Source organism: Danio rerio, chromosome 23, assembly GCF_049306965.1.
Source record: "Danio rerio strain Tuebingen ecotype United States chromosome 23, GRCz12tu, whole genome shotgun sequence".
Taxonomy (NCBI): domain Eukaryota; kingdom Metazoa; phylum Chordata; class Actinopteri; order Cypriniformes; family Danionidae; genus Danio; species Danio rerio.
In genome coordinates, this window is record NC_133198.1 from 23083203 (window position 1) to 23311692 (window position 228490).

General features: G+C 35.8%; 5 protein-coding genes and 2 long non-coding RNA genes across 16 annotated transcripts; 1 reads left to right on the plus strand and 6 right to left on the minus strand.

The window, feature by feature from the left end:
- Positions 1-339: 339 nt before the first annotated feature.
- Positions 340-79730, minus strand: lamb2 (laminin, beta 2 (laminin S)). 5 transcript variants are annotated; one of them, XM_005162045.5, is made up of 35 exons: positions 79652-79708; positions 79428-79495; positions 52908-53077; positions 52569-52704; positions 43795-43868; positions 43530-43718; positions 43392-43455; positions 33894-34096; positions 33678-33798; positions 33403-33591; positions 32118-32297; positions 30592-30704; positions 30105-30184; positions 29883-30018; positions 27841-27999; positions 27620-27747; positions 23442-23571; positions 23169-23361; positions 22940-23083; positions 21926-22157; positions 20688-20851; positions 20350-20385; positions 17074-17298; positions 16779-16996; positions 13949-14045; positions 13474-13846; positions 13005-13189; positions 11655-11896; positions 10562-10765; positions 10308-10452; positions 9779-9986; positions 6859-7000; positions 3916-4092; positions 3690-3849; positions 340-1103 (listed from the first exon to the last, which is right to left on the minus strand). In XM_005162045.5, the coding sequence occupies exons 2-35, from the start codon at positions 79456-79458 to the stop codon at positions 967-969; spliced, it is 5385 nt and encodes a 1794-aa protein (XP_005162102.2). In that variant the 5' UTR covers positions 79459-79495; positions 79652-79708; the 3' UTR covers positions 340-966.
- A 4405-nt stretch (positions 79731-84135) lies between these two features.
- Positions 84136-159933, minus strand: lamb2l (laminin, beta 2-like). Of its 2 annotated transcripts, none has more exons than XM_687746.11 (35): positions 159860-159933; positions 147043-147118; positions 130681-130850; positions 124122-124257; positions 123218-123291; positions 122911-123099; positions 122733-122796; positions 121466-121668; positions 121234-121354; positions 119109-119297; positions 118847-119026; positions 118308-118420; positions 116915-116994; positions 116505-116661; positions 114130-114264; positions 113885-114046; positions 112463-112584; positions 109022-109142; positions 108451-108643; positions 105731-105874; positions 105320-105551; positions 103709-103872; positions 103413-103637; positions 103113-103327; positions 100555-100651; positions 99581-99953; positions 98633-98817; positions 91789-92036; positions 88509-88724; positions 88284-88428; positions 87441-87648; positions 86934-87075; positions 86125-86301; positions 85546-85705; positions 84136-84467 (listed from the first exon to the last, which is right to left on the minus strand). In XM_687746.11, the coding sequence occupies exons 2-35, from the start codon at positions 147074-147076 to the stop codon at positions 84331-84333; spliced, it is 5511 nt and encodes a 1836-aa protein (XP_692838.6). In that variant the 5' UTR covers positions 147077-147118; positions 159860-159933; the 3' UTR covers positions 84136-84330. The 2 variants fall into 2 exon arrangements, with proteins under 2 accessions (XP_692838.6, XP_005162178.1); XM_005162121.6 differs by lacking the exon at positions 159860-159933 and adding an exon at positions 149845-149950.
- On the plus strand, positions 159883-212975 carry LOC137489118 (uncharacterized). Of its 3 annotated transcripts, XR_012398464.1 has the most exons (12): positions 159883-159986; positions 166608-166670; positions 169925-170055; positions 170241-170428; positions 206982-207088; positions 207677-207759; positions 209405-209472; positions 211055-211112; positions 211202-211295; positions 211419-211576; positions 211672-211767; positions 211942-212181. It is a non-coding gene; the product is annotated as an uncharacterized lncRNA (long non-coding RNA). The 3 variants fall into 3 exon arrangements; XR_011008456.2 differs by lacking the exons at positions 159883-159986; positions 166608-166670; positions 169925-170055; ... (1 more) ...; positions 206982-207088; positions 207677-207759 and adding an exon at positions 212822-212975 and having other exon boundaries at positions 209428-209472; positions 211942-212059; XR_011008459.2 differs by lacking the exons at positions 159883-159986; positions 166608-166670; positions 169925-170055; ... (1 more) ...; positions 206982-207088; positions 207677-207759 and adding an exon at positions 210025-210097 and having other exon boundaries at positions 209428-209472.
- On the minus strand, positions 161547-166813 carry si:rp71-17i16.6. Of its 3 annotated transcripts, none has more exons than NM_001386531.1 (5): positions 166571-166813; positions 166379-166462; positions 166181-166278; positions 161890-161987; positions 161547-161792 (listed from the first exon to the last, which is right to left on the minus strand). In NM_001386531.1, exons 1-5 carry the CDS (start codon positions 166579-166581, stop codon positions 161628-161630), a joined length of 456 nt encoding a protein of 151 aa, NP_001373460.1. In that variant the 5' UTR covers positions 166582-166813; the 3' UTR covers positions 161547-161627. The 3 variants fall into 3 exon arrangements, with proteins under 3 accessions (NP_001373460.1, XP_073794023.1, XP_005162179.1); XM_073937922.1 differs by having other exon boundaries at positions 166379-166496; positions 166571-166805; XM_005162122.6 differs by lacking the exon at positions 166379-166462 and having other exon boundaries at positions 166571-166805.
- LOC141380484 (uncharacterized) lies at positions 170350-176061 on the minus strand. The gene is made up of 3 exons (XR_012398465.1): positions 176000-176061; positions 175864-175888; positions 170350-170410 (listed from the first exon to the last, which is right to left on the minus strand). It is a non-coding gene; the product is annotated as an uncharacterized lncRNA (long non-coding RNA).
- si:rp71-17i16.5 lies at positions 176663-186192 on the minus strand. Its single transcript, XM_021473636.3, has 11 exons — positions 186075-186192; positions 182672-184602; positions 182482-182547; positions 182117-182342; positions 181954-182048; positions 181529-181675; positions 181336-181426; positions 180365-180495; positions 180166-180277; positions 179740-179897; positions 176663-178979 (listed from the first exon to the last, which is right to left on the minus strand). The coding sequence occupies exons 2-11, from the start codon at positions 184595-184597 to the stop codon at positions 178722-178724; spliced, it is 3210 nt and encodes a 1069-aa protein (XP_021329311.1). The 5' UTR covers positions 184598-184602; positions 186075-186192; the 3' UTR covers positions 176663-178721.
- LOC101885849 (olfactory receptor 2G3) lies at positions 191555-197414 on the minus strand. The gene is made up of 2 exons (XM_073938817.1): positions 197195-197414; positions 191555-195920 (listed from the first exon to the last, which is right to left on the minus strand). The coding sequence occupies exon 2, from the start codon at positions 195739-195741 to the stop codon at positions 194659-194661; it is 1083 nt and encodes a 360-aa protein (XP_073794918.1). The 5' UTR covers positions 195742-195920; positions 197195-197414; the 3' UTR covers positions 191555-194658.
- Positions 212976-228490: the final 15515 nt, after the last annotated feature.

Here is a 228490-nt window from a genome sequence, read left to right on the forward strand (position 1 = left end):
TACATTACAACCTACAAAATTTCAATAACATTTTTTAAATTTTTTTATTATTATTTTTTGCTTCTCATGATTTTTTTTTTTAAATTATATATTGAATATTTTTCTATAATGTATAAATTTGACTGTACTAGTTTTTGAACCGTTATCGTAAGTTATTTTGTTAGATAAGCTCCAGATTTGGCTTCAGTACTGACTAATCTAATGCATATGCACAAATATAATATTCTACAGATTCCTATTAAAATATGAATTTTAAAGATAGATTTGTGAGGGTTATACTTGTATATTCTGAGCACTGTATGTAAGGGGTAAGTGTAACAGTGACACGACATACAGGAATACAGAACACACAGGGATATTTTATTTTTTATAAGACATTGTTGCTATTTTTATATAATCAGAAAAAATATTCTGTAGGTCAGTAATAAACAACGATAAACAACCAGTGGCTTATATAGACAACTTTTCATTTTACTTCATTTTTATAATGCCTCAGTTAGTCCGTTCTTACAGTAGTTTCTCTGACAGACATTCAGTCTAATATTGAAACTATTTTCTTCAGAAGACAACAATTCTAAAGTGTTTCTCATTAGAAAATGAGTGTTTTTACTCAATATTAACCAATATCTGTTAAAAGAATACACTAAAACTTCTGTCACAATTCAGTGTCTTTTACATTCAAGCAAACTCTGTAAATCTTCATTATATACTGTATACAGTATTTTACAAGCACATGACAAGAAACACTTCTCTGCCGTACAAGACACATCTGTATTTCATTGAACTCCATAATGAAAAAAGTGTTAATGTAGTGTCAGTATAACAGCAGCCCTTTAGTAAAGCAACATCTGAACCACACATAGTGTCTGATGGCAGTTTGGCATCGTAATGTAGGTTTGCTGGCAAATGTTAGCAGCCTGTGGAAAAGAGTCAAATGGCAGATCCGTTCAGTCCAGCTGTTTTGGATTATTGACAGGTGTTGTAGATCTGAATCTGCCTGTTGATGGCGTTCAGGATCGCCTTCATTTTATCTTCCAGGCCATCCAGCTGCCTGGCTTTGCCTTCCAATACCTTCTGGTTTTCTTCATAGTCCTTTTCAAGCTCTGTAATGCGATATTAGAACAAACCCAGATCAGACTTACGAGGAAACAAAACAATAACCGCCTCAAAAGAAAATGGCACATTGTCAATATTGCTTGTCACCACAAGAGGGTAGCATTTGTTTTTAAAATACTTGACAGATAAGCTTCAGAAAACAGTCTGACTTAAGTAGTTTAATTAGTATTTAATTAGACATAATTTTAAATGACACATTATTACACATAACATATTTTAAGTATGTAATTACACATGATATTTTATTTTATAAATAATATATTCATGTATAATATTGTAATATCAATGACAAATCAACTATATATTCTGCAAAAATATCACTCATAGCCTCCTCATCCCTCTGTATTACTCTGCCAACAGAGTGACAACAGATCAATAAACTCACTACAATCTGACAAATATTGCAGCTGTTGGACAACATAATGTACTTTTAAAGGTTTTTTAAGCGAGAATGTAGTTGTTTAGATTGCAACTATGCAGTTTATTTATAAGGACAGTGCCTATTTGAAATATTTAGAATTTCAGAGATACAGCATGTTTGCATCCATCAACCTGTCATACTGAACAGAGCAAAGACGATTGATGTTCTGCCACAAGATGGCGACAGAGACTGCATAATAAGCCTTTAGAAGAAAAAAACTCAGCTGATCAAATCATTATTAAGCTGGTAAGTGACTTTCTAAGTTGATTTCTCTCTTTTGAGTGTTGTAGTGCTGTATTTATACCACAGTAATCTGGTAGTGTTTGCGTTGCTTTTGGCTTTTTCGGGGTAAATTATTGTGATCTCCCGATAGCTACAGAGAAATACTGGGAAATCTCTGTAGACTGATGGCATTTCATGTCATTTAGCCTTATAATCTTAAAATGTCAGCAAAGTCACCTGTTTTGTCGTCACTTTAGACATTACGTTAGAGAATCATTCAAACACTAGCTCTAAAGTGACATTGGTGAACTAGTTACGGCTTCTGCTGTTCTGACGTCAGCTGCAGATGAGAATGAATGGCGGAAGAAAGTAGTTCCTCATACCAAAGGGTTTTTAGACTCTTCGTGTTTCATTTTCTTTTTTATATACACGATTATGCCGTCGAACTGTTGTATACTTGTAGCGGTGCAATATGGCTGTATTTTGTCACTAGTGGGACATAATGCACGCCTCCCACCAGTGCCGATATACTGCCATATCATACTGCTACCCGTGGGATATTGCTCATATATTTATATATATATATATATGCATTGTGCACTTAATATTTGTTTATTAAATATGCTATGTATGTCTTTTAGTTAAAACAACTATTTTGAAGCACTTAAACATATATTTAAATAATATATTTAAATAATTATAATGTACTAAAATTATTTTAAAAGAACATATAAAATCATATTTATATTTAATATAATACATTGAAAAATATGTCTTTATAAAATGTATTGACCAAATGTTTATAAATGTCTCAACCGAATCACAACAGACAGAGACTGTTAGATGCAGTGATGGGCAAAGCGAGGCTTCGTGAAACACTGAAACAGTCAAAGCAAATGTGTCGAAGCTTCGAAACGTTTCGAAACCCCACTCTACGGTGACATCTAGTGGTCATTTCACTTGTATTGCACTGAAACAGTTTTAGCTAAGAACAGTTGAGCAAATTGAGGTATGAAACCCCACTTTGTATCCTTGAACTTACAAGTTGTTTAGGCAAGCGGTTGGAGGTCGTGACCACCATGATGGTATACTGGGTTCGAATCCAGGTTAATAGAATTACTTTGAAATGCTTTAATATCAGTTGGTAATACTTTGTTCTTGTATCGTTTTGTTTCTACATTGCTCTGACATTCGAATAAACTTATAAATTATATTATTAATTAAATTTCCCATTGTATTTTATTAACGTCTTTCCAAAACCTAAACCCATTACAGTACTGTAAAAATAATAATTATTTTTTTATAGTGCTACAAAAATGATGCTAAATTGATGGCATATCCACAGCTCTATCCTATCTAGACTACACCATAAAACAGAAACATTATTAAAATACATCCAATCATGATTTTGGAGTATTTGTACTAGTCGGGATTCGAACCCAAAATCAATTTCAAACACACTGTCAACATGCACACGTACAGTCCGCTAGCCCATACTCAAATGTAAATTCTCCAGGTCTCAAAACGCTTCTGAAATGATCAATCCTTTGGATCGCTTTAGTCACGTGACCAGGTGTTTTGAAACACTTTAGTCACGATACCTGGGTGTTTCGAATCATGCTTCGGTGCAGTGTTTCGAAACACTTGCTCTTCGGGATCTCGACACTGTGTCGAAACGTCAGTTTCACGTCAGCCATCCCTAGTAAGATGTTTGTAGTGTGTGTACATGAGAAATGTATTTTGATTTAGCATTCTTTGTTTATTACATGCATCTTTGTAACTTAAAAAAAGTATTTGCATTTGTTGTATGGAAACTACACGTTATGTACTCCTTGCCCATCTCTAATATCCAACATGCATCTCGAATTTAATAAAGCAGTCAAACTGAATTGTACCACTGTGTTTTTACTTGACACTCTCACACACTCACCTGCCAGCCTCTGCAGTTTATCCTGTGCATCTTTCAGCAGCCCCTTGGCTTCATCTCTCAATTGCTCTGCTTTGTGCTTGGCGTCCTGCATGGTTTTCGCCTTATTGTCCATCAGACCCTGAACAGTACGGTACTTATCGGACAGCTCGCCATCCAGGATCTAAAACAGACGATAAATTCTAGTACACAAATACTCTCTGGAAACAAACATGTAAGCTCCACAAACCTCTTTGGCTTCGTTGGCTTTGTCCCGTGCCATGGTGGCCGTCTCCTCTGCCCGTGCAGCATCCAGGCTGTTGTTGGCACGTTTGGTCTTTAATGCCTCGATCTGGCGCTCCAGGTCTCCCAGTCTGTCCACTGCATCATTAAGATCTCTCTCACTAGCAGAGGTCTCTGACTGGATCTTTAGAGATATCAAAAAAACATTATGGTCAAATATGGACAATGCAAGAATTTTACTGAGTGTAAGGTTTATTGCAGGAACATTATTAGATGTTGAAAGAAGCTGTACTGAAATATGCTGCACTTCGTAATTGCTAAATGAGTGTTTTAACCACAAACCATTCATTCATTTTTCTTTGGCTTAGTCCTTTTATTAATTAGGGGTCGCCACAGCGGAATGAGCCACCAACTTATCCAGCATATGTTTTACACAGCAGATGCCCTTTCAGCTGCAACCCAGTACTGGGAAACACCCATGCACTCTTACATTCACACACATATACACGGCCAATTTAGCTTATTCAATTCATCTATAGCACATGTCTTTGGATTATGGGAAAAAACAGAGCACCTTAAGGAAACCCATGCAAACACAGGGAGAACATGCAAACTTCACCCAGGCGACGGTGCTAACCACTGCGCCACCGTGCCACCAACCACAAACCATTGTTGTAAAAAATTAATACCGCTTGTAAACGATGACATTTACCTCAAGGAAACCCTTTAGTATCCAAAACATTTTAGTTAAGTAAAATAATAAATAATAATTCTTGGGAAAGACAATTTTGCTGAACTTCGTGAAATGTATTATTGGAGTTATTAGAATTATTATATGAATAATTGTTTCCTCAAATTTGGATTTGTTTCTGTTAAAATGTAAAGTTTAAAGGTAAAACTGTGAATATTTAAAATAAAAGATACTTTATTATTATTATTGATACATTTTTTTGTAAAAAAGTATGGCCTATACAGTGCATCCAATAAGTATTTCACTTTTTCCACATTTTTTTATGTTACAGCCTTTTCTGCATTTTTTTGTGTGTATACATGGCATGGTTTAATTTCCTACAGAAAAGTGGGATGTTTGTGGTGTTTTCAGAGTTTGGCCTTTTACTGTTTGAGGATGTCAACACATCAGCTTTATCCCTAGAGCTGTTCTGACAGTCATTTCATGAACATTTTACTGTTTTATTTGGGAAAATGTGTGCTTGGCACAGCTGTCTTTGGGGATTTTTCCCCATTATTCTTTGCAGTACCTCTCAAGCTCTATTAGGTTTTATGGGAAGCGATGGTGTACAGCCATTTTCAGATCTCTAAAGGATATGTTCAATAGGATTTAGGTCTGGGCTTTGGCTGGGCCACTCAAGGACATTCATTGCATTGTTGTAAAGCCACTCCACTGATATTTTGGCAGTGTGCTTTGGGTCATTGTCCTGCTGGAAGTCGAACTGTTGCCCCAGTCTGAGGTCAAGAGCACTCTGAAGCAGGTTTTCATTCAGGATGTCTCTGTACATTGCTGCATTTATCTTTCCCTCTATCCTGACTAGTCTTCCAGTTCTTGCTGCTGAAAAACATCCCCACAGCATGATGCTGTACCACCATGCTTCACTTCATGCTACCAACATACTTTACTGTAGGGATGGTATTAGCTTGGTGATGAGCGGTACCTGGTTTTCTCCTAACGTAACATCTGGCATTCACTTCAAAGAGTTCAATTTTAGTCTCATCAGACCAGAGAATTTGTTTCTTATGGTCTGAGAGTCCTTCAGATGCTTTTTGGCAAATTCCAGGCGGGGAGTGTCTTCCGTCTGGCCACTCTACCATACAGGCCTGATTGGGGTATTGCTGCACAGATGGCTGTTCTTCTGTAAGGTTCTCCTCTCTCCACTGAAGAACGCTGGAGCTTAGACACAGAGTGACTATCGAGTTATCAATCACCTCCCTGACTAAGGCCCACCTCCCCCGATCACTCAGCTTAGATGGCCGACCAGCTCCAGGAAGAGTCCTGGTGGTTCCAAACATCTTCCACTTAAGGATGAAGGAGGCCACTGTGCTCAATTAAACTTTCAGAGCAGGAGAATTTTTTCTGTAAACTTCCCCAGCCGTGTGCCTCAAGACAATCCTGTCTCAGAGGTCAACAGACGATTCCTTTGTCTTCATGCTTTGTTTGTGCTTTAACATGCACTGTCAACCCTGGGACCTTAGATAGACAGGTGTATGCCTTTTCAAATCATGTCCAATCAACTGAATTTACCACAGGTAAGCTGCTGAAACGTCTCAAGAATGATCAGTGGAAACAGAATGTACCCGAGCTTAATTTAGAGCTTCACAGCAAAGGCTGCGAATACTTATGTACATGTGATTTTTCAGGTTTTTTATTTTTTATCAATTTGCAACAATTTCAAAAACTCTTTTTTCACATTGTCATTATGGAGTATTGTTTGTAGAATTTTGAGGAAATAAATGAATTTCATGCATTTTGGAATAAGGTTGAAACATAAAAAAATTGGACAAAGTGAAGCGCTATAAATACTTTCCAGATGCACTGTATTTCTGTTATAATCTGTCATAAATTAACCAGAACTTTTATTTTGATGAGTTGTGCTTGATTTTCTGTATGTAGTCTATAAATACTATTATATGTTCTTAAAGAAAAGTAACATGTTCATGAAATGACTGTCAGAACAGCTCTAGGGATGAAGCTCATGTGTTTATGTCCTCAAACAGTAAAAGGGACTCTGAAAATACCCCAAACATTACAATTTTGTGTAGGAAATTTAACCATGCCATGTCTTCACACAAAAAATGCAGAAAGTATTCATTTTGTGGTTTAATATTCACAGACACTATATAACCATTATACATTAGATGTGCAGTTTTGATTTATTCATAAGTTTGCCAATTCATTGCTATTGTTATACTTCTGTCTGAATTGATGGGGCTCTACCTGTGCCAGCTGGTTCTGAGTTAAGCCAATGTCATTCTTAGCTTTCTGGATGGCTTTCTCTGCTGCAGCCTGGGCTCTGCTGGCATCATTCAGGGCCTTTTTCACACTCTCAGCTGTGTTCTTCACCCCCTCTGCCTTATTCCTGAAGAACAAAACACAGAACTCACATTTACACAGAAGCTACTGATGTTTCCTTCCAGATTACTTAATGCACACATTATAATATCAAATCAAACATTAATACAACATTGTTTATCTCATGTGTTAAAGAATTGTTACTTCCTGTCTTTGTCAACATGACAGTATATAACATTTTGTGAATGTGAATTACATTTAAAGGCGTAACTAGGGTTATAAGCTTAACCAGGCAAGTTAGGGGTATTAGGTAAGTCGCTGGATAACAGCGGTTTGTTCTGTTGTAGCCAATCTAATTTCTTAATGATGCTTATAATATTTATAGGATTTTTTTTTTTTATTAAACTATGTATATTTTTTATTCCAGCCAATCTAAAAGAAATAAATAAATAATAATAAAATTTAACTGGAAATACTCTGAAATCATGTCCTTTGTTAAACATTAATTCGCAAAAATACTTGAAAAATAATAAAAAATTTGCAGGCTAATAATTTTGTCTTAAACTATAATATTGATAAAAATGATTGTTTCTGCAAATCCAGAAACAATTTTATATGTTTTTCGCTTTAGTAAGTCCCACCACAGCAGATTGGCAGACAACACACACATACAAACACACTTAAATGTTTACAGCACAAATGTCAAATCCAGTTCCTGGTGGGCCGGAGCTCTGCACCATTTAGTTTAAACTCTAATTATACACACCTGATCAAACTAATTGAGCCCTTCAGGCTTGATTGAAACCTACAGGTAAGCGTGTTGAAGCAGGGTTGGAACTAAGCTGTGCAGGGCTGCGGCCCTCTAGGAACTGGCATTGACACCTGTGGTTTACGGCATAGATCTCAAAATAAATTCCTGGAGGGCCGCAGCTCTGCACAGTTTTGCATCAGCTGTGTTTGATTAGGGTTGGAGCAAAAATGCTAGCTAGTTCTCTGCAGCTAGCTCTCTGCAACTCTCACATGGTCGCCCACTGAAGCTAAGCAGGGCTGCGCCTGGTCAGTACCTGGATGGGAGACCACATGGGAAAGCTAGGTTGCTGCCAGAAGTGGTGTTCGTGAGGCCAGCAGGGGGCGCCCAACTTGCGGTCTGTGTGGGTCCTAATGCCCCAGTATAGTGACGGGGACGCAATACTGCTCAGTGAGCGCCGTCTTTCGGATAAGACGTTAAACCGAGGTCCTGACTCTCTGTGGTCGTTAAAAATCCCAGGATGTCCTTCGAAAAGAGTAGGGGTTTAACCCCGGCATCCTGGCCAAATCTGCCCTCTGGCCTCTGTCCATCATGGCCTCCTAACCATCCCCATATTCAATTGGCTTCATTATTGTCTCCTCTCCACCAATCAGCTGGTGTGTGGTGTGCGGTCTGGTGCAAAATGGCTGCCGTCGCGTCATCCAGGTGGATGCTACACACTGGTGGTGGATGAGGACATCCAACCCCCACCCCCCCCCCCATTGTGTAAAGTGCTTTGAGTGCCCAGAAAAGCGCTATATAAATGTAAGGAATTATTATTATTATTATTAGAAATGTGCAGAGCCAAGGCCCTCCAGGAACTGAACTGAGTTTGAGACCTATGGTTTACAGGGACACTCCATAGGCAAAATGTATTTTATACAGTAAAACCAATTATGACATGGCCCTACACCACCCCTACCTCTAAACCCAAGCCTCACAGAAAACCTGTGGAAAAATTTGAACATCAAAAGACTTCCTTTTGTATGTTTTTCAAGCATTTTGAATTAGACGGACACAAGGAATGACCCTGTAAACCACTTTAATCTACCCATACCCATGTCATTATACAACTTTGTGTCCCTCATATGTGTACCACCAACTTTGTGTACCACATATGCCTGTACAAACACACAAACAATAACATACTCTATCATATTATCTTGCATTTAAAATTGGTGCCTGGTGTTTAGGAAAGAAGACATGAAGCAAGACAGTTCTAGCAGGTAATTATTAACTCCTATTATTAACTTTTAAAGGAATGGACTTTAAAAGTTTTCACAATCACCAGCAATCTAATCCTTACAGATCGCTGGTAAACTCACAGTTCACATAGAAGTACAAATTCGTTACAAAATGCTGGTGTATGGACTACAAGATCAAGTCATGCAACACACACACACACACACCTGCTCCAAGTCTCCATTGATTAGACTCACACAGCTGAAGCTGCTCATGGACTGATTACTGGACTATTTATACAGCACACAAACACACAAAATTTGCTGAGTCTTGCTAAACTGATTGTGAACATTACAACAAATTTTCCTTGCCTTGTTTTGCCGTGTTTTTGACCCTCACCTTGTTTATTTGTTTACGTTACCTGCTGCCTGTACTGACCTATCGCCTGTGTTTTTGACTATGACTATGACTATTTGCCTGCATACATCTGTCTTCCCTAGTGTTGAGCGTTGCTTGCCTGACCTTTCTAAAAAAAATCTGCGGTTGAATCCGTATTTCCCTGTCAGCATTCAGTTAAACATTACAAATGTGTTGCAGAATTTTTTCAAAACATTTCAGAGGGTTTGAGCTAAGTTGAGTTCACAGGTTAGCCTAGAGTTCTTTCAACACTTTTGGGAGTCAAAAAAGTAACTTAAGTCGATCTAACTCCAGAAAGTGTAAAGCTATATAAACTACGAGAAAGTGTTGTGCGAAAAAAAACTTAATTTAACACTCAACTTTTTGCTGTGTATTAAAACAGATGGATAGTAAATGTAGCTTATGATGTGCAACAATAGTTCACCAATAAAGACAGTAGAAGCATGTGCAGAGAGTCACCTAGCTTTCTTGGCATCCAGCAACAGTTGCTCTGCTTTGCGGACGTCATTTTGTGTTTGCTCCAGAATGGCATCCACATTAGACAGACTCTTGACACGGTCTTTAATCTCGTCTGCGAGGTGTCGGATCTGCTTGGGAGAGGCAGGGATTGAGAGCTCCAGCACACGATTGGCCACCGCCTCAATGCTGTCCGGATCTGCACCCTCCTCTGTGAATGGTCAACAAAACATACAGACGGGCATTCAAATGTGTATATTAAAGGGTCTGGAGCTTTTAAACAAGTCTTATTAAATGTAATCTGCAATGTGTTTTGCTTTTTGTTTTCTACAAAAGTTATTTAAAAAAAGAATAACAATAATATAAAAAGTCTCTTTGCAAAATTAGTAAAAAAAATAAAACATGTAACAAAAAAACTAGCCAACTAATGTTATTATTTGCATATTATAATACAAAAGAGGTGGTTCATTATATATAATATAATATAATATAATATAATAAAATATAATATAATATAATATAATAAACTCACGCATGAGGAATTGGCGTATTTGTTTGATAAGGTCCCTTAGATCATTGTTAGAATGATCCACTTTGTTCTTGGTATCGCTAGCTTTTTCCAGAGCTGCCTGAGCTCTGTCCTTCGCTTCCTGTGCCTTGGTCTTAGCATCCGCCACCTTAATAAAACCATCAAGACAACATAAGATTCACAGAAACCCTCAAGGCTTTCTGTAGATATGTATTGCGCACTAACAGTTCGCAAATCAATGATCAGAGTGTCTCTACCTGCTTAAAAAGCTCCTCCACTACCCCCATTGCTTTATCCAGCTCTTTTTCTGCATGTTTGGATCTATCCAGAGCAGTGTCCGCCACTGCAACAGCTCCATTACAGTTCAGGCCTCCACATCGACGCTTGCCTTCATCATCACGACAACCAGCACCACCACAAGGACTGTCAACACACTGAGCATCACCTGGAGCTCCACACACCTAAAAACAAAATCTAATAAATGAATCCTTTTTTCAAACTTGTCCCTGACAAAAGAAGATATTTTGAAGAATGTTTGAAACAGGTTGCCATTGATTCTATTTATTTTTCATTCTAGTATGGATGTCAATGTTTACCGGTTGTTCAAACATTGTTCAAAATATATATTGTTTTGTTCAACAAGCATTTTTTTTCTCCAAAAATATTTGGAATTACTTTAAGGTGAGTGAAGTGCGAGTAAAATGTTATTCTTTTTAGTGAACTGCCCCTTTAAGTTAATGTTTTAGAAGGAATATTTTTTAAATATCATGCCGTTTGTGATTTTATAATGAACAAAAATAATCTAAATTAAAGGTGCAGGAGGTGATCTGCCAAAATGCTAATGGGTTAGCATAAAACCTTTGAAACACTGTCCCTCCCGGCCGTCAAAAGCCATGCCTCCTAAAATATGAGCGCTCACACCTTAATGATGTAAAGAAAAAATTACAGTACTTTATAATATAAATTATAATACTACAATTCTGAACGAAAACTGTATTATATCTAGCTCGTTTTCAGTTTTGTAGCAAGCAAAACTTGTCATAATGGTCTCATTCTCTCATGCGCATTGTCCTAAAGCAACCACTGTATGCTTAGTGGTTGGCAGGCGGCATGCAGGAATCACACTTATTAGTAAGCCATATTTACATGCTGTTTCAGATTGAATATTTTAATTAGCATGGTAAACAATAAAGGGAGCGCATGACAGGTTGCCATTGTACAAAAATGAACCAATGTGAATATAAAAGCAACTTCAGCTCAGTAAAGCAGGCTAGGCAGAATAGATTTTTTTTTTAAATGAACCTTTTACAATATGTCATATCTGTAAAACAGTCTAAATGCACTGCTTACCTTTTCGTTGATTTTCTTCAAGTCCAGATTCTGAACTTTTGCATTTAAGTCTGTGAGTGTACGCTTGTTAGCAGCGTTCTTGCGGTTAAAATCATCTCTCTTTTGGCCAATCAGCCGCTCTGTTTTCTTGCGGGTGTCTGCTGATTGGCTGACTGTGCTGGGAGTGTCAGTGGTAGATCTGTTTGCTCGGTGCTCTGCGTCACGTGACTTATTATACGAGGCCCGGATACTGTCATATGCACCTGAAAAAGATTAAATGTTGAACAATTATTCAATAATTCATTCAATAGTCCCTTTATTAAAAAGGGGTTGCCACAGCAGAATGAACCGCAAACTATTCCAACATATGTTTTACGCCGCGGATACCCTTCCAGCTGCAAACTAGTACTGGGAAACACCCTTACACACTCTCATTCACACACACACTTGGACACTATGGCCAATTTAGTTTGTTCAATTCATCTATAGTGCATGTCTTTGGACTGTGGGGGAAAACCGAGCACCCGGATGAAACCCACGTGAACAAAGGGAGAACATGCAAGCTCCACACCAAAAAGCCAGCTGACCTAGACGGACTCAAACCAGTGACCTTCTTGCTGTGAGGCAACAGTGCTAACCACTAAGCCACCGTGCCGCCTATTAAATGTTGAGCAGTGACCTCAAATATTTGTTTTGTGCTGCTTGTTCAAACCACTTATTTAAAATGAGCTGAATCAACAAAATTCTTATGGTTTTTGGAGGACAACTGAACTGTTTTATGTTCAATCTACTTTGTAAAAACAATTAAGTTCACTTTTTTTTTTTTTAATTTTTGTTGGGACAACATAAAGGAATTGTGTGGAACCCTGCATTTTTACAGTTTCCTTTTATATTAACAAAAACTTCCCAATAGTATGTCGCTTCTTTTATAAAATTTTTTGGTCACACTTTACATATGTAATCACATATGTATCACTTTAAGGTTTATTAGTTAATTTTAATTAATGCATTTACTAACATGAACAAACAATGAACAATACATCTACTACAGTATGTATTTATGTTAGTTAACTTTAGTTAATGAAAATACATTTATTCATTGTTAGTTCATGTTAACTCACGGTGCATTAACTAATGTTAACAAGCACGGATTTGAATGTTAATGATGTATTAGTAAATGTTCAATTATGATTAATAAATGCTGTACATGTGTTGTTCATGATTAGTTCATGTTAGTAAATGCATTAGCTAATGAACCCTATTGTAAAGTGTTACCAATTTTTTTATGATTCTTTAGATTTTTGAATATTTAGTACAATGTAAATATACCACTATTTAAGGCAGCTGTAAAAGGATTTCTGGTTCACTAACCCAAGAAGTTGGAGTTCTTGAGGATGTCAAGCTGACGGTTAAGCTGATCTGCGTTCAGGTTGAGCTCTTTTGCTTCTCTCTCCAGTGTGCTTAAAGCATTACTGGCCTCATAGTTACTGTCCTGCACGGCGGTCAGGTCTCCCTCCTGCTGGTTCAGTGTGTCTGTGGTCTCGCCAATCTGAGCTCTGGTGAATGAAATATTACAGCACATAAACAAAGTGAGATGATTACCTGGCAAATCTTTAAAATAATGCTAAATTGAAAGATTTGTTGTGAAGCAAGGCGAACTAAAATACATGCTTATAATATTTGTAAACATTTAATTTCATTTTTCATTCAGTTCTACCTGTGGAGGGCTTCTCACAACCATAGCATTTTGACGTGAAGCAAATTACAAGGTAATGAAGTGAAATGACTTAAGTAATTCCCTCCAGACCTTCAACAGTCTGAACCAGAAGCATATCAGTACCTGAGAACCTCAATCATGCCCATCAGAGTGGTCACAGCCTCAGCAGTGGCATTACGGGCATTAACAATGTCCCGTGCCTGTGCCAGCATGTCTTCCAGCTCCTTAAAGCGTCTCTCGAATGCTCGAGTCAGGCCGGTGGTCTGAAGCTCCTTGGCTCGATCTGTGAGGGCTTTAGTTCTGGTGGCCAAATCCTGAACGATACGGTCCCAGTCCCCAAAACACTGGTGGCAAGGCTTACAGTCAGGGAAGGTCCCGGAGAAGCCACGGGCACACTGATCACAGCGGACACCAGAAACACCCTGCTGGCACACGCAGTGACCCGTCATACGGTTGCATTGGGATGACTCGATGCCACGGGGGTCACAGTCACATGCTGCAGGGAGAGAATCAAACCAGAAAAAAAATTAAATCAGTTGGATTTTGGGGAATTGTGATAGATTGTAAATTAAAAACAGGCCAATGAGAGAGTTAGTACCTCGGCATAGCACTCTTGGGTCACCCCAGTGGTTCTCCTGACAGTCTGTACAGGTCTTTCCTCCAAACCCAACACGGCACTGGCACTGGCCTGTAAACTGTATGAATTTGGATTAAAATAGATTACTAATAATATTTAACAGTAAGACTAATTATGAATCTAGCAACCTCTAAAATAAGATAAATATGGTATAAATATGACACCATATCTGGCATCAGAATCTGTTTTTCTTTTATCATGTTAAACAGTTGTATTCCAGGTGTATTTGCACTTGAGCCTGGTATGGTAGGATATGATTACAGAGTTAGGGGCTGTTCACATACTGAGTTTTTTGTTTGCGCAAGTTCGTTCTTTCCAATGGAGGCAAGCACATATTGGTTGTGACATGCTCACGTTTCATGTGCGCCTTGTTCATCTAAAACATCTCAACTTTTCAGAAAACCACAAAAACGTTTTTAAAAATATTAAAAATAAAATTAAGAAATAATCAGCTGAATAAAAATAAATCTGTAAAAAATATTCAGTAGCCTGCTGTGAAAAATTCACTGTTACTGCAACTGTTGCTGATAATGCTAAATGTATAAATCTAACATTATAATTTGAACAACCCATATTTATTTTAATTTATTTATCTATATTTACTTCTTGTTTCATGGCTAGATGTGTCATTCAGTGGCAAATTTTGAATGACTGGTTGTCGCCATCTATTGGTTCCATAATGTAATTGCTGCCTACAACTTTCATTTTTGAGCGTCAAATTAAATGCATATGACGGTGATTGTATTCTTTGCCATAAACATCACTGGTTTAATCTGAAATTTAAACTGTTATCCCAGTATTTCTGTGTTATTTGACTGTTTGTAACTTCATAACTAACTCAAAAGACAAAAGCCAAACAAATAGTGACAGAAAAAACCTTTAATAACCCACAAAAGAATGACCAACACCTTCTAAGAAACCCACCACATACTGAATAACCTACCACAACTCATTCCGTCATCATTATATTTTACAGGAGAGCTTAAATCCTTTCTTTTATATATTTATATGATTTGAATGATGCAAGAGGCGATCTTTCTGCGATCATTACAAATTTAAGATTAATCTACAAGTAAAAACAAATTATTAATCTGCGAGTCACGTGTCCAAACTGTGAGTTGTGATCTGTATGAATTACAGATCAACCGTGATCCATTACACCCCTACAGAGCACATACCAATTTATCTATACCTGTACATATACAGTTGAAGTCAGAATTATTAGACCCCCTGAATTATTGCCCCCCACACCCCCGGATGATTTCTTCAACATATTTCTAAACATAATAGTTTTAATAACTCATCAGCCCTCCTGTTTATTTATTTTTTCCCTCAATTTCTGTTTAATGGAAAGATTTTTTTTAACATTTTTCTAAACACAATTGTTTAAATAACTCATTTCTAATAACTGATTTATTTTATCTTTGCCATGATGACAGTAAATAATATTTGACTAGATATATTTCAAGACACTTCTATACAGCTTAAAGTGACATTTAAAGGCTTATCTAGGTTAATTAGGTTAACTAGGCAGGTTAGGGTAATTAAGCATTTTATTCCATAACGATATTTTGTTCTGTAGACTATCGAAAAAAAAAATAGCTTAAAGGGGCTATTAATTTTGACCTTAAAATATAAATTTTTTAAAAATTAAAACTGCTTTCATATTAGCTGAAATAAAACATAAACATAAAAAGACTTTCTCTAGAAGAAAAAATATTATTAAAAATTTCCATGCTCTGGTAAACATAATTTGGGAAATATTTAAAAAAAAAAAAATTCAAAGGGGGGCAAACAATTCTGACTTCACCTGTATATATAGTACCAAAACCGTGACCCTAAAACCATGAGCAATCTGCTTTGCTACCAAATAATATAGACAAACAATTTGTCAATTATTATCAGTACTATTAAAAACACAATATTATTGTACAACATTGTACATGTTCTATATTTAAATTAATTTTAAAATTGTATTTATTCTTCTGATGCAAAGCATTTTTTTCAGCATAATAGTCCAGTGTTCAGTGTCATAAGATCCTTTAGAACTCAATCTAATATAATGATTTGTTTCCATAGAAACAATTTTATTAGTGTCAACGTTTTAAGTACAGATTATTTAAAAAAAAAATACTTTTTGAGATTAATAAAAAGTTTTATATAAATATCATTTAACATTATTGATGACTCGACTCTCACTTGTGATCGATTTAATAAATCCTTGTAAAATTAATAATTTAGTTTAAATGGTGGTGTTTTTATCAAGCCTGAGTGTATGTTAACAGAACAACAATGTATTAAAATTATGTTTTTTCCTAAGAATTTGTGAAAAGTTTTGCATCGTTGACAACATTTTCAAAATAATCCTTGTCCACAAACATGCACAGAAAATGACTAAAAACGTGGCATGTTTTTGTAGTACAGCTACAAATGCTGAGTTTTACAAAATTCCTTCATGTTGTCCCAAAACAAATCAATTAAGTAAACTTAATCACATTGACAAATTTAAGTAGATTCAACATTAAACAATTAGGTTGTCAGAAAAAAAAAATTAAGAATTGTGTTGTTTCAACTCATTTTAGATGTGAGTGTGAACAAGCAGCAATAGTAATTTATTGAGTCTACATATGGTACACTATGATGGTCTCATTTTCAGAAACTTGCACTTTCAATCTTGTTTTAGAATTAAGTATTTTCAGTGCCCCAAACTGACACTGTCATTGTCAAATGCACACAAGTCTTCTGTATTCATTAGAAAAAGAGGTGTTGTGTGTTTGTAAGCTGAGGATACCTCATTACAGGCAGATGTGTAGGCATTGTTAGGGTCACATGCGCAGGGCTCACAGCCTTGCCCGCTGGCCAGGTTCCAGGAGTTTGGAGCGCAGTGATCACAGGTTTGTCCAATAACATTAGGCAGACACTGACACTGACCAGTGGCACGCTGACACACACAGTCATCTCGAGACAGACACTGACTGTGCTCCGTGCCCAGGAAGTTACAGGTGCACTCTGAGTAGAAGAAAATGTTGATATGTTTAATACTGTTAACTATGCAATATAATGTGGTACAATTATTTAGGACCTACTCCGGCAGTTGCGTCGAGAAGCGTCTCCATAGTATCCGCTCCTGCACACACTACAGTCTGGCCCTTCAGTGTTGTACAGGCACTTTAGACACTGGCCAGTGCGCTTGTCACAAGACTCAGGATCTGACAGGTCGATGTTATTACTGCAACGACATGGCTGGCACTGCCCACCGGGCTTAGACGGGTCACCAAAATAGCCAGGAGCACATTCATCACAACGTGGACCTGGTTCATGGAGAAAGCAGGAGTTCAATTGCATAAAATAATGTTAAAGATAAATTAACTAAATACATGTAAATGACATTTTATGACATTTTTAAAATTTTAAGAGCTCTAAAATTGTCAGCCGTAGTACTCTTGAGAAGTACCTTCAGTTTCATGACGCCTTTTCCATAAACTGTATTATTTCACAAATGGTTTCTGAGTGAAACTTTGTAAGTACATAATTAATGTAAGCAATATTAGGTTTACAGTACATAAATGAGAGAAACGATGTTAAATTGGGTAGGAATTAATTGAGGAAGATTTTTGGTGGTTTAGTATTAACATAATTGCATTATGGGTACACTTTTTAGGCTGGGAGAACATTTTTTAGTTAAGACAAAGTTAAATTATTAATACAAAATAATGCTGGACAAAAAAAGTTTGTTTTGACATAATTTAAGTGTGTGCACTGTGTATATTAATTATTTAAATAAGTATATAAATGCACACAGGCATGTACAGTATATGATACAAATTCCATATAATATTAATATCAACAGGTGAAGTCAGAGCTATTAGCCCCCCTTTATTGTTCTTTTTTAAATATTTCCCAAATATTGTTTAACAGATTTAGGAAATTTTCACAGTATGTCTGATAATATTGTTTCTTCTGGAGAAAGTCTTATTTGTTTTATTTTAGCTTAGTATAAGCTATGTTTTTTTCTGATAGTCTATAGAACTAACTATCAATACTATAACTTTCCTAATTAACCTAAACTGCCTAGTTAACCTAATTAACCTAGTTAAGCCTTTAAATGTCACTTTAAGCTGTATGGAAGTGTCTTGAAAAATATCTAGTCAAATAGTATGTACTGTCATCATGGCAAAGATAAAATAAATCAGTTATTAGAAATGAGTTATTAAAAATATAATGTTTAGAAATGTGTTATAAAAAAATCTCTCTGTTAAACAGAAATTGGGGAAAAAAATAAACAAGGGGGCTAATAATTCTGAAATTACTGTATGTAATAGAATTGTTTTGTATAGTTTTGTTTCTATGTATGTATGTTTTTGTATCATATAATATCATATATAATAAATATATATAATACACACAAATATAATGTGTCAATACAAACTTTCATTGATTAATCGTGATCGACTGATCTTTGCCCAGCACTAATAGAATCCGTACGTGAATACACATTTGAAGGAAAACATAACTAAGAATTATTAGATTTATACAGAAGATTTCTTGAAAATTGTATTTTTTAATCTTAATTCCAAATCTTAACACAATCTGCTCTCTAGTACAATGATCTCATAAAATGTTGAGATGCAAAGCATCAGAGTAAATTTGCTTAGCTGTATCCTAAACAAGAAGCTAGTCTTGTAAATTTAATCAATCTGTTGCTACATTATGTTCAGATTTCAACCACTTCTAGATAGAAACAGACGCTTATTCTTTGGCTCAGACACTGCAAAGGAACAGAGATGGAAACTCGCTTAGTGATTTAAATCAAAGACTATAGAATACACAAGACGTGTCACTCATATAGTTTTGAATGGGGAAAAGTGCAACGGTCAATATGGCAAATGAAGCCCCGTCTACTAGTACAGGAGCCAATCATCAATCGCTATAGGCTAACGGAGAAGCTCGGATCCGACATGTGCTTTTACGACAGTTTATTGGTAAACAAACACATTGGAATCTCAGCAAATACTTGCTTCACAGAAATAAGAAATATATCCACATAAAGCTTGAAATCAGTGCTTTTAAATGAACCGATTGCACTTGATAACAAAATATTTTTGGTTTTGAAACGAACCCTATGAGACGGTTGTAGTTGAGGTTTATTGGTAATTCAAAATCTGTATCCTTATTGTAAGCTTGGCAAACAGTTTTGGGGACTTTGATGTTTCCCCATTCAGACAGAATGCCCAAGCATACTGCGCGAGAAGCGTTTCACAGATGGCCACTGAGTGAAATGACTAGGATAAGGATTTTGCTTAAATTAAATATAATTTAAATCAGACAAGAACTTTGCACAAACACAAAACGGAATTTACATATACTTGCCTAAATGAATATGAACTGATAGTCATAATGTATGACATAAATGTTAAACCGAGGTCCTGAGTCTCTGTGGTCATTAAAAATCCCATGGCACTTCTCATAAAGTCCATTTTTTCAGTACATTCTCCAACGGTTTAGGAGGAAAGAAACATCTCTGAGTCTGGTTTAAAAAGTTCAAATAAAAATGAAAATGTACTTATCATTTAGCCACCCTCAAGTGGTTCCAAACATTAATGAGTTTTTAAATATGTTGATCACTCAAGAACATATTTTGAAGAAAATTGAAAACTATTGACATCAATAAAAGAAACACAAAAATAGAAGTTAGAGGTTTCCAGCTTTCTTAAAAATATATATATTTTTTGTATTCGAAAAAAAAAAAAACAGTTTTGGAAAAAAGTGACAATTTTGTGTGATTTATCCCTTTAATTTCTATCAAATAATAATAATAATAATAATAATAATAAAATCTAATGTTGATTCTGGTTCTATAGACTCTCTTCTCTTTGATTGTTCACATTGTCTTGTTTAGAGCTTCTTTGGTATTACCTGATTTTGATTTTACATTTTAAGTTCTCACTTAAATTTCAGCTTCATTTCTAAATTGTAAGTTTGAAAGATTTATAATTCTTCCAAATTTAACTTAAGCTACTTCCTCTGTTTGTGGTGTTGCTACAGGATAAACACAACTCGACTGGGCTTTCAAATTGTTTCAAATGATAGAGAAGCCATTTAAGTTAGCATTTTACAATTGTTTCATTTCATAAAGCATCTATTAGCATTTTAAAAACTACTACTATGTTTATTGTACTCTCCCTAAAACTGTTCAGTCACGTACAATTAAACTAGGGTGAAAGCACACTTAGTCCAATTCCACAGGGATCTGCAAACATGCAAGCAAGGTGTGAAGTGTACGAGCCATGCGCTAGGGAGGGACAGTCACGGTGATGGAGGTCGGGCAGCAGAGGTGGAGGTGGGTCTTCATGGTTACTCACGATTGAGGACTGCCCCTGCAGAGCGCTTTACAGTCCCTGTGTCCAGTTGAAGGGGACAGGAGATATAACACACATGATCACTGCACGTCTGTTCAGAGTGACAGTGGGCTTTATCTCTGATCATTTGTGTCATTTTCCGCATCATACCCAGATGCAGATGGACTCAGGGGGTTAAATATAAAGCTTTATTCAAGCACTTATTAATTTGGGATGTCATACTACATTCTCCAGTTGCATGTATGCAAGAAATGCAACTGCACGTGAAACTGTACCTCATTTGTATTAATTTCATTCCATCCATCGCTGGAAGGAAAGAGAATTGTGGTGTTTAAAAATACCTGTGTAACCCTGGTTGCAGTTGCAGACCACCTGTTGGCTTCGGTTGTCTTGGTAACAAGAGGCAGCAAAGTGGCGTCCGCTGTTGGGGCCCTCAGGACAGGGGCAGGGCCGACACTGACTCCCTAAACCAAGGACTGGGTTACCATAGTAGCCATTAGCACACCTGTGACGGGGAGGTATTTATTACATTAGCTTAGGTAGAGAAACACTCAGGAAAAATCAGTCCTGTGTGCTTTAAGTTTGAAAAACGTCTGCTTATTTTCAGACATACTGAAGACATTTCCTTGATTGTTTGACATGCAAGGTCAATGTACTATAAAAACAACCTGAACATTTCAGAACTCAACACTTTTCATTTTAGAAAATCTACCAAAATGACAGACTGTGAATGTGATGCTGTACTTTTATTATGTGACCATTGGTGCTTTGTCTGTTATTACATGTTGTTTGATTTAAACTCAACATTAAGTGTTTTTAGCTTATTCACAGCAGCAGCAACTATCTATGAAGGGATTAGTCTGCCGAACATACACAGCTATATTTTAAAAATATTCAAAATCATTAGCCAATCTTAGTATACCAATTGTCAGGATCACCAGTGATCTAGCCCTTGCAGATCGCTGGAAAACATTCATCCGAAGTACAATTCTGACAATAAACTGCACTACATTTTCCATCAGGCACCTCACACACACACCGGTTCCAGATCACCCCCTGATTACTTAAACACAGCTGTAGCTCTTGAATATGGATTAGTTGGACTATATATACACCTCACATTCTCACACACATTGCTGAGTCTTGTTTTTCTATAAGCATTATGAAGCATTTCCTTGTTCTTGCCTAACAAGGGTTTTGACCTTTGCTATGTTTATTGTTTATGTTGTTTTGCTTCCTGTCCTGACCATTTGCCTGTGTTTGACTATGCGTTTTGGATTGTCGTCATGCTCCAGTTTGTACAGTTTTGACCGCATGTGGATACTCATCTCCCTTGTCCTCAACCTGTATGTTACACCAATATACTTCTGAGTCTACCACTACATCTTTGCAAATTGTGTTTCCATGAGGAGGGACAAAACAGAACCAGAAAATTGACTATCGCTTCTAAATTATTATGTTTATGATTTTTAAAATCATATCAACATTATAAGAGTACCTTGGAGAACTGTACACAATAAACAAAAACGTAGTTTGTGTCCTACTTAAATACAGCACACTCTCTGATTTTTGCTTGTACCTTTCACATTTGTCTCCTGCAGTATTACTTCTGCAGTTGAGACAGGCTCCAGTCCTCTGATGGCACTCGTCAGCATGGCCGTTACATTGACATGGCCTGCAGTTTGGGAAACCCCAGTGTCCTGCCTGACAACCATCACAGCGCTGACCATATGCTCCAGGTCGGCATGGACACTGTCCTGAGTACAGGTCACAGAACCGGCTCTGAGAGCCCTCTAAACTGCATTCACAAACTAAAGACAAAGAAATGAATAAATGAATAAATGGATGAATGAATCAATGAATCAATGAATCAATCAATCAATCAATCAATCAATCAATCAATCAATCAATCAATCAATCAATCAATCAAATAAAAAATAAAAACTAACAAAAATATTTATAAAACCAACCATTTAAAACTAAAAGCAACAGCAAAAAACATAAAACAAAGCAATTAGCACAACAACAAACAGCTCCAATATAAATTAATAATACAAAACTAACTGAAGTAAAAGAAATGAAAAGGAATCAAAGAAAAACAAAAAGGACAAACAACCCCCCTGAAAAAATACAGAAAAATAAATACACTAAACAAAAAGTAAACAGCAGCAAAAAAAGAAAACAAACAGCTAAAAACTAAAAAACAAAAGATAAACAAAAAATAAAATAGAAAATGTAACAAAACTAAACAGCAACAGCAAAAAAGAAAAAAAGAAAAAAGATAAACAAACAAAGAAATTAACCATAAGCAATAATGACAAAGCAACAACAACAAAATGGCAGTCAAAGCTAAAAACAGAGTAATATTATATTTTAGAAGGTTAAGATATTTTGCAAACACTTTGTTTTACAGTGTACTTGTTACACATTTTACATGTCCTTACTGTAGTAATAGCAGTAAACTATGCATAATTACTGTACATGCAATAACCTTAAACCAAGCCCTAACCCATTAATATTACACAGTATTTACACTGCAACTACACAATAACAAGGACACCATAAAATGAATCCTAACTGAAATTTCCCTTACGTTTGCATCCAGATGGGCCAAAGCCGTAAGCTCCTGGTGCACATTTCTCACAGCGCCGGCCAGATATGTTGGGCCTGCAGCGGCACTGACCGCCACGGACATCACACTCAGAGCTGAGCGAACCTTGAGGATCACACTCACACGCTGTGGGAAGAATGTATTATATTAATAATAACATACACAAACAAAAACACTGTCATTGAATATGCTGCTTCATTTTGACACTCACCCAGCGCGCCGTCATTAATGAGGGCAGACATGCTGGTGATGAGTTTGGCACACACTTCACTCATCTGCGGACGGGACACACTCTTGGCAGTTTCGTGGCAGCGGTAACGCTCAAAACTCTGCTTGCGTGCGACAGAGGCCGGGTCTCCTGCAGTAAACATCTCCAGAGACGAGTAACGGGGGAGAAGTGCGATCTGGAGAAAAATTGAAGATTAGACAAAACAAGAAGAATAAGAACTGATAGGGGTTGAAAAAATAAAAGATTCACACGTACAGAGTCAACAAGCACAAAGGCATTGGTGGAGGTAATGATGCTGTTCCTGTCAGCGTAACGGATGAGCTCCACGCGCAGTTTGTAACTCACACCACTCTCCAAACACACTGGCTGAGGCAGAACCACAAACCTGTAACAGTGGATTATCAGAAATATTAGCAAAACTGGGTTAGAACAATCTGGGATGCTGAAGTGAAAAAAAAAAAGAAGTAAAATACTTTTCTCTCTTACACACAGTGTCTTAACTATACATGAAGCGAAGCTACATGTTATAAAAGCTACACTCTAAAAAAATGTTGAGTTATCTACTTATCCCAATGGTTGAGTTAAACATATTTGGTGCTTTTCTGAGTTATTTTAACCTTTATTACAGGGATGTCAAACTCCGTTCCTGGAGGGCCGTAGCCCTGCACAGTTTAGTTCAAACCCTGATTAAACACACCTGATCAAACTACTTGAGTCCTTTAGGCTTGTTTGAAACCTACAGGTAAGTGTGCTGGAGCTGGGTTGGAACTAAACTGTGCAGGGCTGTGGCCCTCCAGGAATTGAGTTTGACATCCCTGCTTTATTAGGTTATTTATTAATAGCTCAACCAGTTAAGTTAAATATTTGGTGCTTTGTTGGGTTATTTTTAACCCTCTTTTGTAATAACAAACTGTTGGGTTTAAATTTTGAATTTCAACAGTCAACTGATTAAAGTTTAAACTTTTTAAACTTTTAAGGTGTATTTAAGCTCTAACGCAACAATATTGTTGTTATTTTTTATCAAATTACCTCTCCGTGTTGAGTTTTTATATCCGTTTCACCATTCAAGATAATCTTTTAGAAACGTTTGGATGTGGTTAAAATGTATTGTACATTGTGGACATGAGTGAAGCCCGCTGCACCTGCTGGACAGCCTCTACAGCACACAGAGCTTCATATTCTGTTCCATCAACAGAGGATTTCTGCTTGCACAGTACCTAACTGTCTGTACTTTGTTCTGTTTCTTCATTGTTTGTGATTCTTGATTATTTTAACAAAAGTGTCTGGAACTAAAATGTAATGGAAATAAAGCATTTTTAATATTTTTGAAAACTGTATGTTATTTATTTACACAGCAATAATAATAAAATTAATTGTAGTACTAGTAATAGTAGCAATGGTTATACCAGCATAAAAAAAACATTGAATCAAAATAACCCAATGCATTGGGTTAAAATAACCCACAGTTGGGAAGGTGCTATAATAACCTATAGTTGGGTTATATGTTGTGGTATTTTTAACCCAATTATTTGAACAGAGTATAAAAGCTCTCTTTTCCATTACAAAAAAAAAAAGTTTTTCTCCTAAAAATCAACAGTGGCGATGTGTAAAGATTCCACTTCTGTGACATCACGGCTGAACAACAGCATGCATTCTATAACAACGATCATTTCAGGTGCTAATAATGTGCTTCCTCAGTGGTCGCCACAGCGGAATGAACCACCTAAAGCCATGGTCGCACGACAGTTTTTACCCCGCAGACTTCCATTCCACCTGCTTCAAATGTTATCACTTAATTGAATAGGTGTTATCAGTGGTTATCAGCTGATATATATGGGCCAGTAGGGGTCTTCTGCACCTACTGTTAGGCTCATAAGGCTGTTATCATCCATCAACATGGTTGATCAGCTATACTAATAAAGAAGACTTAAGAGCCAGATCTGTTTTTACATGACTGTGACAGGTGGGTTTAGGGTTGTGGTAGGGGTAGACATTAATACAATACAATTAATAGGAACTGTAATAAATAATATAATAAATAATAAATACATTTAATAAGTAATTTTCGTCAACTTCCAGCTGCTGCTGAAAGTGATCTACAGTTGATTAACCATGTGGAGGGATGATAAAGCCCCTAATGGCCCATATCTATCAGCTGATATTGCCCATTCAATTGAGTGATAACATTCAAAGCGAGTGTCCATTTATACCCAAATGTGCCAGACCAGAAACACAAGCTTGTGGAAAACGTTTTGCATGTCACTGCATTGGAAAATTGCATCACGTGAATGTGTGAGACCAATAGAAGATCAAAACATGACCTCTCTGTACAGAAATGTAAAATATGGAGCAATCGCTCGCTTCTTTAATGTATAATAATCTTGTTTAATCCTGCCCCTTTTTGCAGCACCTTATAACAGAATTTTTCAAGCTCACAGTCTAGTGTGACTACGGCTTAACACATAATAATTAGTGTTGTGGAAAGTTACTTTTGAAAGTAATACATTACATAATGGGTAACTCACAAAAAAGTAACTAGCTGCATTACTAGTTGCATTAATTTTTATGGTAATGTGTTACGTTGCTTTTGAGTTAACCTGTTTCTTTTTCTTACCTGGCTGAGGTTTGATCTCATTCAGAACTTTTTTTAATAGCTCTCAATTAACAACTCACTGTATAACCTACATTTATCTTTAAAAAACACATCAATTTTTTTTTATTTAAGATAATGTTATCTTCTGAGAACATCCTGACCCCAGAGCTATACATGTCGCATAGGCAGATTAATGAATGTTTAAAGCAACGAGTTTGCTCCTTCTGTACTTTTTGTCTTGTTAGTGAAGAAAAATCACTGTCCATTGAGACAATCTGGTTTTCTTCCATGCGTTCAAAATAATGAGAATACTTCCATTGCAGAAATCTAAGACTCTGTTCTGCCATCTTGGTCGCTGTCAGTGGACAGGGAGCCCATTCTCTCTTTGGGTGCAAGATTTAACATGATTACCATTATTTTAATTCAGCAATTTGACATGTGGTGCAGTTGCACGTCAGTGTGTCCCGAGTTGGAATCCCGCCTCGAGGACATTTCCATACCCCCCCCCCCCCCTCTCCAACTTCACGTCCTGTCTCAATACTGTCCTATCTAATAACGGCAAAAAGGCCAAAAATAAATCCTAAAAAAAAGAGTTAATTAATTAAACTAAAATAGTAACTTGCATTACATTTTTTAAAAGTAACTTAAATATTATAACTTCATTTTTTAATGTAATGCATAACCTTACTTATTATTATGTAACTCGAGTTACTTGTTATGCGTTACCCCAACACTGGAAATAATAGTAATATAAACAAAAATGATTATTTACAGTTTAATACAATTATAGTGTTCCTTAAAAATACTTTTGTCTTGTAAATTTTCTCAAGTCAGCCATTGGCAGAAGAACAGTCGAAGACCAACATGAAGGGGAGTGAATAATAAATGTATACAGTATATTTATATATATATTAGAGCTGCACAATTAATCGTTAAAAGATCGCGATCTCAATCGACCCCTAGACGATCTTAATCCAGCATTTCTACGATTCTGCCAATCTCATTTTCTAGTTCAGTAGAGAGGAAAAGGCGGCTGCACGAGTCTTTTCATTGTTTCACATACATTGCTCGGTGACATTGAAACCTCCAAATGATGTTGAATGAGTCACATAATGTATTTATAAGGTATAATTCACCTAAAATGTCATTTTTGTCTTCATATAATGATGTTTTCACGGCCGGGAAATCACACGTGATGTGAGCTGCTGACCATGAGCTGTTATCACAGAGAGGGCGCGCGCGTCTACTTTAGTGAACAGAACCTGCATATGTTGCGAGTAACAGGTAATACAGTTGTAAATAATATTCAGTTTGTGGCAGAGAGTGATCGTTTGGGAGCCGCGCACAAAGTATGAACAAGCACTTAGCAGTCTAAATGAAACCGAAAGTGTGCACTTCATTTAAATGATCATATCGCATTTTAGAGTTATGATTGTGACAAGCATTTGATGTTTTTTCTTTCATAGCGAACCCACAGTTGTGCTTGAAAATAAATGTTTACAGTGTCAGTATAACTACTCTAGCCTATATATTGTTGAATATAATCTGATAATGGCAAATGTTTGATTTTACCAGTGAATAAATTTGTCTAATATGACAGATTGCAAGCATATATCTCAAACATAATAATTCAACATCATAATTATTATAAGTAGAATAGAATTTTTTATAAAAACCAGTAGACCTACACATAATATTATTATCGATGTTGTACCATATGCTTGTTTTTACCATACCTTTATTTTATATCTACAGAATCGTGTACATATATATACATAATGAAAAATAAATGTTTTTGGTGAACAATCCCTTTAAACATTCATTCATTCGTTTGACAGACCTGGCACCAGAGGAAAGCGACACCGTTAGCAGATCATCTGCAGGGATGGTGTTTCCACATGGGCTGCTGGTAGGTATAGGACCAGGTCTAATCACTACAACACGCACCTCTTCCCAGTCACGTGGCATCTTTAAATACACAAACGCATATGAGAAAATGCACTTGTTCTTTGAATATTAAGCCAATGGGGAGACATGTAGTTTCTATAGCGTATGGTTTACCTGAAGCTCATAGCGAATCAGGACGTCATATTCCATAGAGTATGGGATGTTGTTAATTGCGAATTCCAGCGTCCCGCCCTCAGGAGCTCGTGCAAAGCCTGTGCCTGTCCATGAGATGGGGCGACCCGGCTGGTACTCTCTCTCCTCAAAAACAGAGCCCTAAAAAATATACATCATTACATATAATGTGTAGTTATTCTCAAAATTCATTCCCTCATTTTCCTTCAGCTTAATGCCTTATTTATCAGACGTCGCCACATCGGAATGAACTGCCAACTATTCCGGCATATGCTTTACACAGCGAATGTCCTTCAACCCGCAACCTAGTACTGGGAATTATTCTCAAAATTTTTATATTAATTGATAAACTGTACAGTAGACAAAAAAGTCTCCTGGACTTTTTAGTGTACATTTAAAACAAATATATCTACAGTAGTTGCCCATAGGTCACAATTTATGCATGTTTTTTATTTGTATGCAGTTTCACATTTAACTGATATCTGCTTAGACAATATTTGATGTTATAACAAAATTACTTTTATTGATTACTTGATTACTATATATATATATATACAGTTGAAGTCAGAATTATTAGCCCCCCTGACTTATTAGCGCCCCTGTTTATTTTTTTCCCCAATTTCAGTTTAATGGAGGGAAGATTGTTTCAGCACATTTCTAAGCATAATAGTTTTAATAACTCATTTCTAATAACTGATTTATTTCATCTTTGTCATGATGACAGTAAATAATATTTTACTTAATATTTTTCAAGACACTTCTGTACAGCTTAAAGTGACATTTAAAGGCTTAACTAGGTTAATAAGGTTAACTAGGCAGGTTAGGGTAATTAGGCAAGTTATTGTATAACGATGGTTTGTTCTGTAGACTATCGAAAAAAAATATCTTAAAGGGGCTAATAATTTTGTCCCAAAATTGTTTTTAAAAAAATTAAAAACTGCTTTTATTTTAGCTGAAATAAAACAAATAAGACTTTCTCCAGAAGAAAAAAATATTATCAGACATACTGTGAAAATTTCCTTGCTCTGTTAAACATCATTTGGGAAATATTAAAAAAAGAAAAAAAATCAAAAGGGGGCTAATAATTCTGACTTCAACTATATAATTCATATATACACGTATATATGCATACAGTTGAAGTCAGAATTATTATTATAGAATTTTATATATATATATATATATATATATATATATATATATATATATATATATATATATATATATATATATATATATATATTAAGAGAGAAATATATCTGTAAAATAGCAGAAACAAGTACAGAAAACAGACATACATAACGGTAAGTACACATTATTGGATTTTTCTAAAGACACTTTTTTTTCTATTTCTTTAATTCGTACTGTGCATTATAATACTGTGATGCCTTAATCCACCTGCAGATTTTAGATTTAGATGTTTTTAGCCAAAATAATGGATAATTATTTATTAGATTTGTGTAATATAAATTTCAATAGGAAATAATTATAGTTCTGTCCAGAAGTTTGATATTTGTACCAAGAAATATTTTTTTTATATTGTTGTAAGACATCTGTATTTCATTCCCCCTGAATCAAAATATTTGCTATTTTGTTGATACATTTGATTAAATAATAAATTTTTGTATCAGACAAAGTAAATTGGATTTATAACAAAGCAAATGGGCGATGCAGTGGCGCAGTAGGTAGTGCTGTTGCCTCACAGCAAGAAGGTCGCTGGTTCGAGCCTCGGCTGGGTCAGTTGGCGTTTCTGTGTGGAGTTTGCATGTTCTACCTGCATTCGCGTGGGTTTCTTCCGGGTGCTCCGTTTTCCCCCACAGTCCAAAGACATGCGGTACAGGTGAATTGGGTAGGCTAAATTGTCCGTAGTGTATGAATGTGAATGAGTGTGTGTGGATGTTTCCCAGAGATGGGTTGTGGCTGGAAGGGCATCCGCTGCGGCGACCCCGAATTAACAAAGGGACTAAGCCGAAAAGAAAATGAATGAACAAAGCAAATGTCTTATTTCGTTAACGTTCTATACTTACTTGACCCAGTTTGGCAGTTTCAGCTTCATAGATGTAGTGGTCAAGTGCCATGAAAAAGTACCCAGACTCCACCTGGTTGCACTGGCGACCAATCATGTGGCTTCGACACTGACACTGCCCTGTTTCCATTGAGCATCTAAAGACAGTTAATGACACAATGTGATTGATTATTATGCATTTAAAACAAATTTATCCCCCCCGCACAGTCTGAATAAAACTGACTGGTTTTCTGTAGCTCCGCCCACATCACAGTCACACCCTCTGCAGCCACTGGTATCATGACTCAAGGCCCAGTGCTCAGGCTGTGGAAGAATACAATACAATTTGAAATAATGAAATATTACTTAAAACAGCACATATACAAGGGGTTTATGTGACATAGCAATGGAAATGAATACTACATATCATGATAAAACAATACCGAATTAACTTTGTACATATTTATAAAACAATGTGACATCACAGTAATTTTACAGGCATTTAATGCTTATCTAATTACAGGATGCAGCTCTTTCTTTCGTCCATTTTAAGCCGTGTGTAAACATACACCACCTGCCATAAAGGCTTGTGCTAAATGCAGACATTCTCAGTTCGTGTTACCACCCAGTTGAGAAGATACAAGCTACCAGTAAAAGCATGCAGTGCTGACAGGTGAACGGTAACCAAATGTTCTCAGAGGGGAATAATAAAAAAGGCAAGCTCTGCCTACCAGACACTGGTTGCAGCTGTGTCCAGTGACCAGGCGTTTACAGAAGCAGTCTCCGCTCACAGGGTCACATTGGGAGCTGCCGGAAACTGTACCCCTGGGGTCACATTTACATGCTAATAAAGACCAATGAAAGAAAAAGAGACAGTATTACATCTCGAGTAACATACATTCAGAAAAATGTTCTTTAAATAGATGGTAGTCTAAAAGTGCAGAGGTATTAAATCCATTTGTAATCTTGACTTTAAAAAGTGCTCTGAAAGGTCAAAGTGGCAACTAAAAATGTCATTTTAATACAGGAATAACATTTGATGATATATGAAAAAAAAGTTCTTAAAAATTGTAATACTATTTTACAATGTTTGTTTTCATGGTATTTCTGACCAAATAAATGCAGTCTTGATAAGCATCAATGAATTCATTCCAAGACATTAAAAACTTTTTCCAACCTCAGACTTCTGAATTAGTAATCTATAATATTACATATTTAATGAATTTAACAAAAACACAACTCATTTTAATTGACTGATTTTATTTATATTTGCTGTACTTAAATATTCATTTATTTAGACAAAGGAGTGTACCGTTTTAATATTGGATTTTAATTACATATCAACATTAAATTATCTTTATGTAAATAATTTTAAAATGTTAAAATTTATTTAAACTTTAAGAGTAAGACACCAAATGTCTTTCTCTGCTCCTTGGGTTATCTGTGGAAACATTCTTTTCTATATAAAAACTTTGTATGAAGACAGTTTTCTGCCTGAAAAAATCTAAATGATGTGACATTTCAAGAGAGCCTCTTTGAAATAATTGCTATTGTTCAGGATAATGCCATAAGAACCATTATGCTCAGCATTGTTAATGTGTCATGCAAATATAAGAGATTAACTCAAACTAAAGCCTCATATAACTCATTTAGCATTCATTCTATGAATGAAAAATAATTTCACAATGAGTAAGTGGTGCAATTCACTTAATGGCCACTGGAGTTTGCAAACTGTACATATAGTCTAAAAATGGTAAAAATGGTATAGCAGGGTTTCTGCAGGTTCTGCAAGTCAAATTTAAGACTTTTTAGGATATTTTTAAGACCATTATGAATGAAATTTTTGACTTATACAGGGCTAAACACTAATGGTTATTTCTAATGGCCCGATTGGGCCAATGGATTTTTTTTTGCTTGCCACAAAAAAAATAAAAAATAAATAAATTCAAATGTAATTATTTCTTAGCGACATACTTTAACATGTCAAAAATAAACCTAGTTGTATACACTATTTTTAAAAATAATATTACTTTCTCTTTTTAAATGACAAGTTTAACATTGTGAAAAGTATACTTATTGTGAAGGCAGTTACATTAATAAATAAAAATATATGTTTGTTGGCTTTTGGGCCAAATGGATTGTGATTGGATGCATGTCGGCCCAAATGGGTAAGAAAATTAAGACCTGTTTAAAATTATTCAAGACCTACAACACAATTATTTCAGTGAATTTAAGAGTTTTTAAGGCTTGTACTTACGTTGACAACCACGTGGATCACTAGCACTCAGGCCAAAGAAACCAGGCTTGCATTTATCACAGCGTGAACCTTCAACATTGTCTTTACAGCGGCACTGTCCAGCAATCATGCCCAGAGAAGGGTCATCATGGCCGTCACAAACGCCACCGTTCTTAGAGCCATCTGGGTCACAATCGCAAGCTAACAAAGGGCAAACAAAAGCAATTGTTTATTATATCCCAGTGCTGGGTTGCAGCTGGAAGGGCAACCGCCGTGTAAAACATATGTATTTAGTGGTTTGTTCCACTGTGGTGACCCCTCCAATAATATCCAGCTGCAGACCCGCAGACCCATACTTGTTTCAGGCACACACAATCCAGCACACACGATCTAGGCAAACCATATATGGTTACAATGCATATTAATGTTATTAACATCTTCTTGGACATCGTCATCAATATATTTTTTATATATTGTTAATAATTATTCTCCTGCTTTTCGCTGGCAAGTTCACTTTCAGTTATTTACACAAGTTTAGTATTAACCCTTGGAATTAACTGTTGTTTATGTTTATTGTGCAGATATGCTTTACATTTGTATTAAATTCATTTATGTTGGAGAAACTTACTGCAGGAGAAATTGCAATAAATTCATTTAAATAGGGAAAAATATCATTTTTACTTAATTTATTGTACCCACATGGTAGAGATCAGGTTTTTGCATGTTTAACAACTAAGCAGTTTTATATTTTAGGGTTTTTCTATTTTTTGGGGTTTGTAGTAAAGCATGTTGCCACACAATCATCATAGATGATCAGTCATTATTTATCTGACAATATAGTCAATATAGCAGATACTCGATTGCTGGCCTTGCAGAAACATTTTTTCAGAGATTTATAAACAATCTAAATTGGATAGGTTTAATTTAACTAATTTAACTTTTTCAACAAATAATTTTTTTTACATAATTTGACTTCCAAAACTGCACAGACGTTAAAATGATTGATGCAATATAATAATGAAATAATACCTAAAATGGGAGTCTGTTCACAGTCTAATGAATGGCAATCATAGCACGGGCGGTCTTGATCGCCATACTTGTGTAATTCAGTAGGTGGCGATAATGCTCCTAAGCAGTTAGTCATCGTTATACAAGACAAAATAGAAGAAGACTGATCTGTCATTAACCATATAGGAGGTTGCCTAGATCGTGTGCGCTAGATTGTGTGTGTGTAGGTCTGCAGCTGGAAATATCTCGATAAATCAGGGATTAAGCCGAAAGATAGTAAGTGAGTAGTCACACTTACCCACACAGACTCCAGGGTCTCTAATATCTCTAGTTGGATCCTGGTAGTAGAAAGGTTTACAGCTCTCACAGTTGCTGCCCATGGTGTTGTGAAGGCAGTTGTCACACACACCTCCACTGATGTTCCCCGTTGCCAAATACACCGCCATGTCAAAATGACACTGGTTGGAGTGACCATTACAGTTGCATTCTGGGAAAAACAGAAATATATTAGCCATGATATCAGAGATTTATGCCACTATGTATGGTGTGATCTATATTAGAATCTATAATTACTCTTGCAGGCATTAGTGTTCCGGCCTTCTGCTGGTCTCCAGGGCAGATCATTGTAGAAGTCGTCACACTGTTCACAGTTCAGTCCTTTAGTGTTGTGTTTGCACACACACCTCCCGTGAACCTAAGAATGAAAATGCTAAGCGTCAGCGTTTCTTGTAATATTAACCAACTTCTCTATTTTGGTACAAAAAATTATCCAGCAACTCCTTAACTTACCATGCCTTCAATGTCATCCCTGATGCCCTCAATTGGCGCACACTCAGAGGCGTGGCCATAGCAGAAGCAGTTGCCCCTGACGACCAGCTCATACATGGCATAGTAGTATTTCTCCTTGATCTCAGGCCGTGAGTCCAGCAGATTGTCACCCAGAGTGTGCAGCTTGGTAAGATTCAGGCGAAGATTTGTGATCTTCAGCTGGTCTGTGATATGGAGACACTGAGGTTAGTGGAGGACACAAGTTTATAAGTAAAAGGACACCAACACCACTTTTGATGCCAGAATGGATAGAAAACAAACCCTGAAGTGTTCAAGATTAGCAGGCCGATTATAAATTAGCATTCAAATGTCTGGGCTCATTTAAATCCAAATGAAAAATGAATACTTTTATGTTGGCCTGACAAAGACTTGTAGCCTTTCTAACAGCTTTAAAAGATTGAAAAGAAATAAAGAGTTAGCTTGATTTATGTTTAAACAAACTGCTAGCATGGTTTAACCTGTTTAATTTGTCCTGCAAAGTTTAGTTCCAACCCCAATCAGACACACCTGGGCTAGCTAATCAAGCTCTTAAGCTGCGGTCATACTAGAGTTTGTGCGTGCAAAATTCTGTCGTAAAAGCGAGCGATTGGTCTATGTTTTAAACTCCTGTCCAGAGAGGTCATGTTTTGATCCTTGATTGGTCTCACGCATTCAAGTGATGCGATTTTTACATGTCAGATTTCGCTAAGCTTGAACTTTCCAATGCAGCGATCTGCGAAACTTGACGCATGAGCTTGCGTTTCAGGTCTGACGCATTCGGCTGCGTATGAGTGATAGTCTATAGGGAGAAAAGTCCAGTGTGACTGCAGCTTTACTAGGCTTTCTGGAAACATCCTTGCAAGTGTGCTGAAGTGAGCTTAAATCTGCAGGACACCGGCTCTCCAGGAACGAGTTTGGACACCCCTGATTTAAGATGTCGCTAGAATAAATTAACATGTTTGCTTACATGTTTGAAAATGTTGTTTCTAAGCATCGTTTAACATGCTGCAAGAAAGGTTCAAGATTGTTTTACACTAAGCTAGCATCATACCTGTAAACCCTCCCGTTTTCCCTGGAATTCTCCTGTATTTTACAGTTCTATCCTGCCATCATCCCGTAAAGGTATTTTCTCGTTGCAAAAGTTGCAATAAACATTAAAGAGCCCATCCTCCCTATACACTACCCATACCGCTGAACCACCAACAGAAGCCCCTTCCTCTTAAATGTCAGTGTTTTTGCTTTATTTCGGCATGAAAACACTTTAAAATAAATAAAAAGGCATCGGGATTCCCTTTCCTTTTCATTACAGGTGCCGTCGCCCCTCCTATGCAATCCTCAAAACAGTCATTTAGTCATTTGTTGCTCTTTAATCAGAATGTGGAAGTTATAAAGTGAAGAAAAGATTGAGATTTGATAACCTGATTCAATTTCTTTATAATAGGTAACATGTTAATTATCTGAATTTTTTGCTAATTTATATGCTGCTAATGTATACTATTTTTTTATTTGTAAATAATAATAACACCTATTACTGATCATTTAACTGTTCATTTACAATGAAACAGCTCCAGACAAACAAATTTAGCAATTTGGGAATTTTTGAAAGGTTGGGGGGGGCATACCTGTCAATATTTCACATCCCAATGTTGACAGGTATGGCTAGCATGTTGTTATGTTTTAACACTTAGCTTGCATAAGTAAGCATGTTGCTAGCATGCTTTTACTTTTATATTCATTAAAGAATCCATAAAAAACATCTCCAGCTAAAATATTATTGTTAAATATACCCACATTTATATTATTGATTTTTTTGTAATAAGAAACGTTTCTTGGCCATAAAATAGTTTTGAAATAAAAAAAAATCAAACTACCATGTTGAAAATTCATCTTTGCCATGTATAATAAAAGTTATTATTATTAAAATTAAATCAAAAATTGGGCAGCCCAGTGGCTGAGTGGTTAGCACTGTTGCCTTGCAGCAATAAAGTCGCTGGTTCGAGTTACAGCTGGGCCAGTTGGCATTTCTGTGTGGAGTTTGCATGTTCTCCCTGTGTTCGCTTGTGTTTCCTCCGCGTGTTCCGGTTTCCCCTACAGTCTGAAGACATTCGCTATAGGTGAATTAGGTAAGCTAAATTGGTCACAGTGTATGAGTGTGTGTGTGAATGTGAGAGTTTATGGATGTTTCCCAGTACTGGGTTGGCTGAAATTATTCATTCCTTCGGCTTAGTCCCTTTATTAATCAGGGGTCGCCACAGCGAAATGAACCCCCAACTTATCCAGCACATGTTTTACACAGCGGATGACCTTCCAGCTGCAACCCATCACTGGGAAACACCCATACAACTCAATAATACACATACACTACAAACAATTTAGATTACCCAATTCACCTATAGCGCATGTCTTTGGACTGTGAGGGAAACCGGAGCACCTGGAGGAAACCCACGTGAACATGGGGAGAACATGCAAACTCCACACAGAAATGCCAGCTGACCTAGCCGAGGCTCAAACCAGCAACCTTCCTGCTGTGAGGCGTCAGTGCTACCCACTGCACCACCATGCCACCCTTAATATAATTATATTTATTTAATATATAAAAAGTTATTTACAATGGGGAACTTTTCACAAAATTACAAATTTTATGTATTTTTCAGCCTTCAAAAATATATTTATAGAAATTAAATTACATCAAACCTTTGAACAGCGCATTTACTGTGAACATACACAAGTGTTAGAAAACACATTTTTAACATATCATGTATTTGAACAGATCTGACTCTGAAATAAAATCTTTTTGTTTTAGCAAAGGTTATTTTTCTGATATGAAGTCTAAATGATGCCAGCAAAAATGTAATTGACAATTAAAACAAACCACCATCAACCACACATTCGTGACCACCCAGTTATAAGAACATTCTCAAACCTTGTAAAAACATCCCTAAACCCAGTTAACCCATAACCTCCGACCCCTTCTTCCCTGAGCCCATAGGGAGGTCAGTCAGCTGAATGTGAGAGACTCCTTTTACGCTTCATATACACTCAGTGAAGTGGGAACTTGTGTGATTTATGAGGAAAATAGCTTGAAAATCATGGCGCTGTAGAGTCATGTTGTTTCTCTCTTAACAATGTGTATGTGTGCGTATGTGTGAGAGAGAGTGTGTGTGTGATGGCCTCATATCCTAACATCAGACACCAGAAAACAGCTTCTGTGCAGATGCTGTTTGTTCCAGTCATGCCCCAAATGTTCAGGATAACAGAAAATGAGAGCCACACAGAGAGTGTAAGATCAATTAATACACACTCACTCTGTGCATGACTGAGAACTCACAGCTGTGCAGAAGCATTACACTGACCAGCTGAACCGGGAAGTTCAACACCAGATACACTGCTGCATTCTGCTACACAGACACTGTCGTGGAACATGTCATTCAATGATGACCATACAACAAACAGGGAACTCATTTTTAAGTTATTGTTCGGTTTATTGTTTTCTTTATTGCAAATATTTTATTTTACTGTCTTTTCAACAGCTTACTCAATAGTTTTAACAGTTGTTTTATTTAAATCTTTTACAGACAACTTAAATGGCAAGAGAATACTGTACTGTATATAAGAAGATGGCTATATTATTTGTGTTTTATTGGAGCATATGCTACTCATTATATACCGATATCTCATTTAAGACATTCATCAGCTGGTTTATTTATTGTTTATTGTTAATAAGTACAGGCGATTGTATTTTTTTTAATGGAGAAAATATTCAAAGACTTTAGTGCTTAAGTTACAATCTGCAATATCACTGTGGTAATCCAGAGTTTAGTTTGCTATTGAGTTTTTTTTTTTTTTTTGCTATTTACTAAGTACCTATAATGTATATTCATTTTATTCATTTTCCTTCAGCTTAGTCATTTATTTATCAGGGGTCACCACAGCGGAATGAACCGTCTACTTATCCTGCATATGTTTTTCCAGCTGCAGCCCAGTACTGGGAAACACCCATAAACTTGCATGCACACTCATACACTACGGCCAATTTAGTTTGTTCAATTCAACTATACCACATCTTTGGGCTGTGAGGGAAACCAAAGCACCCATAGGAAACCCACACTAACACAGGGAGAACATGCAAACTCCAGACAGAAATGCCAACTGACCCAGCCGGGACTCGAACCAGCAACTTTCTTGCTGTGAATTAACAGTGCTAACCACTAAGCCACCATGTCACCTCAACCTAACATATATATAACATTTAAATTACTCAAATGAATGAAGTTTGTATATCATACACTCTAAAAATATTGTTTAGACAAAACACATCACAACAGTTTGCATTAATATTTTCAAGTTACGGCAACATCTAACAAAATGAGGTTCAGACACAAACTTTATTATGTTAGCCAAACCTTTACTTCTTCAATCAGAGGCATTTATACATAGCATAAACTCATTTTTTTAAGTTGAGTACTCAAAAAAATAAGTTGTTTCAAATAGCTTTTTAAATTAAAATTGAAAACAAATCCAGTTTTATGTGCGTAATTGCATGTTTTCAAGTTTAGAACCTCAAATAAATTAAGTTGTAATTATTTAATTTTATTTATTTATAAAAAATTTTTTTAGCAAATTTACTATTCATGCTTGTATGAAATACATTTAACAACAACATTTTTTGTTTTCTGGTAATTTTTATTTATTTTTTATTAAACGGGTTTTTATTGTTTTACAAAACAAAAACATGTAGGGCCCTATCATACACCCGGCGCAGCGCAAGGCGTGACGCAATAGTCTTTTGGTAGTTTCAGCTTGGCGCAAGAGTCATTTTGAGGCGTTGCGCTACTCTGTTTAAATAGCAAATGCATTAGCGCTTATTTTTGCGCCCATAAGCATTCTGGTCTAAAAAGGAAGGCGTTCTGAGGCGGACCGCTGGCGCGTTGCTATTTTGAGAAACTATAATAGATTTTTCATTAGACCAAAACTAACCCGGTGTAAACTCCGGCGCAGAGTTGCGCCTCGCTTACGCACTGCTTAATACACACAAGAGAGCAATAGGCAAATATCTTTACATATGAAAAAAAATTAATATTAAGGATATATATAGCATATAATAAGAATAGATATAGGATATAAATATAAAGGATTAAAATATTACAAAACCTATTATTTTCTAGCCTATATAAATATGAAAAACCACTGCTTTTATGTCTTCTTCATCTCGGGAGGCTTTTTCAGTTCATTCATTCATTTGCTTTTGTATAATGTTATTATTATTAGCAGTATTATTTATTATATCCATATTTATATTTGTTTTATTAAAAACAAGCTTAGATTTGCCCACCTGTCAGGTTTTAGACCATATGGGGCAAAGCATGTGTTTTAGGATATAACTCAGGTTTTTGAGCACATTTTGCTATTATTATTAATTTATTCGTTTGCTGGAAATTAGAACTGAATTTAGAAATAGTTTTGAAACGATCATTTGCGCTTAAAAAACAAAAGTATTTATTTATAGACTTATTGATGTCTGTGCTTAAAGGTTTCCCTATCCAAGAGCGAAAATGAAAGTAGTTCCATTATCTCTCATTCTCAGAGATGTATAAAGTACTAGAGACCCATACTTAAGTAAAAGTACAAGTACTCAATCAAAAAGTGACTTGAGTAGAAGTAGAAGTGCTCTTTAAGCACCATACTTAAGTGGAAGTACTAAAGTATTCAACATTTTTTGTACTTAAGTATTGCAAGTAGTTTATTTCAAAATTTACTACTCAAGTACTGAAAGTAAAAGTATTGTGTAATGTAGTTATAAAAGAAAGCAGTCAAAATACACTAATTGTTTTGTTTATTTTAAATATCTTTTTTGGGGCACGTGATTACACAGAACAAAAAGAAACAGGGCTTACAATACTGTTTTTCTCTGTAAATAGTTTCTATGGTACAAGAACTCACATCGTCAGGCCCTTTTACCAGAAAAACCCTTCACTGATGAGATAATTTAGCATGTTCACTCACATACTTACTCTCTCTCTTACTCTCTCTACTCTCTATTTTTTGATAATGTTTTTAATTAAATTGGTCTTACACTTAATATTTTCTGTAGTAAATTTATTAATTTACATTTACATTTACATTTAGTCATTTAGCAGATGCTTTTATCCAAAGCGACTTACAAATGAGGACAAGGAAGCAATTTACACAACTAAGAGCAACAATGAATAAGTGCTATAGGCAAGTTTCAGGTCTGTAAAGTCTAAGAAGGGAAGTATTAGTAGTATTAGCATTTTTTTTTTGGTACAGTTAGTGTGATATTCAGAGAGGCAATTGCAGATTAGGAAGTGTAGTGGAGACTAAATAGTTGAGTTTTTAGTCGTTTCTTGAAAGTAGCGAGTGACTCTGGCGTTCTGATGCAGTTAGGGAGTTCATTCCACCAACTAGGCAGATTGAGCGTGAGCTCAATCTGGTACTTTTACCATAAACCAACTTCTCAACCATTTAGTAGAGGCTGATATTTTAGAAATTATGGGATGTGTTGAAAAAAATGCATTGATTGTGTTAACTAGGGACATTAGGAGTTAAGAAATACAATAAAAAAATTCTATTGCTTTTGTCTTGGTGTGACTTGGTGTGAGAATTTTGTTCTTTAATACAGCAGTCAGATATATGAACTGTGCCCTTAATTTGACCTGCTCAAAGAAAACACACTTTCTGAATGTATCAAACAAAACTCATGCACAGAAGACAGTACGAGCATTTACAGCTAATAAACTCATGTAGATTTTATCCCGCCTCCTTTTTGAGCGCTGACAGGCGAGGTATTGCACGCCAATGATTGGTTATTGTCCTCAACAGAAAGGGATTTAGAAATGAAAGCGTTGTTCAGCCATGGCGGGAAGAATGCGCGGTTACCACAGGTAATAGACACAGTGGAGAAAACCTGCACATCAGACACGCTCGTGTCTGAATCTACAGCTTTATCAGCCAAGAAGAGAGGAAAAGTTACCTTACAAAAAGGCCAGCGGGTCAAATGTCCAAAGTGAGAGAGAGAGAGAGAGAGAGAGAGAGAGAGAGAGAGAGAGGCAGAGGTGAAGTTTTACAACATTTCTCCCTAATAGTGAAATAGGGGCTCGTTTGTTTTGCCGCCTTCACTCGCCCTTGCGCCGTCCTTCGCCATAATATTGCGACCATTGCGACATCGCGCATAGGAGATAAATGACGTCATCACGTAATCACCAGTTATGATCTATTACTGAACTGATATCGATCATTTTGACACCCCTAGTAATGAGTAAGGATGCAGCACATAAAAAATCTATCGGAGTAAAAGTATTAAACTCATGGAAAATATGTACTTGAGTAAAAGTGGAAGTAGGAGAAAAAAACAATACTCCAGTAAAGTACAGATACTGCCTTTTAGTACTTAAGTACAGTAGTGAAGTAGTTCTACTTCGTTACTATACATCTCTGCACGCAGTAGATGCTCTGTTAAACAGTTTTCTGTTAAAAAACTGTTAACTGTTTGCTTGTGAAATGCTCATTTTTTCCACTTAGACTTACTTTGCGTCCTGTAAATAGCGAATGCGCTCTTGGCGCGACGCAGCTGACTCTTAAAGGGAATGGGAGATGAGACTGTAATTGGTTTATTCTTAAAACACACCTTTAACTCATTAAGAAAATAAACTCAACCCTTTTAGACCATGCGTCGAAGCGCAAGGCAGTTTTCAACCCAATTTCTTTGGGTTGCTACAAGTTAAATAGACATTTTTGTTTGCATTTGATTAGCCGAATTTTTAAATTGATGTAATTATCGATATTTTCCTGTTTTGAAAACTTAATAAGATTATTCTGGCAATTTAAAAGTTTTAATCTAATCAGCATTTTTAAGTTACAATAATGTGTTAAACTGTGTAGTGGTACAGACCTCTTGAGTTATTTTTTAGAGTGTATATTATTATTTGATGTATATTTACACATTGTATATTAGTAATATATTATTTGTAACACACTTGCATTTAGTATGGTTTATATAAAACCATTTTGGTCAATTTTTGGTCAATAGTTCCATTTTGGAGGAACTAGAAAATATGACAGTGGTTTTCATGTTAGCTGAGTAGCAGTATATAATTAAAGTAAGATATACATATATATATATATATATATATATATATATATATATATATATATATATATATATATATATATATATATATATATATATATATATATATATATATACTGTATATAACATGATTTTCTACAAATAAAGCATGAGCACACTATGCTTTGCACCCCATAAACACAACCAAGCCTTAAAAATACACTCTGGACCACCCTTTTAAAAGAATAGCTCTGTATATACAGTAATTCATACATGACAAATAACTGAAAATGATAATAAATACACAACAACAGTATGAATAAAAGCATAAAATATTAGAAATATACCCAGCAGCACCACATTCTATTTTGCATAACACCGCCTGTGATTGGCTATTGGGTAAACTAGAACAACGAAACATATTCCTACAGAAATTCCACATGTCTCTCAAAATTGCTTACATTCGATATAAACTCGAAAAAGTCTTAAGTAATATAACTTCACAGGTGTCGTTGCTATTTTTAATCATTCTAAAGTTGAAAGTAAAGGTATCTTCTGCTATGGATAATACATTATTTTTCAGTGTCTGTTTCATTTAATCAGTATGTTTCATTTAATGATCAATTAAATATATTCCACTTATTCACCCTGCTGAAAAAAGTTTGTTTGTGTAAATCATTGTGTAAAAACATGCAAAAATGTCTTCTGCATTTTTAGTTAGTTATGCATATATTTGAATGTTATTCATTTACAAAAAAATGCATTTGATTCATGTTTTATTTGTGTATGTCATACTCATTCATTCATTTCTTGTCGGCTTAGTCTCTTTATTAATCCAGGGTCGCCACAGCGGAATGAACCGCCAACTTATCCAGCAAGTTTTTACGCAGCGGATGCCCTTCCAGCCGCAACCCATCTTTGGTAATGTATGTCATACTAATAAGCCTTATTTTTTTATTGATAATTATTTTCTAGGGGTATTCACCTTTATTGACAGGACAGTGAAGATTAACGGACAGGAAAGTGTGGGGAGCAGAGAGAGGGGAAGGATTGGCAAAGGACCTCGAGCCAGGAATTGAACTCGGGTCGCCATGAGCATCTGGGTGCTATATGTTGACGCACTTACTACTAGGCTATTGGTGCCAACTAAGACTTTATTTTTTGTGTTTACTGGCTTTATCTTAGTAAATCTGAGTAAATATTTTTACATATATATAATAATATGTAAATTTGTAACAGTTAATAAATATGTGTACACTTAAATATTAAAAATTTATTTTTGTGTGCTTCCATCTCACTGTTTTACACCAGTGGGCTTTATTTTTATTTTATTTTTTTATCTCACCTAGGGCCCCTCAACCCTATTGGCCGGCACTGATCCCTTTGACACTTACTCTGAATTCTTGGGCTGTAAGGGTCCTCGATCCTGATAGCAGGGTCAAGAACACGGAAAATCACCTGAGAGAAGAGAAAGTGCACTTCAGCAAACAAGCAAACGAACCAATGGCGCTTCTCAGCTAAATAACACTCACCTCTCCTTCTGTCGACGGCTCGATATCAGAATATCTGGACTCGCAGATGACATCATCAACCTTTCGAAGAGGATCTTGGGAAATTCCTGGAAAGATGGACTCGCAGTCGTTAGCAAAGTAGCGATACACCTGCCAGCTTCGGCCGAAATCTGCAGATCTCTCAATCAACATGGCTGCTGGACGGAAAGTCTGTGTGCAAAAACTGATGCTATGAGGTCTGTTTTTTAAAGGTGATTTCTTGAAGGAAAAAACAAACCCTTCCTACCTTAAAAGTCATGATGAGATGAGTGAAGTGAAACTCAGCCTCCAGATCCAGCTGAAGGTAAACGTCAGACTTCCCTGAAGAGAGAAGACAGTTCATGTTCCACATTAATAGTCCTGTTTACATATGGTATTAAATCAACATTATGCATGTTTTTCAACCTTATTTCTTAACATTTATATTGGTGGTAGAACTAATGTTAACTAGATAGATTCTACCGCTGTTGCTAAAAGATCTGTCTTCTGTCACCTGTAATTATGCTTGCAACTTTGGGTGAGCAACATCAACCCACCAAATCCCTGCTAGAGGGACCATGGACATACAATTGCCTTTGAACAGAACAGTACTTTTAACCACGAGAGCAAAAGTTGCATAGTGTCACTTCAATAGGAATCAGCGCCAACAAACCCTTTATGCAACTCTGATTCAAGTTTTATTTATAGTGTTGCTTTCACAAGCCTGTGTACAGTATGTCTCTGTTCCCCTATGTGCTTTGTCTCTCTCTCTACCCTCTCTATCTCGCTTTTTCCCTCGTCACAGGCCCTGCCCTAGTTACATCGGCAACGTCACCGAGGATTGGCTGGAGTGACGTAGAGCCCCTTTTAAAAAGTGGAACGGTTGAAGAGAACGGTACGGAACCCCGGAAGGGACATAGTGGAGGAGAAAAAAAATTAGCTGGGTGAAAAAAAAAAAAATGGGTGAAAGAAAAAAAAGGGTGGGAGGAAAATATATATTTCTAAGTTTTTGCGTTCTCTCGCAAAGTTTTGCGTTCCCTCGCAAAGTTTTGCATTCCCTCGCAAAGTTTTGCGTTATCTCGCAAAGATGTTTTGCATAGTCTCTCACAAAACACACAAATAATTCCTGTTATTTCACTCACGTAAACCCACTAATTTTTGCCAAAATTCTCCCGTATTTTGGCATTCTATCCCAATTTCTTTACATTAATGTGCGTCGATCGTCGCCTTTCATATGCAACCTCTGAACCAGTGAATGCATGTATAAGCGCTGACTGACAGACACGCTCCGTGCAATAAACTGATCCCAGATCAGCTTCTGTACATGAAGCTCCTGTGGAGAAGTTTTGCGAGAGAATGCAAAACATCTTTGCAAGATAACGCAAAACTTTGCGAGAGAACGCAAAAACTTAGAAATATATATTTTCCTCCCACCCATATTTTTCTTTCACCCATTTTTTTTTTTTTCACCCAGCCAATTTTTTCTCCTCCACTACGTCCCTTCCAGGGTTCTGTAGAATGGAGAGGGAGTTGTATGGCATGTAGTTTGAAATTGTTATCGAAAAATATTATAAGCCTAAGCCATACTTGGTGTTGATTGTGTATTCCTGTGTTGTGTGTAACTTTGGTTTTATTGTTGCTGTAAACCCTCCAGTGCTTCCCAGTGTTTTGTTTTTGGCTTTGTTTGTTGTCACTGTAAAAATATTGTATATACATGGTTTGAAGCAGTAGGGGTTGGATTCTACACTTTTCTTTATTGTAAATATGTTTTCTTGTTTTCATATATAGGTAGGAAGTGAGGTTCAGTATTGTATTTTTATTTCTGCTTGTAAGTGTAGTTTTATTGTGGGTGTTTAGGTAGAGTGTGCTTTTTGTTTATTCTTTTTTTGTGTTTTGTGGGTCCTCTCCGAGGTATAGGCTTCACGTTTTTGATTGAAAAATAAAAAAGAGAAAACGACAAAAAATAAAAAAAATAAAAATAAAAATAAAAATAAACGGACAACCTCAAGGGTTCGTAATAGTTGTTTTATTTGTCGAGTGTTTTTTTATGGTACGTCCCTGACCCTAAACCATGGGTCGTAACAACAGAGGACAATAAAAAGCAACACAGTGTTTGGATGCTCTGTATTTGTCTGAGGTAATTGGTCTACTGTTTTTACTGAAATGTGTATATTCCATATAAAGTGTGAAGCTGATTGGTTGCTTGAAATGCGCTAGCAGCATTCTGAAAAGTTGCAATCATTTCCATGTTTTCAACATGTGCCTGCTAATCACGATTTAAAAAAATATAAATTCATTATCATTCATTCTTTTTCTTTTTGGCTTAGACCTTCCAGTCGCAACCCATCATTGTAAAACACCCATACACACTCAATCCCACACATACACTACGGACAATTTAGCTAGCCCAATTCACCAAGAGCACATGTATTTGGACTTGTGGGGGAAACCGGAGCACCCCGAGGAAACCCACGCGAACACAGGGAGCACATGCAATCTCCACACAGAAATGCCATCTGACCCAGGCGAGGCTCGAACCAGCGACCTTCTTGCTGTGAGGCGATTGTGCTACCCATTGTGCCACCATGACGTCCATATTTATTATCATACATGAGATAAACAAATGTCAAAAAAGGTTTTTAATATGCTTTTAAAACAAATGTGTTGATGAAGACAAGGCTTGTTTCGAAAATCTGAATCTGAGAGCAAAGAAAGTATATTTATCTGAATATGCCCAGGCTCATTGGAAATGCAATGACTCAGCCTGCATTTCTGTCAAATGTAAAATATGTGGCTCCATGCATGTTTCGTTGCAAGTTTCAAATGACAAATCCACTAGAGGGCGCTTTCTAGATTTTTGTACGTTTCAAATACACGTCCTTCATGTACATGCCTACAAGAATTCAGTAGTTGTTGTACAGATCATATTGCAATTAACAGACATAAACCTTTCATAAACCCAATTGATAGTGTTTCAACAGAAAACGAAGAGAAAGGTGCACTGCACCCACATGGATTTACCTTGATTTTACATAGCTTTTATGTCTTTTGTGGAACTGTGCTTCGGTTTCCTCAAATGGTTTTTTACCTTAACTTTTTTAGGTTTTACAGTGTAGTGTTTATTTGGTGTTGATCAAAGAACGTTGATAATGTGTGCCTGTAACTATCATCAGTATGAAACAAAACAAAAATGGTTGACTACATACTGCCCAAAAGTGTTCATTTGAACTAAAACCTGAGTACACAGTGACTGAAATCATGTATTGTCCTTCTTTATCAGGAAATGTAACAAGGAACTGATTTAGAATAACAATACACAACCTTAAACACATTCAAACACAGTGACTGAGCAGAGCTAGAAACTGATGGGATGTTTTAACTATCTACTTTTTAAAAATAATTGCTCATTTAAACTTCTAAGTTGAACCAATTTATCTTTACAAGTAATGTTAAATTGCATCAATTCAGCTGTTTTAAAACATCAAGTTTAAATTTGTTTAACTCAGATAAATGAGTTGAAACCTTATAAGCAAGAAAAACATAACATGCTAGTTACTTGTTACTCTGACGCTTCATTATTCCTGTGTCTGTTTTCTGCAAAGTTCACTTGAGTCTCCCTGAATTAATATTATTAGGCCGTAAATCAGTTCTTATCTCAATGCTGGATATAACCTGCATTTCATAACCAACAGCTAAACAGGAAAGAAATGGGATGCTGAGGAAAAGAGAGCTAGGTTGCAGAGAATGAGGGTGAAGAGGCCACCAGAGGTGAAATCAAGCACAAAAGGAAATTGATTGAATGGCTTTAAATGTTTTTTTTCTTCTTCAATACATGCTTCAGTATTCGAGCCTAAGGAGGAATTCATTAGGCAGAGCGCAAGCCAGAGAGCCATAAAAGAGACTACTTTAATGTACAGCACCTAAATGTTTCCTATAGAACACATTACACAGCCAGACAAAAGGCCGTTTCTATTGAATAATGTACATAATATGGCCTGAAGCTATTGATGTATTTTATATATTGGAATTATACAATTTGTATATGTTATTTTCTATTCCCTATTTTTGTTTTGTTTTTTTACATAAATATATTTTATTTTAATATTTATTTTCTATTCACCAGGGCACTCCTACTGTACTGTTACCATTTTGCTATTCTTTACTGAGCTATATTTTATTATTATTATTAAGGTTTAAATAATTCCCAAGATTTGTGTAATCACTGTGATAAAAAATTTTAATCCAATTAAGCCGACATAAAAATGAATAATAATTTAATATATTATTTTATTATTTAAAAATAGACAATGAAGGACTAATTTAGCCTTGTTTCACTTAAAAATTGTTGTATTATTTATTTATTTATCTATTAGGTTTATTTGACGGTGACAATACACATTAATAATACTAATAACGCTAATAATGTGTCAAATTTAACCAGACATCTACATTGCATCTGCAGTCCCTGGAGTGATGGTCAAATATTCAAGATAGGTAAGATAATAAAACATAGAACTAATTTTTATTATTTTACTTTACTGTTAGAACATTTATTTCTAATCATCAGTGAACATGTCTGTGAACACTAAATAGTTATCAAATTAAATGAAAATAAGTCAAAGAGTGGAAACAACAAGGCTGTAAATGCAGCCTACATTAAGCATAAAGGCAATTAGTTGTGGTTTCTAGTTACTAATAAATTTACATTTAATGTATTTGATCATTTTCTTTAAGGCTTAATTTTTCTGATGCCTCCACACATTACCCAAGACCAAAATTGACCATATCTGGTAAAATTATACCAATAAATGCAACAACAAGGGGGCTATTTGTGAGACGCACTCAACAAGTGCCAAACAACTGCTCTACTGTTCATTATACAACATTGTTGGGAAAGAGTAACTGAAACCATAGTGACTGTGAGCAAAAATAGTGAGCATTTCCTGTAAACGCCCATATTTAATCTGTTCATTCAGTGACACTCAGGGACCTCACCCTCATAAACTAAAAAAAGAACTTTGTTAAGATGTAAAGGCATATTGTTTTGGTTAAATAGCATGTAAAACCCAAGAGAGCCACTAAAAAGGTAAAAGTCCCAGTCAAATACCAGTGTGTTCTAGTAAAGTATTAGAGAACTAATAATGGCCTGAATTTAATTTCCGCTGACAGTGCTTCAGTAATTATGTTGTGTATTTTTTTTATCAGTATTACGATTGGAAGATCTGGGAATGAATTACTTTGTATCTAATGTCAGATTTACAAAAAGCATTGTCAGATTTGGATTAATTTGCGTTTCACTTCAGACATTTCACTCATACTGAGTCACATTAGCCAGTCTTTTCCCGTAATTGTTTGTATTTTTTTATTTATATATTTTTTATTCATTATTTAAATTCAATTTTATTGATTTTTTTATTATTTGTTATTGCTTTATTTTATTATTATCATATATAACATCCTCGGCAGATTTGAACCCTTTCCAGCAGTGACTGTATGAAAGTGAGATCCATCTTTACACTCTGACTACAAGAGGGAACCCTTAGTTATGCTCCAGAACTAAACAAAAGGCTTTAAGAGCCAGGGGTTGAAGAGACAGATTTTGCACACATCCAGTCACTGTTAGAAAGGATTCAAATCTGCAGAAGATGCTGGAAAACTGAAGAATTTACAGGACATGTAAGACTTTTCTGAAGAACAACAGTCAGTTTAACTGTTTAGAACAAACAAGAGCCTCATAGACAACCAACACAAAGCAAAAAGATGAAACACTTGTAGATGATCAGGAAACCACACAGCATTAAAAACCATATGTCAACTTTCTCAGGGGGTTATTTTAATAAACTCAGCTATAATTTTGTCTAATGAACTATGTGTAAACATCTTTTGTGTAAAATATCTCACTCTGAACAATACTAAATAAAAATAACATGCATTTTGTAGGATCTCTCCTATTTCATTCAAATTATTCACATTTTTAAAAATTCTTTAATCATATCTGCGTAAACTGAAATAAAAAAATAAGGTATTTTTTATTTGTTTGAAGGGGGATTTGTTATGATATGTGCATTACTGATAAAATGTAAATAAAATTTCAGCCCATCACTTCTGGAGAAGCTTAACAGTAACTGTAACTAAGCTAAATTTATAGCCATAAGTTGATTAAACTAAAAAGTCAAATAAAATAAGTGATAAGCAATACATTCTTCATATTGCAAAAAAAAAAAAAAAAAATTGTATCTTACTGTATAGTGCATGCAATACAGTGTGACATATAACAATCAATTACCATTTACCGCATTGCACTGCTGCTTTTCAGAGAAAATAGCTGATTACAGGACATTTATTTTGAAAACAGAAAAACTACTCTCACACTACTGAACTCATTTTAGTTAGTTACCCTTCAACACAAAACACCACAGCCCACAAGTGCACTTAGCAAAGAACAAATCCTGTGAGTGCATTACTGCAGATTCAGGTATGAGCCTGCAGCTTTTTTTTAGCTGTGTTTGTGTTTTCTCTTCTCTTCTGTGTTCTCTGCTCTATTAGAGTTGTGTTTTCCTTTTTCATCCTCTCTGCCCGTCTCTCTGTGTGTTTGCCAGCAGCAGGCTGTGTCTGTAATTATCTCTAATACTGCAGGGTTTAGGGAGTGTGTGTCAGGGTGAGCTTGGACATCTGAGCTTTGACACACAGCCAAGTCAACCCAACAAACTTCCACTACTCCTGAACTCCTCCTCTTCATCTATTTTATATTGTGTCTTACGTGTATACACTAGAAATGAATCACTTGATGTGACCTACATTTTGTACATAAATGATAATTTTAAATGATAATTTGTTAAAAATGATAATTAAATCATATCAACAAAAATGACTGTAAGTAAAAGAAAGTAGGTGAAAAACATACCATGTATGATAATGATCATGTACACAGTTGGGCCCATTAGGCCCAATCCCAATTCTATTTTTGTACCCCTTCCCCTTCCCCTTGGCCCTTACAACCAAGGGTTAAGGGGAAGGGCTTCAAAATTTACCCCTAAGAATTGGGACAGCACTACTGCACCTGCACACGTCATCATATGTCCTCGTGATCTCCTGCTTCATGTGAGATCAGATGATCACGACTGCTGTAGTGATTCCAGTTGTGCTATTTTTTTGGTATTTATCTTCTGGAAATCACTGAAGGCATATATTATGTTATCATAATGATTGTCTAGTGGCTCATTTCCAGCCACTAGACATTACTGACAGGGTATTCCAGTGTCAGAATCTTGTGGGACTGCTTTACAGGAGTTATTGATAGGGATTATAGGTCGTGAAATTTAGCATTTTAATTTTTCCGGTAAAAACACAAACGTGGTTATGAATATATTAAAACATGTGTTTGTTTGTCATAAAAATTCATAATAATGACAAAAAATACTAATTTGTGGATCTCCTTACTTCCGGGTTCAGCAATTCTGCCGCCGTGAAAGGTGTATTCAGGGAAATTTCCTTACCCCTTGGTTTCAAATGTGGTCCTGAAAAATCTTCGTTCGAAAGGGCTAATAACCCCTTTCCCTTAGCCCTACACCTACAAGCTAAAGAGAATTGAGACACCTCTTGGCGTGCAAAACGAGGGGTAGGGGTAAGGGGAAGGGCTAAGGGGTAGAATTGGGATTGTGCCTAATATTCTCTTTAAAGAATGGTTAAAGCGAAACAGCAATCGCTGCTGCTCACAAAAAGACATCTAGAGCTCTTGAAAGCAGCAGGACTGCTTGGTGCACGAGCATCACTTTTTGTCTAGTCTATTTCAAACAAAAGCGATCACACTAGTTGCATTTCTAGGCACGGTTGCTTCACACAAGGAAACGGGAGAACGCACGCATTTAAACAGTCGCACACATCACATCACCTGTGCGCGCCAGTAATCATCCCTCATTCAGTATTCACATACCTTCTTTTGCTCGTACTGTTTCTCAATTCTAAGATCGTATTTGCATGCATATTGGTCCATCCTTATTGTTGAATAACTACAATTTAAAAATTATTTTCAACCAGCCAAAGTGGCTAGTGGTATTGTTTGTCTAACCCCCTGAAGTCCACCCGCATTTGGCGGATTGATGGTTATTGATGTCAAGCCCTGTATTTAAAACCTACATCAAAATTATAATTCCACACATAAATACATAGTTTTACAATAGTACCAAATATATTCCTACTGGAGCCCCACTGTAAAAATAGTTATACTTATGTTAATTGTTGCCAAAATGTAAAGAATACTGGGAGAATAAATTTTATTTATTTATTTGTTTATTTGTTTGTTTTTTTGTTTGTTTGTTTATTCATTTTTGCTACAGTAAAAGCAGCAATGCTGTCAAATACTATAAAAGAACACTTATATATTTTCTATATTATATACTTTAAAATGTAATCCTTCAAGGTCGAAATGAGGGGAAAAAATGACAAATTAACAATTAACTTACTAATTAATTACAAAAAAATAGTAACTTATAGATTTACTGTTACTTTTTTATCAACTAAATGTGTTCTTGTTGAATAAAAATATAAATATAATTCAAAAAGTCTTTCTGACCCCAAACTATTTTTGAATGCAAGCATACATTCTACATTATTCCCCCCCCCCCCCCCCCCCCCCCAAATTTTACTAATGAAGGGTTTTAGGCTTATTTGAACAAGCAATGGCCTTGACTGTATGTGTATGTGTGTTCATCCCTCTCGCTCAGCTTAGAGTTATTAATAGACGCCCTGAACATCAACCTTCTAATAATACAAGTGAAGTGTTTCCAGTCCCTGCCAAGCAGCTGGGTTTTGTAGGGCACAGGGAAGGCAATTAAATTTCCTGGCAACACATTACTCTACATTTGACAAATGAGACCAAACGGATGTGTGGATTTCCATCAAAACATCACCGAAGCTGCAGATTAGCACACATGGGTTTCTGAAGGCCTTCATTAACAGTTGGCAACCCTTGGAGCCACAAAGCAGCGTAAACAGGCCAAATAAAGGAAGATGGACGTTTGACCAAATGTCTGCTTTTCTCACCGTTTTCCGACTGCCACCAGGACTTCTTGCGATGTGGTTTGAAGGTGGTGATGACGTTCTCGATGCGGTGGCTTACGGGGTTGGACTGAGGATCATAAGGCCGCCGTGAATCACACTGGAAACACTTCTTCTCCTCCTATGTAAAGTCAAGGGTCGAAATCAGAAAGTATCAGTTCTGCAGCATCATCATCTTCACAAAGAAATAAGCATGTTTATATGCACGCCAGTATGCTGAGAAATCACAAAATCCAGCTTACTAAAATTACCTGTTGTATTAATTACATGAAAGCAAACCGAATTTACAAGTACACTAACTGCGAGAACAGATGAGGACCTTACCTGCAGATGGCTGACAATGCAGTAGGGTTCTCTCCTCCGCAGGCCACAGGTGGATGATGCTTTCAGGTTGGCTTCTCGACCCACCAAGAGGTCACCGGTTGCAGGATAGCAGCTTCCATGAGTGCAGCCGTGAGCAGCATCAGGCTCCTGTGCGCTGACCGCTGACAGGACTTTTAAGTAGACAAAGAGAATCAGAACAGAACATGGTTGTTTTTATAATCTAGCTCAAATAGAGTGTTGAGTCTTTAGTTCACATGATTTTTTTTGTTCATTTAGCAGTTTGGCAAACCAGAGCTCAAGCAATGTTCCATTAATGCTTAGCAAAGGCCAAGTTTCCACTAAACATCCCTTTAGGCTGTAAGAATGAGGAGCAACAAAATGAGGGGAAATTATTTGGCAATATCAAATGATGCAAAAATCATGAATATTGTGATTTCTGTATGATCAGACATGTTTTCTCAAGTATTCCTTGTCTCACTATATACAGTAGTTTGCTTAAAACTATGGAATGTTTCTTTTCTCTATGAAATTGTTCAAAAATGTAAAATGGAACTGTAAATATTATTACAGATTGTTTTTCTTGCATAAGTTTTTACATCACAGTTCTGAATTTGATCTCAGATTTGCCCGTTTTTTTTCCTTTTCATATTTTAGACATACTGTCAAGCCAGAATTCCCAGATTTAATCTAATTTTACTTTAAGCCATGTGTAATTTATTGATTTTATTAATCTTCCTTTCTAAAATCCTACAAACTTTGCAGCAAATTTACTTATAGTTTAAATAATGGGTCAAAAGTAAACAATGGGTATAGTTTTACAGTTTTTCTCAATTGCTTTGGCACATTTTTCTTTAAACTGTGAATGCAAATCTCAAAATGGTTTGCTGGAACTTCAGAATTTTATTGCACACCTGCAAAATGTTGTTACTCCCCCAAAACATTTCTTTCACGCTTCAAATCCTAGTTATCGTGTCAGTAATTTGGCCAAGGCAACCAAAACATAAAGTGTATTTGTCATTGCGTGAGCCACACTGCTCATATTGATTAGTTGTTTTTTTAACCATGACAAATATGGAAATTTAGGTTTTAAAATTATCTGATATTTGTTGAGAGGAGTCAATAGTACATGGAAAAAAAATTTAACATTTGTATTTATACAGTACATTTATTTCTGTAAGAATGTATTACATGTAAAGTGGAATCTTGTTTGTTCAATTACTGTATTGTACATTTCATATTTCCTATGTTACCATAAATACACAAAAATACTGAAAAAAGAACATCCATGAAAACAATATTCTTGGTGAATATCCTTTCACTCTTGTTGGTCAGGCCAGAGATTACAAGTTTTTCAATTGCTCTTCCACAAACATAATGCTGCAGTTCAGGATTGTGGAGTTCTTCATTATCAATCAATAAATAAATAAAATATAGTGATTGTATCTACATATACAGTAGTCAACATTTGAAGTGGATCAAAATTGTCCAACTGTAAGATAAGAATAGGTGTTGCTAAATAGTTTTGGACAATTTTGATGAAACATTTTGATCCACGTCAAATATTGACTACGGTATGTACGTACATACAATCACTATATTTTATTTGTTTATTTATTTATTTTTGATACTATACTGTAAATGCTCCCATACTTGATTGGTCAAATAATTGATTCAAACTGCATTACAATACGAGGTCATTTACTAATTTAGCAGACATTATAAACAATGTCAATACCAGATATTTATGATGTAAACAAATGTGTACAAATGTTTGATAATTAAATAGACAGTTTTAAGTGTGTTGACTTATACAATGAAAAATGATAAAGAAGTTGTGAAGAGTTTGACAGATTAAATGAGAATTAATTCATCAGTTTTGATCAATAAGCATATGCAATTAGTTTTTGTACTTGCACACATGCGCTGAAGCATTTGCAATTTGCTTAAATCAATTATGCCACTCTGAAGTGAACAATAAGTGAACAATAAGCTAGTTTTTCAGAGATCTAATCTTTTTAAGTTTTAAATAAAAATACATAAATAAAAAAATTTTAAAAACCAAAAATTTCAATCGAGAGTTGAGCCAAACCAATTGAGACAAACTGTAATAGAAAGGAAGAGATTTAAACAGAGACAATGGTTGAAATATTTCAAGTTTCAGAATAACCTTTTACAACATTCAACAGCTGTTAACATTCCTGCCAGTGTCTTTAAAACATTCGGTGTGATGATATTGGGGTTTAGAGTTAAGAAAGCTGGGACTGTTTGAGACAGGTGCTGTGATACAAACATACTGATCTGGGATCTGTGCATATTTTGTAGTGTTTAACGTCAGAAATCAAATGTGTGACGCAAATAAGCCTAGAAAAGAACTCTTGTTTACAGCACTTAACTATCAGAGATCTGTGTCTTCAACACAAGACAGCTGCATCTGTCTGGCACCATACCCTTTCTTACCATTCTGCCACCACACACACACACACACACACACACACACACACACACACACACACACACACACACACACACACACACACACACACACACACACACACACACACACACACACACACACACAGTTTTTATAGTAAAAACTGCTTATTATATGGTCCTACCCTTAAACCCAACCCTCACAGGAAACCCGGGGCCAATTTTGAATTTGAAAATACTAAGTTAAGTATGATTTTTAAAAGTTTTGAAATACAAGGACACAAGGCATGTCTTCAAAAACACTTTAATATAGTACACCTAGGTTAAATCAATGCCATTATACACATTTCTGTCCTCATAACTAGAGTTTGGCGAATAATTAAAAAGTAATCAAAATCAACATTTGGAAACCTATAATCGATCTAATTTTTTCAGGACTATATCTTCAATTACTTTCCCTACATGTCAAGTGACCCCGCTCTGTCAAAGGCATGATTTAAACGTTTGCAGCCACTTTGCAGCCACTTCTGATCTCTGATCAAGTAGGATGATGGACGCATTCTTAGGCTTTACTTTGCTCTACAATGACGATGATTGGAAGCTGCGCCAGAGATGCCTTTAGACGGCATATAAAACCTGTCAGTAAACTATGAGGGCAAAAAAATTTAATAATTAAATAAAATAATAGTTTATTAATCCTAATTGAGTTAAAATATTATATTACAGTTTTTCTAGTTTGCTTTGACCTGGTTAAAGTAACTAGGTTCCTCTTCATTTTCATTATCACTATCCCAGCAGAGCAGAGGACCGGTCTTGCAAATGTGTAAACCCTTTCTCATTGGGTTGACACATTTTCCCCACCATTTTTCCAAACAGTTAACACAGATGTCATTCAAGCAGTCCAAACTCCATTGTTTTAGTTTTGGTAACCAAACAGAATCCGTCTATTCCTAACTATTAAAAACTACCAACATCAGTATGAAATCACTGAAGCACCGGTTTGACACTCCTTCACACAAATCTTCAATTAGCCATCATTCTGCAAACCTTATAAAAACGATGGAAGGTCTGTGTTGTTCTGTGCCAGCATTGATGGAGGAGGTCAATATGGCTATGTCCTATACTCCCAATAGATTTGACTCTATATTAGTTTACATGTGTTTTCTCTAATATTTACAGTATTTTATTACTTTTGTCTGTTTTTTTTATATACAGTATTTCAGTTTTCAGCCACAGTTTGAAAAATGTCATGAATTCAATATATATTCAATCAAAGCACATCTTATTCTTGATCCAATTCTTTGCAAAAAGGCGAATTTGACAGCCCAAATAGAGACAACAAATGCCATTGGCTATAAGCTACAATGGCAAGCAATGGTGGTGCATTTTGAGTTCTGTATTTTGTATTTTGTTGTCCATTGTGTAATAATGATTGTGCTCATATACTTGTTTGCAAGTTGTGTAGTTTGAAGGTAAAACTAGCTTTTGTTGCATATGTTAAATGTTTCGACACGATATGTGCCTTTTGCAAGCAAAATGTGTCATTTTGACCATGAGTGCCGCTGTTTAGGCCTGTGTGTTAACTGTTTTGAAAATGTGGAGTTTCAGTTGACAACTACATCCAAGCAATCGAGAAAAACTGTAATTGAGATTTTGGTTTTAGACCAAACTGCCCAGCCCTACTTACAACCAACAAAACACATACATGCACAAGTATCAGACTCACAGTTCAACATACAGCAATAGTTCCAACATGAAGCCAAACTCCAAATTGAGCAATACTCATCACAAAATAATGGAAAATGCCACAAAAACTATCCATTTAAACTCAATCTAAAGCCATTTTTTCCCCTTAAAGACAGAGTAACTGACCGCAGATAAGTCCAGAGACACCAAATGCAACTACTGAGCACTGACAAATCTAGTGTGAAATGTAATCTTTCTGATTTCTTATGCACAGATTGTTTTAAATAGGCATTACATGACAGGAGTTAACTGTCTGACTGTGTGTGTTTGTGTGTGTTCCATAAAAGTTTTAGAGAAACATAAACGTGGATGATGATGACAATTTTAGTATGAAATGTCTTGTTAAATATTTTGGCTAAAAAGACCCAGCAGAATGCAAGAGTGAAATACAGTCACGGTTGGAGGACAAAAAGTTCACTTTAAGGATTACCAAATGGACATAGTTTCTCATTTAGTCAGTACACCCACAATGAGCCATAATAATGCATGGAGATACAAGAACATACAGTTTACACCGCTTTAGTCACCAGCCTCACACATGTCTATGTTTCAGACTATGTTAGACGGTTTACTTGAGAAAGCTGCCCTTCAGTCAGTCAGTATGTGTGTGCCACTCTCTGCTCCTGCCTTACATGGACAAGCTGTGAGGAATGTGGGAGGACAGCTGGCACTGCAGACATACCTCTGAGCTAACAAAGACCTGCTGTTGCCTACTGTACTCTCTGAGGAGAGCTCTAACTAACCCCACAGTCCAGGTGGAGGATGCAGAAATGCATTAAATGTTTAGCATCCTTCAAAAACTGTATGTTGAGCACAATGACACATCAACAAGCAGACAGACAGACAGACAGACAGACAGACAGACAGATACATAGACAGACACGCAGACAGACAGGCAGACAGACAGACAGATACATAGACACATAGACAGAAACGCAGACAGACAGACAGACAGACAGACAGATAGATACATAGACAGACATGCAGACAGACATACAGACAGACAGACAGATACATAGACAGACACGCAGACAGACAGACAGACAGACAGACAGATACATAGACAGACACGCAGACAGATAGGCAGACAGACAGACAGACAGACAGATACATAGACACATAGACAGAAACGCAGACAGACAGACAGACAGACAGACAGACAGATAGATACATAGACAGACATGCAGACAGACAGACAGACACATAGACAGACACGCAGACAGACAGACACAGACAGACAGACACGCAGACAGACAGACACAGACAGACACAGACAGACAGACAGACAGACAGACAGACAGACAGGCAGACACACAGAGAGACAGACAGAGAAGACAGACAGACAGATACACAGATAGACAGATGCATAGACACAAAACGATAGATACAAAGACACATATACAAACAGACAGACAGACAGACAGACACAAAGACAGACAAACAGACAGACAGACAGACAGATACATAGACACAGAAAGATAGATACAAAAGCACATAGACAGACAGACAGATAGTAAGATACATAGACACTCAGGGCTCTATCATACACCCGGCGCAGTGTGGCACAAAGCGCGGCGCAATAGTCTTTTGGTAGTTTCAGCTTGGCGCAAGAGTCATTTTGAGGCGTTGCGCTACGCTGTTTAAATAGCAAATGCATTAGCGCTCATTTTTGCGCCCATAGGCGTTCTGGTCTAAAAAGGAAGGCGTTCTGAGGCGGACTGCTGGCGCGTTGCTATTTTGAGAAACTAAAATAGATTTTTCATTAGACCAAAACTAACCCGGTCTAAACTCCGGCGCAGAGTTGCGCCTTGCTTACGCACTGCTTAATAAACACAAGAGACCAATAGGCAAATATCTTTACATATGAAAAAAATTTATATTAAGGATATATATAGCATATAATAAGAATAGATATAGGATATAAATATAAAGGATTAAAATATTACAAAACATATTATTTTCTAGCCTACATAAATATGAAAAATCACTGCTTTTATTTCTTCTTTATCTCGGGAGGCTTTTTCAGTTCATTCATAACAATTTGCTTTTGTATAATGTTATTATTATTAGCAGTATTATTTATTATATCCATATTTATATTTGTTTTATTAAAAACAAGCTTAGATTTGCCCACCTGTCAGGTTTTAGACCATATGGGCACATCATGTGTTTTAGGATATAACTCAGGTTTTTGAGCACATTTTGTTAATATTGTTCATTTATTCGTTTGCTGGAAATTAGAACTGAATTTAGAAATAGTTTTGAAATGAAAATTTGCGCTTAAAAAACAAAATTATTTATTTATAGATTAATTGATGTATGTGCGTTAAGGTTTCCCTATCCAAGAGCGAAAGTGAAAGTAGTTCCATTATCTCTCATTCTCACACAGTAGATGCTCTGTTTAACAGTTTTCTGTTAAAAATTAATTAATTAATTAAAAAACTGTTAACTGTTTGCTTGTGAAATGCTCAGTTTTTCCACTTAGACTTACTTTGCGTCCTGTAAATAGCGAATGCGCTCTTGGCGCGACGCAGCTGGGTCTTAAAGGGAATGGGAGATGAGACTCTAATTGGTTTATTCTCAAAACAAACCTATAACTCATTAAGAAAATAAACTCAACCCTTTTAGACCATGTGCCGAGGCCCAATTTCCCGTCCTTAAATTAGCAAAAACACGTCCTGACACGCCCTGAAAGCGTTTGCGCCCTGCGTTTTGCGCTCTGCGCATGGATCGTCAAAATAGAGCCCACAGACAGACACACAGACAGGCAGACAGAAAGACAAACAGGCAGATAAGACAGACAGGCAGACAGAGAGACAGACAGACAGACACATAGACACATAGACAGACACATAGACACATAGACAGACAGACAGACAGACAGAAAGATAGATAGATAGATAGATAGATAGATAGATAGATAGATAGATAGATAGATAGATAGATAGATAGATAGATAGATAGATAGATAGATAGATAGATAGATAGATAGATAGATAGATAGATAGATAGATAGATAGATAGATAGATAGATAGATAGATAGAAATTAAACATTTGGCAATAAGTCAATAACAATAAACCGTCTTTGTCAAACTAGTGTAAACAGTTTATAATACCGCGAGTGGTGGTTAATTATAGATGTTCCAGCAGTGAATGAGTGTGGCAGCTATAGGGGCTGTGCAGTGGTCCTGACAAGCTTCAGTGACTCAGAATAGATGAACTCAGTCTCAATGCAGTACAGTGCAGCATGTAGTAGGGCAGAGAGTGTTATCTATATCTCTGAAAACACAGTGATTGTGAACCGGCCATATCCCATCATTCTGTCTGGTGTCCTGTTTGTCCTGTCTGAGCTGCTCTGCTCTCATGACAGACAAAGAGAGAGCTTCTCTGTCGGTCTTTCTCTCAGAAACACATTCAATCTTTCTCCTGTACTTTTTTTATGAACATATATTATTTCTTGATCCAGTAAAGTACTCTCCGTCTTTTATCTACAGTCTTCAGTTTCTGCAGCTCTGGGTTTGGCTCAGTGTGTGCCAGGTAGGGATTATCACAGCTGGGACCGTCTGCTTTGTTCAGGAGCTCCGCTTTTTTTCGTCCTCTTGCATCTCTGCCCCTCTCAGCTTTCAGAGGGGGATTGTTTTCAACCAGGGAAGGCAGAGAATTGCCTCCTTGTGCTTCTCTGTAACCCCCAGAGTCATTTTAATCTCAGGGACTGTTCATTTGACGAGAGGGGAAAAAGTGACACTAACACGGCACATTCTTCAGCGTCTGAGTGACAGAAAACACCTGGTCACTTCCTAAATAGTCCATTAAGCAGCAGAGAGACCCCGCTGAAACTGTTTTAGAGTAAAGCTTTTACACAAATACTGATTAAAGAGCAATTAATACTACAAACTACACAAACAACCATGAACTTGTCAAATGGTAACTTCATCTTTAGTCTTAAAACATTTGCATTCCTTCTGCTTTCCTTCGACAAACTGTACTGTCTGCTCTTGTGATTTCGCGATTTAGGATTTAAAGACTATTCCTCGTTCGTCCACCTGCTGTTGGAATGTAGGAAATATTCTCCTGAGGTAAGAATCCTCAAAGAGAGGGAGTATATCTGACCAGGGATGGATGAAAAGAACCTACTAGAAATCCTGAATTTCCACTATATGAACCCACCATCTGACCCACTGTTTAGCAAATAGTCTAAATAGTGTCAATGCATGGACAGAGATGCAGTATGTAGTGTTGGAAAAATGTATGTATTACAATCTTAAGTCACTTAAGTGTTACTTAGTTACTTTTTAAGGAAAGGAATGTGAATGTACTCTGAAAAAATGTTTAACTGGAATTATTCAATTGTTTTAAGATAAGTGGTTGCAAAATTTTTTTTTTTTTTCTTCACTCCCATTTTTTTTTTCTTCACTCCCATCAGGTGAAGTTTTTTTTCCCTCTCCGCTGTCGCCACTGGCTCGCATGGTTCAGGATTGGTAGAGCTATGCATCGATGAATTTGCTCTTCAGTGTTTGAACTCTCAGTAATGATTAAATCACGCTGAACTGAGCTAAACTGAGCTGAACTGAACTTAAACACTAAAAACTGAACTACACTGTTCCAGTTACTATGAAAATTGAAAATGAAAAATTGAATTGAATGAATGAATTAAAAATGTTTATATGGAACAAAGTTAAGTTTGTTTAAATTTAACCAATATAAATTGTTTGCAACCACTTACTATAAAAAAAATTAGTAAATCCAATAAATCATTTTTTCAGTGTGTCATGTTATTTTCACATTTATGTTTTAGGCTTAAAATTGTAATTCATTTCTTATTTACCTAACACAAGATCCATCGAATTTATAACAAGATTCAATACAAAATGATAACATGACTTCGTAAATCATCAAAAGCTACTATAATTGTGAAAGCTGTCATGATTGGCGAAACCTTGCTGTGGACCAAACAAACTCGGTTTGATTTCAACTGTATACATACATCAATGTATACATATATATATATATATATATATATATATATATATATATATATATATATATATATACATATACATATATATATATATATATATATATATATTTTTTTTTTTTTTTTGCTAATGCTACCCCAACCCTAAACCCAACCGTGTTATTGTTATAGTGTTTCAAAAAATATTTCTTAAAATGCATAAAATCATAATTTTGGAGTATTTGCACAAGGATTTGAACCCAAAAGCTGTTTGCAACACAGTAACAATGTGCAGAGTTTTATTCAGACCCTGTCATTCAAATGCAGATGCACTAGGTCTCGAAACGCTTCTGAAATGACCGATGCTTTGAATCGCTTTAGTCACATGACTTGGCTTTCCGAAACACTTTAGTCATATGACCTGTGTGTTTCGAATCACCTTAGTCACGTGACCTGGGTGCTTTGGATTCTGCTTCGGTGGAGTGTTTTAAAACACTTGCGCTTTGAGATTTTCTACAGTACCTTCAGTTATACTGGTTTACATTTGAGTCAAAATGTATTATTTATCATTTATTATGTTAATGATCCGGATAAATTTGTAATGATCCAATTTAGTATTTGTATTAAATGTTGATGCACTGTTAACACTTAAACAAATGCTGCACTTATTTGATCAAAAATGACAGTATAAATCGTAATATCATTATCATTTAAAGTTGTTCTTTTAATATAAAATTTTGATTTAATACATCTAATCTAAACTGTTTTCTACTTTAATGTATTTTAAAATACAATTTATTCCAAAAACTTAATTTTTAGAACCAGTGGAAGACTGTGGTGTGCTTTTATTTTATTTTTAATTTATTTATTTAATATATACATTTGCATTTTAGTCCCTGTACACCTATACAGATAACTATATAAACATTATTTAGTCATTTATATATCGTGATTTCAGGAGCAGGTGTTAAACCTAAAATAAACCTAGAAAACAACATTTCCTCAGTGCAAAGATATCCACTTTTTATTTTACCAATGTGTATGACTAACATAAACAACTGGTGTGACAGCAGAATCTACTAACCGCTGTCACAGCCTCCACAAGACATGACAGTAATGATGATACAAGCATTCAGATGCCCTCATGGCCAAATGTGAAATATAGAGAATACATGTGTACCCAGGAAAGGGCAGCTGGTTACTTTTCTCCCTTTTCACTGAGTTTATTTTGGCACAGTGAGTAGTTAGTCTGACGAGAGGTGTCTGCTATTTGGAGCCACTGCCCAGGCTCAATGTCTGCTCTCTCCTCTAACCCTACTGCTATTTCCAGCTCTTCTCAAATCAGCCTAACCCCTCTCCAGTCACACATCACATACACTCTGTCATGGATCCTATGATTCCTCCTATTACTATAACAGATACAGATCTGTTGCTATAACAAACTGCTATTACCAATGATCAGTGCGGGACAGATGACTAATTTATTGTCCATAATTGTATTCTCTTGCAAGTGATAAATTACAGTATAGTCAGTAACATTATCAAGTGGATTACTCATATTTGGTAATGTATTCTGGCTACATTTTATTCATAAATTTCTATATTAATCCCTGGTCTATTTCAGCATTCTGAAGGACCACATGAGAATGAAGACTAGTGTATTGACATTGAAAATTCAGTTTTACCATAACATGAATAAACAAGACCCTAATATATATTCAAATAAACTAAAGTTAACTAAGTAGTCTAATAAATAAAGTTATATTTTTGTTCCTGAGAGACTATAAAATGTAAAATGTTCCCCACTCCAAAGAACATTGACTTGATAATTGTATGAAATATGAACAGTTGCATTTCTTATGTTCATTTAGTAGTTATCCTTTGTCATTATGTCTCTACAAGAAGAAAGGGGTGCTGGTTAAGAGAATAAGACCACTGTAAAATTTCACAAAGTTAATGATAATATGAATAAGCTGAAATATTTTACAGTAAGTTTTAACTTGTTATAAGTTGTATAGGTATCTCAAACTGAGAATGAACACTATTAGAACAATTTTAAATATAGGATCAAGCTATACAATGTATAACGCAATTAGTTACTTTATCTTAAAAGTGCCTTAAAAGCAACAAGTTGACTACTTTAAAAAGGCTTTACAAACTTTAACTTAAAAAAATAACCCGTTGAAACTTGGATCTTGTAAGTTGAATTAACTTTCATAAGTAAGCACGTAGTTCAGTTATAATTTTGAGGGAACAGGTTTACTCAGAGAGTTAGACCTTTTTCTTGACTTTACAAAGAAACAGCAATGGTTGTTGGATGACATCACTATGTTGCAGAAACACTATTGGTTAAATGCCCGCAAAGTAAAACATGGAAGTAGCTTGAAGCGGAAAGTGCGAGTACAGTATGTCTGCGGTTTGAAAGCATTGTAAAGTTGATGACAACAACATTGCCATAGCAAACTGTGAGATATGTAAACTTGGGATTGCAAGAGGTGGAAAGGAAAAGGCTAGATTTAACACAACAAACCTAAAAAGACAACTCAAAAACAAACAACATTTCTTATGCTTATGGAACCTCGATTTGAATTTTTTTGGGTTATTATAGAAGTATCGGATCAGATTTTGGTATCGGTAGACACTCAAAATTAAATGATTCGGAGTCGAGGGCAAATAAACCTGATCGGGACATCCCTAAATAAAATATTGCTAGTTATATATCCACTAATGAGCAAAATGGTCAAGATGATTGGTAGAACCTACTGTAGATGAGTCTATGTTATTAGCTTAATGAATTTTCATCTGTGAACAACACACCTTAGAATGTCATAGCTGGCCAATCAGAAGTATCAAGTATCCCAGAGAGTCAAATAATAACTTTGACTAACAAATGAAACCTTATAGCAAAAAAGTAGCAGGAGCTCTTGCATCTTGTTAGGAAGGATGTTCTGTGGACAGGTACTCTGCAAAAATGGCCAAGCATGAATTATAATGTGATGCACACCTTCCCTTGACCTGCATGACAGATGAGATCATTCTTCATTCCCCCCAGGAAAGCCTGTTAAAATACTTCATATCCTGACAATCACATATGGATGTATACTCAGCTGTGACACACACACACATGTCCACATCTGGAGTTCACATGAGATGAAGGTTAAAGAACTGAGAAAGTGTGAGAAATGTGAGGAAAAAGTGGTTAAATCTGTGAATGAATCATTCTTTGGAATTAAATCTAAATCACTAGATATTTCTGAATTTTTTTTCTCAACAGAAAATACTTTTATTTTTTTTGTAAAGCACCAGTGCAAGGAAAAGAGCTATCTGAAATACAATGACAACAACAAAATCCATCATAGTTAAAAAGAAACCCTTTTTTTGCATGCTTTCTTAACTTATCAAATTATTACTTGACTCTAGATTGAAAAGATGCTAATATTGTATTTGTAATTGCTAATGTGTTAATTGGCCCAGTTAATCTTTGCCATTCTCAATATTAATTGTATTTGGAAACAATAACCCTTTATTTAATGGGGTTTTTAATGGGTAATTAAAAGTATAGTTTTATAGAGTTGAAGTCAGAATTATTAGCCCCCCTGAATTATTAGTCTCACTGTTTATTTTTTCCCCAATTTCTGATTAACGGAGAGGAGATTTTTTCAACACATTTCTAAACATAATAGTTTTAATAACTCATTTCTAATAACTGATTTCTTTTATCTTTTCCATGGTGACAGTAAATAATATTTTACTAGATATTTTTCAAGACACTTTTATACAGCTTAAAGTGACATTTAAAGGCTTAATTAGGGCAGTTAGGTAAACTATGCAGGATAGGGTAATTAGGCAAGTTATTAGGCAAATTAGGGGAAAAAACATAGCTTAAAGGGGCTTATAATTTTCAAATTAAAATGGTTTTTAAAAAAATAAAAACTGCTTTTATCCTAGCCGAAATAAAACAAATAAGACGTCCTCCAGAAGAAAAAATATTATCAGACATAATGTGATAATTTCCTGGTTCTGTTAAGCAATATGAAATATTCTAAGAATATTTAAGAAATATTTATAAAAGAAAAAAATCAAAGGGGGGCTAATAATTCTGACTTTTACTATATGTGTAACTAAACCCAAACAAGATTATTATTACTATTATAATATATATAACTTTTTTTTGCTCTTTTGCAATAACACTGATTTAAAAGCTTAATGCTGAAGCTGATAAACTTAAGTAGCTTAATTGTTGATTGTTATGCAACAGTGAACATTGTTACACAGTGTTATGTTAATAATGAATATTAGCATTATTATTATTTTATATTAATCATGTTTTATTATTTAATATTATTTATGTGTTCTTGGTTTAGTACTGAGCAAATAATAATTACAGAGAAGAAGATATTAAACAAAAAATTCATACTGATTCATACTTAGAAAACATTCCAAAAAATACAGATAACTGCATCAGAACAAAAATAATTAAATAAATAATATAGTAATTGTGCTCCATAAAAAGGCTATTGGTGCATCCTTAAAAATTATTTTTGGGTTGATTCACAAAATTGATGTATGGATACAATTTGACAATTTCTCATTGTTCTCATTGTGTACATATGAACAATGTGGTAACTGTACTATAAACTACACTGTTAGACCTTACCAGGCTTTTTTACAGTAGAACACTGGCAACACTGTTGCCAGCTACTCACTGTAAAAGTTTGGTTACAGTAAGTAACTGGCAACAGTGTTGCCAGTTAATTACTGAAACTGAACCATTACAGTGAGTGGCTGGCAACAGTGTTGCCAGTTGTTTACTGTAACCGAACCATTGCAGTGAATAGCTGGCAACAGTGTTGCCAGTTAATCACTGTAATAGAGCAGTAGTGGTAACTAACTGGAAACTGTGTACAGTTAATTACTGTACTGTAGTGTTACAACTCACAGCATTATACTGCATCCACAATAGTATGTCAAGGTGTTACTAAAATTAATTAGTATTCTTGCCTTTTATTAATTCTTTAAATTAATTAAGTTGTAAATTCTGACAAATTTATTTTACTGTTTTGGCAGCAAACAAATATAAAACAGAAATTGTAAACCAAAATTAAGAAATCAGCAGATATAAATATCATCTTACATATTACTGAGAGCCACAGGTCTGCACAGCAAGGCTGCAGTCAAACTAACGTTTAAGCATGCAAAATTCTGTCATATGGCTCTGCGAAAAGGAGTGGGATTAAACAAAATATTTAGAGATTGAAAAAGCAAGCAACTGGTCCATAATTTTTGTTCAGAGAGGTCATGGTTTGATCTTTGATTAGTCTCAAGCAATCACATGATGTGATTTCACAGTTCAGAGCTCTCCAAACTTGAACTTTCCAATGCTGCAAACTGTAAAATTTGTCGCATGAGCATGCATTCCAGGTCTGCAGCATTCACATGCGTATGAATGGAAGTCTAAAGGGAGGAAAGTGCAGTGTGACCGGGACTTTAAGCTGTAACTCTAATTAAACGCACCTGATAAAACTAATTAAGGCTCGTTAGAAATCTACAGGTAATGTTAAAGAAGGGTGGGAACTAAACTCTGCTGCCCTGCAGTTCTCCAGTAACTTGGAGTTTGACCCCCATGGTATATAGCAGGGGTGCTTAATCCTGTTCCTGGAGATCTACGTTCCTGCAGATTTCAGTTGCTACCCATATCAAACACACCTGCCTGTAATTATCACGTGGTGTTCAGGTCCTAATTAATTGGTTTAGGTGTGTTTGATATGGATAGCAACTGAAATCTGCAGGAAGGTAGATCTCCAGGAACAGGATTAAGCACCCCTGGTATATAGCATACTTTTAAAGCAACTGCTAACATTTATCACAATCACATATCTAATAAACACACACACGCACACACACACACAAACTGCTGCAGTGAAATGTGTTACTCTCTCCTCAATGCTGACCATGCAAAAAAAAAAAAAACTGAACTGCAAAAAACAAAATAATTATTTTAAATTTTAAAGTTTTAAATAATTAAAAACTGTGTCAATTCTCAAAAACTTTAAAATAATTATAGAAAACAAAAATAAAGTTGGCAACACCGAAAAACCAAAGGATCCAATCTTTTATTGTTATAATTATCTCATGACAACAAACTTTTTTATTGTTTAAAATATAAATTCATAGATGGAAACACTGCTCTGAAAAATACTTAGCAATAAACTCACAACCTGGGACCGGACAGTGGAGCTTTTGTGTGTGGATGGCTATGTGTATCATGTTTTTGTGATTCCCTGTGATGATGTGCACATGTTATCTTACTGAGATGATGGAATTTAATTTTGGCTTAGTTGCCAGAAAGGTACACACAACTGTTAGCATCTGTACATTATGGCAGTGTGCAATATAAAATAAATACATATACTTAAACAAAAGTAATGTAAGAAGTTATACGAGGAGAGGCTAACAATGTAGCTTTCAAGTACACAGTTCAAGATAACAACAATATAACTTAAAACACAGCCTTATTTTATAAACCCTCAAAAACATTTGAACACATTTTACTTACTCATTTAAGATTCTTATTTAAGCCTAAAACATATCAGACTCAACATCTGAATTGGTAGACAGAGAATAGAGCACACTCAGCAGTAAACAAATCAAACACCTGGCTCTCTTAAAGGGCCAGCATTTTCTGAAAACTCTTTCTAACACCTTTGGTGATGCCTAAATCATTTTTTTTTTACAGTTATTTACTGCACAATCTACAGAGTAACAGTGCAGTTATACTAATTAAACACACCTGATCAAACTAAATCTAAAGGTAGTGTGTTGAAGCAGGGCTGGAACTAAATTCTACTAGGCTGTGGCTTTCCAGGAGTTTGACAACCCTGGTACATAGCATATTTTCAAAGCAACTGCCTACATTTATCACAGTTATGCACATATCGTTTAATAAAAACAATAAAAATATACAATAATATAAACTTCATCCATAGAAAAAAATAAATAAATAAATAATCTGATTCTCATGTCGTTCCAAATCTGTAGTAAAAATAATAAAAAACACAACAAAGATCATGATTTATACATTTATTTAGGAAAGCCTTTATACTGTTAATGGCACTTTTACTTGCCAGTTTTCCAGACAAATTCATTGAGTCTCTGCAAAAATGTATGTGCATGTTGTTTAAGATATATATATATTTTTTTAATAACACATTTTTACTAGTTATTTAGCAAAATACTAATATTCAGTTGAAAGTGCAATTTAAAATCTTAACTATAGGTCAAACTAGGCAATTAAATTAGATTAATTATAGAAAAAGTAAACAAAGTTATAAAAATTATTGTGACAATTTCTTTGCTCTGTGTGAATATTTTTGTGGCATTGGTTGACTCCTGATACTCAATGTTAAAAACATAAAAGGAACCAAAGAAAACACAGAGATAAAATAAATATAAAATAGCAACATAAAGCATGATAGTAGATGGGGCAGTAATGGTTGAACAGTAATTTACCATTTATTATCACAGTAAATATCTGTAATGGTACATAGAGTAAATTACTGTACTTTATTCTTTGCACTACAGAATTTCATACAAATCCTGCTCCTTTTACAGTAAAATACTGTTTCCTTTCATTACAGCTAAACACTGGCTATTTTACTGTTATTTACTACATAATCTACAGTAAGGGTTAACAGTGTAAATAATTAATGCTAACAATGGTCAATATGTTTGTTTGCAGTTAACGTTAGCTGATTCCAACTAATGGGCCTTTCCATTAAGTGTTCCTATCATAACTTCTCATTTTTCCTTCTTCAATCACTCTGCCATGTGCATTTGACACACAAAACGACGCCTCTCTCTCTCTCTCTCTCTCTCTCTCTCTCTCTCTCTCTTTCTCTCTCTCTATCTACTTAGAAACCTCAACCCCAAGGCAACTTGACTGACTCATTAACACATTTTTTCTCCTTTCATCCGAGTACCTCTCCACTCCCAGTATTTCTCCTTTCTTCTCTTTACCCTCCTTAAAGCTCTATAAAAGCATGGTATTGCCCCATTGTCATGAGTGCCAGATTGTATGGCGTTCGGCAACAGCAACGCTCAAGTGTCTCTATGGATCACAGTTACCATCCTGAATGCACCGGCCTCTACCTGTGTCCCACCACACAGCTGAACACTGGGGGACGCATGATCTCAGCACACATCAGAAGGCAAACAAGCAGAAGAAAGAGAGGAGAGTCAAAGGGGGGTTTTGGTAGATTCCTCTCCTCTGTGTTTCACCAAAAGTTTGCTTTCAGATAAAAAAAAATGAACAAAGGTTTCTTACAGCTTTTCATGTTCTTTTCATCAAGCCTTTCCTTCTATTTCAAGTTTTTTCCAGGAGCAACAGCTTCAGGAAGAAAGAGAAAGACTTTGATGTAGTTTTTTGGACTGTTAAACAAACTAAAAAATTCTGCCAATTGCAAAGTGCTTAAATATTGATATATTCCTCAATTGGATTAGTCAGAACACAATTCCCACATACCAAAATACCTCTAGCCCAGCTCTGGCCCACACAATCAGCTTTGCTTGGCCCACAGTGAATTATGGTACATGACTGGACCAAGTCTGGCTTCCAGAAAAGGGCCGAACATGGACCATTTCTGGGTCAAGTCCTAGCCAAGTTAATAACCCATAACTAAGCCTGAACAGGACCAGATATGTCGGTGTGTCACGACTCAAGATGAGCAGTTCGGAGCGGTGAAAACATGATTCGAACAAAACAGACTCAACCTCAAAAAGTACTGCACCTTTTTGAACTAATCCAGCTGCCGTAGTCCGATGCGTTGTCCCATTTTATGTGGTGTGGAGGAAAAATATTTGTTGACAATGCTTTACCAACAATTTTAAATAAAGACAGAGAGGGAAAAACATTACCTGATTAATCGTTGGTAATATTTTCGAAAAATGACGATGTTGCAGTTTGGCTAAATTAATTCACGCCTCCTCCTGAAGTGCCTTGCGATGTGCCTTCGCCATTTGCAATGCAATAAAACACTGTTTTCCAGACGCAGCCATGCTTCATTCTCGAAATGTATAGTTTGTCTAAAGTGATGTATACAAACTATTTAGTATACTATATGATCAGGGATACAATCAGCCAGCGCAGTCGTTCCTCCATAGTAAAAAGTGACATTTTGTGTCTGCCGGTTTGTTTACTTGCAGTTAATTGCGGTTAATTCTGACCAATCAAAAACAGCTTAGGAAATACGCTCAATAACATCTGACCAGTGAGTGATGTGGATTTTGTCACATGACTGCATTTTGGTTCTTTTTAATTGGTTCGGACCAAATCAATCAACGTGGTGTGAAAAAGACCCAAAAACGTCAGAAAAATGCTACAATATATTATTTGTTGCCCTTGGTCTGGATCCAATAAACCAAACCACAGATGTGAAAGTATCCTTAGACACGCACACTAACTTTGCAAAGTCTTTTTTTTTTTTTTTTTTTTTTTGCTGTAGTGGACAATTCTGAACTCTTTTTTTCTTTGTTTCCCTGCCTATCTCAGATTTGCTGCCTGCCATGACCTCTCGTCTGTTTATTGATTTAACATTTTTGTTTCTCATTGGATTTTCTGCTTTTCTGGTATTTCTGTTACCCTGTCCTTTACACTACATGTATATTAAATTATTTGTTTTTGGATCCGCTGTCATACCCTAAACATTAAATTTTCTGAGGCGAAACCATGACCAGCCTGGGTGAATGTTCATTTTCAATAATTCAGTCTTTCATCAATTGTTACATGCATGACCCTCTGAAATGAAAGCGATTGCGCATTTTGGCAGTAAAGTTGGTTCTGTAATCAGTAGTAAATCACCAGCAGCTGCTTGTAGATGGAGTAGTGTTTACGACAAAGCCATATTTTTTACTGGAGAGCTATGCGCAAAAAATTGTAGACGATTTAATCTGCACAATATGGAAATCGAAGATACTTATTCTGTGATCGACAGCGCTGCATTGCTGCTACATTTAAAAGGATGTGGAAATACTACATTTATTAACATGTTTTCACTTCAAGCTCACCTTATAGCTTAAGTGTCTGAAACAAATCATTATGTAAGATGATTCCTTAGTCACGTGTTTATTAGACAAATCGTACCAATAACAGTTCTGCATGAGAGCTCCCTCGGCCTTCAGAGGGAATTTACTACATTGTAAAAAATGTAATGACAAAAAATATTTTTATGTTGTTTTAACCTATTTTAATAATTGAATTAGGTTTCAACTAAATTTTTAGGTTATACAGAGTATAATTTAAAAGTTTACCAAAGTTTATCTAATAGTTTAGTCAGTTTGATGGAGTATTATTTTTTTATTATTATTATAACCTTTATTTTACCAGGAAAAACACATTGAGATTAAAAATCTCTTGTACAAGAGCGTCCTGGCCAAGATTAAGCTGGATTTATACTTTTGCCTGGCGCTGCATCGCACACCTCCACTGACTGCATGCGCACCTCACGAAACGGACGAGGCTTTTATACTTGACACGTTCACCATTGTGATATTCTTTAAAACGACAGGGGGCAGTCAAATAAAACCCACGATAAAGACAGACGAATAAACAGAGAAGTAGAAAGTTTCTGGAACTACGTCATATTAATATCATTCAAGATTTTTAAACTGATTATTTTTTATAGTTTTTAGAAATTGTTTTAATGATTATAGGGATTTTTATAATCATCCAAGATTTTTTAAATCAAACTTTGATGCATCACTTGCTTTTGTTAATTTCTCGGACAGTTTTACCTTTTAAAGTTTATTAAAATATTAATAACAAGAGAACATGGGTTGCTCTACAAATATATTTTTTATTATGGCAAAAAATAAAAGCAAAAAAAAGCACACTTACTAAAAAACAGATTTTTTTTTTTTTTTTTTTTTTAGATTTAGCCCTCTCCACAATTCACACATTACTGTCTGGCTAGTTTCTGCCCTATACTTATGGTAAAAAGGGAATAATGATGGAACATTCCTGACCATTATCTCCAATAAAGCCTAGAAAAACAGGGCATCAGTATATTGTAAACCGATGGGTTCAGATATTCCTTCCCAGTTATCAAAAAAAATTATTTGTTCCTTAATTATAGTTTTGTAACTATTAAATTGTTTTTAATTTAAACTTGTAATATACACATCAGGGTAAAACTTGACTGGAAAAACATTGTTTCTGTAATTGTGTACCTGGGTCTCCACTTTTGCCATGGCCTCTTTTGGCTTTAACAAACTTATGTCTCAGGGTTTTCCAAACCTTTTAACAAAAACTTTCCTCCTTTCCCACGGATGTTGCAAAAATGCCAAAAATGGTCATCTGGTTATCTCTATGATCACGGATCATAAAGATCTCTGTACAGTCCTACTGTTTCAGACAAAATCTCTTCAAAGTGGTTCATATTCAACTCAAGTCAAAAGCAGCGTCACGTGAACTGAACGGTGAGCCAAAATCATGTTGCATGCACCCAAATCGAAACTCTGCGATGACATCACATTCGCAGTGAGCACTTAATCGAACTAGCGGACGCGTCAAGTATAAACCAGGCTTCAGGCAGTATACATGTCACATGGGTCTAACAACAAACAAAAAACAATTAACAGTTAACATGAATCACACTGACAAACTATTCAAAACATCTATAAACTTGTATAAAATTCATTTATACTCTTTTCAAAGCATTTAGGGAAATCAATTCTTTAAACTGCAACTTTGTTTGTAAATTATTCCAAGCAAAAGGGGCTGCATATTTTTTTACCATCTCAGTCCGCACATTAGGAACAGACAGTAAATAAATATCCTAGAACGAAGGCCATAGCTAAGGACAGTTTTTTTTTTTACAAAAGTAATTCTGGAGATATGATTTTAGTAAACCCAGTATAAATTTGTAAACAAAGATATGCCAATGCTTGAGCCTACTAATGGACAAAGCAGTCCGACCTACCATAGTGTACAACACATAATGATGGGTAAGGGATTTAAAATTTGTTATAAATCTTAGTAGACCGTGGTACACAGTGTCCAATGAATGTAGACTTTGAGATGAAGCATGCATACAGATAACATCACCCTAGTCCAATATCGACATAAATATTGCATCAACCAGCTTTTTAGCATCAAAAGAAAGGCAGTTCTTAATTCTAAAATAGAAGGCTGAAATCACTATTAATATTTTTTATCAACTGCTGAATATGTGAACTAAAAGAAAAGTGCATCATCAATTAAAATTGAAATATATATGAACGAGGACACCAATTCAATCTCTGTTATTTGAAAATAACATAAATAAAAAGAAGCCCCAGCACTGAACCCTGTGGAATTCCTTTAGTTTCGTTCAAAGTACTGGAAACAAGCCCATCTACTTGAACACACTGATTTCGATTTGTGAGATAATTTTTTACCAACCAATAACATTGTCACGATCTCCAGGGATCTAGCCCATGCAGATCACAGGAGAACTACAAATCTGCCAGCAAAAGAACTACAAGATCCAGTCATGCACCACTCACACACCTGGCCTAGATCCTGTCTGATTGCAAACACTTACACCCTTTGTCTTGCTGAACAGTTTTGTGAACAATACGATGCATTTTCCTTGCCTTGTTTTGCCGTGTTTTTGACTCTCGCCTTGTTTTGTTTGTTTTCGTTGCCTGCTGCCTGACTGTACAGACTATCTCCTGTGTATTTGACTACGATTCTGGATTTGCCATACATCTGTTTGCCACTGTGTTGACCATTGCTTGCCTGACCATCTCTGTATAATAAGCCCTGCATTTGGATCCCTGTTGTCAGCAGCACTTCACATTACAAACATGATGTAAGACGACTAAAGTTGAGTTGACTTGAGACGACTACAAAAGTGAATTTGATTCAACTAAAAAATTAAAGGCAGCAAGAAATTCGTTTACTGACTAGTGATCACAGAGATGTGCTTCTATTTCGATTTCTTTTCGATTAGTCCATAATTTCAACCAACTCTAAATTAAGTCTTTATTTATTAACAAGCAACTACAACTGTCTGCGAACACCACTTTCTCACTCACATGATCCGCGAACAGTTCAAAGGCCTTTAAAATTAAACTCAGACAGTCAGTAAGCAGCAAATGTGACAGGAACTAAATAAGAGCATCTCCTCATGGGCTGTCTGGGTCCTTCAAGACTGTTACCGTACTTTCATTACAGCCTCACCAAAAATAACACTCCCACCGCTGTGCCTCCAACACCTCCACATTCTCTCCGGCTTTATCAATCCTCTCAGACACAGAGACTCCGGCTGAGTCCTGCTGACATCCCCTACAGCTGGACAGCAACACTAAATGATAAAGTAACACATGGAGCACTGTAAATACAATGAGGAGATGGTGTTAAATATATGGATAATTCTCAAACAAGACTGTGACACTTTGGTGAAACAGCTCCTCTAACTGCAAAATCACTTTCATAGCTATGTTTTTTCAAGTTGTGAATGTATTTTATGCACAAAATTATAATTAATAAATAAACTCTTAATAAACTCATCATCATGTTATCTTGCATTTGGAGGTGGCGCATGATGTTTGGGGAAACAATTGTGTAGGTCAGTTTTACTGTACAGATGGTTATACAAAATATTTATGACAAAAAACTTTTGTTCGGGTATTTGCAGAATTACTAGAATAATATTTAAGATAATGTGAGATGAGATTAATTAACTGGTTGGTCTACAATAGAACATCCAATTGCATCAAATGTCAAAATCACACATTCAAGCTTGTGTCTCAATAACATTTTGATAGCATTACAAAAGATTTTATTGATTTACACCATATTGATATAGTTGACAATGAAAACGTTTGTCTTTGCAGTTTTTGGACAACAGTGTTACTAAAACTAACTTACACTCACACAGATTAGTTAAAGCTACTAAAAACATGCATGAATCACTATACATCTGACAATTTTATTTGTAGATTTAAATCATAATTCAATCTTGAAGGGCTGCAAATAAACTTTTGTTAATGGGATTTTAAAGAACCATTTTTAAAAATAATTCCATTTTCATTGTCATTGTCTACGTAAATTACAAAAGCACAGTTCAGTCTATGCCTTCTAAATCTTTACCCTATGAAGTGACAGCTTACAAGGGATTAGGGCACAAGGATGAGCTATTCCAAATGGAACGCAATGTGTGATACCAAACAACTTCCCTGCGCAAAAAATCATGGGGGATGAAAATTCTTCACCCTATGAGCCCTTTGAGGTGGCTAGATCTGAGTGCTTCTCTTTGAAATGACACTTCAATATGGCAACTATGATTGTTACTCATTGCAGGGTGATACACTCTATTTGGAACACACTTCATATGTGTGCAGACACCTAGTTATTCTTTAAAAAAAGTGATTTTGCTTATTAGCCTGGCATGCAAAATAGTTTTTAGTTAACCAAAATCAGTTAAACTTAAACTCTATCTTTAAACTCTACCCCTCTAATGAGAACCAGTTATATACAGTTAGAATTATTATGCCCCCTAAATTATTATTCCCCAGTATATTTTTTCCGTATTTTTTTGTTTAAGGGAAAGAAGATTTTTTCAACACATTTTTAAACATGATAGTTTTGATACCTAATATCTAATGTCTGATTTCCTTATTTTTGCCATGATGACAGTAAATAATATTTTACTAGATATTTTTTAAGATACTAGTATTCAGCTTAGAGCAATTTAAAGCCTTAACTAGGTTAATTAGGTTAACTAGGCAAGTTAGAGTAATTAGGCAAGACATTGTATAACTGTAGTAGTTTTGTAGAAAACGGAAAAAATATAGCTTAATGAGGCCAATAATATTGACCCTAAAACTTTTTTATTGTAAAACTACTTTTATTCAAGCCAAACTATACTACAAATGAGACTTTCTCCATGAGAAAAATATTATAGAAAATTGTCACAATCACAAACCTCTAACCACCAGAGGTCGCTGCAAAACATTCACTCTCATGGAACTACAAATCTGCTTGTAAATGGACAACATATTCAGTCATGCCACACACACACCTGCTTCCTCATTTAGACTGATTACAATTTCACCACCTGAGGATTGTCAAAGACTGATTACACACACTGTTTAAGCAGCACACACACTCATTCACATTGCCGAGTCTTGTTATCTGCCACAGTGACATTACAACCCGTTTCCTTTGTCTGCCTTTGCTGTGTTTTGATCCTTGCCTTGTTTATGTATTTAATTCTGTTTGCTGCCTGCCTCTGACCATCTGCCTGTTAATTTGACTTCGACTCTGGTTTGCCTTCATACATCTGTTTGCACCTGTGTTGACCATTGCTTGCCTGACCACTGAATAAACCTGCACGTGGATCCACACCTCTGTTTTCAGTGTCACTCCACTTGTTACAGAAATACTGTGAAAAAATCACTGCTCTGTTAAACATCATTTGGGAAATATTTTAAAAAGAAAAAAAAAATCAGAACGGCTAATAAGTTTGACTGCAAAGGTAGTTGCTGTATTAACTCATAAGAATGTCTAAAAGTATGAGGTAGAGTTTGCTTGTATATTTTATTAAATGCAATCTCATATTTGTAAACACGGCCAACTAAAACTCGCTCAAATATATCCAATGGCAAATTCCCAGATTGCAAAACCCTGGACCGGAGGATAAAATGGTTGAGAAAATGGAATGTAAAGGTCAGTATACTTGACTGAGCAGATTTTGTTTCTCATATCCAAAAGGTGTGTCTAATTCATCAAAGAGAAAGTCAGATGCATATATTTGGTTAATGCTATTATAAAGATGAGAGAACCAGCGTTAACTCAATGAGTGTAGAACTGTCACTCACTAATCCAATAACCGTGGCCCCTCTGTAACCTGCTGACCTCTTGTTTGCCTTTTTACATGTCTGTAAATTTGTTTTAGCCTTAATAAGACAGACCTAGGAAATAAGCCAATAGATTAACTGGCTGCCTGAGGGGGGTAATAATAACATGGTCTGGAGACCTTTGAGAAAGTTCTCCCATCTAGCTTCCAAAACAACATCGATAGACTAGACGCAAGTTTTGGTGAAAATTATTCATGGGTCAGGCACAAAGACATTTGGTGAATGATTAAACTTGGCCATACACATCTAAATGCAAAGAAAGAGTTCCTGTCTACATATTGTACAGTACATAACACACCTGAATGAAACAAAAAGTATAACTGAATGTATATATGCAATCAAAATCATGATGCCAGTCACATCAGCAAATATGAACAAAGCAAAATAAATCATAATAATAAAAGGAAAAATATGTAGGGAAAGGCACACATTTGTCTACTTTAATGTTTTGTTTAACATTTTTACAAATTATTACAAAATGAGTCAAATAGTTATTCATTGTAATTCAGTGTAACAATTATTTATGTGAAAGTAAAACAACATACTTGATTTGACCTCTTACAGCCCACTTATATGTAAAGAAGCCCACATGTAAAGAAAACATTTCATAAATAATCAAACCCAGTGGCATTTGAAATGACAATTAATTAGTATTTTGGGTCAACATCACTGTGATCCTTATTGGTACTGCTATTACAGGCCCATAGCCAGATTCTGACATAGTCCAGAATTTGGCCTCAATATGAGCTCATATGAGTCCCATTCGTGATAGTATGCCATCACAAATTGCGAAAATAACTGATAACTGAGGCTTTAGATAAACTTTAGGACACATTCATTTACTTACAGATTACAGTTTTATATTTGTTTTTGGTTGGTTTTAAATAAGTTTTAACAGATGCCTAATAGTTTTTATGGCGTATGACATTTTAAAGTGTAAGTATTTTTTCATACTTCTTTATTCAAAATTTTTACTTAAAAATTCTAATCTCATTACATTTTTTTATATATAAAACTGTAATAGCAGTTTAAACGCACATTTCTACATAACAATTTTGTGGTAAAATAGTATGGTAAGCACGTTGACAAAATTGTAGGAAATATTTTTGTTTTTGCAGTTTTTTGTTTTGTTATTAACATGTCATGATTCTTGTTCTATACAATATATGATTATACAATACAATGACAAGATTGCTTTGGCATATACAACATTGTAAAAATGGATAACATTTTAATGTGAGCACTTAAATTTAACGAAAGTAGCCTAATTAAAACTAAACAAATAAACAAAAGAAATGAAAGCAGTGGAAGGCAATGCATTTGAATACATTGTACATTGAGCATGTTACCGGCTGTGCCTGAGGAAAATAAACTGTACAACATTGAAGACTAAATAACAATACTATACAAAAACATTGTCAGCTGGGCTTTATAACAGCACAATGCAATGCAAAACAGCATAATATTTAAAAGTACAATAATTACTTACCACAGATGGACAGCAACAGAAGCGCGCGCATGGCTGTATGGTGATGAATCTTCAACTGCCGCGCGCCTCTAAAATATGAAAATTACCAATCAGCTGTCACACAACTCCGGCTTTTCACATGAAACTACTGGACAACGTGCACTTCACAAAAACTCAAGTAAATATAGGAAAACAACACAAACGTACGTGGTACGTGCATATTTGTACTCGAAGCGCGTACTCACATGTTTACAGTAATAATGTCGATGGTCAGCCTGTTCTTTTAGTCATACAGACAGTTTGAGCGCTATCTCAGTCAGACGGACTTTCTGGAGTCCTGTTGCAGCTGTGTGGAAAAGTCTGATAGAAATCACGTGCTGGATTTCACAGTTTACAAAACAACGCTACATCCCTGCACAGCCCTCAAAAAATTTCAGAGTCCGTCAAAAATAAATCCACTTCTTGTTTTCCGTAGCGCCAGTACATGAACGCGCATAGTCGAACGGGAATGCGTGCGCTTCTGCAAACGGATTTAAAAGGACTCGAGTAATAATAAACAGAAGTGTCATACTTATTTGGAGATAATATTGTATTTAATTCAAACAGATTTAAGGCAAAACACTGCAAGTAAACAAAGTAAAAAGGTTACCTATAGTTCATCACACTCCCCCATCCATTACATACAAATAAAAAATATTATTGTATGACACTTTGCAAAAATAATTTGTTTAAATATGCAAATGAACAATCTTGGGAAAATGAATCAGGACTATGTTTTGCGGAAGAATAGTGGTTTGGTGCACTTCAGAGAATACGTTCAAGTACAATTTGTGCTCCCTTAGCAGCCTGATACAATTTATAATCTATTTCTCAAAAACCAAGCTATCTGAAAATGTTCCCAATATTGATGACAGATGTCAGACACCTCAGTGTAATTTAGGTCATATGTTCTTTATGTTCCCTATGTTACAGAATTACTGGATTAATTATTTTTCAATTAAGTTGGTGTTGCAGGTAAATATAGACCCATCCCCTGATGTTGCCATTTTTGGAGTTCCAGAAGATTTGGTCCCAGTTTAATTCTAAAATAAAAAAATATTTTGGTATTTACCTCATTATTAGCTAGACGTCATATTCTACTTCACTGGAAATCAAATAAGTCTCCAACTACATCCCAATGGCTTGTGGATACCTTTCGTTTTCTAAAGTTGGAAAAGGTTTCTTTAAAAAGTGGCAATGTTTTATAACTTACTTTAACACTCTTAACATCTTACCTTCCATTTAATAGATGCACTCTTCTTCTTTTTTAATTTATTTCATCCATTCATTCATTTTCCTTTTGGCTTAGTCCATTCATTAATCTAGGGCCGCCACAGCGGAATGAACCGCCAACTTATCCAGCACGTTTTTACACAGCGTATGCCCTTCCAGCTGCAATCCATCTCTGGGAAACATCCACACACACTCATTCGCTACGGACAATTTAGCCTACCCAATTCACCTGTACCACATGTCTTTTGGACTGTGAGAGAAACCGGAGCACCTGGAGGAAACCCACAAGCACGCAAGGAGAACTCCACACAGAAACGCCAACTGACCCAGCCAAGGCTCAAACCAGAGATCTTCTTGCTGTGAGGCGACAGCACTACCTACTGCGCCACCCTTATTTATTTCATAGTAAATTAATTTTTGTTTTGTTTTAACGATTATTATCTTACTGTTTAATTGTAAATATTTACTTTCAATGTTAACAGCGTATCAGAACATCTGATTGTTGAATGTCTGCATTCAGTTGGTTGTAAATTCCTGTACACTTTTATTTCTGTAATTTCCATTTTTCTTTTCCTCTTATTATTTTTATCATTATTAATATTATTTTTATCTTGTTTTTTCTTCTTCTTTGTAAAAACAACAACAAATGATATGTAAGTATTTGTACTATATAGTGTTTGTTTTTTTGCTCTAAAAAATGTTACATGAATATGCAAATAAGCACCATTTCATTAAGTTCATTCTTATCTGCATACATTTTTAGATTTTGAAGTTACAGTTCAAATTTGTTCAGGTTCAAAATTGTAATATTTTGGTCATATTCAAAGGTTTTCACAGAGAGACTCATGTGAATCTCTTTAACAATCCTGTAAAAAGTAAACATTTTTTAAAACTTTTTTTTTTGTAGAATAAATTGTAGCTGGGGTGACATGGTGGCGCAGTAGTGCTGTCGCCTCACAGCAAGAAGTTTGCTGGATCGAGCCCCGGCTGGGTCAGTTGGCATTTCTGTGTGGAGTTTGCATGTTCTCACTGTGTTCATGTGGGCTTTCTCCGGGTGCTCCGGTTTCCCCCAAAAGTCTAAATACATGCGGTACAAGTGAATTCATTCATTCATTTTCTTTTTGGTTTAGTTAACTGACTCAGCCAAGGCTGGAACCAGCGACCTTCTTGCTGTGATGCGATAGCACTATCTACTGCGCCACTGCGTCACCTCACAGGTGAATTTGGAAAGCTAAAATTGTCTGTAGTGTATGTGTGTGAATGTTTCCGAGAGATTGCGGCTGGTAGGGCTGGATAAGTTGGCGGTTCATTCCACTGTGGCAACCCCAGATAAATAAAGGGTCTAGGCCAAAAAGAAAAAGAAACACCTCACAGTGTATTTTAAATGTTTTCTTTATATTACACTGAAAAAAACACATTATGAAAATCTAAAAAGTCCAAAATCATGAACAAAAAATATTGTTTTGCCTGCAGGATCTCTTCTTAAATAAGTAGTCTATATTATAGGAAACATGTGTGAGCAACAACATATGATTTTTGCAAATGACCATCGAAAGACCTACATGTTAAATATTATGTGAATACAGGACACAAACTGAGTTTATTAGTAACTTATTTCAACAAGGGATTTCTTTTAGATCAGCAACATTTAATTAAAAAACATTCATCTTTACCCACTAGTTATGACATAAACCATCTTTCTTTTTATTTTTTTAAACTACAGTCCTCAAATCTCTAGTTTAAAACAAAACAACATTCCACATGCTTACAATCATAAAATACAGAGTGAAAAAAATATGTATCAAATGAATGAAAGCTCGGGGTCAGCTCAAGCCACTGATCCAAACACAGACAGGATTACTTCATAAATGAACATATCCTGCCTTACACTAACACTAACCCAGAGAGCAAGATGCAGAGATAGAGGAGTGAACATATAGTGACGAAGTAAATCTGACATTCAGAAATATACATTACAAGCATTCTTTTAAGGACTGAGTTGACTTGTAAACGCACCGAAATGTTGTAATGGGTCCTTTTTTAACATTCTCTATCGCCCTCTGTTGTTCAGATTTAGTACTTAAAAAACCAAGGCTGTTTCTCCATTAAAAGAAAACAAAACAATGCATTTTGTAGTCCATATCGAAGGTTTAATGTGTTCATATATGGCTTGTACACAATATAAAAAAGAAGATATGTTGTTAGCCATGTCAATGTCAATTAGTTTATACAGTACTTGGTCAAGTTTAGGGTTGCTAACATCAGATATTTTTAATAATTTTGTCTCTTATGGCCACCAAGGCTGCATATATGTGATCAAAAATAGAGCAAGATCAAGAATAATGTGAAATATCCCTATAATTTTATTTATTTTTATTTGACATTAGAATGTAATATATTCATGTATTCAAGGGAAGGCTGAATTTACAGTAGCAATTATTTCAGAAATCATCCAAATATGCTAATTCGCTGTTCAAGAAACGTGTTTACAGTAATCACCATCAATTTTGAAAAGAGCTATGTTGCTTTATTTATTTTTTTGGAGGCCATTATACTTTTTTAGGATTCTTGCTGAATAGAACGTACAAAAGAGCAGCATTTATTTGAAATAGAAATGTACTGTAACATTTGAAATCCCTTTAGTCATGTTTGATCAATTTAATGCATCCTTGGTGAAAAAAAAAAACTTTGTTTGGGCACATAACATTGTTCAAATTCCCTTTATAGTTGTTCTCAAAGTGTGGTCTGATTTGCTAATACGCAAACAGAACAAAACAAAACAAAACAAAACAAAACAAAACAAAACAAAACAAAACAAAACAAAACAAAACAAAACAAAACAAAACAAAACAAAACAAAACAAAACAAAAACATTCATTCATTCATTTTATTTTCGGCTTAGTGCCTTTGTTAATCAGGGGTCACCACAGTGGAATGAACCGTCAACTTATCCAGCATATGTTTTACACAGCGGATGCCCTTCCAGCTGCAACCCATCTCTGGGAAACATCCATATACTCTCATTTACAGTCATACACTACGGTCAATTTAAGCTTACCCAATTCACCTGTACCGCATGTCTTTGGATTTGTGGGGGAACCGGTGTACCCATAAGAAACCAACACGAACATGTGGAGAACATGCAAACACAGAAATGCCAACTGAACCAGCCGAGGCCCAAATCAGCGACCTTCTTGCTGTGAGGCGCCACTGCACCACCGTGACCCACAAAACAAACAAGCAAACAAAATAAAAACATAAAATAGGCTGATAACTCTGTTTCTTAGCTAAAAAACAGTCAGTTAGTGCCAGTGAAACATGAACAAGAAAGCAGTTTGGGGGAAAAATGGCTTCAATTCTGCCTCAAGAGCAGAAAAGTAAAACAAAAGCCACTGAATGAGACTTGAGGTATAAGTTGTTTGCCCATGATTTGTTTTACAACTCACCAACACTTGAAAACATTTGAGAACCACTGATTTAATAGGATGGCAATAAGACCAAATAAGTAATTAGGTGTATAAGTAATAAAAATATGATGATTCATATTCAAACAGCCATTTAGGCCGCAAAAAAACAATGTTAATCACACAATGGGTGATTGAGAGGATAAACTGATTTCTGATTTCAGGCTTTCAGCATTCATTTACAGCTTCTACTGACAGTTGTTGTAGGCCAATACTTTTGATCTGATATATTCTCTGATGCCTGTAACATTTTTCTCTAGATCTGTCAGTTCATCCCGTTGCTGCTGCATTTTCTGCTCGTTCTTGTTGAACTTTCTCTCCAATTCTTTAATTTTGAAGAAAAACAAAACAAAACAGGAAAATTAAACACTAAGAAAATACAGACAAATAAATTTAAATTGTTCAACATTTAAATGAATAGTTCAGACAAAAAGGAAAATGTACTCATTATTTTTTACTCCATCTCAAGTAGTTATAAATCTTTATGAGTTCTTTATTCTGCTGAAGTGAAGTTTATTTCTAAACTAATTTCCAAAAGAGCATGTGCTTATGATTGAACACAGGTGGTCATTCATAAACCAAATACATGATTCACTATAAATACCTTAAGTTCCATATCACAGCCATCTTCCTTTTGAAGAATCCCCTCTTCCACCCCTACTCCTTCTCCTTTCCTAGATGGGTGGCATGGTGGCCCAGTGGTTAGCACTGTTGCCTCACAGCAAGAAAGTCACTGGTTCTAGTCCTTACCAATCCAGCTGACGTTTCTGTGCTGAGTTTACACGTTCTCCCCATCTTCACGTGGGTTTCCCCCGGGTCCCCCAATTTCCCCCCACTGCCCAAAAACTTGCAACTTAAGTTAATTGATTAGTAGTTATTTTTTAATAGCAATCAGTATTTGTTCATTAGCTACCACGGCAGGGGAGTTTTGAGATCTACCTGAACTCAAACTCCCCTCTCGCCCTGTAACGGGAGGGAGTCCTGGGCACAGGGATCTTATGAGCTCAGGGCTCTCTTCCAGGACAGCATGCCAAACATGCTTTATAATCATCAGGTAAGTGTGAACTCTTAAAAAGAAGATTTTTCGAACAAAGCTGAAAACCTGTAACCATCGACTTCCATAATTGGAAAAATACAATAGAAATACTATGGGAAGTCAATGGTCACTGGTTTCCAGCTTTCTTCAAAACATCTTATATTGTGTTCAACAGAAGAAAGAAACTCAAACAGGTATGGAACAAGTGAAGGGTGAGTAAACGATAATAGAATTTTCCTTTTTGTGTGAACTATCCCATTTAACAGCAAAATGAGAACATAAAAATACACAGATGCTTAAAGTTTCAAATGAGCAATACCAGTAAATCTTTTACTTCAGTAACTGTTAAAAGCCATTGTGCACATACTTTTGAGAGTTTCCATGCCCATGGTGGCCTTCTTCAGCAGATCTTCTGCTTCTTTCTTCATCTCTATGGCTTTCTGGTTAACATTGCCTTCTCCTGTCCCTCCAGCCGAGTCCACCTTCTCTTTCAGCTGTTTGTACAGAGTCTCAGCATTTGTCAGCTCCTGTTGATCATAAACACACATTTACATTTAATTTGAAAATCTGTATGAACTGAAATTTGCTGCAGAAGTTTATTACAGATTGGTGAGGCTTTTCCAACAAAAATGAATATGAGTAGGGGCGGAGTTTTGCTTTTATGCTCCTCCTCTCATCTTTCGCTAACAGATGAAGAGACGTGGCTAAGCATATTTTGCCAAAGCTGTCAAACTGACATCAGTGAAGGACTGCTATTCTAGAGTGAAAGAAAATGGATAGCTTTGATTGAAGATTACCAAAACAAACACTTATTTCAGTGGATTAACTTGCACCGATTAATTAAGCCTAACAATGTCCACTAGCAAAATAAAAATCATACATTTAGATTTCATACGGACTTCAAGCACTGAATCAGTACAGTAAATCTTTAAATGCAAACCCGCACCTCTTGAAGTCCTTCTGCTTCTCGAGTTGCATTGTCCGACTGGGCTTTGGCTTCTTTGGCCATCTCCCTGTTCTGCTCCGTTTTATTCTTTAATAAATCCACTCCATTTGACAAATTGACCAAACGCATCATCACATCTGTAAGGTTGTTGTCTAAATTTAAGAGTTTGTCGTCAACCTGGTAATGAAAGAGAAAGAAAGGTGATTAGATCAAATAATACACTATTGTTTATCATTTAATCTGTCAATTATTTATTTATTTATGTAATGTAATACTTTCATTTAAGAGGACTACATTCAATTCATCAAAACCAACCGGAGACATTTATCATGTTATTTTATTCCAAATGACTATTTTTCTAGTTATCAGAGAAGTATAAATTATATTATCATGTCCTCCACTAGTATATTAAGCAGCACACATGTTTTCAATACAGAAAGTATTAGGAAATATTTCTTGATGCATAAATTAGAATGAAAATGATACTAGAATGATTTCTGAAAGGTCATGTGACACTGAAGACTGGAGTCATGAAGATGCTGAAAAAATTTTTTTTGATTCACAAGAAAGTTCTTTTTTTAAAATATATATTTTTACAGAAATCATTCTTAAAAAAATCTTGAAAGCTAATAACAATGTCATAATTATTGCATTTAATAAATAAAGCCCTGGTGAATATAAGAGACTTAAAATGATCAGCAAAAAATGCTACTTCAAAAACAAAACTAAAACTATTAAAAGAGCAGTGCAGAGACGTTTTTTTTACGTTTTTTTTACGTTTTTTTTAGAAAAGCATAAATGAGGTTTACCATGGCAGTGATGTTCTGGATATTCTTGAGGTTTTTTAGAGCTGTGCTCATTTCCTCTTCAGCTTTCTTTATGGCATTCTGTGAGGTTTCAAGTGCTTCTTTTGTTTTATTGATATTATCACTCACTCCATCAGCTTGTGTCCTGTGCAAAACACAAAACACTTATAAGACCCTGCTTCCCTCTGCTATTAACATGTTTTTTATGAACTAAAATGATCATGTTCCCTCATGTTGATGATCATGTTGTCTTTTGAAGCTGTCTTAATGCATTTGATGGTACAAGCACTTACACAATGAAAACAATCTAAAGAAATGTGATTTATATTCCACCTATGGAAGTTGTCGAAAGTGAGCAAGCTCATGACATGTTAGACCCATCTATATTTTGCATTGTACTTGTTATTAGTTTGATGAAAACACATTTTACAGGTGCAAATGGTGCCAAAGTGCCATTAAATTTGAATGCATCTTTGAGTCAAATAGTTCACACTGTTCTCTCTCACTTACTTTGCATCCTGAGCTTTTTTGAGTAGATCGTTGACTTTGGCCAGTTGTTCTGAGGTGTGATTGAACACTCCCTCCACGTTGGTGAGGTTGACGATGCTGTCTTTGATTTGCTCCACTAAGTTGACTATTACAGTCCTGTTGACTGGCAAGGAGATTGCCAGAACCTGCTGGGCCACTTTTTCAATGCTTTCTGGATCTGCTCCCTCCTCTAAATATAACATGAGATTTGGAAATGCAAATCATGCGAAATTGTAAACATTTACAATCTGACTTACGTTGTTTAAAAAGATACTATTTTATAGTATATTAAAGTATTGTTCCATACACAAAACGCAGATCAGTGCAGAGAGTTAAGATGGGATTTGCAATAAATATTGCACTAATATCAGCAAAATGTTTTCATATTGATCATAATTTTGCTAAATCTATTTGAACAAAATGTTCTTGTAAACTCATTATCAATCATTAAAAAAGTTTGGGGTGACTAAGGTTTAATAATTTACATTTTCAAAATATTAAAGCAATTTAACCACAATATTAATTCATAATATCATTACAATATTATTATTTTTACAGTGTTTATATCAAATAAATGCTACCACTTTGGTGGGCATAAGGTTCGCTCAAAAACATACTTATGACCCCAAACATTTGAAAGCTAGTATATTTAAATGACTTTTTTGTTAACAAACATGTGTTTCTTTATGCTTTTATAGACAATCTGCAAAATTATTTCTTTAATATTACAGAAAATCAACCACAAACAACATGAAGGTGAGCTAATTTTCTTTCTAACAGCATTTCCCACCTACACAAAAATAATATAGTAACAAATCTACTGACCATTCAGAAAGTCTTTAATCTTCTGGATGAAGTTTTTGAGCATCTTGTTGGACTTCTCAAACATGTCCTTCTTGTTCTGGGCTTTATCGAGAGTTTCTTTGGCTTGTGTTTTCACAGTTTGAGTGAGCGTAGCAATGTCTCGTAGCTAAGAAACAGTTAAAGATTATTTCATATTCTTTCACAAGTAAGCACTCACTGCAAGTGCTCAACCAGACACATCCATACCTTCTTAGCCATGGTTTGGAGCTCCTCGCTAACAGCAGTCAGGTTCTTATGGACCTCATCAGCATTGTCTAAAGCCTTCACTGAAGCACCAACAGTTCCATTACATCCTCTACCTCCACACTTCAGCACACCATCACTGCCACGACATCCCGCTCCTCCACAGGGGCTCTCTTCACAGCTACCATTCACATTGCCATTGGCGTGGCCACCGCAGACCTGAAATGTAAAGTTAGAAAGAGTTCTTCTGTCAAAATGAATTTTCTTAAAGATAAAGTTCACACAAAAATGACAATTACAGTTCGTACACTCTGAACTTTTCACAATTTCTTTCTTCTGTTGAACAATAAAGAAGATATTTTGTGTTGTGTTTTATGTTGAAAACCAGCAGCCATTGACATCCATACTAGAAACCAAAAATACAATGAAAGTCAAAGGCTGCAGCTTTCTAACAATCTTTAAAATATCTTCCTTTTTGTTCTACTGAATAAAAACCTCAAACAGGTTTTGAACAAGTGAAGAGTAAATGATGACAGAGCTTTCATTATGGGTTGAACGATCACTTTAACCCAGTTTACTGTTCATTAACAATCACTTTTCAGCTTGGCCAATCGTTATAATTTTAGGGCGTGGCTACTGTAGCATATGGAGACAGAAGTTGTTTAGTTGATGTGGGACCATCACTGATGCATTAAAAGAAACACAACATGGAGACTTGCCAAAATAAATTCTATAAAAGGTAAAACCAGCATAAATAAAATGTTTGTGTTTTTATAAAATGGAGGAAATTTACAAAATTGCTTGAGTTTCAATCGAGACACACAACTTCTTTCAGACATGCAGGTTAATCTCAAGTTTGTGACATGTCACCCCCCCCCCCCCCCATATAAACAGTAAAATACATTTAACAATCAATTTAATAATAATTTTAAATGAAATAGGATGGTGAGCTTAAAGGCACAATATTTAGCATTTCTTCATTAAAATATACAAAAAACTTCAAGAGTGTTATATATATTTTGCTGACTTTTGTACTTACATTATAACAACTGTTTCAAAGAATGTTTAAATAGGACTTATGACTGAATTCCTATAGGATGTAATATAGAAAAAAACTCCCATGACTCCACACTCAGTCACCCAGCAAACAATTTTGTGCTTAATAGACGTCTAATAGACATCTAAACGTAAACAACTTGGCTAAAACAAGGCTAAACTTGAGCTGTAAGTGAAAAACTAACAGACATCTAAGAATAGCCCAAAACTAGACCAGTCATCAAATAGACAGATTAGACAGACTTTATAAGTGTAGTCATTCATTTCTGTTCATTTGATGACTAGTCTAGTTTTGGCCAATTCTTAGACGTCTATTAGATTTTCACTGACAGCCCAAATTTAACCTTGTTTTAGCCAAACAATTATTTTTAGATGTCTATTAGACATCATTTAAAAACTAAAAATGCTTGCTGGGCATTGTCAAAACTACACTTTTGTTTACTGTGAATATGAGCCCTCTAGTGGTGAAAATTACATACTGTGCCTTTAAGGGGTATTTGCAAAAGTTGTCTGAAAACATGCTTTATTTTTGTCATTAAAATAAGTAGGGATGGGTACCGAAACTCTATACTTTATTGTATTGGTGCTACATTATAAAAGACCGAAATATCAATAAGCTGTGACGTTAATTCTCTAACTGGAGAATTATTGCTGAATAAACATTACTTACAGTAGCATAATTTAACTGACCAACCTTTTCTAATTTGTGATGTTTGATATTTGTCTGCACAGTTGGCAATCTCACATGAGAAATGCTCATATTATCAGCGAGCGCATTAAGTATAAAAGCCTTCACAGTTCTCGGCTGTGTGCGTGCACTCGGTAGAGGCTCGTGCTAAGCGCACACACATAGCTCACGACACAGACTCACGTGAAAACAGCTCATAAGCTTGTGGTGTGAACAACCAAACAGTACAACCAAACAGGTTGTATTTCCTGAGTGGACAATGACAATGCCCAATGCAACAAACGCAATCAGTTGTTTCTATCTTTCAAAAGTGCATTAACTCCAGAAAGACAAATGAAAAGTTTTAGACTGCCCAGCTACTAACGGTAACGTCACATCATACTTCGTTATGCCAGCAGTCAATCACCTAAATTATTCATTCATTCATTCATTTTCTCTTCAACTTAGTACCTTTATTAATCCCGGGTTGCCACAGCGGAATGAACTGCCTGCTTATCCAGCACATTTTTACGCAGTGGATACCCAGCCGCAACCCATCTCTGGGAAACATCCACACACATTCACACACACACTCATACTCTACGGACAATTTAGCCTAACCAATTCACCTGTACCGCATGTCTTTGGACTGTGGGGGAAACCGGAGCACCTGGAGGAAACCCACGCGAACGCAAGGAGAACATGCAAAATCCACACAGAAAAGCCAACTGACCCAGCCGAGGCTTGAACCTAGCGACCTTCTTGCTGTGAGGTAACAGCACTATACCTACTGCGCCACTGCCTCGCCCACACCTAAATTAGTATAATATTAATAGTTAAATAAACACACACGTTTTTTTTCTGCAGTAGCCTAAATAAATCTTAAACATTAAAAATGCTTTTACATCAGTTGTATTTATAAATATAGCCCATGATTAGCTTAACAATAATCTATGCTTATTAAGAAATTATAAAAAAAAGATGCTCCAAAACTGTATTAAAAACACAGTTAACTCCCAAAACATTGTTAACTCATTTATGTGAATGCATTAATGAAAAATCATAAACATTATCTCATTTAACTGCACTTTGCAACTTAAAGAGAGTATTTTCAATGCAGGGACCAAGATAGATTCTGACTTCTGCCAGAAAAGTAAACCATGTTGATTTTTCTCCAGAACAATGGTTAAAAGCTGAGAGTCATTTTCCTTCAAACCATTGCACGTTTCTTTTACAGGGGAAAAAAAACTATTTATTTGTCTTACAATTATTAGTTCCATTTTATTTTACATATAAAAAAACGTAATAATAAAATAAAGTGTTTTAATTCTGTTCAATTTGTTTTTTTGTTTTTTTCATTAAAAAAACACAACAAAAAGTACAGATAAGAGAAACGTTACAGTACTGAACCGAAGTTGTATTGATAAAAGTAGTAATACCGTTAAAACCTTCTATGCCCTTCCCTACAAATAAGTGACGCTAGTAGTGCCAAAACTACCTACTTCACTATTAAAGCATGACATAAACAAGAATGTGTCAAGTTTTAACCAAAGTCTCTACCTTGTTGCTAAGGTGATGGACCTTTCGGTTGATCTCATGAGCTTTTCCCTCCAGTTCAGACAGGGATTTATTGTTAGCTGTGGCTGTACGCAGGAGGCTGTCCTTCTTGTCCTTCAGCAGGGCTTCGGTACGGTTACGTGTGTCCTGAGACTGTTCCACAGGACTCTGGGGTCCGTATACGGAGGCATTGCAGCGCTGCTCTGAATTCAGGGATCTCTGGTAATACTTCAGCACATTTGCAAATTGCTCTGTAAAAGGGAAATAGCAAAAACATCAACCTCATTTCAATGTTTATTACAAAAATGATGGTGTGAATGAAAAGGTAATCAAGTCATGAGTATGTAATCCATACACTGCAGGTAAATTCTTGCTGTTTTAAATGTTTCAGTTGAATCAAAAAAAGTTTTATCTAAACCTACATCATCCAGACTGACTAAAATATTATTATAAATTAAAATAAAAATGACTTGAAACCAGAAGTTAAAGTAACATGAAAACATTTATTGTCATGACTTTTTGCCATTATTAATTTTTACAGTGTAGATGTGCAATCTGCAGAAATTTTCCACTTTTGACCAATTTCATGCATTGATTGTCTGCAATTTGATTGTATATTGCAAAACTGATCAAGTCATTATGTTTATTAGTAATTTGTTTACTATCAGGCTTAGGTACAAAAATATTAAAACAACAAATTAATTCTGCAAATAACATTTCTATAAGGTCAAGTTCCCCTTCGGGGGGAACTTCAGCACTATAAGTGGATTTGATTGTAAAATCCACGCATTGGGAGGTTCGGTTCAGAAGCTACTCGTCTGAAGAGTATTGAACGGGCCAATTAAGAATGAATTGGCAGCGCAAGCCTGCGCAGGTGAGCGGCATAAGCAATCAACTGAGTATATAAGCTCACCTGGCGCCAGCAGACGCTATCCTATTCGCTTCAGAGACTTTCTGATCGAGTCGATGAGGGTTCAGCGAGAGATAATCCGTCGCCCACGGGCCCGCGGACCTCCCGCTCCTCTAAGCGCTCTATCCAAGCTTCGGGCGGGGGAAGCGATCCGTCTAACAGATGGTAGCCCTTACGCCCGATGACACCGGAGACCAGATGTCCACCGCGGCATCGGAGGGTGGGCTTTCATTGTCCGATGATGATCCAGACCCGCTCGCCCCCTTCGGGCTGGTGAGCGCTGTCACTACGGATCCTGAAACAGACATGTTAGCCGTGCTTTCCCGGGCTGCTTCGGCCGTGGGTTGGAGATGGTTTATCCCCCAGCTCCGCGGCCGGACCGACTAGAGGGGCGTTCCCTTCTTCCCGGAGGTGCACAGTAGGCTCACGCGGTCTTGTAGAGCACTTTTTTCTGCTCGTGCTGCGTGTTCCTCCACCCTAACCACTCTTGACGGTGAAACAGCCAGGGGGTATGTGGCGATTCCTCAGGTTGAGTGCGAGATGGCGGTAAATCCGCGCGGCGCCTCTTCTTGGCGGGGTCCGCCTCGTCTCCCATCCAAAGCCTGTAAGTTATCTACCTCCCTCGGAGCTAGAGCTTACATAGCTGCGGGCCAGGCTGCTTCCGCCTTGCATGCGATAGCCACCTACCAGCGCTACCAAGCGCAGGCGCTGGCCGAGCTGCACGAGGGTGGGTCCAACCCAGGCTTACGAGCTTCGCACCGCCGCCGACTTAGCTCTTCGGACTACTGAGTCCGCTGCGTGTGCGTTGGGGAGGACGATGTCCACATTAGTGGTCCAGGAGCGCCACCCCTGGCTGATATGCGCAAAGTCGACAAAGTCCGCTTTCTTGACTTCCCCATATCCCCAGCCAGGTTCGGCGACACTGTCTGTGAATTCACCCAGGAATTCAAGGCGGTGAGAGAGCAGTTGGTGGGTGATGTCTTATCGGCGGTCCGTAGCCCGCTCCGCCCGCCGTGCCATTCATACCTGCTCCTCGCCGAAGGCGCCCGCCTACGAGAGCTGCTCCGCCCCCGCACACGCCTCCGGCGAAACGAGCGCGTCGGGCACCTCGGAAGCAGGCAGCCCCCCTGCCCAGAACGCCGCTAAGTCCGGCAACGGACCGCGAAGCGCCCCTGGGACAGGCCATCTGGAGAAGAGGGAACTTGCTCTTTCCCCGCTGGAGGGCGGGGCCCCATTTCCAACGGCACTTTTTACTGCCATGAAAACATTATGAAAGGGCACTTTTCACTTCCCCAGATGTGACAGCCCGAAATCTGCCAGTCTGGGACGCTATGCTTTCTAGCTTGCAGATTCGGTGCGTTTCGCCAGTGGCTCACGAGCGCTGGGAGGACGGTCTCCTTTCTCCCACCCCTCGAGCCTCCCCTCCGGAGCTCGGGTTTGGAGTGAGAGCAAATATCTCACCTCCAGCTTTTCCGTGAGACCCGCGAGTTTCCCGGATCAGCACACCCACTCCGCGCTGCCCCACTGCTGGTACGTCAGCGATTGTAGCGATGAGTCCATTAGCGAGAGCTCTGCCTGCCTGGTTAGCGCGGGCCAGCTCTTCGCGGTGGCTCATACGCACAATCAGACTCGGCTATGCGATTCAGTTCGCGAAACGGCCCCCCAAGTCACGGGTGTGTATTCACCAGGGTCAGCCCCCTGTCCGCCCCTGTCTTGCGAGAGGAGATTGCTGTCCTCCTGGCGAAGGATGCAATCGAGCCGCTCCCTCCAGCCGAGATGGAGAGCGGGTTTTACAGCCCACGCTTCATCGTGCCCAAAAAGAGCGGTGGGTCACGGCCAATCCTAGATCTGCGCGTTTTGAACCGCTGCCTGCACAAGCTGCCGTTCAGCATGCTCACGCAGAAGCGCATCCTCCGGTGCGTTCGTCCTCTGGGTTGGTCTGCAGCATTAGACCTGATGGACGCGTATTTCCATGTCTCCACTCTTCCTCACCACCGACAGTTTCTGCGGTTTGCGTTTGAAGGTCGAGCTTGGCAATACAAAGCCCTCCCCTTCGGGCTCTCTCTGTCTCCGCGGGTCCTCACCAAGCCCGCGGAGGGTGCCTCAGCGCCCCTTCGGCTCGCGGGCATCTGCATACTCAATTTCTTTACGACTGGCTGATTTTTTGCCCTCTCTCGGAGCAGTTGATTATGCACAGAGACAAAGTGCTCTGGCACTTCCACCTGTGGGGGTTTCAGGTCAACCGAGAAAAGAGCAAACTCGCCCCCGTGCAGAGGATCTCTTCTCTCGGGCTGGAGCTGGACTCGGTCACCATGGCAGCGCGCCTCTCCGGAGAGCGCGCTCAGCTGATGCTGTACTGTCTGAGAGAGCTCGACAGTAAAATAGTGGTCCCACTGAAACTATTTCAGAGGCTCCTGGGGCATATGGCATCCGCAGCCGCTTCATGCCGCTCGGATTATTCTATATGAGACCACTTCAGCACTGGCTTCACGATCGAGTCCCCAGACGCGCATGGCACGCGCGCGCACACCGAGTCTCTGTTACTGCGCTGTGTCGCCGCGCCCTCAGCCCTTGGAGCGACCCCTCGTTCCTACAGGCCTGGGTGTCTCTAGAACAGGCGTCCAGTCTTGTTGTCGTTTCAACAGACACTTCCAACACGGGCTGTGGGGCTGTGCGTTGCGGGCATGCGGCTGCGGACCTGTGGAAAGGTACCCAGTTGCATTGGCATATCGCCTGGAGCTGTTGGCAGTGTTCCTCGCTCTCCACCGTTTTTTTTCCGGTGCTGGAGCGGCAATACGTGCTGGTCAGGACGGACAGTACGGCGGAGGTGGCGTATATCAGCCGTATAGGGGGTATGCGCTCTCGCCGCATGTCTCAGCTCGCCCGCCGTCTGCTCCTCTGGAGTCATCCGCGGCTGAAATCGCTGCACGCCATTCATATTCAGGCAAGCTCAACCGTGCAGCCGATGCGCTCTCACGGCAGCCTTGCGTCCTGGAGAATGGAGACTCCACCCCGAGTCTGTTCAGCTGATATGGGCGCGATTCGGGGAAGCCCAGATCGATCTGTTGCTTCCCCCGAGATCGCTCATTGCCAGTTGTTCTTTCCCTGACCGAGTGCTCTCGGCACGGATGCACTGGCTTACAGCTGGCCTCGGGGCACGCGCAAATACGCGTTTCCCCCAGTGAGCCTGCTCGCGCAGTTACTGTGCAAGGTCAGGGAGGATGAGGAACAGGTTGCTGGTTGCGCCCCTCTGGCTCAACCGGACCTGGATGTCAGAGCTCTCCCTCGCGATAGCCCTCCCCTGGCAGTCCCTTCGAGAGAGCACCTACTCTCTCAGGGACAGGGCACCACCTGGCACCCTCGCCGATCTTTGAAGAGATTTTTAGACGCGAGGAAGACTTAGGTAACCTCCGATTGCGGTGGCTAATACCGTCACTCGGGCTAGAGCCCCCTCCCCGAGCGCGCCTATGCCCTGACGTGGAGTCTATTCACTGAATGGTGTGTCTCTCGCTGAGAAGACCCCCGTAATTTGCCAGATCAGCGTTGTGCTTTCTTTACGCCGAGAGAAGTTGGAGAGCAGGCTGTCGCCCTCCACACTCAAGGTTACGTGGCTGCCATCTCCGTTCTCATAACGCGGTGGCTGGCAGCACCGTGGGAACGCATAACCTCATCATCCGGTTCCTCAGGGGCGTTAAGCGAATTAATCCACCCCGCCCCCTCTCATGCCCTCTTAGGATCTCGCCCTCGCTACACAAGCCGCGTCAGATCCCTTCGATCCTCGACTCAGTATCTTTCTGTCCCTGAAGACAGCTCTGCTGGTCGCGTTGATATCGATTAGAGGGTCGGGGACCCGGAGGCATTTTTCGGTCAGTGACTCGTGCCTGTAATTGGGCTGGCTTTTCTCACGTCCTGAGACCCCGCCCGCGATATGTGCCAAAGGTTCCTACCACTCCGTTTTAATACGAGGTAGTGAGCCTGCAAGCGCTGCCCTCGGAGGAGGCAGACCCAGCCCTTCTTTATTGTCCAGTTCGCGTTTTGCGTATTTTCCGGACCGCACTCAGAGTTTAGATCATCTGAGCAGCTCTTCGTCTGTTATAGCGGTCGGCAGCAGGGAAGTGCCGTACCGAAATAAGTTCCCACTAGATTGTGGATGCCTTTCTTTCACTATCAGAGCCGAGATGAGCCGCGTCCCCCGAGAGCGCGTGCGCACTCCACTCGGAGCTTCGCATCCTCTCGAGCGCGCGCACGCGGCGCCCCTCTAACAGACATCTGTAGAGCTGCGGGCTGGGTGACACCCAACACATTTGCAAGGTTTTACAATCTGCGAGTGGAGCCGGTTTCCTCAAGGGTATTAGGTAACCCTTGGTGATTGAGGAAACAATTCGGTAGGGTGTTGAAACACGCTTGCTGCGCCATTTTCCCTAACACGCAGATACGTGCGCCTTTTTATCTGTCAGTAAAGTTCCCCGTCAGGTGAGCCCTGCAGATTCCTCCGTGGCCCCAAGCACTGACTCAGCGGAGGAGTCACTTGCTGGCCCACTACGTTGTAGGTCTGCCCGCTGGTCAGCCTGCGTTTTGGGTAAAGGTGCCTGCTATGAGTGATCCCCACTAGGCGATCCCATATGCTTATTCCGCCACGGTTAAGTCCCCCCCCTGGGCGGACCCGTGTCTTCCCTCCCCGCTAACCACTCTTTTGCTATGCGTACTCCCCCTTTTTAGGGCTAGTCCATATGTAAATTCTGCCATCTATCCCCCCTTGGGTAACGGATGGCCTCCGCAGCGTCCTCCCTATCGGGATTGCACGCTTCCCAACGTACTGTCGTATTTTCCTAGAATTATCTAGATGCTCACGACTTCCCAAAAAATATATATAAATCCGTAAAACTTCTGTTGAAGTAGGATAAATTAGGGCCAGGGACACGTTGGAGGACCGCGCCCCCCATGATGTGGGTGCGTCACGCTTGCTTGGCTATCTCCTCATCGGGGGTGTTGGTAAGGTGCAGTCATTATGGCGCTTTCAATGGGCTCCCAATGCGTGGATTTTACAATCAAATCCACTTATAGTGCTGAAGTTCCCCCCGAAGGGGAACGTTCAAGGTTACTAAAGTAACCCTTCGTTCCCCGAGGAGGGGAACGGAAGCACTATACTCCGTCGCCATAATGACTGTCCCTTAGCTGTTGAAAGTCTCTTCAGCTTAAAAAGGATAGCGTCTGCTGGCGCCAGGTGAGCTTCTATACTCAGTTGATTGCTTATGCCGCTCACCTGCGCAGGCTTGCGCTGCCAATTCATTCTTAATTGGCCCGTTCAATACTCTTCAGACGAGTAGCTTCTGAACCGAACCTCCCAATGCGTGGATTTTACAATCAAATCCACTTATAGTGCTTCCGTTCCCCTCCTCGGGGAACGAAGGGTTACTTTAGTAACCTCGAACGTTTAGCAGTGCCGTCTCTTTCCTTACACAACAGTTGCTTTTTAAATGCATTTTTACTTCGCTAATTTGACATTTTTAAGTAAAACTGCACAAAAAAATTAAATAAAATGTAATCATGCACAAAAAAATGTAATAATGGTAAAAAAATGTAATAATGGTTATTTTGCTTTAATAAAGAACTAACTGGATGTTGAAAATGTTTTTATCATTACTTTTATTGGGCTTTTCTTAACATTAAAACAAGACATCTAATTATTTGGACATCACAATAAAACAAAATGACTTCAGGACATGTTGCAAATGTTAGTTGCAACCCATACATTTTTTATAAAAAAAATACTTAAATATGTGACGTTAATTGTTATGGTAAATCATTACAGATAACCAGATTTTGCTGAAAATCAAATAAAGCTTAATGATATGTTCCCTAAAAAACATCTTCTCAGGTCAGTTTTGATTTTGTGTTTCATATCTAGTACTTAATGTTTGCTAAATAATACTTTACCTGCCAGTCCAGCAGTGAGGTAGTTCTCCAGCTCTCTGCGCAGCTGGTGAAGCGTATTGTTCAGATCTTTCAGTTCTTTCTCCAGGGCAGTTAGGTTTTGTTTCAGATCATTGTTATGGTCTGTTGTCACATTCAGATCCCGTATTACACCCATCAGACGTCCATCAGTCAAAGCGATCTCCGCTCTGACATTAAGACCATATGGATGGAGAAAAACTTGAATTACTCTCATTTAACATGCAAGGAAATTCAAACTGTGGTATAATAAAAAGCTTTTGCAGCATAATACATGGTTTATATTGAATAACTAGAAAAATAATCTAACCTTTGTTATTAAAAGTGTCCTGCCATAACTAAAATTGAAAAACAAACTGGTGTGTGTAATTTTGAACAAAATCAAGCTAAAAGGAATTTGTTTGTTGTTCAGCAAAGTTTGAAACACATTTCATGCATGTCACAGTGTATCGACTCCCAAATTGCTACTGGCAGATAAATGGATATTTTAAAATGTTTTTGTTATTGACATGACAAACAAATTATAGCCAGATATAACTGATAAATTATGGATTATCTGTCTATTAATCGTAATGTTACAGTCACCAGAGATCTAGCTTATGCAGGTCACTGGAGAACTGCAAATCTGTCAACAAAAGAACTACAAGATCCAGTTATGCACCACTCACACACCTGGCCTAGATCCTGTCTGATTGCAAACACTCAGCTGAAGCCACTCATGAATTGATCACACTCATATACACAGCTCACTCTGACAACCTCATTATTGAGTCTTGTTTTACTGTTTGTGAACATTACAACACGGTTTCCTTGCACTATATAAATGTAAGGAATTATTATTATTAATTATTAACATTTTAGTGCCAAAAGTGATACAGACAATTCAATATGTTAATTTTAGTGACCAAAATAGACACTGTCTTTAATATTTACCTCAAGTCATCAACAGTTTGGCTGATTAAGTTAAATGTTCCCTCTCTGTCTCCATCCCGGACCAGTTCTTGAGCCTGTGCCAGCTTCTTCTCTAGTTCAAGTATGCGCTTGTCGCTGACTCCAGGCACCTCACCCTTCTCCAGAATCATAGCAATGATATCCCTGAAGTGGGTCAGATCTCGGCGGACCTGGCACACCACATCATCCCACAGCTGGAAGCAGGGGTGGCAGGGAACACATTTGGGGAAGTTTCCAGTAAAGCCGCGTGCACACTCATCACAGCGCTGTCCTGAAGCTCCGTCCTTACACACACATGCGCCTGTTGTGCGGTCACACTGAGACGTCTCAGAGCCCAGAGGATGGCAGTTACACTCTGATTAGAAATAGATGAAGGATTAGTAATTATTTGATGGAGATGAATTTGAGTTACAGTTGAAATCCGATTTATTAAACACCCTTTTTTATTATTTTTTAAAATATTTCCCAAATGATGTTTAACAGCTAGTAAATTTTCACAGTATTTCCGATCATATTTTTTCTTCTGGAGAAAGTCTTATTTGTAGAATAAAAGCAGTTTTAAATCTTTTAAATCCATTTAAAGATCAAAATTATTAGCCTCTTTATGCTATAATTTTTTTTTCAATAGTCTACAGAACAAACCATCGTCATGGAATAACTTGCTTAATTACCCTAACCTGCCTGATTAACTTAATTAACCTATTTAATCCGTTAAATGTCACTTTAAGCTGTATAGAAGTGACTTGAAAAATATCTGGTCAAATATTATTTACTGTCATTATGGCAAAGATAAAATAAACCAGTTATTAGAAATGAGTTATTAGAACTATTATATTTAGAAATGTGTTGAAAATGTGTTGCTTTGAACAGAAATTGTGGTTAAAAAAAGGGTGCTAATAATTCAGGGACTTTAATAATTCTGACTTCAACTGTAGATGTGTTTGTGCAATATTTACCTTCACATTGCACTCTGGGATCGCCCCAGTGGAACGCCTCACACTCATTGCACTGCCGCCCCCCAAAACCTGGCTGACAGTGACACTGGCCACTAAACTGCACATATGAAGAGAGACAGAAGAAGAGAAGCAGAGAAGACAGTTTATTGTAAGTAACTGCAAAAAATAAATAAATAAATAAATAAACACAAATAAATATAAAAAGTATAATTAATAAATATAATAAATAAACTACATAAAATACAATAAAAAATTTTTAATCCCTAAGAAAACATTAATCACACCATAATAAACAGAATTATGTATCTATTAGCTTAATAGAATATTCATTCATTCATTTTCTTGTCAGGTTAGTCCCTTTATTAATCCGGGGTCGCCACAGCAGAATGAACCGGCAACTTATCCAGCACGTTTTTATGCAGCGGATGCCCTTCCAGATTATTTATGTATTAATATATTAAGTTATTTTAAATCTAAAATGTCTAGTACAACTGTTATTATTGCTTAAGCAATTTCGAAATGTCTCTTTTCTTACCAAAATGGCATTTATTTGATCAAAAACACAATACAATTGGAGTTGTTGTGAATATATTATTACAATTTAGGAAAATAAAAGTTTTCTCTTTAAATATAGAATGTAGTGTAATCCTGTTATGGCAAATCTGAATTTTCAGAGTCATTATCCAGTTTTTATCTTTTTTATATACAGTATATAACTTTCTTTATTTTCTTTTTAACATTTAAATACAATGATTTACAAATTCCAACCCAAAAACATTTACACAACAACTGACAATAAAATATACCATATACAAACAATAATAATAATCGTAAATAAATACAATAAGTTAATAATAATAAAAAGAGAAGAAAATACAAAAAAAAAATAATAAAACAAACCTAAAATAAAAAAAATTAAATAGAAACAAAATACTGATTTTAAATTTTCATCCGTTAGTCTGATCCTCTGCTATTTGAATTTCCCGTGGAATATATGTCTTTAAAATAATCTATGTCATTATTTAAGATTTGATAGAATTTTTGATTTTGAATAGAAAAGATGGAATCTAAGAGAGAATTAGATTTCTCCATTTCCTAATGTTTCATTTCTTCCCTCATTAGATGTATATATGTAGGAGCAGCTTTCTGTTTCCAGTTTAATAACATTAACTTCCGTGCTAGTAGACTCACAAATAGAACTCTATTTTGTTCTGTACTGTTTTTCTATCTCAGAATCAGTAATGTCTAGAACTGCAATAAAGGGATCTGGATGTATCGGCTTATGACATATTCTTGAAAATGTCAGATAAATATTTTCCCAGTAAGATGACTGACAATTTTGGGCAGCTCCAAAACAAATGAGCCAGTGATGCTGGCTCTAGTCCACATTGATCACCTGTGGGGTCCTTATCCAGTTTTCTATACTATAAAACAATAAACATGTAAATAGTAAAAACAATCCTATAGTACAATAAAATTACATATTAAAATGTATTCTATTTTTATTAGCCTTCACCTTCATGATAATATAAAAGCCAATTAATTAATTTAGCAAATAGCATGTCCTTCATATTATTTCAAGTTTAGTAACACCTGGTAGCACTCAAAGCAAAGTTATTATTTAGCAAAGTTAGACATTAAAATTATTTAAAAACTGTTTTAAAATAATTTTTTTTGATCACATTTGTGGCCCTGGACCACAAAACCTTTTTTATAAGGATCAGATTCTGGAAAACTTGCTTTTCATGTCAATATGATAGTATTTGGCCAACGTACAACAATTTAAAAATTAGGAATCTAAAGGTTAAAAATCTAAATGAGAAAATTGGCATTAAAATTGTCCAAATTTTAAATAAAATAAAAATTAGATAATATTGACTCCCATTTTTGGGATTTTCCAGAAATATGACTCATGTGAAACTGAAATTTGGCTCATGTTTGTTGATTGTTGTAAGGTTTTATGTTGCCATTTCACTGTTTAAACTCATCCTTTTCCAACCAGGAGTATGCAATGTTACATTTTCCCATTTGTCTTTTGTTTTGCTCTATGGTTTGGAAATTTGGAAATTTGGCTCATGTTTGCTGATTGTTGTAAGTTTTAAGTTTTATGTTGCCATTTCACCCAGGTACCTTAAAAAAAGAGCTTGACCCGCCAACCCAGGCTCGTTTTAAAAACATACCCCTATATACATTTCTGGAGAGCACAAAATATGTCTTAGGAGGTACTTTTTTGTAGTTTTTGTTTTTTTGAATCCACCAGAAGTAGCTGTGTACACTTTTTGAGATCTCAAATTTCTCTCACGAGTGCCATTCTCACCTGCTCTTCTCACACCATCCGCCCACCCACTTCCCTTAACCCAACCCACAGTGTTTTTAAAAGCAATCCAGAGAAAGAAAAGCTCTTGTGGCAGCCTGATTTTCAGATTTTACCACATTCTCATTGTTATTTACTTACTTATTTAATATGTACCTGCGGCTACATAATTCAGGATCTCCAGATTTGTATATAGAGCTACGTTTTCAGAATAAGCCTTTATTGCTATCTGCACAGATCCTACCATGTTACAGTGGGTGCTGAGGGCATTAGGTTGGACACATCCACAGGGTTCACATCCACAGTCAGAGCCGAAGTTCCAGTGATTGGTGGCGCACTGGTCACAGTTATGTCCAATGATGTTTTGCTTGCAGGGGCACTGTCCTGTCTGTTTATCACATTGACACACTCCATCAGTGCAAGAGTTTGGCAAAGTGCCTGCAGTTACACAAGTACATCCTGTAGAATGAAACAGAGAGCAGAGTTAAATATAAATGCATGAAATTATTTAAAAACATTGTTGTTTTAGAATCACTGCACTTACGCCTACAGTCCTGAATGAGTGCATTTCCATAATAACCCAGTTTACACTCTGAGCAAGAGTCTCCATCTGTGTTATACAGACACTTGAGGCACAGTCCAGTTCGAGGGTCACATGACTCTGGGTCCTGAGGGTCAATGTTCCCATTGCACTGGCAGGGCCGGCACGATCCACCAGGGTGCTCGGGGTCACCATAATAACCGGGGGCGCAGCGATCACAGCGAGGACCTGACAAAAAACACTGCAAGTTAAGATGCTTCTTGAGAAGTGAAAGTTTTCGGTTTAGTGACTTGTTTTACCAGCGTAGCCTTGCCCACACTGGCAAAGGATCTGGTTGGAGGCGTAGTCTACTTCACAGGAGGCACCGTTGGAATGTCCACTGTCAGGGTGTCCTGGACACGGACATGGGCGACAGTGCTCACCAGAACCAAGTGCTGGGTTGCCATAATAACCATCCACACACCTTAGGAAAACAAGCAAGAGTTATCAATATTATTGCAGTGAAAAATGATTTCTAATTAATCTCAAATTACATTAATACCTCGTCTTGCTATATTAAAATGATTATCAGAATTATACCATTTATATTTTATTTTAAAAATAATATATAGTTTTTCTGGAATATAATGTTACACATAATTTTATTATATTTGTTTTTATTCAAACAGGGTCTATGCAGGAATCATAAACGTAAATTCAATACCTTAAGACTTTTTAAAGACCTTCTCAGAATATTTTAAGACCTCATCGCCACTTTAAGTTCTGTACAGTATCAAACCTTTAAATTAATTAAAAGCTGTTAATAAACAGTTGTAGTAAATAAATCAATCACATCACACGGACTGAACCAATCACGTGAATCGAGCACATGGTTTGTTAATATTAAGAGGAAAATAAAAAAAATTAAGACCTCGTAATAATTATATATATTACTTATTTTGCAAATGGTTAATACTTTTTAAATACCTTTTGAGGGCCTTAATTTTCTCATAATTGATCAACTTTTAAGTATTAGTTTTTAAGAACACGTGGACACCCTGTCACAATACTGGATTTATTAGGTAATGAATACAATGTAAATATTTGTTTTATTCTATAAAGGTGTGGTAACATTTTTTTTCGTTTATAAAATAAACTAAATATCATTTATTTTTATTTTTTTAAATATTTTATTATTATTATTTCCCAGAAAATGGCAATTTGTCAGTAGAACGATTTCTGTCATTTTTTTGTGATGAAAGGTATAGTTATTTAACCAAATATTTATTTCTTCACTCTACTGGGGTTTGAAATACATGTACTGTAAATATTGGGTCACACTTTATTTTGATGGTCAAATTGTTGAATTAAGTTACATATCATCTACATGTCAACTAATTCTCATTAAATTATGAGAACACCGTTAGATTGGGGTTAGGGTTAGTGTAAGTTGACGTTCTTGCAAAGTTTCTTATAGTCAGTTAAATGTCTGTTGAAGAAGCAGTATCAACAGATGTTAAGCTGACCGTCTACTAATACCAAATATTGTACATACTGTAATGAAAACTAACTAATAAATAAATAATTTCTCATCACAGTTGAAAGGAAAAAGAAACAATAAACAATAATTAGAAGAATATATCAAATCAAACTTAGTTCTTAAAAAAAGGCAACAAATCTTTAATCAAACTGTGACCATGAGAATTGATATGAACTGAATTGTGCTGTATCCAGAAAATTCCTACCTCTATCTAATTTAGTCTTGGTAATTGACTTTGGAATTGACAAGGCTTCCATACTTAATGAATTGCTTCTAATTAACCTGTCCTCCTCCTTTACAAAGCATGCTTTGTCGTGACTCAAATCAGTGACCCAAATGTATTTTGTTGCATTACTAGTCCCGCAGATGTGGTCAGTGACCCGTCTCTCACCTCTCGCACAGTTGTCCAGCTGTGTTGTCTCTGCAGTCATAGCAGGCCCCGCTTTCAGGATCGCAGCTCTCTGCATGGCTGTTACACTGGCATTGCCTACAGTTAGGAAATCCCCACTGACCCGGCTGGCATTCTGAGCACTGGCGGCCAATCGCCCCATGCCGACACATACACTGTCCCGTCACAGGGTCACAATGATGCCCGACAGAACCCTGCGAGTGACAGTCACATACTGTCAGAAAGCAGAGAAAGAAGAAAGACAGAGAAATGTGTGATTTAATTCATTTCTATAATAATATTTCTGTGACAATAAATAGTGATATAAATAAATATTTGTGTGTATTCAGTGTAAATTAATTTAAAATAGCAATTAAAATGCATATTTGTCTTTGACAATAAAAGGAAACCCACCAGTGCAGCCGTAGGGGCCGAATCCATATGTCCCCGGTGCACACTGATTACATTTACGGCCAATCACGTTGGGCTTACAGCGACACTGACCTCCGACTCTGTCACACTCTGCACTTAATGAACCCTGAGGGTCACACTGACACCCTGCAGAAACACACAGATCAAATTATTAGAACGTTTTTGGATTATTAGCCCTCCTGTTAAAATTTTCATTCTTTTTTAAACATTTGCCAAGTGATGTTTAATTGAAGAAAAGAAAGGAAGATTTTATTGAACAAATTTATAACAGAACAGTTTAAAAACAAATTTCTAATAACTAATTTATTTAGTCTTTGTCATGATAGCAATACAATATTATATATATTACTTATTTTGCAATATATTATTATTCATTGTAAACCAAACATGGTGTCGCATTTTCATTGGTGTTGTATTGGATCATTAAATTAGTTGGAAACCACAAATAAATAATGTGATATCAAAGTTGGTAAAAACTGTAGCAATAGTGTATAAAACAAGATTTATCCTGGACAATAAATCAATGTATATATTATATAACACATGTTGCCATACCTGAGTTATTGTGTTAAACTATGGGGGAATACATATAAATCTAATTTACGATCCATATGTACAATGAAGAAAAAAGTAATTCGACTAATAGAACATGTCGGGTTTTAAGAGCATACAAATCCTTTCTTTTTTAAATTAAAGATGCTTAAGTTCAGTGATTTGGTTAAGTTTAAAACAGCACAATTTATGTTTAAAGCTAGGAATAAACTACTTCCGAAATGTATACAAAAGTTTTTCGAAGAACGACAAGGGGGATATAACCTGAGAGAAGAACTAAATTTTAGGAGGTTGAAAACAAGAACAACTTTAAAAAGTTTGTGTATGTCTGTACATGGTATAAAACTGGAACCGTGTAGATCAGACTCTAAAACAACATCAGGTTATTAATCAATATAAAAAACTGTATAAATATATATTAATAAAGGAAAATAGTGATAAAGGTTATTGAAAAATGATAAAAAGAGAAAGGTATGATGACATTTTAATGGCTATTTGCAGTACTAGGTTGTTGTTGTTTTTTATTTTGTCTATTTGCAGTACTATGTATTTTTTTCTTTATTTTTTTTCTTTGGGTCTATGTTACAAAATGAAAAGGTACAAATGGAATCAAACATATTATTATTCAAAGATGCCAAAAGGATAAAAAAATTTTCATGTAAAAAGAAGAGATAGTTAAAAGAATAAATAAGTTTAAGTAATAAATGAATGATAAATGGGGTAATGGGGTGGAAGAATAATAATCTTATGCTTTATCCCGCTCCATTTTCGACCATGTTGAAATGTATTTCTTTTTGTTAATGACATTTTATGTATCATATTTTTGTTCAAAAATAAATAAATCAAATCAAACCAAAATGCGATTTAAAAGATTAACTAGGTTAATAAGGTTAACTAAGCAATTTTGCCTAATTAGAAAATCATTGGACAACAGTAGCTTACATTTCTTTTTTTAATTAGTAAATTAATATTCAGTTGCAATTATAATTATTAAACCCACTGAATTATTAGCCCCCTGTTTATTTTTTTACTCAATTTCTGTTGAACACAGAGAAGACTTTTTAACATAACAGTTTAAAAAACTCATTTCTAATAACTGATTTATTTTATCTTTGCCATGATGACAGTAATTAATATTTGACTAGATATTTTTTTAAGAAACTTCTATAAAGCTTAAAGTGACATTTAAGGCTCAACTAGGTTAATTAGGTTAACTAGGTAGGTTAGGGTAATTAGGCAAGTTATTGTATAATGATGGTTTGTTCTGTAGACTATCGAAAAAAATATAGCTTAAAGGAAAATATATAATTAAATTTAAAACTGTTTTTATTCTAGCCGAAATAAAATAAAAAAGACTTTCTCCAGAAGAAAAAATATGATACTGTGAAAATTTCCTTTCTCTGTTAAACATCATTTGGGAAATATTTAAAAAAGAAAAAAATGTCAAAAGGAGGCTAATAATTCTGATTGCAATTGTGTGTGTGAGTGTGTGTATGCATTTTTTTCAAATAAATCAAATTGTTTTCCTTGTAAATGCCTCCTTGTCTCTCTTTATTAGAGAAGTAGTTCACCCAAAAAAGAAGAATCTGTTATCGTTTACCCGTCTTTCACTTGTTCCAAGCCTGTTTGAGTTTCTTTCTTCTGTTTAACACAAAAGAAGGAAAATTGTGGAGATGGTGGATAAAAGTGTTTTGTTCCTAAAATGGGTATCAATTCCTGTTGTTTTCCATCATTCTACACAAAAATCTTGCACTGACAAAAATGATTCATTGGATTTAATATATATATATTTTTTAAGGTTAGTGGTTGCAAACAATTTATATAGGCTGAATTTGAACTAACAAATAAAATTTTGTAAAACTAATTGTTTTGTTTAAATTCAGTCCATATAAATTGTTTGCAACCACTAACCTTAAAACAATACTAAATCCAATGAATCTTTCAGTGTGTTTTGCTTACAACAGAGGAAAGAATTTTTTTTTTAAAACCACTTGTAAGTAAATGGTGAGGAAATCTTTTTGATGAGCTATGCCTTTAAGTGATCCCTTTGCACCTAAAGTTCTTCATATGCCTCTAAATATTTCAAATAAGGATGTGTTTTGTGGGAAAACGTTACCACCATGTAATCATCAAGACCGGTCGTGACTCACCCAGTGCACCATTGTGCATGATAGCAGAGATGCTGCAGATAAGAGAAGTGCACAGTTCAGCCAGCGCTGGCATTGGCATAGTCATGAAGGACTCCAAACACATGTACGACTCCATCTCCTGACGACGACGCTCATCTGCACCTTCATCACCCTGAAATCCAGTAAGCTCTTCATATCTGGGAATCAGCACAAGCTGTGGGGAAAAACACAAAGAGTCTTTATAAGATAAACAGAAGTCTATTTAAGACTTTTCATATGTGTAATTACACCTGCAGGTGGCAGTGCTCGTGTTAACTTTTCTGGCTTGGTATAAGCCAAGGGTGCCCAAGCTCGGTCCTGGAGGGCTGGTGTCCTGCATAGTTTAGTTCCAACCCCCAATTAGACACACCTGAACCAGCTAATCAAGCTCTTTCCGGGTATACTAACATTTATCAGGCAGTTGTATTGACTGAAGTTTGAGCTAAACTATGCAGAATACCGACCCTCCAGGAGCAAGTTTGGACACCCCTGGTATAAGCGTTGAACAAAATGTTTATAACTGACTGATGATGGTAACAGAGAGGAAACTTACTGAGTCTATCAGGATGAAGGCGGTAAGATGGCGGTGAGACACGGCGTGGCGCTGGAACCGAATGGACACCACATAGCGGTTGTTTGGCTCGAAGCAGAAGGGCTTTGGCATTTTAATGTACCTGTCATAAATAAAGTGTCATAACATTACTAACAATATTCATAAATGCTCTATGATGCAGTTATTTTGGCAATTGGCTCTACAAGATATTACAAAATTAAATTAGCAAAACAAACAATCATTTATCATATCATCTGGAAAACAATTTATATCTGACTTAGCACACTCCAGTTTTTTTTTTTAGAAAATAGGCTCATTTTACAATACACCTACAGGTCAGCCATTTTTTAAGCTATTCAGCAGATCTCTAGGTCTGGAAGGACTACTTTTAGCATAGCTTAGCATAAATCATTAAAATCAGATTAGACCATTAGCATCTGGTTCAAAAATGTCAACTTGCTTTAAAAGGTTGTAACAATAATCAAGGAAGTTTGCTGACACACCATGCCTGCAGCAGGCGCAATGATATTATGCAGAGCCTGAAAATAGTCCCCAGCTGAGGTAAACAGGTTACAGCGATGAGTAATATCATTGTGCTCCCCTAATTATGCTGGAATGAGAGTATAGTTTCTAGCCATTTCGACTTAGAATATAGCATTTTTTCATTTTCTTTAGTATATGGTGTAAATACTGAAGAGTCAAGCTTTAGATATGAAAATTTTTATATATTTTGCAAGATACTAATGGTCTAATCTGATTCAATGGCTTATGCTAAGCTAAGCTAAGCTAAGCTAAAAGAACTCCTGTCTAACCTGGAGATGAGGTGAATGGATTCAACAATGGTAAAATTCAACTGCTTAACTTTAGGGGAGATGTAAAAGTCTATTTTACAAACAACAGTGTTCCTTTTCACTGTTGAGAAAAAAATAATTTATTTTATCATATTGATTAGAAAAAAAAATATTTAAAATATTTACATATATGTATATATATATAGTTTTGTAAATATTTTTTCTAATCAAGATGATAATATTTATATATATATATATATATATATATATATATATATATATATATATAAATATATATATATATATATATATATATATATAAATATATATATATATATATATATATATATATATATATATATATATATATATATATATATATATATATATTAGCATAAATATTTAATATATTTATTATCCCTTTTGATGCCTTCTTATTAAAAAATAAAATAATTCTTTCAAAACAATAAGAAAATTAAATAAACACTGAAATCCACAAATTACATATTTAAATACAATCTTGAAACCAAATGTCTGATATACCAAACATGCACTTTACAAGATAGTACTTTCATCTTTATCAATAAACTCTCAGTAAATCGCATTAATCCTAAAATCTGTACATACAGCTGCCTTCTTCCTTTACATTGCCAGCACCGGAGACCAGCTTGCCACCCTTATTTAGTTTCCCCTATTTTGACACTAGCCTGATAAGTCTGTGAAGTCTGATCTCCAACCAGGGTTTTATTTCCCCATCCAAAGACTTAGACCGGCAACAAACCCAAATTGAACTTCCTGAACTAACCTACCTCCCTATCTCATTTCTATTACATATTTTTTTCACTTTCTCACTGAGCCAGTATCTTATTTTTGTAATTCTCTCAGAGGATATGTAGCTTCTGACAGAGTCTAATTTTGCTCCTGCATTCCCTGAGCTTTGGGAAGAGGCCAGAAATCAGATTAGAGTCAGATTACAATGGCACCCAAGAACTCAAACATGCAGGAAAATCATCAAAACAACTAGTGGAAGTACATTTCTCATGAAGTGAGGGTGGGCTATACAAGGTTTGAAGAGTTTGTAATACATAAAAGTACACAAGTCTACTCTGGAAAACGATGCATGAAGTGCTTGTAGAAAAATATATGTGTACAGTATTTGCATTTAAAAGCAGGTAAACATGGACACTAGGGATGGGAAGATTAACCTATATGTATCGATACGCGGTCATGCGCGTGCATGATGCGAGTGCATCGGTTGAGCAGCAGAGGATGAATGAAATTTTGGAAGCAAATCGAGATGCATCGGTTTTTGCGAGATGCATCGATTTTTCCGAGATACAGCTTATATTTTTAATATAGAATGTATTTTTTATTTATTAACAAGTGTTGTCAACCTGTTTTTGGCGCATAATTTAATCGACCTACATAAAGTAAGCCTTAGCAACGGATTTGCGGATGTGCACACACTACAACTCAGTGTATCAGGTGTGCGGATGAAGCTAGTGGAGCGCCCTCAGAAAGCGCGAGAAGCAAAACAAACATTTTATTTCCCACTGAGTTTTAAATCTAAAGTATGGCAAGCAACATTATGGATTTAAGGATGGAGGGCATGACAGGACAGATGCAATTTGCAAAATGTGCCGCGCATCTGTAAAATACGCGGGCAGTACGACTAATCTGAAATCTCACTTGAAGCAGCGCCACGGTGTTGTTGTGAAAGCATCTTCCAGTGTTTCTGCATCCCCGGCTTTCGCACTGCTTCAACCAGCTCCAAAAGTGGTGAGAAAAGCATTGCAAGTTTTTTTTCCATGCGCAACAGTTCTGCTCGCTCTACGCCAATAACGAATGCTATTGCATTGTTCATCTGCAAAGATATTCAGCCTAGTGTCACAGAGAACGAAGGTTTTAAACACCTCCCCCTGTTAATTTTTATTTAATTATAATAATAATAATATTAATAATAATAATGATAAAAATAAATGGGTGTCACGGTGGCACAGTGGGTAGTTTGACCACCTCACAGCAAGAAGATTGCTGGTTTGTTATATTTTTATTGGCCTGTTGTTTACAGTGACAGTGATGTTTCAAAGCAGCATAACACTGCTAGTTCACAACCTTAAGTTTTGAATAATCAGTGGCAAAATATATCTTTGTAAAACTTGTTTTCATAGTTGAAAAGTTAAATCACAATTCTTGTTGTGCAATGCTAAATTTATTTATGTTGAAAGAGTGCAAATATATACATATTTTTTTAATATATATTGCACTTATACATTCTGTTTATCTTGAAAATACTTAAATAATATGTGCTATATGTTCTAAAATGGCCCTCTACTGTAAACTGACACTCTGGCTCTGAGAGAAGAGCCAGTTTGTAAAAAAAGTCTTGGTTTTGCTTGGTTTATAAATAATCAAACTCATTCAATGGCACAGCATCCTCTTTCACATCATCTCATAAACTTGATCTAATTAGTTAGTGCTGAAATATCGCATCGTATCGTGATATGGGTGTGAATCGTATCGTGTTGCATCGCAATATGTCACTAATATATCGGATCGTATTCTTTGTATCGAGATGCGTATCGGATCGGCATTATAGCTTAGATGCCCAACCCTAATGGACACACACAGACATAAAACAATGCATTACCTCACGTTGTGGGGCATTGGGACTGTATACAGCTGCTCTGTGGGCAGCATGTTGCCACAGCGGAGGCTTATGGGTAAATTCACGGATGTGACGCTCACTAAAGCCTCCCAGTCTTCTGTGGACTGAGATAAACACAAAAAAGGAAGATAATATTATTGATAATAATCAAAGATGAGATTTAGGATATTCAAAGGAATTTGGCCATCAACTTTTTTGTACATAATGTATTGTTCTTTTTCACCTATAGAAGGAAAAGTCATAAGAGTTGAGGATGGCATGGGGATGAGTAAATGATGAAAGAATTTGTTATTTGTCTTAATTATTTGCACAATAATTAAGGACATTAACTCAGATTTAATTGATGCTGTATCTACGTTTTAGAACATTGTTCATAGTTACCTTTTCATTTCCCAAATTGTAAATTTTAAAGAGCTTAAAATGACTTTAAAGTTCTTAAAATAAGCTAAAACATATAATAATAAATCTCCTTAACCACATTTTTCTCTGGGAAACCATGGTTCTTTCTGTCTTTCTAGAACTGGAATTGTAATTAAATAACCTTATATTTATTATAACACAATAATAACTATATTTTTAATATTAAATGTTTAATACAGCTTTAAATTTTTCTTCATATATTTTAATCCTGCTACATTTACTGAGGAAAATCTACTAAAATGAGACATAAAAATGTAACTTTTTTTTAATTTACATTCTGTTATTTAGTTTTTTACATATACAGTTGAAGTCAGAATTATTATTATTATTTTTTTTTCCCCAAATGATGTTTAACAGAGCAGGGAAAATTTCACAGTATGTCTGATAATAATTTTTTACTTCTGAGGAAAGTCTTTGGTTTATTTCGGCTAGAAAAAAAAGCAGCTTTTAATTTTTTAAAAAACATCTTAAGGTCAAAATTATTAGCCCCTATAAGTCATTTTTTCCCTATAGTCTCCAGAACAAACCATCATTATACAATAACTTGCTTAACTGCCCTAACCTGCCTAGTTAGCCAAATTAACCCAGTTAAGCCTTTAAATGCCACTATAAGCTGTATAGAAGGATCTTGAAAAATATCTAGTCAAATATTATTTCAGTTTTTAGAAATTACTAGAAGTTATTACTAGAGAAGTTATTAAAACTATTATGTTTAGAAATGTGTTGGAAAAAATCGTTTCTCTAATAAACAGAAATTGGGAAAAAAAATTAACAGGGGGGCTACAATTCAGGGGGGCTAATAATTCTGACTTCAACTGTATATATCCATATATCTAAACAAAACACTTTTAGAAATGCAATTTCATCCAGACGCTAAAATGTTATGTCCCATCTTTGATTTATAAGCACATAACTTTTACTTATATTTAATTCATAACCCACATTCTCATGGTACCATGTTCAGAAATGCATCACACAACAAACCTCTGGCTCATATCGGATCATAATGTCATACTCCATGGCATAAGGGATGTTGCTGATGGCAAACTCAAGACCAGCCCCGTCTTTAACCCGAGCGAAGCCCGGCCCGGTCCAGGTGACCATCTGACCCGGCTGTCTCTCTCTGTGCACTGAGCTCACGCTGGGCTGAAAAACGACAGAGATTCATATTAAACCAGACCCAGCAGTGAGGTTTAAGGTATGGAGCAGCTGTTTGAAGGGAAGCTCACTGTTTGCTGCAGCTGTCGGATGCGTCTCAGTGCTGCCCTCTGCTGTTGTGCAATATGTCTGTGACGGCGGTGTCTTCTCAGTTGATTGTTCAGATGCTGCACACAGTCAGTCTCAGCCTGAGGCCTTGGGCTGCCCTAAACAAAGATACAATGCTGATCTTAACATTCATCATTTTATATTATACTACACAGTATATATCATTCCAATATGCATCGGAAAACACACACAATAACAATACAAAATTGTACTAAAATTGTGACAACTGCAAGATACTAAATAAAAATAAGCCAAAAGTGTTAGTCAATGACTTTAGTTACTACTAAGTCTACTTAGTAAGTAATACTGTACACAGCAGGATTACAGACGGTTTGGTTTTTATACCAAAGGGAGATGCCATCAGTGAGAACACTCTCTGTAAAAAGTTGTGAGGATTGACGGGCTGAGGTGTGCTCTTATTAACCTTCTGAGAAAGTGCAGTCGCTGGTATATACATATATATAGACTCATACTTTGTATCTTAAGTCACCTATGCTAGCACATAGAAGTTAAACAAAAACATTATAGGTATGAATTATGCATTGGTTTACTGAAGCATGCATATGTATTACATAAACAGAAGACCTCCCTATAGTCAATGTATAATTTGCACACTGATATGCAGTATATACAGGGTTTAATGCAAAGATTTGCTTTTCTACTAGCCCAATCGGACCAGTGGTTCTGATTTTTGCCCTGCCAAAATTTTCACTCGCCACACCAAAAAAAATGATTTAATAACTATTTCTAAGCCACATTTTAATTAATGTGTCAAAAGCCAAACATAACTTCAGCATAACTTTTCTTTAAATACAACTGACAATTGGTCATATGGAAACATGATCAGATGGTCATTTCTGTCAATTTTAACAGATAAACAGCATTCGTTAATATTTCAGCATGCTTTCACTTTAGCCATTGCAGGATTTACATATGCCAAACAAACCATGTTAACTGGGCAAACAAGACAGGTTACAAAACAAGCGTCTAGGTGTAAAAGCACCCTGTTTGCACACAAATGACAAACAGTCGCAGCCAAATTAAACTTTAGTGACAAGGCAGCACATGCCCGATCAGGCCACTAACAATCCTTTCTAGTCCCAAGCATCTGGCACCAGGCTATCGGGCAGTCCTTATTGTTGAGCCCTGATATATAGTGCTGAGTCAATCTGTGAAATAAATACTGCATTCAACACAAGATAATAACAGTTATTTGAGCTCCAAATCAGCATATTAAATAGATTTCTGAACCATCATGTGAAACTCAAGACTGGGTGATCTCTAAGTGATCCTAGGAATAAATGATAGAAATTACATTTAAATATATTAAAACATTTATATTAAACACTTAAATTGCATTCATTTCAAATTGCAGTTTACTGTGTTTTTACAATATTTTGTAAAAGGAAAGTATGCAAACTCTAAGCTATGGAACAATTAATTCAGCTACTTGACACTTGTTCTGAAAAAAGTGTGTGAGATGGCAGAAGGTGAAAATGTGAACTGTAGTGTTGATGGTGGAGAGAGTGAGGGACGGTGTGAACCAGACGGTGCTGGTGTGTGTTTATATGTGTGGTGGCCATTCATAATTCTCTCTGACAGGCTGGCATCTCTTCTGCTCTCAGATCTTATTCTGGGTCACTTCAGCTGTGGAGCCGTGACACATTCTGCAGTTCATGCAGCTACTGTATGCACGTTTGTTTTTGTACGTAGTACTATCTGACCTGACCTGCAATGCTCAAAACCATCCAGGGAAAACCTCACTAAATGATGACAGATTAATGCTTAAAGAAAGAAAACAAAAATGTGAATAAAGAAAGAAAACCTCAAATTAATTAAATGTAAATGTTCATATAAAGCTACTTTTTCCTCTCTATTTAAACCACAGATATCAGTGAATCCCAGTTGGATTCAAAGATTTGATGGTATGTTTTTGTGTTTGTGGAAGTAAAGGTGCCTGAGGGTCCAACTCACATGAATGCAAATGGAGATGGTTTAACATTAAACACATTACATCAATGTTTAATTATTCCACAGGGTGTTATGGGTTGAAGTGAACCAAAGAATCTGAGAATTCTTTCATAAACACACATATAGTACTCTCTTAATCTTTGTGCCAGATCTTGTTTCCACAGCCCCTGATACCAGCATCATCCGCAAGAGAGGAACAGATACCTATTCATAACACCAGGAAGATTTATAGCAGTACCCTGATAATATGACATGAACTCTGCACAGTTTAGGCTGCCAAAAGGAAAAAAAAATGTCGCTAAAATGGCAGTATCAGGTGCTGGTGGATTTTAGAAATTTGATCTCTGTACATTTCAGCATTACTCACTGGAAGTGTGAGATCTTCAGGAGAGCGGCCCATAACTGCTTCTGCTTCATACTTGTAATAATCCAAAGAAGCACAGAAAAATGCAGGCTGCACTTCAGAACACTGTCGTCCAATCAGATGAGGCCGGCAGTCACACTGACCGCTGTCCATCATGCATCTGAATGTGAAAGAGAACAGAACTTAGGTATTCAAATCAATGGTGTAAAGCAAGTATAGCTAGCAGTAGCAAAACACATTGGAAAGCATAGAATTTCACTAACCAAACCATAGTAATCTAAAATTGAATGTTATTTTTGTACTACTTATTAATTATAGTAATCCTAATTTAGCAAAGCTACACTTGAACACCTGACAGTTTATTGGGGGTAAATGTGCTCTATTAAATGCAATAACTGATATCAGTGACTTACCTGCTGCTTGTTGCTCCACCAAAGTCACAGTTGCAGGGCCTGCAACCAGCCAGATCATGACTGAGTCCCCAATATTCAGGCTATACACAAACAAAAATACATGAGAACTTATAAGTGTTATAGTTATGGTTGAAAGGTGACATCGGGTAAAAAAAAAAAAAAAAAAAAAAAAAAAAAAAAAAAATATATATATATATATATATATATATATATATATATATATATATATATATATATATATATATATATATATATTGTTTTTTTTTTTTTGTATTTAGGCAAGTTTCCATTGTGTCTGCTAGTTGAGAGAATAAAAAAAAAAAAAATATATATATATATATATATATATATATATATATATATATATATATATATATATATATATATATATATATTTTTTTTTTTTTTTTTTTTTTATTATTATTTATTTATTTATTTATTTTTTTTATGGTATTTAGGCAAGTTTCCATTGTGTCTGCTAGTTGAGAAAAAAGAAAAAATACAGCCAGTTTGTTATGAACGCTGTAAGTGTTTATACAATGTGCCATAAATAAGTTCCATAATTTTACTAGATTTATGTATTGTGATGTTGTGAGGTAACTAGCTTGTTCCTTTAATGCAAACTATAAACCCTGCCATCCTACACAATTCTGTAAACAAAACAAAGCTGCTAACAATGGTGGCTTGTTAAATTTGGGTTGTTAAATCTAGCATTGTCACTTTTTATAAATGTAATGGAGCCCACCTAGAGAAGTGCTGTGCAGGTAAAGCTATCTCAAAAGTTGCTCTAGCGACAGACGTTAGAGGCAGCGGTCTTTAGCCTCCATGATAGAGCATACTCCACCCATACAAAGAATCAATCCGAGCCAGTGGGTGGTATAGGACAGGCGGATTACATAAGTATAGATGTTTGTTTGAATACATTTTACATAATGGCATGCTGCAATTATAAGCAATGGTAAATTATAAGTGATTATATATGCCCAAGGTGCTTTAGAGGTAACTCTGATTTTGTCATTATAATGTGTAAACAATTTCAAATACTCCAGCATGTCAGTTAAACAAGAGTCAGCAGAAGCTTGAGGCTTTGTTATGTGGGGTGTGTGTGTGTGTTGCTTGTTTTGCTAGCTCAAACATCTATGGTACCATCCATTTGTGATTCAACTTTAGAGAGGAATGGGTAAAGCAGCAACTCATTATCATTTAACTGAAAGAGACTGAGTTGAGGTGTTTCTAATGTGAAATGGGTGTTTATTTACACTACCATTGAGAAATTTAACCAAATTAAGTTATATACTTTTTATTAAGAGCCTTAGGTGTTATTTCAACTTGTGTAAAACGGGCATTTTAATGTCATTTTTAAGGAAGAGATTGAAGGAGAGTGAAGTCATACCAGGCACTGGTTGCAGTAGCGTCCTGTTACATATCTTTTGCAAGAGCAGTCCCCACTAATCTGATCACACGGAACCCCCAGTGTAGTGATGCCACGAGGGTCACAGTTACAAGCTGCAAACAACATACACATACACGAAATAAATGTAACAAGAAAAAAGCACTCACTTCATTAAGTTCAACTCATTGCTCATTTATGCAGTTATAAAATCCAATGGCAACACCTCAATGCATTAGGCATGTACAATAGAGAAATGGAGCGAAAAGAAGATTTGATTGACTTTGAAATTATCATGGTTGTTGGTGTCACACACAATGGTCTAAATATTTCAGAAACTGCTGGTCTAATGGGGTTTTCATGCACAACCATCTATGCAATTTTAAGTGAATGTTTAAAAAAAATGGAAACCATCAGTGAGCTACAGTTCTGTGGTCTTGTTGATGCCAGAAGTCATAGAAAAATGACAATATTGATTTGAGCGAAAAGACAACCAGTCATTATATCAAGAAGCACTGAACTTCACACATGCAATAACTTACGCTGGCATCCTAATGGGTCATCAAGACTGAGACCATAATGTCCCTCTTTACAGTAGTCGCAGCGCTGACCTCTGACATTCTGCTTACAACGGCACTGACCACCAATCATTCCCAAATCCAGATCTGTATGACTGTCACACACTCCTCCCTCCACAGAGCCCACGGGGTCACAGTCACAGGCTGATCACAAATGAAACAACATCAAGTACTTTATACAACATACAAAGATAATTTTCTGAGTAAATGGTAATAAGCAACTTACGGACACACGCTGCCGGGTCTCTGATGTCTTTCTCGGGATCCTGGTAGTAGAAAGGCTTACAGCTCTCACAGTTGCGGCCCATGGTGTTGTGAAGACAGTTGTTACACACACCTCCACTGACATTCCCCGTCGCCAAATACACCGCCATGTCAAAATGACACTGGTTGGAGTGACCATTACAGTTGCATTCTGAGAAAATGTCACGATATATGGATTAGATGTGTCAGCTTATTTACCCTGTCAAAAACAGCTTTCAGGATGTAATGCAGTGTAAATAAATCGATAAAAAGGCTTGAACATAGTTATTTTTAGATCAATTTAATAACAAATGTAAACATTTTGTTTACAACAACTGCATTTTAGAAGCATGCAAACTAAAAAGAGCTTTAAAGTGCAGTTTTCTGAAACATTAACATTATTGTCTGTGTAAACTACAAAAATTAGTTTTTGTTTATGTGTTTAGTCTTTATGCACGCGCAAATAACACAGATGGACCACAGGACTAGAGATGAAGATCTTTGCCCGAACCTGACAGGACCCGGCGGGACCCGACAGGTTCGGGTGGGTTCAAGTTTTATTTCTGTCATTTTAGACGGGGTTGGGTCGGGCCATGCTTGGCTTGCGCTGTAAATGAATAGTCAAGTGAAGCATTTCGATTAGAGCGAAAAAGTAATCAAATCGTTTGTTACAACATTAAAATCCATCCCTGCAAAGGTGAAACAAATGATGACGGAGAAGTTAAAAAGAGCTAAATTTGACTGCGGGCAGGCCAGCCACCAGTTCAGATGGAACGGTCATTCTAGCCGCTAAAGTATTCCGGCGGTCGCTGATACACTGCTTATTATGGTAGAGTGCTAAACAGCAAGCTGACAGGGAAAAAGACAAGGTCACTTGCTACATTGAAACTGCTGTCATGGAAAATTAAATGGATGTTCCTGGCTGGTAGAAGATGAACAATCAATCCTACCCAAAACTTGCTAAATTAGCCCGATCAGAACTATGCATCTCGGCTTGTAGCAGCAGCAGTGAAAGGGTGGTCGGTGCTGCTGGACACACCATCCTGAGAGCAGTACTGCGCTAAAGCCATTTACAGTGGATTCAGTAACATTCCTCCACAAAAACACGTAGCCTAATCTTAGTGAGTAAAGGGTTTTTAAATCATAAATGAATATTAATTAAACCATGAAATCATAATGTAGACAAAGTATATAGGCTAATGTTGGCATTATTCTTTTAATATTCAGCTTCACCGTCGCCTTAAGGCCAGATTGTGAAGAGGAGTGGCGAAACAAATCCCACAGAGCCTTTATCTTAATTTCGTTATTGCCAAATACCCATCATCATTTAGAATTTATTTCAATTTAGTTTGTTAAGAAAGACTTCTTTTCATTTGTGTGTTGTCCAATTTTAAAGGCTAAGTGTGTGTACCTAGGCCTATTTAAGGCCTATTGCTGAAATATTACAATGTTACAGAGGACTTATTTTATTTCTTTGTTCTAACTTCCAAGTGGCCTACAGCCTGTAGCCGTTTGTTACAAATAAATTATGTTAAAACATATAAATGACTCATTCTTGAAAAAAAGGCAAAAGAGCTGTGAAAAATGTCGGGCTGTAAACGGGTTCGGGCTTTTAAAAAGCTGTCAATCAAAATGCACCTCTCGTGCTCAGGCCAAATTCTGTCGGGCTTGGGCCCCATTGGACCTAATTTTTATGGCCCGATTACAGCTCTACACAGGTCCATATAGGCAGAGGCATGTAATGCCTCTTCACAAAACGATATCACCATCTACTGGCCTAAAATGCATAATACAGCTTTTTTCCATCCATGTGAATAGACTTCATTGTTGACTTCTGTATACAACCCAAGCTCATTCTGGAAACGTAGCCCCGCGGACGTTTCTGGAGACCGCGATTTATGTGGCTGTGTATATGAAACATTTCAAAAACATAAAGGAAAATCTTTCATTTTTAGTAAAATGTTGTCATCAGATTCAATGGTTACTATATTAGAGTTTTTAAATGAACCTAGCTGTATGCCTTGTTTAATAAATTTGACCCAAAAATATTTTTTCCCATTTGTATTGAAGCAAACATATGTTCTTGAACTAGTATATGTGTATCTTACCCCTGCAGGTGTGTGCATTATCGGTCTCAGCAGGCCTCCAGGGTGCATCATGATAAAAATCTCTGCAGCGCTCACAGTTTAATCCCACAGTGTTGTGCTTACAGACACAGCGTCCATGAATCTAAAAATAATTGATTATATGAAATAAAAAGCATCCTTCGAGTTGCATCACTCAAAGTACACTACTGAACTTGTTATCTAAGTTTTTTGGTTTATATTGATTGATACCTACCATGCCTGAATCTCTAGTGGTCACTCCAGGTACTGGTGCACACTCTGATGCATGGCCATAACAGAAGCAGCTCCCGCGCACAACCAGCTCATACAATGCATAGTAATACTTCTGCAGCACGTCAGGACGCCGGTCAAGCAGGTTATCACCCAGAGTGTGCAGTTTAGTGAAGTTTATCCGTAGGTTAGTGATCCGCAACAAATCTGAAAAGAGATTGTTATTGCACAGCTGACTTTACTTGGAGTACTGTAAACAGGTAACAAGATAACGATTTCTACTGGAAATAAACACATTTGGTGCTGCAAGAAAATTTAGCCAAAGAATGTTGATATTTGAAAGAACCAAATAAAACACGCCAATTTCTAGGGCGGTCCCACCTAAAGATTTTTCTGATTTTTCAGTTGAAGTCAGAATTATTAGCCCCTCATATTATTAGCACCCCTGTTTATTTTTTCCACAATTTCTGTTTAATGGAGGGAAGATTGATTCAATACATTTGTAAGCATAATATTTTTAAAAACTCATTTCTAAGAACTGATTTATTTTATTTTAGTCTTGATGACAGTAAATAATATTTTACTTGATATTTTTCAAGACACTTCTATACAGCTTAAAGTGACATTTAAAGGCTTAACAAGGTTAATTAGGTTAACTAGACAGGTTAGGGTAATTAGGCAAGTTATTGTATAACAATGGTTTGTTCGGTATAGTACAATATAGAAAAAAAAATTAGCTTAAAGAGGCTAATGATTTTGTCCCAAAAATGGCTTTAGAAAAATTTAAAACTGCTTTTATTCTTGCCGAAATAAAATAAGACTTTCTCCAGAAGAAAAAATATTATCAGACATACTGTGAAAATTTCCTTGCTCTGTTAAACATTATTTGGGAAATATTTAAAAAAGGAAAAAAAATCAAAAGGGGGCTAATAATTCTGAATATATATATGATGTCTATAATTATTGCCATTATAACTTTTTTATTTGTACTTTCTTACTGTGTATGTATGAAGAGAGCCTGTCTGAAGGGCTACCAGGGATTTTGAAATTATTTAAATCCCTAAATCACATGAATAATCATGGACGCATGAAATATCTGAAATGTTACAACGATATGAAATGGTGCACATGAACAGAATCAAGCATTAAAATAAGCAATGTAATAATAATAATAATAATAATAATAATAATAATAATAATAAACTTGCTATTACAAGTTGGTAAAAGTGATAAAAATTGTAAAATTTACACTGTGTTGTTATTATACTAACCCTGAATGTCCAGACTATATGGATCTTTGACATGGATTGCAGGATCAAGCACTTTGTAGATGACCTAAAAAAGAAGTATGTAATCACACAGTGCATGTAGAACTGAAATTTAATGCTATATTCAAAAGTAACAGTAAAATGCAGACTGAAACACATGCATATTGAAATAGACTTATACCTCTCCATCAGTGGATGGCTCAATATCAGAGTAGCGCTCTTCACAAATGACTTCATCAATGAACCGCAGCGAGTGCGCAGGAACCCTAGGAAATGTCTTAGTGCAGTTGTAAGCAAAGTAGCGGTATATCCTCCATGTACGGCCAAAATCAGAGGAACGCTCAATTATCATAGCAGCAGGTCTAAATGTCTGTGAAGATTAAAATCAAGTCTTTAGCTGCAAGGAAGTTTGGCTTTGTATATATTCTGCTGATGAAAAATTTGATAAAAAATGACTTGACACTCTTTATGTCCATTTAAATACACACCTTAAACTTCATGATGAGATGAGTAAAGTGGAACTCGGCCTCAAGATTCAGTCTGACACTGACATTCTCCTCTCCTGAACACAAATTAGCAAAAGAAAATCCAAAATCGAGAATTTAGTTGAACTCACAGTAAAAAAAAAAATTGTACAGAAAAATTACCATGAATATCATAACAATAAATTTATAATAACATAATAATATAATTACTAAGCAATTATAGAAAATTATCATTACAAATATGTCATATTTTTCTGTTATATAGTTATATATTACATTACACATTATCAGGTAAAATGATTGTTCAAGACGTGCAGTGTGTAACACAGCTCTAAGTGAAGTGAAATATGCAGCTTTGTATTTATACTTGAATATATGTTTTATATTTGAAATTATAGGAGCTTTCCGGGTGAAATAACAAAACAGGAGGGTGGCAGGAGATGGGTCTGAAATATGGAAAATGGGAGTGTTGGCAAGTATGCTCACACATATACTCTGCACTCTAACTACTTCAAAATAGTTGATAAGTTGTAGTGGGCATTTCTCTCTGTCTTGCGGTGAACGCTGTCGACCAATTGCAACAGGCTGGGTCATCGAACCAATCAGCGCAGATTAGCATCGTGCTAAGGAAGGGATTAGGAATAAATAAATCACTGAATGAATCATATGGGAGTTGCTGGGATTATTAGGTAAAAATGTATGCATATTATAAGACAATGAAAGTGTTTTTTGACCTTGCATGCATATCAGACTTTAATTAGAGACTCCTTAAAACAAAATATGACCCTTTTTAATGCATAATAGGGGCTTTAAACTAATTTTATAAAAAAATAAATGAACAAACTTGCATAACCCTTTTTGATACCCCTCCACATAAGTAAAACCTTACTAGATTTTTCTCACACACCATTTACAGCCTGCCACCATGTGAGTTCCCCTGTGCTGTCCATCGGGTAGATGACGTTCTCCACTCTGTGGCTGTCTCTGTGATAATTGGCATCATACGGATTCTCAGAGTCACATATAAAGCACTTTTCTGAATCCTGCAGAGGGAAAAAGAAAGATTTGTAAAGATTTCTTAACCTCCACACATTTGTTTCATGTACAATTTTATTCATAACAACTTAAAACCTCATGTCTGCTGGCACAGTTCACTGGAAAAAAAATTGGGTCATAGCCTCAGCAAAATGTTCCCTCTGAATGAGAGGGCAAGATCCATGCCAACCTGGAAGCGAAAGAAGAGGAGAAGAGGGGGGAATGGGCCTCCTGGATTCAGGTCAGAACATGAGAGTGAATGTGGATGAATGCCAGAGCATTTTGTCTAATCTGAGTTGTTGTCATGAGCAACAAAACCTCCAGCAGTAGCTTGACTAAACCTGAACGGGACACGTCCATTTTTCCAGCACCTCTTTAAAAGGTCACAGCAATGAACAAGAGACTCTCAGTATCTGTTTCTGATCTTCTCAAGCTCTGTTGGAGATGGAAATCAGCACTTCTACAATATTGTGGCCGCCACACACTGGACACATGCTTACTGGGCTAGTTTTGAGTGTGAGCTGCAAACAAAAGGATTAGCAGTGATCAGCTGGATTATGAACTTCAAGAATGCTATGCTGAGGCCCTACAAAATAGTTGATTTTCTCTAGTGTGCTTTTAAAGTTCTGTGAATGTTATGTAAGTTTGTGAACTTACTGAACTGGGTCAATAAAAGAAAGAACGTTTCTGATAATTTGCATTGGCATTACAACAAAATTCTAGTAAGGCAAGGAAAGACAAGTTTATTTATATAGCACATTTCACACACTATGGTAATTAAACGTGCTTTACATATGCTTTACATAAACATGAATAAAAGAAACAAGTACAAGAAAATCAAAACAGCAAAGAATAAAAACAGTTAAAAACAGATTAAAATGTGTTACGTTTTTAAAAGAATTAAAAAGAAAAGAAAGACAAAATAGTGTGATCTGTCAGGCATAGCACAGTGCTCATTCAGTGAAGCACAGCTAAACAGATGTGTTTTCACACTTCATTTGAATGTGCCTAATGTTGGAGCACATCTGATCCTTTCTTAAAGCTGATTCCAGCAGAGAGGGGTGCAGTAGCTGAAGGCCGATTCACCCCACTTTGACTGAACTCTTAGAATTTTGTTGCTAATGTTGCTAATATGTTTCATGCATTAATTAGCATTATGTTGGTAAAATGTTTCTAGCATAACCTAGCATGTTGCTAGCATGCATCTGACTTAAATTTGCAACTTTAATTAGAACATTGTTAGTATAATTTAACATGAATTAGACATTTGCTAGTATAAATTAGGATATTATTGTGATTCTAACATGAATGATTTTGCATTCCTGTTCTTAGTTCGTATTCAGAAGTTAGTAAGTTGTGACTACAACATCAGGTACATTTAAGTCATTTCAGTCCTAGAAAAATTTTCTTATATTCATTTACAATTTAATTCTAACAATGTACATTTGTGTTTTTGCTTTTTCTTTTGTAAACTGAACTGTTATATAGCAACTACAAAAAAAACTTTAAAAAATATTTTGTAGCTCTAAAATAGATAGTGAAGATTAGTTCAGTAAATGGCAAAAATAGTAATTAAATTAATTTAAACATATTTACATTTAGTACAAATAATGAATGCTGCAATATGAATTTTTTTTTTTGGCCAATAATAATACTGATTGTAACAAAAACCTTTTGGTCAATTCCATTAACATTGTCTTTGGCAAGTATTAAAATTTTAAAATTAAAAATTTTCATTGTTTTATATGAATCCAATATTGACTGATAAATATTGCTACATCGATACATCCCTAGTACAGATGTTTCATTCATTGCATCCATGCCCATAGCCAGGGGGTGTTCGGGTGGTTCGGAAGACGCACCCCTCACTGACAAAGGTCTACAATTTGTCTTATACATGAGCTCATTTGTCCTATTTTGACTGATATGACATCATAAGCTGTGAAAATAACCCATCAAAAAGGCTTTAAAGCCAAGCAGAGTCCTCTGTTGGCTGTTGCTTTGTTGTGACTTCAGCTAATTAATTTTGATCAATGCACACAATTATTTTTTATAAGTCCAACATCCAGCTGTGCAAGAAAACACTTACTTGATCCTAATGATCTGAGTGACCTGTTAGATTTGTATTCAGTGAGCACCTGTAATTGTATTGAGGTCCTAGGCCAGGGGTCTCAAACTCCCTGCCCACGGAGCATTTACGGCCAGCCCTCCACCTCCCTCTGGCCTACAACTGACATTAAAAATATAATGAAATTTGGCCCCCTGAAACATATGTTTTAGAATCACAATTGTTATTCTGCTGTCGCGTATAGCCACTTGCGGTTTTCTATGATTTCTGTAAAAACTATGTACATTTTACTGCTGGTTGAACTGAACATGTTAAAGTAAATGTAAATATATACTTACTATATACTTACTTTATCCCTCTTTGTTGTAGTTTTACAAAAAAGAACGAAACCAAGAAGAACAATTGCCAGTAAAGTCAGTAAAGTTACCCAAATTGTTTCTGCTGTTCCTGTGCTATCTGTTAAACCTTTGGTGAGGCAACAATTGGTTGGGACGGAATAATAATATTTATTATTATTATTATTTCATTTTGATTCAATTCACCTTTATTTGTATAGCGCTTTTACAATGTAGATTGTGTCAAAGCAGCTTCACATAGAAGATCACAGTAAAGTGAAACAGTGTCAGTTCAGTTTACAGAGTTTAAGTTCAGTTCAGTTTAGCTCAGTTCAGTGAGGTTTAATAATCACTACTGAGAGTCCAAACACTGAAGAGCAAATCCATTGATGCGCAGCTCTAAAGATCCTGAACCATGCAAGCCTTGAGAGAAACCAGGCTCAGTTGGGCACAACCATTTCTCCTATGGCCAAATGTCTTGTGCAGAGCTGCAGTCTAGGTGCTGGAGAAGCTGGACGTCAGCGAGACTTGTCTGTCCCCGGAGCGTCACAGGAATCAGTCTCATGCTCTCCACTCCTCCATGACCACCACAGCAGCTGCTCAGGATACGGCCTGGTCCAGGATTATGGAAACCTTGGGATCATCTCGTCGCTGGTCTTGGATCACATCAGTGGCACTATTTAACTATTTAAATGTCAAATGGTGATGGTGGTTTCAAGCCATTTCCCTTGAAATATAGGTGAAAAATTGTACAAAGACACTGCATGGCAATTTTCAAGTCAATTGAAAAAACATTTTTCTTCCTCTAACCTAAAGTTTAGTGACGATAATTTTATTCTGTTCAATAATTATAGTGATTTAACTAAAATGGGCCTTATATATGTTTGCCATACTATCACAAATTGAATCAAAATTGAATGTTTATTCAAAAACCTCTAATATTGCTAGTATCTTTCTGCACTTGTTTGATTCTAATCAGGGAAAAAAATGTAGGAATATATTTAAAAAGTAAATTTTTTAAAACAACATCAGTCACAAACATTTTTTCTAGGTTTTCAATCTAACTCAACGAAGCAAGTATTGCTATGGAAGAAATTACCTGAGTTTGCAACAAGTGTATAGAGTATGGAAGCTATTTTGTTCATTTGACTGTTGTGGCACCATCATCTATGTGAGCCTGGGTATTGTAAGATGAGTACTAACACCCCTCAAAATTTCAAGTCTCTGAGATACATAAATAACAACAGAAACAGAGAAGTCCAATAAAAACAGCCTTTCCATCTGACTCTAATGATGGATGGATCACACCCCAAAATTGGGTGAATGGCAGACACCGTACTGACAAATAAATTGACAAAGAGCTGACAGGTAACACCTGTGCTGAGGATAAAAAGGGTGTAACTCAGTCTCAGTCTAGGATGTATGGTGCCTCCAGGCAGTTAAACTGTTTCTATCAGTTTTATGCACACAAATTGCTTTAATGAAGGGCAAAACACATAGAACCTGAAAGCAGATTTTAAGTAGACATTTACAGAACATTAAAATGTCAGAGAAAATGCATTTTATGAGGGCAGAAAAGAGCGTTTTATAGATACCTGAAGGGAAAGGGAGGTGCAGTGTTTCAGTATAAAAGAAGGGAAGTAAACAAAGGTAGATGTAAGAGATGAATACGAGATTTTTAAAAAATAAAAAACACATGTATCAAACAGAAAGCCTTAGGCCACAGATTTTACTGCTGTAAAAAAGGTGTGGCACACTGAGCAATACATGTGCAAGAGTGCAACGTGTGTGTGTGTGGGTAAAATGCCAATTCAGTATACTGTAGTGTGCATGCACACTCAAATTAGCATGTTGCTAATATGTTTCATGCATTAATTAGCATTATGTTGGTAAAATGTTTCTAGCATAACCTAGCATGTTGCTAGCATGCATCTGACTTAAATTTGCAACTTTAATTAGAACATTGTTAGTATAATTTAACATGAATTAGACATTTGCTAGTATAAATTAGGATATTATTGTGATTCTAACATGAATGATTTTGCATTCCTGTTCTTAGTTCGTATTCAGAAGTTAGTAAGTTGTGACTACAACATCAGGTACATTTAAGTCATTTCAGTCCTAGAAAAATTTTCTTATATTCATTTACAATTTAATTCTAACAATGTACATTTGTGTTTTTGCTTTTTCTTTTGTAAACTGAACTGTTATATAGCAACTACAAAAAAAACTTTAAAAAATATTTTGTAGCTCTAAAATAGATAGTGAAGATTAGTTCAGTAAATGGCAAAAATAGTAATTAAATTAATTTAAACATATTTACATTTAGTACAAATAATGAATGCTGCAATATGAATTTTTTTTTTTGGCCAATAATAATACTGATTGTAACAAAAACCTTTTGGTCAATTCCATTAACATTGTCTTTGGCAAGTATTAAAATTTTAAAATTAAAAATTTTCATTGTTTTATATGAATCCAATATTGACTGATAAATATTGCTACATCGATACATCCCTAGTACAGATGTTTCATTCATTGCATCCATGCCCATAGCCAGGGGGTGTTCGGGTGGTTCGGAAGACGCACCCCTCACTGACAAAGGTCTACAATTTGTCTTATACATGAGCTCATTTGTCCTATTTTGACTGATATGACATCATAAGCTGTGAAAATAACCCATCAAAAAGGCTTTAAAGCCAAGCAGAGTCCTCTGTTGGCTGTTGCTTTGTTGTGACTTCAGCTAATTCATTTTGATCAATGCACACAATTATTTTTTATAAGTCCAACATCCAGCTGTGCAAGAAAACATACAATCTGACGTAAGTGAAGTCATCTTTCACTACTGTATTATTTTTCAATAGAGAAAACAGAAAAAGTTACTTTTTTTTCTAAATCTTGGAGCTTATTCTTGAAACAAAATATGACCAATAAAAAGGTGTGAAGCACCAAAAGCTAACTGTATTAAAATTAATTTAAATACTAATTTGGCTATTGTTGTTATCAATGAATATTCAAAGGTATTTTTATTTTATTATTATTATTATTATTATTATTATTATTATTATTATTATTATTATTATTATGTTAAAATTTTTATTATTCAAAGAGCCAAATTCTGACTGAGGAAAATTAAATGTGTTGCTATTTGCCTAATAACTGACAACAGGTTACGATTTTTAATTAAAAAATATTTTTTATGATGTAATACATTTTCATTTTAAAAATAAGTATTTATTTATATTTCTTTGCTCTAAATCTTTAGCAAATATTTTGGTACATCAAAATGTGTGATTATGATGACCGCCCGACAAGCTAATCCAGCTAAAAATAGTGTTTAAAATGTCGCTAAATGTACTATTTTAATATCCTAATTGAATAGAAAATGGGGCGAATAACTCCAAAAAGGTCAGACATTTGAGAAAAAAACACCTTTTTCACCTGGCTGGCTATAGGCCTGGGATGTTTTTTCTCATAAACCCACTTCTAACTCAAAAGCTCTGGGCTGAATGAAAATGCCAATTTGCCACTCATAACTATAACAGTCTTTTGGTGTTCATGTGATTTTGACTCAAGTCATGACTTCAGTGCACCATTAGCATGTTGCTAACATGTTTCCATCATGAATTCACATTATGCTAGCATGTTGCTAACATAAAAGCCAACAAAATAAAACCTGTATCATACAGACAATGAGGAAAAACAGCTTTAAAACATGAAGGAACAGTAATCTAATGAAAACGATGTCATCCAAATTTACCAAACAATAGTCAATGGAAACTCCCTGTCATTATGGAAAAGCTAACAATGATATACTGATGAAAGCTAGATTTTCATGTGTACACATTTACCTCACACTTTAAAAAAGGGCTGTCTGCAGGAGCACATATATCTTCATATGACAAATCATTTCCTTCAGCACAAACTACAGGGCAAGGCCATACAAGTAGGAGCAGAGCACAGTTTACACAGCATTAGATCATGTTTCGCAATCTGTATGAAAAAGGAAGCAATAATGCTGGGTTTACCTTCAAATGACTGACAATACAGTATGGCTCGGGTCCATCCAGGCCACAGGTGGAGGAAGTGGTCAGGTTTATAGCTCGGCCAATCAGAAGGTTGCCTGTTGCTGGATAACAGCTACCATCCATGCACCCATGTGGGGCAGAGGGCAGATCCTGAGCCAAAGCAGGAAGAACTTGAAAGAACACAGACAGAAGATGATCATTAATTATGTGTACCATTTTGTTTGTAAGTAGTGTTCACTTTACCCGATATTCTAGGGAAAGTCTGTAGATGTAGTAAGTTTTTGGACAAAATGTTTAATTCTTATAGCCTTGCAAAATTATTAAAAGCGCATACACTCTCAGAAATAAAGGTTCAGGAGCTGTCAATGGGGCAGTACCTTTTCCAAAGGTACATATTTGTTTGTGAAGGGTCCATAATGGTACCTCAAAGGCACTTTTTAATTGTGAGGTACCTTTGAGGTACCACTGTGGACTCTTTATGTAAAATAAATGTACCTTTATTTCTGAGAGTGTATGAGCAGATTGAGATTGAGTATGATGATGATATATGGCAGTTTAAAGACGACTGTCATGTGGAGAATGAAGTCACATGCATTGCTCTGGTGTGAGTTTTTGCACAGGCCAACAGAGTGTAAAAATCTTGATGGTTCGCTGGTTCTTGTCTATCAAATCTGACCTTTATTTTGTACTCTATATTGGATTCAAGTCAGGTGATCGGCTGGCCCGTTCTACAGCTTGATTTTCTTTCTCTGAAAGCATTTGAGAGTTTCCTTGACTGTGTTTTGGATCATTGCCTTGCTGAATATCAACTCTGGTTTCATCTTCATCATCCTGATAATGTAGATGTTAGACTGAAGCAGCTAATATTCATTTACAATGATGAAGGGCAGAAGGTCGCTAAAGAACTACTGAGAGATTTCAGCTGCTGCCTGGGCTTTCACTGCATTTCTATTCCTCCCTTTCTTCATGTATTCAATACTTTTTTCCCAAGTCATTTAATTTTATTACACATAACTTAATTTATGGACTAATTAGATTTGTTTTCTTTGCAAACATGGATTTCTTTGGTTGTTTTAAACAGCTGATAAAAATTTCAAGTCAACAGTACTTTTAAAAATGTTTTCTGAGAATATATGTGTTTTTCCTCCAAAGTTTTTTTTGTGTGTGTGTAAAGTTTTTCATTATAAATTATCATCCTGGTAAATAAAAAAAACACTTCAAAATACATTACACTAATTAGAATTAACAGACAGTAAAATATTTGACAATTATAACAATTAAACTATTAACCAATTAAATAATAAAAATACACACAAATTTATAATTATTTTTATTTATTTATTTGTTTTATTTTATTTTAACTAAACTTTAGGTTAAGCAGTGATTTGCATATAAGTTTCTCTTTCCACTTCCTATTAAATGCTTTATAATATACATACAGTTATGTAGTGGATTTTAGTCATAACATACACACTCCCCTCTGACTACACAGGTAACGAATCTTCCTTTTTTCTAAGAAATTGATGAATGCAACTGATCCATATACAATAAATTCCTGCATCAGACTTTCCTTCCTAAAGCACCACACATGACAGCCAGTGACTGGATGGCAGGACACACACACCAGTGGTACGGCTTCAGTTTGATGAGCTCATGCGGCTCCGGGTCCCACCCATGCGGCAGAATCAAAGAGCGAGGGTTTAGTTTCTCATTGAGTCAGGAAAATCACTGGCTTTGTTCCACATGGTTACCTCCGCAAAGGCAAGGCTCAAACTGCACTGCATTTGCCTTTTAAAATCCACACTTCATTGTGGGCTTATTTGACATTGTCAGATCCAGATGTGTGGGAGGTCTTACATGGATTTCCAACATTCACCTCTAACTTTGTGGAACCATCATTAAAGAGGACTAACACAAAACCACTCCCTCGAACTATAATGCTGCAGGTCTAGGGTTTCACATTTGGAGAATAGTGGACTATATACATCTCAATGTGTATGAATTTTTTTTTTGTGCTTTACTATTTTACCAGGCAGGTGTTGGGGGTCTTTCACTGAGAGGCTTTTGGAAAGCTGGTCGATCTTTGGGCCCCTCTGTGCTAACAGTTTTCACACATCACCGACTCTGAAGAATAATGCCATCATTTCAACACACAATAATGAGAGAGTGAGAGAGAGTAAATGAAGCAATGGGAAAGGACAGAGTGAAAGTAGTAAATGTGAGGAGGACTTCAGATATGTGCAATGGAGAGAGGGAGGTAAAATATATGCAGTTGCAGTCAAAATTCATTTATATAAATAACTATTTTTCAACTATTTTTCAAGTGATGTTTAGAGGATAATGGTTTTAATAACTACTTTAACTAATAACTCATTTATTTTATCTTTGCCAGCGGGGTAGTAATATTTTACTAGTTATTTTGCAAGATATTGGCATTCAGCTTAAAGTGAGACCATTCAGCTTAAAGTGAGGGTAACTAGGCAAGTTTGAATAATTAGACAAGATATTAGAGGTTTGTTCTGTAGCCAATCAAAGACAAATATAAGGAGAGGGCTTTGAAATTGTTGATGTTGTTGATACAACATTAAAATGTCAACTTTGCCAGAATATCATGCATGACTGCACTTTATATAAATTTTGTTGAAATTACTGTGGTTCTTTTTAGATTTTCCTCCATCATTTATGTACATTCAGGCCTGTAGCCTTTGAATTTGAATTTGGCTGGTCATTTTCCAGCCTGACCAGCTAAGACCAGGCTGGAAATAGCTGGAAACCAGCCTGGAAATGGCCAAAACCCCTCTAAAACCAGCCTGGTCGACCAGCTAAAACCAGCCAACCAGCCTAGGCTGGTTTAAGCTGGATTTTTCAGCAGGGCTCGTTCATTAGCCGACAATAATACAAGTTTCTGGCACTGCAGCGTCTTGTTGTCATATTTATTTTGCATTGTTTGCTGATTTTATTTAACAAAACTAGCATAAGCCGAGTGTTTAGTGCGAGTTGGTGCTACTTTGCCTTATGGTGAATGCAGTAAGTGACGTATGATCATCAATAACGTTACCTGTTTAGCAGAAAAGTTCATAACATTCAAAAACATAAAAAACTAAATCAAACCTATGAAATGTTCTGCCTTTGTGCTTTGATTTCTTGTTACTACAACCGTAGACAGCGCTAAAGTCCAGCATCTTCACGTAACACTGTCTTGACTAGTGCGGTTGAATGACACTTGTCCTGGGAGCACTGTACCAATGTGGCAGCACTACTGACGCATGCTCAGGGTCCCTATGCAATATCTAGTGTATATATCTATGGTCACCACCCATCTTGAAAAGTTTGCCCCCTCACCAAAAATGGTTAAGATCATGTCCATGTATTGTGCGACAAGTGTATATATTTATTATTGTGACAGGCATATGTAGAGGTTTGTACTTCAAAACACTAGTGTATTATCACTATAATTGATTTAAATATGATAGTTTATCATAAAAATGACAGTTCATATTGTATTTTTAGCTGCATTTTTTTACAGTAAATTTGACCAATTTTTAAGTCTACCGTTAAAGTTGAATATATGTACAACTTTATAAAAAAAGATGCCAGATAATATAGTTTACATTTTGCAACGAGTGCAAATGAAACAGCAAAGTTCAAAACGATTTCAACACCCAGCTCATTTCTCAGGTTTATAAACAAAAACACGTGCCATAAATTCCATTCGATTGAGTCAAGGTGCTAAAGTGTATCTGATGTGTGAGGGCACTCAATGGTTTCATGGTTAACTCACATACTGTAAAAATCCATATAATGAAGGAATAAAGGTCCTGATCTTTGGAATGAATGTGGATCAGCACACATCCGACTCTCCCTAAGTAAACAGGCATGATACAGACAGCAAAACCGACGTCTTCATAGATGATGGAGTGTACAGTTACACTGAGCTCCATGTGTGCGTTTGTATACTGTTTGTGACAGGTGGGGATTCCCATTCTTTGTGCATTTTTGAGCAGATAAGGGGTATTTCAAAAGCAATCTGTTGAGTGTTCAGGTTGCTAATTACAGGACAGGAGTGTGGTTTAGACTTACACGCCACACGCACCAGAAAATACAGTTTTCTGTGTTAGGAAAGCTGAAGCTGCTGCATCCCTGAGGTAAAGGATGCATTTAGCACGTCTTCTTCATGAATTCTCATGTACGGACTAGCAAGAGTGAAAACATGAACATGAGTGTGTGTGTGTGTGTGTGTGTGTGTGTGTGTGTGTGTGTGTGTGTGTGTGTGTGTGTGTGCGTGCGTGTGTGTGTGTGTGTGTGTGTGTGTTTGACTCTGTTGTGGCACAGTATGTTATGACTGTTTTTTCTTTCAAATTGTCAAAACAAACATAGGAAAGACTGATAGAGGAAAAGAGTGTTTCAGTAGACTAATTAACTATAATTAAAGACATCTAAAAACAAATACTGCTGCTATCTGATAGCTTGAAGCTATGCAGAACAAAACAACAGTACAATTTACACTTACCAATTAATTTAAAGTGTCCTAATTTCATAATAGCACTGAAATAAAACAAACAAATCTAAAATGTCTGTGTAATGTATATATGCATTTTGTGAGAAGTAATTGACGATGGATCATTAAATAATTTTAGGGATAATTTACAGCGATATAAGCGAGAGAGAGAGAGAGAGCAAAATAGGAGAGGTTTTACAAAGTGCTTTTTTTGTACAGCTCAAATATAATTTACATAAAAGACGTTTAAACAACAGCAAAACAACAGCTAAAATTATTAAAATGGCTGGAAAGGATTTTAATGACATGTGTGGTTACCCGATGATCATACAATCATATTTTTGTTTGTTTGCTTCATGATGGTTTTCTCCAACATAGGCTCATTCTGAAATCGTAGCCCTATATACATTTCTGGAGATCATGAATTATGTAACCAGAGCTAAGTATGGCTGAATCTTTCAAATGAACGCTACGGAGCGGTATGATGCCATTCTTTTTCTCACTTACCAGCTGACTAAGTACCTCCATATTGACAGCTTTTCCAATGTTACCAGTTTGTCCGGTAGCTCGACATGTACGTTGGCGGACTTAAGATGCAGAGCATAGTCAACGGCAACAATGGGGTTTGAGTCCAGTGAGGAACAAAAGCTAAAAAAACTATAAAAAAAACAAAAAAAAACTCAACAATAAAATAAAGAAATAAATAACAGGGTGAGAATGTGGTAAAATCTAAAAATGTGGTAAAAATCAGGGGGCTTTTCTTTTTCTGCATTGCTTTTTAAAACACTGAGGTTAGGTTTAGGGAAGGGGTGGGTGGCACTATTGGTTGATTAATCAGTCAGTAAGTCAGTCAGTCGACAGCAGGTGTGAATGGCACTCGTGACAAATCTGAGATCTCAAAAAGCATGCACAGCAGCCTCTAGTGGATTCGCGGATACAAAAACTGCAAAAAAATAAATAAAAAAAATGTAGCTCCTGGGATGTATTTTGATCTCTTCAGAAATGTATAGGTATGTAATGGGTACACAATCAGTATGAGCCTTAGTTGGTTTTCTCTGAACAATTAAACTGCCTGCTTTCCTTCAGAAAACCCCCCATGTTCTACACTTACAGCATCTTTTGTATATCTGAACCCTTTCCAGCAGCGACTGTATGTTTGTAAGATCCATCGTTTCACACTGAAGACAACTGAGGGACTCAAACACATCTATAAAAAATTCTCATTGATGCTCCAGAAGGAAACATGCTGGTGGTAAAAACTTTTAAACAGGATGACGAGGTCCCATTTTTTCTTATTTTGTTGAAATATTATTATTATTTTTCCATTTACTACCACCCTATGAAAGTAACAGAAGATACTAGCAAGTTTGCCAAAAGACAAATTAAGTACAATTTACCTTGATTTTCAAATTATAAAAGTTCTATATACTGCATTTGATGTATAAATTTTTTATTCTTCTTCTGTGTACTGTTCTAAGGAATAAACAAACACACAAACAAACATCTACTCTTTTAGGTTGAGACAGGCACATGGCTGCTTGTCCCAGCATTGTCCAACACACCCACAAATGCATAAACCTGACACGCACCCACTTCCCTACATACCGATTTTACAAGACACACAGATACAAGCTAAACATCTGTCTGAAGACACAACAACACTATCTAGCTCCAGAGGCACATGAGCATCTGTAAAGTGACGACAGTACAGGAATACCAATCCAGGAAAATGTCATTCATTAAGAGAAAAATTCCAGGTGTAAAAGTATCTTCCACAGCTTTTACAAAATGCCCATCTGTAGCAGAGGAATGGCATTCCACCAGTCCACAACAAGCCGCCACTTGTGCAGCATGTCGCAAGGAAGCTGAGACCACCGCAGGAGACATTCAAGCAAAATAACTGTTTGTGAATATTGTAGAAAACCTTTCGAAAAAGATCAAGTTCAAGACCAAAATCAGTTCATATTTACAGCATTTGTGCATGCAATATGAAAATATACTGTATTTTATATTCAATTAAATTTTAAAAAATCATTGGATTTACTATAGTTTTTATAGTAAGTGGTTGCAAAAAAAATTATATAGGCTTAATTTTATTAATTCATTCATTCATTTTCGGCTTAGTCCCTTTATTAATTTGGGGTCGCCACAGCGAAATGAACCACCAACTAATCCAGCATATGTTTTACAGAGCGGATGCCCTTCCGGCTGCAACCCATCACTAGGAAAAATCCATACACTCTCATTCACACACATACACTATGGACAATTTAGTCTACCCGCATGTTTTTGGATTGTGGAGGAAACCGGAGCACCTGGAGAAAACCCACGCGAACACGGGGGGAAGATGGAAACTACACACAGAAATGCCAACTGACCTAGCCATAGCTCGAACCAGTGACCTTCTTGCTGTGATGCAAACGTGCATCATTAAATGCAGCCCATTTAAATTAAATGTATTAATGTTCATGTCAGGATTCTTCCAGTTTAGTCTTGTTAATTCTTGTTTTGGTGGCAGAGTCCAGACACTGTCCTGTCTAGTATGTTGTGAACTAGTCTAGTATGTAGAAGACTCGAGCTGAGCACTCATTCCTGTCATTGTCTTTCTTCATCTTTGTATGAGCGCCGTCTTGGTTGCGCTTGGGCCATGCTTGGGATGCACGTTCTCTTCCCAGTGTTTGTGTTTGTTTTGTCTGCATCATGCAGTTTTATTCTCAGCTCCTCAGTCTAGCTGGTTATGGTTGGCGCTGAGATGGAACATGCATGTCGCATGTGTGAGTTCACGGTAAGTGTTTTCATTTATTATGTGCTCGTGTCCTGTGTTCTGTTTGTGTTGTGTAAGCATATAGCTTCATGTTTACATTGCGGCCTAACCCAAACTGTGACAGTTCAGCTTAAATTGTTTGTTTAAATTCAACCCATATCAATTTTTTGCAACCTCTTACCTAACAAAATTGTAGCAAATCCAATAAATCTATTTTTCAGTGTAATAGGACTTTGTACTGTATAAACTTTGTACTGTATAAATCCAAAGGGTTTTGATTTGATCAAAACCCTTTGAAATATTTTCGAAATGTTAAAAAACAGCTGTGAAATCATGACATCTACAGTATATTAACCAATTTATACAGCTAAACAGAATGTTTTCTTCTCACTAGAAGTTATTCTGTAAATCGAGATGATGGTATTAGGTTAGGTAGGTAGGTTGTTGGTATGGTTACATATATTGCAGCCATATATTCAATCATAGTTGTCCAAGTATTATTGGCATGGAAACTAAAGTCCATTCGCAACTTCCACATACAGTACTTGGTGTGTTACAGAAGTTATAATACACAAGAGAGGAACTGTAGATTCAGATTGTTTGAAATGGGACTGGGTAGTTTCACTGTTTATGTCAAGTTATATTGGCTCTCACTGCTCACTTCTGTTCTAGCAACACAATCTCACGACAATTCACAACTTTTTGATTTAGTGGCTAATTCGTATTAATTTGTATCATCTCATTTGTACAATTTAGTACGATTTCCTTATCCCTCAATGATGTGTTTAGGGGTGGGGTTGGGTGCCACGCTTCCTTTTCAAAGTAAAAAAAAAAGAATTTATACGAATTAGCTACTAAACTAACAAAATGTAAAATAGATAAGTTTCATCGTGAGATCAGGCTGGGTCTAGACAGAATAACTTTGGAGTGTGCCAATGATTATTTTTGATTAATTTTACATTCTTATTCTGAAAATTACAGTTTTTGCTAACTAAATTAACTGGTCATTTGGAGCACTGGCTACAGCTAAGGTTAAGGGCAGATGTTCTATATCATTCTACACACAGTACATGTGCTTTTGCGTTATAGCTCACAAATGAAAAAATGGGCCAGCATAGACAATGCACTGTCAAACCCAGTGCTGGAATGTGAAATCAAAACAGATAGTGAACCTGCAGGCATGGACAAACCAAGACAGCCATTGTTATTTGAAGTCAAACAAACGTGATCTAACGCTTGACAACACAACATCGAAAATTCCTTCAAATACAGATGAAACCGATAATGGTGCAATAAAGCGCTTACAGGGAGTACAATGCTTAAGCAATGCTCTGTAAATCTGGCAGACCCACAGATTTAGTCAGTTTATTTCAAAACAGACCAAAGTTCACCAGGTACACATACTGTAAGACAAACAGAGGCATTCCATTACAATGGCACACGCTCACACACCTTGATCATATTCCTTGTACAATTATTAACATCCAGTCTCACTGACCCATTTCGAGTAAAGAAAGTCGAATGAGCTCCAGATAATAAACTTGTGCTGGTGCCAGAGAAAAAACAAATCCAGGTTATACGGTATGTGATGATTAGCATTTGAATTCCAGAGGACATGCTTTTGGATAACGATTTAACGGGTTACAGAGTTAAAAATCTCAAAATCCTGCCTGTCTCATATGTATATAGATAGTCAAAACACAACTTTTTGTAAATTATGATGTCACAGAATCAGATGACCAGGGGCCTCATGTACGAAGACTTGCGTTGAAATCATACTAAAACATTGCGTAAGCAAAGCTGCAAATGTGCGTACGCAGTAAAAAATTCAGATGTATGAAACACTGCGTATAAGCCGGATCACACGCATATTCTCTTTGAACATCCGAATGAACGTGAAACTGAGTGCAACATGCATGAGCGCAAAACCCCTCTCTGCCTCCTTCACCGTATGAATATGCTAATGACTCTACTTTGGCAAAACCAAACGAAGAAGCAATGGCAAAGCAAGCAAAAAGAGAAACTTTGAACATAATGTGAATTAAAGGTGCGCTTATGGGAGGTAGACTGGAGAAAAGTGGTGTTGTTTGCAAGTTTGTCCTCCGGAATTAATAACAAAAGAAAAGAATAGAATGGGAGAGTTTAGCTGACGCGGTAACACAGCAAGGTCTCGTTGGACATCTCGTTGGAATGAGCTAATAGAGTGATAGTTGAGCAGACTTCAGCAGCGTGAGTGGCATAGCTCATAAAGCGCATGACAACGTGTTTTGACACTATCATTCCTGAACCCGGCTCGAATCCAGCGTCTGATGAACTTATTTTTCTTTTTTCCCCATTACATATCAAATTTTGCCTACTCTTCATCACATGCACGTACGCCAGGCATGAAGTTGGCGTGAACCAACGCTCATTCTCATGTTCATTTCACCGTTAGTAAATTCAAACGTGAGCATGAAACCTGGCGTACTCAAAGTTTTTATGTGTACGCAGCGTTGATACATGAGGAGGAAGAACATTGCATGTAAAAGGAAGCAGATTGCTTTGATTGTGCTGCAGGCACTGCTAACATTATTAGCACTATTACAAACAATACCTGGTAATGCTGTATCAACTATACTAACAGCGAAGACGCAGTAACAGTTATTTCGTTATTTTTAGATTTATGTGTGTTCGCCTTCTCGTGTTTAAATTTATTTTCTGTACTAAAGAATTAGGATTTCATGTTCATGCTAACTGTTACCTTCTGTGATTTTAGTGTATCCTGCAGTTCTGTATGTGCTTGTTTATAGTGCCATATAAAGGTGTGACATACATATAATCGTTTTAAATTTTCCAATTCCCATGCAAACATTTCTTAAAAATGATACATATATAGAGACAAAACAAATGAAAAAAAAAAACATGATCATTGCCATGTGGACATTAGCTGCGTCCCAAATGCCACACTATACACTATGCACTCAAGCACTATGTACTTATGCACTTACACACGCAACAGCATAGTATATGTATGTAGTGTCATCCCAAATGGAACACTAATGTTTTTTTACTAAGCGAAAATTCAAACCGTTTTCCTGATGACATTTGACGGTTGCCAAATCAGTGAAATAAATGAACAAACTATCAAATAATACCTGCCATAAGTAGAACTGCATTCACAATCGTGAGGCTCTATAATCACTCTCGTAGGAGAATTTTGCTTTCTTAATCCAAAACAAATAAAGTTATCCAACGTGTGCACCCGATAGCTCCGCCCCTTCCACTACGTGAGCAAAGCAGTGGTCATTGAATGTGTGAAGTGTCAATCATTTCACACCTAATCTCACCGGTTAAATGAGTGCATCATCTGGGTAATTAAAGTGCACTTATTATTTATAGAGTTTTCAGTTCGAACGCACTACTTGCACTATTATACTACAAAATGGCGTAGAATAGTTCATAAGTATGTGATTTGGGACGCACCTTTAGTGTTCTATTTGGGATGACACTACATGCATATACTCGGCTGTTGAGTGTGTAAGTGCAAAAGTACATAATGCATACGTGCATATATAAAGCGCCATTTGGGATGCAGCTATAGCCTTATTCATTTGAAGGCTGTTTAACATCACTTCACCGATGCAGACTCTTCCACAACATTCCTTTCATGTTCTAAATTCAAGCTGAAGCTTTAAACTGAGCTGTCTGATCCAAAGAAACAAAATAAAAATGCAGATTATATCTTAAAATCAGAAATTTTTAATCTTCAGGTGAAGAGAATGTGCTCACAAATCACACTAATGTCTGATGTTAGCTAACACTATGCCCTAAATAGTCAGCCAAATGCTCAAGCAAGCAAAGATTTTATTATTAAAATTGCTTAGATTGAAAAATATATATTAATTAACCAACAATTAGCATCTTTGGAAGTTTTTAAACAGTGCTAAATGCGTAATGAATTGCCAGATCATAATGAAGCTAAAAAGAAGAACCTGATTTTTGGAAGAGCGTCCACTGTAATAGGAAACTAGAAGAGAAGCGATAGAAAGTAAAATGAGGCAAGTAGGGCTGCAATACCGAATCGATTAAATCGATTACTAAAAGTGTTGGCAACTAATTACATAATCAATTTGTTGTGTCGCGCAACACATAGATGTTTAATTATTAACAAACTTGCATTAAGCATGGAGTGGAGTGAACGCACTCTGCCTTATCTGCACACTGATGCCAGCAGAGTTCAGCACCTCATAGAAAGGAAGGAGCAAAAAAAACGAGCGGAGGTAATGTTAGAGGAAAGATACGCGGCGAAGGCAGAACAATTTGTGCGACCCTAGTTATCCAAGGTGTGGGAGCATTTCACACTAAATAAACAAAAAAAAGTGTGTTAATGGCCTAATATGCAAAATTGATGATGAGAGCACCACAACAATGATCCAGCACCTGAAACGCAAACATGTTGGAGTCTAATGAGGAGGAAGGGAGCAACAGCAGGGTAAATCACTACAAAATCCTACTTTTGTTCTGTTTTGATATGAGGAACGTAACAGTCCCTGTCTGCCTACTATCCCTGGTGCTGGTGTGTACTTGTTATCCAGCTTGACAAGCATGACGTGAAAAATTCTGAGCTTTGTTGCGTTAGCTGGCGCTGAGCCAGAGAACTAAGTGTCATACTATCACAATTATGCTGTGTTTTTAACCACCCAATGCTTATTTTATGTTTTAGACATGTAAATACACACAAGTGCTAGTAAAACAATACATTTAGAGTTTGCAAAATACAAGAAAGTCTATGGAAGTCTAACAATTTATTCAAATATAATTTGCAGGTGTGTATTATTCATATCAGGTACACGAAGTGAAAGTAACAATAAAGTTCACTCTGTTCTTCACAGCTGGCCAGCCACTTACTAGTATGCATTTTGGGAGTAACTGATGAATTTACATGCTAAATCCTGCATGTTGTGCTTTTATGAATGAGGCAAACATGCAGCAGCAAGTAAACATGGTCATGCCCATCTCACGTTACAGATCCCAATCAAGATCATTTATACATCTTTTAAGCAACAAAAACACTCACATGTTTTTGTTAACCAGTTAAACTCTGCTGCTATTTTGGGAATTCCGCTTGGATTTTTCCGCCTGAATTTAAAAGCTTCCCAAATCCACATGCAGAGGTGCAAATTTTTTATCATTGTAAAGAAAACCCTTTGAATTTTCATAAAACACTATTGAAAGAGTTTAAAATATCTGTAGTGTTGTCAGTGTTATAATAAACACCTAAAAAGGCGCTTTTTGTATTTTTTTTATGAACTCAAATTTGAAAGTGCACCTTTTAGGTTCTGTGTGGTCTAGTGTGCTGTAATTAATTTTGGTGGTTCCTGCACATGTCTGTAATCATAGGAAAAAAGAAAAATGTCTCTACTATAATCTATGCAAAAGTTATTGTATTCCAACTGATGAGAGGTGCTATTCAAGCCTCAATATTTTCATATTTCACTATTCTTTTGTTTGATCAAACATTATTCACTGTGTTTGGACCACATCAGAGATAAAAAAGGATAACTTATGCACATCACCTCAAAAACAGGAAACATGTCCCTGAAGCACACAGCTGTCTGTGCTATCTGGGGTTGCTTAGTGATCATAAATGTATTGTTTTCATTTCTGCGCCTTGGAAAAACCGCGATTCATTTAGCAACTTTTTGATATGTGAATGTAATTCAGTAAAAAGAATGCTAGAACCATATAAGCACCGGCAAGAGCTTTCATTTGAGCTATAACTTGTACATGTGTCATATGAAAAATATGAAAATGAACTAATGTAAAATACCTAGCTTGGGTATCCAAAATACTGTGTATTTAATTGTAATCAACTTTTGTACAGTAGAATAAAAACCAAAGTGATTCATAGAGTTCCGCAGAGTTTATTGGAATATCAGGTAGTTGATGACATGATGAGCAAGTGTGTGAATATTTTCTATTAAAATGGAAAACCATAATAAAAGGGATACATCTGTCATACAGCGGTGTGTCACATCATGTGACAAACATGACGCATCGCTACGAAAACATTAAGGGTGAGCGTTCAAAAATCATGATCGCCTAACATATTTTAATCTCTAGCTTCAATAATAATCATTTGGATGTTTATGAGAATGGCAATCAGGCATATGTTGAGAGAATGTAGAAATGGCCTAAAAACGTTGTTTATATTAAAGCCCCTTAACATTTTTTTACAAATCCTTGTTTTATGATGTAACGATACTTATATTATCGATAGTATTAAAAATAATGACACTTCACATTCAATCCATCCGCCCTTAGTTATTAACCAGTGTTTGTTTCCCCTGTGCATCAGATGGATGTCATTGCACAGCTTGGAAAGGCTATAGATCTTTTAAAATAACTCAGATTTTATCTATGAGTAATATACACTTTCAATGGCCTGGGGGTGAGTAAATCACAGACTCTCTCCCTTTAAGTACTATCTGATTGTCACTTTACTATCCCATGAGGCCACAGAAGAGGAGCTGTTCATTATGTGACTGATGGATGCTGTAATTGCATGTCAACGATAAAAATGACATTGACATTCCAACTATATATATATATAACATACTATTTTTTGCAGACCCACTGTTCCTGTCTCTTTAATTTCAGACACAGCTCAGTTCGTGATGTCAGATTGTTTGAGGTGCAGTTGCGATAAAGTATATAATGGACATAATTTTGATGACTTTTGTTCAGAATAGCCTTCACTTTGGGTGCGTACCTTCAGTATGATGTCTAAACTTGTTGTCTGGCTAGGCTGCTGGAAAAGAGCCATTATAAAAAGTTTTTTTTTTCCATTTCCAGAAGTCAGTTTTTGCAGTCATTTAATCTTATAAGAGTAGTACTTATGATATGAATAAAGATTCAGTCATCTAGCTAAAAGACTGATGATTGATCCTGATGAAATAACAAATGATGCATTCATAATTGCGCTGTGCTAATATGAGAATAATGGGCCAAACTGAGCGTGTTGATCGCTCTCTCTCTCTTTCCCTCCCATGTCAAAACTAATGGCCGTCCTCAGCACTGTTCTCATTCCTTTCTCTGTGAAGAGCCCTATTGAAAACCACTCTTATTTCTCCACTTCTGTAACTCTTATTAAGCTTTCATTTTCTTTCGTTTTAACACTAACATCAGAGAGTGAAATTTACTGGACTTTAATGAGTGCCTCCTGGATTGGCAACAGGACTAGAAGCAAATTAATCAAATTAATGCAAAATAGTTATAAAATGCATAAATAATTCAGTATATTTAACACATGGTCAATAGTATCTAAAGTATAATGCAAAAGCTTCATCAACATTTGCCTTTGTTTTTATTTTTAGTGCTTGTTTCATTTTTAGGGGTTACTCTTGGATCATTTGCTTACAAAAAAAATAATAAATACATAATAAATAATAAATAAATGAATTAAATAAATAAATATACATTTTACATGTATACATATATTAGGTCCTGGTTTGCTCAGTGTTTACAGTGTTTTGTGTGTGTGTGTATTTTGGGTTGAACATGTTTGGTGTACGTGTATACTTCAAATTTGTAATTAAAATTTAATTAAAATGCACCAGTCTTTATCTGGCAGAGGATAAATAAGTTATTTTGAAGAATGTTGGAAAGTTACACCACTATGATCATTAACAACCTAGCGGCTGCAATAATATGGGGTAATATGCAGTTTCCCAAAGAACTACAAATCCGCCGGTAAATGGACTACAAGGTCCAGTCATGCACCACTCACATGGACCTGTTCTGTATTCTACTGATTACACACACTCACAGCCGGAGGATTGTCTGGGACTGATTACATGTACTTTAAATACAGCACACACGCACGCATGCGCACACACACACACACACACACACACACACACACACACACACACACACACACACACACACACACACACACACACACACACACATACATCTTTGCTAAGTCTTGTTGTACTGTTACTGTGAACATTATGATGCGGTTTCCTTGCCTTGCTTTGCTGTGTTTTGACCCTCACCTTGTTTGTTTGTGTATGTTGCTTGCTGCCTGTACTAACCATTTGCTTGTTTAATGACTACAAATCTGGATCTGGATTGCCTTTATACATCTCTTTGACCCTGTTGACCGTTGCCTGCCTGACCATCCAGTTAATAAACCTGCATTTGCATCTGCACCTTCTTTGTCCAGCGTCCCCTCATATAACATACACATGGTTGCCAAAGTAGGAATGGATTTGAACCTTTTTTAGAATATTTTCTTTTGTTTTTACCGGTAAAAGAAAACTGTTTGGTAAATGGTTTAGAACCGGGGTGTCCAAACTCGGTCCTGGAGGGCTGGTGTCCTGCAGATTTTAGCTTCAACTACAATTAGACACACCTGGACCAGCTAATCAAGCTCTTACTAGGTATACTAGAAACTTCCAGGCAGGTGTGTTGAGGCATGTTGGAGCTAAGCTCAGCAGGACACTGGCCATCCGTGACCGAGTTTGAGCACCCCTGGCTTAGAATTTTTCATTTTGGGTGAACTATCCATTAAACCTTTGTACGTCATATAAAAATGCCACAAAATATCTAAGACCTTGTGTGTTATATCAAAGTATTTGCAAAACATCAACAGAGTTCTCCCTACACTTGTTTTTCAGTGCTGGCTGCAGGTGTATCGTTTTCTCTTCATAATACATATACCTTTCATTCTGAAACACAAAGCAGCAAGTAAAGGCAACACAATGCCTCTGATTACAGCTCTTCAGAAGCAGAAAGGCCAGGCACAAATGCTAAAGAAGAGAGGGGGTAACAGGTTGGTCATGTTTTCATTTGCTTAAGTCTGGATTGTTTTGTGTTGAAAAGGGCTCTCGTGGGAGCTACTGTGAAAGACCTCCCGGGTGGGGGTCTCTGCCTTTGAACTTCACTTTTTAAAAGAGCTTATGCCTCACTCTTCTCAGACTTTGATAATCGCATGGGATTGTCGGTGTTGTCATCAGTCATTTTATGATCCCACCTAAAACTATTTAACTGATATTTGGAAAGTAAAGAGACATCAGCACCAAACTCTAGTTCATGCAGAAATTGTTTGACTTACCAAGAAGCAGAACACTGAAATATCTCTCCATCATTATGGGCTATAAAATCAACATGAGCAGCTGGTTTCCAGGGGCCTGCAATAAAAAGAATAATTGGTTCATTAGTTACTGGTCTAAACTGAAATGTGAAATAAAAGCATTATGATCTGACTTTAATATTTGTAAAATTATGCTAAATATGACAAATACAAAACAAAAATAATAGTCATACTGAATATAAATGTAAATTCACTCTTTGCCAGTATTTTTAGTGTTTTAAACAAAGACATTTGTTGGACAAAGATATCATGGATATTTCTGTCTATGAAAGCGCTATCAGAATTTATCTAAAATATCTTAATTTCTCTTCTGAAGATGAAAGAAGGTCTCAGGTAATTAAAACTACAGTACATGAAGGTGAGAAATTAATAATAAATTGTGATTTTTGGATGAACTAACCCTTTAAGTGAAGTTTTTAAACTAATTTCGAGGGGAACACGTGATATAATTGACTGCAGCTGGCCGCCTATCTACACTCATTAGTTAGCCAATCAGATCTATCCTAACTTATAATAGCCTAGCTAGATATTACTCCCTTATCTTCGTTTTCCGAAGAAACCCCCCATCCACCCCCTTTCTCCTCCTTTCCTGCTTTAAAAAGGGGAGCTCACGAGAACCACCTGATCTCGTACTCCGCTCACATGCTCTATGGACCTGGCGGGAGCCCTGGGCTCAACTATCTCCGAGCTCAGGGTTCTCTCCCGGGACAGCATGCCAAACCTGCTAACAGTTGTCAAGCAATATCTACAGTAAGTGTGAACTCTTGAAATGGTATTTAATGCACCTTTGCTATTCAGAAAACAACCATAAATGTAAAGACAATGCAGCTATAAAATAGAATAGAACAGTGCTTACAGTTTGTCGCATCAATCAAGTAAAATCACTGTAAACCAAGGTTTCTTGAAATGTCACTGCCTATAAATAAGCTGATTAGTTTTAGCTTGCAGAAAAGCAACTGTAACTCAAATAAAGATTCACTGCATACGAAGTCCACACAACACATCCAACATTGAGCTACAACAGCAGAGCACAACAGTGACAGTCCTGTCAAACTGAGGCTACAATCCACACAGGTTCAACAAAAGTAGACAACAGAAGACTGTAAAAATAAATGTGGGTCTAATCTGCCTGGTATCAACAGTTAAGGCTGTTGTTGGTTTAATGGTGTGGAGGAAGTCTCTCTGGCAAACGTTGGGCTGCTTAGTATCAGCTGAGCACCATTTAAATGTTACAGCCTACATCAGTGGTTTATCGATACTCAAATGTGACCACAATCAGTTCTAAGATGCACTGGAAAATTAAAAGGAACAGCCAACAATACATTGAATGACTCATAATTAGATTTTTATTTTTACAAATCATTAAGATTTTAAGTAAAGATCTTCCAAAATTGCATTTAGTAACCTTTTGATTAGTAACATAGATTGCTGACTCATTTGGACAACTTTAAAGGCAATTTACTCATTATTTAAACATTTTTGAACCCTCAGATTTTTAAATAACTGTATCTCGGTCAAATATTGTTCAACCCTAAACTGTAAAAAAGGCTTTCCTACAATTTATTCAGGTAGTCCCAACATAAACTGATTAAGTTAACCTAACAAATTTTAGTGAATTGAACATAAGACAATTAAGTTGTCCCAAAAAAATCTCAAGAAAAGCGTTAAGCTTGTTTGACATGTTTTGAACAAGCTGTGCACTTCTTTTAGTATAACAAATCATTTGATGGAAATCTTATTTACTCAGATTTGATATATTTGATATAAATATATATGATATATATTCCATAGTCAGCAGGAGATTTTGGCCCAATTTAGTGGGGAAATATACATCATGGGTGTGCAGTTGACAAAAATCTACCAACTGCGAGATGCCATCATGCCAATATGAACCAAAATCCCTGAGGAATGTTTTCAACTTGTTGAATCTCTGCCATGATTTACTAAAGCAGTTCATATAATAGTTATTATGTAATTAAATTAAAGAAATGTTTTTGTATATACAAGTATATAACAGGTTACAATTTATATGATATTAGTGCACAACAGTCATAACAAACAAAGCAATTAAACTAGAAAATCCACCTAATTCATATATTAAAAACAAGAAAAAAGTTACAAGCTGAGAGTGTAGGCAGCTTTTTGTGTGAGCATGAGTGTGAGAATGATGAGCTCAAGAGAGGAGCATTCCCCAGTCTACAGGCTCTTCAGCGGGCTGCTGGTGAGAGGAGTGACAGGTCAGATCCAGCACACAATACCACAGCCTCTGTTTCCCACACAGCTGCCACAAAACCCTCTACACTTACTCAACTACTACACTGAACAAACTACTTACATCAGTAAATACATGCAAGACACAGCCATGGAAATAAGTTAAAGACTGATAAAAGGACTACAACCAAAATTTTATTAAATCAAAAAAGATTTACAGATGAAACCACAAAAATGTTCTGAAACAAAATAATTTTCTGTCACATGGGACGTACAATCAGACATCACAGTGCCTAAAATCTAGACCATCATCATGATGCCTCACAGATAAAGAGCGCATCAGAACACTGTCAAAGCAAAGAAGAAGAAGAAAAGACAGAGATAATAATTAACAGGATAAAAACAGGATTTAAAGTCAAAACTGGCAGATAAAGCCTGCATGACTTGCACATCACCTGCATCTACATAGACCAACTACAAGCACAATATAATCTTGGATTTTTTTTAATCTAAAGTCTTATATGTAAAACACAATAAAAACACAGTACTCACGCAGCCATGCAAGCTCACAAATATCCTTTGGATAGAGATTTTCTAAGAAAAAGAAAATCCTTGGAGGGAAAAAGGTTGTAAATGTGTGAGGCTGAGGGTTTGTAATGAAAAAAAAGTGTGAGTGTTTAAAGTTAAGTAAAAAAAGACCTTTACAGGCACAACTGGCCTTTTCGGACAAAAACAGAGGGAATGGCTTAAGCCAATCAGAGTTAGCGAAAAAAACGTTTCCCCACCCAGCAATGGGTTGAATGAAGAGCGATTCTCATTCAAATGCAGCTGTCACTCTGAAAGCCGCTGTGTGAAAGGGGGAACTGGTCTCCAGGCTGACGGAATGCACTGAACCATTCTTTAGGGGGGCACTGAGCTGGTTAAGGGGTCCAGAGGGGAGGCCAGTGATGCTTTGGCTTTCTCTGACCACACACACCCACTTTCCTTCCAATTCAATTTGCAATCTGAACTCATAGAGAGGAAAAACTTGAAAGAGATGCTGAGCTGAACATTTTTGAATGTTTGTTTTAAGTTTAACTAACAGCATTAGACACACAAGGAAACATTAATAATGGTCAAAACAAACGAAACAAATCAAACGTAAAGAAGCAAAGCAAAGCAAAACAAAACCTGTGGGGACTACTAGCATGATATTTTCCATACAACCAACCAACTAACCAACCAACCAACCAACCAACCAAACAAACAAACAAACAAACAAACAAACAAACAAACAAACAAACAAACAAACATACATACAAACAAACAAACAAACAATAAATAAATAAAAGTGACGCAGTGGCGCAGTAGGTAGTGCTGTCGCCTCACAGCAAACAAACAACAAATGTTTCCCAGAGATGGGTTGCGGCTGGAAGGGCATCCACTCATAAAAATGTGCTGGATAAGTTGGCGGTTCATTCCGCTGTGGTGACCCCGGATTAATAAAGGAACTAAGCCGACAAAAATTGAATGAATGAAACAAATAAATAAAAATAATTTATGAATAATTATGTATAAATAATTAACATAATAAAACGACTGGCCCATTCTAATTACTATCAAAGGCAACTAACTAACTAACTAACTAACTAACTAACTAACTGAAACAAACAAACAAACAAACAAACAAACAAACAAACAATTCTTCTGGCCCATTCTGTTCAATGGCAACATTTGTCCCTATGCAATGGTTAAATATAAATGTATCCCACTATCAGAATTTTGACAAATCTTTGCCTGTTAGGAAAGTTAGCTCTAAAATAACTTTAAATAGTTTTTAGTATCCTAAATAATGTAATGAATGAATGCATGATGATATATAACACAAATAAAATGCTTTTAATGCATAACACATTAAATCACTACTTTACCCACTTGCCCAGACATAGAGACCAAACTGAAGTTGATCTTTATTGTTCATTAGACTGCCAGCATATCTGAGAAAGTAACTTACTTTGCAGCACACACACACTTGTGAAGACTACAGCTTAATGACTTCATCTGCAAACATCATCCAAAATGAAGGCCAACCAGACCACATAAAGACAAAGACTACAAATCTGCAATCACACTGCGGATGAGTGACTCACAACAGCAAATGAACAATTGCCGATGGGTGTGAAATGTGGTAAACCATTTACTGCTTGAAATAATAGAACTTTGTTATGATGCTTATTACTGATAACTTATTGAAACATCTATTTAAGAAATATACATTCATTTATTCTGTAATGTCTCAAACCAACATTAGCTGAATGTTCAGAAGAATCTGACTCTTTTTCTCAGTCTTAAATAGAAAATTTCACAAATAAAGTATAGTATATACCGCTGGGCTCTACAAAATACTTTTATATACAACATTGCATAGTTTGATATCTCGACACACTTTTAATGTTTACTGAAAGGTAGAAATCCTGTAGGGTAACTGTTTGAAGTTGAGAATTCATGAAATGTTATAGTAGCAGAACTGAATCATCTATTAAAAAAAGATGTGAAACTGTGCATAAACATAATAATTTGACTGAATAAAAGTCCAAAGCAGCATTATCCTGCACCAATTCAGACAATTGAAGGAGTTTAAAATGACTAAACAGTAGTTTCTGACACAATTATGTCCATCATCATCACATCATTATCCATTATAGATCACTACATGTGCAAAGAACATTCACTGTTTGAATTTTCAGTCCAATCAGTTTTTACATGTACTTATTTAATCAATATTTAATCAATCATATAAGGTATCAATTTATCAATAATAAAAGGTACAAATTTGTACTTGAAGGGTCCATTTTATTACCTTAAAAGTATTGCACCTAAAAATTTTGAGAGGAACACGTTTGTACTTTTTAGGTACTAATATTTATCCTTGAGGCATTAATATGGAACTTTAAGGTACAAATTTGTACCTTACCCCAGTGACAGCTCACGTACCTTTATTTCTGAGAGTATATATACATATATATATATATATATATATATATATATATATATATATATATATATATATATATATATATATATATATGTACACACACACACACACACACACATGCAGTTGAAGTCAGAATTATTAGTCCCCCTTTGAATTTTTTTCTTTTTTAATTAATTCCCAAATGATGTTTAACAGGGCAAGGAAATTTTCACTGTATGTCTGATAATATTTTTCTGCTGGAGAAAGTCTTGTTTGTTTTATTTCAGATAGAATAAAAGCAGTTTTTAATTTTTTCAAACACCCTTTTAAAGACCCCTTTAAGCTATTTTTATTTATAGTCTACAGAACAAACCATCATTATACAATGACTTGCCTAATTACCCTAACTTGCCTAGTTAACCTAATTAACCTAGTTAAGCCTTTAAATGTTGCTTTAAGCTGTATAGAAGTGTCTTGAAAAATATCAAGTCAAATATTATTTACTGTCATCATGGCAAAGATAAAATAAATCAATTATTAGAAATGAGTTATTAAAACTATTATGTTTAGAAATGTGCTGAAAAAAATAGTTCTGTTAAACAGAAATTAAGAAAAAAATAAACAGGGAACAAATAATTTAGAGGGGCTAATAATTCTGACTTCAACTGTATAAACATGTTTAAATGTGACAATTCAAAATGTTTGCAGAATACTTTAAGAAACAGCCTTGTTCAACTCGGCAGAGCAGACATACATGTACACACTCATACACATGAGTCTTATCGCTGTTGTGTGTATGGGGGATGAAAAAACAGATTAATCTGATTCGTCTGCTTCCTATGGTATTTATGTTTGCTATGTCTGGCTGTTTGAAATCATACAGGCATCAACACAGCTTAAAGTAAGAGTTAAATGTCAAGGAAAGAAGGTCTATGCAGAATTACACAACATAATTGGCACTTCTAATGGCCTTAATTTTTATAATGAGATCATTTATTCTTTTTGGCTTAGTCCCTTTATTATTCAGGGGTCGCCACAGTGGAATGAACAGCCAACTTATCCAGCATGTTTTTACGCAGCGGATGCCCCTCCAGTCGCAACTCATCACTAGAAAACACCCATACAATCTTGCATTCACACACATACACTATGGCCAATTTAGTTTATTCAGTTCACGTAGCGCATGTCTTTAGACTGTGGAGGAAAGAACGCCAACTGACCCAGTCGGGCCTCGAACCAGCGACCTTCTTGCTGTGAGGTGATTGTGCTACCCACTGCATCAAGTATGAGATCAATATTTGTCAAGATGAATATATAAAAGCTAATCACACAAGTTGTCAAATTGGGTGCTGAACAAAACTGGTGCAAAAACTTTAAAATACAAAATTACAAACAAAAAAAAAACAATCAAACAAGCAACACATTGAACTGAACATGAAATCTTAACTGAAAAGGCTACTCTAATGTACTCTAATAACTGCATGAAATATAATTCTATGTACAGAACAAGTTAGCACTGTGTATGCGATAGAACAATCTGTGTATTCTGTAAACACACCAATCTGAAGTGGACTGAGATGAAATCCGTTCAAAAGACTTGGAATTATGGTTACCAACTTTCAAATCATTCAGAATATTTTATGGGTCATTGATGTATTTAGCTTAAAGTAAAATAATCTGAATTAGAAAAAAAGAATGTGCCTGCTGTATGCAGCTATCAATTGGCGGAGGACATTAGAGCTGCACAATATATATAGAAAAAAATCATTATTGCAGTAACAGTACATAAAATATTCATACTGGAGAGAGATGTGATCAGTTGTATTTATTTATGTGCCGTGCAGTTGTGTCTTGCATATTTTTGCAAATCTGACCAATCAAATGGAGCATAATTATCTTTATACCCGCCTCCCCATTTAGTGCAATTATGCTATTGGCTAGACTGGCCCCAATGGTGAGCCTAGTGCCTCAAACCTAAAGGCTGAAAATAAAAAAATAAGGGTGGGAGTAGTAACAAACAAGCAAAATGACAACAGTGAATACAAATCAAAATGTCTGGGAAGCTTTTTAGTAAGTTATAGCCAAAATATTTGCATCGTGATAAAGTTTTTTGCCTGATTCAATTAGATCAGAACAAATTTTCTTTTACCTATTTATTTTAGTGTGATCGTTACATAAATCAACTATTTTTCAAGAAATAGTTAATAAGTTACATTTTGCTAGAGAAATGTTATATCTTGTTATCAACTGAACAACAAAATCACATTATTTTCTCTGTATTGTGCAGCTCTACAGGATATTGAACTTTAATGTAGCACAGCAGACTCTGGCTCCTGTGTTTGGTTTTTTAATGCCATCTATCACCACGGTTAATCTCTCACCAGACAACCTGAGTGCTCCTGCATCAGCTCTCGCCCTCTGGCTTTTCCGGAGTAAGACCAAACAGTAGCCAAGAGCAAACTTAAAACCTGCGCTCACCTTCACATTCAGTCACAGAGCAACATCCGGCACTTTAATTAAACACATGGTTCATTTGTCAATGGTTATATAAATCCACAATCAATTACTACATATCTGACACATTAAAATAATCTGAAATTAGTTAACTTTTATTTAAAATCAACTTATCGAAAGCAAGTAACATATAAAAATTGAGAGAGAGAAGAATGTTTCTACAGGTAGTTTGTTAAGCCCACTCACCTGTGTCAAGCACAGTTTATAAATGAACAATTTTTATGTTTTTTTTTTTTTTTTGAGAAATGGGGTGATTGTAATAAAGTGTCTGATGCAAAAGTGCAAAAACTAATTAAAGTGTCCGAGAGATGAAAGAGTGTGTTTTCTACAGGGTTTGTCAAGACAACAAAAAATATCCACTCGGACTACAATTCTGTCTCAGAAATAAACTACAACTCCCATCAGGCACTTCACACACCAGTTCCGGATTACCGATGATTGCATACACACAGCTGGAAGCTCATCATACACTGATTACATGGAATAAAAATACTGCTCTCATTCTCACACACATTGCTGAGTCTTGTTTTAAAGCATTTCAAAGTGCTTTTTCCCTGTCTGTCCTGTCATGTTGTTTATTCTTGTCTTGTTTGCCATTGATGTTGTTGTGCTGTCTGTCCTGACCATTTGCCTGTTTTGTTGACTGCGCTCTTGGGATTACCTGTATGCTTCTTTTTGCACCTGTTTTGACTATAGCATTTTACCACATCCTTCAACAAAAACTCCAAATCTACTGTTAATCTGATTAAATCTCTAAGAGATTTCATTTTATATTTGCCTGAAATTACCCAAAATTTGCAAATAAAATTTAAAACAAATAACTTCTTATTGGGCTTACAGTAGATTTTGCTTCAAGAGTGTGTACTTATGTATGAATTTATGTATGGAGCAAAGTATGTTATGTTAGTTTACAATAATTAATTTACTGATCATTGAATGACAATTGATTATAGATATTCCAAAAAAGACACCCCCAATGCACACAAAGCTGAGCCTTCATGCGACTTTGAAATAGTAGATTCCTGTCATTTCTGCTTGAGGGATGAGGAGAATCAAGAGGCCTCATCAGGGCTCTCAGGAGATAATGTATGTGCATGATCAAAGAACCAATTACATGTTAAAGAATTCCTCATGTTGCACTTGATGATCATGTTTAAACTTCCATGAAATGAAAGATTGAGAAAGACCTGAAGGGTCATTCCAGAATGTTCAGTGGAGTGACGAGTGATATTCCGGAACTGTACAATTCCCTGCATTCCTCTCAGAATGCCAGAGAGAGCTGAATTACTCCCATAATAGATACCAAAACCAGTGAAACTGCACGATTCTCAATTTTAAAAGCAGTTATCATTAAACGAACTGTTATAAAATCACAAAGAATTTAAAGGGATAGTTGACGAATTTCTTCACACTCAAGTGGTTCCAAATGTAAACTTCTGTTTTTTTCTTTCTGTTGAACACAAAACAAAATGTTTAAAAGAATGTTGTAAAATACTTTCATTGATATCAATGGTAGGAATAAAAAAAAAAAACACAATGGGACATTCTTTAGTATATATGCCTGTGTATATGCCATGTGTTTAACAAGAAAGAGACTTAAACAGGTATAAAACAGGTACAAAATGAGTAAACGAAAACAGAATTAGAATTTTTGGTTGAACTTTCACTTTAAGCTCTGTGTATATTTGCCAACACTTATGTCATATCTTGAGAACTTCCATTCCGTCATCATGTCTGACAGTTAACAAAATCCTAACTGACTGATGAGACTATTCCGGGGCTGCTTCAAAAACCCGAAAAATCCCATGCAATCACAGGACTGACATTTTAAATAAGGCTCCAGAGAGAATGAGCGGCCAGCAACGTAATCATGAGAGATGTGAGATACAAAGACTATGTTTTGACAGCCTTTCCTACAGCTGCAAATAATGACTGCAGAGGATTCAGACATAATCTAGCGTTTCCAAAACATGTGGTTAAACTAATCTCAGGAGTTATCAGTGTTTCAGAGGGAGGATTTGCAGGTGGGCATTGCTATCTGTTAGGCATAACCGGGTTTAGAATACTAGGAGAAAGCTATCCATTAACTTTCACATTCATTTTAATGGTGGTTGCTCGACTGGTGTGGTTATCAGCATCAAACAAAGTCTAAAGAACCTGAACTAATCTTAGAGGTCTAGGACTCGAGGAACTCTTTAAACTTCACTGTCACCCACAGCAATGAGGCTAAAGGTCAAAAGAGAGCCGATTAAATCTGTACTCAGAAAAAAAGGGATAATTTCCCATGCTTTATAACTCTAGCTCTGCCTTAAGTTGCCTTGTGTCTGACTGTCAGCTAACAACCATTAGCATTCATAAACCCTTAACCCGTCACTAATAGTTACCACATGCATAAAGAACATCATCAGCAAAAATTGTCTGCATAACAATTACCGTTGTGAATATCATTGTCACTTGATGATCGATTTGGTGAATAAGCTGTCCACAATCAAAATGTTGATTCTGAAGTCTTTAGAAATGATTTTTGAAAATATGGTAATGAAAAAATGTGGTTTAAGTGTTAATTATATGCTATATATAACTGATAAAGATTTAAACTTGTGTTACAGCTAACAAAGATTGACATTGCAATATTTTTTGTCTGTGATATTGGGATATAAATATAAATTTACCAGATGACTTAAATAGCTCTATACTTGTAAAGTCATTAATTTAGATTGATTGGGATGGTTTTGGGCATCATGGTGGCGCAGTGGGTAGCAAGATCACATCACAGCAAGAAGGTCGATGGTTCAAGCCCCGGCTGGGTCAGTTAGCATTTCTGTGTGGAGTTTGCATGTTCTTACTGTGTTCGTGTGGGTTTCCTCCGGGTGCTCTGGTTTCCCCTACAACCCAAAGACATGCTCAATAGGTGAATTGAATAAGCTAAAATGGTCGTTGTGTACAGTATGTGTGTATGGGTCGTTGTGTACAGTAAGAGTGTATAGGTGTTTCTCAGTGTTGGGTTGCAGCTGAAAGAGTATCCGCTGTGTAAAACATATGATGGATAACCTGGTGATTCATTCCGCTGTGGTGACCCTTGATTAATAAAGGGACTAAGCTGAAAATGAACAAATGAATGGAATGGTTAAGTAGTGGAGTAAAATATAAATTTCTTTTTATGTAATTCATACATATACAGTATATATATAATGAATTACATATATAGAGTTTGCATGTTCTCCCTGCGTTCGCGTGGGTTTCCTCCGGGTGCTCCGGTTTCCCCCACAGTCCAAAGACATGCAGTACAGGTGAATTGGGTAGGCAAAATTGTCTGTAGTGTATGACTGTGTGTGTGAATGTCTGTGTGGATGTTTCCCAGGGATGGGTTGCGGCTGGAAGGGCATCCGCTGCATAAAAACTTGCTGGATAAGTTGCCGGTTTATTCCGCTGTGGCGACCCCGGATTAATAAAGGGACTAAGCCGACAAGATAATGAATGAATATATGAATTCTATTTTCTATGTCAATTTAAGCATTCTATTATTGCTAGTGCTTTTTCCTGTGGTTCTTAGTCATCTATAATCCTAACTCAACATTGCATTGCATATATTGTGCAGCCCTATGATTAAGCAGGGGTTCATTTGATGTTTTGCTCAGTGTGAAAGGGTTTTCAAGTCATTGCATGAGAGTGTAGAGAGGTGAAAAGTCAGCTGTTACTAGTCTAAGCGTTTTGTCCCTCAGTGTTCATTGACAACTCTGGCATTTCAAAATATGCTGCAACAGAACAAAAACATGCATACCCACTGGAAAGTGTAAATAATAAGATTTATGGATACAGGTAAATCACTTTTGGATACAGGGAAATCAGTTTTATTGTGTTAGAATTAAATACCTGAGCCAGACCACACTAATTCCAATTACAGGGATGCACATGAAAATGGCAGCTGTCACATTCTGTGACTGAGCAGAACATCAGAAAAGTTTAAATAATTCATAATTCTGTCAATATTTCCAAATCTGGATAAATTTTGCAGAATGTAAAAGCAGGTATTTTAAAGTATGTTGCTAACAAAACAATTTTGAGCACTAATAACTTCCATTTTAATAAATAAATAAATAAATGTAAGCCCTTCATAAAATATATTTTATTTATTCCAAATTACTTGACATAAATTTCAAGAGAACTTTTATTTTTATAAACTATCTGTATAAGAATGTAAACTGATCTGTTCTTTCACAGAGAAGTGTGGCGGAAAATGTTTGGGAACACTTGTTAATAAGCTGTAAAAACTCTTCTTTTTTAAAGAGTACAGGGAAGGAATTTAGCTTGAGTCATGTTTGGGCTCTTTTTAATAATTAATAACATACATTGTGTTGTTCTATGATAGTTTTTTTTACTACTGTATGATTCCATGTTTTTTTCTACTCTTGCAAAAACCATTTGACTTAATCATGCATCAGATTTTCTCTGCAAAAATGCTACATTACAGTACTTACACATCATGTGTGTACCCAAATTATACCAGATTAAAAATATAATAACTGCAATACGTCCTGTTGCTGTTTTACACATTGCATTTTGTCATTTGTGTAGATGTTCAGTCCTGCAAATGATAAATTCTTATATTTTCTATATTTAAATGCATGTAATTTGCCTTTTTATTACTGCAATCAAACTATAATGACAGATCTCTATCTACAGTCCAAGTGTCACCATCTACTGTTCCATAAGACAATTTTTTAAATAATTACCTGTACTTATTTCAGAGTATGCTTTCCCACTATAACTCTATAAGTAAAAGTACACTTTTGACAAATGCACTTTCTTACAATAGTTAGGCTAATCAATTGCATTAGTTTGGTCAACACAAAACGCAAATATAATATACATAAATAACATACATCAGTTATTTAATCTTGGAAACAGCAGCAAATGTGCAGCACTGCACTTGAAATGAAAAGTCCATTTAAAATAGGCTTTATGTTGCTGCCCAATTTCGTAAGTCAGTGCACTATTCGGTTTAACTTCAACCTTTAAGCATTTGAAAAGACTTTTATTAAGACGTTATGCTCAAAAGGTAGTTGTGAATTAATCAAAGTACAAAGTTATAGCTCTTACCTGTGTTCGGCACTCATTAGCACGAGCGCTCCTCTCGCGTGCTGCGCGTCCACCTGTTCACACATGCACAACTCACTGAAGGAGGAGTGCTCTCGCTTTTCCCTCCTTCAGACAGTATTATAAACAGGTAAGAGAGTGTGGCGACATGATGGCTTGTAGTAATCTAATGTAGTAATGTTCGAAGCTGACAAGGTTTACGCAAACTTGGCGGTAGTTCATCTCCTCTCTGCGTACCACGTACGTTGCTACTGTAGTTAATGTGTATGCTTTGTCAGATTTCAAGGTTTAAGCCGAGGCTTAAGTAACAAAATCAACTAGAAACTGTACTATTATTTTAAAAGAAATAAAACTACACCAGTATCGATACTGATCATCCATGTAGGCTATCATCGAATATACGCCAAATCGTGCATGATCACGTGACTTCGGATATTTGTTTTATTGCTTAAACTCATAGTTTGAAAAGTTATGTATTTGCTCTGTGAACATTTCATAAGGAAGAAAAATAGCACAGAAAATTATGTGGAATCAAATCTTTGCTCATAGTTTTCATCCACGAGTGACAAAATAACTAAAGTAAAAAGTATAACTCGCTAAGTAACTAGGTAGTTTTTTCTATAGGTGCTTACTTACTAACTCTCCAGCACTATAACACGACACGTATTGGTTGTTTTATAATTAACCCTAAATTGTTAGTTATTAGTGGTTAGTGAGAACAAGGGCAATAGGGTTAATAACGCATGAACAGCCGAGGTCATCTAGAGTACAAAGTTTGTGTGGGATGATACAACTTAATGGTTTCAGGCATTATGGTTAGGAATGACAGCTATTTATTGTATTGTGTAGTGACATATTTTACCATAGTGCTAGTATTGTAAACGTTTTGTCAGTGCTTTAATCTTTTGCAACCAAATGAGATCTTCTAAAAGAGGATATCTCTAAATGCAGTAATTTTTAATTAAGAGTTTTAAATAAGCTTAATAACTGTCAAATAACTGCACAAAATAATAGAAAACACGATCTAGATGACAATTTACAATTGTCAACCAGGAGCAAAACAAGTAGACAATTTCAATTGTTTCGTTAATGAGGTTAAAGGCAAATTTAGAGTCTGCTGCCCTCCAATGGTAGAGAATTATAAGTACAACTGTATATCACAGTGCAACACTGGGATAAGCACACCCAAAAATGAACATTTACTCACTGTTTACTCACCATTAAGTGGCTCTAAGCTTTTATGAGTTTATCTGTTGAACACAAAGAATATATATTTTCAGGAAAGCCAGACACCTGTAACAATTACCTTTTAACAAAGCAAAACCAATAGAGGCAGCACGGTGGCGAAGTGGGTATCGCTCTCGCCTCACAGCAAGAAGGTTGCTGGTTCGAGCCTTGGCTGAGTCAGTTGGCAATTCTGCGTGGAGTTTGCATGTTCTCCCTGTGTTTGCGTGGATTTCCTCCAGGTGCTCTGGTTTCCCCCACACCGCAAAAACATGCGCCATAGGTGAATTGGGTAAGCTAAATTCTCTGTAGTGTATGTGTGTGAATGAGGGTGTATGGGTGTTTTCCAGTGATGGGTTGCAGCTGGAAGGGTATCCACTGCGTAAAACATGCTGGATAAGTTGGTGGTTCATTCCACTGTGGCAACCCTTGATTAATAAAGGGACTAAGCTGAAAAGAAACTGAATGAATGAATAATTGAGCATTTTATTGAGTACTCTGCATTTGCACTTATTTGGTTGTTCTGCAAGAATCTGCAGGAATCTATTCAGTCATTATTGATCTGATAGTCAAAAAAAGGGTTTTGTTTTAGAAGCAGTGCAGAGATGGCTTGATTACGCTGAGCACAATGAAACATGTATTTCACTTCTGACAGGTGGGTCAGATGGTCCTGCTTTATCTGTGTCTTCCAGTCTGTTACCCGTCTGGCAATCTGTGAAGACATAGTGTATGTTGCTAGCTCACATTGGTAAAGATTACTTTCAAGATTTCACAGTTGACTGAGTTAGTGAGATGTTAAAGAGTCAGACCTCATCAGTAATCTCCATCGAGGGCTCTGTGTTTGATTCTTGCAGTATCTGTGTAGAGCGCAGTCTCAGAGTATCCCACAGGGCAACTGCACTGTAATCTGATGACAGAGACCAAATTTACTTAGCTATAGCGTATCTTACAATATCTTCTGTTTTTTAAGTTATATATTTTCTTTAAATTCTTAGTTTTTTTCCAAATCCCCCAATTATTTTCTTTCAGATTGGACAAAAAAATACACACGGAACATGTTACTATGTAATCTGTCATTTACTTTTAAGGAAAATTAATGCTTGTACAAAAAAGTTAAGATATTTAGAATGTGTAAGTTTCTGTTTCAAGTAAATGATTTCTAGGCATCAAAGATTGGTGAAAAGTGTTGTTCCTAAAAAATGTTCAGCGCTGGTAACAGTACAACAAATTAGGACAATAATCAGTAATATATCAAAATAATATGTCAGATTTTGTATGTAATGATTTTATATCCAAAAATGTAAAGATTTTTTTAGTAATACATGAAACAAATGCTCAAGTTTTTGCTGAAAGATTCATTGTTTTACTGTAAGTGTATCAATGTTTCTATTATATCACCTTGTTATATTCTGTCATATTGTGACTGGAGCATTTCTTTCATGAAATACGGGTTTGTGAATATTTTACTTTAAGTATATTCATGTTACTTAAACAGACACTATGTAATTATCAATAATGTTCTAAAAATGTTGCATGAGTTTATGTAGACAATAAATTTTATACATGTTAAAACTGTATAAATAATTTATTAGGAACTAATACTGATATATATAATGGGTCTTAATTTTACTCTGTCCAAGAAAAAACTAGCCAGTGGGGCAGACATCCAGTCACCAAAAATTCATCTCAATAAAACTTTTTTTAAAGAGATGTAATTCACAACAGATGTTAGACAGCAAATTCTCTAAATTAAATTCACTAACCAAGGAAAAACAATTACACAATTCTTTATTATAATAATATCATAAATGGATAATAACAGCTGTATATCCCTTTACGTGTTCTTCCATCTCTACAAGAACTATTTACAGAAGTAAGGGGGAGCAGACATAACATTACTAAATGAATAAGAAATGATAATAATTGAATAGGAGTTATTCTCAATCCATTTGGACCAAAAGCCAACAAATATATATTTTTGATTGTTCATGTAATTGCCTCAACATCAAATATAGTTTTAACAATGTTAAACTTGTCATTTAAAAACAAAACATTATATTGCAAAAAATTGTATGCAACTAAAATGTTCTTGTTTTGACTAAGTACAATACATGTCTAAGAAATAACTACATTTGTTTTGTTCACTGTTAACCCTTACCGTAGATTATGCAGTAAATAACTATAAAATAGCCAGTGTTTAGCTGTAATGAAAAGAAACAGTATTTTACTGTAAAAGGAGCAGACTTTGTATTAAATTGTGTAGTGCAAATGATAAATTACAGTAACTTACTTTACGTACACATTGCAGGTAGTAACTGTGACAATAAATGGCAAATTACTGTACAACCAGAACTGTCCTATCTACTCTGATGCTTTATGTTGCTAATCATAAAGACGTGCATTTTAAAGGCAGAAAACAATGATTTAGGCATCACCAGACACTCACATAGGCTGTCTTATTCTTAACAAAAAAGTTTGAGAAAATGTTTTCAGAAAATGCTGCCCCTTTAAGGGAGCCAGGTGTTTGATTTGTTTACTGCTGTGTGCTCTGTTCTCTGTCCATCAATTCAGATGTAGTCTGATATGTTTTAGGCTTTAAATAAGAATCTACAATGAGTAAGTAAAATGTGTTCAAATGAATGTTGAGGGTTTCTAAAATAAGGCTGTGTTTTAAGTTATATTGTAGTTATCTTAAAATGTGTTGAAAGCTACATTGTTAGCTAGTTAGCCTCTCCTCATATAACTTCTTACATTACTTTTATTTAAGTATATTTATTTATTGGACATTGCATACTGCCATATACAGATGCTAACAGTTTCATGTATCTTTCTGGCAAATAAGCAGCTTTTATGCACATAAAAACCATTAAATTCCATCACCTTAGTAAGGTAACATGTGAACAGAAATCATCACAGGGAATCACAAAAACATGATACACATAACCATCCACACACAAAAGCTCTACTGTCAGGTCCCAGGTTGTGAGTTTGTTGCTATTTCAGATATCAGAGTAGTGTTTCCACCTATGAATTTATATTAGAAACAATATAAAAGTTTGTTGTCATGAGATTTTTAAAGTAAAAAAATAATAATTATAACAATAAAAGATTGGATCCTTTGGTTTTTCAGTGTTGCCAACTTTATTTTTGTTTTATATAATTATTTTAAACTTTTTGAGATTTGACAGAGCTTTTAATTATTTAAAACTTTAAAATTTAAAATAATTATTTTGTGTTTTTTGCTGTTCAGTTTTTTTTTTTTTTTTTGCATGGTCAGCATTGAGGAGAGAGTAACACATTTCACTGCAGCACTTTGTGTGTGTGTGTGTGTGTGTGTGTGTGTGTTTATTTATTGGATATGTGATTGTGATAAATGTTAGCAGTTGCTTTAAAAGTATGCTATATACCAGGGGTGCTTAATCCTGTTCCTGGAGATCTACCTTCCTGCAGATTTCAGTTGCTACCCATATCAAACACACCTAAACCAATTAATTAGGACCTGAACACCACGTGATAATTACAGGCAGGTGTGTTTGATATGGGTAGCAACTGAAATCTGCAGGAACAGGATTAAGCACCCCTGCTATATACCATGGGGGTCAAACTCCAAGTTACTGGAGAACTGCAGGGCTGCAGAGTTTAGTTCCCACCCTGCTTCAACATTACCTGTAGATTTCTAACGAGCCTTAATTAGTTTTATCAGGTGTGTTTAATTAGAGTTACAGCTTAAAGTCCCGGTCACACTGCACTTTTCTCCCTTTAGACTTCCATTCATACGCACGTGAATGCTGCAGACCTGGAATGCATGCTCATGCGGCAAATTTTACAGTTTGCAGCATTGGAAAGTTCAAGCTTGGAGAACTCTGAACTGCGAAATCACATCATGTGATTGCTTGAGACTAATCAAAGATCAAACCATGACATCTCTGAACAAAAATTATGGACCAGTTGCTTGCTTTTTCAATCTCTAAATATTTTGTTTAATCCCACTCCTTTTCGCAGAGCCATATGACAGAATTTTGCATGCTTAAACGTTAGTTTGACTGCAGCCTTGCTGTGCAGACCTGTGGCTCTCAGTAATATGTAAGATGATATTTATATCTGCTGATTTCTTAATTTTGGTTTACATTTTCTGTTTTATATTTGTTTGCTGCCAAAACAATAAAATAAATTTGTCAGAATTTACAACTTAATTAATTTAAAGAATTAATAACAGGTAAGAATACTAATTAATTTTAGTAACACCTTGACATACTATTGTGTATGCAGTATAATGCTGTGAGTTGTAACACTACAGTACAGTAATTAACTGTACACAGTTTCCAGTTAGTTACCACTACTGCTCTATTACAGTAATTAACTGGCAACACTGTTGCCAGCTACTCACTGCAATGGTTCGGTTACAGTAAACAACTGGCAACACTGTTGCCAGCCACTCACTGTAATGGTTCAGTTTCAGTAATTAACTGGCAACACTGTTGCCAGTTACTTACTGTAACCAAACTTTTACAGTGAGTAGCTGGCAACAGTGTTGCCAGTGTTCTACTGTAAAAAAGCCTGGTAAGGTTTAACAGTGTTGTTTATACATATACATGTGTATGTATGTATATATATATATATATATATATATATATATATATATATATATATATATATATACAGGGTTTCTGCTGGTTTCATATATTATACAGTCCCTTTTATGAGTAAATGAGACCCTGCACTACAAAAAAAGGATAAATGTTTGCAAACTATATTTATATCTCCATATTGAAGTTTGATTTGATAAATATTGAGAAAAGCACCTTTAATGTTGTCCAAATTAAATTCTTAATAATGCAAATTACTAATCAAAAATTACATTTTGATATATTTATAGAAGGAAGTTTTTAAAAAATGTGTTCATGGAAGATGATATTTACTTAATGACTTCTGGCTTAAAAGAAAAATCAATCTTTTTGACTGATACAACTTATTGTTGTCTATACCTACAAATATACTTAACATAAGTACAACATAACGCTGGTTTAATGGTCCAGGTCCACGTGTATTAAACTGTATTATTATACATATATTTATCTCTAAAACAACAACAAAAAGTACCTTTCAAATTGTCTTTCAGCTGGGAAAACCATGGAGGTGTTTCCTTTGGGCATGAGGAAGGGCTAAGGAAATACTCTGCAGTCGATTCATCAAACAAACTAAAAGACAGATAAACAGCGGTCTAAAAGTCATCTTCTTCAACTCATACATCAAGTGTAGTCATTACTGAGGGTCACTGCTACAAAAAAAAACACACACGCGAGAAGGTATTGCTTGCTTTTTAGACTGCAGTCATCCTGGATTTCTTTATTTTCCATCATCATGTCAAACTGTTCCGTCATCCTAAAAGTGTTTTTACAGAACATAGCAAAGTCACCTAAAATGTAACATTGAATGCAAACTTTAGTAGCACTCAACCAAATACAAGAACAATAATTGTGTATTTCTCACCCAATGGTCATCTTTGATTTCCTCTCTCTGTTCTTAGAAAGACTGAGGGTGACATCCAGCTGACTGACTCCGGATCAGATTGGGACAGGTCTCAGTTCAGGCAAGTGGGTTGGTTGTGACATCCATGGAGATTTGGTAGTCCAGGTGACAGAAAGCACCTGATTCCTCTTAGGAATGAGGGCAAATAGAGTCCCATCCCTTCTGACACTTGCCTCTGCTGTCCAGGGATTGTGGGATAGTATGCGTTGGCTCAGAAGTGATGTTTGCATGTGTGTTTAATGATTGACTCTGGAGCTGCGGGTCCAAACATGTCTTGTTAATTCTAAAGCTGATGAGCAGTAAAAGAGAGACACTAATCAGACAAAGTGATGTTGAGGAATGAAAGAGAATTTTAAAATAGACAGTGCCTAGAAATTAAATGTTAACTTCTTTACGAATATTAGCAATAGCAATTTGAACCAGTGACCGTCATATGTGTCACAGTACATGAAGATTTAATTCACTTTTTAATGATTTAGTAAAACTTTGTGAAGGAAATATCAAAATCAAATTAGAAATAAGATTAAGACTGTATAATAACATGGGAAGATAATCGTTTTCAAGGCATACCGCGGTTTGGAAAAGTCAAGGTTTAAAACAAAAAACTTTCTGTTATACCATTCCTAAGGTATAAGTGAGTTTTTTTTTGTTGTTGTTTTTAGGACAACAGAATCTCCAGCAGAAAAGATATCCAAAGATGCCATTAAATTGTAAAGATTTCTATTTGTGTTTTTCAGAGATGGCAAAAGTACACACATCTTTTAAGTACAGATACTCATGTTTAAAATGACTCTGGTAAAAGTAAAAGTAATGACTTCACGTTTGTACTTAAGTAAAAGTAAAGAAGTTTGGCCTCAAAAATGTACAAAAGTAACAAAGTAAAAGTACTCATTTCAATCACAGTCCAAAAACATGCAGTATAGGTGAATAATCGGTAAATAAATTGGCAGCAGTGTATAAGAGTGTGCAAATGTGAGTGTGTATGGGTGTTTCCCAGCTGAAAGGGTATCTGCTGTGTAAAACATTTGCTGGAATAATTGGTGATTCAGTCTGCTGTGGGGACCCCTCAAAAATCAGAGACGAAGCTGAAGTATAGTGAGCGAGGATAGGTAGGTAACTAGTCCTCACATCCTATTGATACATTAGTATAAAATAACTAGCATTTCCTATTTTTATGTAAAGTGTTTGTTGCCAAATTTATGAAAGTAGCTCAGCAGCATCAAACTCTGCAATATAGCCTAACAACATTGCTTAAAAAGGCGGCTCATGTATCATCATCCTGATGCAAACTCGCAGCGTTCATCATGTAGTTTTTCAGCTGTTAGATCAAAAACATCAGCTGCTATTCATGTTGATACACTCTAAAATAATTCTGTAGACCTGTCTATCTTTATAAATAATTTCTTACATTTTACACTGAATTCTGTCCAAAATATATTCAATTTTTTTTCTTTTGCTAAAATAAATTCTTATCAAATTTGACTGCAAAATGCTAACTTTATTATTATTTTTTTTTCCTTATTTCATTAAAGCTGCTTATTTCTTAAAAAGAGCAGCTCTAATACATACAAAAACAGCAGAAGTCAATGATTAACTTGACTGATTTTCCCAGACATGTTTACTGCTCCAAAATATTTTAAATGTTCCTAAAATAAAATATATTGACTGCGTCCGAAATCACCTACTACTCAGCAGGTAATGCATTTGAATTTAAATTTACTACTGATGTACACTTCATGCACTCAACGGTCTCAGCTTTGCTCACGTAGAGGAAGGGGTGAAGCTTACGGGCACTGATGTTGGATTAGTTTATTTATTTTGTATTGTGAAAGCAAAATTCTCCTACGAGAGGGATTATACCACCTCCCGATGGTGAATGCAGTTATACTCACAACAGATATTATTGGGTTGTTTGGTCATTTGTTTCACTAATTTGGCAACCGTCAAAACGAGTTTGAATTTCCGCTTAGTAAAAAATCCATTAGTGTTCTTTTGGGAACACTACATACATGCTGTCGAGTTTGTAAGTGCATAAGTACATAGTGCTAAAGTGCATAGTGTATTGTGTGATATTTGGGACAAAGCTTGTGAATTCGAACATACTACTCTGCTTGCATACTGTTTTAAGCGTACTATATAATATGCAATTTCCGACTCATTGTGTTCAAAGCAGATAAAAAGTTTTAGTTTGTTTACCCAGACATTTAAAAAGAACATATTTTAGAGCAAAAATCATAATACCGTGAAACCGTGAATTTTTTTATGCAAGGTTATCAGACCCTTAGAATATTATACTGGCCCATGCCTAGTATATTTACATTATAATTTCAGAAAAACTATTTTGAAATATGATTATGTTTTAATTATCTAATGTTTCGCTGAAAACAGTTTGAATGCGTTTTTCATTAAAATTCACCACAATCCAATACTTAGTAGTATGTTAATACATTTTGCTCAGTAAACATTTTTTGATCCTTGAATAAATGTTCAGGGACCTTTAATAAATTTAACATCTACTTTTTTTATTTATTATTTAAGATTTGTTCAAGAAACACTATTACAGAATAGAACATTGTTTCTCATTTCACAAAACAATTAATAGTATAAAATTAGATTAGTTAATTAAGTGTTTTAGTCTAAAAACAAATTAACACGTGTGACTGTTATTAATTAAAACAATGTAAATTAGAAAAAAAACTTACATATTAAACATTGCTAAAATTAAATGTTCAGTTATTAGATTGCCATGGCATTTGCAAATGTTACATTAAAATAAAAGGAAGGAAACATTTCTAAAAATAAAACCTACTTTTATACTTAAGTATCTGGGTTTTTACTTGTGTTTAAACACATTTTGATTGATCATTACAGACCATTTTTAGGGATGTAAACAATAACAATAGTCCGTATTTCCTGTTATACATTTAAGTTTTTCGTAGCTTTTAAAAATCCCAAAAAATCCATATATTGATAAATAATATTATAATTGCTGTTATAATTTGTTGTGTAAAGTTATGATTGTTATGATTGAATCGACTCAATGTATGATGAACAAATAATGAATGAATCTTATCTAATCTTAATAGATCAGTACTAAATTTCCTTATACAGGTTTCAACCCAAATGAGCTAAACCTCAATTATAAATGTATTAGGTGGATTAAGCACAAAGACATTAAGTTGTGACAAAAGTTTCAAAGATCTGGTTACTTTAATTCAACTGAGGCAATAAATAATGGTACATTTCTGTCTCTGCACCAGTGGTTTGTTGATATACAACTTCAAACATCACCCCATCCATTTCCTGTCTTTTCAGGGACTACAAAGTGGTCTGCTGCCTGCACATATGAAGGCGACGCCATACCTTTCAGCACGACCGATTTCAAATGGTGCTAGAAAAACCCAGTCCACTCTGAACACCAGAGGAAATCAGTCACGCTACAGAAGGTAAAAGCATAGCGGAGGAGTTTTTTTTTTTTTTTGTGCTGCCACTTTAAATGAATTTAAAAGGTCAAACAAATCGAAATGGCAGTCTTGGTCAGTTTAAACATATCTGCTAATGAGGAAAAAATCTTCTTCTAGTCTCTGACCAGTCTTATTTACTCATTTCGATTTATGGATTGCTTCTTTAGGAGATTTCCAGACATAGCATGCACATTTTTTTCACGTTTTTGGTGGCCTGTGTGTCTCAGTGGTAATTGGAGGGCCCCTCTGAAGGACGCGGCAGTGTGTCACTGCAGTTTATCCATGGACCATCAGTGCTGAAAAGACGAGACCTCCCAGAATCAGCGTGACAGTGGATCTGTGCAGGACATAACCAGTACAAGCACACAAACACATTTGCAAAAAAAATTATTTGAAAATCACAGGCTTGTATAATATCACAGAAGTTTACATAAACAGAGAGAACAATTCTGTTATGAATTCTCAACCTATGTTCTACGGTCTTTTTAATTTTAGGTTAAAAAACATCTATATTATAAAAATATCTTTAGTGCTGTTGAGATTTTAAAAAACCAAAGCACCTTAGGTCACCAGAAAGGGCAATTCTTATAGAATATTGCAGTATTTACAATTAATTACTAATTATAATTAATTAATAAATAATTAATTACTTCTAAATTACTTTTTCTCAAAATCCCCATGATGTCAAAAATTAGGTTTGAGATGTTAGTAGGAATGCAATGATTATAGATTTTGGTTGTACGGGTATAGTCTGAGGAATAATCACAGTTTCACAGTTATCACAATTATTATGCATTCATTAATTTAAATCACATGAAAATAATAAAAACAAACAATAGTCCATTTCTCTTTGGACTTTAAAAAAAATGTTTTGGCATTCAAGCATAAGTAATAATTTCACACTGAAAATAAATGACAGAACAATGAATGAATAAATCAATCAGTAAATAAGGGGTGGTGTGGTGGCCCAGTGGGTAGCGCTGTCACCTCACAGCATGAAGGTCACTGGTTCAAGCCTCGGCTGGGTCAGTTAGCGTTTCTGTGTGGAGTTTGCATGTTCTCCCCATGTTCGCATGGGTTTCCTCCAGGTGCTCCAGTTCCCCCCATAGTCCAAAGACATGTGGTATACTGAAGGTGAAATGGGTAAGCTAAATTGTCTGTGTATGTTTGTGAATGAGGGTGTAAATGAGGGTGTATGGGGGTTTTCCACTGCTAGGTATAAAACATATGCTGGATAAGTTGGTGGTTAATTTCGCTGTGATGACCACTAATTAATAAAGGGACCAAGCAGAAAAGAAAATGAATAAAATGAATAAAAAAATATGTATTTGTCAATTTAAGCCACATATTATGTAAGTATTTCCATTTTAAAGAGAACAAACGTTGTCCAAGGGGTGAACCTCTGTCTGAAAGGCACATTTAGTCCACTATTTATTTTACTAAATTGTTTAGTATTTTCCTTTTATATTTTCTTTTTCTCATCAGAGTAGAAATGTGGATATTCTATACAACGTATGAAGCTGATCGGTCAGTTCTTGTCAGGTGATCACAGTGCACTTGTGGCATTCTTTCAACTAGGTGCGCCTGGAAAAGGTGAGCGTGTCACGCCATGCGCAAGCTGCACGCCTCCATTAAAAATAACGAACTTGTGTGCGCAAAAGACGGGAAATATGAACAGCCCTTAGTTAATTGCCTCAGTGTTTAATAAAGTATGCATGGGGATTCACCTCTGTGAGCTCTGAACTTTGAAGTTGCACAAGTTTGGCACAACTTTGTTTAGATTGTTTAGTCAGTTGCTTTGTGCAGAAACGCAGTGTTGAGAACCCCTACGATTAATTAATTGTGACGATTTAAATGTGGTCAATATTGAAATGAGCTAATCATTGCATCCCTAGTATCAATATGTTAGACTTCTGCATGAAGCTAAAGTTGCCAGTATGATGATATTTTTCCAACTGAAACTGAATATTGAGTAGGGGCAGGGCTTTATTTTTGCACTCCTCATCTTTTCTTTCACTTGCAGCAAACAAATGGTTATAGGGGCATGGCTAAGTATATTTTACCCTAGCAACACAGAAGGACTGCTTTTTCAGGGTTAGACTTGGATTAAAAAAATAAATATATTTTTTTTAATAGATTACCTTACTTACAATATACAAATTGTAAATTGTGATTTCATGCAGACTTTATGATCATCTATATGTTAGTATACTCCAAATCATTGAAAAATAAAAAAATAATCACTCTTAAGCTTCATATCAGATATTCTGTGCTAACTAGAATCTGATGCGTTCCACCCCATAATCCTGCTTATTTCAAGACGCTTTAATGATAAATGCCCATAAAAATGCCCATAATTAGCAATGTGTGCACACTTGTTAAAATCTTTTCTCCTAAATTTGGCAGATATTGCATTGAAGGATTTCATTAATGTCTACGATTATCTTTGAGTTCAGTGCGTCATCTTTCTGACAGTTTTCATTAAGTGTTGTTAGCCACACCTGTACTTAACCTGAAAAGACAGATTTCATTAAAGACACACTACACATATGGCATGTATGCACATCTCGACATGTTGGTAGTCACTACACACATACATATAAACACACACACCCACAATGAAATTAGAGCATTCATCTTTAACATTTGTTTTAGGCTTTAACCTGCTCTCTTGATTCCATATGATTTACATTTATACAACATTTTGAGAAACAGAGATTCATAAAAGCAACACATTCCAGACAGTGCTGTTATGTACAAAAATGTCACTTTACTGACTGATGTACTGTGTGTATATACATAAGCTGAGTTTTTTATTGCATAATTCATACAGAACTCATTCAGCTTGTAAACAAGTACAAGCACAAATACAGACTATCGTCAGTTCAGGTTCTTTCCTAACTTTAGTTTATGCACTGTGCATAAGGCACCAATAAATCCAAAACAATATACTTCTTCAAGTATTTCTGTAATGATTTATGACATTATTCTGTCATCATTTACTCATTATAATGTAGTTGCAAATCAATAAAATATTAATGTAACACTTTAGTTTAAGTATACATTTCCACTGTTAACTGATGGCTTATAATCTCCTTATTATTAAAATGTTGCCTGTTTATTGTATTGTATAAAGTAGGATTTTATTCTACATCCTTAATCCTAACCAATACCACCTTACTAAATATTATTAAGCAGCAAATTAGTATTTTATTAAGCTAAAAGACGTGTTAATAGCAGGGATTTACCTGAAAACAAAAGGTGACAGAAATGAATTCTTCCTCATAGCACAAATTAAGATATTTTATTATATGTTTTATTGTTTTAATCTAAAATGATTGTGTCCCTCTTTAGAAAGTCTGAAATAAATACAAACAAACTGAGCAGTCTTATGAAGAGGCATGATTGATTTATATTGTGAACAGATTCATTCACATATAAACATGAATCGTCAAATAATATTTACAGCTTTCAAACTTAGCTCACTGTAACCCAATGTGATTCATGTTTTGTGAATAAAAGCTAAAATAAAACCAGTTCATCGCATTATGCCATCTCCTCTCTAGACTTGGAAAAAGTGTATTTGTTCATTTCTTTAAAATAGTTTTAAAGCTTCAATTGCTATGTTTCCATACAGTAAATTGAATTCATGTGCAAAACTGAGATATCCCATGAAAGACACGAGTAAAGTAACTTTCCATTCAATCAGTCTTAAATCGCCACTTCCTGATTAACTGGTGCCAAATATCAAAAGTAACAACTGCTGGTAGGAGAAATTGCTTGGATCTTCTCTTTATTTAATAAATTATTTACCTGAAAATGCTAAGAAAATGCCGACAAACAATAAACGCATGGTGGCGTTTGAAGGCGTGAGACATGGAGCACATTCGCTCATGACAGGTCTGGAAGTAATTAAAAATATAATAACACTAATATTAAAATTGTTAAGGCATTTTAGAATGACCAAAACAACATTTCAGATGTTTTAAAGTGTGTTCAGCCTGCTGGTTTGTCCATTCACACACATTTTTATCATCACGTAAGTAGGCTAAAACATGACACAAAACATGATTTCAGTAAAAGTGTTTCCATCATAGTTTATGCACATTTTTCCTTTTCAAATAAATAGTTTATCCAAATCAGTTATGTGCATAAGTTTTTTGTGCACATTTTCAACATTTATGTCCATCAACCATGTGCATATCCAAAATGTGCATGAAAATAGGTGGATGAAAAATGTTTTGATTGAACAAGTTTTAAAAGAAGGTACAGGACTTTCTTAAATTTCATTAAAATATTTGAGTTTTAGAGATTACGAGAAGTCTTAAAGGGATAGTTCATCCAAAAATAAAAAATCCTTTACCATTTACTTACACTCAAGTTATGACTGTTTTGCCTTACTCCACTTAAGCACAAAACAAGATATTCTGAAGATTGTTGGAAAAACAAAACACCTACTGACTAAAATATATTGTTTTCTAAAATATACTATAGATGTCAATGGCTCGTTCGCCCAGCATTCTTCAGTATATTTTCCATTGTGCTCAGTTGAAGAAAGGAACAAGTCGAGAATCATTTAATGATGACAGAATTTTTATTTTTGGTGAACTGTCCCTTTAAGGGTTTAAAACAACCTGAGGGTAAACAAACGATAACAGAATTTTCATTTTGGCCTGAACTAATCCTGTCATTTTCTCTTATCCAGTATAACAATTATACAGTAGAAAACACACTGATCACTAGAACAATTTTCACTATTAGTCTTGAAGTCCAGAACAATTTTCGTCTTACAATATGTCACTAAAAAAAGAACAACTTAGCATTGATTTGACAGCAGTTACTGTTAAGTCTTGTACACTGTAAATAATGTTTAGTTCCATATAACCGATTAGTGTTGGGACAACGTGAAGGAAGTTAGTGTATGAATATGAATATGAATATGAGTATGAAACAAAGTTAATGAATAAGATTGATCATTAAACAAATATGTTGACCCAGACAAAACTCAAGAATTGTGTTGATTCATCTCATTTTAAATAAGCAGTTTGAACAAACAGCAGTCATTTTTGGAGTGTACAGTATGATCCTGGTTATGTAGTGAGACTGGGGGCTGGTCTGTCTGATGTGAATTAGGTCAAGGCTGTTTTCTGCACTGCAAACCAGGGCTGTTTGACTGAGTCCTCCATGTGCATTAACCAGGACTCAAACAGATATGAACCAACTTGTCCACTGACACTCCCTTATCATTAACTACTAAAGCTTCTCATTTACAAAAAGTAGTTGAATCTAATTTAGTTTTTTTTGTGAGTGTGTGACCTCAAGGAGAGCACATGGCATTGGGATAAATAAATGTGGGTTTATTGTAAACTTAAAGCAATACTACATGATTCACTGTAATGAAATTCTTCAAGGGAACACTTGGAGTTACACTATGTTCTTTAAGTGTTTCCTATATATATTTTTTAGAATATATTTATATAATTAAGTATACATCATATATACACTTACATGCAGTGTTATACAGTGTATACTGTACATCACATACAAGTAAGTCATTTATAAAAATTTTACTGCATATATCAAATCCAATAATTTAGCAATGTTACTATAACGTGGTTTGATTTTACTTAAAAATTAATTTATTAGCTAATGGGAATTTTATATCGTAATATTTATTATTATTATTATTATTAATATTATTATATATAACATAATTGACATAATTATATAACTACAACTAGTTTGCTATTACATAGAAATATTACCTTTTTACATTCATTTAACACTTACCTGAGAGAGTAAACTGGATTAGCAGCTGAAAAGACAAATGTATTATTGAAATTATAAAGTTTATTTATAGTAAATTGTATATTTAATATAAATATAAAGTAAAAATAAATTGTATATTTATAGTAAAGAGTCTTACCTTTCAGTAAAGTGCAGCAACACTAACTCTCATAAAATACTTGTAGAGCTGATGTAGTGAAAAACAAAGAGTTCCAAAACAGGCAGCCAGTCTGTGGAGTGACCATGTGCTTATCCTTGTCAGCAGCACAGTGATGCCTTCTTGGTGCGAGTGTGCGTGTGTGTATGAGTGTGTGTTTGTGTGTGAGTAAGAAATAGGAAGCGAAAAGAATGGAATAAATGCAACAATGACTGCTGTGCCATTTAAGGACAAAGCATGATTAAAACGAGAACCATAAAAGTAATGAAATAAAAATACCTTAATGATTAGAGTAGGATATGATGATGCTTTGGATGAGAGACGGCAAGCTAAAAGAAGCATGGAGGCTTGTCTGTCTGGAAACAGTCTCTCAGACAGACTTGACAGCCCCCCCCCCTCCCCCCACGCCCATTGCCCCCCAAACTGCTAGCTTTGAAAACACCCCTACACCCAGCAAACAACCCTCCTCTTGTTCTAGACACATCAGTTCAGCCACGAGTACTCTGTATCATGGCCTGTACAAGGGGAATTACATATTCTCATGTTGTGCTTTTACTAGTGTTAACAAAAGCTGGGTGTGTTTTGTCTCACAGTCTGTTGTGAGGAGGCAGTGGGATTTTTTTATTTTTTTATTTTTATTTTTTGGTCTGTCGTCTCATGACCCAGTGCATGTGAGGTAAATGTGGGTGTGGGTGCCCTCTAAAGGCAACTGCTGTCATTAGCAGAATGCTACTCATGTGGTCTTTTTTGTGGTGTGTCATCTTTATTATTTCTAATATAATCATTGTGACATGCTGATGGCCTTTCTGATGGTCTTTGATGATTGTTTATTTGGGGGGCACAGGGTTTGCATGATAAAATCTAACATTAGAGGGACTGGGAAGCCAAGACTGAAAATCATAATTCCAAATCAGCTTTTACAACATGAAAAACTAAAGAAAATTGAGGGCAGGACTGCAGGTGTTTCCCATTCAAATATAACATTTAAAAACAAATACAAGTATTACAAATTGTTTTTATATTTACAGTATATAAAACTGCCTTACGGCTAGGGTCAGACAGAATCTGTGGACATTTTTTGCTATTTCTGCTGAGAATTTTGTAAAAAAAATCTGCGTATTTGTGCGGAATGATTTGGGAAGTATCGTGACTAAAAACTTATTATATGTAATAAAAATAATAGCTTTTTAAATTTTCTTTAATGTTTACAATGCAAATCCATCTAGATCAGGGGTGCTCAATCCTGTTCCTGGAGATCTACCTTCCTGCAGATTTCAGTTGCTACCCATATCAAACACTAACTAAGTAAACTAAGTTCATTATGTTGACTTCTCAGACATTTGCTGCATCAGCAATGTTATTAATATTTCTGATAGTGATATCTCTCATTGTAAAAAAAAAAAAAAAAAAAATGGGTTCCTTACAATTCCTTCATATCAACCCCAAAATTACTACACAACAACGAGTTTGTTCAAATAATTTCTGTGCAACAGGGCTCATGACCTTCCATAGTTTATGACTGTATAAAGTTTCTTAAAATGCATAAAACAGTCATTGAGAGGGTGAATTAGAAAAGAAATCACAATATTTAGTTTGTTGGTTAATCTTTTTTTATCTTTTAATACAAACGTGTTTAAACGTATAGTTTGGTTCTCTTGGATGATTTGCTGCATTTAATCCTAGTTCACTCAGCATTCACATTGTCACTATTAAAACCAATCCTAAGATGGTGGCTTTTAAGATATATAACATAGCAAAGACCTATAAAAACAATCATTGCATAAGCATCTCATGATAATATGTAAAACATCTAAGAACACATATAGAGATTTAAAAATGTGTATAGAAGTCAAAACAGTGCCAGGATTTTCTCTCACATTCATACAAATCAAGATCTGATGCAGGGAGATGTGCTTCTTACATCTGTTTTGAACTGTAATAGCTGTTCTGTCTTTTTTATGATCACATCTTTTGATATCGAGGCGAGGCAGTGGTGCAGTGGGTAGCATGTTCGCCTCACAGCAAGAAGGTCGCTGGGTCACTGGTTCGAACCTCGGCTCAGTTGGCATTTCTGTGTGGAGTTTGCATGTTCTCCCTGCCTTCGCGTAGGTTTCCTCCAGGTGCTCAGGTTTCCCCCACAGTCCAAAGACATGCGGTACAGGTGAATTGGGTAGGCTAAATTGTCGGTAGTGAATGTATGTGTGTTTCCCAGAGATGGGTTGCAGCTGGAAGGGCATCCGCTGTGTAAAAAAACTAGCTGGATAAGTTGGCAGTTTATTCTGCTGTGGCGACCCCGGATTAATAAAGGGACTAAGCCGACAAGAAAATGAATGAATGAATCTTTTGATATCATGTTGTGTTTTAATTTGTTTAGATGTGTGGGGTTTGTACTATGCACATATCTCAGTCAAGCTACACCAGAGTTCATTTGGAAGTAGACCAAGACCCTGTTTTTTATAGTCTCAGTCTGGTGCACACCGAGGTTCGGATGGCAGTGTTTGCACTTAATATGAACCACAGCAACAGACCAATCATACAAGAGTTTGCTAGGATTGAACCAAACTTACTACAATATGTGTGAAGGCACATTTAATTCATCTTAAGGTCTCACGGGTGTAAAATTAACTGAACTATAAAATGCAAAGTTCAGTTAATTCCTAAATTACATTATCTATTAAAAAGTTGCATAATTCCCTGTTGTTTTCTATTTAATGCCAGCCATCAAATGAAACCACCAGTTAGCTTGCACAGTCCAACCTTTGTGTTCACAAAGTGCAATCTGCTGCAGGAGATGATTTCTTGCCTCCTCCTCGCTCTGATCTTGTTGCAGTGCCGTCCGCAGGTAAAGCATGTCTTGAGACATGCTGAGCTCAGGGATTCCGGTCAGGAGCATTAGAGAGAAGAGCGTCACAAGAAGCCGAGACTGAGCTCGGAGGGACAGATAGGCATTTATGCATGTGTCCTAGAGAAACAACACATACTTCAGCTCAGAGTAAGGCTCTAGCACTTTACTTGTTTAAATTTAATCTAGACAGAGCAGGGTCATGTTTTTTAAAGCTTAAAAGAATAGTTCACCCAAAAATCTAAATACATTTACTCACCCTTCACTTGTTCAAAACCTGAGTTTCTCCTGTTGAACACAAAAAAAATGCTGGTTGATAGCAACCATTCAGACAATGGGTACCATAAACCAGCATCATTCTTTTGTGTTTAACAGAAGAAGGAAAATCAAGTGTGAGTAAATGAGGATGGATTTTTTTTTTCATTATTGGGTGAACTGTCCCTTTATAAAAATGGGCTGAAAAAAATAGATGCCATATTTCTATGTTAGTTGAAAGTAATGTTATTTTAGTGTTTTAATCTGTTATATTATTTATTATTTTATTGAATTTTATTTTTACAGTTTCAGTTTTTCATTTTAAGTTTTAGTAATTTTGTGTGCCAATGTATTATTTTTTGTTTTGTGCACTTTTTCTTACTTATTATTTTTTCAAGTTAATTTAGTTTTATACCATTTTTAGTCATTTTATTTTTTTTCATCAAACAGGCAAAATGTATTTAAAAACACTCATTCTTTGCAGTTTCTAGAAGGAAGCATACGCACCACTAGGGGTACATCTACCACAATTTAAGAACCACTTGTCTAAAGAGAATCAACAGTAGCAACAATAGTTGTTATAAAACGCACATACAAAATAGGAAAAACTTGTGGAGAAAAATACCCTAAATCTCTGGAAGTAGAGACTGGGACGGCCTTTCACCCTGCCCATAACATACAGGAAATCAGGGGTGAGGACAAATGGCACCCTTTCTCTGTTCACTCCCCAAAAGCTCTTAGTGTTTCCCAAGATGTGCCCAAAATCAATGTGGAACAAGTTTCCTGAGAAGAACAGAGAACTTAACATTAGGCAGATTCCCTGTGGACACATTCATTAGTAAAATACTGGCACATAAGCTTAAAGCCATGTTTTATATTCCTGAAACATGTCCTAATATCTACCCATGATTCTTTTAACATTGTGTGTGTTTAACATTATGCATTCATAATCTGTACATTATCATAGCTGAATTTTATAATCAAGTTAAAATGAGTCAGTTTCTTGTAAAATGTTCATCTATGATGGCTTTACTCAAACTGAGTTCTTTACCTTGATCTGTGATCATGATGTTGTCATTGTGACGGTCACCAATGCCCAGCACATACGTGGCAACACAGTACCCGGCACATGAGTTCACAAACTTCTCTGTAGCTTGAAAGTGCTGTTGTAACAAATTCAAAAAGGAGTAAGAAGATAACAATCAGATTTATGCAGATTTAAGAGGTGTATATTTAGAATATCTGCTCACTTTTTCCTGGAATGGGCACTTCGTCTGAAGCCAGTCATACAGGGCATTGTTTTTAAAAGCTCCCGCCACTCCACCCTGACTCCTCTGAACTGAGGCAATAGTGATTGCATTTCGCACAATTTCAATCATTCCTGTGTCAAAGACAGTTATACAGCTGATTGTTAAGACAAAATATTAAGACAATTATGCAGCCAATCACAATACAGTATCTCAGAGTGATGTATCATCATAATAAATGTATGATATGTTTACATTTTTACACACATTGTTTATTTTTTACCAGCATCAGTCTTGATAGTTTGTTTACATAATGCTTTCATTGTTTTTTTTTTATAAGGCAGAAAAAAATTAATTTTATTATTAATAATCACAATCAGTGATCTGAAACAACATTAATTTTCATGCATTATGGTAATTTTCTCTCTTTATAAAAGCAGGAATCCCTTGAATAACCAAACAAAATGTTCGGTATTCGCATGAAAAAGTAACCAAACCAACATACCCACATAATTATTTAAAATCATATTAAAATATTTTTATTTATCTGTGGTGATTTCTGAAAAAGAAGGGAATAGCCTAAAGGAAATTGAAGAGAGTCTATTACATTTATTTGGCATGTAGCATTCAAAAGCAGATAATGGGAAACGCTCCACAGGCCAAACCTTTCCAACAACATGGAAGCTTAATAACAAACTATGAATGCATTTTGTCTTAAATGTCTCTGGGGTGAAATAATGCAGTTTTAATTGTGACATTTTCGTCTTGATAGGCAATGTTTTGTAACTGGTAAAAAAAGAATTATAAAAGGATAATAAGTGTAAAATATATACAATATATTCATTTTATCCAAATTAACAGTAACACAGACAAAATGATTTAAAAAATTAAAATGAAACAGACAAAAATAACTAAAATGATGCTCTGGGGTTAGTTGCTCATACTGCAGTACATAAGAGAAAGACTGATCTTACCTATGTTAAATCCAGTTGAAATGCATCCATAGGGCACCAGATTCAAGTCTAAACCTTTTTCTTGCCAAATGGAGTCCATAACCACGAGAGTCTAAAACATGAAAAACATTTTAGTTAGTAATTAACCTTGTTTTTAGCCACTATTGCTAATTAGTCTGTGGTGAACATGAATTTTAAACAGTTGCTAATAAACCTGAATGATGAGCATGTCCTGTCGGAGGTCATCTCCATGTTTAAAGATGATGCCGACTGGAGGAGAGGGTGGAGCTTCTGACTGAATGCAGGAGAACTCCAGCCAGAGTGGCTTTTTCTTTGATGCCATTATCTTACAGTCTTTTAGCTGTGTGAACAACAGAATGTTTCTTATGAATAATGTTTTATCCATGCAAGAAAAGTGATTGGGGATTAATGGGGTCCAAAGCAACAGTGGACATGCCAGACTGTGGACAAGATATTGTTTTTAAGGATAAGTTTAGTTTGGATGAGTTTAGGGTGGGAACAGGTTGCTGTTAGATTGTGGACTTATCAAACTTCCAACAAAGAAAAAGGTTGAAAAGTTTGCCATATCAATTGAGGCGTATTCTGGTTTCTAGCAATTAGTAAAGATGATTAACCTACTATGATACTTCCTGCTCTGACACGGGGATCAAAAGGCACCTGGAAGTCAGAGGGTAAATCACACTTCTCCAGTAACTCCTGCAGCTTCTGAGGAGCTGAAACGCACATACATGATAGTGCGAATAACATAAGTAGTATAAACAGTAACCTGTTTGATCTTTACCTGTTGATGGAAGATCTGTCCTATCTGGGTAGAGCAACTTTACTGCAAGAGCAACGTCATGCAGGTAACTGACAACTTGCACTTGACTCTGGAATTCAGCCAACATTGCCTCTCCACAGCCCAATAGGTATGCCTCCAGTATCACTGCCATACGCTGGCGGAAAAACGGGCATCCTGCCACCTCACTTCGCAAATACCAAAAGAAGAAGTGTCCAATGCGTTTACTCTGTTCCAGGAAAATGGAATCAGCAAATGCAGTTAACCTTTACTTCTTGACAGCTGGTATGATGCAGGTATATAATTTAGTCAAAATTATAGAGATTAAAAAATTCCCTCTAATGAGAACAGCAGGAAACAGGACTTACCCTTAGTGCTCTTTTTAGCAGGAATCTTGCCAGAAAGCTATCGTGATATGGCTCGACTTTAAGGGTCTACAGAAAATAATATCCTTTATTGGATTTTGATTGATGTTCAATGAACATGCTATCTGGAATGTCACTACTTTGAAACTGGAGCTATTTAATATGTCATTTATGGAACATTATATTTTTTTACCTGAACCAGCTGAAGCAGATACTTAAGCACCTCGTCATTGGATAAAATCTCTAATCTTTGAACTGCCAATCTTCTGACCTTCAGGTCCGCAAAATCCACACTCAGAAGCTCAAGGGCCACAAAAAGCTCAATGTCCTCTGGCCCCCAGTGACTCAAAAGCCAGTGCACCTCCTGGACCACAGTTGGAAGCATCCAGTTGACTGTGCGAAGAAACTGAGGTAAATTTGAGACATAGTGGACACTTTCTTCTTTGAACTTTTTTAGGTTCCTCATTCTTGTTAAGGTTGCTGTTGAAGAAGCCTCACTGAATGGGGCGGAGAGTCTGGATTCCCCTGCAAGGTCCAGTGAAGAAGACTCTGAAACAGGAGATGTACCACTACAAGAGGAGCTCCTGCCATTAGGCAAGACAACAGGAAAGCTGTAGCGATCCAGCATGAAGGTAATCGCCATTGAGTTGGCTACATCAGGGTTGGTGGCAGTAGACAGCTTGTCTGCTTCATAAGTGACTGCCTCCTCATCCCATTCTGGGAAAGGCCACATGTTCAGAGTGTGTGGACCTTGGCTAAGAAGCGATCTGTGATCAATCAATTGGAGATTTACGAAGTATAGTACCTGCAATTTTCCCTTATGGTGATCTGGTACCTTAGAGGAGCTTGACTTTGTTTCCTTAGCTGCCTCTGTGGCATTAATTGTGAGACCTAGTTTTGCACCTTGAGGGATATCCCTGATCAAAATGTCAAACTCCAGCCAGGTGTTCCACAGAACTTCATCTGTAAACTCTTTCGGAGTTGAGCAAATTGAAGATATGGTCTTTTTACCATAGATTATTGTTGCCTCTACGTAAACAAGTGATGGTACCTTACTTGGGAGATCTGGGATATCAAATCCCAGGAGTTTAACCCTGAACTTTCTCTCGCAGTCCCACAGAGAAATCAGCACAATGTCCTCTACTTCCTTTTTTTTAAGGCAGAGCTCCTCATGGGAGCTTGAGAGACCAGTAAGACTGTCCACTAGTGGCCAGTACTCTGTACTCACTGTGTCATCTGGAAGAGATGAGATGGCAACTACTGAGAGATGAAGCTCCAGTGAGTTTTTGAGGCAGTGTCTGACCCACAGGTAGTTTGAGAGCTGGAAGTCTCCACTCAGAAATTCCTCCCTGCCACACACCTTGAGGACATGATCACTGGTCCAGCTTTCAATTGGTAGGCTCCCCTTTGGCAATGATTCCCAAAAGATCTTGAGGATATCACTGGGTTTTTGAGTCAAATCAGCTTTAATCGAAAGATTTGAACCATTATAATAAAGAGTCACTGAAAGTGTCCGCTGAAAGTAGCCTTGCTGATCATTTGGGAGCACGATGGAAGTTGTCCAGGGTTCAGTGGCATAAGCTATTAGATCTCGTTTTTTCAGTTCTTGGGTTCGTGGCGTGGCAAACTTTCTTCGAGTATAGGCAAGCTCACCTAAACGATTAGCATTTGAAGAGTCTAAATCATACCCAATTAGTTCATTCAAAACATGCTGGAAATAAACTCTCTCCTCTGAGGCAGATTTCTGAGCCAGCACAGTAACAAAGACAGTCTGAAGACCATCAGTACCCTGAAACCAGGGTGCATCAAGAGTTTGCAATACCTGAAAGTCGTCATAAATTTCATACCACTCTTCCTCCTTGTGGTACAGCAGACTGTATCGTTCTGGGTCCAGAAGTGCAAATGGTTCAGATATTCGGTTATTCTCCTGTGCTAGCATACAAAGTCGCACTCGAAGCTGATGTACGCTGCATTGTCCTGGGAGTTTGATCTGTAAGGGCTCCCTGCTGTCCACTGACTGAAAACCTTCTCTGGCTGGTAACTTGCAAATGAATACAAGGTTGTTATCTGAGCAAGGCTCCGGTTGTATATCCCGCACACCTTCCCAGCTGTTCTCCATGGATGCTAGAAAGCAAACAAGTTAGCATGTGCTCATTTAAGGTCAACCAGTCTTTTCAAAACAGGCAGTCTTTTTTGTAGATCAGACATAATTGGTTATATTAACTGACATATTTGGAGTCTAGGTGAAGATGCCCCCTTTTTAGTCATTTATTATTCTGGTGGTGATTAAACGAGGCAATTATCCTCAATAATACTAAACTGAATAAATGCCAGAGAAGTTGTTTAGTTTATTTTTAGCGTGTTGCAGTGCAGTTGCTAGGATGTTGAGCCAAAGTAAATGTGGCCAAAATAAATTGAAATCAAACGGAGTAAGTCCTCTAATTTCGTCACATTTCAGCGTTTTTAAATAAAATATGTAAACACTGTGTGTGTGCGTGCGTGCGTGCGTGCGTGCGTGCGTGTGTGTGTGTGTGTCTGTGTGTGTGTTTAGTTCTGTTTTCATGTGTCACTCCCTACCTCCTTACACTGAAAAAAGTGTTGCATGCAGAACTGTCGCAAACAATTTATTTGTGATTTTAAACAATCAAATTAAATTAAATAATATTCAACTTAATTTGTTTGTTTAAATTCAACACAATTAAATTGCTTACAACCACTTAACATACAAAAATTGAGTAAATCCAAGGAATCATCTTTGATTAATTTTTTTCAGTGTAGTTTACCCTTATTGTCTTGTTAGTCATTCATTAATTGTCTCCACCTTCTCATCAGTAAATTAATTGTTTCCTCATGTACTTACACCCTGTTCTGTTCGTCCCTTTTAGTCAATAGTGATTTTTAGCTATCCTCGTAATGTGCCTGTTTTTGTTTTTGTTTTTTAGCTTGTTTTTGTTTATTATATTTGTGCTTCACTCTATTTCTTGCATATATCTATACATGTTAACAAATTCCCTGGACTTCATCGGCATTCTCTTTGCTCCATTCATGAGTTTCATTCATTCATAAACACTAATTGTAACATGTAAGATTTCAGGGATGTAGATACAAATATAAGTGCTGCTTCCTCCTCATATTTCCCTTGTTTGTGAGGCTGTAGTGCAATTTGTTTTTAAGAAAGGAAAGCTGATTTTTAGTTGTCTGTAAATTGTCAAGCCTTTATTTATTTATTTATTTATTTATTTATTTATTTATTTATTTACTTACTTATTGATTTGCATATATACAGTATTTAATGAGGTTTACAAGTAATGCATGTCAATTGTGATGTACAGCAGCATTGTCACGCTATTATTCTTGCACCAGTTAAAGGAAAATATTTAACACTGGCAACTGTTCTAAAATAAATACAGTTTGGCAACACACAAACTGGTTCTGCCAGTCATTCTAGGCAGAAGAATGCATCAAAACCAAAATAAGCTTTAGTCTTCAGTGCTATACTACATGTTCCTTACATTAAAGTTATACATCATATAACAACTCATTTTCAATACCAGCTGAAATTCTACAAGTTTTTGCATAATTTGAAGTGCACTTACCTATTCAGGCTGTCTGTCTTTGGTTTTAGGTAGGTTTCTGTGGCTTGTGTGCGAGCTATAGTTCAATTCCCTTTACTGTAATACATCACAGAAGTGACTGTCTGCATAACAGCTCATCATTTCCTCATTCCTTTGTCTTTCTGCACCTGAGAGGAAGATTTTTTTTTTTTATCATTACAAACTTATTTGCTCGTAGTTTCATTTTATTTCAAATTCACTTGCTTGATCAAATACCATTTCTCTCCATACAAACTACAACTGTAGGAGACACGTTTGCTTTTTATTTTTATTTGTAATAACTTTTGTTTTAAATCTATTTTGTTGTAAAATGATAAAGGTGTTTATTGTATTTCTCTGAGTATGTGCCCTCTATAGGTGAGAGGAGAAATAAAGATTTATAAGGCAATGCCACCTGGGACAGCCCTGTGGCACAGTTTTTGATCATTTTGAGATTGGCATAGTGGAATCGGCATGGAAGCTGCCTTTAAGTTGTTAGTTTTTATGTAACTATTCACATCATTTTTGATTTAATAAATTTCAGTCGTTTTTTGAACATCAGCCAGTTTGTGTTGGAGCTCTTCAAGCATCTCTGCACCAGCACCTCCCACAGTGGCTAAGAAAAAATTTCAAAGTAAAAAAAAAATAACTTTAGGAAATTTTAATTGTTTTATTAATACAAAATCAATATTATTAATTATTACTTATAAATGCAGCCATGGTGAGCAGGAGAAGCTTATTTTAAAACATTTAAAAATCCTACTGACCCCAAACATTTGACCGATTGTGTATATTCGTTTTGGAGTTGACGCAGTGGCGCTGTAACTCGGGGTGTGACACTGACAACAAAGGTGAGGATCCACGTGCAGGTTTATTAGAATCGTCAGGCAAGCAGTGGTCAATACAGGGGAAAACAGATGTATGAGGGCAATCCAGAGCCAAAGTCAAATTAACAGGCAGATGGCCAGAGGCAGGCAGCAAACAGAATTAAACAAATAAACGAGGCAAAGAATCAAAAATACGGCAAAGGCAGACAAAGAAATCGCGTTGTAGTGTCACTGTAGCAGATAACAAGACTCAGCAACAGCGATTGTTCCTGTGCTGTTTATGTAGTGCAGTAATCAGTCCTTGGGCAGCTTCAGCTGTGGAAGTGTAATCAGTCAGGATCTGGAACATGTGTGTAAACAGAGTGCATGTATGGAGTTGTAGTCCATTAACTGGCGGAATTGTAGTTTGTACGAGTGTGAATGTTTTCCAGCGACCTCTGGTGGTTAGAGATCGCTGGTGATCATGACAGGCACAGTGGTTAGCACCATCACCTCACAACAAGAAGGTTGCTGGTTCAAGGCCCGGCTGAGCCAGTTGGTGTTTCTGTGTGCAGTTTTCACATTCTCCCCATGTTCATGTGGGTTTCCTCCGGGTGCTCTGGTTTCCCTCTATAGTCTAAAGACATAATAAATTGTGGTAAAGCGTATGTGTGAGATTGTGAGTGTATGGGTGTTTCCCAGTGCTGGGTTGCAGCTGGAAAGGCATCCGCTTCATAAAACGTATGCTGGATAAGTTGGTGGTTCATTTCACTGTGGCGACTCCTGATGAATAAAAGAACTTAGCTGAAGAAAAGTGAATGAATGAATGAATGAATAGTGTTGAAGAATTAATGGCTAAATTTGACCGGCCTGGTTACTCGTGCCAATGACAAAAATATTGGGCTGTGGACAAAGTGAAACATGTACTGTTCTCTGATGAGTCCACCATCACTATCTTTTCCACATCCGGTAGAGTTACAGTGTCGAGAAGCCCCAAAGAAGCAACCCAGACTGTTGTATGACCAGAGAAGCATGGGGGTGGATCAGTGATGGTTTGGGCTGCAATATCATGGCATTCCTTAGGTTCAGTACTTGTACTAGATGATCCCGTCTCTGCCAAGAACTACCAAACTATTCTGGAGGACCATGTGCACCCAATGGTTCAAACACTGTTTTGGAGGAGCGAGTCAGGAAACGTTTTTTTCCACCAGCATCACCTAGTGATCTGACCACTATTCAGCAAGAATTGCTCAAAATCTCTCTGGCCACTGTGCTGGACTTGTATCTGTCATTGGAAAGATGAACTGATGCTGTATTAGCCGCAGAAGGAGGCCCTACACTATGCTAATAAATTATTGTGGTCTAAAACCAGGCTTTTCAGTTTCATACTTCAATTCTTATATACTCTATTTACACAAAAACACAATTAACAGCGGTGCTTCAATAAAAAAAGTTTTTTTCAGTGACAAAAAAGTCATCTTTTTATTTGATTTTTATTTAACAGATATAAATGCAAAGCCTTTTGAGAGTCAAGGTCTCTCTTTTCACTCTTATATAAAGAGTTTCCTTTAGATTCAAGGCCTATGTTGTAAGTAAATATATAATACATTTACATTTGTTCCTTTAGCAGATGCTTTTATCCAAAGCAACTTGCAATTGAGAATAAAGAAGCACTTCAAATCACCAGAAGCACTTCAAATCAACCATGCTGGGAAAATATGCAAATTTTGAGGTTGTTGAGTACTGTGATATTTTTGTGATAGAACATTTCCCTAGAGAAAGGCTATTTAAATTTTTATTTTAAACAACGTAATGATAACAATAAAATAAACAGGTAATAGAAAGGGTGTAACCATTCAGACTTTAAACACTATGAATGACTGAAAACTTCAGTAGATATATTGATTCTTATTTACTGTTATTACCCGGCATAGGAGCACCTACTGGGGAGGCAGGTATGAAAATGGTAAAAACCAATTTGATTAAACAAAATTGGTTAAAGGGCCCCTATTAAGCAGTATAGAAGGTCATATTTTGGTTTTGGGGGTCTCCAACAATAGGCCAATATGCATGCAAGGTCTTTCTTTCAAAACACTTTCATTGTATTATAATTTTAACCTAATTATCCCGACTCTCATATGATTTGTTCAGCAATGCATTTTTTCCCAAACCCATCCATTGCATGACACTAATCTGATGACTTAGTCTGTTGTAATTGATCTACTGCATTCAGCGTACTACTAAAATAAACACCCAACAAGCAGCCAGCCATTGTGCAGAGTATGGGTGGATTTCATTTCCTATGCTCTAATCACTTTGGAGGGTCCCTATGAAGGGGTTAGAGAGGTTAGGGATGAGCTCTTTTAAATTTAGTGAAGTGTGTGACTCCAAACAGCTTTCCTGCTCAAATGATAATTTCCTAATGTGTCCATCTTTCATTTTAAAATGGGTGTAGAAGTGACCAGTTTTGATCTCTTCAGTTTGCAATGACACTTCAATATGGCGGTGATTTTGTTCACTCCAATGAGCCCTTCGGAGGGTGATATATCCCGTTTCAAAGTCCAACGCAAGAATGCATTAAAACAATATTGCTCCATTCTTATCACTGGTCCTTGTCTGTGTAAGAATAACTAATTGTGGTCATAGGAATGACAAACACCAAGGGATCCCAAACTCAGAAACCCATTTAAATCAGTAAAGGAAGCATGTATCACTTTCCACACAGTTTTAGATGCGTTATGTGAATTTCCCCCATAAAGAATAGTCTGAGACCAGTTTCAAGTTAGAACACACAATTAGATACATGTTTTGCAAGCTAGATAAAACAAGGAGACAACCATTTTAATCCCACTTACAGGTTGGAATGAAACCTGAAGAAACTGGTCCATATATGAACTGTGTACTGAGAAAGTCCCGGTTGAGGTCTGACGAAGTCCCATACATAATAGTCTTTTGGCTTGGCTTGGCTTGGCCTAAAGTTTGGCTTTGCTATACAGTGTTTTGAAAATTAACTTTACCCATTTATTCTGAAACCATCTCTAGCCATCTAGCCTCATCCTCATTTATGATCAATTCCATTTTCCACACTCCACTAGTGTTTGAAGGTAAGGGAGGGTTCAAGTTTAACCCAGTCCGGTGACTCATATGGCAATGTTTCATAATGGCATCAACAAAATACAGCAAAAGATTTTAGACCTACATGATTCATATAAATGACACTAAGTCATTAATTTTAAACATGGCAGATTTTTAGATTTAAACCTCAACTGGATGTTTTCATTCACTTAGAGCTGTGTTACACAATAAATGGAAGGTAATTTTCAAAAACCCATAATAGGGGCACTTTAGACAACCATGCATGCAATACATACCGACCTTGCCTATCACTATAACGTTGATCTATATATATATATATATATATATATATATGGTGACGGAGTGGTGCAGTAGGTAGTGTCGCTTCACAGCAAGAAGGTCGCTGGATTGTATCTTAGCTGGGTCAGTTGGCATTTCTGTGTGGAGTTTGCATGTTTTCTCCACGTTTGCATGGTTTTCCTCTCCAGTGCTCCGGTTCCCCCACAGTCCAAAGACTAGACTACTAGCGGTAGAGGTGAATTAGGTAGGCTAAATTGTCCATAGTGTATGAGTGTAAATGAGTGTGTATGGATGTATCTCAGAGATGGGTTGCAGCTGGAAAGGCATCCGCTGCGTAAAACATATGCTGGATAAGTTGGCAGTTCATTCCGCTGTGGCGACCCCAGATTAATAAAGGCACAACAAAGCCAAAAAGATGAATGTAGGTATGTATATATATATATATATATATATTGTTAAAGTCAAAATTAATAGCCCCCCTGTTTATTTTTTCCCCAATTTCTATTAAAGGGAGAGAAGACTTTTTCAACACATTTCTAAACATAATAGTTTTAATAACTCATTTCTAATAACTGATTTATTTTATCTTTGCCATGATGACAGTAAATAATATTTTACTAGATTTATTTTTAGACATTTCTATACATCTTAAAGTGACATTTAAAGGCTTAACTGGGTTTGTTAGGATAATCAAGCAGGTTAGGGTAATTAGGCAAGTTATTGAATAATGATGGTTTGTTCTGTAGACTATTGAAAATAATATAGCTTAAAGGGGCTTATAATTTTGTCCTTGAAATAGCATTTAAAAAATTGAAAACTGCTTATATTCTAGCCGAAATAAAACAAATAAGATTTTCTACAGAAGAAAAAATATTATTAGACATACTGTGAACATTTCCTTGCTCTGTTAAACATCATTTGGGATATATTTAAAAAACAAAACAAAAAAATCTAAGGAGGGCTAATAATTCTAAACTCGATTATGGATTATAGGTTATGCCACAGTTAAAGCATTCAAACAAAAAACTGATTTTTAGATTTGGATTATTATGTCGTTGCTAAGGTTTTTAGAGCCTTTTTTCATTCTCATGTGTCTCTCTCTTTTCTCTTTTTTCTCAATCTCATTTACGAAATTAACTCATGAATAGGCCTGCATGTGTTTAACAGCCTATTGAGTTACACGTTGCCTTGACACCAAATATAAGTAAAAATCTCTGGGTGGTGTATGAGAGTCTGCATAGAGCGTCTGCATAAGTAGCCTATTATCACAGAAGTCAATGGAGACGAGATGTCTGTGCTTTTGTGCAGTCATTAGTTTCAGTTTATTAACACCGCAAATGAAAATAATAGACATTTATGTGGAGACACCATAGCGTGTGCATTTTCTTTGCATAATCTTTCATAACAGGTATATAACACAGGTATGAAGTGCATATCAGTTGCTCATATTATCAAATATGTCAACATGCCTCACAGATGCATAATTCAAAATACAGCTTCTTCTTCACTAATATTTTGTTGCTTGAAAAAGGGTTTGTGATTAAGGGTAAGTGATTTCTGGCAAAGCGAGAAATTTTTTCACCCTTCTGTATATTTAGTATTGTGTTGTCTAAGAGTGAATATAAACATTGTCTAAAAACTTGATTGCAAAATGTACAAAATTACAAAATTGTAGTTGTTAAATTTAGACAAAATGTGCTTAGTTTAATAAATAAAAAATACATTTTACTCAAACAAATAACTAATAAACTCTTGTAAAACATATGTAATAATTCTTAACATTCTATTAACTTTTTTAAACAAATAACTCCCTTGTAACTTCACATCTTTTACAACTTTTAGGTACCAGCACATCTACATACTATACATAGATTGTAACACAATAAGTCACAATAAAATTATATTGATAACATTAATGCATAAACAGATAAATTTAAATAAATAATTATAATTCCAATTGCAATCAACATGATTAACTCATTCATCTGTTCATGTATACGTAAATATATATGTAACATTATATGTACATTGTGCCATTTTATATCTATATATCTATATACACACACACACACACACACACACACACACACACACACACACACAGTTTAAGTCAGAACTATTATTATTTCACCAATTTTTGTTTCAGAGAGAAAAGATTTCTTCAACAGATTTCTTAACATAATAATTTTAATAACTCATCTCTAATAACTGATTTATTTCATTTTTGCCATGATTACAGTACAGAATACTTTACTAGATATTTTTCAAGACACTTCTATACAGCTTAAAGTGACATTTAAAGGCTTAACTAGGTTAATTAGGTTAACTAGGCAGGTTAGGGTAATTAGGTAAGTTATTGTATAACGATGGTTTGTTCTATAGACTATCGAAAAAATAGCTTAAAGGGGCTAATAGTTTTGACCTTAAAATGGTTTCTGAAAAATTGAAAACTGCTTTTATTCTAGCCAAAATACAACGAATAAGACTTTCTCCAGAAGAAAAAATATTGTCAGACATACTGTGAATTTTTTTTTTTGCTCTGTTAAACATTGGGAAATATATATATTTATTTAATTCAAAGGGGGGCTAATAATTCTGACTTCCAACTATATATATTCATGAAATATCAGTCATATTTGAATTCCTGAGAGTGTCAGCGTGATGTCCTTTTATATTTTTCATAAGAGGTAATTAGTAAAAGTGTGATCACAATTGCATACAATAAATATTATTGTGATATAGTCATGTAAAAATGTGTTTGAAACTCAAACTTAAATCCTAACCAGTTATTTTACTTCTTTCTTAATTAAAAATATATGCTTGTTTGTCTGTAGTTTACGTTACTGTAGTTTAGTGTTAAAAGTGTTCATTAAAAAGAAAAAAAGATGGCGGTTACAGAACTCCTGTGCACAGATTGTTTACGATACCAGTGCGTTAATTACTTTAACATCAGTCAAAAATGGGTTTTCAAGAGTAATAAAGCATTGTTGCAATGATTAATAGAAAAATAATGCTATTATGCCGAGAGAGCTTGACATGTTACAATTTAAGAAAACAATTGGAATTACAAAAAATGCCAGTAAATTAAGAAAAGATCTCATCCACTTTGACAGCACACATGCTGCAAATCCTCACAAAGCAAAAACATTAAAAAAAACGTGCTGCATTTGCACACAATGCAAACAAATTAATAAAACGCACTGCATTTTTTTCACAACACAAACAATTTACAAAAACACACTGCATTTTCTCACAACACTTGCAAAAACATTGGTACACAATGGTAATGGGACCAAAAAACATGACAGGCACCCCTGTGCTGAGACTATTTATCAGTAAAGTTGTTGGTGATCTTTGAAATGTGATTTTTTTTTTTGTTTGTTTATTTTAGCATCCTGATTTCCTTGCCTTTTGTATTTTGCTTCCTATAAATACAGTAATCATATCCTAAACAGCCACGTCTGTCACATTTTAGGGTTGTCTTGAAACATTTCCATTGTGTTTCGAGCTATTTGAAAGTGTTGTAGGAAAATGCAGTACGCTTTATAAATTTGTTTGTGTTGTATAAAAATGCAGTACATTTTTTATGTGTTTGCATTGTGAGGGTTTGCAGCATGTGTGCTGTCAAATTGATGGTCTTTTCTTAATTTGCTGCCATTTTTTTGTAATGGTATATGTTTTTTATTTTTTTTAATGCAGCATGTTAAGCTCAGCCACTGTAAGTACCCACAGAATTGTCATTCTGTGTAGCAATGTCTTGTCAGGAAAAGACATAAAAGACTGCACAAGGATCAAAGTGTAACCAGCATACAGTACAAGCATACCAATTAATTGTCATTTTATATTCTCTCACACCACTAGGTTTTTGTCAGCAAGACCTTTTAATCATTTAAAAATATAATAAAACTTTTTATCACTTTCTATTTTATATAACACAGTAAGCACAGGTCAGAATGGGGTTGCATTTTTACATAAATGTATCTCTTGAAAAGATGATACACATTTTGTCATAAAGGGCAGTTTAAAGTACCTGAAATATACATTCTTTCCTTCCGAGAGTGTCCAATGACTAACGATAAAACATTATTTCTCAAATATTTTTTCTTAAGACCCCCTTTGTTCATATATTACTCAGAAATAGACACTAAAATCTCATCTTGGTCTCGACTTCTTTCATTAATTACATAACAGGATTTTTAAAATGATATAAAAACAAATATGTTCTATATGTAAACAATGACACATTCAAATGTCTGCAATTTGCTTTCATTGAAGTTTGCATTAAACAGAGACTGTGCAATCTTCTTGACTGCATTTTTCTCTGAACCTTGAGAGACAGGCATTGATTCTTTTTTTCTTTAGAATATTTCCAGGCGACTAAACCTTGAAAAGTTCAAAAGGTAAACTTAGTGTCGGTTCTCCCTCCTCCAGAACAGCAGCCTGGGCAGAGCCGCCCGCACCTCCTTGTTGCGCAGCCCGTAAATGAGTGGATTAACGCAGGGGGGAAACTGAAGCATCACAAGCAGCGTGATGTGGAGCGTCCCGGCAGAGCGCCAGCTTCCAGAATACATAGCCATGTTGCCTTCGAGCTCATATACAGCATCTGAGGCGATTTTTAAAAAGATGGGGAGCATCTGAACCAGCAGCATGGAGCAGTAAAACATTACGGTCGTGCGCGCTCTGTTGTTGACCTGATGGAAAGGCTGAACGGCGTTTTGCGCCTTCTGGTACATGCAAACGTACGAGAACGAGTAGGAACAAATGCAAAGCAGCGTCACAACAAGCCCAACAATCTTCCGAAACACCGCTGCAGCCCGAGGAAAGCCCAGGTGGGCCTCCAAAGTGTCCGGCTCACAAAGCAGTCCGGCTATAGGTTTGTCCAGCAGTGCGCTTTTGTGACCCAAACTGAGTAAAAATGTGATCATTGTGGAAAAGAACACCGACGTAAACCACGTGAAACCAACTATGCAGTAAAGTCGCTTTCTGGTTAGTATGCTAATATAATATATAGCCTGGCACACGTAGACGTAGCGCTCCAGGGCCATGCAGGTTATAGTAAGCACAGTGCAGAAAACGCAAACAGTGTTGATAAAGAACTGAAAGACGCACCAAAATCCATAGGGCAGCGTGGTCTTCTGGAGCAGGCAGTATGTGAGTGTTGGACCTTGGGTGACGATGAGGAGAACATCACTGACTATGAGGCTCTTCAGCAGGGCAAAGCGCGGCTGCCAGGACAAGTCTTCAGAACTGCCGATGCTGAACAAAGTGCACCCGTTGATCACGAGGGAGATGATGGTCATCAGTATGAAGACGCACAGCAGCGCCTGCACAGTTGTATCCGAGGGCAGGATGGATCTGAAGAGGCAGCGTCCCGGGTCCTGCGGCTGGAGGGGGTCTGAAGTGATGTTCAGGGCATCCTGGTTTGGAGGTGGACAGGTGCAGCCTACAGTCCATAGTATGTAGAATGGCAAATTGCGCGTGAAACGCATCTGGACGAGAACGAGCGCGTGTATGACTGGGAAATAGGGATTTGGGCGACTCGGTGGCTGATGTGCGCATTTGTTGCGCTTGCACGAGATGTGCTTCCAGACCAGAACAGATGCTTACAGGTGAGGCGAGGGGCTTGAATGGAGGTGGGGCTTTTTTCCAATCAAAGAGAGAGAGAACCCTTGGAAAAATAAATAAGTAACCAGTTAAAAGTAGTGGTTTTAGGTATACGCTTTACGGCGTTTTTTTTTTTTTTTTTTTTTCATATGGACAAAATATTACTGACATTATTTAAATGTGCATGCCTTTTCACGTTTAAAATATTAAAGCCGCATGTTTGCTAAATAAAATATATTCTTACATAAACATTTAAAATAATAAGAATAATAATTTTATTTGTTTTTAATAGACATTTGGTTATTGAACGTACAAATGCAACAGCAAGCTAATCTAGAAATGTTATTTTATAAATCAATAATTCAAACTTGCCGTTCTTCTTTTTTTATACAGTGGAATGCTAGCAACACTGTTGCCAGTTAGTCACTTTAAGATACTGAGATATTTAAAGAAATAGGCATATATATATATATATATATATATATATATATATATATGTGTGTGTGTGTGTGTGTGTGTGTGTGTGTGTGTGTGTGTGTGTGTGTGTGTGTGTGTGTGCAAAGCACAGGTGTCATATTGAATAACATCACATTACTGGGGACCGCAGCTCTGTACAGTTCAGGTTTGACCCCAATCATACATAACTGATCAAACTAGTTGGGTCCTTTGGGCTTATTTGAAACAGGTAATTGTGATAAGCAGGGTTGGAACTAAACTCTGCAGGGCTTCCCCATCTAGAGAAGGTCCATAACATGAGAAAATATTAAATACGTTTGGCTTAGTCCCTTTATTCATCAGGGGTCATCACAGTGGAATGAACCGCCAACTTATTTAGCATACGTTTTACACAGCGAATGCCCTTCCAGCTGCAGCTGCAAAAGATAAAATAAATTAGTATTTAAAAAWAAATATATATATATATATATATATATATATATATATATATATATATATATATATATATTTGTGTGTGTGTGTATGTATGTGTGTATATATATATATATATATATATATATATATATATATATATATATATATATATATATATATATATATATATATATATATATATATATATATATATATATATATATATATATATATATATATATATATATATTTATATTGTTTTATAAGATTTTAGTGCACATTATTCAGCTTAAATTGCAATTTCATGGCTTAACTAAGTTAATTCCGTTACCAAGGTTAATTATGCCAGTCGATGGACAATAGTGGCTTATTTCGCAGCCAATCAGGGGAAAAAGTTCTTAAGTTTTTAATTTTGACTTTATTTTTATTTTATTATTATTATAAATATAAACTGATTTTATTACTCACTTGCTTTTCTTTGGCTTAGTCCCTGACTTATCAATCGTTGCAACAGATGAATGAGTGCCAATTACTCTGGCACGATTTTTTTATGTGGCAGATGCTCTTCCAGCCACATTGTCAATCAAGCTAAAAGAAGTAAGACTTTCCTTAGAAGAAACAAAATACTGACAACCACTGCTCTCATAAATATCACTTGTAAAATATGTGAAAAAGAATTCAAATTTCTAATAATTTGCCTTCAACTGTATGTAGTCTACTGTATATTTCTCATATATTAGTGTCAATAATAACATGTTATTTATACATACACTGGCATATGCATACTATTTGCACCTCAGGATTAACGCAATGCGATAACATGGCGTGTATATGATAATATTTATTAAAAGTATACTATTGACTTTAGCAAACACTCATTTGGGAATTCTACTTTTAGTTTTTACTTTATTTGCATTAAAAATACATTTTCATGTGACATGACATGGGTGAGTAAGAAAAGTGAGACGAGTAAGCACTGAAAAAACTGAACTCTAACCATTCAACCGTATTATTAGTTGTCATAGCTGATCATATTACTACTGAATACTGAATTTAACCTGGAATTAAATTTTAGGGTGGAAAATTGTACTTGGTATTTAAAATCCGCTATATCTGATGGCTTGCATAATTTTCTGCTAAAGAAATTACATCTTGATTTAAAGTTTTTTTTAAACACTTCTACTTGAAATATGTTAAACTACTTAATAAAAAAGCATTTGTGCAGTGTGCATGAATGATGAATGAATTATTTTAACATAGCTTGCACTTTAAAAGGGGAGAGGAGACAAAAGGTTTACTGAAGAAATACTGCTCCTGACCAGGGGTCTGTTTCAGAATGCAGGCTAAGGGAAAACTGTAAGTATGCTTACTGTGAAACACAGAGATTTCAGAAAGTTCCTTTAGCTCACCTCTTCCTTTTAAATGGGATTCTATGTTTAAACACTTCATTCATTCATGCACACAACAAAAATGCTTTTATTTTACATATTTTGTCATATTTCAAGTACAAATATTTTACAATTTTTATATCAAGATGTGTTTTCTTTATCAGAAAATTATATTAGACATTTAATATTTTTCCTCTAAATGCATTTTACTTAAGATTATCTGCTAGTATAGTTAAAATATTCTTAATGAAAATCAACAAATTTTCAGTAATTCTGCCCTCAAATTCCATAAAAGGTTGAATACAACATGGAGAACTAGCTTATAACATGATTAAATGGGTTCGAGTCCAACCTTTTTCACAAGCTTGCTCTTTTCCTATCTCATTACACAGTAGAATTTATTTTCAATAAAAATTAAGTAAATGTTCTAAAAGTGTAATAATGAGTGTTTGAAAAAGTACTTTGAATCAATAGAATGATACGCACACTATACATAATCCTTTGCATCAGAATGGGGAATAAAGGTGATTTAAGTGACTATGAACGTGGTATGGCTGTTAGTGCCAGATGGGCTGGTCTGCGTTTTTCAGAAACTGCTGATCTATTGGGATTTTTACGCACAACCATCTCTAGAATTTACAGAGAATGATCTGAAAAAGAGAAAATATTCAGTGTGGGGCAGTTCTGTATTGATGCCAGAGGACAAAGGAGAATGGCCAGACTAGTTCAAGCTAAACAGTATGAGTTCAAGCTCAACAGTAACTCAAATAACCACTTGCTACAACCGAGTTATGCAGAAGAGCGTCTCTGAACAAACAACACGTCAAACCTTGAGGCGAATGTGCTACAGCAGCAAAAGCAAACCACTCCTGTCAGCTAACACTGGGTAACTGAGGCTACAATTCACACAGGCTCACCAAAATTGGACAATTGAAGATTGGAAAAATGCTACCTGCTCTGATGAGTCTCGATTTCTGCTGCAACATTCAGATGGTAGAGTCAGAATTTGGCATCAGCAACATGAAAGCATGTATCCATTCTGCCTTGTATAAACGGTTCAGGCTGGTGGTGATGTAATAGTGTAGGGGATATTATCTTGGCACACTTTAGGACCATTTGTATCAATTGAGCATTGTGTCAACGCCACAGCCTGATAATTGTTGATGACCATGCCCATCCTTTCATGACCACATGACAGTGAGGTCACTGTACTCAAATGGCCTCCACACTCACCAGATCTTAATCCAATAGAACACCTTTGGGATGTGGTTGAACAGGAGAGTGGATGTGCAGCCAATAAATCTGCTGCAACTGCGTGATGCTATCATGTTAATATGGACCAAAATGTTTGAGAAATATTTCCAGTAACTTGTTGAATCTATGCCGCGAAGGGTTAAGGCAGTTCTGAAGGCAAAAGTGGGTCCAACCCGGTACTAGGAATGTGTACCTTATAAAGTGGCCGGTGAGTGTATCTGCCAGTTTATGTATAAATGGCATTGAAATATTATTTACACTTACAATTTTTTTTGTTAAACAGGTGAAAATAATCAAGCATACATTGCTATAGACAATAATAGCAACCAATTGCAATTTCTAATAATACCCCACCCCACCTACCACGGGCAAAAAATGAAAAATAATTAGACAAATAATAGAAAACAAATCAGCGGCAAAAACAAGAAAAAGAGATTCGTTTTTACAATACATAGACATTACTAAAATAAATAAAGACATTTACCTCTGCATTTAACTTTTTACAAGAACACTTTAACAAAGAAAGATACAGTGCATCCAGAAAGTATTAATAGCGCTTCACTTTTTTCACATTTTTTTATGTTACAGCCTTATTCCAAAATGCATTCATTTATTTCCTCAAAACTTTACACACAATACCCTATAATGACAACATGAAAAAAAATATTTATTTGAAATTGTTGCAAATTTATTAAAAATAAAAAAAACCTGAAAAACCCAACTCAATCTCACGGCAATTCGTAACTTTTTCATTTAGTGGCTAATTCGTATGAATTCGTACGATCTAATTCGTACAATTTAGTACGATTTGCTCATCCCCCAATGACGGTTGGGGTTAGGGGTGGGGTTAGGTGCCACGCCTCCTTTTTAAAATTGTACCATTTCGTACGACTGAACTCGTACGAATTCGTACGAATTAGCCACTAAACTGGCAAAACGTAAAATACTTACGTTTTCTCATGAGATCAGGCTGGAAAAACCACATGTACAGAAGTATCAGATTGAATGGGAAGTGACAGTGTATAGCCATTTTCAGATCTCTCCAGAGATGGTCAATAGGATTTAGGTCTGGGCTTTGGCTGGGCCACTCAAGGACATTCACTGAGTCATTGTGTAGCCACTCCATTGATATTTTGGTGGTGTGCTTTGGGTCATTGTCCTGCTGGAAGATGAACAGTGGCCCCCAGTCTGAGGTCAAGAACACTCTGAAGCAGGTTTTCATTCAGCATATCTCTGTACATTGCTGCCTTCATCTTTCCATCTATTATGATTAGTCTTCCAGTTCCTGCTGCTGAAAAACATCCTCACAGCGTGATGCTGCCACCACCATGCTGTACTGTAGGGATGGTATTAGCCTGGTGAGGGATGTAGGGATGGTATTAGCCTGGTGATGAGCGGTGCCTGGTTTTATCCAAATGTAATGCCTGGCATTCACTCCAAAGAGCTCAATTTTAGTCTCATCAGACCAAAGAATTTTATTTCCTATAGTCTGAAAGTCTACTTCATACAGGCCTGATTGGTGGATTGCTGCACAAAGGATTGTCCTCATTGTTCTCATCTCTTCACAAAAGAATGCTGGAGCTCAGACAGAGTGACCATCGGGTTATTGATCACCTCCTTGACTAAGGCCCTATTACTCAGTTTAGATGGCCGGCCAGCTCTAGGAAGAGTCCTTGTGGTTCCAAACATCTTCCACTTACAGATGATGGAGGCCAATGTTAGGGTTGGGTATCGTTTGGGTTTTTTTCGATACCGATGCCTAATCGATACTTTTAAAACGATTCCTGTGCCAAAACGGTGCCTGAATCGATACTTTTTAGCCACAAAATGATGGTGGATGACTCTACAAAAATATTTTATTTGACAAAATATGTTTAAAAATCATTTTAATAGAACAATATAATTACAGTTTAAAGTAAACATCGATTCATATAGTATTACATTAATACATTTCCTTTGATCATTTGTTGGTTAGCATGAGTTTAAGATTTGCATTATGAAATTACATTAGCTTACTATTAACCTGTGGGGGGCGGGCAGGGGCCACGCATTTTTAGGAGCACATTTTAATATATATATCACAAAATACTTAACATTATTGGAAGTGATTTGTGTTCATGCATCACTCTGCAGTCTTCATAAACAAGATAATTAAATAACTTAAACTCAAAATAATCTTCCTTGTTTATTTATTTGACAAGTAACGTTATACTGGTGTAGGAGAACACATTTCTAACATTCAAGTACATCAAGGCACATTGGTGCACCTGTAAACTTTAACAGGCCTACAGTTGAAGTCATTTTATTTTGCCCTCCCATTCATTTACAATAATGTTTCTGAAAATTTTACACTGCTCCAAAAATAATTATTCTGGAATCATATCTGGAGTCCTATTTCTTATTGTTTATTTCGTGCATTGATAATGACCAAAGCACATTGAATGACAGTAAAAAGTTGCAATTTTACCCAATAAATGCTTTAACAATATAAACTGATTTATATAGAGTCAATCAAATGAACTTAAAACGATTAAAAAATGCAACAAACGTTTATTTAGGCCCTAACCCTAACCCTAACCCTAACCCGGCTTTGTTTTATGTTCACTCAAGTTATTCCACCCAAGAGCTGTTCATAACTAGATAGAATAGAGATAGAAATAGAGATAGATTGATCTCTGCAGCAGCTGCCGGAGAGCTGCGCGCTGCAGATGCAGCTGGTGTGAAAGGCAAACGGCTGTGTGCTGCTTCTGCTCTCCATACGCGCTGCTCACGCACTGCTTTCGCTTGCGGTCTGAAACAGGCGTCAGAGGCAAATGCCTGCATGCAGCTTCTGCTCGACATACGTGCTGCGCACGCTCTGCTCATGCACTGCTTTCATTTGCGGTGTGAAACAGGCGTAATGTCCTTGCCGCAGCACCAAAATTAGGCACCGAAATTCATACGCTGATTTCATACCGGTACGTACCCTTTACCTAGGTACCAGTGCTATAAATGGCACTGGGTTTTGGTACCCAACCCTAGCCAATGTGCTTAATGGAACTTTTAGTGCAGCAGAATTTTTTGTGTAACCTTCCGCAGCCTTGTGCCTCGAGTCAATCCTGTCTCAGAGGTCTACAGACAATTCCTTTGTCTTCATGCTTGGTTTGTGCTTTGACATGCACTGTCAAGCCTGGGACCTTATATAGACAGGTGTATGAGATTTTTCAGGTTTTCTATTTTTTATAAATTTGCAACAATTTCAAAAACTCTTTTTTTCTCATTGTCATTATGGGTTATTGTGTGTAGAATTTTGAGGAAATATATTAGTTTAATCTATTTTGGAATAAGGCTGTAACATAAAAAATTAGGAAAAAGTCAAGCGCTATGAAAACTTTCCAGATACACTATATATCAGACTTTCACACAAATTATGATTTACTCCTATTGCAAAGAACTGCTACTTTTGCACAGTATAGAATATATCTTGAACTAGATTTATGTATCTAAAGCTAGCAAGAGCTACTTACTGTAAATAGGTTCTGTTATTGCTCATCAATGCAGTGTCTCTCTGCACTCAAGGCAGACCATCCACATACCAAAACTGAACAGAAAAAACACAAAATAATTATTTTTAAAAAGTTTTTATAGTATAAAAAGTGTAAGGCTCTGAAAAGTTCTTAGTGATAAATTCACCACCTAGATATTGTGGATAGCTGTATCATTTTTTAGTGATTTCCTGTGATGATTCTGACCTATTGTAGGTGAAGAGTATTTGTTAAACATGCAAGGACAATGCTGCATTGAAATTGAAATCTGCTCTATGCTCATGTCTTTTTATTTGTATAAAAACTGTTTGGTTGCCAGAAAGACACTCAGCACTGTTTCCATCATGTTATGGTAAAATCAGTACATTCAAAACAAAATATAAGCTGATTTGTGTAGTTATTAAATATGCTTAAGTGAAAATAATGTGTTAGAAATTTTCAACAATATTTGAAAAAGTTTTACTTACTCATAATATATTCCTATTTAAGGCTCAAAACATGTCAGGCTCTGCATCTTACTTAGTAGACAGAAATGGAGTACACTAAAAAAAAACAAATCAAACACATGGCTCTCTTAAAGGGCCAACACCTTTTTGTAATAAGACAGACAGCCTGTGTCTGAAATGTCTAAATCGTTGTTGTCTACTTTAAGATAAATGCACTTCTCTATAAATAGAAGCATAAAGCATCAGAGTAGTTGTGACAGCAATTCTTGAACTGTATTTTACCATTTATTGTAGCAGTTAGGCCTGTAATAGATACATCAAGTCATTTAATGTCATTTAGACTTTGCACTACACATGTTGCAACAAAAGCTATACTTGATTTACGGTAAAATACTGTTTTCTTTTATTACAGCAAAACACTGGATAATTTAAAGTTATTTACCTCATAATGTACAACAAGAGTTAACAGTGTAGTACAAAAACTATTCATGCCAGCAAACATGTTTGTGAAGGGGTTTCAAACTCAATTCCTGGAGGCCCGCAGCCCTGCAGAGTTTAGTTCCAGCCCTGCTTCAACACGACTACAGTGTCTGTAGGTATCAAACAAGCCTAAAGCAATCAATTAGTTTGATCAGGTGTCTTTAGTTGGAACTAAACTGTGCAGAGCCGCGGCCCTCCAGGAGCTGAGTTTGACACCTGTGTGTTAGTCCCATCCTCAAACCAAAATGACATCATGAAACAATCAAAATGCTTAATTTGTCATGTTGCCAGTATAACAGTTTATCAGTTTTTCCGGAAGATTAAAAAAACATTTTTTCAAAAAATGTGTAAAAATATTTGCACATTGTTATTCATGTTAAATGAAAATGAAATCCTGCAAGATTTCAACAAAAAGACCTTCATTGTGCTTACAGGCCTGCAAGCAAAGAAAGCAACTAAGGTTCTCGAATTCAAACAAAGTTCTGTTACTAGCAATCAAGGCCAACCATGTAGGCAGTTAAAACAAGACAATCACTTGAGGCCCAATCAAGACAATCAATTGAGGCATAATTTAAATACAACTACAACATACAAAATACTGTGTGTGTGTGTGTGTGTGTGTGTGTGTGTGTGTGTGCGTGCGTGCGTGCGTGCGTGCGTGCGTGCATGTATGTATGTATGTATGTATGTATGTATGTATATATATATATATATATATATATATATATATATATATATATATATATATATATATATATATATATATGTTCAGTTGAATTATTCCCCTCCGAATTATTAGCTCCCCTGTTTATTTTTTCCCCAATTTCTGTTTAACGGAGACAAGATTTTTTTCAACAATTTTCTAAACATAATAGTTTTAACAACTCATTTAACTTATTTTATCTTTGGCATGATGACAGTACATAATATTTTACTAGATATTTTTCAAGACACTTCTATACAGCTTAAAGTGACATTTAAAGGCTTAACTATAGGTTAATTATGTAAACTAGGCATGTTAGGGTAATTAGGCAAGTTGTATAATGATGGTTTCTTCTGTAGACTATGAACAAAAATATAGCTTAAAGGGGCTAATAATTTGGACCTTAAAATGGTGTTTTAAAAATGTAAAACTGCTTTTATACTAGCTAAATTAAAACAAATAAGACTTTCTCCAGAAAAAAATATAATATATATATTATCTGGCATATTGTGAAAATGTCCTTGCTTTGTTAAACATCTTTTGAAATATTTAAAAAAGAAAAAATATCAAAGGGGGCTAATAATTCTGACTTCAGCTATATATACCGTGTTTCCTCTCTACTCAAAGACAGGAAAAATTTATAGATTGAGTGATTGTCTTGTTAATATTCTTTCTTAAATGTTTGTATTTACATTTTGCCTCATTTTTATCATTCTTTCCTTTTGTATAAAAGAAGTTGACACAAACTCTGGGCTGCAGAGGTGTTGAGTTCACAAAATCATACAAATGCAACCTGGTGACATCAAAATTGATATAAACTTTTTCTGTTACCTTGGGCTGTAACCCAGAGTTTGTAATTAACCTTGTCTTGCAGCTGAAAGTGTGACACATGCAACAAACTGCCAATCTCACAAAACATGAGAGAGTTAGTTTGAGTAATTTCTCGCAAAAGTGAGAACAATTAACTTTTCTGTTAAAGATAGAGATATCATTATAAAAAACATAATGCATTTAAATACATTAGCAAGGCAGAAATAAGCACTATCAATGCAGCAAACGCTTAAAAGTATCAATGCAATTTACTAAACTGATTTAAATAATGTATGTTCACAAACATTTGAAAAACTTTATTAAAGAAAATTAATAGATACCCAATAGAAACAAAATCATAAGACTAATATTATTTTAGATTTAGGTTGATGTCAGGTGACCAAAATTCAATGTGTAGTCAGCGTCTAAAGACAACATTATTTTAACGTCCAATAACAACGTCAAATGATTTGGATATTTGGTTAATTTTAGATTCTGTTGGAAAGTGACCAAAATCCAACATCCAGCCAGCAACTTAAACCAGCGTCATATTGATTTCAAACACTGACATTTATTCATCAGGTATGGCAACCAAAATTCAGTGTCTGATAGATGTCATAGTGATAACGTCCACACAACGTCAAGCTGTGACATCATTAGACGTTGATTTTTGATTGAATTTAGGTTAGACATTGACGTCAGCCAGACGTTAAGTTCTGACGCCAATCCAATTTTAATTTTCAAACAAAATGCAACGTCCCCACGACATGGGGTACAACGTCAATATGACGTCATGTCGACATTCTGTGCCTGCTGAGTAAATAGTTTACTGTACATTTTCATTTAAAGCTATTACTAATATTTAATAGTAGTTGACAATTCAAAACTATGTGTATGTATAATTATAATTCAATATGAATATATTACTAGCAACATGAGACAAATTTAACTTTTTACACAGGGACTGGTAGTGGCTTTATTGCATCACTGTATATATACTGTATATATAATTTTTTTTTCATGGCTGATTGGTCCTGTTTGGGATTGTAAAATCCCAATCTAACCAACACTCCCTCTTCATGCCAAAAATACAGAGGGTGTCACTTTAAAATAATGGTCCATTAGTTAATGTTAGTTCATATATTTACTAACATAAACAAACATTTAGTTATACATTTATTACAGTATTTATTCATCTTTGTTAATGTTAATTGCTGTTATTTAAATTAAATAACGTTAGTTCACAATTAACAGTGCTTTAGCTAATGTTTACAAGCACATTTTTGGATTTTAATAATGCAGTCATAAATGTTGATCTATGATTAATACATGCTGTACAAGATTATTAACTAACAGTAACATTAAAGGACCATTATTCTAAAACGTTACTACAAAGAGTTTGCTAAAACTAAACATAAACGTAACTGGGTAAAAAAACTAATTTGTGCAATAGGCCTCTGGTTTTGTGTTTAGTTGTATTTACTTCTTGTTGTCTGTGCCCAATCCTTTGTCTTTGTTAATATTTATTATTGTTCCTCACCCTCTTGTTGGAATGAAGAGTACAGGGATTAAAAATAGCTGAACATGAAGGAAGGACACAGCAAGTAACACAAGGGTTTATATAGTCTACTTTTTCATTATGGTTGACAGGAGTCGATGAACAAGCCTTGCACACTCAAAAGCCTCCATTACAACATTTTTTTTTTCCTGACGTACAGAAGGACAAGGTGAAAAAGCAATTATCATCAGAAAAAAAGGTAATTGATCAAACATAATCGTACCGAATGGCGTATATAATCAGTCATTGTAGAATCAGTGAGTGCTCTTCATAGACAATAGGAATTATGAGAGCTCATATGAAAAAAATGCTAATGTATTTTTGGACCATACTTAAATTAATCAGTTGTGGTAATTCTATAGTTGCTATGATACCGCAACAACCAGTATCAACAAATGACCCAATGAACCCTTTTCACAAGACGCATGTTAACAGTCTTTATAAACTCAAACCCTTGAACGTTTTTAATATTTAGATTTTTTTGTACGTATATATATATATATATACACACACACACACACACACACACACACACACACACACACACACACACACATGTAGTATATCATCTTTGGATCAAATTACAAAAAAATAATAATTACTGAGGTGTTTGAAATGCAGAGTGTATGAAGCAGGACAGTAAATTTTACATTGTATTTTCTTCTGGCTGCCTTCTTGCCGTTTTTTTTTTTTTTTTTTTTGTGGAAAGTCTTGATAACACTATCGTGGAGTTTTTCTTTTATTATATCAGCAAATAGGGTTGTAAAAATATATTTGTTGTATTCAGTGCTCTAGGTTTACCAACTGACGACTTCCGCTACTGATGAACACGGAAATGTGAAAAAGATCAATATTGTACTTTTCTTTAGGGTGTGTATTATACTACACTACACCACAATTTACTGTAGCAAAAGCTAAAGGATACTACAGTATTTATTACAGTTTATTAATTCACTAAAGTTAATAATACAGTAGCATTCATAACAAAGTGTTGTAAATACTGCTGTATAATAACTAAAGTAAACACTATTGGATTTTATTACACTACCTGACAAGTCTTGTCGCTTATCCAAGTTTTAGGAACAGCAAATAATAACTTGACTTCTTCATATCATTTGGTATTAGAAGTGGCTTATATGAAAGGCAAATGCCTCTAGATCAGGCTTGTTTTACTAAAATAAAATATGATCATGTATTGATTTTTAAATATTTAATTAGGACAGTAAGGTCTGACTCTGCTCAAACATAATCTTGTCACCTAACAGAAATAATGTACAGTATAGAATATAAAGTCATGGTGCAGTGGGAAAAAGAATTAATATTTTCATTGTGTATGACTCCCATAAGCTTGGAGGACTGCATCCATACATCTCTGCAATGACTTAAATAACTTATTAATAAAGTTATCTGTAATGGCAAAGAAAGCATTTTTGCAGGACTCTTAAGAGTTTATCAAGATTCTTTAGATTAATCTCGAATGCCTCCTCCTTTATCTTACCCCAGACATGCTCAATAATGTTCATAACTGGTGACTGGGCTGGCCAATCTTGAAGCACCTTGACCTTCTTTGCTTTTTCAGTACCTTTGATGTGAAGCTGAAGTATGAGAAGGAGCGCTAACCTGCTGAAGAATTTCCTCTCTCCTGTGGTTTGTAATGTAATGGGCAGCACAAATGTCTTGATACCTCAGGCTGTTGATGTTGCCAAACACTCTGCAGATCTTTCGCACACCCCCATACTGGTATTATTTGTTGCTCTTACAACTGGGGTCAACCGCAAGACTCTTGTCTGGTAGTGTAAAGTGTTTTATTTCATGTGGACATTTGATTGCTCTTTTTCTTTTTTAGCAGGCCACACATTTAGTTGTTCTCCAAGATTACAGTTTATCAATTCACTAAAGTTAATACTACAGTATGTGGTAGCATTCTTAACAAGGTATTGTAAATAACATGTAAAAAAACACTATTGTATTTTACTAAACTACCTGACAAAAGTCTTGACAAAAGTTAAAAGAACATCAAATAATAACTTGATTTCTAGTTGATTCTTTGGTATCAGAATAAAATAGATTTTTGCATAATTGTACTGTTCTTGCTGTAATTTGAATCAAATAAATGCATGCTTGGTGAGCAGAAGAGACGTCTTTAGAAAACATTACAAATCTTACCTTTCAAAAAGGTCAATTTATCTACAGAGTTCATCTACAATACCTGACAAAAGTCACCTATCTTGTTTTAGCAACAACAAATAATAATGACTGAGTTCTACACTGTAAACCCTAATGCTGTAACTAATTAATTGAATTGAGTTCTATTAACTTAAATCATTAAAATTCGTTTATCTTAATTAACCTTGATGAGTATTTAGAACTTTTTCTTATTTTTGAGTTTGAAAAAATTTAATCTTTCAAGTAAGGTGAACAATTCTGCTGGGTTTAATTTATACAAAATGTCTCTTTAAAGTTTCATTAACTCAAAATCTGTCAGCCCAATGATTTTGCGTCTGACGTCATCCAGGTTCACGTACGTGCTCATGCTTCATTCGTTTTTTTCAAGATGGCGGATCGGCCTCGCTTCACACTACAGTAAGTAAAATATTTACAAATCCAAGAAATATTAAATGTATGTTTTAATTAATATAATCACAGTAACAGTTCAATGTAATGTAGAGTTAATCAGGGTGCGTTTACATGTCGTACATTACAGAAAACATGTTTAGCCTCACTTAACTAACGTTAACATTACTGTTTAAAAAGTTAGAATCAGTGCAACGTTAGCGTTAGTTGTAATGTGTTAACTCTGAATTTTAACAGAGTGTGATAAAGACAAAAATATTTAAAATCGGCAGATTACATTTTTCAAAAAAAATTAAATCTTGGCGCGAGTATGCCTTTTCTCAGCCTGTGCTGAAGTTGTCATGGAGACGCGCGCTCTCACAACCGCATGTCATGGCGCTGCGCTGAACTCCATCCAGTATGTGAATGTGGTATTATCTTCGCGATCTGTAGGCACTTTGGAAACGAAAGGCGCAAGAAACGTGACGTTAATCATAACTCAAATGATCTCCGCCTAAACACTAAACGGTATTTTCTGATGACGCGCAAAAACGTAGTCTCAAAACTTAATGTCACACGCAGCTTGTTGCTTGCTGATCCATGTATGAGGATAGCCTGACGGAGAACATTTAAGCTGCGCTCCTCACCTGAGCAGGTACAGAGCAGAGCTTCATTTTACACTACCACATTGAGGTAAAGTTGGTTTTATATTCATACATTCATTTAGTAACAACTTGTGACTCGCTCCATAAATTGTTTACCATGGTACTTTGTCTATTTGTTCTGAAATTACATGCAAGTATGACATGAAAACAACATTACACTAAATGCACTATATTTTTTTGACTGGACAATGTTGTACTTTGAAAGTCATTGGCTGCTAATATGATTTCACCATTAAGAATATGCAAAAATTACCTTTCTGAAATTATATTATTAAGGAGAAAGTCTGAATGTGTAAATATAAAACTAACTTTACCTCAATCACCAGCACTGATCAACACTTTATATTTCCTCGCGCTTAAGATGACATCTTTGCATATCAATGATTACCTGATTAATGCGATCAGTTAAATGAGTTTAAATGTCATTTAGGTCAAATGTATTTTAATGGTATGATAAAAGTTTTTTTTTTTCAGTCTATTTTTTTAAATGTTTACTCTGGAGAAAATATAAACAGCCTAAAAAACAAAGTATGCATATCTATAACACATTAATACAAAATTATGTTATTAAATAAAATAATAACAAAACAAAATATTCAAGACGTGCTAAACAAGACATAGTTTTCTGATGTGCAAATTTTGTAGCTTAAAATATATTTATATCTTAAAAATATAAATATTTTAGTCTATATATATTTACATCATTAGACAATAAGGTAAGTTTTGTTATTTCTAGCTTTTAAAATCAGGCCTTAAATTTCTTTGTCGTCATATTCAGTTTTAGAAATTTCAAAACTGTTTAAATTAAATCTGTGTTCATCGAATCAAAGCAACTAATATGATAATCAGCTATATTGCTAACCGTTTTGGAGGTTATAGTTAGACATCATGCAATTGTACTACTTCCACTCTCAGCTAAATGACACTGTGACTTTTTGTACATACAGAATTGTAGGTCGGGTGTTGCTGACTACAGATAGGTTCTTAAATGGAGGCATGTGAAAGGTGGGTAAAATATTTATTTTGTACTACTATGCCTGGCATATCCAGATAAAATAAATATTACAGTGTATTTATCAATGATACTTTTGCAGCAAGGAAAGTGAAACTTCAGCTAGACCTTGAGTTCAGTTTACAACATGAAGATCCTGCTTTCAACATCTGATCAACACCTGATTTTCATTTGAGGTAAAAAATAGATAAGTAAATGAAACATAATAATAATATTAATACATTTTTTCTAGAATTGTATATTTTGTGGTGTGGGTTTGTTTTATGAAATTCTCTCTTGTTTCTTTTTGCTGTTTGCAGAGTACCAACATGTTACAAATGAGAATTTTCCCCACAAATTCTTTGCAAAACTGGACCACCACCTATTTCATTTGATGACAATTTTAAGGCAAACAGCATCCAAAACTGGCAAGACAGCAGATACCCTGGCTAATCTTTTAAAGGTTTATGATGAGCAGGTATGTTTGGGGTCACGTGTTAAAGTATACATTAAAATATAATTTGAATTATTATTATTTTTTTAATTTTTAAAAAATTGATTCTTGATTTCCAGGAACTGAATGATGTCAGTTCATGACGGACTACTGTTATCAGAGGTCTTTTGGTCTTGCTGCGTGAGCGTGACTTAAGATTCTTTAGGAACACCATGGTAAGACTTCATTCATTCTTTTCACAATTAGGCATGTTTAATGAAAAGATGAAAGTTTTGAAAACTTTTACTTAATAACATATTTGTAATCAAGAATAGTTGATGAATCATATAATATTGGCTCAGTCATTTTGATACTGTCCTTACATTAATATCCTTGAATTATATTTTTAGATTGATAATCCTGCTGACTGAAGATGCTTTATTGGCCCTGCATTCACTGAGGGTCTCTGTTGTCCTGAAGAATGAATTGGACACCACCCACAGCACACTTCCAGACCTTTCTTGTCTTGTATGGATTAATGTATGCTCTTCACATAATATATAGTAAAGGACTTTGAACTTGTGCAAAAAGTTTTGCTTGGCATGGATGATGGAAAATAAAAAGTCTCGTAGCATGGAAACCTTAAAGAATGAGTTGATGTAGAGCTTTTTTTTTTTTTTTAACTTAATAAAGACTGTCTCTGGGGTAGTAACTTCAAAACATTTATTTACCTTTAATTGGTAAGTATGCATTTTATTATATATAGGGATAGTTTGTCCAAATGTAAAATTCTGTCATTTACTAACTCTTCACTTGTCCCAAACCTGCTTGAATTTCTTGCTTCTGTTAAACACAAAAGTTAAGTAAAGCTGACAACCTGTAACCACTGACTTTCTAATAGGAAAACAAATACTGTGGAAATCGGTGGTTACAGGTCTCAGCTTTTTTTTTTTTTTTTCAACAGAAGAAAGAAACTCAAACAGGTTTGGAATAAGTAAATGACAGAATCATAGTTCAACCAAGACTGAATATATATATATATATATATATATATATATATATATATATATATATATATATATATATATATATATATATTGTAACGAGCGCACACATGCCACGTCGCCCTGGTCGCTAATTCAACCCAGCTGGACCATCATCAACACAGGATCGTTCACAGCTGGATGTCATCAAGTGGAGAGGCATATAAACCAAGCCCACGCAAGGAGAAGATGAGCTTCATTCACCCAATGACTCCATGCGCTAACGCTTGTCTCTGTCTCTCCACAGCAGACTCCAGCTCGTGACAATCCCACATCCGACTACTCACTGTCCTTCACTTACTTCCCGGAGCACCAGAGCACCTCACCTTGAAGAAGAGCACCGTTTACACCCCATTCACGTTGTAAATAAAGCACCCTCTGGGGACTTGTCTGTAAACTTATCCAACTGTGTCGCTGTTTTCCCTCTGCTTCGCTACAATATATATATATATATATATATATATATATATATAAATATATATAATCTGCTCTCCGTTAAACAGAAATTGGGGGAAAAATAAATGGGGGCGAATAATTCTGACTTCAACGATATATATATATATATATATATATACAGTTTCTGTGTAGTTTACACTAAACGAGTCACTTCACAGAATGTGCACTTATTATTTTTTTTAACGAATGCCTTAAGAGTAAGTTTTACACTTATTAATGTATTATTAAATTTGATCAAACTTATAGTTGTTTTTTCTTGAGGCTCTTATGTCTGATATCATATTTACATTGTGGGTAATTTTTATTAATTTCAGAATAGTGTTCATTTTCAATCTCTTTATGTCTAATAGTTTTTATCGTTTTAAGACATTTGTAATTGCATAGGAGACAAATTTGAAAGTACTGTTGGACATTTTTTCTTTAACAATAAATGTCTAAAATGGTATTGTCTGTGTGTTTTAAATTACAGATTTATTTTGACAGATTTATGGGGTTTAAAGATTAAAATAATGGCTAATTTTATTTGTGAAACTGACGATGGAGAAGTTAATTTTAAAAAATGCTATCAAAATGTATGAGCTGGGTGACAAAGTATGTAAAGGTGAGATAAATAATTAAAAATAAGTTAATTGCTATTAAAATGTATGAGCTGGGTGATTTAAGTATTTAAAGTTGAAAGAAATTAAAGCAATTAAGTTAATTGGTATTAAAATGTATGAGCTGGGTGACTAAGTATTTAAAGTTTGGAAAAATTAAAACGATTAAGTTAATTGCAATTAAAACGTATAAGCTGAGTAACTTGGGTATTTTAAGTTAGGTGAAGTGTCTTGCATGAGTACAACAAACTCAAAACTTAATGTTTCTGTTTACTTAAAATAGATAATTTCATAACTTAAAAAATTTGACGTAACTGATTACCTCAAATTTTTTGAGTTTTGTCAACTTATTCGGGATTACAGTGTAGTTGATCATTTGGTATCAGAAGTGGCTAATATGAAAGGCAAAGGCCTCTAGATTACACTTATTTTAGCAAAATAGAATATGATCATGTCTTGATTTTTTATGATTTAATTAAGACAGTAAGGTCTGACTTTGCTCAGACAAAAGTCTTGTCACTTAACAGAAATAATGTACAGTATAAAAAGTGATCCTCAATAATGTTCATGTCTGTTGACTGGGCTGGCCAATTCTGGAGCATCTTCACCCTGTTTGCTTTCAGGAACTTTGATGTGGAGGCAGTAGTTTGAGAAGGAGCGCTATCCTGCTGAAGAATTTGCCCTCTCCTGTGGTTTGTAATGTAATGGGCAGCACAAATGTCTTGATACCTCAGGCTGTTGATGTTGCCATCTGCTCTGCAGATCTCTCACACACCCTCATACTGAATGTAACCCCAAACTATGATTTTCCTTAACCAAACTTGACTTATTTCTTTGAGAATTTTGGGTCCATGTAGGTTCCAATTGGTCTTCAGCAGTATTTGTTATGATTGGATGCAGTTCAACAGATGATTCATCAGAAATATCGACCTTCTGCCACCTTTCCAAATGATCAACTAGATATCAAGGTTTTATTTGTTGCTCTTACAACTGGGGTCAACAGCAAGACTTTTTTCTGGTAGTGTAAAGGGTTTTCTTTCATGTGGAAGAGGACATTTGGTTGCTCTTTTTTTAGCAGGCCACACATCTAGTTATTCTCCAAGATTCAGCTGCTGTTCTCAAGAATGTCCAAGAATAGAGTGAAGAAAAAAGGAGGAGCATTGGATCGAGAGACAGGAATGAGAGGTGAACAGTTGCTGCTGTCATTTAGCTACACTTTGGTGTCTGAGAGAGCATTGGGTGACGTAAGGCTCTTTGTGGAGAACAAATGCAGTCTAACTGGGCCCTCAGGCCAGAGGTTACCTATGTGCCACAGCCCCACTATTACACACAGCCATAAAGACTTAAGCAGATAGTGATGACAGCACACACTTTCCACTTGATTGGTTAATTTACGTAAATCTTTCCGTTATGACTAGGCAGCTATTCTGATGCTCAAAGTCATCTGCGTGCATTTCTAGAAAGCTTTTCTAACTGGCTGCTGAATTGTACACAGCTCATCTTTGTAATAACCCGGGACAGTCGGTCTATTCCTGTGAGACACTTTAGTAGAAGTTAGTGAGAATAGATTAATAAAATTAACGTTTTTTTTATTTATTTATTTTTTTTATTTGCATCAGTGGGTCCATGAAGAACATTTAAAGGAGACCTGTTAATCAAAAATCACTTTCATAAGGCTTAGGCACAGTTGTGTGGCAGCAGTGTGTGATTATATCCAGCCTCTAATGGTAAAAATTATTTAATTCTATTTTTTATAATCACACTTTATTAAAGCATTGCAGAAACACTTTAGAAACTGCAGAAACACTTAAGGTTCGTCCTAAATGTAGTAATAGTGTAAGTAGTGCATTCACACTGAAACTCTAAAAAGAATAGTTGCACTTTAATTACCCGGATGATTACTTATTCAACCATTAAAAATTAAGTGTGGGGTGATGAACATTTCACGCACTCAACGACCACAGCTTTGCTCATGTAGTGGAAGGGGATTCTTTCAGGCAATGATATTGTATTACTTTATTTATTTTGGATTGTGAAAACAAAGTTCTTCTATGAGAGTGATTATACCACCTGCTGGTGGTATGGTGAATGCAGTTATACTCATGGCAGGTATTATTTGGTAATTTATTTCACTAATTTGGCAACCGTCAAACGTCATCTGGGGAAACGGTTTAAATATCCGTTTAGTAAAAAAAACGTTAGTATTCCATTTGGGACAACACTACATTCATATACTGTACTATGCTGTATAGTGTGTCAGTGCATAAGTATATGGTGCGTATAGTGTGACATTTGGGGCGCAGCTATTGGTTGACCTTTGTACGTATCATCAGAGGGGGAAAGCCACACCCATTAGTGAGGATCTCTCCCTCATTAGCATAGGCAGCCCTGAGTAAGAAGCAGCCATCCACCATTAGTGTTTTCACACCTTGGGCCCTATCATATACCAGGCGCAATGCGGCGCAAGGCGTGACGTAATTGTTGTTTGCTAGTTTCAGTTTGGCGCAAGAGTCGTTTTGACGTTTTGTACCACGCTGTTTAAATAACAAATGCATTTGCACTCATATGTGTGCCCATAGGCGTTCTGGTCTAAAAAATGAGGCATTTTGAGGCACATTGTTGGTACATTGCTATTTTAAGGAACTTAAATAGATTGTTCAATTGACCAGATCAAAGCTGGTCTATAGCCCGAACGAATTTAGAAATAGTTTTGAAACAAATCTTTGAGCTTAGTAAACAAAAATAATTATGTATAGGCTAATTGATGTCTGTGCCTACAAGGTTTCCCTATCCACGAGAGTGAAGGTGAAAGTAAATAATGAGGAGGATCATCTCTCACTCTCGTGCTGTAGATGTACTGTTTAACTGTTTTTTCACTAGTGAAGGGTTCAGTTTTTCCACTTACATAGTCTGCCATGTAAATAGCAAATGCGCTTATGGCACGACGCAACTGACTCTTAAAAAGAATGTGAGATGAGACTCTGATAGGTTTATTCTCAAAACACAACTATAACTCATTAAGAGAAAAAGCTCAACCCTGTAAGACCATGCGCGTGGCGCAGAGGATATTTCCATCCTTAAAATATCAAAAGTGGATTCTGACACACCCTTAATGCGTTTGCGCCCTGCGCTTTGCACTTGGATCATCAAAATAGAGCCCCTTACCTGCTGAAGATAATGTCAGTTACTAATGCCAAGTTCAGACTGCATGATTTTAGCCACAATTTTGACTCGCCGACAGGTTTTGAGAAATCGCTAACAAATGCCTGAAATTATAGGCAAATTGGTGCTCGTTTCACACGAGTAACAATCACACAATGTGAACTATCAAAGATGCGATCTTAGAGTATCTTCAGTAGCACAGTAGCATGCTAAAAATCTGGAGCTGTCGACGATTCAAATTGTGCCATGTGAAATGAGTTTTGACTGAAAATAACATCTGTGATTGCCAACAGCCAATGAGAGAGCAGCATTTACTTGTGTGTGTGTGTGTGTGTACCTGCAGGCCAGCGGGAGGTTGAGGGAGAAGTTAAAAGCGCTCATTTTCAGTTTATTTGGCCCCAAGAAATGGAGGAAAAAAGAGGGGAAATTTGGCAGGAGCACCCATGTCTTTTTGACGTGTGATGTGAGCAATATCACAACTAGGTCAAAAAAGAAAGTTGAGGAGAAATTGCTAATTCCCTTTAAACCCAGGTAAGCAAATATGTACATTTTCTACCCCAATAAAGGCTTCTTTTTTGTTTTGTACTTTATAACAAAAGATATACTTCGTGTTTTTGGCTGTGAGACATAGTTTGGACAAAGTTGTCAGCAATTCTTTCTATTATAAAGTCATGCAATGTGAAAGCCCCTGTCGCTGATCCATCTTGCAGTGTAAACAAAGCAGCGACAAAACGCTCACCCAGATAGTCATGCAGTGTGAAAACATCTGTGACACGACTACTTTGAAAATCATGCAGTCTTAACTCGGTAGAAGAGGCATTATAAATGTCTCAAGTTGTGATACTGTAAGTTACCACAGCGCATACAAATTCTCAAGCAACAGGCCACCTCTGCCATTTCATTCACTAATTTTTCATTCATGCCCTTGCGACAATCTCGGAGGGACTGGGTAAGAGTAGGCAGTAAGATAAGAAGTAAAAAAATTCTCAAAACAGTCATTGTTTCTTGTTTGCACCAACAATGTGCTCTCTTGCTTAAAGTCATTCTCAATTGTTGGTTGTCAAAAGCATGATAACTGTTGTGGTTGCATCCTGTTGCAAAATTTAGCTACAAAAGGGTAATAGTTTTTTTTTCTTTCTTTCTTTTTATTCTTTGTGTTGGCGACACAGTGGCTTAATAGTTAGCACTGTCGCCTCACTGCAAGAAGGTCGCTGGTTTGAGTCTGACTGGGTCAGTTGGCATTTCTGTGTGGAGTTTGCATGTTCTTCCTTTGTTTGCATGCGTTTCCTCCGGTTGCTCTGGTTTCCCCCACAGTCCAAAGACATGTGCTTTAGGTGAATTGAATAAACTAAATTGGTCATAGTGTATGTGTGTGAGTTAGTGTTTATGGATGCTGTGTAAAACATATGCTGGAATAGTTGGTGGTTCATTCCGCTGTGGTGACCCCTGATGAATAAAGGAACTGAGCCAAGGGAAAATTAATAGGTAAAATCGTGTGTGAACAGGGAATTGTGAGAATGTAAATTTTGTTTGAGTGTTAATCAATTGATTGGTTGACCAATTGGTTGGTTGGCTGATTAATTGCATATAATACATTTACATAATAATATTGTCACATAGTATACAAACATTAAATATTACCTTGTAGACTTTATAGACTTCATTTATTCTAAAATTTTACTTTAATTCTTCTTAAAATATAGAGATCACAATTGATTTCTTTTTTTAAACTGCATGAATGTGAGATAGTTGAGAGCCTTCCTTTTTACCATAATTAAAAGAAATGGGCTTTTCCTAGAAACTTTTATGATATTTGATACTTCAGAACATCATAACCATATTCATTAAAACCACATGATAATGATCTTTTGTAACCGATCATTTGGCCAATTAAGTCAACTAAAAGGAAGTATTAGGGGGGAAATCTCAAAGTCTACTTTCCCCATAAACAAAATGAAATAACACACACACACACACAAACACACACACACACACACACACACACACACACACACACACACACACACACACACACACACACACACACAAACAAACAAACACACACACACACACACACACACACACACACACACACACACACACACACAAACAACAAATAAATAAATAAATAGTACAGGTTATGACAATTATGTTGGATCATTCATACAGTGTACATATGTTCATCAACAAACAAAAAAATATATAAACATGATCTACAGATACATACTGTGATGTAATTTATTACTATACAATAAAATCACTTTTCAATTGAAAACCCCACAGCCTAGATTGACAGTCTGTAGAAGTCATGAGAGAAGGTCTCAGAAAAAGTTTTTTCTATTTTTATTGTAAACCCAAGAATGGTCATACAGGCCAGGTTTAGTCATAGACAGATGGTAGCAGGTTAATATTCCCAAGCGTAATCAATAAAACAGGGGAAAGATCTAGGCAGGCAACAAAACGCACATTAACAATACAATAGTAAAGGGTCAAACACATGGGTAGAATAATCCTCACTGGAGACAAGACTCAGCCAGGATGTGTGTGTGAGAGTTGTGTAATTAGTCCTGAACAGCTTCAGCTGGGATTGGTGTGTGACATGGTTATTATAGTTAACAAAAACGAACAAAAGTACGAAAACTAAAATTTAAAATAATTGTCGTTTACTGAAACAAAAATAAAAACGAGAGTTTAAAAACAAACAGAATTAACTGAAACTGTATTGGTACATACAAAACTAAAATTATAGCAATAACCTCTTTCGTTTTCATTTTTGTAAATGTATTTAGTACATAATCTTATTGTAAGCCTTTTAGAAGTAAAATCTATTTACTCCGCACTGCAGGTGTTTGACCGTACTGCACCTCAGAGTCTGTAGTCCTGTTGCAATTGGATCGAATCGGCTCTCCTTCAGTCATCTTCGCTGTTGCTCCCGCGACAAAAATAATGAGTAGACATGACAGCAGCATAGTGAAAGCATTAAATATACTTAAAACTATTACTTCAACACATTTGTACCCAATAATGGGTTTTATTTCTGTATCGCGATCGTGATCTTCTAAGTGAACCGGTTGAACTAGTTCACCAAATCAAACTGAATCATTTGAAACGATTTGCATCTCCTGTAAGCACTTAGCCACAAACTACTTACTTTTTAATAAGCCTAATACCCCCCTCCGACTCTAAATAATCCAATATATACTCTTATTCAGTTATTAGAACAGTAATGTTACTCTGAGATCAAATTTGAGAAGCGGTGAACCAATAATACTTCACATGCGTGATTCAGTTAACCGAACACAAACAATACATGACAGCCTGCTGAACTAAACTTGAACAACTGCAGTGCAGGTAAACCGAGGGATTAAATGAGAGGATTTGGAGGAAAATGTATGTTTATTTCATAACAGAAAAACATAATGGAATTCAAATAAGTAAATCATGCTTCAGTTAGGCTGCAAAACCTTACTTTAAGACATTTTTCAGATCATGGTGATGTTTTAACTGAATGAAATTACTATTGCTGACTACATAATTTTGCCATGTTGAGTCCAAACATCCACGTTAAATATCCAAACTTCCCATCACTACTGTGTATCTAACCTCAGAAGCAGCCCTGCACACTTATTGTACTTAAGGCTGCTGTTGTGGGCTGCTGCATTTGAGTTTGAGGATGGGTAGATGGTAGCGGCAGATAATAGTGTTCCTGTGTACTCTGAATACAGGTTTCAAAAAAATATATGGCTGAGGTAGCAGAAATAGAAAGTGGACAGTAGGCCTATAGCTTGAGGGTACTTCAAGAATTTCTGAGTTGCAAATATCTAAAAAAAATATGAGCTCAGGGAATGTTTGTGCTAATTTTGGAAAGTCAGAGAAAATATTGTCTATATATATATCACATACAACCGAAATACCTGTGTTCTGTCTAATCAAGCAATGGGGAAATGCTTAAGAGTTGATTAATAGGTAAGACCAAAGGCAGGTGCTAAAGACCAAAATGGTTTCGGAGTTGGGATCATATTCATAATAGAGTGCCATGCAGACTAAACTTGTAATCTTGTTATTTTTAATTAAATTAAAGGCATTATGTTTTCCTGTGTGACACTTTTGTAATCAGGGGTTTAAAATAACAAACTGCAAGTACTCGGATTACTGTTATTAAGTATTGTTTTAGTAATTTAAAAATGTGAACTTTTATTTGTAATTCTTTATATAATATAAATCAGTTTTCCCCACAGTCCAAATTCATGCAGTACAGGTGAATTGAATAAACTAAATTGGTCGTATAGTGTATGTGTGTGAATGTAAGAGTGTATAGGTGTTGCAGCTGGAAGAGTGTCCACTGCTTTAAACATATGCTGGAATAGTTGGCGGTTCATTTCGCTGTGATGACCCCTGATTAATAAAGGGATTAAGGCGAAAAGAAAATGGATGAATGAATGAATGAATGAATGAATGAATAAGACAGGACTGTAAGATAATTGAGAGCCTTCTTTAGATCTGTTCCACCATAATTAAAAGAAATGGGTTTTTCCAGCAAACCTTAATGATACTGGATCCTTCATAACAGTATAATAACCACACAATGACCTTTTGTAGTCATTTGACCAATTAAGCTGTTAAAAAAAATGTTGAGGAAGGGTGAGGGGAGAAAATCTAATAGTCTATTCCAGGGATTTTCTAAGTCCAGACTCTGGTGCAGATCCAGACCCTGAATCACATTTTTGTGAGAGTTTGGTCACAATTTATTTTAATGTACAAATCATGAAGAGTTTTACCTCAATACACTATTAATTAGCTGCTTGTTAATAGTTAGTAAGGTGAAAGAGGTGTCTAGTTATTGGGATTATGGATGTATAATAAGATCATACTTTATAAGTGCTAATAAACAGTTAATAGTTTAATAAAATGCAGGCATTAAGCGAGTAAATAATGGTGTGAATTATTACAGTATAAGTGTTACCTTTATGTAAATGGTTGATTTATAAACGGTCGTATTTATTTTAAAATGGATTTGTTATAAACAACTTTCCAGACCATTGACAATGATGAAAATTCAGATTTAGACATTTGTATTGAAACTTTGACAACACCTGATCTACTCTATACTGTATAGAAAATGTTAAAAGAATAGGTCAAATATATTAGTAATTCAGTTGCTATACTAATATATTTCTTTTAACATTTTCTATAACCCAAACACAATACTGTTCCTTTATTTGAAACTATCACACAAGTTTGTCTCTTCACACATGGCTACTTTGATTTTACTGTACTACAAGTTGAGTTACAAGTGTTTATAAGCAATGGTGTGTGTCTGTGTGTTAAGCATGTGGGATCAAGTCAAACTACGCTAAGACTCATCTTGGGAGTAGATATATTTGCAAGCCTACGAAACTCTAGAAGTCAGAGGATTATTATGAGAAACCTAATAAGGTTCGGAAGGGTAGTGATGGTGCGCCTTAGGAATCCGACAAGGTCAGTCCTTGTCCTGTCACATACAGAAGAATAAAGAAATAAATTGAGAATAAAGTTGGATCATTATTGTTTAAAAAAATGCTTCAAAAATGTTTAAAAAAAGAAACAGAAAGACAATAAACAAGAAAATTAACAATTAATTATTACTCACTCTATATTAAACAGTAACATAAACCTCTGCCTGTTCTTTATATGATGGACTGCTTTTAATCAATCGTTAACAGGGCAAATGATGCTATTATTACAGTCTTTCAGGCTCTGCAAAACTTCTCTTGTTGTGTTTAATGGATACACAAAATGATAACATAGGATTCAAATGACTTCATTAGGCATGAGAAGATAGCCATTTTCAAGGTATACCGCGGTTTGGAAAAGTCAAGTTTTGAAACCGCCATTATTTTCTGTAATACCAATCCCAATGAATGTGTAAGAATTTTTTTTTTTTTTAGGACAACAATATCTCCAGCAGAAAAGATGCCATTTTAAATTGTAAAGAAATCTGTGTTTTTAAAACTAATGAAGACAAGAGAAGTCAATGATTCATTTGAATTATACAGCCTGACATGTTTATTGCTCCAAAATATTAAAAATCTTTCCAAAATTGAAATATATTGTTTCCAATGGGGATTTATTTTTACCCAGATACTTAAAATGAATATATTTAGAGTAGAAACTACAATCCGATACAGTGAAATCGTGATATATTTATCAAAGGTTATCATATCGTCAGAATCTTATACCGGCCCATGCCTACTTCATTATGGATTGCTTTTTATGAATCATTAACAGGGCAAATTATGCTTATATTAGAGGATTTCAGGCTTTGCAAAACTTCTCTTGTTGTGTTCAGTGGATGAAAATAAAGTCATACTAGTCTAGAGAACATGAGGGGGTGTAAATGATGACAGAATTTATTTGTTTGATCTGTGGCCACACAATCAAAAAGAAAGCTTTAATAGCATCGATGTTTCCATAGAAAAACAAAGATCTATGGAATATTTTCAGTGGCCAAAATGTTCTTAGGCTCTTCAGACTTTTAAAATAATTTCAACTGTGGTTCCTTTAAGAAGTGTTCATGCTTTAAAGTTTTTGTTTAATATTGATGGTTCCATGAAGAATTTAAAGCTTTCATATTATGCAGGGGTACGTTTCCCAAACCACCACATAACTCGTGACTATCATACACTCTCAGAAATAAAGGTACAGGAGCTGTCACTGGGGCAGTACCTTTTCAAAAGGTACATATTTGTGCCTGAAGGTTTCACAAAGGTACCTCAAAGGTACTTTTAAGTAAATTTGGGCAATAATATGCACCTTTAAAGGTACTAATGTGGGTTCAGAAATTCATCTTTTGAAAAGGTACTGTCCCAGTGACAACTCCTGTACCTTAATTTCTGAGAGTGTAGTACGATGCATTGTTTGGAAAATGAGCAATGTAGTGACGAGTGTTTACCAAACCGTAGTTATAATGACACTCCCCATAATTTTTTTTGTGCAAATAATATTGTTTTACATGCACATGTGTAACCCCGCCGGTCCTACACCACCCAACCCGCTCTGAGCTGGGATTGAACCAGCAACCTTTTGCATGGGAGTCGGTTGCTCTACCAAGGAGTCTTAAGACCATGGTCTCTAGCCTCTGTCGCTAGAGCACCTTTAGACGTCAGAGGAGTGAGGTTTACCTGTACAGCACACACTAGCTGGCCTCCGTTACACATGCATTTAAAATAAAATCCAATATAAGATTTGGTAAAAACATGCACATGCTTTCCATAATAATTTAAATATATGTAAACGGCAAAGGGCCTATAGATCCTTTACAAATACTATTGAGAATATTTCATATTCCATACTAAAACATAAAACCACTTAGCTAACCTTTATAATCTATAAATCATATAAATCATTAGTAAATAATTGTAGTTTACAGCAGGCCATTTATTAAGAAAATAATAAAAATCCTACTTGATAATATTAAATATTATAATTATTAAGTAGGATATTTATTTATTTATTAAAAGCCTACTTTTACAATTTGACACATTCAAACCCCTGCAGAAATGTTCTAACCAACAGGCTCATGTCATATAGATCTACTGTAAAGATACATTTCTTAATAAATAACTTACTATACATAAAAAACCATGTGTGCCATTTATTCATTCATTTTCTTTTCGGCTTACTCCCTTTATTAATCTGGGGTCGCCACTGCGGAATGAACCGCCAACTTATCCAGCATATGTTTTATGCAGCGGATGCCCTTCCAGCCGCAACCCATCTCTGGGAAACATTCACACACACTCATACACTACGGACAATTTAGCCTACCTAATTCACATGTACCGCATGTCTTTGGATTGTGGGGGATACTGGAGCACCCGAAGGAAACCCATGCTAACGCAGGAAGAACATGCAAACTCCACACAGAAACGTGAGCTGACCCAGCCAAGGCTCGAACCAGCAACCTTCTTGCTGTAAGGCGACAGCACTACCTGTATGCTATATATTTTTTTATTCACAAGCTTTGGAGATGTAATGTAAATTCTGCTTTTAAATAATAGTCACCTATAGCTTTCCACATGAGCCACGGCTGTGTTCAAAATGGCATAAATATTTTCGCTAAAACTGAACTGTAAAAATTTAAAACAAATTACACATTGAAAACAAATTACACCTAAGAGTAATGACTTTTTTTCAATCATTCTAAGTTTAAATGTTGGAATATTCTAAATGAATAGCGCATGGCGGGATAACTAGAAATAGAACAAAACCAGGAACTATGCTTCTACCTACAGCTCTAGAGGTGTAGTTGCAAATGTTACAAGTTTGCGACACAGTTTGCGAATGTTCATTGATACAATTGATTTAGGAAATGCCAAATCAAAGAACAATGTTTGTTATGATGGAACATGCAATAAAAAATTGTACAAAAGCACGCACATCCCTCTTAACTGGTTGCTCAGCCAAAAAAACTGAAAAGGTGCAAATTAAATATTCATCAAAGACGGCAACACCAAAGCTCCAGAAATACAAATTTATTCAATTAAAAAAGCTGACACAAAGCGTGTAACGTATCGATCCACCAGGCTCTTCATCAGACAGTGTTCATCACAATCAGGTGCTCCTTATTGTACACTTCCGGATCACATGATATCCTCTCGCATATATGTCTACATATACATATACAATCATTTATATACACATATACATATGAATACATTCATACACACTCATTTATAAATTTAGCTTAGATATTTCAAGTGAAAATCCAAAAAAAAAACCATAATATTACATCACAAAAAATAAACATTTTAACCGAACCCCTAATTCATTCATTCATCATTCATTAATTTTCTTTTCGGCTTAGTCCCCTTATTAATCTGGGGCCGCCACAGCGAAATGAACCGCCAACTCATCCAGCACATGACGGAACATGCGACCTTAGTTGGCGAACGATGGTTTTAGGAAACGCACCCCAGGACTTTGCTTTACAAGTTCTTTACAGGACCCAAAATGTTCTTTTGCGAAAACCCTTTTATTTTAAGACAGTTTAGAGACAATTGAAACAAATGGACAACTCTAATTCTTTTCTATGCTGTCTGAAAATAGTGATTTTCAGGCTTTAATAGGTTAGTAAATAAAACAAATATAGGTAACATGTTACAATAACAGTACATGAATAATGCTGTATTAACATGTAAACTAAACATTACTTTTTATAAATTAATGGTGAATTAAGGCGGGCGCTAATTATGAACTAACTCTACCTACAACATGAGTCGCAAGAGGTAATGTGTAAATAACAGCTACCTTAATTACTTGTTAGTACATGTTGTTAATTAATGTATAAATTACATTAAAGGTTAAGCTATAGGTCACCAACATGAAATCATGAGCTGTCCATGTATAATTATGTCATGACTTTACTTGGAGGGGCACATCACTACTGAAGAACTCCTGTGTTTAAACTGTTCATGTTGATGTTGATTACACTTTTCTTTTGTTATTCACTGTAAACGCACTAGTTGAATATGCATAAGGAGTTGCTAAGTAGTTAAGAATCGGTTAATGGTGATGTTCCCTACAAGTAAAGTCATGATATAATTATACATTAACATGTCGTGAGTTCATGATGGTTAAACTAAGAATAATCTAATGTGGTTAATTGACAAACAAAAATGTAACAAGTAATTAAGGTAGCCATTATTCATACACACACATGAACTCTAGTTACTCATGCTGTAGTTAAAGTTAGTTCATGATTAATGTATGTTTTAACTCATCATTAGTATATAATAATGTTTAGTTTACATATTTTAATAATGTACTGTTAAGTGTTATCCACATATACAGTGTGATTCAAAAATAAAGGCTGCAAAAGGCACTTTTTCAATGGTGCCATGGTATATTCTTTATTTTTAAAATATCTATTTTTTTCTTGTAATGTGAAGACCATTTTACCAGCCCATTTAAAGCAGATTTGAAATGTTTGTGTACTGCCTGAGGATGTAGATCTACTGTGTATAAGGGATGAACTGTGCTCTGTCTAAGAAAGTATATAGAACTCGAAGTGTCTCATTTGGATGTGGGATTTGTAAAACATTTTAATAAGCTCAAGGTCTTTTTTCAACAACTGTACTGTCATATTTCTAAATACAATACTTCAGACGCACCTGTTCTGTTCTGTCTTTTTATACAAATACAACGGCCATTATCTTGCTTCTCATATGTCAAGTGAAGGAACTTCAGTTTCAGGTGATAATAAAAACAAAAATGAAGTTTGTTTGTGACTTCAAAAAAGTAAACATACAATTGTCATGTACAGTTGTAGAGTAAAGATTAGAAACTTCAAGATCTTATTTAAATCAGCAAAGAAGTCATGGTATAGACATGAATGCAAGCTTTATCAAACAAAGGACTTGAGAAGAAACACAACTGAATCAGGGAGGACAGAATCCAATGTGCACTGAATAACAATTAAGAAGAATAGCTAGGGAGCACAGGCAAAAGCAGAACAGAAACATAGATATATTATTTACAAACTATTTGAATGATGTCTTTGCTGAAAACCTAATTGAGTAAATCTATGAGACGTGGGATGTCCATTTTCCTTTTATATTAAAGTGCATTTATTTGTACCTTCATCCAAGCTAATCACAACAGCATTTATTGTTAATTTCCTTATAAAACGGACAGAAAGATAAAACTGCTTCTTATAAAATTAAATACAAAGCATCTTGCGATTGTCATGTGTGCTGTATAAAATGTCTAGCAACATGTATATACAGTGTATCCGGAAAGCATTCATAGCGCTTGACTTTTTCCACATTTTTTTATGTTTCAGTCTTATTCTAAAATTTATTAAATTCATTTATTTCCTCAGCATTTTACACACAATCCCTCATAATGACAATGTAAAAAAAAACGATTTTGGAACTCTCTCAGTTTGGATAGGTGTACAGAAATTTTCAGATGTCTCCAGAGATGTTCAATAGAATTAAGGTTTGGACTCTGGCTGGGCCACTCAAGGATGTTCAACGAGTTGTTGTGAAGCCACTCCATTGATATTTTAGCGGTTGCTTAGGGTCATTGTCCTGCTGGAAGATGAACCATCGCCCCAGTCTGAGATCAAGAGCACTCTGAAGCACGTTTTCATTTAGCCTGTCATACTAAACAGCAAAAACGATTGACGTTTTCCATCCACAAGATGGTAACAGAAACTACATAATAAGCTCTTAGAGGAGAAAATCTCAGCGTAATTTTAACTACAACTAATCAAATCATTATTAAGTGATTTTCTAAGTTGGTCTCTCTTTTTATGTTGTAGTGCTGTATTTTTACAATAGTAATTGTTGTGTGTTGACTGTAAGATGGGACTCACATATCAGGAATGTATGTATTTTGTGTTGGCCGTCTGTTTGTTTCCAATGATTCTCATGTTTTCATTACTGCAGACTAGTTAAGTAAACAGAAAGAAAGAAGAAATGTCTGCATAGGTTTAGCGTTTTTCCTTATCGCAAACACAACAGTAATCTGATAATCTTTGGCGTTTTCTGTGTTAATTATTGTGATATCCCGATTGCAACAGAGAAATAATGGGAAATCTCTGTAGACTGATGACATTTCATAATGACATTTCCTTATAATCTTAAAATGTGAGCAAAATCAGCTGTTTTGTCATTATTTTAAATATTACGCTAGAGAATCATTCAAATACTATAGCT

Coding starts and splice junctions, on each gene's coding strand:
- lamb2 (XM_005162045.5), bottom strand. CDS start 79,458: ATGCGCGCGCTTCTGTTGCTGTCCATCTGTG. Junction 33,592..33,677: donor GAACACTAATGCCTGCAAGA/GTAATTATAGAT, acceptor TGTTTTTCCCAG/AATGCAACTGTAATGGTCAC. Junction 4,093..6,858: donor CTCAGAACCAGCTGGCACAG/GTAGAGCCCCAT, acceptor ATATCTCTAAAG/ATCCAGTCAGAGACCTCTGC.
- LOC101885849 (XM_073938817.1), bottom strand. CDS start 195,741: ATGCGTTTCACGCGCAATTTGCCATTCTACATACTATGGACTGTAGGC.
- si:rp71-17i16.5 (XM_021473636.3), bottom strand. CDS start 184,597: ATGGAGAACAGCTGGGAAGGTGTGCGGGATATACAACCGGAGCCTTGC. Junction 182,343..182,481: donor TGCTAAAAAGAGCACTAAGG/GTAAGTCCTGTT, acceptor TTCCTGGAACAG/AGTAAACGCATTGGACACTT. Junction 180,278..180,364: donor AGTGCCCATTCCAGGAAAAA/GTGAGCAGATAT, acceptor TTGTTACAACAG/CACTTTCAAGCTACAGAGAA.
- si:rp71-17i16.6 (XM_073937922.1), bottom strand. CDS start 166,485: ATGTTCTGTAAAAACACTTTTAGGATGACGGAACAGTTTGACATGATG. Junction 161,988..166,180: donor GCTGAAAGACAATTTGAAAG/GTACTTTTTGTT, acceptor CTCTGTCATCAG/ATTACAGTGCAGTTGCCCTG. Junction 161,793..161,889: donor CGATGGAGATTACTGATGAG/GTCTGACTCTTT, acceptor ATGTCTTCACAG/ATTGCCAGACGGGTAACAGA.
- lamb2l (XM_687746.11), bottom strand. CDS start 147,076: ATGATGGAGAGATATTTCAGTGTTCTGCTTCTTG. Junction 122,797..122,910: donor AGCCATCCACTGATGGAGAG/GTATAAGTCTAT, acceptor CTTCTTTTTTAG/GTCATCTACAAAGTGCTTGA. Junction 87,076..87,440: donor AAAAAAGCTCAGGATGCAAA/GTAAGTGAGAGA, acceptor TGTTTTGCACAG/GACACAAGCTGATGGAGTGA.